At 42.5% G+C, this 288,358-nt stretch overlaps 3 protein-coding genes and 2 long non-coding RNA genes across 5 annotated transcripts in view; 2 read left to right on the top strand and 3 right to left on the bottom strand.

The window, feature by feature from the left end:
• LOC149442474 (uncharacterized) overlaps positions 1 to 19,104 on the top strand; it is a 21,773-nt gene extending 2,669 nt beyond the window's left edge. The window contains exon 2 of the long non-coding RNA XR_016307160.1: positions 18,625 to 19,104. This is a non-coding gene — a long non-coding RNA (uncharacterized LOC149442474). The remainder of the gene's footprint in view (positions 1 to 18,624) is intronic.
• Positions 19,105 to 115,460: 96,356 nt separating this feature from the next.
• Positions 115,461 to 132,109, bottom strand: LOC149442472 (anti-apoptotic protein NR13-like). The gene is made up of 2 exons (XM_089656079.1): positions 131,553 to 132,109; positions 115,461 to 116,665 (listed from the first exon to the last, which is right to left on the bottom strand). The coding sequence occupies exons 1-2, from the start codon at positions 131,934 to 131,936 to the stop codon at positions 116,534 to 116,536; spliced, it is 516 nt and encodes a 171-aa protein (XP_089512205.1). The 5' UTR covers positions 131,937 to 132,109; the 3' UTR covers positions 115,461 to 116,533.
• On the top strand, positions 118,391 to 121,250 carry LOC149442473 (uncharacterized). Its single transcript, XR_016307163.1, has 2 exons — positions 118,391 to 118,475; positions 119,932 to 121,250. It is a non-coding gene; the product is annotated as an uncharacterized LOC149442473 (long non-coding RNA).
• Positions 132,110 to 140,389: 8,280 nt separating the features above from the next.
• On the bottom strand, positions 140,390 to 240,442 carry LOC149442471 (guanine nucleotide-binding protein subunit beta-5). Its single transcript, XM_089656078.1, has 11 exons — positions 240,209 to 240,442; positions 213,947 to 214,083; positions 207,766 to 207,807; positions 202,389 to 202,465; positions 199,941 to 200,073; positions 184,712 to 184,855; positions 174,926 to 175,017; positions 172,777 to 172,825; positions 162,087 to 162,183; positions 152,115 to 152,281; positions 140,390 to 149,869 (listed from the first exon to the last, which is right to left on the bottom strand). Exons 1-11 carry the CDS (start codon positions 240,318 to 240,320, stop codon positions 149,858 to 149,860), a joined length of 1,062 nt encoding a protein of 353 aa, XP_089512204.1. The 5' UTR covers positions 240,321 to 240,442; the 3' UTR covers positions 140,390 to 149,857.
• A 30,433-nt stretch (positions 240,443 to 270,875) lies between these two features.
• Positions 270,876 to 288,358, bottom strand: part of LOC149442470 (unconventional myosin-Vc-like) — a 204,812-nt gene continuing 187,329 nt past the window's right edge. Inside the window, exons 39-41 of the mRNA XM_089656077.1 lie at positions 287,350 to 287,524; positions 287,153 to 287,233; positions 270,876 to 271,409 (exon numbers count right to left, since the gene is read on the bottom strand). Of these exons, the coding sequence (XP_089512203.1) occupies positions 271,257 to 271,409; positions 287,153 to 287,233; positions 287,350 to 287,524 (409 nt within the window). The 3' untranslated portion in view covers positions 270,876 to 271,256. The remainder of the gene's footprint in view (positions 271,410 to 287,152; positions 287,234 to 287,349; positions 287,525 to 288,358) is intronic.

The following is a 288,358-nucleotide window of genomic DNA, read 5'->3' as shown; positions in this document are numbered from 1 at the left end:
ATCTGGTTCTGTGTGAAGGGACTCTGCTCAAGTTGCTTAACCTCTTCACGCCTGCCGACCGCAAATGTGCGGCCTCCTGGCGTCTGGGCATAGACACCGAGCTACCGCACATTTGCGTTCTATTAAAAAAGAACATATGTGCTGAGAGTGCGTGCCCTGCACATATCCGGTACTCACGGAAAGGTCCTCTTTCGATCGGGACCTTTACCGATCATGTGACCGCCGTGGCAGCGTGTCACGGCGGTCACATGGCCCTAAACCCTGCCCCGCCTCCTGGCTTTTGAAACCCTTAAAGGAGGCGCCAGTGCGAAGGGGTTAAAGAAGGAAGTTGTGTGCCTTTTATTTGCTTCTACAAAGCCATGTTCACTACCTTCCCCTACACGGACTTTGCTTACAGTTCTACAGAAGAAAGTTCAGTGTCCTCCTCTTGTACATAGTTCTTTTTGGAGTATCCCACTCATCTCTGTCCCTATCCAAGTTATCCCTAAAAATAAAAACACCAAAAGAATTACCCTGGACTTCTTATTGAGCCATAGAGTGACTGTGTGCCTAGTTGTGGGGCAAAGTTGGGAAAAGAGCTCAGGAACCTATTAAACTACTGGCTCTTACGGGGGTACTGTAACATATATAATGAGACTGCCTCGGTTGCCAGTAAAGTCTCTCTCATTTGACAATGAGATGACAGTTGATGAAACTAAAGTCAAGGAAAGTCAGGTCCCTGAAAAAAACATATAAAATCTAAATCAGAGGGGCACAGAAAAGGCCCTTGTGAATGATAAATATAATACTAGGCATCTTGAGAATGCTGTTAGGCAAGACTGTTGGCTTTAAAGCCCAACTTCAGGATAAACATAACCCCCCTCCCAGCCCTCCCTTCCACTTCCCTGTAGCTGATCGCAGCGTTAACAAAAACGACCTCTCTAAATCGTGTTTGCATTTACCTGAACCCATGGCCATGTGATCATCCAGCACTGGATTATTTTTCTTACTTTTTGTTCCTGGAGGTGTCCTTCTTCCTGGTGTCAACATCACTTCTTGTATGATGTTGACAATTTCCATTGGCCTGCCAATGGGTGCGTCCTGTTATGATCATGAAGAGAGATTATGTTGGACACATGGGAGTGAAGAGGACTGGCTAGTGAGGCTTACAGGTTGCACCGGATTCATGATCCCATCAGCAGGAAATGGTGTCAGCAAAGGACCTGGATGGAGGGATTTGATTTTGGGTGAAGTTGGACTTTAAAGGTTAGGAATGGAGTACAGGTTGACTATGATGTATCAAAACAATTAATGGAAGTTGGTCATTAAGACCTCATCCCCAAACCTAGCTTCCTCACTGCAAATAAACACATGCATAATTGCATCTAACAGGGTTGTAATAGGCCACTGACTGCATTGCTAATGTACACTTACACCAAAAATATCTGGAAGCATTTAGCAATGTAAGGTAATCACAGGCAATATAGGGAATAGCACCATTGTGAGCCATATGTGCCATCTTAACTACCATCTTTGTCTCAGCTATACTTCTGTTTTATCTATACTGCTATTTGAATCTCTACACAGTCCTTTCTTTTTCTATAGTTACCAACATCTAATCAAGTCATTCATCACTCTAAAATATTAACTATACCCCAAAAGAGACACTGTTGGTACAAAGTCCAAGTTGGCCAAACATATTACAATTTTGTTCTACAATCTCAATCAGATTTACCAACACATATTCTAGTAAGAAGGCCCAAACCAACCTTTTTCAACCAGGGTTCCTTCAGATTTTGCTAGGGCTTGACTAATCTCCAGTGTAAAGGACATTTTTCCTCCAATTATCCACCAATGTGAGGGCCCTTGTCCTACTAACCCTTCTCCACTGACCTTTAAAATAGGGGGCACCTTTCCACTTACCACCATTTCAATAGATGCTCTTCTTCACTGGTTAATAATGTAAATTACATTCTTTACCTTTCCGTCAATGTGAGGAGTCACTTACTCCACTGGCCAATAACCAATGTGAGGAGGCCCTTCTCCACAGACCATCATTGTAGAGGGCAATTCTCTATGATCACCAATGTCAGGGGAAAATTGCAGTTTTCACTGTTTGCTTTTCTTGCCGGTCATCATTTTTATCTTATTTTCATTTTTAGATAAAGCTTGGTTGTTCTAATTTTGTCTACTGATCATGTTCATTGTCTGTGAGTTGTAGATATAGAACTTTTTAGCAGGGAGTTCCCTGACACCTGAAAATGATTTCAAGGGTTCCTTTATGGTAAACCGTTTCAGAAAAGCTGGGCTAAAAAAATCCATTTAATTTAAATTTAAAGCAGACCTTTTTTAGCAAATCTAAAGGAGAATGTAAAATCAGAGTTGTAAATATATAGAGAATATTTTCACCCCAGCTACTGGATGGAGTGGTGATTTAAACCATCTCTTACAACTGTTTTCTGCTGTGGGTTTATCTGTTCCCATTTTTAGATAAAGGTCTTTAGTGCCTAGCCCACCAAGGGAATGTGTACCACCCATGGGATACATCCCACATGTTACAAAACAAATCCGTTCATTCATTAGTCAGAAAATGTGCAGTTTTTTTTTTAGATTTGGGTTGATTTTGAATTTATGGCTATGACTGACTCAATTTGTAAGGAAAATTAAAAAAACTTTTCAGCAGGATTTATGAGTCAAATAAAACTATGATACAGCGATATGGTGATTAATGTATTCCAATCAAGTTTCATAAGGTGAGGCACATTTGGTGCATTACTGATACTTCCTTTACAGTCATTAAACAAACAATGCAAACAGTACAGCCGTAAACTATTTTACTAATATCTATGACAGACAGTTATGCCTGCTTTTGTCATTGCAATAGTGCCATGTGTGGTTTAAGTCTGATGACTCACATTACTGTGGCATTAAACCCCCAGTTTTTTAAGCACTTTCAGCAGCTGATTTAATCACTTACTAAGTATGCAACTTCTTTTAATCCTTGTCTATTCAGGGTGGCTCCTTTCTCTTGCAGCATCCTATGGAGCCATCCTTACATGCAGTTGTGTCACACTATACAGTGTACATTAATAGAAACATACAGTCCTATAGTCTATAGTATATGTCTCCAAACTGTGGCCCAGGGGCTGGATGTGGCCCTTTGCTTGTTTTTATCCGGCCCTTGGGGCACTATTCCATCCACTGACTCCAGCATTGGGACATCATTCCTGCCAATGACACCAACAATGGAGCAAAAATCCTCCCATTTACACGAATGATAGTATACAATTCCACCTAATATCACTAACAATGGAGCACTATTCCTGCCAATGACATCAACGATGTGGCAATATTTCTCTTGCTGACACCTACAATGGGGCACAATTCCTTCCAAAAACACAAACGATATGGCACACTTCCTTCCACTGACACCAGCAGTTGGACACTAATCATTCCACTGACACCTATAGCAGAGCACAATTCCTCTCACTGACATCAGTGCTGGGATACAATTCCTTCCAATGACACCAACCATGGGGTGCTATTCCTCAAATTACCACCAGTGGTGGGGCACTGTTCCTCCCACTGACACCAATGACAAGCCACTATTCCACCCACTGACACCAGTTATGGGGAACAATTCCTCCCACTGACACCAACAAAGGGCCACAATTCTTTCCATTGACACCAGTGAAGGGGTACTATTCCTCCCACAGACACCAATGATGGAGAACTATTCCTTCCACTAACACCAAAGATGGGGTACGACTCCTCCCCTGATTCCAAAGATCGGGCGTTGTTTACTCCCAGTGAAGCCAGGACTTTTTCTTCTCTGACTTCTCGCAGTCCGGCCCCCCTAAAGCCTGAAAGACCTTTAACTGGCCCTTTGTTTAGAAAGTTTGGAGACCCCTGGTCTAGGATGACAAGGCACACTTCTGCCCCCCCCAAAACACACACTCACACACACTGCTCCCCTCTCTTCTCCAATCTAACAGTACAGTCTCCAGTCTAAGCTGTAGACTGTACTGTCTACTGTCTACTTTTTCCTGTGAAGACTTGAAGTTCAGAGAAGCAGCACTGAGAGGGCAGGAGCTGGAAGACGTGAAAGTGGTAGGGACAGTTTACGGTTTGTTCTTATATACTTGTCTGTTTGATCCTTTGCTCAGTAAATTTTATACACAGACACCTCCCTCACCAAGACCTGGTTTCATGTTGTAGGCGTATGGTTTTTCTCCTGTTATCCACATTGTATCATTAGTATGGCATAATCTGTGCACCTTCTGACATACCAACTATCTCGACACTTGGTACAGTTTTACTGTTTAACGCATAACCACATTTGACTTGCCTGTTATTGATTCCATACTTCTACCTGTATACATGACTGCAATTGTAACTGTATCTTCTAAAAACAAAAATGTTTTCAATAAAAATGTATTGAAAGGAATTGAAAGTGGTAAACTGCAAGTGCTAGGGTAAGAATTCTAACTAGTAGTTTAGTGGGGAATGATTATTTCATTGTGATCAAGGCAAGCCTAGGCTCAATTTAATAGAGAGAAAGACACAGGCTGGGGCTTTACTACAGAAATTAAGATACTTTAGAAGTGTAAAATTGGCCAGCAGCAGGACAGTTTTATTCACAGAGAATAGGCATAACCGGTGAATTTTTTACTCTGGAGATAGTTGATACTGCATTCTGGGCACCCCAAAAAAGACCCTAAAAATAAATTCAGAATTAAGAAATTGAACCCCCCCAAAAAAAAAAACTTAAAGCATTCCTGAAACAAAAGCCTACTTTATTTAAAGCAAAGCCTTGCAGGAAAAAAAAAGAACCCCTGAAACCAGTCTTTATTCTATACCAGCTGATTGGTTCAAAGGCCCTTGCAGTTCATTATGGCTTCAAAGCATTCAGCCAGATGAAATGCAGCTTTATTTCCGTGGGACTGAAAACAGGCAGAATTTACCTCATACCCATGGTAGACCAGAATCCGAACCAAATTCTGCATGACACCAGTCAATGTGTTGGTTTAGAACGGTAATATTTTTAGATAGACTCTGTTGCCTTGTCCATCCAGGACAAAGGCTGGCCATACATTATACAATTATCTTGAGATTTTTGGTTTAGATTTAACAAAAACCATATAATAGGAGGTCAAACCTAACAACACTTTCAATTGTATTCAATTAGGCAGGCTCTTGCACTACATAATTGAAGGTAAATCTAAAGGAAATTAGACAGAAAACTGTATAGTGTATGGCCAACCCAAGTGAGAGTCTCTTTAAAGCCCAAACTGCTGCAAAATACCCAGTTCTTCCAGTTTAGGGTGAGTATGGGGAGTACAGGGTTTCATGTTTGGAGGAATGGAGCAGCAAGGAAGTGTAAAGAAGGTGAATATAGATGGGTTGGGGGTGGCTTTAAAGAGACTGTAACTTTGCCTTGTTTATTTAGGAAATATATCTAAACTACTTTGAACCACACAAGAATAATTCCCTTATCTTCTTGTAAATGTCATGTTCCTGCTCCCAGCAATGCCAGGTACTTTCTTGCATTTAGTTTCAGTGAAGGGTGGATGGAAAACTAAGAGACTTATTTTTGCTTTATCATATGCATCAAAGGTCCCAGAATCAGGGGATGTCCAGGTAAATAAAATATCACAAAAATAACGGATCACACCATGCTGCTAGCCAACTGAAAGAATCTAACTGTAAACTATGTCTAACATTTAGAAGTCTTGGTTGCACCAAATCTGCAAAACTAGAAAATGTGCCACAAGTAGAGATGAGCGAAGTATTCAAAAATTCGATTCGACTGATTCGGCGAATTCGTGGAAAAATTTCGATTCGAGTCGAATATATTCGCTGCGAATTTAACTTATAAAAGGGTGTTTCTAGGCTTCAGAGAGCCTTTATATTAGTGCAGAACACTGTACCTTTAATTTAAATGCCCTTGGAGTCTGCTGGGGAAGAGAAATAATATTGACAGTCAGTATGACATGCAGATGAGTGCCGTCGATCTTAGAATCACCGCACACTTCACTCATTTGGGCAGTCACGGGGCCAAAACCAGAGTGTGGAGCCACAGTGTGGCGGTGGAGGCAGCAGCAATGGGAGGCCATACAGCACCCTATGACAAAAATGGAAACCACCAGCAGTGTGAGGAGACCTGAAAGTGGCACATGGCAGAGTGTGGCGATGGAGACAGCAGCAATGGGAGGCCGTACAGGGACCCATGACACACTCTGGACCTGGCAGCAGCATGAGGAGGCGGTATAGGGGCCCATGACAGATTACGGGCCTGGCAGCAGCATGAGGAGTCGGTACGGGGGCCCATGGCAGATTAGGGGCCTGGCAGCAGCTATGGGAGGCCCGTAATCTGCCAGCACCCTATGTCAAAAAATTGAACACACCAGCAGTGTGTGAGGAGACCTGAAAGTGGCACATGGCAGAGTGTGGCGATGGAGACAGCAGCAATGGGAGGCCATACAGGGACCCATGAGAGACTCTGGACTTGGCAGCAGCATGAGGAGGCGGTATAGGGGCCCATGGCAGATTAGGGGCCTGGCAGCAGCTATGGGAGGCCCGTAATCTGCCAGCACCCTATGTCAAAAAATTGAACACACCAGCAGTGTGAGGAGACCTGAAAGTGGCACATGGCATGAGACACTGTGGACCTGGCAGCAGCATGAGGAGGCGGTACAGGGGCCCATGGCAGATTAGGGGCCTGGCAGCAGCTATGGGAGGCCCGTAATCTGCCAGCACCCTATGACAAAAAATTGAACACACCAGCAGTGTGAGTAGACCTGAAAGTGGCACATGGCAGGGGCATGATTCATGGCGGATTTAGTCAGTTGTGTCAGGAACTGGTGGTTTTAAATCCAGACTAATCCACGCCTGATTCATTTTCACAAACGTGAGTCTCTCCACACTTTGGGTGGACAGTCGTGTCCTCCGCGGAGTTACAATACCTCCTGCCGCACTAAACACGCGCTCCGCTGCCACGCTACTGGCCGGGCATGACAGCCTTTCAAGGGCAAATTCAGCTAGTTGGGGCCAAAGGTCAAGTTTCGTTGCCCAGTAGTCAAGGGGATTGTCTACCTCGGTTGGCTGGGTGCTGTCCAAGTATGCCCAAGCCTGTTGTTTGAGGTCCTGCTCCAGGTCCACCTGATGCTGCTGCTGCTGCGGCTGGTTACTAGTTTCCTCACTGCGCTGGTGAAGAAAGCTACTCATCATCGACTGCGGACTGAGGCAGCCGCTGCTGGTGGAGCTACCACTGCTCCTACCACCCCACCCCTCCCCTGCTGCCATGGCAGCGGAACGCGAGCGCACAGGGCCCACAGTGTCTGAGGATGGACGTTGGCGCACAAAGGCAGAGACCAACTGACTACATAGGTGGTTTTTATAGTACGTTATTTTGGCCTCCCTCTCAGCAGGTGTGAAAAAGGCCACCATTTTTGAACGGTAGCGAGGGTCCAACAAGGTGGACAGCCAAAAGTCATCCCTCTGTCTGATGGTTATTATTCGGCTGTCGCTACGCAAGCAACCGAGCATGCTATGGGCCATTTGTGCCAAGGAATGCGAGGGACTCCCTGCCTCCATCTCCACAGCATACTGCCACGGTGCGTCTGGGTCCTCTGTCTCCTCCTCCTCCTCCTCTAGCAGATGCTCCTGCTCCTCCACTCCTGTCCGCTGAGTGGAAAAATCACCCATTTCACTCAATAATTCCTGAGCACAAATGTCCTCCTCTACCTCCTCCTCTTCTTCCTGTCCTGCCCCCACAGGGGTCATGTGGCGTTGAGATCTGTGCGCCACGTCTACCGCACCCTGACCAGCCATTGTTAACAGCATTTGTTCCAGGACGTGCAACAGAGGAATGACGTCGTTCATCCCATAGTCCTGCCGACTCACGAATAGCGTGGCCTCCTCAAAGGGCCTGAGCAAGCGGCAGGTGTCACGCATGAGCTGCCAATGGCTGACATCGAAGTTACACAGGGGAGTACCTTTATCCGCTTGTAACATCAGGAAATCGGTGATGGCCTTTCGCTGTTCGTAAAGGCGGTCTAACATTTGTAGGGTTGAATTCCACCTTGTTGCAACGTCGCAGATCAGGCGATGCTGTGGAATTCCGTTCTGCCGCTGCAGCTCAAGGAGGGTGTGCTTTGCGGTGTAGGAATGGCTGAAATGCATGCAAAGTTTACGTGACATTTTAAGGATGTCTTGCAGTGGGATGGTGGATTTTAGGAACCGCTTGACAACCAGATTGAACACGTGAGCCATGCATGGCGCTTGGCACAACCTTCCTTGACGCAGAGCAGACACCATGTTCTTTCCGTTGTCGGTCAACATGGTTCCGATTTTGAGTTTGCGCGGAGACAGCCATCTGTCGATTTCTCTGTTCATTACACTGAGAAGTTCCTCCCCTGTGTGACTACGTTCGCCAAGGCATACCAGGTGCAGCACAGCGTGACACCGTTGCGCCCTGCACATGTGATATGCCGGTCGGGTAATGGGACTTGGCACGGGGGTGGCGGCTGAGGACACGAAGGAAGAAGAGGTGGTAGAGGCGGACATCTTTTGTGGACCAAGGACGTGCAAACGTGGAGGCAAAAGCGGCGTGACCTGTCCAAGTTGCTGGTGCGGCTGTGACGGCACCACGTTCACCCAGTGGGCCGTAAATATCATGTACTGTCCCTGACCGTAGTTACAGCTCCACACGTCGGCGCTGCCGTGCACTTTGGCAGAGACCGACATGCTCAAAGACTGGCCCACCATCTCTTCTACATGGGAATGCAGGGCTGGCACTGCCTTTTTGGCAAAGAAATGACGGCTTGGCACTCTCCACCGCGGCGCGGCACAAGCCATCATTTCTCGGAAAGGTGCTGAGTCCACCACTTGGAAAGGGAGGGACTGCAGCACCAGCAACTTGGACAGGAGGACGTTCAGCTTTTGCACCGTCGGGTGCGTGCTCGCAAACTGTTGTCTCTTGGAAACGGATTCCAAGAAAGACTGCTGACGGAATCCGTGAACAGGAGTAGCAGGAGAAGGAGCATCTGAACGAGCGGAAGATGCCAACGAGCGACAACTCCCCTCAGCAGAGGTGTTGGAGCCTTGACTGGCTGATAGAGGGCGATTGACGTAGGGTGACGGAGCAAGTAACGGAGCGGGTGATGGAGCGGGGGCTGGGGCGGGCAGAACCGCCGTATCTTTATCACGGTTTTCCCAGGCCACCAAATGGCGACACTGCATATGCTGCCGCAACGCTGTAGTCCGAACATGGGCCCCCTGGCCACGCTTGACTTTCTGGCCACATAGTCGACATACGGCTACGTTTACTTCCTCGGGCGGTTTGACAAAAAATTGCCACACCGCCGAGTAGGAAACTTTGCCCCCGATACTCCTCACTGGCTGACTGCTGCTTCCTCCGTGCACACCGGCACCACTACTGGCCGTGGTGGTAGGCTGCAGTGGAGCTGGTGCTGTACTCCGTGGCCGTTTGCCTCCACTGACACTGCTGCGACCCTGCTGCCTCCTGGGCAACCCACCGACTGTTTTGCTCGCTGCCAAGCTGCCACCCTCTTCTCCTGATGATGCGGAAGCAATAGCCTGATGACGACGAGGCTGCCAAGTGCGATCAGCCTCATCATCATCAATTAGGGTCTCCGCCTCACTACTAGCCCCCTCGGCTGCGTGTGGGTCAGGAGACAGACCTGTCTCTAGACCGGCTACCGAGCCACTCTCCTCGCCACTACTTCTTCGCCTGGCTGCTGAAGAGGCGGATGTCTCCCCCCGTTCCTGACCGCCCTCTGTTAGCTCTTCCTCACTGTACAGTGGGGCTGAGCCCACAGCATGCGATACTTCGCTTGGTGAGGGAACACCAAAGGACAGGGGCAGGTAGAGGACACGTGATTTCAGTGGGCTTGCTCCCGGGCCATGCCAACTAACGGTTGTGTCTGACGTACCCACCGACCGTTGGCTGTAGGTGTCAGAGGTGACCTGGGAAGAGGAAGACGACCGAGCCAACCAATCGATGACGGCAGGGTTGTCGGTGGAGACACGACCGCTGGATGACACCAGGAGCACTGGCCTCTGGCTGCGAATAGTGCTGCCTCGACCCCTTCCTCTGCTGCCACGTCTGCTCGCTCCTAAAACATTGCCTCCTCTGCCACTCCTCTGCATGTCGTCTGACATACTCTTTAATTAAACGATTCTGTGTCCCTGAGTAACAATTCTGTGTCTATCCCTGAGTAACAATTCTGTGTGCCTGAGTAACGTTTCTGTGGCCCTAAGTAACAGTTCTGTGGCCCTCAGTAACAATTCTGTGTCCCTCAGTAACAATTCTGTGTCCCTCAGTAACAATTCTGTGTCCCTCAGTAACAATTCTGTGTCCCTCAGTAACAATTCTGTGTCCCTCAGTAACAATTCTGTGTCTGTCCCTGAGTAACAATTCTGTGTCCCTAAGTAACGTTTCTGTGGCCCTGAGTAACAATTCTGTGTCTGTCCCTGAGTAACAATTCTGTGTGGGGAAAGAACAAAAAGAGGGCGCACAGGCCTAGTGCATTACCATAAAAAATGTTTAATAAAAAATAAAGTAGGTGTTGTACTCACAAACGACAATATAGTCAAGGCACATCATAGAAGAACAGCTGGATCAACACCGCGCTGAGTAACAGTCCACAATAGGGAGTTTAGACATCCAAAAGGCTGACGTGTTTCGAGGACTTGCCTCTTCCTCAGAGCCACTGGCTCTGAGGAAGAGGCAAGTCCTCGAAACACGTCAGCCTTTTGGATGTCTAAACTCCCTATTGTGGACTGTTACTCAGCGCGGTGTTGATCCAGCTGTTCTTCTATGATGTGCCTTGACTATATTGTCGTTTGTGAGTACAACACCTACTTTATTTTTTATTAAACATTTTTTATGGTAATGCACTAGGCCTGTGCGCCCTCTTTTTGTTCTTTCCCCATTCAGTATATTTGGATTCCCCCTGTCCATTTGAGGGCAGCAAGGTGTGCATGTTCCAGGACATTCTTAATGTGGTTGTAGCATCGAGTCCATCCCCAAGCGCAGGAGCATTTGTGTTTGCTAACAATTCTGTGTCCCTGAGTAATGTTTCTCTGGCCCTAAGTAACAGTTCTGTGGCCCTCAGTAACAGTTCTGTGGCCCTCAGTAACAATTCTGTGTCCCTCAGTAACAATTCTGTGTCTGTCCCTGAGTAACAATTCTGTGTCTGTCCCTGAGTAACAATTCTGTGTCTGTCCCTGAGTAACAATTCTGTGTCCCTCAGTAACAATTCTGTGTCCCTCAGTAACAATTCTGTGTCCCTCAGTAACAATTCTGTGTCCCTCAGTAACAATTCTGTGTCCCTGAGTAACAATTCTGTGTCCCTGAGTAACAATTCTATGTCCCTCAGTAACAATTCTGTGTCCCTGAGTAACAATTCTGTGTCTGTCCCTGAGTAACAATTCTGTGTCCCTAAGTAACGTTTCTGTGGCCCTAAGTAACGGTTCTGTGGCCCTCAGTAACAAATCTGTGTCCCTCAGTAACAATTCTGTGTCTGTCCCTGAGTAACAATTCTGTGTCCCTAAGTAACGTTTCTGTGTCCCTAAGTAACGTTTCTGTGGCCCTAAGTAACGATTCTGTGGCCCTAAGTAACGTTTCTGTAGCCCTAAGTAACGTTTCTGTGGCTCTAAGTAACAGTTCTGTGGCCCTAAGTAACAGTTCTGTGGCCCTCAGTAACAGTTCTGTGGCCCTCAGTAACAGTTCTGTGGCCCTCAGTAACAATTCTGTGGCCCTCAGTAACAATTCTGTGTCTGTCCCTGAGTAACAATTCTGTGTCCCTAAGTAACGTTTCTGTGGCCCTAAGTAACGGTTCTGTGGCCCTCAGTAACAATTCTGTGTCCCTGAGTAACAATTCTGTGTCTGTCCCTAAGTAACAATTCTGTGGCCCTAAGTAACGTTTCTGTGGCCCTAAGTAACGTTTCTGTGGCCCTCAATAACAATTCTGTATCCCTCAGTAACAATTCTGTGTCTGTCCCTGAGTAACAATTCTGTGTCCCTAAGTAACAATTCTGTGGCCCTAAGTAAAGTTTTTGTGGCCCTAAGTAACGTTTCTGTGGCCCTAAGTAACGATTCTGTGGCCCTAAGTAACGTTTCTGTGGCCCTAAGTAACGTTTCTGTGGCCCTAAGTAACGATTCTGTCTCCCTAAGTAACGTTTCTGTGGCCCTAAGTAACGTTTCTGTGGCCCTCAGTAACAAATCTGTGTCCCTCAGTAACAATTCTGTGTCCCTCAGTAACAATTCTGTGTCTGTCCCTAAGTAACAATTCTGTGGCCCTAAGTAACGTTTCTGTGGCCCTAAGTAACGGTTCTGTGGCCCTAAGTAACGGTTCTGTGGCCCTAAGTAACGGTTCTGTGTCCCTCAATAACAATTCTGTATCCCTCAGTAACAATTCTGTGTCTGTCCCTGAGTAACAATTCTGTGTCCCTAAGTAACGTTTCTGTGGCCCTAACTAACGATTCTGTGGCCCTAAGTAACGTTTCTGTGGCCCTAAGTAACGTTTCTGTGGCCCTCAGTAACAAATCTGTGTCCCTCAGTAACAAATCTGTGTCTGTCCCTAAGTAACAATTCTGTGGCCCTAAGTAACGTTTCTGTGGCCCTAAGTAACGGTTCTGTGGCCCTCAGTAACAATTCTGTGTCCCTCAATAACAATTCTGTGTCTGTCCCTAAGTAACAATTCTGTGGCCCTAAGTAACGTTTCTGTGGCCCTAAGTAACGTTTCTGTGGCCCTAAGTAACAATTCTGTGGCCCTCAGTAACAAATCTGTGTCCCTCAGTAACAATTCTGTGTCTGTCCCTAAGTAACAATTCTGTGGCCCTAAGTAACGATTCTGTGGCCCTCAGTAACAAATCTGTGTCCCTCAGTAACAATTCTGTGTCTGTCCCTAAGTAACAATTCTGTGGCCCTAAGTAACGTTTCTGTGGCCCTAAGTAACGATTCTGTGGCCCTCAGTAACAAATCTGTGTCCCTCAGTAACAATTCTGTGTCTGTCCCTAAGTAACAATTCTGTGGCCCTAAGTAACGTTTCTGTGGCCCTAAGTAACGGTTCTGTGGCCCTCAGTAACAATTCTGTGTCCCTCAATAACAATTCTGTGTCTGTCCCTAAGTAACAATTCTGTGGCCCTAAGTAACGTTTCTGTGGCCCTAAGTAACGATTCTGTGGCCCTCAGTAACAAATCTGTGTCCCTCACTAACAATTCTGTGTCTGTCCCTAAGTAACAATTCTGTGGCCCTAAGTAACGATTCTGTGGCCCTCAGTAACAAATCTGTGTCCCTCAGTAACAATTCTGTGTCTGTCCCTAAGTAACAATTCTGTGGCCCTAAGTAACGTTTCTGTGGCCCTAAGTAACGATTCTGTGGCCCTCAGTAACAATTCTGTATCCCTCAGTAACAATTCTGTCTGTCCCTGAGTAACAATTCTGTGTCCCTAAGTAACGTTTCTGTGGCCCTATGTAACGTTTCTATGGCCCTAAGTAACGATTCTGTGGCCCTAACTAACGTTTCTGTGTCCCTAAGTAACGTTTCTCTGTCCCTAACTCTCTCCCTGCATACAGCCAGGTCTGCCTCTGTTGAATGACTGGAGGCAAATGGAGAATTCTAAAATGGCCGCCATTTATAGCTCGACCATTACACTGTGCTGGCTGGCTGCTGATTGGCTAATGCGATCACATGTCATGAATGAATGCATTATGGGTCAGCGCGCCTTGTCTGCGCGCCTTCCCAGACATCCCCGCTCCGTCGCCGCCATTTTAGGAAAAATTTCGATTCGCGCATCCGAAGTCTGCTTATTTTCGGATTCGACGCGAATCGAAATTTTCCTAATATTCGAAACGAATTCCACTTCGCCTACTTCGATTCGCTCATCTCTAGCCACAAGGTGTTTCTGTAATGTGTTCCCCATATATATAGAATTATATATTATAAGAGCGCCTATACTTGTGATATACTTTACATATTACTGTTTGTTACATTTCAATGGAGTAGTTTTTATTAGGAGACTTTTAAAGTTGAACTCCAGGAATCATTTGTAATGCATACTTACATTGGTCCAGCTTGGCAAAAAAGTAAGCCTAGTACACACTATCAGTTTTTTTTCGCTTAACCCACCAGCTGAATGAAAAGAAAACTGAAGAGCTTGGGAGGAGATCCTGTACTAAAAATCCACTGAGCTATTGTGTTCTGACAGGGGGACGGCCCCCCGCCAGAGCGCTTTCTACCATTGGCTGAGAGCTCTGACCAGATGCGGACTGGCAGACCTTTTTAGCTCCTGCTACACATGGCCCTGCCCCTTCGACAGAAGTTGGACTGGCTGGAATACACACGGGCCGATTGTAGGCCAGTTTCTATTGAACATACCAATACCGCCCGGTATTCAGCCTTTGAATATGGGGCTTAAGTATGTATTATTCATACCTGATGGACCACTAGCAAGCTGGAAATCACTGTAGCAATCAGCACTACTACAGTGAAAGCCATGATCTTCAGGTTCCCATAGGGCGTCTCTCGGTTAGCACTGCCACTATCCATAAAACGTCATGTATTTTTTCTCTGGCTATAAGGTGTTCTCTGAGTGGACAAGGTGCAGAGGAGGGTGGTGACACTTCTAGTATTCACTGAAAAAAAAAAGGCATTCAATAAATGGCGGGGGTGCCAAGCAAGCAATCCCTTGTCATCAGCGTGCTGTGGGGCATCACATAGAACAATCCATCCGCTCACACAGAACCTGAGCAGGACCTGGAAATTCACTGCTATCACTGTAGCAGCCCTGACTAATACAGTGATTTCCAACTTCCCCAGTGGTCCATCGGGTATGATCTGTAGATGATATACTGTGCCAAGCTGGACAAAGGTAAGTTTGCAATGCAAATATTTCCTGGAGTTCAGCTTTCAGTTACTAAGAGTCTCTATCTGGTTGCAAAATCATGAGCTATTGTTAGTTATACACATATGTATATTTTCCACAGAAAGTCCATGGATGTCGAAAGAAATGGATACCATACTCATCCAATAATGCATACACTGGCCTAATTTATAGGGGCCACCTTGCAAATTAAATTGTTATAATGTAATAAAAACATGTAAATATATATATATTGTACAATCATATCAGTCCCTGTTATCAAGTTGCTCCAATCTAAGGTCCCTAACTCACAATTATACATACACATACTAGGAACATTTTTAGACATGAGTCAATTAATCCACCAGCATGTCTTTGGATTGTGGAAGGAAATGGGAGTACCTGGAGGAAACCCACGCAGGCAAAGGAAGAACATGCAAACTCCATGCAGGTAGTGCCATGGTTGGGATTCAGATCAATGACCCTAGTGCTGCTAGGCAGAAGTGCTAACCACTCAACCAGGTTTCACAATCACAGTGTGCTTCCTCTGAGGATGTAGTTCTGGAAATTCCCTTAAATATTACACCAGAGATATGTCACAGACGTCTGCAGGATTTCCTCTCACTCTCACTGTTTTATTAAAATGTGGTAGGCTTTTGCAATTTTATTTCTATGTAATAAGCCAAAAGAATAAAAGAGAATTGCCACACCATGCTAAATACGTTTTTAAAGGGCTGGGTACGTTTTTTTGAGATTGCTAGAATTATTGAGTACTGGGCAATTTTTGTATTGTGAATTTGCTGTGAGTTGTCCTACTTTAAACTTTGAAAGACAACACATTTGGTCAAACTTGAGATGGAAGTAGTCCAAAACAGAGTTGTCTAGTGAAGAATAATTGCAGTAGATTAACTTTGGGGAATGGGGTAAACAATCTGTATTTTACCATCATCATTATTATTATTATTATCATACAGTATATATAAAGCGCCAATAGTTCGCTCAGCGCTGTACATTACAAAGGGGGACAGAACATGTGACAGAACAACAACAATACAATGAAAAACATGAGAGGATCAAGGGCCCTGCTCTTTTGAGCTTACAATCTAGGAGGGAGGGGATGGTGGCACAGGAGGAGATAGCTGTGGGGGATGGGGTGGTAGGAAGAGTGGAGGAGGTTGGCAAGTTAGCAGGGGGTGGGGTAGGCTTCCCTGAAGAGGTGGGTTTTCAGGGTGCGCCTAAAGGAGAGGACAATAGGTGATATTCTGATGGGTTGGGGCAGGGAGTTCCAGAGGATGGGTGACACCCTGGAGAAGTCCTGGAGGCGGGCATGGGAGGAGGAGACCAGGGAACTAGAGAGAAGTTACACTTCAAAAGTAATCTAGTGGCGCATACATTATTAGTGCCGAAAAACTCCTATAAAATATATAAATAATATAAAAATGTCTTCCACATAAAAATATATATAAATTAATGAAATAGCAAAAAAATGATATATTCCAAAAGAAAAGTTCAAATAAATCAGTCTATAAAGCAATCACCACGTGAAGAAAACTTTTGAAGAAATTAAATGCATACATATGCATGCAGTGCTCCCCTCTCAGGTGTGCACTCACCAAAAAGTGTTGCCTCCCACTCTCGGGGTTGGCACACTAAGCTTATATAGACGGTTTCTCCAAGGACCAGATCAGGTCACTATGATGTTTTATTGTACTCTTTATTCTTGAAACATTGGAATCCCAGGATAAAACGCTCCCAAACTCCTCCTCACAATGCTCCACACTCCAATAACCATGTAGGAGAAAAAACGAGAGAACCCCAAATAGTGCAGTACCAACTACAAGAATTTATTGTCACAATAGAGTGCAACTTACAAGATGAGAATCAATAAAAAAGCCCAAAGATGTTGACTTTAGCAAGCGCTCAGTGTTAAGAAAGCCGCACCAGTGTTCTCACCACTGTCGGCCCTCAATCTCTGACGCGGGTTCCGGTCGGTTTTTATTGATTCTCATCTTGTAAGTGGCACTCTATTGTGACAATAAATTCTTGTAGTTGGTACTGCACCATTTGGGGTTCTCTCGTTTTTTCTCCTGCATGGTTATTGAAGTGTGGAGCATTGTGAGGAAGAGTCTATGTGCCGGAGTTTGGGAGCGTTTTATCCTGGGATTCCAATGTTTCAAGAATAAAGAGTTCAATAAAACATCATAGTGACCTGATCTGGTCCTTGGAGAAACCGTCTATATAAACTTAGTGTGCCAACCACGAGAGTGGTTTTTGGTGAGTGCACACCTGAGAGGGGAGCACTGCACGTATATGTATGCATTTCATTTCTTCACAAGTTTTCTTCACGTGGTGATTGCTTTATAGACTGATTTATTTGGACTTTTCTTTTGGAATATATATAATTTTTTTGCTATTTCATTAATTTATATATATATATATTTATGTGGAAGAAATTTTTATATTATTTATATATTTTATAAGAGTTTTTCGGCACTATTAATTTATGCGCCACTAGATTAATTTTCAAGTGTATTTTTGCTAAGTCTTATATTTTAAAGTAGCAGCGTATTGGCTATATATAGATGTGATATAGTAGAGATAAACATCACTTATTTACACGTTTAGCACAGTTTGTTGGTCATAGACTTTCACTATTTTCACATCATCATTAATTGTCTAGAAATAATTGAATGCAGTTAAAAATCTATGAAAGGTTCTCTTGAAGTAAAAAAAAAACAAACAAAAAAACTTTCCATTCCTGCTAGTTATTTGTCAGCTGTGCATATAAAACACCGCATTGCATTTTCTCTGGCTGATGTGTCTGTGTACATTATGGCTGATAATGATGTGAAAGCATGACAGGGCTGATATTTCCATGTCTGTGTATTGTGGTGTCACATGTAGGTACAGTAATTCTTGGAAATCATCTGTCACTGATAAGGCCTGAAGTGGTTTTCATAGATATTACAGTGACTAAACACTTTAAATCCAGGATAGTTCTTGTAAGGGTAAAGACTATAGAGAATAATAAATACAGACCATTTCTAAAATGTATGCAGTAATACGACTAATGAAACTAAACTGGAGATGTTGTCTAAAGCTATAACTTTACCTGTTGGACTCATTTTCTAACCTGTTTTCAAAGTTACATTTCCATTTCTCCAGTATTTATGACTTACTCCATAGATATCAAGATATAACTAAAAGCCTCATGGTCCAAACAGTGGAGAGAAAGGAACATGTCAATATAATGCAGCTGTATAGCTAAACCCATTAACTATTGCAGAGTGGTTTTCTACTATGTTTTAAGGTGGACACTTAATAGTGGTGGTATAGGGACAGAACTTCATGAGGTTATTATACTTCTTGAGTTACTTTATGGTTGAAAGAAAATGTATAGGAACAAGGAGCCAACTGAAAATTACAATGTATAGTATAGTGTATTGTATAATGTACATTACCTGGTATTAAATATACATGTTTACTGATATTTATTACAATTTAACCGATAAAACATTTTTTTTTAACTAACAATGTCACAGAAATTTAATTTGAATCCTGATAGGCCACCAGTAAATCAGGTTATGAGGGGTCACTGAAGAGGCAACATTCAAAACCTCCATGCAAATGTATTTGCTTCATGTTCACATATTAGAAAGTAAACTCAATTTTAAAAGTTAGCAGTTCTTGTAAAATCACAGTCCGCTAGATTATACTTTGCAAGGTATAATAGAAAATCTTCTTCCTAATACAGGTATATCCCATTACCATCCCTCAACCAACTCAACCACCATTCCAGTATCTAGCTAAATAAATGGCTAATGCCCCGTACACATGATAAGAAAATCGTACGAAACATTTATCGGAAGCACTAATTGAACGATTTGCTCTTTGCTGATGAGCAGGATGTTATAACCAATAACAATATTGTGAAGGAAAAAATGCGGTTAATCAACAGTGAAAAATGTTGTCGTTTCGCAAACGAACAACCGATTTTCTATGCAGTGGTATGACGGTCGTCCGAAAAAAAATATATCAAGCGCTATCACGCATGAGCAGAAACAGAAGATGACCCGGATGTTTTAGTCCAAGGAATCTTTGTAAACACGAAAGAAAAATCCAAATGTTAAAAGTAGATTGGCCTAATGAGATAATGACACCAGAATGATGCATATTATATTTTATGTATCACTATTTATGTATATAGATAATGTAATAAACGATATTATACTCATTGCTGTTAATTGTTGTGTATATCGCTCGTTCTGGCCGGAAAGGTGTGGCTACAAGGTCACACACACACTGCATCACTTCCACTTGTACGGAAGACGTCAACACTACGTATTGCCCGACGAACGATTATTTTAGATTGGGTAATGTGGGCCACGATTTTGACCAACGAACAAATGCCTCTCGGTCATTGGATGACCGATCGGTCGATTTTCTAACCGTGTATTCCCACCTTAAGGATGGTCATGCATAGCTAGAATTATCTCCGAGATCAATAAATGATGAAAAGTCAATCACCATAGATCACAAATGCTGCATCCTGGGACAAACAAGGTAAACCAACTACTAGGGAACAGAAATAGTAAATGTTCATTTTTATTCTCCACTAGTAGTATAACGTTTCTCCATTCACCACCACAGTGCATGTAAAACCTCAGCATGTTGCGCCCACACCTCTGTAGTAACTGCCACTTTTCCATAACATAGAATGTAGGGTAAACTATCGGCAGTCTGTGTTGGAGTAACAAGACAAGGTCCTAGGCTTTATCCGCAGTTCTGCAAGTGACATCACACTTCTGCAAGTGACATCACACATATATTGTGATGAAGGATAGTCACCATGGTAAGAGGTACAATATGTCCCTGTATCAGAAATGTCTACATTCTATGAGGGCTGGACAGAAGTAATGCAAAAGTGGGCACTTCACTGTATGTGTAGCTCTGTCTCAGCTTTCTTCTCCTCCAATAAGCAAATGATTGAAGATATATAAAGATATTTTGATCAAATATGGATATTATATCATTTATGAAAATATTTTACCCTCGCATCATCGAAGCTTCCATGGTCCTATATTCCAACAAGTGTCAAAATAGTCCGAAAATACCACAATTATAAATTCATCACAACAGTCTCATAAGGCATTTTCATTCAGTCTCATAAATCACGTTAATAATTCATAAGCACCACATGGAATAACAATTGTCATCATTTGTCAAAATTATGTTAATTGTCAACCAGACAAGATCACGTTACAAAAGACAATTGTAAACTACTCAAAGGATCTTTCAGACATGCGACATTCTATGACTGTATTACCAGTATATGCACTTACAAGTCCATAATGAATCACTCCACATAGTGACAATTTGCAGTGCAGGCTATGACAGGGATCACGTGTGGAGGCACGCATGTCCAGCGCATAAAATGATTACAGGGAATGCCCAAAACCACAAACAACACATTCTACACCTCTAAAGTAAATGCACGTAGTAATAACAATAAAAACTACTATAACACAAAGGAAGCATAAGGACACAAAACAAAAAAACTGGAGACCATGGAACATATAAACACAAAAGGAAAGCAAGTAAGATTTTGGGCAAATAATTACCAGATAACAGGAGTATATGATAACAAAAACATTGGATGCCTGGGGTTTACGGACACAAAAAATGTAAATATGGGAGGTCTACATTTCAGTTGATTAAAGGGACAATCCAAATAAAAGTATATCAGGACCCAAAGTACAGCATCAATTGCCAAAACTCCTAAAGTTATCACAACTGGGAATTCCATGTGGTCTATGCAATTACCTGGCATATTTTTTTTAAAAATGTCATCTTGTGCATGCTGTTTTTGGTAATTATATTTATTGCTGTTAAATTAAATCTTGTTAGAAATATTGTTCTTTTGCATTTATTGTGTCCATAATGTTTGCTAAGGCCTGGTTCACACCAATGCAGTTTGTGTTTGATCTGTTCCTGCAGTGCATTTTGCATTTTTGCATGTGTGTTTTTGATGCATTTTTCACACTTTTTTTGATGTGTTTTGCGTTTTTTTATGCTTTTGTTAGCCAACTTGTTCCTGAGCAGATTAAAAATGCAAAACATATCAGAAACGAGTCAAAAACACACTACATGCATTTTCTGTAGTTTCTCCATTGGATTCTATTGAACCAAAAAAGGCAATGTTTTGCACTTAAAAAAGTCCATGACCCTTTCCAAAAATGCAGCAGCTGAAAAACGCATAGCTGTGAACGTGTCACATAGGAAACCATGTTACTATGTTAAATGGACTGTAGTGCGTTTTTGCAAAACGCACTAAAAAACGCATTGCTGCGAACCAGGCCTAACATGATTATAGTGCTTTCTATGATATTTTGGACAAATAAATATAGCACATTTACTAAGCTAAGGGCATGCCCTTGCAAAGTGAACAGCCTATTTGCCTTTAGTAAATCAACCCCAATGTATCCTAAATCTGTTGTAGCTCCACACTTGGATGTTGATGTCTGAACAGTCTTTAGTGAGAGCGACAAAGCAACATGAAAACCACGATACCAATGGGGCCATCAGTGTCGACCAATTGGGCTGGTTCAATCTTGGTCACTCATTGCGTTTTCCTCATAAAGCGAGTACTTACAGGTGTTGTACTTTTGTTAGGCACCACTTGCTTCTTTATTACTAATATATAATATATATGCCTTAACCCCCTGAGTGCGCAAGGGACTTTCTATAAGGTCTGATTATCACGAGCAATATTTTACCCGATTGCATTTCTTGCATATATTTTGTTACATATCTTGTCCAGAAGGAGCCAAGAGCACTGGGGGAGGACCTGGAAAGAGGAGGATCGGGACCACTCTGTGCAAAACCATTGCACAGAGCAGACAAGTGTTACATGTTTGTTATTTAAAAAAATATATATCTTTACAATCATTTTCACCACTTGCCCTTCAGAGGATTTACCCCCTTTCCTGACCAGGCCATTTTTTGGGATACGGTGCTGCGTTACTTTAACTGACAATTGCTCGGTCATGCAACTCTGCACCCAAATGCAATTTACGCCCTTTTTTCCCAAAAATACAGCTTTCTTTCAGTGGTATTTGATCGCCTGTGCATTTTTTATTGTTTGCACTATACACAAAAAAAGACCAACAGTTTTAAGAAAAAAACTATATTTTTGACTTTTTGCTATTAAACATGTCCAGTAACACAAATTTTAAAAATCAAATTTCGTATTCTGCTCCATGTCTTTGCTAAAAAAATTCCCAATACATGTAAATTAATTGGTTTACATGAAAGTTATAGTGTTTACAAATGGTGGTATGTATACTGGAATTTTGGGTTTTTTTTAATTAGTAATGGCAGCGATCAGCGACGTATAGCGGGACTGCGGTGGGCATTCTGACAATGGGGGCAAGTGATTTGGTGTCACTGACATCCCCAGTGACAACAATACAGTGATCAGTGCTAATAAAAAGCACTGACACTGTACTAATGGCACTGGGCAGGAAGGGGTTAACATGTGGGGCGATCAAAGGGTTAACTGTGTGCTGTTTTAATATGAGGCTGTGTGCTGTGTTTCACTGTAAGCAGAGCCATACAAAGCAGTGTACAGGAGCTGACAGTGGAGAGATCTGTGTTGTTTATAGACAGGTCTCTCCCCTGTTGGAGATACTTGGCGATCACCGGGTGCCGGTGAGAAATCACTGGCCGGGACTCAGTGATTGACAGCCGAGGCCACAAATGGCGGCATGGGTTCCCTACCCGGAACTAATTTTTTTACATCACAGAAACATGACATTTTAACAGGGATTTGTAGACTTTTTATATCCACTGTATACTGTATATATGTGATTTGGCGTACCTGTGCTGCCTTGTAGCAGTATTTCTGTTATAGGGTGGCGCGGAAGCGGTTAAAGCCCAACTTCAGGATATTAGCAACCATCCCTTACTGTCCCACTATTATTGTGATTTAGTTAATATTTTATTTCTCCCTGATCATTTCCGTGCGTTTTGCCCACAGTCACGGTTTATTGTCTGTTACACCTTTTGGTCCTCATTTTGGACCTTTATTATTTCACCTTTCCCTTCACTCCCACATACCTTCCATTTACTGATTATGTTATGGTGTATTATCTATTGTCTTCTCATCCTATTATTTGTTTTGGAATGGCTGTGGCATTATTTTGATTAGCGCAACATCAATTTTCTGTTTTTTGCTAGTGGTATAGTCAGGTGTGTGCTGCTGTCCCAATAGTCCCATCTTTTCTAGTAGCAGCGCAAAAAGTTTTTTACATATTTTTTACATCCCTTATTCCCCATTCACCCAACTAATTGCTGGTAAAAAAAAACCTAACCAAATGCCCATTTTATTTAAGTGTAACTACATGCAAAAATATTTACCTAACAGTGCACTGCCTGTGAAGTCCCTCGCCCCCACCAGCATCTTCTCCCTGGCTGTCATCTCTGCACACAGGCAATGTGCACACCTCCTGTTGGTGGAGGCCATACTTCCAGTGGCCAGGTTCTCTCTGACAGGCTGCAGAGGCAGAAGAGCCCACAACAATGGTGAAGGTACCAATGCCCAAGAAGATAAGAGGCAAGGAATGGTGCCTGGTCCTCAGGGTCAGAAGTCAGCTCTGCTCATAGAGAAAATTGTGACTTTGATCCATTACACAGCCAGATGGCTTAAGAAGAGGTGTTTGGAATATGACTGAGAGGTAAGATAATCGATGCACAATACACTATTTACATTTACAGTATTTTCTGGCGTATAAGACTACTTTTTATACTTAAAAATATACCCCAAAAATTGGAGGTCGTCTTATACGCGGGGTATAAAATGTGAGCCTTGAGTTTGTTTGGGTCAAGCTGGCTGGATGTGCAGTAATGTACATACAGTATACCACGCTGAGCCAAGCTGGCTCAAAACAAATGTCCCTATGACAGATTAATCTGTCAGCCCACTGGATGTGCGGTATATACAGTATACTGCGCTGAGCCAAGCGGTTTCAAAACGTACCGGTACGTCCCTACTGTTATCAGCCCGCTGGATGCGTGTATGTACGGTAGCTACGGCTACATACAGTATACACTGGGCCAATCACGGCGAGTGATGTATTCTACTAATGAATACAAAGCCTGCTCGGATTGGCTGAGTCAGAGAGGTGGGCTGATGATGTCACAACCTAGCCAATCCGAGCAGGCTTTGTATTCATTAGTAGAATACATCGCTCGCCGCGATTGGCCCAGTGTATACTGTATGTAGCCTCAGCTACCGTACATACACGCATCCAGCGGGCTGATTACCGTAGGGACGTACCGGTACGTTTTGAAACCGCTTGGCTCAGTATACTGTATATACCACAGTGGTATATACTCAGTATACTGTATATACCGCACATCCAGCAGGCTGACAGATTAATCTGTCATAGGGACATTTGTTTTGAGCCAGCTTGGCTCAGCGCGGTATACTGTATGTACATTACTGCACATCCAGCGTTCTGTATATATACTGTATACTGTATGTAGCCGAAGCTACTGTATTACCGCACATCCAGCGGTAACCATCTGATTTGGAATTTGATCCATATGATGACTGTCTTACAAATGTATCACAAGATGTCCTTCATGAACTTAAGATATCAGAGGATAAACATGAGGATTTTGAAGGATTTTAAGTATCGGTAAGTCATAACCATTTCAATTAAAAAATCTGATGTTTTTAAATGGTGTTGCCTCAGAAGGGGGGTAGTCTTATATGGCGAGTATAGCCCAAAACCTATGTTTTAACTGGAAAATTAGGGGGTCGTCTGATACACCCAGTCGCCTTATACGCCGGAAAATATGGTACTTTTCCTGCAGTTGGGCATTAAATATCTTATTTTGTCTGACTTCATAGTGACAACAATGGCTGTTATCATTGGATAAAGATTTTATTAAAAATTAGGTACGCCTTGCTAGTGCCAATAACATATCCCTGACACCATTACACCACCACCAGACTGAACCATTAATACAATGCAGGATGGATCCATGCTTTCATGTTGTTTACGCCAAATTATGACCCTACCATCTGAATGTCGCAGCAACCAGTCTGCTCATTCGCCTCTGATCTCTGACATCAACAAGGCATTTTCATCCACACAACTGCTGCTCACTGGATATTTTCTCTTTTTTGGACCACTCTCTGTAAACCCTAGAGAGGTTGGCAATGAAAATTCCAGCAGTTTTTGAAATATTCAGACCAACCCATTTGACAACCATGCCATGTTCAAAGTCACCTAAATCCCCCTTTCTTCCCCATTTTGATGCTCGGTTGGAACCTTAGCAAGTCGTCTTCACCACATCTAGATGCCTAAATGCATTGAGTTGCTGCCATGTGATTGACTGATTAGAAATTTGTGTTACCGAGCAAATGAACAGGTGTATCTAATAAAGTGGCTGGTTAGAGTATAGGCATGTGAACACATTTTTATGACGTGTATTAGGGTCGAGTTTAATTCTACAGAAAATAACAAATCGTAATGTTTACTGGAAATCAGTATACACCTCAGCTGCTTTCCCCGAACCCGCAGGCATTTTTTATGTACAGTAACGTTGGCAGTATGTAACTGTTGATATTGTGGTTTATGTGTTTGTTTTGTTATGGGTGTTATGATCTCAAAGTGTAAAAATGCAAAGTAATAAAAACAAACCATTTATTTGACAGAAATTAAAGTGATGCTAAACCCAATTTGTTTTTTACATTTTAGTTCAGGATGTCCAGACATGTAATCCATAGTCTGATCCCTTGAAAATTCATTATTCGTAGTTACCAGACTGGTTCCCAGACGGCTGTACCCGCCTCTCTGTTTGTGGGTGTCTCCTACTGCAGAGGGGACACCCGTGCATGTGTACTCATTGCACCCATTCAAAATCAAACCCGCACATGTGTCACCTTATCAAGTGGCTTGCTATGAGGGCACTCGGAAGGCAGGAGGAGCCAGGAGCACCAGCAGGGGACCCCAGAAGAGGAGGATCAGAGCTGCTCTGTGCAAAACCATTTCACAGAACAGGTAAGTATAACATGTTTATTATTTAAAAAAAAAAAACCTACAATCACTTTAGTGGCCCTTTAACCTCCCTAGCGGCCTGATTATGTCAGTATTTCTGTGCTCAAAACGGTAAATTTTTTTGCATGGATATATGTATTTTTTTTATTGTAGGCCTGTAATTTTTAGGAATAACTTACTGAAATCTGTCCAAACAAGAGTCTAGTAAACATCCCGGGTATGATAAAATTTGAAACACAATCATAAATTATAATTTAATAAATAATCATAAAAAACAATAATATAATAATAATGAATTTAATTCAATAATATAATCAAACCAAAAACACTGAAATTTGAAATAGAGCTCTAAGTTCGCACATCTCTTAGCAAAGTCGCAAAATCGTTTTCAGTGTCTGATGACGAATTTCCCCACGAATCATTATCACTCAATTCTGCAAATGGTTCTAATTTACTATCGCTGTTCTCTAGCTGGTCTAAAACCACTTTTGACCTAAAGGAGTGGGGTGGAGCTGAATGTTCATTTGAGCATCTCCCTATAAATTTAGATCAGCTCATGGGGGGAGATCACTGATGGGGGGCACAGTCTCTGATGGGGGTGCTGCTTTTGAGTGAGTGCTGCGTTGATGGAGTGCTAAGAAGCAGTTAAACACAGCAGTTGAACTAAAGCAGGAGAACTTAAGCAGCAGGAAGACACAACAACAGCAAAAAACTCTACTGCCTGCTGGACAGACTGCAAGCAAACACCCTGGGCAACATCTCTTACAAATCTGTGTGCCACTCCGAGTACCTTTTTAATATGTCCCCTCTACTCCTACTTTTCATATCACTTTCTTGTGTTCCCAAAATCTCATTTCTTTACCCCTCTGCTCCACCCCAAAACTTGTACATCTCACCCACACTGCTACCATCTCCCTACTACTGCTCTCATCACCTCCTGCTCATACTTCACTCTTCTGCTGACCCAAACACCAGGCCTGGAAGGCATGTGCACTCGTGTACATCCCGCTCCCATGTCACTTTCCTCACACTTCTTCTCCTAACCTCTGGGGATATTTCCCCAAACCCTGGTCCTTCACCACCTCACTCACCCGCTAGGCACCCTCCTACCCCCACGAACCGCCGCAACCCCCTCAACCTTATACCTGTTCCCCTCCTCCCCGCATCCATCCCTCCACTCTCGGTTGCACTCCTGAATGCCCGATTGGTTTGCAATCCATGACCTCTTTATCTCCCACTCCCTCAACCTCCAACGGTCACTGAAACCTGGATCCAAGCCACTGACTCCACCTCCCCTGCGGCACTCCTATGGAGGTCTTGTCTGGTCCCATTCACACAGACTGTGCAGCCGTAGAGGTGGTGGGGTCGGTGTACTCTTGTCACCGCTGACCACCTTCAAGGTCCTCCCAAACCACCCCTCTCTATCCTTCTCCTCCTTTGAGGCCCACTGCATCCGACTCTTCTCTCCCACCCGTCTGAGGATTGCAGTAATCTATCGGCCTCCTGGATCAGTGTCCAGCTTGCTTGATGACTTTTCCGCCTGGCTGCTTCTTCCTCTCCTCTGAGCTACCCACCATCATCCTTGGAGACTTCAATATCCCTATCAATGTTAACAATCCAGCTACATCCCAACTCCTCAATTTAACCTCTTCTTTTGCACTCACACAGTGCACACAGTCCTCCACCCACAACAAAGGAAACACCCTGGACCTCGTTTTCTCCCATCTCTGCACCCTCCACAACCTCACAAACACCCCTTTTCCTCTCTCTGACCACAACCTCATTATGTTCTACGTCTCCCCGTCCTATAACGCCTCCTCCCCCAAACGTCAAACCATCACCAGCCGTAACCTCCACAACCTGAACCCGACCCCTCTCCATTCTGCAGCTGACCGTCTGCACGACAGTATCCTTCCACTGTCATGCCCTGACCTGGCCACTACTGCGTACAACGACTCGCTGTCAGCTGCCTTAGACTCCTTAGCACCCCTAACCACACGTAGCATTAGACCCCAACCGCTTCAACCCTGGCAGAACGACCACACTAAAAATCTTAAACGACGCAGTCGTGCGCTGGAGCAATTATGGCGCAAAACCAGATTGCCTTGAGTGTTCTCCCTCTACAAATCCGCATTCCTCACCTACACCTCCTCCCTCCATGCCGCCAAACAAGCCTACTTCGTAACCCTCATCAACACCCTCTCCACCTGTCCTCGCCAGCTAATCTCCGCTTTCAGCTCCCTACTCTCTCCCCCCCCCCCACCCCCACCCAGTACCTCACTCACTGCCCACGAGATTGCCAATCACTTCCAAAATAAGATCGACGCAATCCGTAAGGACATCGCCAATGCTCAACCTACCTTCCCACCTAGCCTCCCTCCCACCATAACCCCACCAACTCTCCCCTCCTCTAACCTTGCAACCGCCCTACCTCCCACCACACCTAACGTCCCGCACACTATAACCTCCCCAACACTCTGCTCCTTCAGCCTTGCTACCACTGAGGAGGTCACTAAGGTCTTCTCAGAAGCTCGCCTCACCACTTGCCCCCTTGACCCTGTTCCCACACAACTCCTCCGGTCACCCTCCTCCTCCATCCTACGCTCCCTCACATCTTCAATCTCTCTCTCTCTACTGGCGCATTCCCCTCCCCCCTAAAGCACATGCACATCACCCCCATACTCAAAAAACCCTCCCTGGACCCCACCGACCTGAACAACCTTAGACCCATCTCCCTGCTGCCATTTACTTCCAAGCTCCTTGAGCGCTTAGTCTACAATCACCTATGCGCCCACCTCACTGACAACAACCTCCTCGATCCACTACAGTCTAGTTTCCGTCCCCTACACTCCACCAAAACCGCCCTACTCAAAATCACTAATGACCTGCTAAACGCCAAAGTTAATGGCCACTACTCAGTCCTCTTACTCCTTAACCTTTCCGCGGCCTTCGACACAGTCAACCACCCCCTCCTTAACAAACTACACTCCCTCGGCATCAGAGACTCCACTCTCTCCTGACTCTCCTCCTATCTATCCCAACGCTCCTTCAGCGTTACCACCTCCCCTATCTCCCCCTCTCTGTTGGGGTCCCCCAAGGCTCGGTCCTCGGGCCCCTTCTCTTCTCCATCTACACCTCCTCCCTCGGCAAACTGATACATTCCCACGGCTTCAACTATCACCTCTACGCCGATGACACGCAAATTTACCTCTCCACCCCTCGCCTCACCCCTTCAGTCTCCGCCCGTATCACCCACCTACTGAACGACAAATCAGACTGGATGTCGCTCCATTTCCTCAAATTGAACCTTTTCAAAACCGAGCTCCTGATTTTCCCCCCAGCCCATGCCCCCCTCCCCCCAACCCTCTCCATCATGACCAACAACGTACCATCAGTCCCACCCCACAAGCCAAAGTCCTAGGTGTCACTCTAGACTCAAACCTGTCCTTCCAACCCCATGTCCAATTGTTGGCAAACTCATGCAGGCTCCACCTCCGCAACATCTCCAAAATACGTTCGTTCCTAACCCCAGACACTACTAAACTACTCGTTCACTCCCTTATTATCTCACGTCTGGACTACTGCAACTCCCTTCTCACCGGCCTACCTCGTTGCAGACTATCCCCGCTTCAGTCTATCCTGAACTCAGCGGCCAGACTCATCCACCTTACCAACCGCTCCGCATCTGCCACCCCCCTCTGTCATTCCCTCCACTGGCTCCCGATTGCCCAATGCATTAAATTCAAACTACTAACACAGACATACAAAGCCATTCATAACGCTGCCCCAAACTACCTCACCGACCTGATACCCAAATACCACCCTACCCGTAACCTTCGCTCCTCACAAGACTTCCTACTTTCTAGCTCCCTGGTCTCCACCTCCCACGCCCGACTGCAGGACTTCTCTAGGACTTCCCCCATCCTCTGGAACTCACTACCCCAATCCATCAGACTCTCACCTACCCTCCTCACCTTTAGGCGCACCCTGAAAACTCATCTCTTCAGGGAAGCCTACCCCGCCCTCACCTAACAGCCGATCTCCTCCTACCACTCCATCCCCCACAGCCACTTCCTCCTGTACCACTATCCCCTCCCTCCTAGATTGTAAGCTCAAAAGAGCAGGGCCCTTGACCCCCTCGTGTATTGTATTGTCTCATGTTCTGTCCCCCACTATAATGTACAGCACTGAGCAAACCTTTTAGCGCTATATAAATACTGTATAATAATAATAATAATAATAAAGGGACGCTTTTTGGACGTCATGGACATTTCTCAGTTTCCAGGCAGAAAGAACAGTAAAAATGCAGGCAGGTCACAGGACAAAGCACTGGGGACAAAATGTATGTTAAATGGTTTGATACAGTAATGTTTTACTATGTAATTTTAGTGTATTTAGTGAATGTCACTTTTTGACATGTTTAAATTTCCCTCAGCTCCGTCCCCGAACATCATGACGCCGCAGGGAACGGAACCCGGAAGACAGATGCTGGCATCGGCCGGAGGACATGGTCGAGGACGCTGCAGGGGGGACATCGCGGGAGTGCAGGACAAGGTAAGTGCAGAAGGGATCCCGGAGCAACGCTGTAGGGTATTCCCGAGTGTAGCTCGGGGTTACCACTTGTGGTGCTGAAACTTTACCCCGAGCTACACTTGGGAATACCTCCAGGGAGGTTAAGCTGGTTCTAAAGGCTGAATATTTTTTACCTTAATGCATCCCCTTCATTAGGTTAAAATATGTCCAACTATTTGTATCACCCCCTCACCCCCTTGTATACTTACCTGAGCCAAATCTCAATACAGCACTGTGTCCATCTGCAGTGGCTCTCTCCTTTCTCTCAGTGCACTGAGGCAGCAGCAGGTGCCATTGGCACCTGCTGCTGTCAATCAAACCCTGTGAGCAGAGAATGAGGGTGGGGCTGAGAAGTGCTGTGTGTATCAATAGACGCACATATCCCAGATCAGGATCAAGCCCGTAGGTGTGCTCCCATAGGAAGCAGCTTGTTATGATGGCACACTGAGAAGCAGAGAAACCCAGAGTTCCAGCAGGGGACCCCAGAAGAGGAGGTTCAGGGCCGACTGCGCAACCGCAGGTAAGTATAACATGTTTATATAACAAATTAAGCTTCACAATTACTTGAATCTATTTTTAATCTTTAACCACTTCGGCGGCGCCGTAAAGCAGATATACTGCTACACGGCGGCATGGGTGTGCCAAATCACATACAGTATATATACGTGATTTTAATTTCCGGGTAGGGACACGGATGTCAATCACTGGGTTCTGGCTGGTGATTACCCGCCGGCGCCTGGTGATTACCAACAATCACCGATGGGGAAGAAGACTGTTTTGTTTACAAACAGTCTTCCTCCCTGTCAGCTCAGACACACTGCTCAGGACGGCTGTGCACAGCACAGCCATCCCGAGCAGTGTGCTTACAGTGAAGCAGACACCCCCCGCCCCCTAGTAAAACACTCCCTGCACATAGTTAACCCTTTGATCGCCCCTCATGTTAACCCCTTCCTGCCCAGTGTCATTAGTACAGTGTCAGTGCTGTTTTTTAGCACAGATCACTGTACCGGTGTCACTGGGGATGTCAGTGACACCAATTGAGTTCCCCCCCCAGTGTCAGAATGCCTGCCGCAGTCCCTCAGACCCGCTAAAAGTCGCTGATCTCCCCCAATACTAGTAGGAAAAAAAATCCCATTATATATACCGCCATTTGTAAACACTCTAACTTTTATGCAAACCAATTAATTTACACGTATTGGGATTTTTTTTAGCAAAGACGTAGCAGCATACATTTTGGCCTAAATTTATGACGAAATTTGATTTTTGTTATTTTTTTACTGGACGTTTAATAGCAAAAAGTAAAAAATATTGTTTTTTTTTCAAAAATAAAAACCGCAGAGGCGATCAAATAGCACCAAAAGAAAGCTCTATTTGTGGGAAAAAAGGACATAAATTTAATTTGGGTGCAGCGTTGCATGACTGCGCAATTGTCAGTTAAAGTAACGCAGCGCCTTTTCACAAAAAACTGTCCCGCTATAAGTCGCAGATCGCTGCCATTACTAGTAAAATTAAAAATGTCAGTTTCTATACCGCCATTTGTAAACACTATAACTTTCACCTAAGCCATTTAATGTACACGTATTGGGATTTTTTTTAGCAAAGACATGTAGCAGAATACATTTTGGCCTAAATTTATGACGAAATTTGATTTTTTTTATTTTTTTACTGGACATGTTTAATAGCAAAAAGTAAAAAAATATAGTTTTTTTCTTAAAAGTGTTAGTCTTTTTTTGTTTATAGTGCAAAAATGAAAAAATACACAGGCGGTCAAATACCATAGAAAGAAAGCTCTATTTGTGGGGAAAAAAAGGGTGTTAATTTCATCTGGGTGCGGCCTTGCGTGACCGCGCAATTGTCAGTTAAAGTAATGCAGTGCTGTAACGCAAAAAATGTCCTGGTCAGGAAGGGGGGTAAATCCTCTGGAGGGCAAGTGGTTAATCTATTTTTCATATAATCATTTCTGATTGTGTTTTTTTGCCTCTTTGTGACCTCTTGAAGCTATACTCACTAATGATTTACTAACTGCTAAAACCAATGGCCACTACTCCGTATTCTTACTACTCCACCTCTCTGCAGCTTTTGATACTGTTGACCATCCCCTCCTCCTTAAAGACCTCCACTCTCTTGGCCTCCTCCACTCTGCTCTCTCCTGGTTCTCCTACCTATCACAGCGCTCCTTTAGTGTTACCTATAACTCTGCCTCCTCCTCTCCACTTCCTCTTTCTGTAGGTGTCCCTCAAGGTTCTGTCCTTGGACCCCTTCTCTTCTCCATCTACACCTCCTCCCCTGGTCACTTGATAAACTCCCATGGCTTTAAGTGCCATCTCTATGCTAATGACACACAAATCTATCTTTCTACTCCTCACCTCACCCCTTCAGTCTCCACTCGCATTACTAACCTACTAAGTGACATATCGGCATGGATGTCACTCCACTTCCTCAAACTAAATCTTTCCAAAACTGCGCTCATACTATTCCCTCCAGCCCGTGCCCCCTCCCCTGACTTCTCCATCAAGATCAATAATACAACCATCAGTCCCTCCCCTCATGCCAGGGTGCTAGCTGTAATCCTAGACACCCATCTGTCCTTTCAGCCCCAAATCCAATCACTGTCCAAATCTTGTAGACTTCACCTCCGCAACATCTCCAAGATACAACATCTCTGAAACCACTAAGCAACTCACTCACTCCCTTGCTATATCTCGCCCTGACTATTGTAACTCCCTCCTCATTGCCCTACCTAATAGCAGACTATCACCTCTTCAGTCTATCATGAATGGTGCTGCCAGACTCATCCACCTTACTAACCGTTCTGTATCTGCCACCCCTCCCTGTAAATCCCTCCACTGGCTTCCCATTGCCCAACAAATAAAATTCAAAACATTAAGAATAACATAAAGCCATTTATAACTCTGCCCCAAATTACATCACCGATCTTGTCTCCAAATATCACCCAAACTGTCCTCTCCGCTCCTTCCATGACCTCCTGCTCTCTAGCTCCCTTGTCTCCTCCTCCAATGCTTGTCTCCAGGACTTCTCCAGAGCCTCCCCCATCCTCTGGAACTCTCTACCCCAATCTATCTGACTATTGCCTACTCTGCCCACTTTTAGGCGATCTCTGAAAATCCTATCTCTTCAGGGAAGCCTAACCCATCTTCAGCTAATAATGGAATCTTCTATTCCTCCTACCAGTTATTACCTTTTGTACCACCAGCCCCTCCCTCTTAGATTGTAAACTCCAAGGAGCATGGCCCTCCTAACCCTCTTGTATTGAACTGTATTGTTGCTGTATTGTCTTCCTTTATATTGTAGAGCGCTGAGCAAACTGTTGGCACTATATAAATCCTGTATGATAGTAATAATATACTTTTCCCCCCTCACTTCCTTTGCTTGGAATGAGCATTACATATTAGTTGAGATCATGTACACTGTTCTATACACACTACACATCCATAGTCCATAGTCTTTAGTCTATCTGAGGAGCGAGCAAGAGAGGGTGGCTACCCAGTGTATACACTGGGACCATTGAGAGCAAAAGTAGTCACCCTCTAACAGGAAGTCAGATCACAGCAACAACAGACCAACAGAAGGACTTTTTTAATACTGAAAACATACTTGAGTAAGGAACAGTGCCACATCATTGGTATCAGAGGAAAGAATAGTGCCCCATCCGTGGTATTAGATGGAAGAATAGTGCCCCATCCTTGGTATTAGTTGGAGGAATAGTACCTAATTGTTTATATCAGTGGGAGAAATTGTGTCCCATCATTGGTGTCAGTGGAAGGAAAAATGTCCCATAGTTGGTGCCAGTGGAAGAAATGGTGCCTCCTTGTTGGTATCAGTGGGAGGAATAGTACTCAGAGGGCAAGATAGAGGCAAGCAAAGGGCCACATTTGACCCATGGGCTGCAGTTTGTAGACCACAGACACAGAGAATGGTAATAAGGCCAAAAGCATCCTGCTGAATCAATTAATCTGCAAAGTACATTTTTAAAACAAAACTATAGAGTATGGTCACCTTAAAGCAGTATTAAACCCCAAAACAAACATTTTGTATATTGCAGCTTACCAATTTTTTAAAGTGGCAGTTGCATTAGTTTTCTTTTTTTAGGCTGTTTTACTTGACTTCCACCTGGTGATCCAGCCAGAAATTCTGCTATGTTTGGAATACCTTTAACAGACAAAGCTGACGAATTGGCTTGCCAAGAATTGGTAAACTGCAATATAATACATTTTTGCTTTTATGTTCTATACTTAGATTACAGATATCCTGTACATTCTAACACCCTCTACAATTATGTTCTTAACTTACACAAGAAAAATAGTAATCTGTAAAACATTTACACTTTCTATGCACATACTACCCCTTACAGTGTCCCTCTTCTTGAATTGGTCAATACTATATACATAATGCAGAGATCATTGAAAGAATTTCTGTAGTCTACTGAAATAAACTGTGAGGTTCACCAATATAATATAATATAATATAAGTAAAACTGTAAGAGCAAGTTTCCACTGACAACATTTGTGCGCTCCCGCACTCTATTGTGTCATGTGAGATGAAAGGAAAAGCTTCCACTTACAATAAACTATAAAAACTACTTTTGGCACAGCAGACATGGATGATGATTTACTTACATCCTGCTTGTTATCTGCTTGCTTGTTTTATTGCTAAACAAATTGATTTGGTCTGACATCAAAGAAAAAAATATCTAGACAGTTGTAGACTTTGCACCCCTGGAAATTACATCATTAGAAGAGAAAATCTGTGTGCAAAGTAAACAAAATGAACATTATGGTGAAGAATAAATATTAAACGTGTAGTTTTCCTTTCATTTCCAATTTTTCATGAATGACAAAGTTTATGTTTACTTTAATAACTAAACTTGGTTGTAGTTTGTATTGGCTTAACTGGGGGTTTTTTTGAACACAGTATATTATGTACCTTTAATACTGAACACAATATATAACTTTACTACTGAACATAATATAGTATATATCTTTAAATATTCAATACAATATATTGTGCACCTTTAAGATTGAACACAATATAGACTGCTCAAAAAATGAAAAGAACACTTTTTAATCAGAGTATGTTATTTTTATTATGTTATTAAATATATATATATATTTTTAAATATATTCTTCAGATTTTTTTTAACAGTCATTTTAACATATATTTTTACATATATTTGTAAATGCATTCCAAAAATGTAGATTTGTATTTTTAAAGACATACAGTATATTTGAAATGTATTTTTAGAAATATTTTTCATATATTTTGTAATAAAAACGCATTTCAACATGCAGTATATATATATTTATTGAAATATATTTTGAAATATATTGAATATGGCCAAAATTGTAGTATTTCAAATATATGTCAACATATTTGGGAAGAATATTTGTAAAATATATTTCAAATATATTTTTCTTCCATATGGGAGTATGTGGGACTGTTCCAGAGAATCCGTGACTGTTGGTAAGCATGAGTATATTATACACCGTTAATGCTGAATACAGTGTATTATATACATTTAATATTGAACACAGTATAATATGAACCCTTAAGGTGGAACTATACTCACCTTTGCTCCAGCAATGCGGCGTTCCGCTGCCCCCCACCCAGCCACTGACATCTTCGGGCGTCCAGCTTCTGGGTCTCTATCGTTGGTCGCTCTCATTGGCCGGGCAGGGATAACGCAAGCACGGCTCACTGTACAGGGGTGGACAGGCAGGTAAGTCATTTTAATGCAGAAGAGACAAAGCATGTCTCTTCTGCATCAAAATTCTTGCCTTTTTTTTTCTCCTAACATTCCACTTTAATATTGAACTCCAAACAATTTATACCTTTAACGTTGAACACTATATATTATATACCTTTAATATTAAATGCAGTATAGTTTGTACATTTAAGATTGAGTACAGTATATTAACATAGTATATTTTATACCTTTAATACTGAATATAGTATGTTATATACCTTCAATATTGAACACAATATACAGTATTATGTACCTTTAATATTGAAAAAAGTATATTATATACCTTTATAATTGAACACAGTATATTATGTACCTTTAATAGCAGAAAGTATCACTTTGTAAGTGTTAGTTTATCCCCTAAAATATGTACATTTGCTGGCAGTATTTGGTAGATACGTAACAGTTCCTTAAAGCATATCTACTGTATGGTCAAAATGTAAAATTGTACCTCAGACTGTCCAGGAGCTCAGTCATGCCCTGGTCCAGATCTGGGAGGAAGTACCCCAGGACACCATCTCATTAGGAGCATGCCCCGATGTTGTCAGGCATGCATACAAGCACGTGGGAGCCAAACTACTGAGTACCATTTTGAGTTCCTTAAAGCATATCTACTGTATGGTCAAAATGTAAAATTGTACCTCAGACTGTCCAGGAGCTCAGTCATGCCCTGGTCCAGATCTGGGAGGAAGTACCCCAGGACACCATCTCATTAGGAGCATGCCCCGATGTTGTCAGGCATGCATACAAGCACGTGGGAGCCAAACTACTGAGTACCATTTTGAGTTGCTGCAATGAAATTTCAGCAAAATGGACTAGCCTGCTGCATCATTTTTTCACTTTGATTTTTGGGATGTCTTTGAATTCAGTCCTCTGTAGGTTGATAATTTTCATTTCCACCAAATGCTGGGGCATCCTTACATTCTTAACACATTACCCAGTCAATTTCAGTATAGAGATCCAGCATGAGATTTTTCCCTATTGAGATCTGATGTGTTTTCAAAGTGTTCCTTTAATTTTTTTTGAGCAGTGTAATTTGAAATATTCTATTTGGTTTTACCTTTGATTTTGAATGAATGAATGAATGAATGAATGGACTTTACTGAATGAACACCACATACACTGTTAGAAATTTGTTCAAGAAAAAAATTTCTTCTCCTGCTCCTTCTCTTCATTGCGCTCAAAAACGCTCATTTGACCCACTAATGATTAAAAAATGGATGAACTTTCATGGAACGTTCTTTTCTTAAGAATTTAGTTCGAAATCCTACCTTTCTATAGCCAGATTTAGTTTCCTAGTCATTTTGGAGGGCTCTTAACAAAATTCTAGGAGTGTATGGCCCCATCTATTTATATATTCAAAAAAATCAAGTGCCTTGTTGATGTTGGTAACATAATAACGTTGCAGTGGGCCCTTTGTAGTACAGTTTGAAAAGCTCTCTAACCTAGATCTGGAAGGAATTGGGAATTACCTAATATTGATATGAGTGAGGAATTTTGCTGCCATTTACAGCAAGTCCATACCAAATCCCAAATTCTATATGTAGTGGTAGTTTTGGGAGCAATGGTGTTATCCAGATTTATTGTAATTTATGTCTCCAGAGCACTGTGCTAATGTTTTGGCCCACAAGAGAATACTGAACAGTACATTTCAATGTATTTTTGAGTAGTGAGGATTCATAGTATTTTCTAATGTTTGGGAAGCCCATGTCTCTGTTAGCTTTTGTACCAGTCAGTACTTGGAATTGGATTCTGGGATTTTCATTTAACCAGGTAAAAAGGCAACATGTGAAACATAAACAAGATATGAGATAGTATATTCATTTTGGATAATTCCTATATGGGCAGACCAGGAGCATTTAAGGTTGGCTCATCTGTGATGCCTACAATCTGGTTGTAAATAGATTGAAAGTTGTGTCTGAAAAGACTGTGTAGTGGATTGCTAGGTTGATGCCTTTAACATTTGCTTTTGGCAGGTAAGCAGAAACTGCATTTGAACAGGATTTTGTTAAAATGTTTGGATTTTGCTGAATTTACTTAAGATTTTAGAGGTGGCTGAATACATGAAATTCGTTATCTCGGAGTTACGTACATGGTAAAACATCACCCATAAAAGCACCCAATTCATGCCCAAATTGTCCTATGCATATGTCTGCAATACTATTATTGTGACATAGTGTACCCAGGAAAAGTTCCAGGGATAACAAAGAATGGGTAGTAAATTAGGAACAGACTGAGACATATAGGTATTACTGCCTCTCTCGCAGGGATTTGCAATTAACATGTGTATGAAGATTTAGAAGGTCACTAATGGATCTGGTTTTAAGGAAGAGAAATTATAGTAGCTTAAGTGCAACATTGAACATGGAAAATAGGAGAAAGAATGGGGAGAGGGGGGTCGGGGGGAGAGCAGGGTAGGCTAAGTAGAAAGACCATAGTCGCCACAATTTCAGAAGACAAGATCTAATCAGGGTTTTTTTGAAATGATTAGGATTTGGGGCAACTTCATCTTGGGTTGCCTTCAGTGTCAGCAGCTCTCCACTACCCCAGTCTGATTCTGCTTTCTTATGATTTTGGTTCTCGTGGTTGTTGATGGGACTGTTTCAGTGGCTGTGAGCAGTTCTGTAGCGTATTGAGCCACGTGCTGGAATGGAACATCTTAGTGTCAGTGTCTTACCACCATCAAGGTCCAGCCATGCCCCTCTTTGTATTTTTTCTTTAGTTCATTTTCACAAAACTGTAGTCTCATATGAAACTAAGCATTACATCTTAGAAAGAGGTCACATACTTCTCCATAATGAGAAGCAATGAGTATTTTCTGTTCTCAAGTGCAGAAGAATAAGCATCGGGGGATCGCTGGAGAGGTACATATACAGTGGTTGGGAAGATGGGCCTAACTCAGCCCCTGTCTCTGGCCTTGGACTGGTACATGAGGGACCAGGCTGATCCAACATCATGGGAGGAAAGCCTCTGTTTGGAGATTCAGAAGACATAATATCTATGCTACTGTTATTTGCTTTTTTCTAAAGATGGAACTCGTCTTCTATAGAACCAGAGAGCCTTGCATTTACTAGAAATAACTATAAATATCTAGTTGATAATTGTGAGCATATTATATTCAAAGTACAAAAAGGGGCTTTTGACAAAGGTTGTGTGACGTGAACACAGCGCTTGTGATTCATCTATGCCCATCTATGCCCAGATATGGAATATGTAACTAGGTTAGTAATAAGTTTAATAAGCTCAAAATGAGATTGCTGGCGGAACATATGACTCACCGAGCTAATAATGCATAATGAAAACTTAATATGTTCTCTCATGACTGAATCTTTTTAAAGGGAGAGTATAGGGATTTTTCTGTGGGTATTTACTTTAGAGCAGAACTCCAGCTATGATATATTTTGCATACTTACATAAGGCTAGCTTGGCCCAATGTAAGTGTACATCTATAATAACTGATCAGCATCTGTGGAAGCTGTATATAACTAAGCTACTAGAGAGATGGCCACGATTTTCCAAATGCCACGCTGAGTGTCCTGCTCTTGTTCATTGGCTACCATTCATGTCTTGCATGTTTCTCTTGTAAAGTTTTTCCAAAGGAAGGAAGGGGATGGGAAGGAGAAAGGACGGGAAAGGTATTATAATCTTTTTTTTTTGTCTGATAGCAAAAAATCTTAAAATACACTATATTGCCAAAAGTATTGGGACAGCCCTCCAAATCATTGGATTCAGATGTTCCAATCACCTCCATGGCCACAGGTGTATAAATTCAAGCACTTAGGCATGCAGACTGCTTCTACAAACATTTGTGAAAGAATGGGTCGCTCTCAGGAGCTCAGTGAATTCAAGCATTGTACCGTGATAGGTTGCAACCTGTGCAATAAGTCCATCTGTGACATTTCCTGGCTACTAAATATTCCACAGTCATCTGTTAGTGGTATTTGTGGAAGCAACTGGGAACAACAGCAATTCAGCCATGAAGTGGTAGGCCACATAAAATGACAGAGCTGGGTCAGTGCATGCTGAAGTACACAGTGCGCAGAAGTCACCAACTGTCTGCAGAGTCAATAGATAAAGACCTCCAAACTTCATCTGGCCTTCAGATGAGCACAACAACAGTGCAAAGAGAGCTTCATGGAATGGGTTTCCACGGCCGAGAAGTTGCATCCAAGCCTTACATCACCAAGTGCAATGCAAAGCGTTGGATGCAGTGGTGTAAAGCACGCTGCCACTGGACTCTAGCGCAGTGGAGACGTGTTCTCTGTGGTGGCGAATCACGCTTTTCTGTCTGGCAATCCAATGGATGTGTCTGGATTTGGCGGTTGCCAGAAGAACGGTACTTGCCTGACTTCATTGTGCCAAGTGTAAAGTTTGGTTGAGGGGGGATTATGGTGTGGGGTTGTTTTTCAAGGGTTGGGCTTGGCCCCCTAGTTCCAGTGAAGGGAACTCTTAAGGTGTCAGCATACCAAGACATTTTAGACAAGTTGATGCTCCCACCTTTGTGGGAAGAGTTTGGGGATGGCCCCTTCCTGTTCCAACATGACTGCGCACCAGTGCACAAAGCAAGGTCCATAAAAACATGGATGAGTGAGTTTGGGGTGGAGGAACTTGACTGGCCTGCACAGAGTCCTGACCTCAACCTGATAGGACACCTTTGGGATGAATTAGAGTGGAGACTGCGAGCCACGCCTTCTCATCCGACATCAGCGCCTGACCTCACAAATGTGTTTCTGGAAGAATGGTCAAACATTCCCATAGACACACTCCTAAACCTTGTGGACAGCCTTCCCAGAAGAGTTGAAGATGATATAGCTGCAAAGGGCGGGGCCAACTCAATATTAAACCATATGGACTAAGACTGGGATGCCATTAAAGTTCATGTGCGTGTAAAGGCAGGTGTCCCAATACTTTTGGCAATATAGTATAACTGAAATAGTATTTTATATACAGTATATATATATGGTACCAGGAAAGATGCAACACTACTCATATTTTGAATGAAAGAATAGCCTTTTGTGTCTATTGTAGACATCAAGGCACAGCAGGTGGCTATAAAATAGTCAACCTGAGCTTGAGAAAGGGTGGGAACACGAAACTGTCTCTCGCTACTTTATATCCACTTACTGTATACCTTGATGTCTGCAATAACAGACTGATATTTTCTACTGAAAAAATCATGCTTGCTGGCATACATATACCTTTGTATTTTTAGATAGTGGGTGATATATATATATATATATATATATATATACAGTGGGGCAAAAAAGTACTTAGTCAGCCACCAATTGTGCAAGTTCTCCAACTTAAAAAGATGAGAGAGGCCTGTAATTGGAACGGTCAGGCCGGCCGTAGGGTTCTGTAATGACCGTTTGGTGGTACCTCTAGTGATCCCCAGGACAGGATTCCCCAGGTCGTGGAGTCTAAGTCCCAGTCTGCTTATTCACCAGGGCCCCTGATGGTGGGGATGGACTTGGAGCAGACAGGAACCAGGTCGCGGCCCCTGAGTACACCTGCTAGTGGTAGAGGGATCCGCCAGAGGTATGTGCAGGTACGGCTGGATCCGTGCAGGATGGATGGATGGCAGAGTAGTTAGCATGGTCAGACGGGCCAAGTCAGCAACGTGCGGGCAGCAAGGTACCAAAGGAGCAGGCAGAGAATGGTCAAGGTCACAAGCCGGGTTCAGTAACTCACGGGCAGCGCGGTACAGGGGATCAGGCAGAAGGATGGTCAGGCAAGCCAGGTGTTCAACAGGAGACGGTCAGCAGAGGTCAGGATCAAGCCGGGTCAGCAACGAAGCAGGAACACAGGATACCAGGTACAGAGGCTCATGGGAAAACATACACCAAGGCCCAGAGCACAGGCCTGGTCATGCCTTAAATACACCTTTCTGCAATCAGCCCCAGGTTTGGCTGATTGCACGTATGAGCTTCTGGCTGCTGAGAGCACCCGCTGGTCAGCTCTGGTACTGCAGCCCACACGGCAGATGAGTCCCACCACCAGTGCTGAGTCCATTCCTGACAGTACCCCCCCCCCTCAAGGAGTGGCCTCAGGACGCTCCAGACAGTCCTTAGTGGGCAAAATGTTCCATCGCCCGGGTCAGGTAACTGGCTGAATATCCAACTGCCGGAGAAAACCGGCTGGCTGGGTTTCCTGCTGGTAGACTTCTCTTTGTGTAGGAGAACCCAGGAAGGCAGGTCACTGGGCACAGGATTTCCAGGAGCAGGCTGGGAATCAGTTATTGGCCAGTTTAGCTGGACATCAGGGGCTGGCATGTCGGGCTGTGCAGCGGGCAGAGGCACGTCAGCGGGCACCGAGTCATCTGGCACGACAGCTGGCACCGAGTCACCGGGCACGTCAGCGGGCACCGAGCCATCTAGCAGAACCGCGGGCACAGAGTCACCTGGGAAGTCAGTGGGCACCGAGTCACCGGGCATGTCAGCGGGCACCGAGCCATCTAGCAGAACCGCGGGCACAGAGTCACCTGGCAAGTCAGCGGGCACCGAGTCACCGGGCATGTCAGCGGGCACCGAGCCATCGAGCATAACCGCGGGCACAGAGTCACCTGGCAAGTCAGCGGGCACCGAGTCACCGGGCATGTCAGCGGGCACCGAGCCATCTAGCAGAACCGCGGGTACCGGGTCACCAAGCTCGACAGCAGGCACCAAATTAACTGGCACAACAGTGGGCACTGAATCAACTGGCACGACAGCGGGCACCAAGTCATCAGGCATCAGGTCATGTGGCTCAACAGCGGGCACTGGGTCCTCAGACATCAGGTCATCCGGCTCAACAGCGGGCACCGAGTCAACTGGCACGACAGTGGGCACCGAGTCAATTGGCACCGAGTCAACTGGTACGACAGCGGGCACCAAATCATCAGGCATCAAGTCATCAGGCTCGACAGCGGGCACCGAGTCAACTGGCACCGAGTCAACTGGCATGACAGCGGGCACCGAGTCAACTGGCACGACAGTGGGCACCGAGTCAACTGGCACCGAGTCAACTGGTACAACAGCGGGCACCAAGTCAACGGGCACGACAGCGGGCACCGAATCATCAGGCATCAAGTCATCTGGCTCGACAGCGGGCACCGAGTCAACTGGCACCGAGTCAACTGGTACGACAGCGGGCACCAAGTCAACGGGCACGACAGCGGGCACCGAATCATCAGGCATCAAGTCATCTGGCTCGACAGCGGGCACCGAGTCAGCTGGCACCGAGTCAACTGGTACAACAGCGGGCACCAAGTCAACGGGCACGACAGCGGGCACCGAATCATCAGGCATCAAGTCATCTGGCACGACAGCGGGCACCGAGTCAACTGGCACCGAGTCGACTGGCACGACAGCGGGCACCGAGTCAACTGGCACCGAGTCGACTGGCACGATGGTACAGCGAGTGGGAGCAGGGTACGGACATGTGGTAGATAGCAGGGTATACTGGGCTGTCACTGGGGGTGCTGTCGGGAATGCAGGAAAAGAGCTTTGAGCAGAGGAATGATGAGAAACAGGACTGGTTCATTGCAAGCTGATTGAGGCTGGGTGTAACAAGTCTGACCATGTCTGCAGTAAGGGTTGGACAACGCTCAGCTTACACAAGGCCTGTCTGGTCAAAGATTGCACTGCGTTTATACACTTCTTTAGCACATGTGGTGAACATGCTGAATAATGCTCCAAGAAGCAATCCGGATCATCCTCCAACAACCATACCAGTGATATTATTTGACTCACCCTGAATGGAGGAAGGAATTCATCCCTGCTTTCAGGGGTACTAGATGAAGCCAACTCAACACAAGCCTGAATCAATGGTTGCACCTCAGAGAGCTCTAGGACCTGACCTACTAGGGAATGAGTGACCCGTATGCACTCTAGCAGCTGATCCCTGGTATACTCCCGCAGAGTCTGATAGGCATATTCTCTGTCATCAAAGACTAGCAAAGACAAATATATAACCTCATCAGGATGCATCCTTCACAACAAGTCAAGATGGCTTCCCTGTGCAGCCACTTCTGGTCAGGAAGGGCCTTGGTGTGATGTCAGGAATCTAGGAATGACCAGAAAGGTGTGGACTGACACAGGGAAACGCAGGTTACAGGTATAGTATAATAATACAGTTTATTATTAGCCACCCAGATATATATATATAAACGCACAGTGAACAAACCAACCTTCCACTAATCTTAGTAGGTGCAGGAACACAGGCGTAGTCAGGGCTGGAGAGGTGGAACGGTCAGGCCGGCCGTAGGGTTCTGTAATGACCGTTTGGTGGTACCTCTAGTGATCCCCAGGACAGGATTCCCCAGGGCGTGGAGTCTAAGTCCCAGTCTGCTTATTTGCCAGGGCCCCTGATGGTGGGGATGGACTTGGAGCAGACAGGAACCAGGTCGCAGCCCCTGAGTACACCTGCTAGTGGTAGAGGGATCCGCCAGAGGTACAGTCAGGTCCATAAATATTGGGACATCGACACAATTCTAACATTTTTGGCTCTATACACCACCACAATGGATTTGAAATGAAACGAACAATATGTGCTTTAACTGCAGACTGTCAGCTTTAATTTGAGGGTATTTACATCCAAATCAGGTGAACGGTGTAGGAATTACAACAGTTTGCATATGTGCCTCCCACTTCTTAAGGGACCAAAAGTAATGGGACAGAATAATAATCATAAATCAAACTTTCACTTTTTAATACTTGGTTGCAAATCCTTTGCAGTCAATTACAGCCTGAAGTCTGGAATGCATAGACATCACCAGACGCTGGGTTTCATCCCTGGTGATGCTCTGCCAGGCCTCTACTGCAACTGTCTTCAGTTCCTGCTTGTTCTTGGGGCATTTTCCCTTCAGTTTTGTCTTCAGCAAGTGAAATGCATGCTCAATCGGATTCAGGTCAGGTGATTGACTTGGCCATTGCAGAACATTCCACTTCTTTCCCTTAATAAACTCTTTGGTTGCTTTTGCAGTATGCTTTGGGTCATTGTCCATCTGCACTGTGAAGCAGCGTCCAATGAGTTCTGAAGCATTTGGCTGAATATGAGCAGATAATATTCCCGAAACACTTCAGAATTCATCCGGCTGCTTTTGTCAGCAGTCACATCATCAATAAATACAAGAGAAGCAGTTCTATTGGCAGCCATACATGCCCACGCCATGACACTACCACCACCATGATTCACTGATGAGGTGGTATGCTTAGGATCATGAGCAGTTCCTTTCCTTCTCCATACTCTTCTCTTCCCATCACTCTGGTACAAGTTGATGTCGGTCTCATCTGTCCATAGGATGTTGTTCCAGAACTGTGAAAGCTTTTTTAGATGTCGTTTGGCAAACTCTAATCTGGCCTTCCTGTTTTTGAGGTTCACCAATGGTTTCCATCTTGTGGTGAACCCTCTGTATTCACTCTGGTGAAGTCTTCTCTTGATTGTTGACTTTGACACACATACACCTACCTCCTGGAGAGTGTTCCTGATCTGGCCAACTGTTGTGAAGGGTGTTTTCTTCACCAGGGAAAGAATTCTTCGGTCATCCACCACAGTTGTTTTCCGTGGTCTTCCGGGTCTTTTGGTGTTGCTGAGCTCACCGGTGCGTTCCTTCTTTTTAAGAATGTTCCAAACAGTTGTTTTGGCCACGCCTAATGTTTTTGCTATCTCTCTGATGGGTTTGTTTTGTTTTTTCAGCCTAATGATGGCTTGCTTCACTGATGGTGACAGCACTTTGGATCTCATCTTGAGAGTTGACAGAAACAGATTCCAAATGCAAATAGCACACTTGAAATGAACTCTGGACCTTTTATCTGCTCATTGTAATTGGGATAATGAGAGAATAACACACACCTGGCCATGGAACAGCTGAGAAGCCAATTGTCCCATTACTTTTGGTCCCTTAATAAGTGGGAGGCACATATGCAAACTGTTGTAATTCCTACACCGTTCACCTGATTTGGATGTAAATACCCTCAAATTAAAGCTGACAGTCTGCAGTTAAATTACATCTTGTTCGTTTCATTTCTAATCCATTGTGGTGGTGTATAGAGCCAAAAATGTTAGAATTGTGTCGATGTCCCAATATTTATGGACCTGACTGTATGTGCAGGTACGGCTGGATCCGTGCAGGATGGATGGATGGCAGAGTAGTTAGCGTGGTCAGACGGGCCAAGTCAGCAACGTGCGGGCAGCAAGGTACCAAAGGAGCAGGCAGAGAATGGTCAAGGTCACAAGCCGGGTTCAGTAACTCACGGGCAGCGCGGTACAGGGGATCAGGCAGAAGGATGGTCAGGCAAGCCAGGGGTTCAACAAGAGACGGTCAGCAGAGGTCAGGATCAAGCCGGGTCAGCAACGAAGCAGGAACACAGGATATCAGGTACAGAGGCTCATGGGAAAACATACACCAAGGCCCAGATCACAGGCCTGGTCATGCCTTAAATACACCTTTCTGCAATCAGCCCCAGGTTTGGCTGATTGCACGTGTGAGCTTCTGGCTGCTGAGAGCACCCGCTGGTCAGCTCCGGTACTGCAGCCCACACGGCAGATGAGTCCCACCACCAGTGCTGAGTCCATTCCTGACAATTTGGATGATCCAGAAGAGGATTTGGAGAATGTCATATGGTCAGATGAAACCAAAACAGAACTGTTTGGTAGAAACACAATTCGTCCTGTTTGGAGGAGAGAGAATGCTGAGTTGCATCCAAAGAACAGCATACCTACTGTGAAGCATGGGGATGGCAACATCATGCTTTGGGGCTGTTTCTCCGCAAAGGGACCAGGACGACTGATCCATGTACAGGACAGAATGAATGGGGCCATGTATCGTGGGATTTTGAGTGCAAACCTCCTTCCATCAGCAAGGGCATTGAAGATGAAACGTGGCTGGGTCTTCCAACATGACAATGATCCCAAACATACCGCCCGGGCAACGAAGGAGTGGCTTCGTAAGAAGCATTTCAAGGTCCTGGAGTGGCCTAGCCAGTCTCCAGATCTCAACCTCATAGAAAACCTTTGGAGGGAGTTGAAAGTCCGTGTTGCCCAGCGACAGCCCCAAAACATCACTGCTCTAGAGGAGATCTGCATGGAGGAATGGGCCAACCAGCAACAGTGTGTGCCAACCTTGTGAAGACTTACAGGAAACGTTTGACCTCTTTCATTGCCAACAAAGGATATATAACAAAGTATTGAGATGAACTTTTCATATTGACCAAATTTTTATTTTCCACCATAATTTGCAAATTAATTCTTTCCAAATCAGCCAATGTTATTGTCTGGATTTTTTTTTCTCATTTTGTCTCTCATAGTTGAGGTCTACCTATGATGCCAATTACAGGCCTCTCATCTTTTTAAGTGGGAGAACTTGCACAATTGGTGGCTGACTAAATACTTTTTTGCCCCACTATATATATATATATATATATATATATATATATATATATATATATATATATATATATACAAGGCCCCATCACTTTTCTTTTTGTCTTTTTTTTATCCAGAAAATCTTTAACCAAAGCATTGCCACATACAAGACATTGTACAATATTTTTTCACCCTTAAAAAAGTGTGTGCACAAGTTACTCATCCACAACAGCCTCAAGTGTCAGAGATATTATACATCAGCATTATTAAAGTCAGTTCACAATCACTTAGACTAAGACTAGTTTATATGCAGGCAAAGGGTCTTGAGTGCATCTTTACCCATAATGACTTCTTAACAGCCTGTCAATAATTAGATCCCCATCACTTTCCTAAAAAGAAATGATCACTTTTTAATAGCTGAGCACACTCTTTACACAACAGGCCTAAATTCAGCACATTTCAACTGGAGACCTAAAAGTTAGATGAAGCATTCTGCTGTTATTTATATGCTGAATAAATATCAAAAGATCCTCCATAACATTTTCTGAACTATACTACAATACTGGCAACAAATTCAGGACATGTCTTTTATTGTTTAAAAGCTTTCATGCGTATGATCTATGACATTACTCATACTAGAATAATTTAATGCTTAAAGCGGACATTTATTTAAAGAGGGATGTATTTTCCCTTCTGAGAGTTCATTGTAATTTTAATTCCTCTTACTTTGTCTGCTGGGTCGAGCTGAAATATCATTCTCACCCGCCCAGTAATTCCAGTGTTGTCCTGCTGTGATCACCCAAAAGTCACAGCACATCAGGTCCTGCACCACCATTTTCTTTGCTGATTTCATCAGGAGGCCACCTGTCCCATTCGGGTCCTAGCAGCCGGATCCATAGTGATGGTCCACTGTCCATGCGCATTGTGTTCTGCATAACCCCAAAAACTTCTGGGATGAGTCACATGGGTAACACTTATGGCCTTGAGCAGGGTAAAGAGGTGGAAGTGCAGGCTGAGCTCCGTAGAACAAAACAAATTGTTATTTCCTAAAGGGAAAGAGAAGGAATAAAATGAAATGAAGATGTAAAAGTCAATGAGAGAGTTTTTTATTGTGATCATTAGGCTGTGTTATTAGTATTGCCAGTGCCAGTACTAGACTATTTTGCACACTAGGCAAGACCAGCTACTTGCGCCCCTCCCTCCCAAAAATAAAAATCCTAAAGACAGTAGAAAATATTAACCCCCCTGGCGGTATTCCCGAGTGTAGCTCAGGGTTATCAGTGCCAAAAGCGGTAACTCCGAGCTACACTCGGGATTACCCCACAGCGTTGCTCTGGGATCCCTGTTTCACTTACCTTGTCCTGCGCTCCCGCGATGTCCCCCCTGCAGTGTCACCGGCAATGTCCTCCAGCCGATGCCGGCATCTGTCTTCCGGATTCCATTCCCTGCGAGAGTCGGGATGTATGGGGGCCGGAACTGGCGGGAAATGTACAAATTTTAAAAAGTGACATTCACAAAATACACTAAAATTACATAGTAAAACATTACTGTATCAAACCATTTCACATACATTTTGTCCCGAGTGCTTTATCCTGTGCCCTGCCTGCATTTTTACTGTTCTTTCTGCCTGAAAACTTGAGAAACGTCCATGGTGTCCAAAAAGTGTCCCTTTTAGACCAGCTAGAGAAGAGCGATAGTAAATTAGAACCACTTGCAGAATTGAGTGATAATGATTCGTGGGGAAATTCGTCATCAGACATTAACCATTAGCCGCCCGGCCAATGGCCGTTTGGCGGCTTCAGAAGTGCTGCGGCATTCCGGGTGCACGCCATTTGGCGCGATCTGTCACCCGCCATGTACCTCGGACACGGCCGATGACAGATCTGAGTACCAGCCCCCGTTGCTGGTACCATGTGACCTGCTGTGACCAATCACAGCAGGTCTGTCAGGGATCCCCTCGATTCCCGCCGCGATGGTCCCGGCGCAGGCACACTGCACCGCCCTGTGCAGGGACACGGGCACTAGTTCCGGGCCGGCTGCGGCGTTCGAGTTCGCGCATGCGCAGTAGAAGCCGCGGACACCCGCTGGGCACCAATGGCAACGCAGGGCGGGATATTTAAATGTCCCTGAGCTGTCATTTCGGTGCCTTCTGGTCTTCCCTGTTTCCTGTGTATCTGAACCTGTGCCTTGTAAGTTATTTGACCCGGATTGTTCTTGACCTGCTGATTTCTCCTGCCCAGACCCTTGCTTTGCCTGACCTCTCTTCCTGGATGCCCCTCATTAGATTTGACCTACTGTTGCTGACCTGGCGTGTGACCCGACGATTCTCTGCCCGCTCCCTTGAACCTTACCGTCCTCTACGTTACCAACTCGGCCTGTCTGACTTCGCACTTGCTCAGCCATCCATCCATCCCATCGGGGTCACCCGACCTCCTCACATCTGGCTCTCCCTGGTTGGAGCCCCTGGCGAACACCCCTACCACTGACAGGTGTGCTCAGTAGTGGCGACCTGGTCCCGGGGTACTACAAGTCCATCCCCACCATCAGGGGCTCTGGTGAACAAGTACCCTGGGGCTTAGACTCCGCGCTCTGGGCACACCTAACCATTGGAGTGCTAGGGGTGCCGCTCGGCGGTCCCTCACAGTACCAGAAGGCCATGACTGAGCCTCGAGGAGGATCCTCCCCGATGGAGGAGGTTTGCAGGCACCTGGCTACCCTGACGCAAGCAGTAAACACGTTACAGGACAGATGTTTGCAGATTGAGAATCGGTTTCAGGCCTGCACCATATCTGCTCCTGTTTCACAGGCCCCGGCTCCTGCACCCCCGGTCGCAGCAGCCCACGAGCCGACTCCTGGGCCTTCCGCATCACTCCCTATGGCGGAACCCCGAGTACCCTTACCCGAGCGCTTCCACGGGGATCGCACACGCTTCCGGTCATTCCGTGACTCCTGTCTGCTCTATTTTGAACTGCAACCACGGACCTTTTTGACAGAATCGGTGAAAGTGGGGTTTGTTATCTCCCTGTTGCAGGGGGAACCCCAAGACTGGGCCCGCCGACTAAGGGGAAATAATGACCCCCATCTGGTTATGGTTGACAACTTTTTTAATGCTATGGCCATATTATACGATGATCCACAACGGGCGGCCTCGGCCGAGGCCACATTATACGCACTCTGACAAGGTCGGCGAGCGGCTGAGGAATACGCCTCTGACTTTAGGCGTTGGATGGGAGACACTCGCTGGAACGAGTTTGCGCTTTTGCACCAGTTCCGTATGGGCCTATCTGAGGCTCTGAAAGACGAGCTCGCCCGGGTGGAGGTGCCTGAGACATTAGAGGACTTGATTGCACTCACCATTAAAATTGACCGTAGGCTACGGGAGCGCAGATTGGAGAGGTCTGGTCAGGGTCGCGGAAATACCTGGGGGTCATTCCAAGGAGCCAGTCAAAATATTAGGCCAAACTTCCAGAACCTGCTGTCTGAAGATGCTTGCGAACCCATGCAGCTAGGCCTGGCACGGCCTAAACTACCGCCAGAGGAACACCAGCGCAGACGCTCCCAGAACCTGTGTCTCTATTGCGGTGAAGCTGGTCACATGGTACATTCCTGCCCGCAGAAACTGAGTAAGTTCACCTCATCTTCCTTATCTATTGGCAATATGAATCCGTCCCAATACTTAGTTGTCCCCCTCGCCTGTCAGCTTTCAGAAAGGACCGTGGAGGTGACGGCCATAGTTGATTCGGGGGCATGCAGCTGTTTTGTGGATATCAATTTTGCTCACCGGCAGGGTATCCCCCTCCGTCCAAAGGGGAAGGGGTTTCACATCTTTTTGGCTGATGGTTCCCAGATAAAGTCAGGGGTGGTTAACCAGGAGACCCCTTCCATTGTGACTTCCATTGCCGGTCACCACCGGGAGCTCCTCCGCCTGGACGCTATTGCATCACCCCTTTTCTCAGTCATTCTGGGGCTCCCATGGTTGCGGGCCCATAACCCCCAGATTGACTGGGAGACTGGGGTTGTCTTGTTCCCTTCCCCATACTGTCGGGAACTGTGCCGAACTTCGGGCCCGGAGGTCCCCCAGGTCCTCCTGTGCTCTGAAGGGGATGCCAGCCTAAAACAAGTGATTCCTGCAGCCTATCATAAGTTTCTTGATGTGTTCAGTGAACGGGGAGCAGATACTCTACCCCCCCACCGCCCATATGACTGTCCTATTGATCTCTTACACGGTTCTGAAATTCCCTTCGGGCGAATTTTTCCCCTTTCTGAGCTAGAATTAGGGGCCCTGAAGGATTATATTGAGGACAGCCTCGGAAGGGATTCATCCGTCCCTCCACTTCCCCAGCAGGTGCAGGGATCTTTTTTGTAGAAAAGAAAGACAAGACTTTGAGGCCATGTATCGACTATCGGGAACTGAATAGGGTCACAATCAAGAATCGCTACCCATTACCACTGGTACCAGAATTATTCCAGAGCTTAAAGGCTGCAGTAGTATTTACCAAGCTGGACTTAAGGGGAGCCTACAACTTGGTTCGCATAAGGGAGGGGGATGAGTGGAAAACGGCCTTCCGCACCCGTTTCGGCCATTTCGAGTACCTGGTCATGCCTTTCGGGTTGTGCAATGCGCCGGCCACCTTCCAGCACTTTGTAAATGACATCTTTAGGGACTTCCTGGATATCTTTGTCATCGTCTACTTAGACGACATCTTGATTTTCTCATCCTCCCTGGGGGAGCACAGGGTACATGTAACAAAGGTGTTGGGGCGGTTGCGGCAGCATGGGTTGTACGCTAAAGCAGAGAAATGTTGCTTTGAACAGGCTAGCGTTACATTTCTGGGTCTGATTATCTCCAACACGGGGGTCGCAATGGACCATCAGAAGGTCTCTGCGATCCTAGATTGGCCTGAACCCACGGACAGAAAAAGCGTCCAACGTTTTATCGGGTTCGCAAACTTCTACCGGAAGTTCATCAAGAACTTCTCGGGTCTGGTCTCCCCCATCACTCAGTTAACCAAGCTTGGGACGCGATTCAGCTGGACGCCAGAGGCACAGGAAGCTTTTGAAGCGTTAAAGAAGTTATTTACCTCGGCACCCATTCTGGGTCATCCTGACGCCTCCCTGCCCTACATCTTAGAAGTAGATGCGTCAGAAAATGCGGTTGGCTCCATTCTTTCCCAGCGAAAGGGCGCCAAGGAATTACTTCACCCAGTAGCATTCTTCTCTCGGAAACTTACCCCTGCGGAGAAGAATTAAGACATTGGGGATCGAGAACTACTGGCTATCAAGACCGCATTAGAAGAATAGAGGTACCTGCTGGAAGGTGCCTCACACCCCATCCTGATATTCACGGACCACAAGAACCTGGAATATCTGAGGACCGCCAAACGTTTGCTCCCACGACAAGCAAGATGGGCATTGTTTTTCTCGAGGTTCCAGTTCCACATCACATACAGGCCGGGATCAAAAAACACGAAGCCGGACGCGTTGTCACGCATGTACGAGGACGCCAAGGAGATCTCAGTGCCTGACACTATTCTGCCTGCAGGAAACTTCTTGGCTCTCCAGACGAACCTTCGCTCCGAGATAATGAGAGCATCCACAGCCATGTCTACCTCCGATGGGGCGCCCCTCTAGAACAAGGGGGGACTCCTACGGTGCCGGAGGAAGCCCGAACCCTAGTCTTGGGACATTGCCATGACCCCCCGATGGCAGGACATTTTGGCCCGGTCAAGACCTTGGAACTTCTCCGACGTTCCTTCTGGTGGCCGGACATGGCCAAGGATTGTAAGAGTTACGTGGGCTCCTGTGTCATCTGCCAGCGGAACAAGCCTTCAAGAAATAAGGCGTGGGGCCTGCTACGTCCATTGCCCATCCCTGAACGGCCCTGGCAGAAGATCTCTATGGACTTCATAGTCGAGCTTCCACCTTCACTGGACCACACAGCAATTCTCGTGGTCGTGGACCGTTTATCCAAGATGGCCCATTTCATTTATTACCTCTTTATAAAGTTCAAGATGGCGGCGGGAGCAGACACGCTTTAGGAGCTCCTGCGCTCCTAGCCCCAATCCGCTGCCATCCGGGCCGCAGCGGAACCCAGCGGGGCCCCTAAGACACTCCCGGCCCAGCCTGACCACCAGGGACCACTTCTGGACCTTTTCCCGGAGCCCCGGAAATCGCGGCCTACCCGCGCACCCGAAGCCGCGGCCTCGATTTTGGCCGCGGCCGAGCTGCGATCGGACCGGATCGCCGGACATCTACCCGGACCGTCACCGCTCTGCCCACCGGGTCCCGCCGACCTGCCTGCCTGCCCAGGGCCCTCCCCATCAGCCCTGGGTCCTTGCTGATCACCCTGGACCACCAGGAACCGGCACGGCCTCACGGTCTCCCTGGAGCCCTCCCTAGCTCTGGGACCACCCCAGACCACCTGGCACCCAGCCGCCACCTCGGGGCACCCAGCTGCTCGCACCCGGCGACCCTGCATGGGAACTGCTTCAGGCCTCCCAGCACCCTGCGGGCCACCCTGCACCAGCCAGCCCCAGACCAGGAACCTTTCCAGGACAACGCCGCACCTCCGCTACCTGCATCGAGGGGATTCCGAAAAACCATGGGTCTTTAATGCCGTTCCAGATATTGCAATGCATTGTTGATGAGGATTCTCCCGTCCTTCCCATCTCTTGGCCTTTGCTTGGCAACTCGAAGTCTAAGCTCCCAGCTAACACCCCTGGACACCCAGCACCCAGCTACCGGGTACCCAGCTACCACCCCTGGACACCCAGCACCCAGCTACCGGGCACCCAGCTACCACCTCTGGTCACCCAACACCCGGACCACCCAGCGAATCGAGACGTCGCCCAGCGAATCGAGACGTCGCCCAGCGAATCGAGACGTCGCCCAGCGAATCTCCCGGACCCGGACCACCCAGCGAATCTCCAGTCACCGAGCCGCCAGCATCACCAGACGCCTTGCCTGCCAACGCCCCCCAACATCGCACCCTACGTCCCCTCCACTCGCCGATCCACCAGACCCACTGATGCCCCCTCGGACGCCAGCATACTGCACCCACAGATTGCAGCCAGCCAGCTGCTGGACTCTACTCCCACTCTCCCCCTACAGAAGGACTCTAGTGGACTCCTCCACGGTGATATAGACTCTCCACATCACCTCGCCCTGACCCGTATCCCTTCACCTCCCCTGACCCGAACAGCACTGCACTCACCCCAGCATGCCACCTGCACTTCTCCTCCTCGTTTTCCTCTCCTCCATCCCAAAAATCGCCTCCCTCTACCCGCCCACCCCCCCAAAACGGCTCTACATTGCCCCTTCACTTCTGCCCTCTCCCCACTACGGCACTCACCACCTCCTCCTGGTACTCCACTCCTCGGTCGACCCACGTGCCACCACTACCAGACCCACACGCTCCTGCACCTCCCATTCCCATGCCACCCTCCTCACCCTTCTCCTTCTCCTATCCGCTGGGGACATCTCCCCGAACCCTGGCCCCTCACCACCTCTCCCCCCCTCCAGGGACCCCCCTGCTCCCGCCAGCCGCCGCAACCCCCTCAACCTCATACCTGTGCACCTCCTCCCCACATCCATCCCCCCTCTCTCGGTTGCACTTCTGAACGCCCGCTCGGTTTGCAACAAACTAACTGCCATCCATGACCTCTTTATCTCCCGCTCCCTCAACCTCCTAGCCATCACCGAAACCTGGGTACAGGCCACCGACTCTACCTCCCCTGCGGCACTCTCTCATGGAGGTCTCATCTGGTCCCATTCACCAAGACTGAGCGGTCACAAAGGTGGTGGTGTCGGCCTGCTCCTATCACCGCTGAGCACCTTCCAGGTCCTCCCTAACCCCCCCTCCCTAACCTTCTCCTCCTTCGAGGCTCACTGCATCCGGCTCTTCTCACCCACCCCCTTAAGGATCGCAGTGATCTACAGGCCCCCCGGATCCATAGCCCGCTTCCTGGATGACTTCGCCGCCTGGCTTCCCTTCTTCCTCTCCTCTGAGCTACCGACCATCATCCTTGGGGACTTCAACATCCCCATCAACGACAACACCCCAGCTACCTCTCGACTCCTCCACTTAACCACCTCCTTCGCGCTCACACAACACACTCAATCCTCCACCCACATCAATGGGAACACCCTGGACCTCGTCTTCTCCCACCTCTGTACCCTTAACCACTTCACTAACACCCCCTTCCCTCTCTCCGACCACCACCTCCTCACGTTCTCCATCTCCCCTTCCCCTAACTCCCCCCCCCCAGTGCGCCAAACCATCACCAGCCGCAACCTCCGCAACCTGCACCCGGCCCCCCTCCACTCGGCTGCCGACCGCTTGCACGACAGCATCCTTCCACTGTCATGTCCTGACCTAGCCACCACCGCGTACAACGACTCACTATCAGCCACCCTAGACTCTCTGGCACCCCTAACCACACGCAACATCAAACCCAGACCGCTCCAACCATGGCAGAACGACCACACTAAATGCCTCAAACGTCGCAGTCGTGCGCTGGAGAGACTATGGCGCAAAACCAGGTCCCCTCATGCATTCTCCCTCTACAAATCTGCCTTCCTCACCTACACCTCCTCCCTCCACGCCGCCAAGCAGGCCTACTTCGTTGACCTGATCAACACCCTCTCTAACTGCCCTCGCCGACTCTTCTCCACCTTCAACTCCCTGCTCTCTCCCCCCCCTCCTCCACTCAGTACCTCACTTACCGCCCACGAGATTGCCACTCATCTCCATAGCAAGATTGACGCAATCCGCAAGGACATAGTCAACTTGCAGTCTACCTCCCCATCTAGCCTCCCCCCTTCCATCACCCTCTCATCTCTCCCCTCCTCTGACCTTGCAACGGCACTGCCCCCCACCACACCCAAGGCCCTGCCTACCGTAACCCCCCCATCACTGCACTCCTTCAGCCCTACTACCACTGAGGAAGTCACCAGAGTCTTCTCAGAAGCCCGCCTCACTACCTGCCCCCTGGACCCTATCCCCTCTCAACTCCTCCGGTCACCCCCCTCTTCCCTCATCCGCTCCCTTACCCACATCTTCAATCTCTCCCTCGCTACTGGCGTCTTCCCCTCCCCCCTAAAACATGCGCACATCACCCCCATACTCAAAAAGCCCTCCCTGGACTCCACTGACCTCAACAACCTCAGACCAATTTCCCTACTGCCACTCACGTCCAAGCTCCTTGAGCGCTTGGTCTACGATCGCCTAAGCGCCCACCTAACTGACAACAACCTCCTTGACCCACTACAGTCCGGCTTCCGTCCCCTACACTCCACCGAAACTGCCCTCCTCAAAATCACCAACGATCTACTAACCGCCAAAGCCAAAGGCGACTACTCTGTCCTCCTTCTCCTAGACCTCTCTGCGGCCTTTGACACAGTCGACCACCCCCTCCTCCTTAATAAACTACTCTCCCTTGGCATCAGAGACACCGCTCTCTCCTGGTTCTCCTCCTACCTATCCCAACGCTCCTTCAGCGTTTGCTACAACGGCGCCACCTCCTCTTCCCTCCCCCTCTCTGTTGGGGTCCCCCAGGGCTCTGTCCTTGGACCCCTTCTCTTCTCCATCTACACCTCCTCCCTTGGCAAACTCATACACTCCCACGGCTTCAACTACCACCTCTATGCTGATGATACTCAAATCTACCTATCCACCCCTCACCTCACCCCCACATTCTCCGCCCGCATCACTCACCTCCTAAACGACATCTCTGACTGGATGTCGCTCCATTTCCTCAAACTCAACCTCTCCAAAACCGAGCTTCTCGTCTTTCCCCCTTCCCGTGCCCCCCCCCCCATCCTTCCCATCACTACCAACAACACCATTATCAATCCCGCCCCGCAAGCCAAGGTCCTTGGCGTCATTCTGGACTCAAACCTTTCCTTTCAACCTCATATCAAATCTCTCACAAACTCATGCAGGCTCCACCTCCGGAACATCTCCAAGATACGCTCCTTCCTTACCCCAGACACCACTAAACTACTCGTTCACTCCCTGATTATCTCACGCCTTGACTACTGCAACTCCCTCCTCACCGGCCTACCCCAGTGCAAACTCACCCCGCTTCAGACCATCCTGAACTCAGCTGCCAGACTCATCCACCTCACCAGCCGCTCCACCTCTGCCACCCCCCTCTGCCTCTCCCTCCACTGGCTCCCCATTGCCCAACGCATTAAATTCAAACTGCTCACTCTGACCTATAAAGCCATTCACAACACTGCCCCTAACTACCTCACCGACCTGATTCCCAGATACCACCCTACCCGTACCCTTCGCTCTTCACAGGACCTCCTTCTATCTTGCTCCCTGGTCTCCTCCTCCCACGCACGACTGCAAGACTTCTCCAGGTCCTCCCCCATCCTCTGGAACTCACTACCCCAACCCATCAGACTGTCACCTTCCCTCCTCACCTTCAGGCGCTCCCTGAAAACCCACCTCTTCAGGGAAGCCTACCCCACCCTCACCTAACAGCCGCTGCCCTTCCCTCCTCCTTCCACTCCATCCCCCACAGCCATTTCCTCCTGTACCTCTACCCCCTCCCTCCTAGATTGTAAGCTCGAAAGAGTAGGGCCCTCTTACCCCTTGTGTGCTGTTTGATGTTACTGTACTGTTTCATGTATTGTCCCCCCCCATTGTACAGCGCTGAGCAAACCCTTTGGCGCTATATAAACTCGATAAATAAATAAAATAAATAAATAAATAATTCCTTTACGGAAGACTCCATCTGCAGCCGAGACGGCGCAAGCTTTTATTCGAGAGGTTGTTAGACTGCATGGGGTCCCCGAAGACATGGTCTCGGACCGAGGGGTGCAGTTTACCTCGAGATTTTGGAGGGCATTGTGCAAGGCCCTGGATATCAAGCTATCCCTTTCCTTGGCATTTCACCCTCAGACCAATGGTCAGACCGAAAGGAACAATCAGACCCTAGAGCAATACTTGCGATGCTACACATCATTCTCTCAGGACGACTGGGTGCCACTTCTCCCTTTGGCGGAATTCGCGTATAACAACGCTTGCCATTCAGCAACAGGGCAGTCCCCGTTCTTCTCCAACTATGGGTTCCACCCTGTCTTCCTCCTGGATTTAGTCCCGGAATGCCCAATTCCAGCAACACAGGAGGCACTAACCTTTTTCGCTTCAAACAATAAAAAACTACAGGAAGCCATCAGTCAGGCCCAAGAAGATTACAAAAAGGCTTTTAATAGGAAGCGAAGAGGGGATCTGGCGTTGCGGCCCGGAGAGAAGGTTTGGCTGGCTACTTCTAACTTGAAGATGCTCTGCCCGTCAAAAAAGTTGGGACCTAAATTTATAGGCCCTTTTTGCATTAAGCGAATGGTCAATGAAGTGGCCTATGAACTTGTCCTCCCTGAGACACTCAAGATCCACCCTATTTTCCACGTGTCCCTGCTGAAGCCGGTAGTCCCTGATGCCTTCCCGGAACGGGAATCCAGGCCTCCGAAGGCCATAACAGTCGAAGAGGAAGAAGAATTCGAGGTGGAGACTATCCTGAAGTGCCGACGAAGGGGGGGCCAGACCCAATTTCTCATCAAGTGGAAGGGCTACGGCCCTGAGGACAATTCGTGGGAGCCAGCCCATAATGTCCATGCACCCAGACTTGTCCGGAGGTTTCTTTGTGATCACCCGTGGTGGAGAGATCGGGTGGGCATCCGGAGGTTGCCCGTGGGGGGGGCAATGTCAGGGATACCCTCGATCCCTGCCGCAATGGTCCCGGCGCAGGCGCACTGCACCGCCCTGTGCAGGGACACGGGCACTAGTTCCGGGCCGGCCGCAGCGTTCAAGTTCGCGCATGCGCAGTAGAAGCCGCGGACGCCCGCTAGGCACCAATGGCAGCGCAGGGCAGGATATTTAAATGTCCCTGAGCTGTCATTTCGGTGCCTTCTGGTCTTCCCTGTTTCCTGTGTATCTGAACCTGTGCCTTGTAAGTTATTTGACCCGGATTGTTCTTGACCTGCTGATTTCTCCTGCCCAGACCCTTGCTTTGCCTGACCTCTCTTCCTGGATGCCCCTCATTAGATTTGACCTACTGTTGCTGACCTGGCATGTGACCCGACGATTCTCTGCCCGCTCCCTTGTACCTTACCGTCCTCTACGTTACCAACTCGGCCTGTCTGACTTCGCACTTGCTCAGCCATCCATCCATCCAATCGGGGTCATCCGACCTCCTCACATCTGGCTCTCCCTGGTTGGAGCCCCTGGCGAACACCCCTACCACTGACAGGTGTGCTCAGTAGTGGCGACCTGGTCCCGGGGTACTACAAGTCCATCCCCACCATCAGGGGTTCTGGTGAACAAGTACCCTGGGGCTTAGACTCCGCGCTCTGGGCACGCCTGACCAGTGGAGTGCTAGGGGTGCCGCTCGGCGGTCCCTCACAAGGTCACATGACAGTTGTATACAATGGATGGCTTCATTCATGCCATCCATTGTATACTACTGCCTAGCTGTGAATGGTCACAGCTGATCACATGCACATGTCATGTGATTAGCTGTGACCAAATCACAGCTAAGCACAAAAAAAAAAAACCTGAATGAATTGATTTCATTCAGGTAAATGCTTGCTTATAGCAAAGTAATTCTTTGCTATAAGCAAATTGTGTAAAAAAAATTTAAAAAAAATACTGATCACTTCCCCAAAGTAGTACAATGTTACTATGGTAACATTGTACTACTTTGGTCATAGTACAATTTGAAAAAAAAACTTAAAAAAAAAAAAAAATGTAATAAAAAATTAAAAAAAATAAAAAATATATATTTTTTTTTTTTTCATACTGTCACCAGTCAGTGTCCCTGTTCACTGCCATGTCAGTTATATGATGATGCTGTACTGCACTGGTGATAGTATGTAAAAAAAAAATAGTGAAAATAATTTTTAAAATTTTTTTATTTTCCGAAAAATTATGACAAAAAAAATACAACTTCAAAAAACTCGCCATTCCTCTTATGAAGTACGTCGGACTGTCTACTCTGCAAATAGGGGTCATTTGGGGGATATCTGTACTATTCTGACATTCTTGGACCTCAAGAAATTAGATTGGCTGTCAGTACTTCAGGATTGATCAATATTCAGATCTATACCATAGTTTGTAAACTCTATAACTTTCCTACAAACTAAATAATACATCTTAATTTGGGTTATTTTCACCAAAGACATGTAGCAGAATACATCTCGGCCTAAATTTATGAAGAACAATTATTTATTTGTAAACTTTTAGAACAGAAACAAAGAAAAACGTGTTTTTTTTCAAAATTTTTGGTCTTTTTTTGTTAATTTAGCAAAAAATAAAAACCCCAGCGGTGATTAAATACCACCAAAAGAAAGCTCTAGTTGTGTGAAGAAAATGATAACATTTTAGTTTGGGTACAATGTTGTATGACCGCGCAATTGTCATTCAAAGTGTGAGAGCGCTGAAACCTGAAAAATGGCCTGGGCAGGAAGGTGTAAAATTGCACGGTATTGAAATGGTTAAAACTATTTTGCGACTTTGCTCAGTGATGTGCGAACTTGGCGCTATATTTAAAATTTCTGTGTTTTTGGTTTGATTATATTATTGAATTAAATGTATTATTATTATATTATTATTTTTTATGATTATTTATTATATTATAATTTATGATTTTGTGTTTCAAATTTTATCCTACCCGGGATGTTTACTAGACTCTTGTTTGGACAGATTTCAGTGAGTTATTCCTAAAAATTACAGGCCTACAATAAAAAAACGACATATTTCCATGTAAAAAAATGTACTGCTTTGAGCACAGAACTATGGACATAATCAGACCGCTAGGGAGGTTAAATCAACGAAACATGAAACTGCTAAATTTCTTTTAATTCTCAAAAATAAGTGCCATAAGATGCCACCAGCACCAATATTAAAGATAAAATCAGTGTCACGGATGGACTGTATCTGTGGCTGTCAGTGGCAGGGTGACAGAAGGATGATGGATCCACACACTGACAAATCCCAGGCTGGAATTCCCCAGGCAATGGGGAAGATAAAAAAATGCGATAGCAGGCAGCCCAGCTCACTCACATCCCACATAGTGACAGATCCGACACAACACACCACCACCAACACTGACACAGATCAGCAGGCACAGAAGGGACTAGAAGAGCAGGTTATGAGATCGTGATGATGTCATCACTCAGTGACTGATGGTTGGCCAGATAACATTCACACAGACACGAGAAATTAGAATCAGGCATTACCTTCCTTTGTAGGTGCAGCTCCGCCTCTGCTGATGAATGGGAAGAGTCCCTAGCGGAACTCCACAGTGATCAGCAGCCACCAGTCAGCTTGCAGTAAGGGACTGAGTTTGAGAGGAAAACTGGAAGAAGTGGCAGCTGAGCTACTACACTGGCCCCAGACACCCACATCTTCCTCTGTCCTTTCTTCCTCCTCTGCTGCCCCTCCCCTCAACTGAAGGATCATTCATGTTGAGGCAGCGTCCCACACAGAGAGAGTGCTATCCTGTGCTGCGCCCAGGCGTCCCTAGATGGCAGTGCACCCGAGGCAGCTGCCTAGTTTGCCTAGTGGAAGCACCCGCCCTGAATAGTGCTAGATAGTATAAATAAAGAGTATCAGTAAAGCTGAAATGCTTACCTTTTCTGGACAAAACATTCTTGCTGTGCCATCTACAATAAAATCCTAGTTACTTGATCATACAATCTATGCAGAGTAAGAAGATAAGAATTCTAAATTACAACAAGGTCTTCTTATTCAGTGACCAAATACCATTGCCCTAAAATGAATCTCTGCCCCAAACTAGAGAAGGGAAGGGACACCGCCACCACAACAGCAAGTAAAAGGAAATTTCTCTAACTAGTTGCAATGTTACAAATCGTTACCAGCACACCTGAGCTGATGGGAAACTTTTTTAATGTCAAAAAACAATAGCGCATAAAAGTTTTGTGACAATAAAATTTTCCCTCTTGCTAATGAGGATGTGCTGGTGATGCTTTGCACTATTGGAGGTCTACTGATGATGGTGCCATACATTTGAGTGTCAATGACAATTATTAATTTGCACACAATGACATTAAAAGCACTTTATAATAATAGTATAAAAATAATGTGCAGCGCCAAAATTGAAACAGGTATATCCAACAGACTAGCGTATAATAACTAGCAGGAAATAAAATTCAAGATTCACAGTTCATAGTACATATATCATATACTAAGATCTGTGAATCTTGAATTTTATTTTACGCTAGTTATTATACGCTAGTCTGTTGGATATACCTGTTTCAATTTTAGCACTGCACATTATTTTTATACTATCTATTTTAAGGTTATTTGGTTACCTTGTGCTCAGCTGCTTTAATTTATTTTATTTTCATTTTTTGTGCGCTCACATCCACCTGTCTTATTTATAACTTTATAATAATAGAACAGGGGAAGCCTAGTAATTTACTGCTGTCCCCACTGGGAATTTCCCCCACTCCCTGCAACTGTGACAACATTATCACGAGAAAAAGTAAAAAAGGTAAATTTCACCACAGGCAGCAATTAATCCTCATGGAGTTCATTTGTAGAACAATAAATATTTCAAAGCAGGACAACAAGATAACATTTGAATAGCAATTACTGTTATTTATGTATAAAGGCTTTCATGGTTACCAGTGATAAGCACTTCTTGTTAAAAAGAAATTGAGAAAGGTTTGTTTGTTTGTTTGTTAATACTATAGGGATCCATGTACACTAGCTTATAAGAAAATGCTAGTACTCTTGACAGAAAAAAAAACACAAATTTTGCGCATTTTTTTGTATTAGCATTTAGGAGCATTTACCAGTGTTTAGGAGCATTTAGTGTTTTTTCTGCCAGAAACAAGCTCTCAAACGCAAAACAGAAGGATTTTTTCTGCCTCTAAATGCTGAGCTTAAAAACACCTTTAAACTACCTAATGTGCATGGACTTATAAGAAAACATTAACTAAATCACAGTAATAGTGGGACATATGAGTCCGGCACAACATAAATGAAATAACGTGAATACAACTGATGAGAGAAAGGAGCAAAATGTAAAAAATACAATATGAAGTGCTTAATATTAAAAGTGGGCAAACCACTTATCACAGAAGAATGACAATAACAACGCACAGTGAGGCCAAAAATTGTGACCATACGACTAAAGAGTCATACGAAAATGTGCATCAAAAAGCCATGTGACATAAATCGACTAATAAGTGACCATATAAATACCATAAATAAATGTGGCAAACATATATAGAGTGCAACTAGTATAAAACAGAAAATGGTGATATAAACGGACAGTGAAACCAAATGAATGTATTATTGTGCACCGTTAAATACAATAACACAATGAAGAAATAAATAACATTTGACTAAAAAAATTGTAAATACGACATAAAGTCCATGTGCAAAAACATCCAACAAAAACACATTAAAAAAAACCCAACATGGATAGGTAAATGATTGTTGAATCCCACACCGGCTAAATTGCCTCGTCATCTCCACGCCCAGACCCCAAGGGGCCACAAGGGGCCACGTCTTTCAGGACACTCACTGCAGGGGCCCTTTAAGTGGAATCCCAAACGGTGATGTAGGGATATCTCCCTCACTGGTGGACCATACTGTTCAGTGGTGGTAATATACAGTGAAGGAAATAAGTATTTTATGCCCTGCTGATTTTGAATGTTTGCCCACTCACAAAGAAATGATCAGTCTAAAAACCGAATGTTCGGTGTATTGTAACACTGAGAGACAGAATAGCAACAACAAATTCAAAAGAAATGCATGTCTAACAAATTATGCACTGATTTCCATGTTCATGAGGGAAATAAGAATTTGATCCCCTTCACAAAACACGACTTAGTACTTGGTGGCAAATCCCTTGTTGGCAATCACAGAGGTCAGACGTTTCCTGTAGTTGGCCTCCAGGTTTGCACACATCTCAGGAGGGATTTTGGCCCACTCCTCTTGGCAGAGGAGTGGGCCAAAATCAGTTGTGTTCACGTTATTTAATTTATGTTGTGACAGACTCATATGTCCCACTATTATTGTGATTTAGTTAATATTTTATTTCTCCCTGATCATTTCCGTGCGTTTTGCCCACGGTCACGATTTATTGTCTGTTACACCTTTTGGTCCTCATTTTGGACCTTTTTTTATTTCACCTTTCCCTTCACTCCCATATTCCTTCCATTTACTGATTATGTTATGGTGTATTATCTATTGTCTTCTCATCTCATTATTTGTTTTGGAATGTCTGTGGCATTATTGTGATTAGCGCAACATCAATTTTCTGTTTGTTGTTTTTTGCTAGTGGTATAGTCAGGTGTGTGCTGCTGTCCCAATAGTCCCATCTTTTCTAGTAGCAGCGCAAAAAGTTTTTTACATATAAGAAAACATTAGTTACTTCTCCAGGCAAAATGCTAAATTTCTCTTGGGGCAGTGTTTTTTTAAGCCATTGTGCATGAAGCATAATAGTAGGTTGGATTAAAGCAGAACTTCATTTACTAATGGAAGTTCTGCTGATCCTCCTTCTTTTCCCTCCTACTGCTGCCACTAATGATGAAACATTTTTTTAGCAGGGAGCAGGAACCTAGTTTTGACACGTACCCAATCTGACCATTGGGCCTGTCTAAGTACCAGCCAGTGGATAAATCTATGCAAAATCTGCTGGTGGTGGGGCTCTTGAACTGCATAGTGGAGCACTCAACTTTCAAAGGAAGATATTTGTAATACACAGGATAAAAGGTTTCTCTTTTTATCCAACTGCTGACAGTGAAAGGAATACAGTGTTTTTTTTAAAGAGAGCCCCATTTTAGGCAGTAATGTCCTCCAAACAGGTGTAGACAAATTAAATACACAAAGGTTGGCCAAAAAAGGCCACTCACCACACCAACATCCACTGAATGTACTTCGGGATACAGTCTTTCCTCGGATGGTTTCTCCTTCAGGTAAGATGGAGTCGTATGAGTGGTAGTTCATAATGTTTGTAGCTTATGCTGTCTTTCTGTCTCTGGCTGAGATGTTGTGGCCTTGATGCAGTTCCTCCAATTTGCAGCCTGTATGTTCCTCTTGCTCATGTCCTGGGGTTCACCCTGGTGTTCATTGGGTCTCCTTTAGGCTCCAAACAGCTTAATCTCTCCTCCTGTCACACAATGAACCTGGGCTGCTTCTTGGCTCCCAATGGCTGGGGCTAAATTCCACCAGCCAATCACATTTTGCCTTTCTCTTCTCCTCCCTGTGGCCTGTCAGTCAATGGCCAGAGGAGGGAGGTAAGCTGAGGTGCAGCAATGAACGGTCCACCCATTAAAAATCTTTGGTCCCCAAATATGTTGAATTTGTAGTTATAAATTAACTGAAATTATCTCAACATATGCATGGCGCTAGGTAATTTACTCACATAAGATGTAAGCATTGGAACTTCCTACCAATAGGTGCCAGAGTTACTGTGGATTAATAATTGATGAGCAAAGGGACCTTCTGCCATGCTTAGCTGTTGGTCAACATAATTTTTATGAAATGCAGCTGGTGTCTCATCAACAGAGATGCAAAAGGCCAGATCTACTGCAAGTCAAGTTTATTTTCCAAAGGTAAGCATGTAGGCAAATATCCTTTCACATCATACCTCGTTCTGTTGTGTTTGTTGATCACTGCTGATGTGTCTACTCCAGGGTTTTTTCTTTTATGTTATAACCATTTAGGCTGTTGGTCTCATTGTGCATGGTTAAGAGTAGTTCATGAATTCTGTATCTACAGCATGTTTATTAGCTCTTTACTCCAGGTTCACACTTATGCAAATTTCAGTGTGTGTTCCAATATGCAGAAACACACTGCAGTCCATTCAATATGATTTCCTTTGGATCTAGTTCACATCTGTGCTTTTGGAGCTGGAGCGCATTTTGGAAAGGGTCTGGGACTTTTTTCCACGCAGCAGACTGCAAAAACACAAGTGTTGCATTTTTGCCATGTTTTGATATTTTTTTTAGCCTATAGAAAAGTCTGACAGTACAGTTCATGTAGTGTGACTTTGATGCGACTTTACACTCTCTGGCACTCAAGTAGCATCTATATATCATCAAAGTAGTGCAGGAACCTTTATGCATCCAAAGTCACATTAGGATTAGGGTAATGGCTAGGGCTAGGGTTAAATGTTAGAGTTAGGGTTAGAGATAGGGTTAGCAATAATTGTTAGGATTGAAAGGCTAACCCTAACAATTACTGCTAACCCTAATGATTACTGTTAACCATAACTCTACCCTTACCCATAAACCTAACTCCAACTCTAACATTAACCCTAAACATAGCTCTTAGCTCTAGCCCTCAACCCTAACCCTAGCTCTTAATTCTAGCCCTCAACCCTAACCCTAGTCATTAACCTTAACCCTGGCTCTTAACCCTAAACCTCACACTTAACCCTAGACCTAACATTTAACCCCAACCTTATAGCCACTAACCCTAACCCTAGCTCTTAACCCTAACCTTTAACCTTAACCCTAACATGCGACCTAGGTCACATAAAGGTTCCAGCACTACTTTGATGTGACTTTAATGCTATTTGAGTGCCAGAGAGTGTAAAGTTGCATCAAAGTCATACTACATGAACAGAGCTTCTCTTGCTATTGGCGCAGTCCCTCCAGTTGAAAGCCTAGACATTCCTCCAGCTCATGTCCTGGGCTTCTCCCTAAGGACTATTGGGGCAGATTGAGCTGCAGGTGGATTAATCTCTCTCCCTGTCACACACTGTCCCTGGGTTGGCCTTCTGATTTTTCCAAGTTTAGCGGGGGGGGCTAAATCATGTTGGTGAATCACATTCCTCCTCTCTCTCCTGTGGCTTGTCAGTTAAAGCTGTGATGCGACGATGGAAATCCTTGAGCTGTGTGGCTCCTATCTTAAAGTGCCCGCTGGTTGGATTACTTTAGCTACATAAGAAGGACCCTAGCACTAGGAATTATCTGAGTATTTTGAAACCAGAATGGATTTTCCTCTTTTTGTTTTGCAGTTTATTTTTCACAGTACCTAAATGAAAAATTATATCAGAGCCTTATAGTAACCAATGAGATTCATGCTCAGGATGGTAACCATTGGAGACTAAACACAGCAATCTGATTGGCTGTGTTGAATCAATACATACAGAGACCATTCCTCTTAGATACCTTGTTAAGTATTCTATTAAAAAAAAATTAAATGTGGTGCAGCGTGAGAGTAGGATAACCAATATTGCTGAAATGTACTCTCCTATAGCTATAGCTAGACAATTCCTTGTAAGATAAACAAACAAAAGGAGTACAGAGTGATCTTTGTTGAGTGTGATCACATCACAAGACTCCTTGTGACATTGTTGGGAAAAACAAGTCTTACCAGCACTGGATTCTGTTGATTGTCACTACGGGAAGGAATGTGAAGCTAGCATTGCATCGGTCAGGTGTGCAGCACACATTCTATCATACAGCTCCCCAGACTTGCATTTGACTTCCACCATTAATAACCTCATCTGTTATATTATTATATTGCATAGTTTTATATTATGATAGGTTACTATTATCAAGTATTTTTGTTTAAATGTGTTTACAATAGTCATGTCATCAAAGCAATTTGATGAAGAAGGAGGGACCCCCTAGGACTTGAGACTTTGAAGGTTTAAATAGTACCAAAAATATTAACAAAATAACATTTTGTTTGTGAAAAATTATTATCACACATAGACATACAATACAATACATCATACAGAGTCATAGTACAGCATCGAAACCCAAATATGAATTTACATGATAAGGATACCCAGTATGACTATGTTTGACTGGCCATAGAGGATATGAATTATGGTATCATCATTGATGTATTGATGTACAAAAACTGCAGAGATACTATTCTAATTGTTCCAGTTTTTGTATCTCTGCAGCTTTTGTACATCAATGATGATACCATAATTCATATCCTCTATGGCCCTTCAAACATAGTCATACTGGGTATCCTTATCATGTAAATTCATATTTGGGTTTTGATGCTGTACTATGACTCTGTATGATGTATTGTATTGTATGTCTATGTGTCATAACAATTTTTCACAAATAAAAATTTGTACTTTTTTAATAGTTTTGTTACTATTTAAGCCTTCAAAGTACTAAGTCCTAGGGGGTCCCTCCTTCTCCATGTTATTGTTATTTTGGAGATGGTGGCTTACAATCAGGAATTTTCCCTCTTTTCCATGTCATCAAAGCAGAGGCATTCTTTCATTTTCTGTCTTTTTTAGTAAGCTACAGCCAAACTGATCAAGACCAATTTTTGCTTGGCCCCAGCAGAATTGTATTTATTCAAACACTAAGAATTTCTATATACTGTATTAGTTATTATTATTATATTGCTTTTTAGTTTGTACCACTGATGCTTAGATTTGCAGAGGGGGCATAAGGACTGGAGCCTAGGGTGACACAATTTGGTAGGGAACACTGTTTTCATATGAAATCTAAGTAATATATATATAGAGTAAATATATGGGTACATTTACCACCCACAATGTGTTTCTACTGAGCCCAAAACTTCTTCAATTACTATGTGCCTGACAAACATATTCATACAACTTCATTTAATTTGTAGGATGAAGAATGGTTGTTATCAATATGTAGAGAAATAACTTGCCTAATGCTGTACAAAATTCTTGGTTTAAATTACTGTTAATTTTGACATCAAATTTTGATTTAGTTGTAGTCATAATCTTTTGACTAAAATGCAATTTTAGTTCTAGTTGTATTTTAGTAATTTAATTTTTTTAGGTTTAGTCATATTTTAGCCAAATCTGCAGTACATTTTAGTGGAATAAAATCTCCAATCTTTATCGGCAAGCTGTATTGGCTGAAAGCCGCAGGGTCCCTCTGTCTGCCTGCTGCCTGGGAGTTCCGGAACAATGCCCTGCAAACCACAGAAGAGGAACTCCTCTGTTAGATTTGTGTCTGTCTGGACATGACGAGGTGAGGGTATTGCACTGTGCAATATTACATTATGTCATATAATGTGTTATTACTGCCTCCCCAGACCATCCAGCTCTCTGCTCCTTTCCTCCCTCACTCTCATTTTCTTCCCCATCTCCAAAGTATAATGCACCTTGCCCTATGCCCTCCCTCACTCCCATTTACTTCCCCATCCCCACTTGTAGCCTGGCATTACAACCAATAGAGTTTACAGGTTTTTTTATATTTTAAAGTTGCACATGTCATCGTGTCATGTCATCGTGTACTGGCCTATCAAATGGTCGAAGACACGGAACCTGGAAGAAAGACCAGGCGAAGATGGAATTGCAGAGAGCCTGCAAGACTGATCCCATTACAGTGCTGGAGGACATAGATTGACAGGTAAGTCTGCCATAATCTACTAATATGCTGTGCATACCAGCACATAAAAAGAAAATGATACAGCAGAGTTAACCGCCACTTTTATGCCATAAATAATAACATGTTATTAGTGTAGCGCTACCCCCACAGGGGCTGCTTGATAATGCTTGTCCCTAGTGGTTGCCCTGACCTTATAAGCCTCTCTACACCTCTGACACTCTGGGTTCAGACATATTTAAACTGTATGTAATAATGCAGGAGACACAATTCTTTAGTATACCTCTATACAGTATTAGTCTTGTTAAAAAGTGTAGACCACAAGAATAATGGGTTTAGGATATTTAATCCCAGTTAACACATAAAAATAGAACAATGGTAAGATAGAAATAATCAGTTAGCAATGTTTAACAAATGATACAGTCATGAGTAACAAGCTTCAACTGTTAAACTGCAACACCAGCAGTAAGAGGGGGAAGAAAAGGCTTGTTGACTCATCAGCTCCCTCTAGGCCACTGGCGTTGCAATGGTGGATGCAGAGAAATACATAAATGTATATTCCAACATAAATACAGTGGGGATCGAAAGTTTGGGCACCCCAGCTAAAAATTTGTATTAATGTGCATAAAGAAGGCAAGGAAAGATGGAAAAATCTCCAAAAGGCATCAAATTACAGATTAGACATTCTTATAATATGTCAACAAAAGTTAGATTTTATTTCCATCATTTACACTTTCAAAATAACAGAAAACAAAAAAATGGCGTCTGCAAAAGTTTGGGCACCCTGCAGAATATATAGCATGCACTGCCCCCTTTGCCAAGCTGAGACCTGCCAGTGTCATGGATTGTTCTCAATCATCGTCTGGGAAGACCAGGTGATGTCAAGCTCAAAGGTTTTAAATACCCAGACTCATCTGACCTTGCCCCAACAATCAGCACCGTGGGTTCTTCTAAGCAGTTGTCTAGAAAACTGAAACTGAAAATAGTTGACGCTCACAAAGCTGGAGAAGGCTATAAGAAGATAGCAAAGCGTTTTCAGATGTCAATATCCTCTGTTCGGAATGTAATTAAGAAATGGCAGTCATCAGGATTGTGAGAAAAACAATTCAAAACCCACGTTTGACTGCACGATCCCTTCAGAAAGATCTGGCAGACACTGGAGTTGTGGTACACTATTCCACTATAAAGAGTTACTTGTACAAATATGGTCTTCATGGAAGAGTCATCAGAAGAAAACCTCTTCTACGTCCTCACCACAAAAATCATCGTTTGAACTTTGCAAATGAACATATAGACAAGCCTGATGCATTTTGGAAACAAGTTCTGTGGACCGATGAGGTTAAAATTGAACTTTTTGGCCGGGATGAGCAAAGGTACGTTTGGAGAAGAAGGGACACAGAATTTAATGAAAAGAACCTCTGTCCAACTGTTAAGCATGGGGTTGGATCAATCATGCTTTGGGGTTGTGTTGCAGCCAGTGGCACAGGGAACATCTCACGAGTAGAAGGAAAAGTGGATTCAATAAAATTTCAGCAAATTTTGGATGGTAACTTGATGCCATCTGTGAAAAAGCTGAAGTTAAAGAGAGGATGGCTTCTACAAATGGATAATGATCCTAAACACACCTCGAAATCCACGGGGGATTACATCAAGAGGCGTAAACTGAAGGTTTTGCCATGGCCTTCACAATCTCCTGACCTCAACATAATTGAAAATCTGTGGATAGACCTTAAAAGAGCAGTGCGTGACAGACAGCCCAGAAATCTCAAAGAACTGGAAGACTTTTGTAAGGAAGAATGGGCAAAGATACCTCAAACAAGAATTGAAAGACTCTTGGCTGGCTACAAAAAGGGTTTACAAGCTGTGATACTTGCCAAATGGGGCAGTACAAGATATTAACTCTGCAGGGTACCCAAACTTTTGCAGACGCCATTTTTTTGTTTTCTGTTATTTTGAAAGTGTAAATGATGGAAATAAAATCTAACTTTTGTTGACATATTATAAGAATGTCTAATCTGTAATTTGATGCCTTTTGGAGATTTTTCCATCTTTCCTTGGCTTCTTTATGCACATTAATACAAATTTTTAGCTGGGGTGCCCAAACTTTCGATCCCCACTGTAGGTATGTATCCTTATTTGAATAACAATGATCTTATAAGAAAAGAGGTCCCTTTAACTAGAGATTGCAACTTGAGTTCAGCTCACCAGTCCTATGAATAGCACTGCCAGAGCTCTTGGCTAAAAAAGGAAAAAAGGAACAATCCTCCTACGCTGCCAAATGGCTGTATTCCCCACCAAGTGGCCGCAGACACCTAACTATACTCCTATAATACTATATATACTACTATAATGGTGAAAGCAAAAAATGAATGATGGATTGGTGCTGTGGTACTTAGTGCATAAATAAACAATAAACATATAAATGTAATGAAGTATTAAGATGAAAATAAAATATACCCCATCCTCAAATGTAAAGATGAAAAAGTGCTAAAACAGCAACAAGTGTAAAAACGTGGCTAAAAATAATTATTGTAAACAATAAATCATCTACATAGCCACAAAGTGTAATCAGATAAACAAGTGAACGAGTGAGCAACAAATATATATAAATAAATATATGAAAAATGAATATAATAGTCCCATAAACAACAGACACAGTGAATCTTCAGCACAAGCCGTGAGACATCCAGTGGTCACTGCAAACAAACAATCCTCCACCAGCTAGCGTGAGCGCTCACCTTTAGACTGCGACCCACCAGGGGTCAAAAGGCATAAAACACTCAAACGATGGTCTCAATAAGAGTTGACCTCAGTAGTAAACAAACAAAGACTCCTCTCCGATGAAAATGGCAAGCACTCACAGGTGTAACTCAGATGTCCTTATAAAGATATAGCCATAGATCTCTTTCACCTCCAATATCCTCACATGGAAGATTAAACAAGAAAACTTCCCATAGTGTAGTAAGTTAAAAGATTTATTATAAAAAACACACAGAGTAACTACCCACATTAAAAATTGGGGTCCGCAGACCCATACAGGCAAAAGCACTTCAACAAACTGCAGACAAGTGTATGTGGTTGGGAGTACCAAGATGGCGGCTGCCGTCCGTACCAGAAATGACGTCACCAATCCTTCCGTCTTACGCATTACGTCACGAGTCACAGCTTGTGCTGAAGATTCAATGTGTCTGTTGTTTTTGGGATTATTATATTAATTCTGGGACTTATTTACTGTGTCACGTTTTGTTCATTTTTCATATATCTATTTATTCATATATATTTGTTGATCACTCATTCACTTGTTTATCACTGATCATCTGATTACACTTTGTGGCTATGTGGATGATTTACTGTTTACAATAATTATTTTTCGCCACGTTTTTACACTTTTAGCACTTTTTCATCTTTACATTTGGGGATGGGGTATATTTTATTTTTATTTTCATCTTAATACTTCATTACATTTATATGTTTATTTTTTATTTATGCACTTAGTAGCGCAGAACCAATCCATCATTCTTAGCTTTTGGGTGTTTGCAGAGATTTGCAGAGTTTCTGCCTGACAGCCTGTCAGCGCAGCGTGCAGAGATGTCTGTGTGAAGACCGGATAGTGACAGTCCAGATGCGGAGAGGCTGATGTGATCCCGGGGTTGTTATCGGTGTCACTGCTGTGCTGAACTGATGTGCAGAATCCCGCAGCAGTAGGCCAGAAATGTGTCTCTGGAGGAGAATGACAGCCCCCTGTGTTCAGCTTTGATTCCCATGCCAAGAGAGAGAGCCACTCCCTTGCTGTGGAATATATCACCTCTCCCAGAAACCTTCTGGTTCCCCAGCTTTCTGGAAGTTGTAGTTCAATCAGCACTCAGAAATACAGGATGTATTGGCTATAGGACTACAGGTCCCAAGATTTTCTGCTGTTAGAAGAACTGGATCCAGTCTGCTAACAGGAGGTGATGTAGAAGTCCCATTCCTGGGCACTAGGAGGAAAAGGAGTAATCATGGTCACATCTGTAAATATCCCTGAAAGGCATAATGATATAGCCAGCTCCTGGCTACATTAAGATTTTTACTCCAGGAACTCTGGACAAATGCTTAAATAATACATTACAATTTAACTAAGCCCAAAAGATTTTAGTCGATTGAAATGTACTGGAGATTTTAGTTGACTAACTGAAAATTGGAATTGATTTTCATCATAGTTTTTCTCAATTGATAGGGGTTGTTCACGGTCAACATGTTTCTTTCCTGAGTGTTTCTGTTGCAAGTGTTCTCGCAGTTTTACCGCCGCTTCTATCACATTCATCATGTCTTCTCTGCCCTTTCACAGGTAAATGTCTGTATGCAATATCCATCTGTACTTATTCATCTGTACCATCTGCTATGCTATACAGTAAATGTCCACGTGCAATATCCCTTAGGCTTGTCTATATACTTGCCGATTTGAATTTTACCTCCTTTTTGCTTTAGCAATCAAAGAATCAATTACCTTTTATGACTTTGGCCCGTGTCTGTGGCTTGTTTTTTTGTGGGTTTTTTTGCCCTCTCCCTCCTATTCAAGTGTCTGTAATCAGATCCTAATTTTAAATTTAGTTCAGCTTAAGGGGAAGTCTCAGACAGAGGTAGGTCACGAACACTCTTTTTTTCGTGAGTGTTGTCGCAGTTTTACCGCCACAGTTTAAAGAAAGCTATATGAAGATATAACAAGAACTCTGCTCCACTTTGGAAGGATGGCAAACAAATCAACATTTGATATTGCCTTTCCTATGATGTGTGATTCCCACTAATATGCTCCCTCTACTCTTCCTTTTCACACTAGTGTTTTCTGTCCTCAAATTGTCCTTACTTTACCCCTCATCTCTACCCCATAGTTTATACATATCACCCTCACTCCTACCCTTTCCCTTTTACTGCACTCATCACCTCTTTCATACTGAACCCACATGCTGACACAAACACCAGGACAGTGAAATGTGTGCGCTCATATACATCCCGTTCCCATCTTGCTTTCCTCACCCTCCTCCTCCTCCTAATCTCTGGGGACATATCCCCCAATCCTGGCCCGCCATTTTCTTACTGCATACCCCACATCCGGCACCCTTCCTCCTCTGGCAACAGCCACAATGTTTCATTTCTATCCCCCTGCTCCCAAAAACCAGTCCCGCAATCTAATTTGCCCTCTGGAATGCCAGATCAGTCTAGAACAAGCTCACATCTGTGCATGACCTTTTTATCTCCCATTCCTTTAACATACTTGCTGTAACTGAAACTTGGGTTCAAGATTCTGACTCGTTTTCTCCTGCTGCCCTCTCCCATGGTGGTCTTCACTGGACTCACTCACCCAGACATAGTGGATGGAAAGGAGGTGGAGTTGGATTCCTTCTATCCCCACAGAGCACCTTCCAAGTCCTTCCTACCCCTTCCTCTCTCTCCCTCCATTCTTTCGAGACGTACTGTATTCGTCTGTTTTCTCAAATTTCTCTGAGGATTGCAGTGATTTATCGGCCTCCTGGACCAGTATCACACTTTTTTGAAGAATTCTCTGTCTGGGTACCTTACTTTCTCTCCTCTGAAATACCCACTATTATTCTTGGTGACTTTAACGTCCCTGTTAATGTTAACAGCCTGGCTTCTGCTCAACTTCTCAACTTAACCTCATCTTTTGACCTAATACAATGTACACAGACTTCCACTCACTCCAATAGTAATACCCTTGACCTTGTATTTTCCAATCTCTGCACTCCTGGCAACCTTACCAAACCTTCCTTTCCTCTCTCTGATCACAACCTCATCACTTTCACAGTATCCTTATCTTCAACCACTTACAGTATCCCGCAAAGCTGCAAATGATTATTTGTACTCTGCTACTGACCACCTCTATGACCCCTTTCCTGTCCTAACCTGGCAACCTCTGTCTCATCAGTTCACTCTCATCCTCACTAGATGCTTTTGCTCCTCTCAGTACACGAAGAATCAGGCCCAGACCATTACAACTCTGGCAAACTGACAACACCAGAAATCTCAAGAGACATTGTCCTGCTCTTGAATGACTGTGGAATAAAACCAAATCCCTGCAGGACTTCACTCTATATAAATCTGCCCTCCTAAATACCATTCCTCCCTCCATGCTGCCAAACAAACCTACTTTGTCTCTCTTAGTAATACCTTATCATCTAGTCCTCGTCGGCTCTTAGCTACCTTTAACTGTCTGCTTTGTCCCTCACCTCCTTTACCACTAACTCACTCACTTCCCAAGAGATTGCCTATCACTTAAAAGACCAGATTGTAGTAATACGTGAGGACACATCCACTATACAGATATCTCCCCACTTAACATACCTTGTCCAACAGCACAGTCAACACTTTCCTCTTTTGACCTGGCTACTACTGAAGAGGTTACCAAACTGTTCTCGGATGCCCACCTAACCAATTGTCTCCTGGATCCTGTTCCCTCACTACTACTACGGTCACCCTCTTCTATCCTATGCTCTTTCACTTACATCTTCAATCTCTCCCTCTCTACTGGCATCTTACCCTCCCCCCTAAAGCATGCACAGATCACTCCCATACTTAAAAAGCCCTCACTGGACCCCACTATCCTGAACCGCTTAAGACACATCTCCCTGCTCCCATTCACCTCTAAACTTCTAGAACGTTTAGCTTCTACCTCACTAAAAACAACCTTATCGATCCCTTACAGTCTGGCTTTCACTCACAGCACTCCAGAGAAACCACCCTACTACAACTCACTAACAATTTACAAACTGCTAAAACCATTGGCCACTACTCCATACTCAACTTCTCTGCAGTCTTTGATACTGTTGACCACCCCCTCTTTCTCAAAAAACTCCACTGCCTTGATCTCAGATATTCATCTCTATCCTGGTTCTCCTCCTACCTGTCACAGTGCTCCTTCAGTGTTACCTATAATTCTGCCTCCTCCTCTCCACCTCCTCTTTCTGTAGGGGTTCCCCAAGGCTCTGTTCTGGGGCCCCTTCTGATCTCTATCTACACCTCCTCTCTTGCTCACCTGATAACCTCTGGTTTCAAATACCACCTCTATGCCAATGACACCCAAATCTATCTCTCTACTCTTCACCTCACTCCTTCAGTCTCCTCTCACATAATTAACTTACTAATTGACATATCAGCATGGATGTCGAACCACTTCCTTAAACTAAATCTCTCTAAAGCTGAGCTGATAATATTCCCCCCCACCCGTATGACTTTTCCATCAAGATCAATTATCAGTCCCTCTCCTCAAGCCAGAGTACTAGGTGTAATCCTAGACTTTGACCTATCCTTTTGGGCCAAAATCCAATCGCTGTCAAAAACTTGTAGACTTCACCTCCATAACATCTCTAAAATTGGCCCCTTTTTAAACTAATGAAACCACCAAGTTACTCATTCACTCCCTTGTTATCTCTCGACTTGAATATTGCAACTCTCTTCTCAGAGGCCTACCTCTCCTTAGGCTATCACATTTTCACTTTAATATGAATGTTGCTGCCAGAATCATCTACCTTATTGACCACTTAGTTCAATTATCAGTCCCTCCCCTAAAGCCAGAGTACTAGGTGTAATCCTAGACTTTGACCTATCCTTTTGGGCCAAAATCCAATTGCTGTCAAAAACTTGTAGGCTTCACTGCCATAACATCTCTAAAATTGGTCCCTTTTTAAACTAATGAAACCACCAAGCTACTCAATCACTCCCTTGTTATCTCTCGCCTTGACTATTGCAACTCTCTTCTCATAGGCTTACCTCTCCATAGGCTATCCCCTCTTCAGTCTAATATGAATGCTGCTGCCAGAATCATCTGCCTTGCTAACCGTTCTAATGCAAATATCAGTCCCTCCCCTAAAGCTAGGGTACTAGGTGTAATCCTAGACTTTGACCTATCCTTACAGCCTCTGAAACCGAGCTGATAATATTCCCTCCCCCTTGTGCACTCCTCCATGATTTTCCTTCATGACTTTAAGATCAATAATACAACTATCAGTCCCTCCCCTATAGCCAGGGTACTAGGTGTAATCCTACCTCTCCATAGGTTATCCCCTTTCCAGTCTATCATGAATGCTGCTGCAGGATCATCTACCTTACCAACCATTCAGTGTCTGACACCCCTCTCTGCCAATCCCTCTACTGGCTTACAATTGCCCAATGAATTAAATTAAAAATACTAACAACAACATACAAAGCCATCCACAACTCTGCCCCGAGCTACATCACCAGTCTTGTCTCCAAGTATCGTCCTCTCTGCTCCTCTCATGATCTCCTGCTCTCAAGCTCCCTTGTCTCCTCCTCCCATGCTCATCTCCAGGACTTTGTCAGAACCTCTCCAGTCCTCTGGAACTCTCTACCTCAATCTGTCTGGCTATCCCCTACTCTGGCTGCCTTTAGGCGATCCCTGAAAACTCATCTCTTCAGGAAAGCCTATCACGCCTTGCTCCACCCGATTAGATTGTAAGCTCTTATGAGTAGGGCCCTCTTAATCCTCTTGTTTTGATTGTTTTGTAGCTGTACTGTCTCCCTTTATATTCTAAAGTGCTGCACAAACTGTTGGTGCTATATAAGTCCTGTATTATAATAATAATATTAATTCTAATTATATTTTCATAACTGAAAACAAGCAGCTGACAAAAAACTATGATGAACATATTTTTGTCAACAAAATTAAATCTGGTTTAAATTTGTGATTAAAGCCCATAGTGCATAATGTAAATAAATGATTTGTCACTAGAACAGCTATTTATTATTTTAGTGCATATGAACTCTTTATTTATTAGATATTATAGTAAAAACACTGTCATGGGCCACATAAACTTGTTGGCAATAGAAAAGATTGCTGAAGATGAGGAGGACCTAACCCAGGCTTGATCTCCATTCACTAATAACTCTATTATTGTCCCTGAGTGATTTATGGTTCTGTTGGTTAGTATTTCATTCCAACCAGGATTTTCCAGCCTGCTCCTAGATACCCCCAAATTGAGCTCCCAAAGGTGCCAAAATAACATAGTCTCTTTGATGCGGTGCAGTAGTCCTGTCTCCTTAGCAGAAAAACACCCCCAAAGCAGAATGTTTCCACCTTGTTTGACAGTTGGGATGGTGTTCTTGGGGTCATAGGCAGCATTCCTCCTCCTCCAAACATGGCGAGTTGAGTTGATGCCAAAGAGCTCGATTTTGGTCTCATCTGACAGCAACACTTTCAACCAATCCTCCTCTGCATCACTCAGATGTTCAGTGACAAACTTCAGATGGGCCTGGACATGTGCTTTCTTGAGCAGAGGAACCTTGCAGGCACTGCAGGATTTCAATCCTTGTCGGCGTAGTGTGTTACCAATTATTTTCTTGGTGACTGTGGTCCCAGCTGCCTGGAGATCATTGACAAGCTCCTCAAGTGTAGTTCTGGGATGATTCCTGACTGTTCTCATGGTCATTGACACTCCACGAGGTGAGATCTTGCATAGTGCACCAGACCTAGGGAGACTGACAGTTGTTTTGTGTTTCTCCATTTGTGAATGATTGCACCAACTGTTGTTCGATTTTTAGACTGATCATTTCTTTGTGAGTGGGAAAACATTCAAAATCAGCAGGGGATCAAATACTTATTTCCTTCACTGTATATTATTATTTTATTTCAGGTACTTATAAAACACCATCAATTTACACAGCACTTTTACGTGTTTATTGTACATTCACATCAGTCTGTAACCCTCAAGGGGTGTGCAATCTAAGGTCCTTAACCCACATTCATCCATACACATACTAGGGCCAATTTAGAGAGGATCCAATTAATCTACCAGCCTGTCTTTGGAGTGTGTGAGTAAACCCACACAGGCATAGGGAGAACATGCAAATTCCAGGCAGGTGGTGCCATGGTTAGGATTTGAACCAATGATCCTAGTGCTGCCAGGTGGAAGTGCTAACCATTTAGCCACTGTGCTGGTAAGGACTCTAGTATGGTGGTACTACATGCAGTAGTGGCAAGTGTGTCCTATTACTGACAGCCAGCGCACGTCACAGGATAGTCCAGAGACCATTAATCAAGATGGCAGACAACTGTGTTAGTGCGTGCATGGAACAGCGTGTGGTGATGAATTTTTTTGTGAACAAAGGCATAACACCCATGGATATCTACAGAAGACTTCAAGCAAAGTACGGTGATGAGATGCTCAGCTGCAGTAAGACATTTAAATGGTGTAAACATTTCAAAGATGGCCGTACATCTGTCAGCGACGATCCCGGTCGTGGTGGTTCTCAGCCCTCAGCAGTCATTCCTGTGAACATTCAGAGCGTGGAACTCCTGATCCTGGATAATCGATACAAAACCTGTCATGAATCTCTCTTTGGGAACAGTGAACACAATGATGATGAGATGAAGTCGGCTGTCCTAGGTTGGGTCAGGTGTACTGACATGTCTTTCTATGCCGAAGCTTTCCAGGCATTAGTTAAACACTGGGATAAGAATATAAATGTAGCAGGGGAGTATGTTGAAAAATAAATGCAGTTTCCACTCTATGAAATGTGTTCTTTTATGATATAAACTCAAAAGTCCCGGTTTGACTTGAATGACCCTCATATACAAAATCTCCACTGAGTAGCCTCAAATATCCTAATGGGCTGCAGGTCCAAGTGGTTGTATGGTCTATGCAAACCTGACTACTTTTCAAGTTGATCTATAATCTAAAGTATGTAGAAAATTAAAAAAAAATAATAATATAGCATGTACAGTACAATTGCTACACAAGCCATGTAGAAAATGAATTTTGTTAAAAACTATCTTTCCCTTACAATCTGCAGCTGCTGTAATTTTCTGTAAAACTCAATGCAATATAGTCAAATTTTAGGCATCCCTTGTAATAGGAGTTTAAGATTTGAAAGCTGAAAGCCTAACAAGGCAGCCAGAGGGGGTCATCTGAGTATGAAAGGCAGCACTGTCACTTGCAATTAGGGGATGGCAAAAACATACGGATGAGCCATGTTTTTTACCCCCAATTGCTCCCTCTTAAGCTGAAAAGGTATCAGATCCTCCCTATTGCATTAGTTGGGTAGTACTGAATAGGGCCATGTTGCAATCACATGCAGTTGCAATGCAGCAGTGAGAGCTTTTAAGGGTTAAAACAGACAGTGAGGTGGTGACATAATGCCCTCAAACACCCTCTGAAAAGTGATACATTGCTGATCACTATTTAGAGGGTGACACCAGTGTAAACACGTCTTTAAATAGATCAGCCCCAGTAGAGTATTGCACTTGTTCCTTTCTACAAAGTTACAACTTTGCAGTCTGATTAATGAGGGAGAAGAGACTGAGAAAATGCTGCCTCCCACCTGCAACAGACTGGTCACTTCATCTCAGCCTAGGCAAAGTCACTCGCCTGGAGCTCATGCAATGATAAAAGGTGGAGTTTTTTTGATCATTTCTACTGTTGGTCTGTGATAAGAATGTCAGGAATGAATGCATGCAGCTCTATAAAACTACAATAATCATTTCCTTGAGCTTGCTCACCCAGTAATACATCTACTGCTCTGTGACTCTTCGTCGCCTCACATGGCTCCGATCAGCAGTTTACTGAAATGTATATCAAATCCACCTCTCCGCACTGTTCATCTATGGACACAAAATAAAGCTAAGCCAAATCATTATTAGCAATTAAGAACATTCTTAATGAGGTCAGCGGCTTCCCTCCACAATACATATACAAATCCTGAAATGTAAGCAGAGCTGGACATCCACCAATCAAAGAGTTCATGTGTCATGTTACACGTGCTTTGATGTCTGAGACATGTGACGCGCTTTTCATTTTTCTGGCACATGGCCGTAGCAAGTTCACGTGCCAAATATTTAACATGCCAGTAATTACACAAATGCTTTGTTAGAGCAAAGTCCTCTTTTACTTGAGCAAGGTAATGTTCCTTTGTACGTTGTAGCAGGAATCAAAGAACACATTTCTTTAGGCGTGTTCTGAAAGTAGATGGACCATCCACCCGGACACTGACAATAGTGCAAAGACCTAGCCGAGGTTCACACTACACAATCATGCCTTTTTCAGTGCAATTTTGTAGTGCCTTTTTTTGCATACTTTTGATGCATTCTAATGCCTCATTCTTTTTTTTAGTGGAGGGTACTGGTTGTTTAACCTCTTCACGTTGGCTGCATACAAATGTGTGGCCTCCCGGTGTCTGGGTCTAGATGCCGAGTGGTCGCACATTTGCGTTCTATTAAAAATGTACATATGTGCCGAGAGCGCGCGCCCTGCACGCTCCCAGCACACATGTCCAGTACTTACGGAAAGGTCCTGATCTCTTCTTTTGATCGGGACCTTTCCCGATCATGTGACCGCCGTGGCGGCGCGTCATGGCGGTCACATGTCACTAGACCCCGCCTCCCGGTATCTGGAACCCTTACAGGGCCAGGAGGCGCTGGCGTGAAGGGGTTAAAACAAAACATATCACTCCAAAAACACGTTTTTCTTTTGCTCTGTTGGTGTTAGAGCACTGTTTTCTTTTTTTATGTGCAATTGATGGCCCCTGCGTGGGCGTGTTTTGTTGCTCCTGTCTTCTTAAACTGTTTATAAATTAATAAAAACATTGAAATACAAAAACACATTTTTCATTGCCTTTTTTGATACACTCCTATAGAGGTCTATTGGGCCAAAATGCACCTAAAGAAGCACATGCACCTTTTCAAATTGCACTGAACCATGCTGCATTGATGTGAACAGGCACCACAGAGAATAATGCGATTTCCATTGCTGTTCATTACAGCATGATGGCAGAAGCAGGAGAATTCACACTAGTGCCTAATAGAATCATGACACGTTTTTATTGAAAGAAAAATCCCCTCTGGGTGATCAGTGTGCATTTTGGGGATTTTAACAAACTTTGTTGCTTTGGCTACTTCCGATACTGATTCTGAAAGGGAGGGTCTGATTCATTATAATCACCTGGTGCACTCTCAGTGTCCTGATGAGAAAAGCTGCAGTGTCAGCATCCTTTTAGAAGTATTTAACCCTTACACAGTATCACATCAACACTAAAATGCCCATATTTTTTTTTTTTTCACAAAAGTGGAGTTATCCTTTAACCACTTGTCTACTGGGCACTTTTACCCCTTTCCTGCCCAGGCTAATTTGCAGCTTTTTGCAATTTTCATGCTTTGAATGACAATTGCGCGGTCATGCAACACTGTACCCCTATGAAATGTTTATCCTTTTGATCACACAAATAGAGCTTTCTTTTGGTGGTATTTACTCATCACTGAATGGTTTATTTTTTGCATTTTAAACAAAACAGAGCAAAAATGTTGAAAAAATAGGTTTTCTTTGTTTCTATTGAAAAAGTTTGCAAACAGGTAATTTTTCTGTGCGTTGGTGAGGCTGCACTGATATGCAGCACTGATGGGCAATGTTAGGCAGCACAGATGGGCACTGATGAGGCAGCACTAGTGGGTATTGATGAGGAGGCACTGATGATGCTGTACTGATATGTGCCACTGATGGGCACTAATAGGCAGCACTGATGGGCACTGATAGGCAGCACTGATGGGCACTGATAGGCAGCACAGATGGATAGTGATGAGGCAGCACTGGTGGGCATTGATAAGGAGGCACTGATGATGCTGCACTGATATGTGGCACTGATGGGCACTGATAGGTGGCACTGATGAGCACTAATAAGTAACAGTGAAGGGCACTGACTGGCGGCACTGACGGGCACAGATTGGCAGCACTGCTGGGCAGCACTGTTTGGCACTTTTGGGGCTGCACTGATAATCAGAGCACTGATTATCAGTGCAGATGTTTCCTTTGACAGTTTCCAGTTATCTGTAGTACTTTCCTCACGCTGTCACAGCATGAGGAAAGTGCTGCCATTAACCGGCAAGTGTATTTACATGGTGATCAGCTGTGATTGGATACAGCTGATCACATGGTAAAAGGTCACTGTGATTGGCCTTTTACCATGTCATGTGATCAGCTGTGTCTAAAGGACACATAGAGCACAGACAGCACTGGGTGCATGCCGCTGGGGGCATGTTCTGGGAGGACGCCATATGACGACCGCGCTGTAGCTGTCATTCGGCTATAGCGCTGTAAGGAGGTGGTTAAGCTGGCCATACACAATTTGAATATCATCCAGTTTCTGATAAACCAGCCCAAATTTTCTCCAGCGGTGACCCTTTCAATACCCTCCCACACAGTTGGGGTAGACATTTTTTAGCTGATTGTTGGCTTCATTCAATCAGAATGTTGGGAGATCACATCACAATAAACACAGCTGCACACGTGCAGTTCAGTTTACATGTCACAGAGACTGCAAGCAGGATGTACATGTCATTTCTGCGATAAATAGGCTGCCTACTTGTAAATTATTTACAAAATGCCTTTCGTTGCACTTTAAAGGTTCAAGTGTTTGTAAATCCTTAAATATATCCAGTAAAGTGACTGGCCTTGGGTGGTGCACAGAAGTAAAACAAATCCTCCTACATAAGTTGTTATTGTATAACTGCAGTCTTCTCTATATCTTTTCTAAGTGCTGAATTTATAAAGCTTGTCTGAGAGTTCAGAAAAACAAGAACAGAGAGCTGAAATTACTCACTGCAGAGCTCAGTGAACTGATTGGAGGGAAGGGAAGGGAAGGGAAGGGAAGGGAAGGGAAGGGAAGGGACACCCCCCCCCCCCTTCCACACAGCTCACAGGAACAGATCTGAGGCTGTCAATCTGCTGGAGGTCACTCCCCTGTCACCATTTTTCTCTTGGTGTCATGAAATCTTGTCAGAAGGGACTCATGGTGATAGCAGAGGAATGAAGCAGCAAACAGAAATGACACTTAGTGCTCTGGATAGAGACAAGTACACACTATAGAGGGATATGTTTTGTTCATGTTTCATGTCTGAAGTTTACAGCCACTTTAACTCCAGAAATGTTTTTTTTTTACATTTTAAGTTACATTGGTTACATCCATTTTGGTTACATCTAATCCACCATATCCCACATTTAGAAGGCTGCTGTGGATGCAGAAATTGACCATAGTAGCCTGGGCTACATGGAGTCCGCACTGGTCTCCTCTTGGTGCTGCTTGAGTAATTAGCTTTCTATATACTAAATACCAGAGTCACTCACTCAACACCTCTACCATTCAGAGACTGTCATTTATTTTCAATAGCTGCAAGGAGTTCTCTTATTGGACGGAGCATCTTCATCTCCCCTCCTTTCTGCCTTGTGCCATGAGAGACTGCCTTGTACTCAATTAAAAAAATTCAAGATGTTCACTAAATGGCAGAGGTCCTGAGTGAGCGACCCTCTGTACTCAGTATATAGAAAGCAAGATGCTTGAGCAGCAACCAGAAGAAACTAGCGCTGGCTCCATGTAACACAGGCTATTACAGGGAATTTCTGCATCCCCAGCAGCCCTGCAGGAGTGATGGATTAGATCACCAAGCTGGACCAATGTAAGTCTGAAAATAATAGATCATTCCTGAAGTTCAGCTTCAACCAATTTCTGATTGAACTTGCCCTTCCTATGTGTGTTTGTATGTCCCTCTGATAGGAACATTAGATTGAAAGCTGAATGTGAATGATTTTATGTACCCTCTCATACATAGTACAGGGGCTTGTGCTGACTTTATTTTCCTGAGTTTGTCATATACTATATTGCCAAAAGTATTAGGACGCCTGCCTTTACACGCTCATGAACTTTAATGGTATCCCAGTCTTAGTCCATAGGGTTCAATATTGAGTTGGCCCACCCTTTGTGGCTATAACAGCTTCAACTCTTCTGGGAAGGCTGTCCACAAGGTTTAGAAGTGTGTCTATGGGAATGTTTGACCATTCTTCCAGAAGCACATTTGTGAGGTTAGGCACTGATGTCAGACAAGAAGGCCTGGCTTGCAGTCTCCACTCTAATTCATCCCAAAGGTGTTCTTTCGGGTTGAGGTCAGGACTCTGTGCAGCCTAGTCAAGTTCCTCCACCCCAAACTCACTCATCCATGTCTTTATGGACCTTGCTTTGTGCACTGGTGCTCAGTCATGTTGGAACAGGAAGGGGCCATCCCCAAACTGTTCCCACAAAGTTGAGAGCATGAAATTGTCCGAAATGTCTTGGTATGCTGACGCCTTAAGAGTTCCCTTCACTGGAACTAAGGAGCCAAGCCCAACCCCTGAAAACCAACCCCACACCGTAATCCCCCCATAATCCAAGCTTTACACTTGGTACAATGCAGTCAGGCAAGTACCGTTCTCCTGGCAACCGCCAAACCCAGACACGTCCATCAGATTGCCAGACAGAGAAGCAGAATTGGTCACTCCAGAGAATACGTATCCACTGCTCTAAAGTCCAGTGGAGGCGTGCTTTACACCACTGCATCCGACGCTTTGCATTGCACTTGGTGATGTAAGGCTTGGATGCAGCTGCTCGGCTATGGAAACCCATTCCATGAAGCTCTCTACTCACTGTTGTTGTGCTAATCTGAAGGCCACATGAAGTTTGGAGGTCTTTAGCTATTTACTCTGCAGACAGTTGGCAACTTTTGCGCACTGTTTGCTTCAGCATGTACTGACCCCAGTCATTTCACATGTAGTTTCTGCTGTTCCCAGTTGCTTTCAATTTGTTAAAATAACACTAAAAGTTGACCGTGGAATATTTAGTAGCAAGGAAATGTCACAGATGGACTTATTGCACAGATGGCAACCTATCATGGTACCACGCTTGAAGTCACTGAGCTCCTGAGATTGACCCATTCTTTCACAAATGTTTCTAGAAGCAGTCTACATGCCTAGGTGCTTGATTTTATACATCGGTGGCCATGGAGGTGATTGGAACACCTGAATCCAATGATTTGAAGGGCTGGCCCAATACATGAAATGCAAATCAACAGACTCCCACTTATTGGCAGCACTTGAACTATTTTGTGTTGCATTACCTTGAACACAACAGGGCCTGATGAGATGTGTTTTCAGGGAAAATGCGCTTTGCATGCTTTTAGGCAACTTTGATTTGAATGCAAAATGCAATGTTCACAATAATGCACAAGCTCTAATTCTGCTGTAATATAAATACAGGAAATACAGAAATATTATACTTTATTGCACTTATCCTATCAGGCTTGTTGTTTGATTGTACAATCTTTACTTAGTTATGTATCCTCCTTAGCAATTATCAAGAGAAACATTGTTTCTAACCTATTGCTACTGAAAATTTATTATGAGACAACGTAAGAGCAGCAATAAAACAATGATCAGCATTTCTTGTAGTCAATAGTGACCTAAAAAGGGCAAAAACAACAATTTATCCCTGATTGCCCCAACAAACAGGGTAACCCGGGACATCTAATAACAGTCTGGATTGTTCACAGATTAATGTGAAGATTGTATTTATGATTTCCAGCCTATGTTCTGATGCTTGTTTATGAGGAGAAAGAAGAAAATGTGCATTGTGATAGAAAATTCCCCTAAAAAGCCCTCTAGCTGACCCTCACCTGACTGTCACATGTTTGGCAGATATCACATGGGAGCAAGCTGTCTATGAACATGCTAATTGTAAGCTAGTGAACCATAGGAAAGTGAAGAGAAAGCATCAGTATAACAAAGAGCAAAGTAAAGAAGGATTATAACCCCTGCCAGGTTTTTATCACTGTCTGTGCTTCTGTTAACCACTTCCCGTCCGGCCCATGTACATGAATACTGAAAATTGGCCCGCTCCTGCACCGCTCCCTTCCGGCCGTTTATTTACATGGGTCCGGACGGGAGCAGTGCAGAAGTGAGTGGCCTCCGCATTCACTGCCTGTGCACGCTCCCTGGGAGTGTGCGGCACCGCGATCCAGTGCCCACACCGATCGCTGTACAGGACCTCTGTGTGAGGTCCCGATCATGTGGTCACTGATTGGCCAATAAGGGATCACATGAATAGTAGTAAGGAAGATGTTACTTCCTGACATTATTGCTTACTACTAGTGAAACCTGTGAATGATCACAGAGGTCACATGGTACAAGGCTATTCACAACAGCCTTGTACCATGTGACAAGCTGTGACCAATCACAGCTCTCACAGGTTTCTTGTCATTATATCTGCTTGGTTCATACATCCTGTACAGCAAGCAGATATACTGACAGGTCCAGGGGAGGACTGACAACTCATGGGGCCCCCCGGGCAATAGGGGATCATGGGGCCCGTGTCCTTGGCCAAACTCAAAAAAGCCTATGAAAAAGGTACCAGGGGCATCTCATGGGGCCCACTACTGACCCCGGGCCCTCGGGTAGTGCCCGAGTTTCCAAATGGTCAGTCCGCCCCTGGACAGGTCTGCAGGAGACCTGCACCGATCTACTGATCACTGGTGCAATGCTTTCCAGGCTCCTTTGGAAAAAAAAAATAATAAATGCACATTTTTTCACCTGAAAAAAAATGTGCATTTATTATTTTTGTCCAAAAGGTGAACTTACCCTTTAAGGTTGCCTATCCCTGCTATAGAGGGAAATGCTTTGTTCATAGTTCAGATCAGGTTTGCAGCCACTTTAAGTTTGTTACATTAATCATTGATAGAAGCAGTGTAACAATTTAGAAACATTGTACTTTGTTGCAGCTGTTTTACCAGTTTACAGGATTCTCTGTGACCTGTTCCAAATGTGCGCTGTTGTAAACACGTAAAATTAATTTTTTCTTAAATACGATTCTTTAAAATTTAACCCCAATCAACCCCCAGTGAATAAATACAAAATATGTAATACAAATAATACAAAATGAAAAATGACATCTTATTAACTATCTAGACCATGTAGGTAAGCTAATTTGTTGTAATAAATAAAGGCACAAATTGCAGACTAAAATTCCAACCTGTATCTTCAGTTTTGCTAATTCTTCTAATATTACCATGGATGGAATGAAGGAAGGTGTATTTTTTCCTTTTTTTTCCTCTTTAACCACTTCCCATCCAGCCCATGTTTATAAACGGCCAGACAGGAGCAGTGCAGGAGCTGGTGGCCATTTATAAACATCTTTCCCACTTCTCTGCCTGTGCACACGGCACCGTGATCCGTTTCCCGCTGTGTTCTCCGAACACCAATCGCTGTATGGGACCTCTGTGTAAGGTCCCGATTATGTGATCACTGATTGGCCAATCAGTGATCACATGAACTGTAGTAAACAAGATGTCAATTCCTGACATCATTGCTTATTACTTGTGAAATCTGTGAATGATCACAGAGGTCACATGGTACAAGGCCATTCACAACAGCCTTGTCCCATGTGACAAGCTGTGACCAATCACAACTCACACAGTATTTCTCAATGGCTGCAAGAATGAGAAGGAGAAATTATTGATTTTACAGCCTTTATGGGTGTAAAAGCAATTAGTGTAAAAGAATCACCCCTACAAGTAGTACAGTGTCACTATGGTGACACTGTACTGCTAGGGCAACAGTGTGTTAAAAAAATAAATAAAACCATAAATAATAATATATAAAAATGTCAAAAAATGTTTTGAAAAATTATAATTTGTGGTTATAAACTAATTTGGGTTATTTTTTTTTTACTAAAAAGATAGCTGAATACATTTTGGCCAAGATTTATGAAGGATTATTTATTTGCAAAATTTTATAAGAAAAACACTTTTTTTTCAAAATGTTTGGACTTTTTCATTTATATAGCAAAAAAATAAAATTCACAGTGGTGAATAAATACCACCAAAATAAGTTTTATCTGTCTCAAAAAAATTAATATGGGTACAGTATTGCATGACTGCGCAATTGTCATTTAAAGTGTAATAGCACTGAAAGCTGAAAATTGGCCTGGATAGGAAGGGGGTAAAACGTGAAGTGGTTAAGGAAATTCACCTTCTCTATCTGTCCTGTTTCCCTTTTTTGGCAAAGCAGCGAAGACTACTACAGTGATTTCTAGCTTCTACAGGGATCCCATAGGGGATATACATACTCACATTCTAAGATGGATCAATGTAAATATGCAATAAAATCCAGACCTGGAATTCGGCTTTAGGCATGTATTTGTAGGTCATGTGAACACATAGCAGCTTACAGTATTTCTCAGTGCTGTTGTGAATATAGCGACAGACTGCTATACAATGTACAAACAGGGATTCTACTGTGTACATACCATGGAGGGATATTTCTAATCTTATCAGCAGAAGTAGGCTCATTTTATTGCTTCCCTATTTGCTTTATAGAAAAAGGCAGACCTCTCTTGTAGAACATGTCAGCAGGATGTATCATTAATGAGATCTAATGAGGCTGTAGCTTGAGGCTGGCTATACACACAGGATCATTTATATAAATATGTAGCACAAGAAGCAAAGCTAGAACCGTGTTCTGAACAAATCTAATCTGATTTCTTTCTACTGAGATCTGATCACTGGCTTCAGTAATCTGACATCTGTTTTATTATAAGCCGGTAACAGATAGGCAAATATTAGGAAACAATCTAATGGCCTGTACACATGATAAGAAAATTGTACGAAAATTTAACTACAAGGAATGTTGATTATCTGGTCATTAGTATATTGCTTTCAACAGCTGATTCTGACTGTTCAGAAGACAAAAACTGAGGGTGTGAGCTAAAAAAATGTTATTGTACGTGAACACAACATGCAGTTTTCATTTAATGTGTACATTAATCATACAAAAATAATCGAATAGAAAAAAGCATCCATGATCAGAAGCACAGAACAACCCTACACTTCCTCTTCTACTACACTAGTCCGTAGCTATGTTTGCCTTTGTTGGTCAAGAATTTTAATACTATAGTTAAGGCGGAGTTCCACCCAAAAGGGGAAGTTCCGCTTTAAAGATTGGTCCCCCACTCCCCATTAAGGATTGGCACCTTTGGGGGGCACCTTTGGGGAATTTGACAGGTACCCGCTCCCACTTCCGCTGCGATCACCTATGCAATCAGAAATGGAAGTTGTCCTCCTACCCTCCCTCCCCGAAGTCTTGTGGGACATGTGACAGGTCCCAGAAGACGACGGGCCGTTCAGGAAGCGCAGTGCTTCTTGCACATGCGCAGTGGGCACCCGGCTGTGACAGCTTGCGCCACACTGAAGATGCCGGCACCTGGAATACAGGAGGGCCGGTGAAATGGGCTGCGTCGGGGGCAACGCGGGATCGTGCGACAGGTGAGTGGCTGTCACAGTGACAGTTTTTGTAGCTGCTGACTTATTTTTTTACAGATTGAGTGGAACTCCGCATTAATACTGTTGTTGGTTACATCATGATAGGCACCTTTGTGGATATCTGACGAACATTCACCCGATTTTCTCATAGTGTGTAAGGGAAAAGTGTGCATACATGGAAGGAGCACCAAACCAAAAGATAAGAATCCAAATTCATAATAAAATCATGAGTCCAAAGCCTTGTACACACGATCAGAAAATTGTATGAAAAATACCATCTTAGAAGCGATCGTATGACAATCTGATCATTAGTACACAGCTTTTGTCTGAAATCATTTGAAGGGACAAGCAAGAAAATGTTTCTCGTACAATACCAGATCGTATGATTTTCATTTAATTGGTACAGTTTTCATCTGAAACTGCTATACAAATACATTACATCACTTCCAAATTTTCTTTCTGTCGTACAAGAATTTTCATAACTTTAGTAACCTCTTCACTTTTGATATGAGACTTGCATTAACCACCCCAATACTGGGCACTTCTACCCCCTTCCTGCCTAGACCAATTTTCAGTTTTCAGCGCTCTCACACTTTGAATGATGATTAGTCAGTTATGCAACACTGTACACTAATGAAATTTTTGTCTTTTTTTCACACAAATAGAGCTTTCTTTTGGTGGTATTTAATTAGCACTGTTTTTTTTTACTTTTTGCACTGTAACTGAAAAAACACCGAAAAATTAAAAAAAAAACCTGCACTTTTCTTCGTTTCTGTTTTCTTCGTTTGTGTTATAAAATTATGCAAATAAGTAATTAAAATGGGGTTTGCGGAATGAAGCGATCCTAGCCCTAAAGTGGAAAGCAGGGGCAGACTGACAACTCATGGGGCCCCCGGGCAATAGGGGATCATGGGGCCCCTGTGTCCTTGCCCAAACTCAAAAAAGCCTATGAAAAAGGAACCAGGGGCATCTCATGGGGCCCCCTACTGACCCCGGGCCCTCGGGCAGTGCCCGAGTTTCCAAATGGTCAGTCCGCCCCTGGTAGAAAGATAAAAGAGATGTCTATATCCTTTCCTCAATTCATGATGACACCTCAGTGGAACTTCAAACAAGACAAGGTCCCGTCCAGAAACCAAGATGCATACATGACTATAGTTCATGTGGGGGGGGGGTATGAATGACCAGATGTTACAGACATACTTATCCACCAGGAGATCAATCTATTGGGATAAAAATGTTGCCATCTACTTGCTTCAGTTAGCCCTGTACAATTCATATGTCATATTTTCTAAATGCACACAAAGATCCCTAACCTACCTAATGTATCAAGAGTATATTGTTACAGCCCTTCTCTATCCGCATGGCCATGCCCCTGAACAAATTCCTTTGACCCCCCCGAAACGTTTGGCTGTCTTTTAACATAACATCAATAAATTAATTTGGACTCTTATTGTTTGGTCTGGTGGCACTTCTTCCATGTATGCACACTTTTTCCTGCTAACCTGCTGGAGTACCCACAGTAGAGTAACCTTGCCTATTGTGAGCACCCTAACCTGAGCCAGTGGGCTCTTCAAATGTTTTTTGCCTTCTCACTACCTTGTTTAACCCCTTCATGCCTAAGGAAAAAACAAATCTAAATGCCTAAGCACAATTTTGCAATGTTGACATGTGTTAGTAAAACTGTACATATCATCACAACTACTTTGTACATCCAGGTGGATTATACCGCGCTTTTTTTAGGACAAATTGGGCTTTCATTTGGTGGTAAATGGTAATGGATATCTCCTGATTTTTTTTATTATCAAAGGAAAATTGGCCCAAAATAGTAAAAAAAAAAATCATTTTTTTATTTAGCTGTGTTTCTTGTTACTACCATAACCTACCACCAAATAACAACCCAAAATAAATTATCCAGCTCTTGACGATTGCATCGATACCATTTATGTGCAAGTTATTTGTTGTTTGTACCACCAGAAACAATAGTGTGAATTTTGTTTTTGTCTTTTTTTTTTACCTAAAACACAGTGACATTGACACTAACTAACACTGATACCAATTTTTTTTAAATCCTGACCTTTGACCCTGACATTGACCTTTGACCTTTGACTCTGACCTTGACCTTTGACTCTGACCTTGGCCCAAACAATAACCCTGGCACTGAACTAGATCAAACCTTGATCTAGGTATTTTTTCTTTATTTTTTCTTTTAATTTTTAATATTTATTTATCTTTTTTTTTTTTACAAAATTTTTTTTCTCTCTATGCCAGAAGTTAGAGAGATTCAATGTATCTCTCTCCTCCATTCATAGAGAGAGAAAAAAACAAGGGGGTGGGGCTGCACAGTGACTGATAACTGTGATAGCCAATCAGAGGCTATCACAGCGATCAGGTAACCTGGAATCGGGAGTCCCGTGTCCTGATCGTTAGAACGGGACCCGGGGCTCTCAGTGACATCACGGTCTTTGTGCTGGGAGCACGCAGTGCGGCGCGCTCCAAGCACAAAGACAGGTACGCAAATATGCGGCCCCACGGAAAAAAGCCCAGTTCCGTGAGGCCGCATATTTGTGTGATGTCGGCGTCAAGGGGTCAAACTCATATCAAAGTCTCAGCGCCTCTTGGATGCCCTTTTTTTTTTATTGGGGTGCTACGTTTAAGACATTGATAGTTAAATAGAGGTGATATGTCATCTCCTTGCTGCCTGTTTTAACCCCCAAAAAGCTGCACCCCCGTGCCACAACCACGTGCATTGCATGAGGTTAGAAGGCAGTTGCACAGTGGCCCCATTACCCTAGATGGGTGGCATTCGTCTTCAACATAGCCCACCAAACACGAAAGGGATGAGTTTAATTTTTGCAGTGGCTGAGGTATATGTATAGTAGCTGCATGTCCTTGTTTAGGTGGGTGAGTAAATAGATACCAAAAATGTCAAGCCCTAAAATTGTGTGCACCCATCAATTGATGGGAACTTTGATATCCAACATTTTCCATAGGCAAAGCTCTACCTACTGTTTAATTGGGTGGGTAAAGTGGGGTACGCACATAAAGTGTTTTGTTGTTCGAGAGATCGCCATACTAATTATGCAATGTTAGTGCTGCAATCTCCCCTGCTGAGCTATTGTGTTCGGTAAGGAGGACATCCTCCCTGCCAAGAAACACTGATCAGCACTCGCAGCCATTGGCTGTAAGCACTGATCAGATGCTGGTTTTCCATCATGCTCATTCGTCTCAAGACCGGCTTCTGTCGTACAGGAAGCTTTAAACTGACCAAATGTTGGCTGGTTCCCACCGAACCGACCGTTTTCAGGCCATTATCAGCTCGTGTTTATCCAGCTGAAGAGTTGACAGTGGCTCCTCCTAGGCCACCTAGGCCATTCAGAGACTAAGCAGTAGACATGTGGAGCATGGGCACAAGCAATCGCAGTGTTGGAGAGGGTAGAAGAGCCTGCAGATCATTGACACTGCCCAAAAGCAGGAGGAATTGAAAGAGCAAGATCAACAGGTATCATTATATTGTGTTTTGGGGTTACTGACATTTTAAAGTGATATTAAACCCTCAGTTTTTCAGCACTTTCAGCAGCTGATGTATACCTATACTGAGTGTGCACATTCATTATCTTTTAATACTTTCCTATGTTCCAGTTTAAGCTGGTACCATGACTGTTTCCAGTTTCAGGGTGGCTCCTTTCTCTTTCAGCACCCAGTGGAGCCAACACTGCTTGCAGGGACTAGAGTTACATCTCCCTACAATGTGTGCATCAATAGAAACACACGGCCCCATACCCTAGGCAGGCAAGGCACTTCCATGCTTCTCCCTCTGCCTCCCCTCCCTCCTTTCTCCAGGTTATAGTGGTTGTAAAGTCTCAAGGTTTTTTCCCTTTAGCATTCTATGCATGAAGGTAAAAAAACTTTAATGTGCAGCAGTGCCCCCCCCCCCAGCCCCCTCAATACTTACCTGAGCCCATTGCGATCCATCAATGTGCACAACAGCCTCAGCTGTCTCGGGCTTCTGCCTCCTCATTGGCTCAGACAGCAAGCAGGAGCCATTGGCTCCCGCTGCTGTCAATTACAGCCAGTCGACCAATGAGGAGAGAGAGGGGGTGGAGCCAGGCTGCGGCTCTGTGTGTGAATGGACACCCAGAGCAGCGGCTTAGGAACACATCTGTTCAGGGGCCCCCATAGCAAGCTGCTTGCTATGGGGGCACCCAACAGAAAGGAGGAGCCAGGAGCACCGGCAGGGGACCCAAGAAGAGGAGGATCCATGTTGCTCTGTGCAAAACCATTACACACAGAAAGTAAGTACAGACATATTTGTTATTTTTAAAAAAGTGACCCTTTAGTATCGCTTTAACAGACTGACTGGAGACTGCAGTGTCCACTGTTAACTCTTTCCTGTGAAGATGGGATGTTCAGGGAAGCAGTACTAAGAGAATTTTAACAAATTGTTTACTGGGGAATGTTTACTTTATTGTGATCAATGGGGTTGATTTAGTATAATCGGAGAGTGCAAAATCTGGTGCAGCTGTGCATGGCAGCCAATCAGCTTCTAACGTCAGCTTGTTCAATTAAACTTTGGCAATAAGACCTGGAAGCTGATTGGTTTCTATGCACCAGATTTTGCACTCTCGAGTTTTAGTAAATCAACCCTAGTGTGTTAAACGAAAAAATAAATGCTGAGGGTTTAACACCGTAGAGGGAAAAAACAGCGCAAACTTTTTAAAATTTTTACTATACATACAGGTCTATTTAATTGCACAAAGAATAGTGTGCAGCATTCAGTAAGTCATTGTAGCCAGTTACAATTCATCTCTCTACGAACATGATTGAACTGAATTCTGACTGCATGCTATTGTCAACTGGACCAGGGGCGGACTGGGCCATTGCTTTTTGCACTTTCCTCTTAGATAAATCAAGTTGTGCATTTTCGGGATCCCATACCCATTAAGTTGTATAACTTTTTTGGCTCCCTGTGACACATTAGTAGGAGAAGCAGTGATGTGCGTGCCGGTACCAGGCTGTGCTCAGCACATCAACAATTAAGCTGCAGAGAGGCACCACACGAAGTAAACAGCATCTGCATCTTCCAGCCCTAGGGAGATGCTTCCTAGAATCACTGTCATTGCTAGGATCCAGAAATAGATCAGCCATGCTCCTTTGAATAAACTTAGATGCACGCATACTTAAATGCAAATTTTATATATGTGTACAACTTGCTTAAAATAAAAAACATGCATTTCAAATTGTTTGCTTCCTTTCTTGCTCTAAATATACCGTACATATATGGGGTCAATGCACTAAGAAATAAACACCACCTGAATTTTTCCGTTACAATAACTCATGCTGTATTTCTCTTAAAAGTAGGCAATTCACTATTCACAATTTTTACTGAATGCGTTAAATATTTATGTTTTGCAATGTTTAGCGCTAGATTTTGCGCAATTTTTGGCATTTGTTTGCATGTTAGCACTGCAACAGAAGGCACACAGCCAGGGGCGGACTGACAACTCATGGGGCCCCAGGGCAATAGGGGATCATGGGGCCCTTGTGTCCTTGCCCAAACTCAAAAAGCCTATGAAAAAGGTACCAGGGGCATCTCATGGGGCCCTCTACTGACCCCGGGCCCTTGGGCAGTGCCCAAGTTTCCAAATGGTCAGTCCGCCCCTGGTCACACCAATACTGTGAAACTATGAAAACATTTTAGCATGCTTTCATTCACAAAACTATCTCCTTCTGATGAAAAATTACAATTTCTTTTCATTCCTGAGCTCATAGGAGAACATTTTCACACCGATACATTGTGTTCTTTTCACTTCCTAGCCAGTGCAGAGTTTCGTCTTCAGTCACACCAAATCCGACTTTGAAATTGTGAGTCTTCATTTGAATTTGCGTGATTTCAAACTCAGATGTCAGTGCGACTTCAGGTGTGACTTGGGAGACATCTGTGCGACTTCATGCACAGATGTCTATTCAAGTCGTACCTGAACTTGCAAAAAGTAGCACACAAACTACTTTCAAAATCGGTGCGACTGCTACTTGACGGAGCCGCACTGATTTGACCGCTTTCATTGCGGACAATAAAGTGTGACTTATTATGCGATTTGAAACAATCAAAGCGCATGACAATTCGTACCAGTGTGACCAGGGACTTATTGTTATTTTGTGCATTTCTAACACCGCCAGCGAACACAGGTGCTATATAACAAATGTGTGTTTTTTAGTGAATTGACTGTAATGATTAACCACCTCCTGCCCGCCATGTAAGAAAATGAGGGATGGGCGGTGGTTATCTCGTTCTGGGAGGATGTCATGTGCTGTCCTCCCACTCTAACCGCACGTGCGTGTCAACGGGGGTGCACAGTGCGGCGATCAGTGGTGCACTGTGTCCCTGGGACACAACGGATCACCAATCAGCGGAAAGAGCTGATGACATAGGGCCCTGATGATCAGTGTAGCCCCATCAGTACCACCTGTCAGTATCCATCAATGCCACCTGTCAGTGCCTACCAGTGCACATCAATGCCACATATCAGTTCCCATCTGCGCTGCCTTTCAGTGCCAACTATCAGTGCCAGCCAGTGCCGCCTATGAGTGCTGTCAATCAGTGCCCCCTATCAGTGCTGCCTATCAGTGCCAGTCAGTGCCACCTAACAGTTCCAGTCAGTGCCGCCTATCAGTGCCAGTCAGTGCTGCCCATCAGTGCCATCTATGAGTTCCATATGTGAGTATGCCTTTCAGTGCCCATCAGTGATGTCTGTCAATGCCCATCAGTGATGCCTGCCAATGCCCATCAGTGATGCCTGCCAATGCCCATCATTATTATTATTATACAGTATTTATATAGCGCCAACAGTTCGCTCAGCGCTGTACATTACAATGGGGGACAATACTTGAGACAGTACAATAACAATACAGTGCGAAACACGAGGGGTTCGAGGGCCCTGCTCTTTCGAGCTTACAATCTAGGAGGGAGGGGATAGTGGTACGCGAGGAAAAGCTGTGGGGGATGGAGTGGTAGGAAGAGTGGAGGAGATCAGCAGTTAGCAGAGGGAGGGGTAGGCTTCCCTGAATAGGTGGGTTTTTAGGGTGCGCCTAAAGGAGAGGAGAGTGGGTGATAGTCTGATGGATTGGGGTAGGGAGTTCCAGAGGATGGGTGATGCCCATCAGTGCCACCTACCAGTGCCTCCTCATCAGTGCTGCCTATCAGTGGCCATCAGTGCAGCCTATCAGTGCCCATCACTGCAGCCTCATTAGTGCACATCAGTGAAGGAGAAAAATTACTCATTTAAAAAATTTAATAACAGAAACTAAGAAAAAAACCGTTTTTCATTAAAAATTTTCAGTTTTCTGTTTGTTTAGCAAAAAATAAAAATACAGTGGTGATTAAATACCACCAAAAGAAAGCTCTGTCTCAAAAAAAAGATACAAATTTCATATGGGTACAGTGTTGCATGACCGCGCAATTGTCATTCAAAGTGAGACAGCGCTGAAAGCTGAAAATTGGCCTGGGCAGGAAGGAGGTGAAAGTGCCCTGTAGACAAGTGGTTAATCTTATGTATTTATCTCACTATATTAACAAATGTGCAGTATTTACCTCACATTTAATATTTTACTTTGATGACTCCTAAATTTTATTATATCATAATAGTAATTTTATTACTCTCATGAATTTTATTACATCATGCGATATTTCTGAGAAGTGAGTCATGGGACCTTCGTATCGCATGTGGTAACCTTTAGTGAATTGACCCCATTATGAGCTAAAAAGTATAAAGCAGTGGTGTGCCCATAGTGGCCAATGGCCAACCACATTTATGAGCGGCCAGTATAATGAAACATTCTTGGTATTAGTTATTGCCCATAACTGTTTCCTTCATTAAAAAGGGCTATGATCTGTAAACCGTAAAAAAAGAACAAAGTCAATCTAATTAAAATGTGTTTTTTATGTCAGTAATACACAGGTGGGCAGCATGCTATATTTCTGAAGTCTTATATTGCTTATTTAAGGCGTAAGATGAAAGACGACCGAGGATTTAGAGTTAATTACATTATCACTAATCTCATAATTACCCTTTTGTGGATTACACAATAAAACTGCAATTATTACAATAATCAAATAGAATGGTTAGGCCAGGTTAAAGTGTTACTAAACCCACAACAGTAAAATCAGTCTGTATATGCAGTAACGCATGCTTGTTATACTCACTGTGGAACCTAAGGGGTTAATCCTCCACATTGTGTAAAAAGGCTGTTTGATCCTGTCTTCTCTGATCCCCTCCCCTTCTTCTACTGTCCCCAATCCATCTGTTGATGGAGCAGAGCCTTGGAAGTAACCTTCACATGCTCAGTTTGGTGTGTATTGCTAGAGAGTTTTTTTTTTCTAGGGAGAGTGCATGTGATCAGCACAGGGCCAATCAACACTGTCCAAACAGAGGGTTAGGGGTTATGCAACCTCATAGGACAATCAGGGGAGAATGAAAACTCCTTCCACAAACTTTAACCAGTGCTCTGCTGGCCACAAGACTATTATATACTGCAGATGCGAAAAGGTATTCAGCAGTTTATATTTACTAAATAATTGTAGTTCCATGCTCTGTGTACTGCGGGAGATTAGATATAGTGAATGCAGGGTCCTGGGTTTAGCAACACTTTAATACATTGCTTGCTACCCCTATGGCAGAGATCTGTGGTGGATTTCTTTCCAGAGGTGTTTGATGGGCCTTGAGGAGGCAATACATCACCTCCTTGCCAGCAGTTGTAACCCTGTGAATGCTGCACCACCACGCTGCAACCACATGGATTACACGCAGTTCCAAGGCAATTGCAGACAGGGGGATAATGTTTGCCGTGGCTTGGAAGCAGAGATCACAGCCGTGGCATGGGTATGACCACATCTGGTTGCCATTGCAGCTTAATGCAGGGCAGCTGGGGGGCAGTAAAACATGGCTCCACTGCTTAGTTTTAACCCCCTCCCCCCAAGCTGCAAGTGTAAACAAGACCTAAAGACAAAGTACATACTGTTCCTGTTGGGATAAAAATTTAGCATTAATGAAGTGTTCATGTGTCCATAACAAGAGAGCAATTACTCTGAAGGTGTAATAAGGTCACAAATAACTGGGGAATAGAGCTTCCTCTTCTACTGCTGTTTCATTGAGGCAACAGTGGGATCTTTGTGTGCTAAATGGTTTCCAATGTAGAAGCATTTGCATGATATAGTTACATAGGCTGAAAAAAAGACACAAGTCCATCTAATTCAACCAACAGAAAAAAAACACATAGAAAACCTTCTTATACACAATCCTATATCCACAGTTGATCCAGAGGAAGGCTATAATCCCAATGAAGTGTGATTGAATTTGTTCCAGCAGGGAAAAAAAAATTCCTTCCTGATCCCCCAGGAGGCAATTCGATATTCCCTGAATGAACTACCCCTGGTGTTATTACCTATAAACATTAGTATCCAGTCTTATCTTGTGGTTTTAGGAATGCATCCAGCTCTTTCTTTAACTGCTTCCCCGCCTCCCTATAGCAGAACCACTGCTACAGGGCAGTGCAAAATCATGTATATATACATGATTTTGCATTTATGGGCAGGGGGCGTGCTCGCTCAGCCTCATCAGCGCCACCGTGCCAGCTGAAGATTCCCCACTGGCACCCGGCGATTACCGAGGAACCGTGACAGGGGAGAGGTCTGTGTGTAAACAATACAGATCTCTCCCCTATCAGCACGAACAGGCTGCTTTGTATGGCCCTGCACAGCAGAGCCATCCAAAGCAGCTTGTCTCCCTAGTAAAACACACACAGTTAACCCTTTGATCGCCCCAGATGTTAACCCCTTCCTGCCCAGTGTCATTAGTACAGTGTCAGTGCTTGTTATTAGCACTGATCACTGTATTAGTGTCACTGGGGATGTCAGTGGCAGTTAGTCAGTTCCCCCCACTATCAGAATACCTGCTACAGTCCCACAGTCCTGGTATAAGTCGCTGATCAGCGCCATTACTGGTATAAAAAAAAATTCCAGTATATACCGCCATTTGTAAATGCTATAACTTTCATGCAAACCAATTAATTTACACATATTGGGATTTTCTTTTTAGCAAAGACATGTAGCAGAATACATTTTGGCCTAAATTTATGACGAAATCTGCTTTTTAAATTTTTTTTCCTGGATATATTTTATAGCAAAGTAAAAAACATTGTTTTTTTTAAAAAATTGGCAGTCTTTTTTTGTTTATAGTGCAAAAAATAAAAAACACAGAGGTGATCAAATACCACCAAAAGAAAGCTCTATTTGTGGGGGAAAAGGACGTAAATTTCATTTGGGTGCAGTGTTGCATGACTGCGCAATTGTCAGTTAAAGTAAAGCAAAAAAAGGCCTGGTCAGGAAGTGGGGGGGGGGGGTGTAAATCTTCTGGAAGTCAAGTGGTTACAATAATCTATTTATCTGGGCAGAACTAGTAATTGAGGGGGTCTATTACACATTTTCACAGCTCTAGGAGCCTTTCCATATTTAGAGGTTAAATCTCTTTTCCTCCCCTTGACCTGTGTGATCCTGAGAGTGATTAGCTCATTAGATGGACTACTTATGAGATTCACTGACACTGCCTTAACACTGATATTTACATATATTGTTCATTTGTATCAAATACTTGCCACCATACCATGTCACCAGCACTTACTAGAACTGTCTCCATAGCTACGTATTGACAGAGACCAGGGGCGGACTGACAACTCATGGGGCCCCCGGGCAATAGAAGATCATTTTATTAACACAACAAAAATAAAAAAAATGTCCTCTGAAGTCTATCCAATGTCAATCACTATGCCTGCCACCACTGCCGACTCCCCCCCCCCCCCCCCCCCCCATAAAAAAGGCTCCACTCTCGAAGTTGGCTCCCACCAGCCTGACAGTTCTTAAATATCTAAGGGGCGGGGCCACCTGATTACGTCAACCCAATGACCTTGCCCCCTTGTGACATCAGCAACCCAGCATGCCCCGATCGATGATGATTCTGTTCTCATGAAAAAAACAGTGCCTGTGTTGAGCACTTTAAAAATTAATTTCTCTACAATGCTTACAGCTACAGAGATGAATAAGAGCTTTTACCCCTGGTTCACATATCCACGTTTCTTTGGTCTGCGTTTTGTGTGGGCACAAGAGCCCATTCATTTGAATGGACTCCCGTGCCCTCAGGACATGCAGGGAAGAAGTCCCTGCACTTCTTCTGAAAATGCAGCCCGCACGGGAACCTCGGTTCCCAGTACGGTTGCAATTTCCAGCGCGGGCAGCGTGCCATTAGAATTAATGGCAACTGCCTGCGGGTCTGCATTCCTCTGTGCCCTATAGCAAAAATATTGCTACAAGGCAGCAGGGCTGCGCAAAATCATGTAGATATACATGATTTTGCATTTCCAGGTAGGGGGTGTGTGTGCCCTACCCATGCCGCCATTGGCGGCTTCAGCTATCGATCACCAAATTGCGGCCGGCAATCCCCCGCCGGCACCCAGCGATGCCAAGTATCACTGATGGGGGAAAGGTCTATATGTAAACAATACAGATGCTTTGGCCAATCACAATGCACTGTCAGAGTGCAGTGTATTGTGGGGCACGGCAGGCGAACAGTCGATGTTCGACTAGAACATGAAGCCCATCACTATTTACAATTAGAGAGTATAACCAGGTAAACCCAAATGAAAAGGCTACATTGATCATGCCCATTTCACTCCAACTATCACAGGGCTGGCTAATATACAGGGTCATTTATGCGCCCCCTCCTTCCTAAATTCTATGTCCAAGAAAAGTTCTTAGGTGATATAGAATACCAATTGATTTCATAGCAGTTGTATAGTAGTTCTATGCAGGGGCAGACTGACAACTCATGGGGCCCCCAGGCAATAGGGAATCATGGGGCCCCTGTGTCCTTGCCCAAACTCAAAAAAGCCTATGAAAAAGGTACCAGGGGCATCTCATGGGGCCCCCTACTGACCCTGGGCCCTCGGGCAGTGCCCGAGTTTCCAAATGGTCAGCCTGCCCCTGGTTCTATGTATACTCATTTTATCAGTAATGGGTTGCTGAACTCTATTGCTACCGGCACAAATGACTGCACAGCTAGAACATTCTGGGCACCATAGTAGCCACCCCTTCCTTTTTATGTTGCTCATTATTCTTTATACAGTACATTTTTCCTTCTTTAGTTTTCCTTTTCCTTCTCAGCCTTCGGTAAGCCTTGAAGAACTGATAACCTATGCAAGCAAAGTAAGGCTAACATACTGTATATAAGAGATTTTTATGCCTGAAATTTCAATCTAGCAGCCAAGTCAGGTGAAAAGATCTTTTCCCAAAACACGCTGAAAATTTAATCAGGTTATTTCCCAGTGACTTCCACAATGAAATGATGCAACAGTCAGTTCACATGGTAGTTTTCATGCCAGGATGGTCAACTAAAAATATCAAAAGCTTTCATGTGCCCTAGCTAGGGGTAAGCGAACCAGGCAAAGTTCGGCTTGCAGGAGGTTCGGTGAACTTTACGGGAAGTCCACAAACCCCGAACATAGTGAAGAATGGTATTAGAGTGATCTTAACCACTTGTCCTCCAGAGGATTTGCCCACCCTTCCTGACCAGGCCATTTCTTGTATTACTTTTATTGACAATTGAACGGTCATGCAACGCTGCACCCAAATTAAATTTACGTCTTTTTTTCCCCATAAATAGAGCTTTCTTTCTGTGGTATTTGATGGCCTGTGCGTTTTGAATTTTTTTGCTATAAAAAAAAAGACCGACAATTTTGAGAAAAAAAATTATTTTTGCTATTAAACATGTCCAGTAAAAGAATTAAAAAAATCTAATTTCCTCAGAAATTTAGACCAAAATGTATTCTGCTACATGTCTTTGCTGAAAAAAATCCCAATAAGTGTAAATTAAATGGTGTACGTGAAAGTTATAGCATTTACAAATGGCAGTATAGAAACTTTTTTTTATTTTTACTAGTAATGGCGGTGATCAGCAACTTATAGCGGAACTGTGGCGGGCATTCTGACACTGGGGGGAACTGACTTGGTGTCACTGACATCCCCAATGACACCAATACAGTGATCAGTGCTAAAAAAAAAGCACTGACACTGTACTAATGGCACTGGGCAGGAAGGGGTTAACATGAGGGGCGATCAGAGGGTTAACTGTGTGCTGGGAGTGTTTTACATAGGGGGCCATGTCAGTGTGCTTCACTGTAAGCACACTGCTTTGGATGGCTGTGCTGTGCACAGCCATCCAAAGCAGTGTACCCCAAGTGACAGGGAGGAGAACTGTTAGTAAACAAAACAGTTCTCCTCCCCGTCTGAAGTTGTCGGACATCACCGGGTAATCATCGGCCGGGACCTGGTGATTGACTACCTGGAGATGCGAAATCATGTATATATACATGATTTTGCGCACCCGTGCCACCCTGTAGCAGTATTTCTGCTATAGGGTGGATGGGAAGAGGTTAAAGTCTTGGTTTTTTTTTTCTTTAAAATAAAAACATGTCACACTTACCTGCTCTGTGCAGTGGTTTGGCACAGAGCAGTCAGAATGCATGAAGGTAAAAAAACTTGAAGCTTTAGAACCACTTTAAAGTCTACTGGAGCAAAAACTTGCTAATTTTTCTGGCCTTTTCAAGGTTTTTTTTTACAAATTATTGTTCATAAAAAAAAGGAAATGGGTAGCTGGGCACTTCCATGAGGGACTGGTACTAATAGAAAAAAAATGTAGATACCGTACAGCACAGAAAGGGTCTTTTAGTGCAACCTGATGGACAACAATGAAAACACACAAATCCTTTCAGTAACATGCCTATAATATTCCCTTCCCAATAATTACCAGCATTACCAGACTTACATAAGATATCATACTCCATCACCCAGAAAGTGATGAAAGCTTGCATCAGATCTGAGAGATGGAAAACTAGTGCATTGATTTGTGCCTGAGGATATAGAACAATCCTTCACACTTCACAAAGAAGATACAGAGCTCTCTTTAAAGTGCACCTGAGGCCAGACTACAGGAATTAAAGCATTTACATATACTTAGTAAGCAGTAAAACAAGCCCTCACTTGCCTCTTTAGTTGCTTTTATTGTGAAGTTATTCATTCTCAAAGATCACAACAAAGATTCTAGAGTCAGGTTTTAGTCAATTTCTAAAATCTTAAAGGATAATTTCACCTTTTGGAAAAAAATAATAAATGCATATATTTTTGTAGGGAAAAAAAATAGCATTCATTATTTTTTCCCTAAGGAGCCTGGAAAGCATTGCACCCCTAATCAGTGGTGCATTGCCAGACTCCTGCAGACAAACCCTGCTGCTTTTACCTGCATCTGACTGTTTACAAACTGCAGGGCTTGTGAATGAACTACAAGGCAGCTTACCAGCGACCCCGCAGCCAATTTAGAACTCCAGGCCATCAGTCACAATGGCTGACAGGTAGTTGTAGTTTGTGTGTTCACAGGAAGCTATGAATGAATGACATGGCCATGTGGGCAGAGCACTTGCAGTGGGGGGGAGAGACTGCAGCTGCTGGAACTTGTTACATACGGGTGGAAAATGTAACATGTTTCAAAAGGTGAACTTCTCCTTTGGCACTACAGACTTTTAAACAGGAGTGCCCGAAACACACGTGTAAACATGCATTTTAAAAAAAGCACCTGAAGGCTGTTGCTTTCCAAGATTCTCTTCTCATGAAAAAACAGTGCCTGTGTTGAGCACTTTAGAAATTAATTTTTCTACAATGCTTATAGCTACAGAGATGAATAAGAGCTTTTACTGCTTGTTCAGAATAGGTACTTTAATGTGCAAGATCTGGAAAGTTAACTTCTTACCTGCTACCCTATAGCAGAAATATTGCTACAGGGCGGCAGGGCTGAGCAAAATCATGTATATATACATGATTTAGCATTTTCGGGTAGGGGGCGCGTGTGCGCCCTACCCATGCCGCCATTGGCGGCTTCAGTTCTTGATCGACGGATCTCAGCCGGTGATTCTCTACCGGCACCCAGCGATTGCCGAGTATCACTGATGGGGGAAAGGTCTGTATGTAAACAATAAAGATATCTCCCCTGTCAGCTCCAGCACATTGTGTCAGGGCTCCAGGGTGTGACCAGAGGTATGTGACTGACGCAGGGAAACGCAGGCTTCAGATAAGTTATAAACAGTATAATTTATTAAAGACTAACAATACAAACATAAACGCAGTGCAATACTAAAACATAACACAGTGCAAACGAACCAAACCAACCACAGATAACAGTACATACAATGCAAGCGTCGTCAGGCAGGCCGGGTCAATAACAATCGGGCAGGTAGGTACAGGGGGTCAGGCAGAGAATGGTCGGGGTCACAAGCCAGGGATAAAACAGGAGAAGTCAGCAGAGGTCCAGATCAGGCAGGGTCAGCAACGAATCAGACAGGGACAGGGACAGGAACAGGAACAGGAACAGGGATGCAGGAACAAGATACAGGGCCCAGGAAAAACACACACCAAGGCAGAGACTGCAGATCTGGCCATCCCTTAAATACACCTGCATGATCAACTTCAGGTGTTTGGCTGGCTGCAGGGTTGAGTCTCTGATTGCCGGGAGCACCCACTGGCCAGCCCTGGTACTGCAGCCCACAAGGCAGGTGGGTCCCACCATTACTGGCAAGTCCATTCCTGACACATTGCTTTGTATTGCTCTGCATAGCAGAGCAATACAAAGCAATGCAATGTGCTGACACTGCAAAACACACAAATAGCACACTGTAAAACAGCACACAGTTAACCCTTTGCCGCCCCAGATGTTAACCCCTTCCTGCTCAGTGTCCTTAGTATAGTGTTAGTGCTTTTGTTAGCACTGATCACTGTATTAGTGTCACTAAGGATGTCAATGACAGTTAGTCAGTTCCCCTCCAGTGTCAGAATGCCTTTTATGACGAAATTTGATTTTTTAACATTTTATTACTGGACATGTTTAATAGCAAAAAGTCAACAATATTGTTTTTTTTTCTCAAAATTGTCAGTCTTTTTTGTTTATAGAGCAAAAAATAAAAACCGCATAGGCTATCAAATACCACCAACAGAAAGCTCTATTTGTGGGAAAAAAGGGCATACATTTCATTTGGGTGCAGTGTTGCATGACTGCGCAATTGTCAGTTAAAGCACCGCAGTGCCGTATCACAACAAAATGGCCTTGTCAGGAAGGGGGGTAAATCCTCTGGAGGGCAAGTGGTTAAAATATGAAATAGTAAAAACTTGGTATGTTTATTTAAAAAGATGGGCAATAATTTGGCCAACTTACTTGGAATGCTGCGGAAAATAATAGGCAGTCAAAAACACAAAAAATCTAGAAGAAAAATGTGTTTTATCATTTAATACAGTTAGGTCTCTCTCTCTCTCTCTCTCTCTCTCTCTCTCTCTCTCTCTCTCTCTCTCTCTCTCTCTCTATATATATAGATATATATATATACTGTATTTGGACACAATACTCAACATATTCAAGCTATAGTTCTAGAATGGATATGGGCTGAAAGTGCACACTCTCAGGTTTAATTTGAGGGTATGTACATCCAAATTAGTGGAAGGTTTAGGAATTACAGCTCTTAAGAGTAGCCACCCCCCTTTTTCAAGGGACCAAAAGTAATTGGACAATTGAATATAATCATAAATAAAATGTTAATTTGTAATATTTTGTTGAGAATCCTTTACTGGCAATGACTGCCTGAAGTCTGGAACCCATGGGCACTACCAAAGATTGGGTTTCCTCCTTCCTGATGCTTTGCCACGCTCTAACTGCAGCTGTCTTCAGTTTTTCTTTGTTTGTGGGTCTTTCTGCCTTTAGTTTTGCCTTCAGCAAGTGAAATGCATGCTGAATTGGTTTGGGATCAGGTGATTGACTCGACCATTGCAGAATATTCCACTTATTTTCCTTCAAAAGCTACTGGGTTGCTTTTGCAGTGTGTTTGGGATCATTGTCCATCTGTACTGTGAAGTGCCATCCAATCAACTTTGCTGCATTTGGCTGAATCTGGGCTGACAGTATATCTGTAAACACTGCAGAATTCATCCGACTGCTTCTGTCTTCTTTCACATCATCAATAAACCCCAGTGACCTAGTGCCACTGGAAGCCATGCATGCCCATGCCATCATACTGCCTCCACCATGCTTTACAGATGACATTGTGTGCTTTGGATCATGGGTTGTTCCAAGCCTTCTCCACACTTTTTTTTTTCCTGTCATTCTGGTACAGATTAATCTTAGTTTCATCCATCCAAAGAATTCTTTTCCAGAACTGGTCTGGCTTTTTTAGCTGTTTTTTGGCAAAGTCTAATCTTGCTTTTCTATTCTTCAGTCTTATGAATGGTTAGCACCTTGTGGTGAACCCTCTGTGGTTGCTCTTGTGAAGTCTTCTCTTGATTGTAGACTTTGACAATGATACCTCCTGGAGAGTGTCCTTCACTTATCTGGATGTTGTGAATGGGTTTTTCTTTACCATAGAGAGGATTCTGCGATCATCCACCATTGTTGTCTTCTGTGGACATCCATGTCTTTTTATATTGCAGAGCTCACCAGTGCGTTCTTCTTTCCTCAGAATGTACCAACCTGTGATTTGGCCACTTCTAATGTTGCTGCTATCTCTCTGATGAAAATATTTCTTTTGAAGCCTTACAATGGCCTGTTTCACTTGCATGGACAGCTCCTTTGAACGCATGATGTAGGTTCACAGAAATACCACACTTAGAATCAACTCCAAACCTTTTACCTGCTTAATTGATGAAGAAACAACAAAGAAGTAGCCCACACCTGGCCATGAAACAGCTTTTAATTCAATTGTCCAATTACTTTTGGTCCCTTGAAAAAGAAGGGATGACTACTCTTAAGAGCTGTAATTCCTAAACCCTTCCTCCAATTTGGATGTACATACCCTCAAATTAAACCTGAGAATGTGCACTTTCAGCCCATAACCATTATATAACTATAGCTTGAATATGTTTTGTTAAATGCCTGAAAAAATCTAAAATTGTTCCTGTGTCCATATATATGGATCTAACTGTATGTTCAGCTGAAGGCCCAACATTTCTTCCCTGCCACTGTTTGTGTGTCAGTTATTGCCAAGAATGAGATTGGTACTATTCCAGTTGTGTGATTAGGGTTACCCCCAATTCAACAGTCAAATAGACAAATTATCATCTAAAAATGGCTCCATACATGCCTAGCCTTTCCAAAGCATCTTGGTGACTTAAAATCAAATGGAGAAGGCATGTAAAGTCTTTAAGAATGCACGAAATAAGATTCAAGCCCTGATGTAATTTACTCTTTTCTTCTAATCTTGTTTTCAATCTTAAAAACATTGCAGTGTGCACCTATCCATTATTTATATTTCCTTGCTAGATATCCAGTGGCTATGAATTTAATTCTTCTTTAATCAAAAATGATCAATCAAAGTCGTGTGAGCATATAGTCTTTAGAATATGCAGACACGGGTTTTAGGAAACAATTTGTACACTTGTTCATGGCTGAAAGTCATTGCAATCATGTACTGCACATGAATTATTAACAGCTCCTAAGGCATGTAAATAAACACAGTAATTATATTACACGTCTGATGCTTTCAGCTATTAGTAACAGATGTTTAAACAGAAAGTTATGGTTTCAAAAAGGAGGTGCAAAGCTAAACGTGCAAGAGGCATTAGCAAATGTTCTATCCAATAATGACAGATTGGTCAGAGACTTGCTTTGAGTCTGTGGCCTTGTGAGGAAGAGCAAGTTATGTGCCCTCCAAATGCTTTGGTATAAATGGCATTTTAAATTCACCGCTCATTGATAAGGTACCATTACCATAGTATTTTTTTTTCATTTTTTTTTTTTTTTGATTATGCAAGTAAATCTAAATATTGGAGTCATTTTTATATAAGTAGGTTGTGATGCCAGCTGTTGAAACATTGTTGAACATATGCTTTCTCACCTCTCATAAACTACTATTTTCCATCAGCATTGGCATGGCTCATTGACACTTTTGTAAAGGGGATATGCAGCCATATGGACAGTGAATTACAGATTTACAAGGGCTTTACCGAAAGTCATGCAAAAGCGGTCATAACTTTTTTATTAACTTACATAGGTCATTCAAATTTCACATGTTGGTTGAGTAACTCCATAGTAATTTTTCTTTTTCGTTGCAAGTAAATAATGGATTCCAAGCAGAAGCAACACGTTGTCATGAAGTTCTTGATACAGGGGAGGTGCAGGTTTCCCAACATCCACGGAAAGCTACAGAATGTTTATGGGTATGACACCATTGATGAGAGCAATGTCTTGCCATTGGCTGGTCAATTGTGTAATCTCTGTAAGCATTCTGTAGCCTTCTGTACATATCGGACAGCCTGAACCCCTCCTTCATCAAGAACTCAGCATTGCTTCTTCTTGGAAGCCATTATTTAATTGCAATGAAAAAGAAGAAAAAGATTTACTATAGAGGAAGAGTTACTCTACCAACATGTGAAATTTGAACAATCTATTTAAGTTAATGAAATATATATGCCCACTTTTGCATTACTTTCGTACATCCCTTGTACATTATGGCCAGAGACGAGTTTCATCCTAGGGTTTTCTGTTGTGCACACCACGAGTAATATCTCCCTCCTACAAAACCATGCTGCTGCCAATACATACAAAGCCCAACTCCATCCAATTCTTTTATGTATTTAGTTGTGAACAGGCTGGGGAAGAAATAGATCCTCGGTCTTGTTTTATTTATAGACAGTGTCCCCACTTCAGAGATTTCATCTCACTTATAGAGAGTGCTGATTACTAGGACATTAAAGTATAAGATTCGGCAATACTTAACAATATACACTAATCAAAAGTCTCTGCCCATGAAGGAACATACAAATGTTTTGAACTTGAAGTTTTACTGGGTCAAAACCCACTACTGTGACTAAATATACTTTATCCAGGTTTTCTTATAGACGGTTAGTGCCAGGCTTCGTAGTGCTCACAAACATCTTTGCCTTGATGTAAATAGCTAGATTCTGTTAAATACTGCAGTAATGCCTGTGACCATGTTATTATGGGTTCCACTTCTTGCAGCATGCTTGTACTCACTGTACGTCTTCTTCCTGAAAAAGGTCTCTGGCATCCTATTGTCCAACCTCAGCAGGACAAACTGAACCAGGTGAATGTGTTGGAAAGCCTGTAGTGTAGAGACCACTGACCCTAAGGCCAAAATGTAGGACATAACATAGCTGTCCCAACCTGACAGTGGCTTTTCAGTTCATAAAAGTGTCATCTGTCAGAACTACAGTATGGTCAATGAAGTGGGGTGTAAATAGTCATACTGAAAATTATTTACTTTGCATGTCCCTGGTGATTCAAATCTTCCAATGAGATAGGAACAGATGTTGGAAATGGTGCCCACTGTATCATGAGGATCGGTGCCATTAAAATTCCCATTGAGACATTGAGGTTGATTTATGTAAGCCAAATAGCCTGTTCACTTTTTAAGGGATATTCCTTTTGCTTAGTGAATGAGATGAAGCTTCTCCTGACTTCCATCTTCTAATCACATGCAGGAAAAAAATACTGTTTTTATTATTTTTCTTCTACATGAAAGTGTGTTCCATCCTTAGTGAAGTTTGGCTCCAGGCTGCAGATCAAACAAGGTTTTCCAGCAGGAACAATTTCTGTCAAACAGGGAGGGCTACACACAGTCCCTGTTGTACAGGCTGCATTTCAAGCCACATGTACCTAGCTTTAGTAAAAACCTCAACCCTATTGTCTCATTTGTAGGAACAAAGCATAGGGAGCAATTGTTATTCCCTTCCTGACTGGTAACTTGTTGTCCAGCAAAGATCTTATATTCTGGAGTGTTTTGAAGCCTACTCAAATATCTCAAGTCCCTCATTGGGAGTAGATGATTTTTGTAGTTCACAATGTAACCAAAAAAGTCTCCAATAACATTTACACTTTGTCTCTGTGCTCAACCAGAGTCACTTACATCTGGGCCAGCAAAACTGTCTTGTTAGTGGTGTACCCTTACACCCATCTTTCTTAGCAACACTACTACTAACACCTTTGTGAAGGTGCATGGGGATGCTAAAACCCTAAAGGGCAGGGGAGTTAACTGGAATCACTGACCAGCTGCTGCCTCAATAATTCTTGATATGCAGGATCTATGGATATGTTCAGGTACACCTTCTTAAAAACAACTGAAACCACAAAGCCTCCTGGTTGGACTAACTGAATAATCAACTTCAGAGACTGTGTTGAACCACTACATCCATATGTGCTCTTTGATCCACTGCAAATTGAGAACCTGTCTTTAGCCACCTAATTTCTTGACAATTTTAAATCTCTAAAGACAATACTGCCCCCCCCCATATTGCTAATCCCATGTTACCAAAATAACTATGGTTTAAAAGAGAGGGTCCCGACACCCACCTTGTCTTAGAGAATGGGGAACCTATCAAACACGAGTGCCTCTAAACAAACTTCTGCAACTACAAGACCGTGTCCACTTGAAATAGGAGGATAAGATGAACTGCCCCAGGACCAGGCAAACTTCAAAGAAGTTCAGATGCTGAACCCAACCTTGGGAAAATGAACTCCCCCCCCCCCCCCCAATTCCCCTTTTTGCTGGTAGCAGTGATGTGATTTTTTTTTTTTTTTTTTTTTTTTTTTTTAAAGCACTGATATTTACATATCAGTGACCCATTTATGCCTACCCTTACTGCCCTACTGAAACAGGATCTGTGGATGGGGCGGTGGACCATTCAATCACCCATCCATCTTCCATTTAGAGATCACATTCCATTCGTAGAAGTCATAATACAGCTTCCATAAAGTGGAGCTGGACAGAAAGGGTGGGCAGTCGTGCTTTTGATAAGAGCCTGTGACAGCCCCTTAGTTGTATTAACCCCCACTACCCTGGAAGACAGCAATGCCAAAAAGGGGGAGAAGACATGGACAGGGGGAGGCTTGTAATAACAGGAATCAGCACGAGGAACACACCATACAAACTGTATGTTATGTCCCTTGTGCTGAAGGATTTGAAACTATTTAAAATAGCTATCTGCAGTTGAAATTTTATTGCGTGGAAACTTGCATCATTAAGGAGAAACCCCTATAGAAAATTCACAGATTTTTGAAACCACTTCCTCCTCTCATTTCAGAATCAGGAATTGATGCTCCAAAAGACAAACTTAAAAAATAGTAAAGGGGATATGCAGCCACTTTATGCAATTCTTAAACAAGAAGTAGCTATAACTCTTTATAGTGGTGGTTTGTAGCTTAAAGTGAAACTCCAGGCAAATGGGTACATGTAGTTGAAATTCATATCTGCATACAGATGCACAATTTAAACCAGACATATATGGATAGAAATCGACTGGTTCAGCAGGGACTTGCCAAATTTAATCCATGTATGGACAGGCTTTCGACCAACTTGTGTAAAAATCGACCTGTTGAATAAATTCTCTCAAATCAGCACTGGCGGCTATAGCCATCGGTGCTGATCAGTGTATTCAGACAGTAGGGAAGTCTCATCAGAATCTCCACAGGGGGAATGAGAAGCTATATGGTCACTCTCTCACTTAATTCATCCAAAAAGGTATTAAATACATTCAAATTCCAGCAATATTCCGAGTGACATCCATTATATGTACACTGCTCAAAAAAAAAAAAAAAAAAAACCACCACAACCTACAGAGGACTGAACTCGAAGTGGAAAAAAAAAAATTGATGCAGGCTAGTCCATTTTGCTGAAATTTTATTGCAGCAACTCCAAATGGTACTCAGTTTGTATGGCCCCCACATGCCTGACATTGGGGCATGTTCCTAATGAGACGATGGATAGGGTCCTGGGGTATTTCCTCCCAGATCTGGACCAGGGCATCACTGAGCTCCTGGACAGTCTGAGGTGCACCCTGGCAGCGTTGGATGGATGAAAACATGATATCCCAGAGGCGTTCTATTGGATTTAAGCCAGGAGAGTGTGGCGGCCATTTAATGGTATCAATTTCTTCATCCTCCAGGAACTGCCTGCATACTCTCGCCACATGAGGCTGGGCATTGTTGCGCACCAGGAGGAACCCAGGACCCACTGCACCAGCGTAGGGTCTGTCAATAGGTCCAAGGATTTCATCCCGATACCTAATGGCAGTCAGGGTGCCATTGTCAAGCCTGTAGAGGTCTGTGCGTCCCTCCATGGATATGCCTCCCCGACCATCACTGGCCCATCACCAAAATGGTCACGCTGAACGATTTTAAAGGCAGCACAATGTTCTTCACAGATTCTCCAGACCCTTTTACGTCTGTCACATGTGCTCAGGGTGAACCTGCTCTCATCTGAAAAGCACAGTGAGCCAGTGGCAGACATCTCATTGTTACCCATCCAGTGCACCTGTTAAATTTCATTAACACCAAAGCAGCTGAAACTGATTAACAACCCCCTCTGCTACTTAACTGACCAGATCAATATCCCAGGAGTTGATTGACTTGATACTATACTCTGATTAAAGTGTTCCTTTAATTATTTTGAGCAGTGTATTTTAATATACTAAAAATCAGAAACCCCTTGATTTCAAACAGAAAAAAAGCCATTCCCTTAATTTAACAGGGTATCCCCTCTTGGCAAATGACAATTTTATTCAAACATTCAATGTATTCTGCAAGAACATTGTGTTGGTCTTTGAGTTATGTATAATGTATAAACTACAGTCTGCATTTGTCCACTGCATAACTTACCATCAGTGTCAAGTGCCTGCAAAAAAAAAAAATATTTCATGCATCGCAGTGATTTTGTTAGAAGCTTACAGTTGTAGTGTTTGGGTGATCAGAGCATGAAATTGTATCTTAGATATTTTTTAGAACAATCATACCAGCTGCACTGAGGAGCAACACTCAAAGCAGTTATGTATACCAAACTCCCAACAGATGGAATGCATTGTGCCCTGACCCCCACCAGACGTTTAAAGCAGTGTTGCTCAACCAGAGTTCCATGGAACCCTAGGATTCATCCAGAGGTTCACCCTAGCATTCCATGAGCAATTTCTACCTCTCAGATACATTCCCACTGACACCATTAATCTTTTAGCCATCTGTAAGGGGGTGACCACAAGTGACAGGAGCATTCTATGGACCACCACACTAATGTACCTTGAATTGTAGATATAGTACATTTTAGCAGGGGCTCCCAAAACCAGAAAGTTATTTAAAGGGTTTCTGTGTGTTGAATGGGCTGAGAAAGGTAGTTTTAGATGTTAAAGTTGTGATATACCAGGTAATCTTTATACACCCAATAAGCAAAAACTATTTCAGGATGACCATTTCAATCTAAATAGTGTGTGCAAGTGGAATATCAACACAACATGTGGGAAAACACAAAAACAGAAGGCTCCAGTGTATCGCAAATGCTGATATTTATTAAAACATGATACGTGTTCATAAAAATAAAAATATGGTACAGATCATACATCAAGCACAATTGAATATATTATTGTTTTTTCCTTGGAAAAAAGTTACAAATGCTTACACAGAGATGCCAGATCTCCATGGGTTGGCCTAACTGAATATATTATAGCATAAATACAAATTTTGCCAAGTATAGGTTAAAATTAATATATTAGCAGTGAAACGTTTATCAAAAACTTCCACTAGTTTACCATGAATGTTTAAAAAGAAAGACCATGTGCTACTTAATTTAAATGTACAATCCTCATGACTAGAATAGCTGCATGTTCCGCATCACTGAACTGGATCAGGAAATATTTGTTACCTGTGACCTAATAGTCCCAAAATTCGTGTGGGACTTTAAGTAGTGTGCTCTAGTAGACACCAACTTTTCTTTAGGAAAAGTGCAACACAAAGCAGCCAATAAGGAATTATTTTCTCATCAGTGACTGCTAAACCCTTTGAAAGCCAAAGTCAAAATGGCTGTGTCAAATCTATACTAACCTGCTCTTTGGCTTCTAATAAGTTCTGTTGTGTGTTCATGATTTTCTTAGATCCAAGTTATTTAAATAGGGGGGGGGGGGCAATTATTCTAATGTAACTTTATAAAAGCTTCTAAAATGTAAGATCACCCTAAAATGTTGTCTTACACAAATATGTTTTACACTTACAATTTAAAACGCTACCAGTAAATCTTAGGAGAAAAACAAAAACCCTATCTAGTGCATTTTACATGATATCATATAAGGTATTTTAATTGTTTTTGGTCTAATTTTGCCAATTCACCAATCACAACATTTAAAGAAAAAAAAAGCAGTTTGTGCTCCCATTAAAAAACAAAAACCCACAAGAACATTTTACAGTGAAATGGCAGTGCACAATTGTTCCAAGCTACACATCGGCCAAATCCATCCTTCTGAAAGTCTCGACGCAAAATCTTTGGCAACAACAGCTGAGAACAAGGTCCTATGTGATGGTCCATGAAGGTATTGGTGATCATTGGTGGCAGGTATTTCCTCGATAGTTCATCTTACGGTCAGGAGAAAGACCAATCCAGCAATCCCAAAACCAGCAGCTGCCATCAAGGCATTGGAAAACCTACTGTTATCTTGTATCTGGCCAGTTTCATGCTTGCTACAAAATTTGTGGAATCCCTCCTGAAAGACAAAGAAAAACAAAGAACACATCAATATTTTGACCAATACAGTTGGCACCAATATCTTAGCTGTTCTAATTGTTCTGTACTTAGGAAGCCACAGGTGGAGTGTATAGCCAACCATTGATGTTAATGGCTGTGCACTCTTGTACTAGATATTACATGTTCAAGACATTTTCCCCAAAGGACAGAAGCTCTGCATTTGAGAAATACATCACGTGTGTAAAGGGCAATGCACAAACACATTGACATAAATCAGAGTACAACAGCAACCACTTACTTCTGTGGCTGGCTGTATGTGCCATCTGCAGCTTCCTGGGAAAGATTTTACACCTCCGAAGGTCCATATGCATGAGGCCATTATGTAGTTACCAGCTTCTTTGTCAATTTAGCTTCTTAGCCATCGTAAGGCAGAAGCCATTATTTAAAGCTCAAGTTTAGGTATGGCAACATTTTATAGTTACATTGGTCCAGTTTGGACCAAAGCAAGCATGTGCCATACCGGTGGGATCCCAGTTGAAGCTGGAAACCTCTGTAGTAGGCAACACTATTACAGTGATCTCCACTAGCTTCCAGGTCCCATACCAAACAGCTCCCCTGCTGCATTGTGAATACAGGTTGTTTTCTATGGGTGCCAATCAGGGTACACTTTATATTTTTTCAACAAAAGCAAAGCATTCTGACCGGATGAGGTAAAGCGGTGGGGCAATGACATCCCCAATCTCCAGCTCATCCAACCAGAGAACACTGAACTACAGTGATTTCTAGTTTTCAGAGGTATGGCACATACTGTACATTGATCCACACTGGACCAATGTAACTTTGTAAAAACTGCCATACCTAAACTCAAACTTTATAAGAGGTCAAATAAAAAATTGGTAATGGAATACTCTGATTTTTTTTTTTTATGCATTGTTATCAATCAAGTGTACTTTAATCTATGGCAATCAGCTCAGTTCCCAAAAGACCAACTGCTCTAAGCTGCAGAAAAACAACAATTTACTGAACATGATTATTAGCCAATTAAAAAAAAAAAAAATAAAATAACCAAGTGGTATTTAAGTTTTTGCCACAGAGCGGTAAACTCATTTTCATTGGTTGCATGACAGCACAATGTCAGGCATCCAACGCTCAAGTCATAAAACAAATTGCACTTTTACCTCTACATCCACCACCAGTATTTGAAAGCCGTGAATCAAGGTGCTGCCGGTTTAGACCTACACCCTTTATTTTTTGGTAACGTACAGCTCAGCCAATTTATTTTAATCACTCAGTGGGAAGGGAATTTTTGACAAAGTATTAGTTCTATCGGTGGTCTTGCTGGAGAGGTCTACCAATTTTCTCCTGGCAATCAAAACAGGTAAGAGGAGAAATATTCCCATCAGAACACCAATTTATGTAAAATGGATTATAAAACCTTCTACATTCTATCTCAAACAAGAACCAAAAAGGTTTTGGCTGGAGTTGAGTTTTAACACTTTACCTAGTGCGGGAGGAGGGGGGTGTCATTCAAATGAACTACTCTGTAGTGTGAAACATGGCCCCGTGAACTCAGTCCATGATAGGTCCAATGCAGTTAGCAGGATGTCAAGCCAATGCCTTAAATATATAATTTTTTTTTTTGGCTCATTGTAACCATTCCGTATTTTATTGTGTACAATATTGTGGTTATTTGCCATCCTGAAATACTAAATCCGCATTAACACTGAAAAGTGGGTTTCTTTAACAGAATTAATGCTTTCCCCAACTCCAATCTTCAGGCATCAGCGAGCATGCATCTCATGTGAGGAAGAACCTGAAATCGGTCCAAGGTAAGCCAACAGGAACCCAGGTTGTTACTTTCCATCAAAGTAGAATGTCTTACCACTCATTCAGCTGTAAATACCAAGACTTCAGTAATTGAAGCTCTGGATAGTACCAGTTGAATGGTGGGGATGGGGTGTAGAAGGCCAACACAGCTGTAATACCAACTGCTGGTATTTGGGAGGTTTCCTAAGCAGATGAACTTGGTGTTCACTTCACCTCAAAGTTTCATTTTGAGGGGGGAATATCTGACTACATCCCCATTGGGTAGTTTCCCCTCATGTCCTCTGCTGGAGACAGGACTTGGTCACTTTTTAGAAACATTAACCCTTCCCCACAAACATCTCAATATTGCAGAGATTTTCTATCCCTTCCTGTGTTACAGTCTACTGCCACCAGATAAAATCTCCTTGCTCGGGACAGACAAAAATCCAGCAGGTCTTAACCCATGTGGACGTTGGTCAAAACAAAACTAGAGATCTGGCAGCAGTTCCAACATACTAGCATTTTCTTTTCCAATAACAGTTATGGATTTCTCCCAAGAGAAATTAACATTACTGACAAGAAAACCGGTGTAGTCGGATCTCCATTATTCCCATTACAAATGAGAATAAGAAAAAAAAATCTCACCAAAGACCAGCAGAATCTGTGAACCCACACAGATTGTAACCTGCTGTGGTTTTTCCAGCACGCCCGTTTGACAGAAGCCGTCAGTTGGTCAGGTGGGTGTAGACATGGGCCACATCGGCCAGTTTCTATTGAACCTGTCAGCTTTAGTCAGTTGGTCATAAGTGGGCTCCATAGCCAGCCCCCCTTAAGGCAGACTGATACATAAAGGGGGACCTTTACTAAAACTGGCTACCATGCACAGCTGTACCAGGTTCTGTGTGCACCAATCAGCTTCCAACGTCAGCTTGTTGAATTAAGCTTTGACAATAAAACCTGGAAGTCGATTGGTTTGTATGTAGAACTGCACCAGATTTTGCACCATGTAGTTTTAGTAAATAAGCCCCAATGCCTCCTCATCTAAAAATGAGAAGTTTAGGGTAGTTACCCAATAGGTATATAGATAAGGGGGAGTTCAAAGAAAAAGGGTGGGTATATAATGAAGGGGAAATCATGTCAGGGACAGGAAAGGGTTGCCTCCACAAAAGGTAAACCACCTATTTGCCTCCTTGGGCTCCTGAAAGGTACTGAATCCACAGGTCCTAGACTTCCCTGAAGGCCTCCATCACTGTACTAGCATTTTAAATCCCTATTTCACCTGAAACTTTAGCTTGGACAAGCCATCCTTTAAAAGGCCTCACACTGCAGGTGATAAATAGGAGATCTGTCTGTTCTATATCAAGTTACATCCATTTTAAAAACCAGCTAGATTAGTGGAGACCTCTGCTGTGAAGTCAGCTTTGCTTTTATGACCCCACAGATATTTAATACATCTCTGCATGCTTTTCTCTATTCCAGATAAGCACTGCAGTTCCATGGAAGGACCAGGGACACAAGTGAGCAGCTGTTTACCGGATCTTAATTCAGCAGAATGAAGTATGGAAGCAATAGTCTCCAGATGGTAATGTTTGAATCCTGCTTGGCAGATGACTGTGTCAACAGTTATACCCTCAATACCTTCCGGAACTCTGCTCTTTACAATTAATTTGAGCAAACACAACTTTTCTGCCTTGCGATTCTCATTAACCTTTCCTATACCAGGCAAAAGGGGAAGATCATTGTTCATACTTTTGTTTCTGTGGTCTGTATGAAAGCCAATATTTACTCTGCTCTTTAGACTTTTCTATCCTTTATAGGAACAGTCAGATCGCCTCAGAACTATGAGCTTCATCTGTAGCTGGAAGACTCAAATACTCTAGCAAATCCACAAAATAGAACAAATGTTCTTGAACATATAATTGTACAATTCCAAGGACATATCACTACTATAAGTAAATCCATAATATCTTCTACTACAAAACTGCCGTCCTTCGAGAAGCTGAGGCTGCCATCATTAACCTTCTAAGAATGCTGGTTTCCTGGATTTATCATCAATATGTTGAGTCACCGACCCAGAAGCCATTAGAAAGGCAGAACTCCCGATCTCCATAAGAACTCATACACCCAACTGTTATGAAGGGACTGATCCTCTATGCAGGATCTTGTCAGGAAAATCCTGCCTAAAAACGTATGTAATAGTCCAAATACAGAGACCCAAACAATTGACCGGCGCCACTCAAGACTCCACTGGGTCCCCTTATGTAGCAACTGCTTGGAGTGCAGACAAGGATAGAGCTCATCTCAGCTCTAGACATCAAGTGGAAAAGGGAGAAGTCATGGAAATAGCACATCTCTGCAAAACCTCTGTAAGGAGGTGTATGATAGACTCCACCCGGGTTACAACCAGGCCACGCCCCAACACGTTTCACTTTGCTCACAGAATTTATTAGCCATGGTGATCCCCATGACCAAGCTCTGTGGGGTAGAGTGAAATTCGTTGGGGGCTTGGCCTGGTTGGAGTCCAGGCTTAGGCTGTCCTACACCCTACGAGGTTTTGCAGAGATGTGCGACTTTCAGAATTTTTCCCTTTGTCTGTAATTACACCCAAGTAAATGTCTATGCCCAAAATATCTTAAAAGAAATTTTAAAAAATAATTACACAAGTCCACACACTTCGATGTATAAATTACTGACCTTAGATACAGAGTTTTCTGAAGGTTTAGTGGTCTTTACAAAGCGGTGTGCAAGGACCCATAGAATACAATACACAGATTGGGATTAAAAAATGCTGTACTGATGCTTTTTTTTTTCTTTTCGCAGTTTTATGCATGAGCCCCAATTGTTTCCGTTCTTGCTTATAGTAAAAAGACTATGGGGTTGATTTACTAAAGGCACATGGACTGCAGTCGCTCCAGAGCTTAGTAAATGAGGGGGAGTGGAGCTCTGCTGACTCTCATCATCCATTCATGTGCAAGCAAAAACGCCATCTTTTTTCCCTTGGATGTGATTGGGTATTTTTTGTAAAGCGAAGCTTTAACCGCATTTACCAAGCTCTGGAGCAACTGAACTTGCAAAGTGCACAGTCTACAGTCAGGTCCATAAATATTGGGACATCGACACAATTCTAACATTTTTGGCTCTATACACCACCACAATGGATTTGAAATGAAACTCACAAGTTGTGCTTTAACAGTAGACTGTCAGCTTTAATTTGAGGGTATTTACAGCCAAATCAGGTGAACGGTGTAGGAATTACAACAGTTTGCATATGTGCCTCCCACTTGTTAAAGGGACCAAAAGTAATGGGACAGAATAATAATCATAAATCAAACTTTCACTTTAATACTTGGTTGCAAATCCTTTGCAGTCAATTACAGCCTGAAGTCTGGAACGCATAGACATCACCAGACGCTGGGTTTCATCCCTGGTGATGCTCTGCCAGGCCTCTACTGCAACTATCTTCAGTTCCTGCTTGTTCTTGGGGCATTTTCCCTTCAGTTTTGTCTTCAGCAAGTGAAATGCATGCTCAATCGGAGTCAGGTCAGGTGATTGATTTGGCTATTGCATAACATTCCACTTCTTTCCCCTAAACTCTTTGGTTGCTTTTGCAGTATGCTTTGGGTCATTGTCCATCTGCACTGTGAAGCGGCGTCCAATGAGTTCTGAAGCATTTGGCTCAATATGAGAAGATAATATTGCCCGAAACACTTCAGAATTCATCCTGCTGCTTTTGTCAGCAATCACATCAATAAATACAAGAGAACCAGTTCCATTGGCAGCCATACATGCCCACGCCATGACACTACCACCACCATGCTTCACTGATGAGGTGGTATGCTTAGGATCATGAGCAGTTCCTTTCCTTCTCCATACTCTTCTCTTCCCATCACTCTGGTACAAGTTGATCTTGGTCTCATCTGTCCATAGGATGTTGTTCCAGAACTGTGAAGGCTTTTTTACATGTCGTTTGGCAAACTCTAATCTGACTTTCCTGTTTTTGAGGCTCACCAATGGTTTCCATCTTGTGGTGAACCCTCTGTATTCACTCTGGTGAAGTCTTCTCTTGATTGTTGACTTTGACACACATACACCTACCTCCTGGAGAGTGTTCTTGATCTGGCCAACTGTTGTGAAGGGTGTTTTCTTCACCAGGGAAAGAATTCTTCGGTCATCCACCACAGTTGTTTTCCGTGGTCTTCCGGGTCTTTTGGTGTTGCAGAGCTCACCGGTGCGTTCCTTCTTTTTAAGGATGTTCCAAACAGTTGTTTTGGCCACTCCTAATGTTTTTGCCATCTCTCTGATGGGTTTGTTTTGTTTTATCAGCCTAATGATAGCTTGCTTCACTGATAGTGACAGCTCTTTGGATCTCATCTTGAGAGTTGACAGCAACAGATTCCAAATGCAAATAGCACACTTGAAATGAACTCTGGACCTTTTATCTGCTCATTGTAATTGGGATAATGAGGGAATAACACACACCTGGCCATGGAACAGCTGAGAAGCCAATTGTCCCATTACTTTTGGTCCCTTAACAAGTGGGAGGCACATATGCAAACTGTTGTAATTCCTACACCGTTCACCTGATTTGGATGTAAATACCCTCAAATTAAAGCTGACAGTCTGCAGTTAAAGCACATCTTGTTCGTTTCATTTCAAATCCATTGTGGTTGTGTATAGAGCCAAAAATGTTAGAATTGTGTCGATGTCCCAATATTTATGGACCTGACTGTATTTGCCTTTATTAAATCAATACTTCTCTTCATCCTCAACCCAGCGATCACTTTGTGCTCCTGCTTGGAGCCACGCACACTTGCGGCAAAAAGTTTCCCTGCTTGGTCCTCTCCAGCCTTCATGCTGCAGCACTATTCATTCCTACAAGGAGAGCCGTACTCTGAAGATTGCTGGATTGAGGGCAAAGATGAGCATTTCTCTTTGTAGACTGCACTCAGGAGTGGAGGTACAGTTGTCCTTTAAAGCCATGAAATCAGAATGACACAGACCACTAGCTTTTATCGGAGGGTTAGGTAAGCAATGACAACCTCCATATTTTCTCGGGACAGGTACAGCAATTTGCATGTATTAACGAACCCTTCTACATCTTTGTAGAAAAGCAAAAACACACACCCCAAAACGACCCCCCCCCCCACCAAAAAAACCCCCCTTCGACTTCCAATTGTCCCTGCCCCCCAAAGCAGCTCACAGCCCAATAACCCTTCTGCAGAACACACTAAGGGGCCACTAGAGAGCCGATTAACTTACATGTATATCAGGGGTGTCAAACTCCTTTCATTGTGGGCCGTGTCCATATTAGGATTGCCCTCAAGGGGCCGATTGTATCTGTAAGACTAAGGGGTTTATTTACTAAAGCTGGAGAGTGCAAAATCCAGCTCACTTCTGCATGGAAACCAATCAGCTTCCAGGTTTTATTGCCAAAGCTTAATTGAACAAGCGGAGGTTAAAAGCCGATTGGTTTCTATGCAGAAGTGAGCCTGATTTTGCACTCCCCAGCTTTAGTAAATAAAGCTCTAAATGTCCACAGCACCCCACATTACATCAGATGTCAAGAATACCACACCCTCCCTGTCACCGTGCACCCCCTTTGGGTGCAAAGCTGAAAAGCAGAAAGTGCAGGGTCTGGAGGAGGACCAGAGGAGGAGCGGAGTCAGTTACCAGAGACCAAGGGAGGCAGAGATTAGGGGGTGCTGCAGCTACACTGAGAGGTGCAGGATTTGGCAGAGGAGTTCTATTCTCTGCTGCTGACTGCAGAGACAAGGTGGGGGCAGAGACAAGGGCTACCTGCAGGAGAGGTGCGAGGGTCACAGGAAATGGTCTGGAGGGCCGGATTCGGCCCACAGGCCTGTGTTTGACACCTGTGGTGTATGTTTGAATGACCAGTCATTTTCTGCATACATATGGGCACATTAGGGAACCAATTCTGATCGACAGCAGTGTCAGCTACAGGGTAAAGTACAAATGGAAATACCCAAACATACCTGTATAGAAAATTTAAGAGTAAACTATGCGTGGGTCTCAGTTCAAAAGAAATGAGAAATCAATGTTGGCAAGACTTCCCACACAGCAGAAGTGAGGAAATCCCCTTGCCACAATGTACAGTCCAGGTGCTCTTTATACAAAGATCTGATTTTCATTGTGAAACCTGCCAATGAGAACCAACAAAGAACAGGAAAACACACCTGTTTCTTTTCAGGAAATAAAGATCCATTTACTGTAGAGCAGGCAGATTTTTGGTAATAGACAAATACTCACTGATGATGGATACCATCATTTACGTTCAGCTGACCCATCTCGCTCTCACTGACCACTTTATTAGGTACACCTGTTCAGTAACAAATTGCTAATCAGCCAATCACATGGCAGCAACTCAACGCATTTAGGCATCTAGACGTGGTTGAAGACGACTAGCTGAAGTTCAAACCGAACATCAGAATGGGGATTAAAAGGGACTTTGTACATGGCATGGTTGTTGGTGCCAGATGGGCTGGTCTGAGTATTTCAAACACTGCTGATCTACTGGGATTTTCATGTCTAGGGTTTACAGAGAATGGTCCGAAAAAGAGAATATCCAGTGAGCGGCAGTTGTATGGATGAAAATGCCTTGTTGACGGCAGAGGAGAATGGGCAGAATGGTTGCATTCAGATGGTAGGGTCAGAATTTGACATGAAAGCATGGATCCATCCTGCCTTGTATCAATTGTTCCAGCTGGTGGTGGTGTAATGGTGTGGAGGATATTTTCTTGGCACTAGCAAGGTGAACCTAATAAAGTGGCCATTGACTGTATATACCCCATATGGACAGATCAGGCAACCATGTGTACACAACCAGACCCACACCTTTCCCCTGCAATCTTTAGGCTACCACTACTACACGTTTGTCTTTCTAGGAATAAAAGCCATCTCCTTGAGAAAAAGAAAAAAAAAAAAAAATTTAAGGCCTTTGTTTGAACATCCATGAAAGCAGGAGCATCAACATGACAGCCAGGCAACTAGCTTGTTGCCAAGATCAGCAATAGGAGCCCCCATTTCACAGGGTGCATTTCTACAGCAGAATGGCGAAGTAGCCCAAACCTTTAAAATGTACAGTATGCATCATCAAAACCTCCCAGAGAAATCTCCCCTTCCCTTAGGCAGAACAGGAAGTGAGGGGAAATCTCCCCAAAACCAGGGGAAGTCCCACTGCAAGTTTTACCTTCAGCTCTTTGACAGCTGTTATTGGATTTCCTTTCACCTTCTGTCTCGGTGGTCATGATCACAATAGTGGGGTGAAGCTCCCCAACAGGACACAGCTATACAAACCTGTCAGTCTAACCCTTTCCCACTGACGACAAAAAAAAAAAAAAAAAAAAAAAAGCACGTTTGTTTACAACCTCAGCCATGTAAGCAATCAGTAGATCAGTACAAGCAGATCCCAAATCTGTCACATGGCATTCTACTTGTGTGAAGTCTAGTGGAAGAGGCAAGTCCGTGGCCCCCAGGGTAGTGGCGGCAATGTAAACCGGGCTCCGATTCACTGCCTTGGAATCAATATACATCGGGCAGTTAAAATAGCAGCCTATGCCGGAGGCTTTACACAAATACCAGCATGGTGAATTCCAATGCATTGTGGTAAAATGTGCCCATAACACTCCAAAAAAAAAAAAAAAAAAAAAAAGCCTGTGACCCATTTTGCCAATATCAGGACACCCAACAGTCACCAGCATTAGCAAATATCAGGGTCCTGATGGACTCCAAGTCAGCAGTCACTGTACTGTATACCTTAACGTGGTTGCAAACCTCAGACATGAAATATGAACAAAGCAGATCCCTCTATAATGTGTACTTAGGGCTGGTTTTTTAATGCATTTTAGTGCATTTTTTAATGCGTTCCTGAACCTTTTTCTGCTTTTTTTGGGTAATTTGGGGTCCAGTGCATTTTTTATGTGTTTTACCACATTCCAGTGTGTTTTGACTTTCTGGAACCGGAAAACACTAACTGCAAACATTGCTGCCAGCATGAATTACTTCCAACAAGTTTTCCTGACAAAAATAGTGACAGGGAAGGGACCCCTCCAGCAGATTGACAGCCTCAGCTCTGTTCCTGTGTGGAGGGGTGTGTGTCTCTTCCCACCAATCAGCTCTCAGAGCTCTCCTCAATGAGTAACTTCAGCTCCCAGCCCCTGCTTTTCATAGCAGAGAGATCCTGTGTAAATTCTGCACTTTGAATGAATGTAGAGGAAACAGCTGCAGACAGAAAGGTACAACTGATGTAGAAGGATATTGGTTTCATCTGTATATCCTCTGAGGCCAATCACCTCACTGGGTACATGGAAGGGTTTACAACCAATTTAAAGTAGAATTTCACCAGAAGAAGAAGAAAAAAAAAAAAAAAAAAAAAAAAAAAAAAAAAAAAGAATGCAAAAGTCGGCAGCTACAAAAACTGTAGCTGCTGACTTTTAAAATACAGCCACTTACCTGTCTCTCGATCCAGCAGTGTCCTCACCATGGCTGGTTTCACCGGCCATCTTTCCCTGGCGCCGGCATCTTCAGTATGGGCACCCAGCTGTGACAGCTTGAGGCTTCACAGCCGGGTGCCCACTGCACATATGCGAGAAGCGCTGCGCTTTGTGAATGGCCCTGAAGTCTTCGGGGACCTCTGACGTGACGTGTCTGACGTGACAGGGGGGGGTAGGACAACTTCTGCATCTGATCGCCTAAGCGATCACAGTGGAAGTGAAAGCAGGTGCTTGTCAAATTCAGGTACCCGCTCCCCAGAGATGCCAATCCTTAACAGGGGGCGGGGGACAAAGGCTTAAAGTGGAACTTCCCTATTGGGTGGAGCTCCGCTTTAAGGATGGATCCCATTAAAATTTGGCAACAAGAAGGTCCCCCTTGCTAATGCCAATGCGATGGGATGCTGTGCCAACCTATTGGGCTTGATATTCATTGGCACAGCACTTTGACCCCCGGTGTGTTTTCATATTGGTGGGGGGGGGGGGGGCACAAGCCCTGCTGTCACCAGCCTGTAAACCTCTATGGAAGGCTGAAAGAGGCTGCACTTGGACAGTGCATTAATTGGTTTTGGGCAGTATGGAAGAAGTCTGTTTCTGGCATTCACCCCTGGGCACATACTACCATAAACGCTAGGATCGCTTGCTGTACTGTTCAGCTGCAGCAGTTTTCAGCCTCAGAGTTTTACAGCCTCTTCCACCTGCACCAAAAATCCTGGGATCCCATGCACAGTGGCTAAACATTCAATGGAGGGTTTCCAGATGTAAAACCGCTGTCCACATGAGCATGCTACAGAATACATCCGTGTTGCCTGCATGTCCCCAACATCCCTGTGCAGGCAGTGCTGTTCATGTCATGTCTTTTGAGTCATATCATTTGAGCCCACAAGGCTGCAGAATTGGGAGCAGCCGCTGCATCCTAATGAACATGAATGGGACTGCACAGATCTACGCTCTAATACACCCAAGTGAACAAGGTCTAAGGAGTGCACTGGACTACATGAACTGGTGTCTACACTAGGATGCATGTACAGTCATGATCATCATTTGGTGTGTGGTTGTACATTGGAGGCCACATTAGACCCCCAAATGCACATTACAACTCTTATAAGACACAGATGTGAATGGGCCCCTCAGGGCCTGCATACACAGGTCACTATGACAAACACTGGTTGTTCTACACATAACCTGCACTGTGTGACCACTGAAGAATGTTCAAACACTAAAATCATATGCAAGAGTCCCATTTCCACATTATATATCTTTGTGTATCAGACAATTCACACTGGCCGCATGCTGCCTCTTTGAATACATCTAGATCAGGGATGGGCAACTGTGGCCCTCCAGCTGTTGTAGAACTACAAGTCCCATGAGGCATTGCAAAACTGACAGTTACAAGCATGACTCCCAAAGGCAGAGGCATGATGGGACTTGTAGTTCAACAGCTGGAGGGCCACAGTAGCTCACCCCTCATCTAGGTTAGTGGTGTGCATGGCTTCTAAAGTCTAAATCCTGGTTCACACCAATGCTTTGTGCATGCTTCGCAGTGCTTTTTTTTTTTTTTAGCTTTTTTGTTGCTGGGCAGGATTAAAACAAAACCCCAAAAATGCAAAAATGTCGCAAAAAAGCACTACATGCATTTCAGCAGCTTCCCCATTGAACTCTGTTGTAGCAAAAACACTGCTTTTTGCTGTTAAGCCCCTGACCCTTTCCAAAAATGCAGCAGCTCAAAAAAAGCACAGGTGTGAACATCCCATAGGAAAACCTGTGAAATGGACAGCAGTGCAGTTCTACTAAACCACATAGGTGGGATCCAGGCCTAAGGGACCTCACACTGGATTAAGTGTTCTGTGCACATTTCCTGCACAGTCAATGCACTGACCTCGCAAGACGCACGCAGGTGCCAATTAATTGTTAATGGCACCCCAAATGCATCTCACTAATGCAATGCATTTTGCAGCCACCAAACCACGTGGTACCAGTACTTTTTTCACATTGCAAATGGTACTTTCCATGCTCCGATACATTTGGTAGCCCATTGAAGTAAATTGGCTGTAAAAATCAGAACATGCGTGACCACACACATTCCAGTGTGGCCCAGGTCTTAAAGGGGTTCACAGCAACTATAAGCAGGTGGTTGAGCCAGTGTTTTACCACCCATGTAAACAAGTTATTAGACCCAGGAGCATGCAGATGCAAGATGTGTAAGCTAGTGTGTAGTACTAGTTGCACTTTGGAAGGGAATTTTTCTTTAGCTTAGGGAGTGATGTGAAGTGCAGTTAACGTCCATCATATGCAAGCAAAAATACGGTTTTATATTCCTCACAAGTGATTGGCTGTTCACTGCGAGTGAACTTTCACCACTTACCTTAAGCTCTGGGAAAAACTCCCTTGCAAATTGCATTTTCCCTAGCAACTAGAACAGTTTATGCACCTTTAGTAAGTCCACCCAATAGTTCATTCTGACAGCATACGTGAGAGTGACAACGCAGACATACAACTGGGAGGCAGGGAGTCACCCGGGAACATCATTGGTTATAACCGTGGAACATGCATGTGCATCTTCATGGCAGCTTATGTGAAAGGGTGACAACACCGGAACACAACTGGGAAAGAGGGAGTGCTGTCACCCTAGATGAAATGCCTGAATATGGACGCTCACAGCAGATCACCTGGGTGCTGTCAATGAAAGCTGCAGATTCAGGGCTGAAAATTACACAATCCATCCTCTGACATTTCAGGGATTGGGATTACATAAAGCATGCTGTATGGGTGGCAGCCAAGGGTCATCATATCCCATACAAAGGCCATTTCCAGAGATCAGACCTCCCCAGTGACAGGCGATCTAAACAAATACGATGTATACATTGATGGGGATGAGCCATTTCCAGCAGAAATACTTTGCCTATGACTCAGAGCTGCCATTGATGAGACTGGAACACACCGAGCTCTTAGTCATCACACGTGTACAGCCAGGCCACAGATCAGCCACTGAGACCACAGCACACGGAGCCCTTAGTCATCACAGCCAGGCAACCTGCCACCCCGCATACAGCCAGGCAACAGATCAGCCACAGACCACAGCACACGGAGCCCTTAGTCATCACAGCCAGGCAACAGATCAGCCACTGAGACCACAGCACACGGAGCCCTCAGTCATCACAGCCAGGCAACCTGCCACCCCGCATACAGCCAGGCAACAGGTCAGCCACAGACCACAGCACACGGAGCCCTCAGTCATCACAGCCAGGCAACCTGCCACCCCACATACAGCCAGGCAATATGTCAGCCATCAAGAGCACAGCACACAGAGCCCTTAGTCATCACAGCCAGGCAACCTGCCGCCCCGCATACAGCCAGGCAATATGTCAGCCATCAAGAGCACAGCACAGAGCCCTTAGTCATCACAGCCAGGCAACAGATCAGCCACTGAGACCACAGCATACGGAGCCCTTAGTCATCACAGCCAGGCAACCTGCCGCCCCGCATACAGCCAGGTAACAGATCAGCCACTGAGACCACAGCACACGGAGCCCTCAGTCATCACAACCAGGCAACCTGCCGCCCCACACACAGCCAGGCAATATGTCAGCCATCGAGAACACAGCACACAGAGCCCTTAGTCATCACAGACAGGCAACAGATCAGCCACAGACCACAGCACACGGAGCCCCTAGTCATCACAGCCAGGCACCCGGCATCTTTTAGCAGCTGAGCGGTCAGTGCGTTAAGCAGCCAATGGATCCTCCCTCCTGCTCTGGGGGCGACATAGTTTACACTGCTGAGTATTATGGTGGCCATACACGGGGCAATAGAACTGAACAATCAATTTTTGATTTGAAAAATTGATTGAATATCATGTCACAGAAAATGGCACGACTTTGGTTGTGGAAGAATAATAAAAAATAAAAAGGGGGGCAGGATTGATCGATGACATTTTGTGACATTCTTGTGTATTACATACACTGATCTTTTTTTCCAAAGCCAATTTTGTCAGTACAACCAGCTTGGGCCAATCAAAACCACCACTATCTGTCATTCATCCATGCCATTTTTGGCTCATCCGATCAATGGCCAATTCCATCCTTTTGTCCAATCAAACATCAATTGTTCAGTTAAGTGACACTGTGTATGGCCACCACTTATATGATCATACAATCCGATTGTACAATCTCATTTAGGTCTACCCATGAGCTAGTATAGTACAAGGATCTGCCTGAATGGCCAGTTTAGACGTGTCTTCCTATTGCATAGCTAAACGAGATGACAGACTGTATAGGATTATGTTCACCTTTAATCTGTCCATACACTTTGCAATCTGATTGTACAATCTCCTTCAGATATGCCAACTATGTATGAGACAAACCGAAACAATGCATTCAATGTGAAGCCAGTCTGGTGGCCCCTTCTACTACATAGTCGATGGCACATCTAAAGGATTGTCATCTTTAAGCTGGCCATACACTGTACAATCTGATTTCACAAAACACAGATTTACCAAACGAGGATCAGCCTTAACAACCGATGGAATCGGCTCGTGTAGTGACTGACAGCTCGGCTCTCATAGAGAAGAGATGATAGAAGGGAGAGGATTACCCATGCTCCGTGCTCCCGGAACCAGTCGCCGTGCTGCACCGCCAGGAACGTGCTCAGCAGGCCGGCCAGCTCCTCGGGGGTGGTCCCCGCCTTGTGTCTCTGCAGCAGGACCCCGGCGAAGGCGATGAGCCCGATGATCCGGCCCCAGTTGAGTCCTCCGTCCTCCGGGAGCTGAGCCGCCACCTGCTCCAGGGTAGTGCGGGGCTCTCCGGGGAGCAGCTCGCACGATTCGTAGAAGTCCCGGTTCTTGGCGAGGATCTCCCCGGTCACCCTCCACAGGGTCTGCGCCACCGGGCTCGGAGGAGGCTGACAGTCCCGGCGGAGGCAGCGCTGGAGGTAATCCTCCAATAGAGCCCGGCTCTCCGCCACCAGCTGATCCGACATAGTACGATGGGGAGCGGGCACGGGGGGGCTCACTCCATATACCGGCACCGCACCACGCCCACCCAGCCTGGACTGCAATCTACGGATCAGAACCGAGCCCGGTCCGTATACACTCCGCTATGACCGCGCCGCCCCACACAGCCAGCTTTTGTTTAAAGCCCAGCTAGACTTGTGTGAGCGCTGATTGGCCGCGCATGGCCCCGCCCCTCCATTCATGAATGCGGAGACAGATATGAAGTGTGATGCCTCTCCGCATTCTGATTGGTCAAACAGCATTCCCTGTAGTAATAAGGATTTCCTGAAGCAGGATGGAAGGCGGGGATTCCAGGGCGTGTCAACGATCGCTCCGCCCTCCTTTGTACATGATGTCATGGGAAGCTCTCCGGGGTATTTCTGAATGTACTATTGTACTATACACAGGAACAGCGCGTTCCCTCTTCTCTGACGTCATCACACCACAGAGGAAAATACTGGAAAGAACTGGAATCGTCAGCTTTACTCCGATCTAACATCGCCTTTCATGTCTATAGTGTTCTTCTAATAGGAAAGATCTCTACCTATACCTCTGTCTGTCTGTCTGTCTGTCTATACATCTATCTGTCTACCTATACATCTGTCTGTCTGTCTATACCTCTATCTGTCTGTCTATCTATACATCTATCTGTCTGTCTATACATCTATCTGTCTGTCTGTCTGTCTATACATCTATCTGTCTGTCTATCTATACATCTATCTGTCTGTCTGTCTATACATCTATCTGTCTACCTATACATCTGTCTGTTTATCTATACATCTATCTGTCTGTCTATCTATACATCTATCTGTCTGTCTATACATCTATCTGTCTACCTATACATCTGTCTGTCTATCTATACATCTATCTGTCTGTCTATCTATACATCTATCTGTCTGTCTGTCTGTCTATACATCTATCTGTCTGTCTATCTATACATCTATCTGTCTGTCTGTCTATACATCTATCTGTCTACCTATACATCTGCCTGTCTATCTATACATCTATCTGTCTGTCTGTCTATACATCTATCTGTCTGTCTATCTATACATCTATCTGTCTGTCTATCTATACATCTATCTGTCTGTCTATCTATACATCTATCTGTCTACCTATACATCTGTCTGTCTACCTATACATCTATCTGTCTGTCTGTCTATACATCTATCTGTCTGTCTGTCTGTCTGTCTATCTATACATCTATCTGTCTGTCTATCTATACATCTATCTGTCTGTCTGTCTGTCTACCTATACATCTATCTGTCTGTCTACCTATACATCTATCTGTCTGTCTATCTATACATCTATCTGTCTATCTACCTATACATCTGTCTGTCTATCTATACATCTATCTGTCTGTCTGTCTATACATCTATCTGTCTGTCTGTCTGTCTACCTATACATCTGTCTGTCTGTCTATCTATACATCTATCTGTCTGTCTACCTATACATCTATCTGTCTGTCTATCTATACATCTATCTGTTTATCTATACATCTATCTGTCTGTTTATCTATCTATACATCTATCTGTCTGTCTATCTATACATCTATCTGTCTGTCTGTCTGTCTGTCTATCTATACATCTATCTGTCTGTCTATCTATACATCTATCTGTCTGTCTGTCTGTCTACCTATACATCTATCTGTCTGTCTACCTATACATCTATCTGTCTGTCTATCTATACATCTGTCTGTCTATCTATACATCTATCTGTCTATCTACCTATACATCTGTCTGTCTATCTATACATCTATCTGTCTGTCTGTCTGTCTATACATCTATCTGTCTGTCTGTCTGTCTACCTATACATCTGTCTGTCTGTCTATCTATACATCTATCTGTCTGTCTACCTATACATCTATCTGTCTGTCTATCTATACATCTATCTGTTTATCTATACATCTATCTGTCTGTTTATCTATCTATACATATATCTGTCTGTCTACCTATACATCTATCTATCTATCTATCTATCTATCTATCTATCTATCTATCTATCTATCTATCTATCCGTCTGTCTATCTATACATCTATCTGTCTGTCTACCTATACATCTATCTGTCTGTCTATCTATACATCTGTCTGTCTATCTATACATCTATCTGTCTATCTACCTATACATCTGTCTGTCTATCTATACATCTATCTGTCTGTCTGTCTATACATCTATCTGTCTGTCTGTCTGTCTACCTATACATCTGTCTGTCTGTCTATCTATACATCTATCTGTCTGTCTACCTATACATCTATCTGTCTGTCTATCTATACATCTATCTGTTTATCTATACATCTATCTGTCTGTTTATCTATCTATACATATATCTGTCTGTCTACCTATACATCTATCTATCTATCTATCTATCTATCTATCTATCTATCTATCTATCTATCTATCTATCCGTCTGTCTATCTATACATCTATCTGTCTGTCTATCTATACATCTATCTGTCTGTTTATCTACCTATACATCTATCTGTCTGTCTATCTATACATCTATCTATCTGTCTATCTATACATCTGTCTGTCTATCTATACATCTATCTGTCTGTTTATCTACCTATACATCTATCTGTCTATCTATACATCTGTCTGTCTATCTATACATCTATCTGTCTGTCTGTCTATACATCTATCTGTCTGTTTATCTACCTATACATCTATCTGTCTATCTATACATCTGTCTGTCTATCTATACATCTGTCTGTCTATCTATACATCTATCTGTCTGTCTGTCTATACATCTATCTATCTACCTATACATCTATCTGTCTGTCTGTCTATACATCTATCTATCTACCTATACATCTATCTGTTTATTCTTTTCGGCCACTTTATTAGGTACACCTGTTCAATTGCTTAGTAACACAAATTGCTAATCAGCCAATCACATGGCAGCAACTCAATGCATTTAGGGATCTAGACGTGGTGAAGATGACTTGCTGAAGTACAAGCTGAATCAGAAGGATTCAGCATCAGCATGGGGAAGAAAGGGGATTTAAGTGACCTTGAATATGGCATGGTTGTTTTTGCCAGATGGGCTGGTCAGAGTATTTTTAAAAAACTGCTGATCTACTGAGATTTCCATGCACAACCATCTCTAGGGAAATGGAGACTCATCAGACCAGGCAATGTTTTTCCAATCTTCTATTGTCCCATTTTGGTGAGCTTGTGGAAATTGTAGCCTACGTTTATTGTTCTTAGCTGACAGGAGTGACACCAGGTGTGGTCTTCTGCTGCTGTAGCCCATCTGCTTCAAGGTTCGATGTGTTGTGCTTTCAGAGATGGTGTTCTGCACACCTTGGTTATAATGAGTGGCTATTTCATTTACTGTTGGCTTTCTATCATCTCCAACCAATCTGCCCATTCTCCTCTGACATCAACCAGGCATTTTCATCCACACAACTGCCACTCATTGGATATTTTCTCTTTTTGGACCATTCTCTGTAAACCCTAGAAATGGTTGTGTGTGAAAAGTTTTTGAAATACTCAGACCAGCAGGTCTGCCACCAACAACCACGTCACGTTCAAAGTCACTTAAATCCCCTTTCTTCCTCATTCTGAAGTTCAGTTTGAACTTCAGCAACTTGTCTTCACCACATCTAGATGCCTAAATGCATTGAGTTGCTGCCATGTGATTGGCTGATTAGCAATTTGTATTACCAAGCAATTGAGCAGGCGTACCTAATAAAGTGGCTAGCGAGGGTGTATGTATATATATATAAATGTGTATGTATATGTAATGTTTTCGTATGCTCTGTGATTTTGTGACCATGTGGTGGCTTTTTTCACCCAATGTGTTGTTCCCCCAATGTACAAAAACACACTGCCCATCTGCAGAGAGGTGTGAACGTGCATGTTCCCACGCATCACATGTACAGCAACCTATTCACTTCAATGGGCTTCCCTACTCGCAAGAAACATGGAAAAGCAGAAGTCCCAGATTATTTTCCGGAGATCTCTTTTCCAGAGATACGCCACACCAAATGGCATGGTGCTGCGGCACCACACGGTTTGGTGTGCATGAAAACGCAGCACATTTGCAGGGGTTGACATTAACAATTAAAGGCACTCCTGCACAACTGGCAGTGCATTTCTGTGTTGGGAATATGCGTGATTTTTGCACACGTTCCTGACACGTAAAGGTTTAAATCTAGGTTGATTCTTAATGGCACCCCATGCATCTTTCTAACGTGAATGCATGCAGTACCCTGCACTGTGATGTGGTGCAATTTCTAAAATGGGTCAGGTACTTCTTTGCATATTTCTTGCACATAGAGTAGTTCACGGAAATCAATAAGCCATTGTAGATGTGATGTGCTAAAACACGCAGAAAAGCAAGTGTGCTCTGTCACTGCTAGGGCACCTAGAAAAAAATGGTGCCTATTCACCCGGCAATGTTGGTCTGAGTTGCAGTTATGTAGCATATCTGCATTTTTCTGCAGGGCACTGGATGGCACCATGTGTTGTTATACAATTCACAGCACTGCTGTGTAGTTAGCCCATTCATTTCTATGGGCTGTCCTACCTGCAAGACACACAAGGAAAGAATAACCTACTCTATTTTGAAATTACGCCGCATTGAGTTGCAAGGTGCTGTAGCAGCATGCGTTTTGCAGCTTTCCTGCAGTTTTGCTGCACTTAGCCATAGATTTCTAATATATCCTGCAGGTGTGGTGCACTTTCAGAAATAGATATAATAGAGGTCTACAGCCAAGCACAGCTAACCCATAGGGAAGTTGCAGATACGCTGCACTGCACCTGCCAGGCAGGTAAACTGCATCAGTGTAAAAGCAGCCTTATATATCGCCTAGATTGTAAGCAGTACAGCAAACAAGGGGTTAAGGAAGACAGCGTTGTGTTGCTTTTTCACCATCTGCTTTACCCCTTGAACCAAGCAGGAGCATGCAGTTGTGGGGAGCTTGCAGAGTGACCCCATTTACTTGAATGGGTCACCATTGGCAGGTGGTAGCACCCACCAAAAGCAACAAGGTGTTTAATTCCTCCTGCTGCAGCATGTGTACACCTTTGGCAGCTAAAAAGGGTAGGGACTGGGGGCAGTAAAACAGCGACTCAACCACAGAGTTTTACTCTCCCTCCCTAACTTTACATTTGAACAAGGTAGCCACTGCTGTATGCAACTATGAGCTCATTCACAAGTGCAGCAGACACTGCTGTTCCTCTGAAAAGTGATCTGAGTGTGTTTGACAGGTGGTGAGGAGGTGATATTTTGCCTCCTCACCACTTAATGTAAACTCATGCTTGTTGTGCAGTGCATGTGATCGTGACACTGTAGTATGGCAATTAGAGGTTTAAATCAGGTGTGAGGAGGTGACACCGTGCCGGTGATCTTTGACTTCTCCCATGTTGGTCAGGTAGATCTCCACCTCTTTAACCGCCTCTCGCCCATCCTATAAGGAAATAACGGGTGGGCGGTGGTTCTCTCATTCTGGGAGGATGTTATATGACGTCCTCCTATTCTAACTGCACATGCACACCCCTGGGGGCGCACGGCGATCGCTGGTGTGCTGTGTACCTGGGACACAACGGATCACCCATCACACTAAAGAGCCAATGAGGAGAGCCGGTAATCGGCATTCCTTAGAGGGGACATCTACACTGATAATCAGTGCCCTGATGAACCAGTGTAGCCCCATCAATGCCACCTGTCAGTGCCCATCAATGCCACATACCAGTGCACATCAGAGCTGCCTTTCAGTGCCAACTATCAGTGCTAGTCAGTGCTGCCTAACAGTTCCAATCAGTGCCGCCTATCAGTGCTAGTCAGAGCCACCTATCAGTGCCAATTAGTGCTGCCTATCAGTGCCATATATGAGTGCTGCCTTTCAGTGCCCATCAGTGATGCCTATCAATGCCCATCATTGCCATCTATCAGTGCCTCCTCATCAGTGCAGCATATCAGTGCCCATCACTGCAGTCTCATTAGCACACATCAGTGAGGGAGAAATATTACTTATTTACAAAATTTTATAAGAGAAACAAAATAACCTTTTTTTCCCCAAAATTTTCAGTCTTTTTAGTTTGTTTGGCAAAAAATAAAAAATGCAATGGTCATTAAATGCCACCAAAAGAAAGCTCTATATGTCTAAAAAAAGATAAAAAATGTGTTTGGGTGCAGTGTTGTATGACCGTGAAATTGTCATTCAAAGTGCGACAGCAGTGAAAATTGGCCTGGGCAGGAAGGGGGTAAAAGTGCCCGGTAGGCAAGTGGTTTTAAAGGATAAGTTCACCTTTGGGAACATGTTACATGTTCCACCCATTTTTAGCGTGGAACATGTAACATGTTCCCATAGCTGCCCCCGATGTCCCCCTCCCTCTAACATATAATACAGGGAGAAGGCTCCCTGTACTGTTTGTCAGATTTGAAAACAGCGTGGTCGGCGAGGCTCCACCCACACTGCCGCGTCATTTATTCACGGATTTCCGTGAATGAATGAACTGCAAGTCCTGACTACCTTAGCGGTTGTTGGCTTGTAGTTTTCAATGAACTACCACGGCATTGTGGAGCGCCGTGGTAGTTCATTGAAGTTTCTTGTCATTATATCTGCTTGGCTCATACATCCTGTACAGCAAGCAGATATACTGACAGGTCCAGGGGAGGACTGACAACTCATGGGGCCCCCGGGCAATAAGGGAACATCGGGCCCCTGTGTCTTTGGCCAAACTCAAAAAAGCCTATGAAAAAGGTACCAGGGGCATCTCATGGGACCCCCTACTGACCCCGGGCTCTCGGGCAGTGCCGAGTTTCCAAATGGTCAGTCCGCCCCTGGACAGGTCTGCAGGAGACCTGCACCGATCTACTGATCGCTGGTGCCATGCTTTCCAGGCTCCTTTGGAAAAAAATAATAAATGCACATTTTTTTACCTGCAAAAAAAATGTGCATTTATTATTTTTGTCCAAAAGGTGAACTTATCCTTTAAGGTTGCCTACCCCTGCTATAGAGGGAAATGCTTTGTTCATAGTTCAGATCAGGTTTGCAGCCACTTTAAGTTTGTTACATTAATCATTGATAGAAGCAGTGTAACAATTTAGAAACATTGTACTTTGTTGCAGCTGTTTTACCAGTTTACAGGATTCTCTGTGACCTGTTCCAAATGTGCGCTGTTGTAAACACGTAAAATACATTTTTTCTTAAATACGATTCTTTCAAATTTAACCCCAATCAACCCCCAGTGAATAAATACAAAATATGTAATACAAATAATACAAAATGAAAAATGACATCTTATTAACTATCTAGACCATGTAGGTAAGCTAATTTGTTGTAATAAATAAAGGCACAAATTGCAGACTAAAATTCCAACCTGTATCTTCAGTTTTGCTAATTCTTCTACTATTACCATGGATGGAATGAAGGAAGGTGTTTTTTTCCTCTTTAACCACTAACCGTCCAGCCCATGTTTATAAACGGCCAGACGGGAGCAGTGCAGGAGCTGGTGGCCATTTATAAACATCCTTCCCACTTCTCTGCCTGTGCACACGGCACCGTGATCCGTTTCCCGCTGTGTTCTCCGAACACCAATCGCTGTACGGGACCTCTGTGTAAGGTCCCGATTATGTGATCACTGATTGGCCAATCAGTGATCACATGAACTGTAGTAAACAAGATGTCGATTCCTGACATCATTGCTTATTACTTGTGAAATCTGTGAATGATCACAGAGGTCACATGGTACAAGGCCATTCACAACAGCCTTGTCCCATGTGACAAGCTGTGACCAATCACAACTCACACAGTATTTCTCAATAGCTGCAAGAATGCAGGCAGAGAGAAGGAGAAATTATTGCTTTTACAGCCTTTATGGGTGTAAAAGAAATAAGTGTAAAAATAAAAATTCATTACCCCCCACAAGTAGTACATTGTCACTGTGGTGATACTGTACTGCTAAGGTGACAGTATGTTTTAAAAAAAGAATATTAAAAAAAGTCAAAATTGTTTTATAAAAATTATAATTTTTGGTTATAAACTAATTTGGGTTTTTTTTTTTTTTTTTTTACTAAAAAGATAGATGAATATATTTTGGCCAAGATTTGTGAAGAAAGATTATTTATTTGCAAAATTTTATAGGAAAAACACTTTTTTTTCAAAATGTTTGGAATTTTTCATTTATATAGCAAAAAAATAAAAATCCCAGTGGTGAATAAATACCACCAAAATAAAGTTTTATCTGTCTCAAAAAAATGCTAAAAAATTCATATGTGTACAGTGTTGCATGACTGCGCAATTATCATTCAAAGTGTGATAGCACTGAAAGCTGAAAATTGGCCTGGGCAGGAAGAGGGTGAAAGTGTTCGGACTTGAAGGGGTTAAAGGAAACTGGTGCTAAGAGACACACGATATGAAAAAAAAAATGTGTGTATATATATATATATATATATATATATACACACACACACACACAGTATATAAAGCTCAGACGCGATTTTATAAAATATTTATTTGTATTTATTGACATAACTATACAGAATCTAGCATCAAACACAATACGCTCCAAATAAAATATAGAAAATGAAAGGTACCATAAATTAGTATGATTTGTACAACAGTGCATTAACTCATAAACATAAACTAGACGAACAGATCCAAGTGCAATACCATATTTGGTGCATTCTACATTCTATAATTAGATTATTGAAGATTTCTTAGTTGTGCAACATCCTGTGATATCTCTCTGGTAATATCAGAACACAAGCACTGAGTCTTCTGTCCAGTTTAGGTAGTAGGCCATAGTATAATGAAAGGAGAACATTAAAGTGTTACTAAACCCAGGACCCGGCATTCACTATATCTGGTCTCCCACAGTACACAGAACATGGAAATGCAACTAATTTAATAAACTGCTAAATACCTTTTCTCATCAGCAGTATATAGCAATCTTGTGACTTCTATCAGTGTCCAGCTGAGCACTGGTTAAAGCTTGTAGGAGTAGTTTATTTTCCTCTGGCTGTCCCTTGAGGCTGCATGACCCCTGACCCTCTGTTTGGACAGCGCTGATTGGCCCTGTGCCGATCACATGCACCCTCAAAGGAATAAAAAACTCTAGCAATACACACCAAACAGAGCATGTGAAAACTTGCCAGTGCTGCTCTGTACTTTGGCAGATGGATTGGGAACAGCAAAAGAAGGGGAGGATCAGAGAAGTCAGGATCAAACAGCCTTTTTACACACTGCAGAGGATTAACCCCTTAGGTTCCACAGTGAGTATACCAAGCATACTTTACTGCATATACAGACTGATTTTACTGTTGTGGGTTTAGTAACACTTTAATGATCATCGAATATGAAAAAAACAATCATTTAGATATTTCAGAATGTTCACCCCAGGGGTGGACTGACCATTTGGAAACTCGGGCACTGCCCGAGGGCCCGGGGTCAGTAGGGTCCCCATGACATGCCCCTGGTACCTTTTTCATAGGCTTTTTTGATTTTGGGCAAGGACACAGGGGCCCCATGATCCCCTATTGCCCGGGGGCCCCATGAGTTGTCAGTCCGCCCCTGGTCCACCCGATATACACATATGCAGAAAGAGTAATGCATGTTTTTCCTTTTGAGAATACAGTATTTATATGCATATTTTTACAGATTTGTTTCCATATAGCTTATATGTTTCTGTTGAATTATTCCTCGTATGTTGACAACCAGTGCCATGATATGACAACATAATGTGTTAAACTGGAGCTAAACTCTCTCAATCAACAAGTGGAGCTAAACTCTCTCAATCAACATTAACTATTTTTAATCCTTATGCTCCTTTTGCTGCTGGAGGAGGGGCTTTCTCAGCTAAGCACACCCTCCTGCCTGCATGCCTGAGCTAAGGGCAGATGGATTCCAGGAAATAAATGCTACATGAATCATCTGCCTTACTGAAGATGGCAGCAGCTAGCAATGCTAGGGAGGGGGGGGGGGGGTTCAAATTGATTTCTTAACCAAATAAAAACATGGAGGCATGGATGCATGGATGAGTTTGCTTTGAATATTAAAAATGAATTAAAATGCAGTTTCAGTTTGTGGTGATCAGATACAGTTTAGTTCCCCTTTAACTTGGCATTTTGTAGTCAACTGTCTTGGAAGACTCATCATTTGAGATCATTACAAAAGAAGATGAAGTATTATTATTATTATTATTATACAGGATTTATATAGCGCCAACGGTTTGCTCAGAGCTTTACATTATAGTGGGAGACAATACAGTAACAATACAGTTCAATACAAGAAGGATTTGAGGGCCCTGCTCCTTGGAGCTTACAATCTAGGAGGGCGGGGTGAATGGTACAGTAGGTAGTCACTGTGGGGGATGGACTAGTTGGAAGAGTAGAAGATTCTAGAATTAGCAGAGGGCAGGATAGGCTTCCCTGAAGAGAAAGGTTTTCAGTGATCGCCGAAAGGCAAGTAGGGTAGGTGATAATCTGATAGATTGGGGTAGGGAGTTCCAGAGGATGGGTGACGCCCTGGAGAAGTCTTGGAGACGAGCATGGGAGGAGGAGATGAGGGAGCTAGAGAGTAAGAGGAGCGGAGTGTACGGTTTGGGTGATATTTAGAGATAAGATCGGTGATGTAAGTTGGTGCAGAGTTGTGGACGGCTTTATATGTCATTGTTAGAGTTTTGAATTTTATCCGTTGGGCAACTGGGAGCCAGTGGAGGGATTGGCAGAGAGGGGAGGCGGATACAGAATGGTTAGTGAGGTAGATGAGTCTGGAAGCAGTGTTCATGAAAGACTGGATGGGGGATAGGTCGGCCAATGAGGAGGGAGTTACAATAGTCAAGGCGAGATATGACAAGGGAGTGAATAAGTTGCTTAGGGGTTTCTGGGGTTAGGAATGGTTGTATCTTGGAGATGTTGCGACGGTGAAGTCTACATGAAGTAGAGGGGTTACATCAATTACAGCATAGATAGATTTTATAGTGGGGGAATTGCACTTATATTTGGAACAAGATGTATTTGCACTTTTATTCAGATGTGCTCTATTTGTTGTCTTTAGATTGTTAGCTCCATGAGCAGGGCCCTCCTATTCCTTCTGTATTGAACTGTATTGTAATTGTACTGTCCCCCTTTAGAAGGTTTAGCACTGTGCAAACTGATGGCTGTATGTACATTCTGGATATTAATAATTTGAAGGAGACACATTTTTATAGTAGTACATCATTGATTTAAGTTATTTTTTAAATGGTAGGTGTAAACATGTATTGAATTTCCATCTTCTCCATTTTTAAAATATTGCCCTGTAAAATCATTAGTCAAAATATTACACATTTTCTGATAGTCACATTGAGTGAGGGGTCTACTTGCTTGTTGTCCCAGATCTCAGTGTCCTATAAAGGTGACTTATTCTAATTTATATTTAGAATGTGCTGATAGAAGCATTGATTTATGGACACGCTGTGCTCACAACACAATGGCCTGCTATATACAGTACCTATTTAAAGCAGATATTTATATTTCAGAGTCAGTATATAGCTGATGACAAAGTGGTACATTATATTTTATATGAAATGCTGAGGATACTTCAAACCACTTATAATATGGACTTCTGATAATGTCACATGAGTGCTTCCAGTGTTGTAAAGTAATAATAATATCATGTTCAAAGGCTGGTCTAACCATGTGTCACACATAGCACAAGTCCAATACAGGGTATCTAAACCCAAAATCAAAAATGTAATTTATTGCAGCTTACTAGTCCTTGATGTGATGGCTGCACTCTTTTTTTTTTTTTTACACTTCTTTCGCTTTATTTGCACCTGGTAATCCTGCAAATAATACACTTCCTGTCCCTAGATGGCTACGTCACTCCTCCACTGTATCTGTGGAGGGAGCCATGGTTGTCACCCTAGGCAGTCCTGATATGGACAACAAACATGCTTTTATCTCTCCATATCCAATACTTGAATTGTAATTGGTAGTTTACACATGATAATGAAAGGTACAGTGGGGAAATAATTATTTGATCCCCTGCAGATTTTGTAATTTTGCCCACTTACAAAGAAATGAAGGGTCTATAATTTTTTATCATAGGTGTATTTTAAATGATAGAGACAGAATATACACCTAAAATCCAGAAAAGACACATGATACAAATGTTATAAATTGAGTTGCAGTTCAGTGAGTAAAATAAGTATTTGATCCCCAAGCAAAGCATGACTTAGTACTTGGTGGAGAAACCCTTGTTGGCAAGCACAGAGGTAAGACATTTCTTGTAGTTGGTTACCAGGTTTTCACACATCTCAGGAGGGAGTTTAGTACACTCTTCTTTCTTTCTTTCTTGACTGTCGCTTGGCAACTCAAAGTTTCAGCTCCCTCCATAAACTTTCTATAGGATTAAGGTTTGGAAACTGGCTAGGCCTCTCCATGACCTTAATGTGCTTCTTCTTGAGCCCCTCCTTTGTTGCCTTGGCAATATGTTTTGGGTCATTGTCATGCTGGAAGACCCATCCATGACCCATCTTCAGTGTTCTGGCTGAAAGAAGGTTCTCATCCAAAATTTCACAATACGTGGCCCCGTCCATTGGCCCCTCAATGCTAAAAAGTCGGCCTATACCATTAGCAGAGAAACAGCCCCAAAACGTAATGTTTCCACCTCCGTGCTTGACTGTAAGGATGGTGTTCTTAGGGTCATAGTCAGCATTTTTCTTATTCCAAACACAGGGAGTCAAGTTGAGGTAATGCCAAATAGCTCAATTTTGGTCTCATCTGACCACAGCATTTTCTCCCAATCCTTCTCTGAATCACTGAGATGTTCATTGGCAAACTTCAGATGGGCATGTGCATGTACCTTCCTAAGTGGGGCCTTGCGGGTGCTGCAGGATTTCAATCCATGGCGGCGTATTGTGTTACCAGTGGTTTGTTTGGTGAATGTGGTCCCAACTGCCTTAAGATCATTCTTTTGTAGTTCTGGGCTGATCCCTCACTTTTCTCATGATCATCCTTACCCCATGAGGCAAAATCTTGCCTGGAGCTCCAGACCGAGGGCAATTGATGGTTATTTTGTATTTCTTCCATTTGTGAATAATTGCTCCAACAGTTGTCTCCTTCTCACCAAGCTTCCTGCTGTTGGTCTTGTAGCCCATTCCAGCCTTGTGCAGGTTTACAGACTTTTCCCCGACGGCCTTTGACACCTCTTTAGCCTTGCCCATGGTGAAGGTGAGGTTTGAATGGAAGAAAGAGATTCTGTGGACAGGTGTCTTTTATACACATAAAGAGTTGTCATTAGGAGCACCTTCTTTAAGTGACAGGACTAATCTGTGTACCACATGAGGACATAACTAGTCCGTGGGAACCTGATTTATTGTTGGTTGGTAGGGGAACAAATACTTACTCACTGAACTGTCACTCAATTTATAACATTTGTATCATGTGTTTTTTTCTGGATTTTTGCTTGATATTCTGACTCTCTTTGTAAGTGGCCAACTTACAAAATTTGCAGGGGATCAAATATTTATTTTCCCCACTGTACACAATATTCTGTGCAGCTCACAGGAAGTGGCAAGGACATGGCATTCTGGCAAGATCAACAAGTATTTTCTGCATTTGCTGAAAATGTTCATAGCTTAAAAAAAAAATGAACGCAACCACCACATTTAAAGACTGCAAGCTGCAATATGTTACATTCTTGTTCTTGACTTCAGTTATCCTTTAATAGCACAAGTATTAGAATTTCAGGTACAATGTGTGTCAAGAGATCAGTCATATACATTACTTTTGTCCTACCGTTGTGCTGTGCAGTGATCTGTAAACCCAGCACTCATCTCTGCAGGTTCTAGAAGAACTATATTAGATCAGATGAATATTGCCTGACCCTGTTGTGATTAGAGGTAAATAATGAGTATGTAACGTCAGGGGAGGAATTCCCTACAAACTAAAGTTACAGTTAACAGTTAAAAATGATCCATGCAACACCACACCATACAGCTAAAAATGTATGATCACCTGTTTTTTATAAATATAATTGAAAACTGATACAAATATGCTTGCTAAATATTGCTACATTGATAAATAATGCCAGTCATCTATGCAACAATAGGAAAGTAGAGTTAGGCCGTTTGGAAGTGTGTAAATAATGTTTGATGGATTTAAAGTGGTTGTAAACTCTTCCATATACCCAGTGAAGTGACTGAACTCAGGTGATACACAGAGATGAAACAAATCCTCCTGCGTAAGTTGTACCTTTTTATTTGCAGCATCTCTCCTCTACATCCTTTTAAGGGCTCATGTACACGGGGCGTTTGGAAAACTCTTCTGACCGCTGGAAACTGACTGCTGGAAAATGTAGGTTAAAAAACGTCAGTTTAGACGCATTTGCATACCACATTTATGCGCGTTTGCGTTCAGAAGCGTTTTTAAAAGATAATCTCAGGAGACCTTCCCAAATGCCCAGAATGCACTGAAAAATAGTAAATAATTAACTATTTCAGACATTTTGAGAGAAATAGAGAGAGCAGAAGCAGAGAGCAGTATGTGTTGAGATGACCTGTCTTTTCTGGTTGTATTCACTATGGATCCCATCATGAGCATAATGCAGCACATTCTACCATTTTTTCCTTCACGCGAAACCTGGAACTGACTGCACTGGTGTACCGGGTCCATTTGAATACATGGAAAATGCTTTGCATGCATTTCTGATGATGAAAAAAGGCTCTGGATCGCATCTGGATATGGAACAGTTAAAAACGCTTCTAAACGCAAATGCTTATAAACGCTGTTAACTGCGTTTAAAACATTTGGCGTTTGAAACGCTGGTAAAGTCTCTTGAACGCAAGTTTGGTGCGTTCAAAAAAATGACCGTAAACTCAACTGTCTGTAAATTACTGTAAACGATTATGTGTACATGGACACAGAGGAACATATTAGGGAGAGTTCAGGGGCTGCTGAAAGAAATGCTGAACAGCTCCTGAATATCGGTTTAGCAGCTGTGGTGTACATGAGCCCTAAAACACACAGATCAAAGGCTTTTTCTCAGCTCCAGAAGGCAGGGGGCAGGGATCTGACATCACACACTACAGAACACAGAGCTAGATGTAATGTGAGACCGAGTGGAGGAAATGGGCACACTTCCTCCCCCCCACACACATAGGGATTTATTTACTAAGCTGGTTCATTCAGAATCTTGTGCAGCTGCACATGGTAGCCAATCAGCTTCTAAGCTCAGCTTGTTTAATTCAGCTTTAGCAATAAAACCTGTAAGCTGATTGGTTTCTATGCAGAAGTGCACGAGATTCTGAGTGAACCAGCTTTAGTAATAAACCCCATAGTCTCTCTGAGAAACTGAGGCTCAGGCTGCCAATCACCTTCTGTGTGCTGAAGGGGGCATAATCATTCCAGAGATTCTGTGGTGTCGGGTGACCTGTCATATGCAGAGAGGAGACAGAAATCACACACTGTGCTTTGGATTGTGGCAATTGCACACTATAGCAGGATATGCTCTGTTCATTTTTCATTTCAGAGGTTTACACTTTAATTGACAGAACTGCAGTATTTGGAACACTTCTAATTAAACAGCTCAATAATGTTGTATCTGGATTTAATGGGTATCAGAGAACCTGTAGTAGATTTTGCCAAGTATATGATTTAAATTGAAAACATGTAACCATTTCTAATCTTAAGCAATAAATGTGTTTACAAAGCAAATTAAATTATTGGTAAGTGTATGAACCTACCTCTAGATATCATCCCTTCTATTGCTCAAGAGATTTCCTGCACCACAAATATTAGAGTAATGTTATTCCTCCATCACCTGTAATACTACTCTCTGTCCGACTGCCAGGAAAAGGCTTTTAGATTTGAAGTCATTCTCCAATGACATCTGCTGAGAAATCACACTTTCCTCTAAAAAACCTTTCAAGCAATCATACCCAGAAATGTTACCATTATAAGAACGAAAAAGGGTTTGTAACAGTGAACTGCTCAGATCCTGGAAGAGATAATGGGGTTGATTTAGGGCAAATAGGCTATTTGCTTTGCAAGGAAATTTTCCCCAGATCTTAATGAATATGGTGAAATTTTACTTTGCATTGAAAACCTAAGAAAAAATTAAAAAAACACAAATGCATTTTTATTGCACGTGATTGGATGTTGGAAGTCAGCAGAGCTTCTTCTCATTGACAAAGCTCTGGGGAACATTCCCTTAAAGTGCAACTATTCTTGTCAGGTGAACTGTCTATTTGCCTTTAGTAAATCAACCCCTTTGGCTGTAAGATGGAAATGATATTTGGTTATTCTTCAGTTCGCTTCCCATTATGTTATTTTACTTGAAATAATGGAAACAAGAAATGCATTTAAGTTGTAGTTTATCTATTGATATATGCTATATGTAACACAAGGTGTAGAAAATGTGAAATAAAAGTGAATTGTGCAATGGAGATTTTCCCAATGTTTGATAGACAAAAGGCATTCCTGACAATAGGTGAAAGCAGTCAGTGAGCTACTAATGATGTCCAACAAACACTGCAGCTGTGCTAAACTCAAATCTCTCTCTTTGCTTCCATACTGCTAAGTATATTCAAACTTTAATGGCAAGTAGGATTCTGGTGGAAGATTGTAGGGATGGCAATAAATGAATCTTTTTTTTTTTTTTTTTAACCAGATCCAGAAGTGTGATCCAAAAAAAAAAAAAGGAACAGATTAACCCATCCACAAAAATGAGGTAGATGGAGGAATCCTCCCAGCTGTGCTATTGTATTCTGACAGCAGGGACTCCTCTGATCAGAGCACTGATCAGTGCTGCAGCAGCTGATCAAATGAAAATGCAGTCCCATTCTAACAAATGAATCAAGCAGGAGCAGCCATAGATAAAATGAAATTAATCTGGACTTTGCTTAACCAACCAAATTTTGATCCTTCTATGGCCAGCTTAACATTGGTTTACACTAGTGCTGTGCACTATCTCGCACATGTTAGGGGCAAGGCAGCCCATTCATTTGAATTAGAAATGTGGGGAAAGACGGCCCCAACATTTTTTTTAAATCATGTCACACCCAAACACATGGTTGGCATCATGTGGATTGGTGCGTGAAAAATTGTGCTAAGGGTGCCAATGTGTGATAGTGTCATTAAGAATTACCCCCCCCCCGTGTGAAGCAAGTCTCAGTGCTCAATGTGCGTTGGAAACACGCAATTCTGCATGCATTCCTGACCCAAACTAGTGTGAACGTAGCCTTAAGGAACGCTTAAATACTAACAATTGTTAACATCAAGCTTTCTGCATGTGAGAAATGGCATGGAGCCTGCAATGGGTGTGTTTGGGAAATAGTATTCTGCATTATAAACAGGGGTTCCCAGATCTTGATCAGAATTGACTTGCAAGCCAGCAATGCCTGAGAAACTGAACAGGTAGGCAGCATTCTTAGTATGCATCTCAAGGTTCAATTATCACTTTTGATTGTAGTGTAATAGTAACAGTTAGTTCGTACTATAGCTAGTACAGGTTCACTGGTCTAGTAACGCTTTAACAAATTCCCTTATTTGCACTTGTAAACAATGGACGATTGCCATCAATACTGAGTGTGACAATGTCTTTAATGATTATTTTGTAGTGCAAAATGGTCAACTTTGCATGTATGAAATTATTAAAAAAAATGTAAAGCCTTACCAGATCAATCGCTGGAAATGCAACCAGCACTTACAATATGTACACTGACCCTCCTGACAGAGGAGCCTACTCTTACAGAAAGTGATGAGTGCTGGGTGGACTCTCCAAGTCTGACCACCAATAAATAAATAAGGATTGCTTCATTTAGCTCTATTTTTGTGGCATCCATCCTGTTTTCTACATAGTTCTGAAACAACCAGCATCTAATGTTACATTTCAAATCTTATCATATAACACAAGGTGAAACCTGTGATATAGTTGCCAAGCTGCGAGACTGCAGTTATTTCTTCACAAATTGTGCATTATGCCCAGATCTGTAGAAATAAGAAATACATCAGTTGAAATCTTTATTTATATAGTAGGTTTAATTAAAAAAAAAAAACAATACCAGCGCATGACACTGGATTTCCTATTTTGAACATCAGACTAAAATAAAGTTTAAAGCAGTGGTCTCCAAACTGTGGCCTAGGGGACGAATGCGGCCCTTTGCTTGCTTTTATCTGGACCTTAGGAGGCCATTCTTCACACAGATATGGGGTGCTGTTACTCCTACTGATACCAACATGGCACAATTCCTTCCACTGACACCAACAGTGGGGTGTAATTCTTCCCATTGACACCAATGATGAAGGACCATTCCTTCCACTCTTCCATTGACACCAATGATGGGGCACTATTCCTCCCATTAATACCAACGATGGAGCACAATTCCTCCCATTGATACCAATGACGGGGCACTATTCCTCCCACTAATACCAACAATAGGGCACAATTCCTCCCATTAATACCAACGATAGGGAACTATTCTTCCCATGAATACCAATGATGGGGCACTATTCTTTCTATTAATACCAACGATGGGGCACTGTTCCTCCCATTAATACCAATGATAGGGGACTATTTCCCCCATTAATACCAACGATGGGGCATTTTTCTTCCCACTAATACCAACGATGGGGCACATTTCCTCCTATAAAATACCAACAATAGGGCACTATTCCTCCTTTAATACTAATGATGGGACACTATTTCTCCCATTAATACCAATGATGGGGCACTCATCTACCTACTTACCACAGGCATTATGTATTGTTTTACTCCCACTGATCTCCAAGCTGGAAGCATTGTTCACTCCCACTGATGCTGGGGCATTTTCCACTGGCCACAGTCAACCCCCCCCCCCCCCCAAGACAGTAAACTGGCCCTGCATTTGGAAAGTTTGGAGACCCCTGGCTTAAAGTAACCTTAGACTCCAATCAAACAGCATCAGACCAGTCTTTTGTTAATGATATAGTGCTTATAGTAATAATTCTGATCCTGCTTTTAGGCCTGGGCCCCCTTTTTATTCATTGTGCATTGTATCTATTTATTTTTCTTTCTATACTCAGTTCCCTGATCATTGTAATACAGTTATCAGAGGAGTGTGCACAGAATACCCATCAAAAGCTTGAAAGGCTTCTATGGGACTAGAGCAGTGGTTCTCAACCAAGGTTCTCCTCCAGAGATTGCTAGGGGCTATATGAGCTGTGGTGATTGATCTTCTATTTGATGGCACCTAAACATTGCCAGGGCCAACATCACCTGAAAGAGCCAGCAGATTTACACCAATATTCTTTTTAGCTTTGTGGAAGAGTAGCATTCTGATCCCTGCTGCAAGGGGGGTATTCTTCCCATTGACCTCCAATGTAAGGATATTTACCCACTAATCCCAGAAGAACCAGTTCTGCTCTACATCTGAAAATTATTTTGAAGATTCCCCTAGGGTAAAATGGTTGAGAAAGCTGGACTAGAGGAAACGAGGGTGCCCAGGCACTACCAAATATTTGGAAGTGTTCTGCTTCCTCTAATCAGGAATTCCATGCTACAGTTACAAAAGTCTTAGTCGTATTAAAGTGTGCTACATTATTCTTGTTAGACAGCCAAACTTTAAGTATATTTTAAGTAGAGAGTATATTCATTTTAACAATGTTGATCAGCTCAAGACTATTCACTAATGCCTAACAGAAGCTAGAGCTAGAACTGGTCATACACATATAGATTTTTTTTCTATTCAGAATGAAGTCTAAGGCAAGCCACAGATAATACAGGAAAGAAAATCACTCAATTCCCCATCAACACAGTCATTGTCAATGGGGGAATTCATCCTGCAAAGCTGTTGTGTTCCCCCGTCGGGAAAGGGGGGGGGGTGCGCGGGAAGCCGCCCTGCCAGAAAAACACAGTAAATCATGCTAGCGGGTATAGCTGCCAGCAAAAATCTTGTAAAAATCCAACATAACAGATTTTTCCATCCACACTACACAGTGCTGATGTACTAATCTCAGATGCTGCAATTGTATTTTGACAGCTGGCTCGTCACACCTGACTGGACAGACACTGTTCGACCATCAATTTTCTGGCAGCTCCTTCGATTTTGCATTCAAGGGATGTGGGAGAGGAGGTAGCTGACAGGGCTACCATTGAGCGAATTTCATCCGTTTCACAAGAATCTAGCTTAGATTCACTCTATGTATGGTCAGGTTCATTTTTTGTAAAACTTACTCAGCAGGACATAAAACTTACCCTTAGAGTGTGATCCCATGACCCTGAGCAGAATGCAGTCCCATCTGGAGACACACGTAGAGTGCTGACTCTGTTCTCATGACCAAACAAGATGGACACCCTACTGCCTTTTAGAACATCCCAAACATTGATTGTGTAGTCGTTGTATCCAGCAAACAGTAAGCGACCTTAAATTAGAAACAGTGATGAATTTAGGAACAATTGCATAGTTTTTTTTTTTTGTTTAACTGGTAAAATATAATATATTATATGTACATATTTGACGTGCTGCCAATTTAGGATTAAATACCAGGAACACCTGTATAGCAGTGAGATCAGACTACACACAATGACAAATGACCTACAGAGGAGGCATTAACCTCCCCTTACCTAGTAGGCTACAAATGCTTGACCTGTTTCAGGCCTCTCTGCGACATCCACATCAGTTTCTATTTAAGAGTGAAATAAAAAGTGGTGTGGGCTCTATGCCAAATAATAAAGTGATTGTGGCAGTTTTCAATATAAAAAACTGCTGCAGATCCCCCACAGAGTGGACCTGGTGTATGGGATGTGACAGGTCCCTAGGGTTTCCACCTCATCCGTTTAAAACAGGACACATATTTCACATGTTTTGGGCTTGCCCAAATATATCCTTGGTTTGGCGTAGGATATCGGAAGTAGCTGCTTCCTTGGTGGGCGCCCCGGTACGTCTGACTATACAGTCCTGTTTAGTGGGAGCTCTTATCCCGGGGGCCACTGATGCTGTTATGAGATTGATACATACCATTTGTATTGCCACTTTATGGGCTATTGCCCTACATTGGAAATCCACCACGGTACCCTTGACCTCCGTTTTACATAGAGTTGATGCTGTGATGCTTATGGAGCGTATTCATTATACTTTGCTGGGCAAGATGCACTTGTTTGATAAAAAATGGGAATTAGGGAAGGTTCATAGACATTCATTACATGACTAAAAAACATCCTGTGAAGGTTATTTGGCATATGCTATTGACAGATGTGTCTTTCGACCCACTTTATCGTTTACGTTATTCATGTACTTGAAATCTTTTCTCTTTCTTTTTCCTCCCTATCCATCTTTTTTACGTATGTGTACTCTTCTGAAATGTTCTTTTCAAATGTGCCTTGTTACTAATGTACGCATTACTTGTAACTGTACTGTTGCTTTAAAGTCTACCCTTGAACAATAAAACCGTTTGTAAACAAAAAAAACAGGACACGTATTAAATTACACAGGTTCTGAGGCTGATTTAATGCAGATAAGGCACTAGGTGAGTTTAATTACCTCCTTAATCAGCCACAGAACTTGTGTAATTAATATGTGTTCCGTTTTAAAGGGATGAGGTGGCAACTCTACCTGTCCCCTGGTAACCTAAGTCCTCATGCACACTGGATGTTTTGATAATGCTGGTAAAGTTAGCTGTGTAAAGTCACATTAAAAACGTATTTCAGCATTTTTGCATTAGCATTTAGCTGCATTTTCCCACATTTTTCCGCGTTTGTATTTTTTAGTGTTTTTTTTACCAAAAAAATATTTTTTTATTGGTCAAAAAACAGTCCAAAAATGTCAGTTTGTGGCAGTTTACCACGTTTTACTGCGTTTTTCAGCGTTAGAATATTTTTACAGCTAGAACACTTCTCCAGAATCCCACTAGTTCTGGGTTTTTTTCCAGACAAAACACGTCCCAGCCAAAAAGCAATGATTACAGTCTATGTGTGCATGGACACATAGGATAACATGCTGGGGAGTTTAGTGGCTGTAGAAAAAAAAACCGTCAAAAGCCAAAAATAGCAGCTGTAAAAATGTCCCGTGTGCATGAGGACTAATGCAGGCCATAGACGGGGAGAAAAACGGTTCGATTTTTCTTTTAAAAAACGAAAAATCGGTCGTTCAAGCGGCCGACGTTACCAGCAATGGTAAAAAAAAAAAAAAAAAAAATCGGCCAATTTTCATCCCGTCTACAGCCTGCAAAAAGTGTCCCTGCAGAGAGCTCTGCTATTTCTTTGACAGTTCCTTGACATTTACAGCGGTTGCAACAATGTATCTATTTGTATCCATTTAGGATACAGATGTTTTTATTCGGAAACACATAGATACATTGTTGCAACCGCTGTAAATGTCAAAGAACTGTCAAAGAAATAGCGGAGCTCTCTGCAGGGACACTTTTTGCCGTACTGGAATTCCTCTTATTTTTCATTCTTCTTCTTCATCATCATCCTCTTCTTCTTCTTCATCATCATCATCATCATCCTCTTCTTCATCATCATCCTCTTCTTCATCATCATCATCCTCTTCTTCTTCTTCATCATCATCCTCTTCTTCTTCTTCTTCTTCATCATCATCCTCTTCTTCTTCTTCATCATCATCATCCTCTTCTTCTTCATCCTCATCTTCTTCTTCATCATCATCCTCTTCTTCTTCATCATCATCCTCTCCTGCTTCTTCTTCATCATCATCCTCTTCTTCTTCTTCATCATCATCCTCTTTTTCTTCTTCATCATCATCCTCTTCTTCTTCTTCTTCATCATCCTCTTCTTCTTCTTCTTCATCATCCTCTTCTTCTTCATCATCCTCTTCTTCTTCCTCTTCTTCTTCATCATCATCATCCTCTTCTTCTTCTTCATCATCATCCTCTTCTTCATCATCATCATCCTCTCCTTCTTCTTCTTCAACATCATCCTCTTCGTCTTCTTCTTCTTCATCATCCTCTTCTTCTTCTTCATCATCATCCTCTTCTTCTTCCTCTTCTTCTTCTTCTTCTTCATCATCATCCTCTTCTTCTTCTTCTTCTTCTTCTTCATCATCCTCTTCTTCTTCATCATCATCCTCTCCTTCTTCTTCATCATCATCCTCTTCTTCTTCTTCTTCATCCTCTTCTTCTTTTTCTTCTTTTTGTCTTCCTCTTGCAGGTCACTGCTCATGCGCAGATTTTTTATCGGTAAAAAATCGGCCGATTTGCCCATCATTGCCGCGAAAATCGGCCGATTTTTTTCCAACTTTACCGATAAAAAAAATCTGCCAAAATACCGAAAAACGGCCGAACAAATAGCCTGCTAACGATCCGAAAATCGGCCGATTTTCGACCCATCTATGGCCTGCAGTACAGCTCACATGCCTCGCTTTGCTAATGCATTGCACACACTACAAGGGCAGGGGAAGCTCCCAGCAAATGCAGGGTTAACAGCCTTCCTTCTCCATGTCAACCAAGCATGGGGAAAACAAGCAACTAGATCCAGCGCTCCTGCTCTCAATGCTGTGTATCCACCCTTGCAATCCCTTTGTCAATTAGAAACAAATTCTGCTCCTTTTTCTCAGTTTTGCAGCGTGGTGCAAGCTTTATGCCTGCCCCCCTCTTTGTTCATTCCCCTCATTGTGCATAATAGCATGCAAGCATTAGTTTGCACATGCAAGATATAGCAACAGGTAGGGGCGGACTGACCATTCGGGTACTTGCGCACTGCCCGTGGGCCCGGGGTCAGTAGGGGGCCCCATGAGATGTCCCTGGTACCGTTCATAGGCTTTTTTGGGTGTGGTTTGAGTGTGGACGTGGACACAGGGGCCCCATGAACCCCTATTGTCCGGGGGCCCCATGAGTTGTCAACCCACCCCTGGCAACAGGTTTTCTAAAACATTAGCACCCTACTGCAAAACACACTCCTTCCTTTACATTGCTCGCTGTGTCACGCATTTGTTGTAATGAATAGAATTTCTTGGTTCTGTGTGGAGCACATTTGGCTCTCCCCTTCTCCTGTCATGATGTAGCACTGGGTGCCATTTGCCAGGCCAAAGTACTGATATGTGGTAGTGGGGTGAGAGTCCTTAGTCCTGGATAAGCTGCAACCTGATTGACTTGGAGCTTACACAGGGAGAAGGTTCAAAGGGGCGGTAAATATAAGCAGCGGGCGGTGGGAAGGAATGGTATCATCATTTAAAGTGTACTTCCACTTTTACATTCAAATTGGGATAACACCTGCTTCATATGTGTTATACAGTCAGGTCCATAAATATTGGGACATCGACACAATTCTAACATTTTTGGCTCTATACACCACCACAATGGATTTGAAATGAAACGAACAAGATGTGCTTTAACTGCAGACTGTCAGCTTTAATTTGAGGGTATTTACATCCAAATTCGGTGAACGGTGTAGGAATTACAGCAGTTTGCATATGTGCCTCCCACTTGTTAAGGGACCAAAAGTAATGGGACAATTGGCTTCTCAGCTGTTCCATGGCCAGGTGTGTGTTATTCCCTCATTATCCCAATTACAATGAGCAGATAAAAGGTCCAGAGTTCATTTCAAATGTGCTATTTGCATTTGGAATCTGTTGCTGTCAACTCTCAAGATGAGATCCAAAGAGCTGTCACTATCAGTGAAGCAAGCCATCATTAGGCTGAAAAAACAAAACAAACCCATCAGAGAGATAGCAAAAACATTAGGCGTGGCCAAAACAACTGTCTGGAACATTCTTAAAAAGAAGGAAAACACCGGTGAGCTCAGCAACACCAAAAGACCCGGAAGACCACGGAAAACAACTGTGGTGGATGACCGAAAAGTTCTTTCCCTGGTGAAGAAAACACCCTTCACAACAGTTGGCCAGATCAAGAACACTCTCCAGGAGGTAGGTGTATTTGTGTCAAAGTCAACAGTCAAGAGAAGACTTCACCAGAGTGAATACAGAGGGTTCACCACAAGATGGAAACCATTGGTGAGCCTCAAAAACAGGAAGGCCAGATTAGAGTTTGCCAAACGACATCTAAAAAAGCCTTCACAGTTCTGGAACAACATCCTATGGACAGATGAGACCGAGATCAACTTGTACCAGAGTGATGGGAAGAGAAGAGTATGGAGAAGGAAAGGAACTGCTCATGATCCTAAGCATACCACCTCATCAGTGAAGCATGGTGGTGGTAGTGTCATGGCGTGGGCATGTATGGCTGCCAATGGAACTGGTTCTCTTGTATTTATTGATGATGTGACTGCTGACAAAAGCAGCAGGATGAATTCTGAAGTGTTCAGGAAATATTATCTGCTCATATTCAGCCAAATGCTTCAGAACTCATTGGACGCCGCTTCACAGTGCAGATGGACAATGACCCAAAGTATACTGCAAAAGCAACCAAAGAGTTTTTTAAGGGAAAGAAGTGGAATGTTATGCAATGGCCAAGTCAATCACCTGACCTGAATCCGATTGAGCATGCATTTCACTTGCTGAAGACAAAACTGAAGGGAAAATGCCCCAAGAACAAGCAGGAACTGAAGACAGTTGCAGTAGAGGCCTGGCAGAGCATCACCAGGGATGAAACCCAGTATCTGGTGATGTCTATGCGTTCCAGACTTCAGGCTGTAATTGACTGCAAAGGATTTGCAACCAAGTATTAAAAAAGTGAAAGTTTGATTTATGATTATTATTCTGTCCCATTACTTTTGGTCCCTTAACAAGTGGGAGGCACATATGCAAACTGCTGTAATTCCTACACCGTTCACCTGATTTGGATGTAAATACCCTCAAATTAAAGCTGACAGTCTGCAGTTAAAGCACATCTTGTTCGTTTCATTTCAAATCCATTGTGGTGGTGTATAGAGCCAAAAATGTTAGAATTGTGTCGATGTCCCAATATTTATGGACCTGACTGTATGTTCTCATTCACAAAGCATAATACATCATATTTAAAAATTGCAGCTTACCATTTTAGATGTTCTTTTCTGATAACTCCAGTACTGAAATATCTTAGTTCTGTTTGTTTATGGAGGGGAGCTGTGTTTCCCATAATTATCCCCTTCTGTACTTTGCTGGCAGATCTCATTGTCAGTTGTAAATTAGAATTGAATACAGTTTGTTCTAACAAAGGGTTAAAGCAGTATTAAACCCAAACCCAAAAATTTAACATATTGCAGCTTACCAATCATTAGATGTGGTGGCTGCAATAGTTTTCTTTTATTTGGCTTTTTTCTTCTGTTTTTACCTGGTGATCTGGTCAGTAACACACCTCCTGTATTAGACTCACTCTGCCCCACTCTGGATGAAGGAGCATAGGGGCACCTTTGGACAGCAGCACTGTCAGTCTGCAGGGAGGGGAGTGTTTGATGAACTAGCAGATTTAGTTGCAATAACAAACTGAAGTGTTTGAACCATTTCTGCACTGCGTTTTGCAGTGCTTTTTGCATTTTTGCACATGTATTTTTGACACATCAAAAACACACTACGTGATTTTCTGCAGTGTCTCCATTGAAGTCCATGAAACCAAAAATGCAACGTTTTGCATTTAAAAAAGTCCCTGATCCTTTCTAAAAAACGCAAGGGGTGAAAATGTGGAGATGTGAATCTGCGTTTCTGCAAAATGCAGCAGAAACGCATAGGTGTGAACCTAGACTAACACGTTATAAGCAGTTATAGCAAACAGTTTTTGTTTCTTTTGGGAAAAGGGTTTTACATGAATGAATAAAATCTAGCCATTGTAAGCACCCTGCCGGTGTTAAATGGTTTGTCTGAACCCTCTAACTGCTACATCTGCAGGACAGCTTGTTCTGTTGAAAAATACCAGACTTACTGGCAGGATCACCAGGTTTAAATAAAGGAAAGAAAGCCTAAAAAAGGGAAACCAATACAGCCATCACATCTAAGAATTGGATAAACTGCAGCAAAATAAATGTTTGTTTTTGGGTTTAATAGAGCTTAGAAGCTGGGTTTCATGTATAGCTTCTAATATTAATGAGAGGAGACTCAGTCTGTCAGAAGCCTTTCACTTTGGACAGACTGATTTGGACATTGTTCATAAATGCTTGCAGACTGCCATGACTTTTTGTTTCCTGAAAAACATCTAAAAGCTAAAAAATGTTTTTAAAACATCTTTCAGGAATGATTCGTAAATGGGAACACATACCAAACATATAGTCGGGTTTTCTTATGACTGCAAAAGGGGAAATACACTTTAGGGGTCTAGTTGCAAAAAAATTGTCACAAATAATCACTGTAATATGCCTAATATGTTTATTTCCTATGATTGTCAGCTCCATCTAATGGCCCTAATGCAGTATTTTCCTGATTGAGATATTTCAGGAAAATACTACATTTTGGCCATTAGATGGTGCTAACAATCATAGGAAATAACCATTTGAGACAAATTAAGGTCATCATTCATGTGCAAATGCTTGACAGTGAATTTTGTATAAACAGACCCCTAAATAAACCCACTTCTTTGCCCTCAAAAAAGAACAAAACAGGGCGCACTCTCCTTGTGCATTACCATAATAATGTGAAATGTATTTAAAAAAGCAAAAACATACTCACAAGACATCTTAATTTTCATCTATTGCTCTGAGGAAGGGAGTTCGACTCCCGAAACGCATTAGCACTTTACCCGAAGACCCATGCTGTCCATGACTGGCATCCTTTGACTTCTTGTCTCAGTATTTCTGACCTTTTTGTCTTGTGAGTATGTTTTTGCTTTTTAAAATAAATTTCACATTATTACATAAATGCACACGGAGAGTGCGCCCTGTTTTGTTCTTTTTTTGCTAGCATCAAGATTCCCCGATCTACCAAGGGCGGCACCTCAGCAAGTGCAAGATTCCATTTAGAGTGCAGCAAAAGAGATTTGAGTTCCTGGTTACTGTTCAATTCTTTGCCCTGCCTGGACAAATCACAGGTTCATTTAACTTGGACTGCATGACACATGGTTATGGAAAAACGTACCATTTCCTTGAAAATTTCTTGATTGTAATCAAACAGGAAAAAGGTATAGAGGCTCAGACAGACTGCAGAGGATGGTGATGCAGAACACATCACCTGGACTCAGATTCAGCATTAACATCATTGTGAATGGGTTTAGCTGCACTCTATATACAAATCAGCTGCCTGTTCCTTGCTCTGATCAAACTGTTGACAGATGATATCATGAAGGGAACAGAATGCTGACTGCATGCAATTGCTAAAGATAGTTTTCTGAACAATGAGCTCACAGCACAAAGCCGAGCGAGAATCTCTGAATACCACGTAGCAGCACAGCTGACTTCACAACATTGACTTCACTGCTGGTGTCAGCTTCCAGCAAAATCTTCCATTTCCCATAAAACCTATTACGGTGCATGGAACAAACAAAACCAGCTTACATCTCATTAGTTGTATACCTCTATTGTTGGGGGGAAGCGGGGTGCTCTCAGTGTAGAGTGTCATTAGACTGCAGTGTATAGATGTGAACCAGCCACATAGGAAATAATAAGATTTTCACTTGACCTGCATTTTTAGGCAGCAAAGTGCAAGAGTTTTGCTACATCAAAACAGACAAGTGTGAACAGGTCCTTATTCCTCATTCACACCTGCGTTTTTTTGCACCTTGGAGTTTGCACAACAATGCACAACAACAGGATTCCCATTATTGTCTGTGGGGCTCATTCATACCTATGCAACTTGTGACTTTGAAAAAGGTTCAGGTGTTTCTTTTGGTGCATTTTTGGCCCCACAGACTTCAAGAGGAGCGTTAAAAAGTTGTTGTTTTTTAAAATGAAAAACGTTATACTTATCTGCTCTGTGCAAATTTTTTGCACAGAGCAACCCCGGTCCTTTTCTTCTCAGGTCCCCTGCCGATACTCCTGGCACATCCCCTCTGCCGAGTGCCCCCATAGCAAACCTCTTGCTCTAGGGGCACTCATGCATGCTTGCTGTATTTTAATTTTTTTTTTATCAGTTTTATTGCTATCACAAAGGATGAACAACATCTCTTGTGATAGCAAGGGCAGTGACAGGTACTCTTTAGGGAGAGATCTGGAGTCTATTATACACCAGATCTCTTCTCTGCCCTCAAAAGCATCTTTTCAAACTGAGATCACTTTGATGAGATGCTTTACAAGCTGGTAATGGCTTTCAAACAACAAACCAAAACCAGAAGGGATGAATTCTTGTCATTTCTGGTTTCAATTGTCACAGAAGAGGGATGAGTATGGATGTACCTCCTTTTCAGCTGTGCTCAGCTAGCCAGATAGGAAGCAGCAGTCCCGGACTTCCCAATTACACTGGAGAGCCTGGGAACAGCGGTGGGCCGCGTCAGGGGGGAGGGGGACCCCTTCCGTGCCCTGTGGAAGTGACCAGGCAGCTGAAGAGCCACATGGATCACTTTTACAGGAAAGCCCATTGCTGGCTGCATATTTTGATACTGGAATCATCACTGTTTGTTCCCGGGACAAATGTACATCTTAAGGACAGGGAAAGGTTAAGAGTTTTTGTTGATTATCAAAACTTCCCACTGACACCACTGTTTGTGGAGTTCTACATCCTTACCGCTCTAACAGTAAAGAACCCGCTATGCAGTTTAAGGCTGAACTTCTCCAATTTCAATGAGTCGCTGCGTGTTTTCTTAAGCTTCATGAACTGAATAGTTTCTTCCCTATCCTAGAATCACCATTGAGGTATTTGTATCGCTATCATATGCTCTCTGAAGTGTCTCTTCTCCAGGGAGAACAAGTTTAATGTTTGTAGTTGTTCCTTATAACTGAGGTCCTCCAGTGCCCTTATTAGCTTTGTCACTCTTCTCTGGACTCTCTCCAGTTCCAGTACATCCTTTCTGAGGACTGGTGACCAGAACTGGAGGGCATATTCAACATGTGGCCGGACCAGAGTCTTGTAAATTGTTACTGGGCTATTTTTTCTCCAGGTCGAATGTTATTCACTCACACAAAGTAGAATAAATCAGGAAAATACCACACTATGGCCACTAGAGGAAGTTCATGATCATAGGAAATAGATGCTTATTTTCTATGATCATTGGCGCCATCCTGTGACCATAATGTGGTATTTTCACAAACCACCTTTTTTTTTTTCTAAGAATGAAGAACATTTGACTTGGAAGAGATTACCTGATCACATTTGATTTTGTCCCCATTTGCGCAGAACAAATGTAAATGTAGTAGGACAATTAGCCTTACAAGTTGTTAATACCCCTATGTATTCAAATATTGGGATGACATTCTCACCACTCAAGGAGAAATCAACACTCGATGCTCCAAATATGATGCTTTCCTTAGAATAGATGGCTACTTCTCTATCTGCCCGAAGGTCATACAGACGACACTGCAAACAGAATACATAAAAGAAGATTTACTGTTTCATAAATGTTCTGTCTTTTCCAGAACCCATCGCTGGATAGTATTTACAGACCTCCTGTCCATTGTGCGCTGCAATATATAGTCTGTGAATGATATGATCAAACTTGCGCATGCATTGGGTGCAGCCACAGCTGGAAGTGGCAGTTCTGTTGTTAAAATATCAATTTAGCCCCTGCTTCCCCCTATCCCCCTATGTTCTCATAATTTCTATCTATCCTATATTTCCTTTCTATTCCATTACAGAGACCCTACTGTGGGCCATGCACTCTCGCTGTACTTGTTTACTACAAATAAAAATATGCCCATGGTCTTATAATAAGTCGGTGGTATGGTGGTTGACACAAATATATGACTTTCAATAACATTGGTAAAGAAGAGCTCCATGTAAAATTAATTTTCTCCCATGCAGTGGGGCTGTGCCTGCCCTGTGTGGGTTAACTGCTAATTTTGCCTAGGGGCACACCGAAAGGCTATATTTACTCCAGAAAACCATGCTCCCCCATGCCTAGTGATGGACTTTTCTGGCCCTCCTCACGTCCAGAGCTGGTCTAAGGGCGTGATGACGTCAGGAACAGTCCATTCACAAGACTGCTAGCGTGTGGGGGGATGGAGCGATGAGGACCGATCGGCAGATTAGGTCTGCTCTGCAATCCCCTGAGCAAAAATGAGCAATTACATAGTTACATAGTTAATCTGGCTGAAAAAAGACAAAAGTCCATTCAGTTCAGCCATAAAAAAAAAAATTATAATCCAATACCAACAGTTTATCCAGAGGAAGGCAAAAAAACTCAGCAAAGCATGATCCAATTTGCTCCTGCAGGGGAAAAAATTCCTTCCTGATCCCCCAAGAGGCAATCGGATATTCCCTGGATCAACTTTACCTATAAATGTTAGTGTCCAGTTATATTCTGTGTATCTAGGAAAGAATCCAGGACTTTTTTAAAGCAATCCACCGAGCTGGCCAGAACCAACTCTTGAGGGAGTCTATTCCACATTTTCACAGCTCTTACTGTGAAGAAACCTTTCTGTATTTGGAGATTAAATCTCTTTTCCTCCAGATGTAAAGAGTGCCCCCTTGTCCTCTGTGATGACCTCAGGGTGAATAGCTCTACACCGAGTTCACTATATGAACCACTGATGTATTTATACATGTTGATCATATCCCCCCCTTAATCGCCTCTTCTCAAGAGAGAATAAATTCAGTTCCTCTAATCTTTGCTCATAGGTGAGCTCCTCCATGCCTCTTATCAGTTTGGTTGCCCTTCTCTGTACTTTATCCAGTTCCCCAATGTTCTTTTTGTGAATTGGTGCCCAAAACTGAACTGCATATTCCAGATGAGGTCTTACTAATGATTTGTACCGGGGGAAATGATATCTCTCTCTCTGGAGTCTATATCTCTTTTAATACAAGAGAGGATTTTGCTCGCTTTAGAAACCGCAGCTTGGCATTACATGCCATTATTAAACTTGTGATCTACCAGAACTCCCAGATCCTTCTCCACCATTGATTCCCCCAGTTGTACCCCCCCTAGTATGTATGATGCATGCATATTCTTAGCCCCCAAGTGCATAACCTTACATTTATCAACATTCAACCTCATTTTCCACATAGTTGCCCAATTAAACAGTGCATTGAGTTTGGCTTGTAAGTTGGAGACATCCTGTTGGGCAAAGCCCCACTGCATGGGAAAATAAAAATTTTGCACGGAGTTCTTCCTTAAAAAACTGTATCTCTAAGGCCTCATGCACACTGGACGCTATAAAAACGCCAGTAACATTAGCTGTAGAGTGCCACATTAAAAACATTAGCGGTTTTCAGCGTTTCTCAGTGTTTGCGTTTTTTAGCAAAACTATATTCCCACAAAAGCACGAGCCTCAAAAATGCTCATAAAGGCCGATTGCCACGTTTTTTAACGTTCTTCCAGTGTTTTGCAGAGGTTTTCTGAGTTATAGCATTTTTACAGCTAAAAACCTCCTCTTGAAACCCACTAATTCTGGGTTTTTCTTCTAGCCAGAATGCATCCCTGCCAAAAAATGCTGATTAAAGCCTATGTGTGCATGGGTACAAAGGATAACATGCTGGGGCATTTACTGGCTGTAGAAAAAAACGCTAGAAGCCAAAAACATCAGCTGTAAAAACGCCCAGTGTGCATGAGGACTAATAAAAAAGTATTGAAAGTGAAATTTTTCAAGAGCTGACCCTTAAGGCGTTATATCATAAAGAAGACATTCTATCACAACAGCAGATAGGTGTTTTGGAGGAGGTCCAGCAATACCAGTGTATGGTTGGTAAGTAATAGTTTTATAGTTATTTATTTGGTTTCCAGTACTGAAGACATGTTTCAGTGACATTCCAAACCTTCCTACAAATCACCCATCCCACACAACCAATGTCAGCTAGAAAAGACACACCGTGGCGTTGATTTACTAAAACTGGTGCACTCAGAATTTGGTGCAGCTGTGCATGGTAGCCAATCAGATTCTAATGCAGACCATACATGGCTCGAATTCTGAACGATTTTTCATCTGAAAATCGAAAATGTTGTTCGCTCGGTAATCCGATGGTGCCATCAATGATTTCGAAAATCGGCCGACCAAGCCATAAAGTTCACCCCATATAACAGGTGAAACTTCTGTTCCATCCAGATCACGGCTCATGCGCATATTCTTTTTGGAAAAACGATCATACAATATGACCATCATTGAGCCGAAAATTGGTCGTTTTTCACAAATTTTCCAATGTGTCCAATCACTGAAAAGGGGAGGAACCACGCAAAATTGGCCGTTGCCATTGACCCACTAACAGAGAAAATCGCCCAATTATTCTTAAGTCCAATTTTCGGACGAAAAATCGGTCGAATTTCAACCCATGTATGGCCGGCATAACTTCAGCTTGTTCAATTAAGCTTTGACAATAAAACCTGGAAGCTGATTGGTTTCTATGCAGAGCTGCACCACATTTGCACTCTTCAGTTTTAGTAAATCTCCCCTTATGGGCTTACCAGTTCTTACATGTGATGGCTGAATTCATTTGCTTTTTTTAGGCTTTTTACATTTTATTTTCATCTGTTGATCTGGCCAGTACGTCTGTTGCTTTTCAAAATTACAAGCTCTCCTCCAGATGTATCAGATACAGAGATGAGACAAACTATTTAACACTAGCAGTGGTACTTACAGGGATCAGCTTTCATTTATTTATTTCAAACCTTTTTCCCGGAAGGTTTGCTGTAACTGCTTGTAAAGTATTAACTTGAATTTGGCTTCAGTTTATTAGTGTATCTAAATCTCCAACTGTAGCTAACATTCCCCTTCCCCCAGACTGACCATGCTACTGTCCAAATGTGCCCCCTGTGCTCCTTCAACCAAAGTGGATACAGGAGGTGTGTCACTAGTCGGATCACAAGGTGAAAACAGAGGGGAAAAAAGCCTAAGTAATGAAAAACAATGCAGCCACCCAGGGGCGGACTGACAACTCATGGGGCCCCCTGTGTCCTTGCCCAAACTCAAAAAAGCCTATGAAAAAGGTACCAGGGGCATCTCATGGGGCCCCCTACTGACATCGGGCCCTCGGGCAGTGCCTGAGTTTCCAAATGGTCAGTCCGCCCCTGCAGCCACCACATCTAATAATTGGTAAACTGCAATATAATGCATTTTTGGTTTGGGTTTAATTCCAGTATAAGCCCTAATCCATCTTTTTATTTTATATTACGTTGATGAGTTTGCCACCAGTGATCCTGCCGCTGACAATCTGTCAACATCAGCAGTGACAAGATCATTAAGATCCTGCCTGTTTGTCCCAATGGAATGACTCCCTTTGTAGTTGAGACAGTGAGATGCTCCCAAAGCGAACAATCAAGATTGAGCAGCATTTGGTCCATTGACAAAGCACCATCTCACTGCATCTGGCTACAGATGGAGAGATTCTATAGGGACACACAGGCTGCCTCTAGCAATCCTGCTGCTGGCGATTTGTTTCTAGTGGCAGAATCGCCCATGTGTCATCAGCCCTATATATTTTCCACCTAATAAAACACATTTTTTTACTCCCTTACAACATCTACAAGCACTCCATTGCTAAATGCGCTCTTCAGCAGACCAACCCTTATGACGTATGATGTGATATGATCTATGGTGTCTTTGACAGCTGCTTAGCAGAATGACACCTTCCTGTTCTGTATTCTGCCATAACCCTACAGAATGGAGTATACAGGCCGCCAGTGTTCATGTTAAGTGGGAACTAGTAAGTGCACATGAGGATGCTGGATGTGAAAATATCAAAGTGATAGTTTTCTTTCTGACTGTTCCTATTTTTACAAGATCCAATCACTTCCGTGGCTCACAAGGGAATGCATAGAACGTGCTGTACTTAATTGGATATGAAATTGAATTTAATAAAACTGCATAAAATGTGGATTAGTATGCCTGCAGTAAGTTAATTTTGGAACAAGTTCATCAAGTAAAAAAGAACCTAATTGTGACCCATGGATTCATCAACATGATGGCCCTTCTCTCCCAGGGCTATTTTGCTTGAACAGCAGAGAAATGTTCCAGTTTTCGAGGGCTCTCTATTTTTAGGTGCTCCTTGTTCTATATTTATATGACTCTGCTTCATACAAAGATTTGAACATTTTTCCTTTTATATCCACCTGAATATCGGGCAATGCTAGCAACATACACCAGTCTCTGTGCCACAATTCCTGAGATGGCAGTGCTGCAAACTACTGATCAGATGAACATCCCTACTGCTCAGATAAAATCAATTACAGCATAAACCTTAGAGGGAATGGACTGTTTTCAAAACATCGGAGCAATCTGAGCATAGGCTTGTGCTGAAAGCAAGGAACAGTAAAGCACCACCACTCTGCAATACTAGTGTTGCACCCTCTAATGTGCTACTAGTGTTAGTGTGTGTAAATTTGTTGTACGACGCATAGTGACTGAGAGTTTGTGATTGGGTTGGGTTGCTGCGGGTCAGGCTGGGTTGTTCAGCGGATTGGGACTCTGCTGCATCCTCCTGGTTCTGGAGGCCCATAGGGGCTTTTGGAGGCCGGTGGTTGGAGGGGGTGGAGACCTGGGTCTGCATGTTTGTGGGAGTCTGACCAGTCCCAGGCTCGGTGGCCCTGGTGCTGTGGAAAAAGCTGGCCGATGGATGTGGGAGGCAGGGTAGTCGGGTGGAAGATGGAGGGGGGGGGGGGGGTGGAGGGGTGGTGGTATTTGTGAAAATGGTGAGAGGGCAATCATCATCATAATAATAATAATAATAATAATAATGAGTTTCCCCCTATAACAGGTTTTTATTGTCATTCTTTCTGGCCAGCCTATAACCCGGTGTTACATCAGGGTTATTGGCTGGCCACTCTGCTGTAAGTAAGCTAGGGTTATGGGGGTTAGGGGGTGCAAATTACTTGCCTTGCCCTGGTTGCTGACAACCCACGCTACACCACTGCCTCCAACTGATACCAACAATGGAGCACTCTGACTCCAACTGATGCCTACGTTGGGGCCCCATTCCTCCCAATGGCATTAACAATGGAGCACTATTCCTGCCACTGATACCAACAATGGGGAACTATTCCTCCAACTGGTACCATCAGTTGGGAACTATTCTTCCTATTAAAACCAATAATGGGGTATTGCTTACTCCCAATGATGACAAGGCATTTTCTACTCCCACCAGCCCCCCTAAATCCTGAAAGACAGTAAACTGGCCCTTTGTATACAAGGTTTTTAGACCCCTGCCTTAGAACATTAACGTGAACTTAAGATTTTAGTAAACATTTGCTAATCTCAACCACAAGTCACAATTTAGAAAAATCCATAATTCAGTAACATTTATAACTGCCAGGTGTGAGCGTGAGGTATGAGCTGGCACATTCACTAGATACAAACCCAGATGTAAGCTGGGTAGAAAATTCAAGCAACTTTTGTTGATTCATACTGAAATATCCAAATCACAATAGATACTGAAACTTAAATATCTATACTCTACTGAAAGCAATCAAAAAAGGCATAGTTCCTAAGAATGCAGAAATAATCCTAGGTCAAGCTAAAATTTGCATAAGGGTTCTTGCACATGGATGCCATAAATGCAGAATCTAAGGCCTTGTTCACTTGGGTGTACTACAGAATACAACCATGCGACGGCCATTTTTACCTACAAGGGGATGCACAGGTGTTCCATGCATCCCCATGCATGCAATCCCATTCATGTCAATTGTGCACAGACAGGGTCCCTACTCCCAATTTGACAGCTGTGCAAGTGCATGTGCATGACCCCTAACACACACAGTCTACATTCAGGACCGTGCACTAGCATGGCTGTCAAATTGGGAGCATGTAGGCGCTGAATCCTGCACAGGGATGCACGGAATAGTGCAAGTAAACACAGCCCTCACATAGGTGTACCTCTAGTATTCCTGTGGGTACAAGGCCTAAGGCAGGGGTGTCAAACTCCATTTCATCGTGGGCCATATCAGCATTATGGTTGCCCTCAAAGGGAAGGTTGTATCTGTAAGACTAGATGTCCAGAGCACCCCATCCTCCATTATATCAGATGTCAAGAATCCCACACCCTGCCTAACTTCGCCGTGCACCCCCTTTGGGGGCAGAGCTGGAAATCAGAAAGTGCAGGGTCTGGAGGAGGATCAGAGGAGGAGTGGAGTCAGTTATCAGAGTCTGCTGAATGATGAGACCAGAGGAGGCAAAGATGAGGGGGTGCTGCAGCTGCACTGAGAGGTGCAGGATTTGGCAGAGGAATTCTATTCTGTTTTCTCTGCTGAGACAACGTGGGGGCGGGGACAAGGGGCTACCTGCAGGAGAGGTGCAAGGGCCACATGAAATGCCCTGGAGGTTTTTATTACTGCTTTGAATGCAGCCCATTATTTTCTACATGCCTGTGCGCATAGCTGCGTAAGTCAGTAAACTTGTGCTTAGTGTTAGAATTCAGATCAGAAAAGAAATACAAAAATCTGCTTTAGTGTACATGCACATGACCATAAAACATGAAAATCAAAACATTTTTTGATTACAGATCTAAATGAAAGTGTATTGTTTTAAATGGGGACATGCACACAGCTGTGTATAAATTCCTGCATTATATATTGAAGCAAAAGGTGCATTCTAGGATTGAAAAGAAACACGTAAAGATGCATGTTTAAACGCATCTAAATGCAAGCATTTTATTGATCATTTTACGCAGAAAACTTGTACCAGAAAAACTATGTACAGGTGAAACTCGAAAAATTAGAATATCGTGCAAAAGTTCATTTAATTCAGTAATGCAACTTAAAAGGTGAAACTAATATATGAGATAGACTCATTACATGCAAAGCAAGATAGTTCAAGCTGTGATTTGTCATAATTGTGATGATTATGGCTTACAGCTCATGAAAACCCCAAATCCACAATCTCAGAAAATTAGAATATTACATGCAATCAATAAAACAAGGATTGTACATAGAACAATATTGGACCTCTGAAAAGTATAAGCATGCATATGTACTCAGTATTTGGTTTGGGCCCCTTTTGCAGCAATTACTGCCTCAATGTGGCGTGGCATGGAAGTTATCAGCCTGTGGCACTGCTGAGGTGTTATGGAAGACCAGGATGCTTCAATAGCGGCCTTCAGCTCTTCTGCATTGTTTGGTCTCTTGTCTCTCATCTTTCTCTTGGCAGGTCAGGCGAGTTTGCTGGCCAATCAAGCACAGTAATCCCGCGGTCATTGAACCAGGTTTTGGTGCTTTTGGCAGTGTGGGCAGGTGCCAAGTCCTGCTGGAAAATTAAGTCAGCATCCCCATAAAGCTCATCTGTGGAAGGAAGCATGAAGTACTCCAAAATCTCCTGGTAGACGGCTGCGTTGACCCTGGACTTAATGAAGCACAGTGGACCAACACCAGCAGATGACATGGCTCCCCAAATCAACACAGACTGTGGAAACTTCACACTGGACTTCAAGCATCTTGCAGTGCGTGCCTCTCCATTCTTCCTCCATACTCTGGGTCCTTGGTTTCCAAATGAGATGCAAAAGTTGCTCTCATCAGAAAAGAGGACTTTGGACCATTGAGCAACAGACTAGGTCTGTTTTTCTTTAGCCCAGGTAAGACGCTTCTGACGTTGTTTGTTGTTCAGGAGCGGCTTGACAAGAGGAATACGACATTTGAAGCCCATGTCCAGTATCCGTCTGTGTGTGGTGGCTCTTGATGCACTGACTCCAGCCTCAGTCCACTCCTTGTGAAAGTCCCCAACACTTTTGAATGGCCTTTTCCTGACAATCCTCTCCAGGCTGCGGTCATCCCTGCTGCTTGTGCACCTTTTTCTTCCACACTTTTCCCTTCCACATAACTTTCTATTAATGTGCTTTGATACAGCACTTTGGGAACATCCAACTTATTTTGCAATTACCTTTTGAGGCTTTCCCTCCTTATGGAGGGTGTCAATGATGGTTTTCTGCACAACTGTCAGGTCAGCAGTCTTTCCCATGATTATGATTCCTAGTGAACCAGACTGAGAGACCATTTAAAGACTCAGGAACCCTTTGCAGGTGTTATGGCTTAATTAGCTGATTAGAGTGGGACACTTTGAGCCTAGAATATTGCACCTTTTCACAATATTCAAATTTTCTGAGATTGTGGATTTGAGGTTTTCATGAGCTGTAAGCCATAATCATCACAATTATGACAAATCACGGCTTGAACTATCTTGCTTTGCATGTAATGAGTCTATCTCATATATTAGTTTCACCTTTTAAGTTGTATTACTGAAATAAATGAACTTTTGCACGATATTCTAATTTTTAGAGTTTCACCTGTATATATGATCAGTAAAATTCTTACGTCTGTGTGCATTTAGCCTTACTAGACAATATTGTATGCATGCACTTCGTAAATTACTTCCCCACTGTGACGGGAGTCACTTTGGGTGGGGGGCCCATGGAACCCAGTTCACTTTGGAGAGGTGGAGAGACCCCTGTCTCAGCTCCCCATATCCCTCTTATGTGTAAATCACCCTGTGCCTGTTAGAGGTACAGGGTGATCTGTCCTAATATTGTGTGGGGGTTGTTGATTGTTTAATGTCATGTGGCTGCATCCCATTGTTCTATTGTCTGTCTGGCTTGGGAGCACACTATTATGAGATGTAAGTGTTTATGTGTATTAGCTTAGTGGGGGGGGGGTCTCCAACAGCGCTCCCTCCTGATGGGACTGTCTGTTGGTGTGAAGTTGGAATACCTGTGTGTCTCTTGTTAGTAAATGTAGATTGCCCCGCCCTGTGTCATTATGCAGGGAGGGGGGACTGTCCCCTGAGTGTATATATCTTTTATCTGTGTTCAAATAAAGTAGTCTACCTCCTGGTTTACTTCAAGACTGGTGTCGTCTAGTCTTGTATGGTTGACTGTGGTGTCTGTAGTCAGTGTTCGGCTGGGGAAGCGGTATTCTAACAGAAGTACTCAAGCGCAGTCTGAGTCGTTTCCATTACACCCACCTTCAATTTTTACGTGCATATATGGGTAAGTGAGTAAATGGGCTGAAATCGCACTTCACTGTACCAAAAGTACTACATGCACTACTTTAAAAAAAATGCACTGCAACCAGAACATATGGTACTTCAGTACCATGCAATCCGGTGCGGGCAAATGCACTGCAATTGGAACTCGCGCTTGGGATGTTGTTAACTTAAAAATGACACTTGTTGCAGATTGTAACTGCAGTGCATTTTGAAAGCGTTGTGGGAAACAAACATGAATGCATGTTTCCTGCATTGCATTCTAGTGTGAATGGGCACTAAATATATCAGTACCATCAAAGAGCCTAAAGCCTCATTTACACAGGTACACTTAAACACGTCTGTGCAAGGGCCATGTTTGCCCACACAGAGATGCACAGTTGTTCCATGCATTCCCATTCATGTCAATTGTGCGGATGAAGGTGTGCACCCCCGAATGCAGAGGGGCTGTGCACCCGCACAGATGTCAGAATTGTCTGTGCAGCTGCTGTATTTAAATTGACATCAATTGGACTATCAGCACGGGGATGCATGGAACAACTGTGCATCCCCTTGAGGGCAAACACAGCCCTCACAGGGACGTATGTTTCAGTACAGTATGCATGTGTAAACAAGGCCTCACAGCATGCCAGTTTTTGATGGTTGGGGGTGCTGACATTACCCATGGCCCCACTGACTACAGGAACACTTGCTACAGAAATAAGTGTGAATCCGGCAGTCTTGTTGTAGTTCTGTTGCATTTTGAGACCACATTGTTTGAATTTGGTTGGCAAATCATTTTGGTGAGAATGTACAAAGTGCAGTGCAGCTGTGCGCAGCATTTGTGTTGTGTCAGGTATGAGCAGGAAATGGTAATGTCTCATATACAAACATGAACACACTTCATAGGCTCTGCATATATAATCTTCCATAAATATTTGTCTGAGGTTAAGAACTGGCGGCAATTGCTGGAGAAATCAGCAAATATATGAGTAATGTGAGAAAAGAAAAGCATGTGTTGGCACTGCACACCGTACACTGTCCATCCACCCACAACTTCATAGGAGAGAGAGCAAATTACCGTGGCGTCGTCAGAGCCTGAGGCAAAGGCATCTCCGCTGGGGTAATACCTGGAGAGAGAAAGGGAGATGTGAGGGCTAGCTAAGAAATAGGACTACCAATAAAACTGGCCATAGATGGTCCCATAAGTGGGATGCAGTATTGCTTGTGGTCTTTGGGCCATAGAGTCAAACATTTCCATAGGCGATGCTTTAAAAGCCTTTACAGGTTACCAGTTTAGAGTTACACAGGAGGTCTGGTGCTAGAATTATTACTTTCACTCAGACTTTCGCAGTGATGCCTCATATGTGTGGTATGATCACTGTTTACATATGCGTGCAGGACCGGCGCGTGCGTTCACCTTTGTGTGTGAGGACGGAGGCACAGGGGCACTTTTAAGTTTTTAAAAAAATACATGCGTACCTCGGTTACGATCGCCTCGGTTAACATAATTTTCAGTTTATGAATGAAAATCCATTGAAAATAATGCCTCAGTTTACTAATTTTTTTAGCAATACGAAGTAAGTTTCTCCAGGATGCATTGCACCTGGGAGGTTTATAGCGCCGGCCCCGTGCCTTTAAAGTGCACTATATAAAGAGTTTTGAACAGATAAGACTTTTTTTTTTACTTTTTTCTGACCTCCGGAATGGATTAATTGGTTTTCAATGCATTTACAAATTTTCTTTTAATCATGTCCTTGTACAGTATTTATGCCTTTAAAGTACACTTTATAAACAGTTTTGAACAGATAAGACTTTTTTTTACTTTTTTCTGACTTCCAGAACAGATTAATTGGTTTTCAATGCATTTCTATGGGAAACTGCGTTTCGGTTTACAAAATTTTTCGCAATATGAAACATCCCAGAGAACGGGGTTTATTAGACACCCCATCTCTCTCCTTTGGGCTCCAATGCAACAAATCAAACAAGGAACCAGAACTAGAAGTGACAAATACATAGTTGCTTCCCGTTTCTGACCACACAGGGAGGAAAAACTTTAGTTCCTCTTACTGTGTTCCGGGAGCTGGATGCCACCAATCACATCCTTACTAGGCTCCCTGAACACTCCGGGAAGCCTGGTAAAGGCGGCGGCGGGAGGGGGAAAGAACCATCTTCCACAACCCATAAAACTAATCCAGCAGCTGCTTAGCCACTCGGATTACTTTTACATGAAAGACAATCGCTGGGGCTAAACAACGATGGTTGTAGCCTCAACCTTGATCCTGGTATAAACGCTTCCCTACAAGGACGTATATGTACGTACGGCGGTAGGGAAGTGGTTAAATAAACGTGTCATCAAAACAGAAAGTCGAGTTAAAACTCCTCAACGGGAAAACAAACAGCAGTAAAAACCTTACAGATATTCTAATCCTTCTCCAAAAACCTATGCCTGGGTTTGGGCTTCACCAGTTGTCCACAAATGTCTTTTTAGCGTCTCATTGATTTCAGTGTGCAAAAGAGATCATGGACAACATGTGGTAAAGTATTTTCAGGTTTCATTTCTACTTTTGTATCCATTGGAGAGGTGTCCCCTCACTTCCTGTGTTATTACATGACAGGAAGTAAGGGGAAATCTCTTCCCTGGGGGGCACAGATAGAAATAAATACCTGACAAAAATTCTAATCCTTCACCACTCCTCAAAAACTAAAGAAATATTGTCTGGAGTTCCATTTGTAAAAGAGATCATATTAAATTGTTAAATCCTGGCTACAGAGATAGACAAACAGACAAATTTAAAGTATAATTAAAGGCAAATATTTTTATTTTTGTCAGGTTTTTATTGCTGTCCATGTCCCCGTTAGGGAGATTCACCCTCTCTACTTCTCTTCTGTTTACCATTGTCTCAAATTTTGGGTTGTCACCATAACAGGAATAGTGGGGGAGCCGTCTAATAGGGACTAGTTCTGCTGACAATCTGGGATTTCCTCTCACTTCCTGCTTTGGCTATGGGACAGGAAGTGAAGGGAAATCAGCACACAGATGGCAAAAAAATGACAGGGGTTATAACCCTCCTTTACTCTATCCGAAATGAAAATACAAGTTTTGCCTTCAGGTCCTTAATTGTGGTGTATTCTCCTGTTATTATGTGTAGGATGTTGTTTCCTTGTGGCCGGTGTATGGCCATATACTGTATGTGGTATGCTGTGCTGTCACAGGCTGTATTACTGACCTGACGCTGTTGATATCAGATTCATGGGTTTCAAATGACTGAATGCACTGACCAGTCCTCATGTCCCATACCATAGCTTTCTTGTCACATCCCTAAATAAGTAAAGAAATTGAATAAGAACAAAGCATACTAACATTTCTCTAACACAGTAATCAGATATAATGTCTTAAAAAAAGGAGCTGTCATATTGTGGTGAACATCATTGTTCAAAGCTGGGTAGGAAGGTAGAAAAAGATGTTTTTTTATTATATTGAGTGGATCTGTGAAGTCAATCTAGAATTGTAAGATTTACGATCTGCCCCTAAAGCTTGGTGCACACTACTGCGATGCAAATTTGATCTGATTTCAGTGCAACTTTGTCGTGCGACTTTGTATGTGGAATGAATATCATATGGGGGCCAAATCACACTGCAAGGCCCCATGCACACAGGACATGTGCCCAAATGTCCTAAATGCCTTTCTTCCTGGCAGCAGCATGTTGGCAGAAAAAAATGCTTGGCATGTAAAAACACACATTAACGCTAGGTGCTGCAGGCACTTGGACATTAAAGTGTTACTAAACCCCGGACCCTGCATTCACTATATCCGGTCTCACACAGTACACAGAACATGAAAATGCAATTATTTTAGTAAATAGAAACTGCTAAATACCTTTTTTTTTTCATCAGCAGTTAGAACAGTCTTGTGACTTCTATCAGTGTCCAGCTGAGCACTGGTTAATCTTGTAGGAGGAGTTTTCATTCTCCTCTGACTGTCCTATGAAACTGCATAACCCCTGACCCTCTTTCTGGACAGTGCTGATTGGCCCTGTGCCGATCACATGCACCCTCCCAAAAAAGAAAAACTCTCTAGCAATACACACCAAACAGAGCATGTGCAGACTTGCCACTGCTGCTCTAAGTATGGCAGATGCATTGGGGACAGCAAAAGAATGGGCGGATCAGAGAAGTCAGGATCAAACAGCCTTTTTACACAATGCAGAGGATTAACTCCTTAGGTTTCACAGTGAGTATAACAAGTGCGCTTTTCTGCATATACAGACTGATTTTACTGTTGTGGGTTTAGTAACACTTTAAATCATTTCATAGGCAAGAATATTAGTATAATCTGGCTAATGAAATAGATAAATGCTCATGCCTAGTGTTAACGTTTACATTCGGTAAGCGTTTTTTTCTAACAAAACACTGCTGCTCCTGGATGCGCTGGCAGTGGGATTTTTTTTCAGCCTCTAAACGCCCCTGTCTCTAAATACCTGTCCATGTTAGCCTATGGGGTTCATTTAATAAAACTGGAGAGTGCAAAATCTGGTACATGGTAGCCAGTCAGCTTCTAACTTCAGCTTGTTCAATTAAGCTTTCGCAAGACAAAACTGGAAGCTGATTGGTTTCTGTGCAGAGCTGCGCTGCACCAAATTTGGCACTCTCCAGTTTTAGTAAATCCCCCCCACGTATCCATGTACTTATAGGGGTTGATTTACTTAAACTTGGGAATGCAAAATCTGATGAAGTTCTGCACAGAAACCAATCAGCTTCCAGTTTCGTCTTGTGAAAGCTTAATTGAACAAGCTGAAGTTAAAAGCTGATTGGCTACCATGCACAGTTGTATCAGATTTTGCATGTTCCAGTTTTAGTAAATGATCGCCATAGACTAACAAAAGTGGGCATGTAGAGGTAGAAAAAAACGCACGACACCCCTAAAAGCAGTGTTATTGCTCAGTATGCATGAAGCCTTGATCACACCATAGTAGTACAGGAAGCTTTTCCAAGATCTCACTGAATCACATCGATGGGAAGGAGCACCACTGAAAACAATGTGATTTCCATTGTCATGCAATTCTATGTGTAAAATATATGAACAATGAACACAAAGGAGTATAAGAGCTGCTAGCACAACGTGGCAAACCCTCTGTTTCCACTGTACAAACACATAAATAAAGGTGCAGCGCTAATACAAATGACAAATGTGTGAACGTTATACACTATCATGCAGTATTACAGCGTCCCAAATATTAATCTACAGTGGGGATCAAAAGTTTGGGCACCCCAGCTAAAAATTTGTATTAATGTGCATAAAGAAGTCAAGGAAAGATGGAAAAATCTCCAAAAGGCATCAAATTACAGATTAGACATTCTTATAATATGTCAACAAAAGTTAGATTTTATTTCCATCATTTACACTTTCAAAATAACAGAAAAAAAAAAATGGCGTCTGCAAAAGTTTGGGCATCCTGCAGAATTTATAGCATGCACTGCCCCCTTTGCCAAGCTGAGACCTGCCAGTGTCATGGATTGTTCTCAATCATCGTCTGGGAAGACCAGGGGATATCAATCTCAAAGGTTTTAAATGCCCAGACTCATCTGACCTTGCCCCAACAATCAGCACCATGGGTTCTTCTAAGCAGTTAGCTAGAAAACTGAAACTGAAAATAGTTGACGCACACAAAGTTGGAGAAGGCTATAAGAAGATAGCAAAGCGTTTTCAGATGTCAATATCCTCTGTTCGGAATGTAATTAAGAAATGGCAGTCATCAGGAACAATGGAAGTTAAAGCAAGATCTGGAAGACCAAGAAAAATATCAGACAGAACAGCTTGCAGGATTGTGAGAAAAACAATTCAAAACCCACGTTTGACTGCACGATCCCTCCAGAAAGATCTGGCAGACACTGGAGTTGTGGTACACTATTCCACTATAAAGAGATACTTGTACAAATATGGGCTTCATGGAAGAGTCATCAGAAGAAAACCACTTCTATGTCCTCACCACAAAAATCATCATTTGAACTTTGCAAATGAACATATAGACAAGCCTGATGCATTTTGGAAACAAGTTCTGTGGACCGATGAGGTTAAAATTGAACTTTTTGGCCGGAATGAGCAAAGGTACGTTTGGAGAAGAAGGGACACAGAATTTAATGAAAAGAACCTCTGTCCAACTGTTAAGCATGGGGTTGGATCAATCATGCTTTGGGGTTGTGTTGCAGCCAGTGGCACAGGGAACATCTCACGAGTAGAAGGAAAAATGGATTCAATAAAATTTCAGCAAATTTTGGATGGTAACTTGATGCCATCTGTGAAAAAGCTGAAGTTAAAGAGAGGATGGCTTCTACAAATGGATAATGATCCTAAACACACCTCGAAATCCACGGGGGATTACATCAAGAGGCGTAAACTGAAGGTTTTGCAATGGCCTTCACAATCTACTGACCTCAACATATTTGAAAATCTATGGATAGACCTTAAAAGAGCAGTGCGTGACAGACAGCCCAGGAATCTCAAAGAACTGGAAGACTTTTGTAAGGAAGAATGGGCAAAGATACCACAAACAGGAATTGAAAGACTCTTGGCTGGCTACAAAAAGCGTTTACAAGCTGTGATACTTGCCAAAGGGCGCAGTACAAGATATTAACTCTGCAGGGTGCCCAAACTTTTGCAGATGCCATTTTTTTGTTTTCTGTTATTTTGAAAGTGTAAATGATGGAAATAAAATCTAACTTTTGTTGACATATTATAAGAATGTCTAATCTGTAATTTGATGCCTTTTGGAGATTTTTCCATCTTTCCTTGGCTTCTTTATGCACATTAATCCAAATTTTTAGCTGGGGTGCCCAAACTTTCGATCCCCACTGTATGTATATAAAATGACCAGAAATGAAATGTCCAACATGTTGTAAAATTCAATTAACAAATATGTGAATATTATTCACTATCATACAACATTATTATTATTATACAAGATTTATATAGTGCCAACAGTTTGCTCAATATTACAGTGTCCCAAAAATAATCTGTGTGCCAATGATGACCAGAAATAAAAAATGCCCAACGTATTGTGTGATCCAGTAGTGATCAGTAATATAAAGTGACTTCTGCGATAATCCTCCACCACTGTGCACTCACCAGAAGCAAGAAGCAAACCAGAATTGAATGGAAATGACTCCTAAGAATATATCTGTCCACTTCATATCACCAGTCACTGATCCATCAAAGGTGGAGTGCCTCCAGAGGTGACCACCGACCTGACACCTCAACAAGGGACGCCGCAATCCGAGCCTCCGCAGCGATAAAGGGCTTCTGTCCGCTGGTGAGGTGTCCGGTGATCAGTGACTGGTGATATGAAGTGGACGGCAGGGGCATCCCTAGGGTGGTGTCACTCGGTATAACACTTGGTGACACCCTATCCGACGATCCCCGCAGGATGGATCGGATCTGTGGATAGAGCATAATGGATTGGAGTCCAATCCATTATCCTCTCCAATCCGCAGATCCTCTCCATCCTGCGGGGATCGTCAGCTTGCAACCCATACAGGGCTAACTGATCTCTCCACAAGCTCCACAAAAAGGTACGTTTTAAAGCAAGCCGACGATCCCCGAAAGATGGATCGGATCTGCGGATTGGGGAGCATAATGGATTGGACTCCGATCCATTACGCTCAATCCGCAGATCCGATCCACCCTGCGGGGATTGTTGTCTTGCTTTAAAACTTACCTTTTCGTGGAGTGGGTCCAGTATCACCCCGTGTGATAGGTGTCATCCGGTGCGGTGCGCACCCCTCACACCTGCCTAGGGACACCCCTGGTGGACGGATATATTCTTAGGAGTCATTTCCATTCAATGCTGGTTTGCTTCTTACTTCTGGTGAGATCAGAAGTCACTTTATATTACTGATCACTACTGGTTCACACAATACAGTGGACATTTTTTATTTCTGGTCATCATTGGCACACAGATTATTTTTGGGACACTGTAATATTGTATGATAGTGATCAAATGTTCACATATTTGCTATTTGAATTTTACAATATGTTGGAAATTTCATTTCTGATTATTATTTATACATAGATTCATTTTTGGGACACTGTACTACTGCATAGTGTATACCGTTCACACATTTGTCATTTTTATTAATGAAATTCTATGTGACTGAAATTGCATCTCAAATCGCACTAGTGTAAACCAGGCCAAGAATAGGAGAGAGCCAGACATGGAAGGTGACCTCAGACCTGTCACCAGGATTCCAGCTCATCTCTCCCTTCAGTTCTCTCTTTGTAGCTCCTTATCTTGTTGTCAGTTTCTAAGGAGAGTTGTTAGGTAAATTGGCTTTATGACATCTAGTTGCTAGGCTGCTTCAGTAACATGCTACAAGAATAGGCAGGGGTAGGCTTTTAAAGAAGGCTGAGATAGATCTTGAACCTAAACAGAATGTATAGTCTTTTCAAACCTTTTTTTTTTAGAAATTCATATAAACCAAAGCAATCCTAAAGAGATAACCTAAATACATTCCCTTTCACAAAAGTATAACATGTGATAAGCCTCTTCTCAATATAATATAAAATTAAATGTAAAAGTTTTTTCTTTCCAATCTCCCTTTTTAACATCATTAGATCTGTTACAAAGTAGCAGTTCCAATTTAAGTACCCCGCACACTGGGCTTTTATCCCCCGGTGCACGAGACTCCGGAGTGTATGTGTGAGTGGATGATGGTACGGGAGCACAGTCCAGGCCCTGCTGCCAGCAATCTGTCGAAGGACTCATTCACACAGAGCCAGGGTCAGCTCCAATCAGCAGGGGATCCGTGGGCAGATGTCAGTTTTTTTACATCTGTTCCCATTCAATTTTTGTCTGTTGGACACAGGCGTGTAGTTGCAGTTCGTTTTCTCCACTGTAGGTGGCGCTCATCCAAAGTGGTACTGCAGCTGGTGGGAAAATTACAGAAACTCGATTTCTCTATTGGTCCTCCAAAGCAGCGTTCCATTGGCTATGCTGTATCCAGGTGACTCTGGTGGCCATCTTGGGCCACACAGAGTCTTTTTAAGACCCAGGTTTTGGTGCACATTTGAGAAGTGGCTAGTGTAGGGAAAGTGTACCTAACTTTCAGGGACAGCACTAGTGGTAAGGAGGGATACAAGAGGAGTAGGGAAAGCTCAGGGCCAATGTCTTTACCTCCTCATGCTTAGGTTGGAGCGAGCACCCCCTCCTTCCTGAACCATACCAGGCCACATGTCCTCAACATGAATGGGGGAGTGCTTTGGGGCGTAGGGGGCTCCCCCCCTCAAAAAGCCCCTTGTCCCCATGTCCAGGCCGTTTTCCACCTCCCTTGGCAAGCACTGTCTTCAGCTTGGGCCTACTACCACTGACTCTCCGCTTTACCTACTGTAAGCCCCTGGTCAGGTGAGCTCACCGTTAGGCTATTGTACTGTTTGCAATTTCTTCAGTACATCCATTGCTGCACTCCATGCCTCTGTGTGTTTACTGCTGCCACACCACACTGCACCTACCCAACAGGCGGACTTGTGATATGGGTAGCCAAATGTAAAAGCCCATGTGAAAGAGCCCTAATTCTATTGTAGGCTAACAGCTGCTGCAGCTGGATGGTGCACCAAGCAGTACTAATATTTAGTGCAATATGTGCCCAGGAAAATAAAGGAGATGGCCGCCCCCCACAAGAGGATACTGCACAATGCTTCTTTATTCCAAAAGTGACAGATAATACAGCACAGGAATCCATGGATGTTATCGCGTTTCACACAACTTAGAGCTTAGTGGGTTATGATTAAGCACTAAGCTGTGTGAAATGCGTTAACATCCTTGGATTCCTGTGCTGTATTATCTGTCATTTTTGGAATAAAGAAGCATTGTGCAGTAACCTGTTGCAGTGTGCGGCCATCTCCTCTATCTCCTGAAAGTCTTCACAGTTATAATAATGCATTCAGAACATTCACAATTCATCGGTCATTTTAAAGCAAGCCTGCCAGCTATTTTAAATATAAAGTCCTGTCAAAGATCAGGTACCACATTCTGTTTGATGTTACCTTCATCAAGCAGGCAACTGCCAAATGCATGTCCAGTGGGAGCATTACAGTGCCTATCAAGGGCATTCTTATTGGAGAAAAGGCTGGTAGCTGTACAGAACTCAGTACAGAATACAGGGAAGTCAGAACTCTTAAGATGAGAGGAACATGGAAAACATTTTTAGGATAATAAATCTAACAGCAGACACCTTGTGCTACCTGCATGTAAACAGTAACTCCACTTTTGTTGAGAAAAAAAGAATCCCCTCTGGTTGATCAATTTGCATTACAATGATTTTAACAAACTTTGTTGCAGAGTCCTACCTGTTTCTGCTCTGAAGCAATGGCTGTTTATTGTGTGCAGAGGAAACCTAAATAATCAGTTGCAGTGTTCTAATGAGGAAAATTGCAGGGTCTGCATCCCTGTAGAACTGATTAATCCTTTGGGAGTATCGTCAAAATAAAATTTTTGTTGCACAGGATGCCTTAGGTCTGACTTGTATCTTAGTTCAGACTTTTGGGATAGTTCAATAAGCCAAGAAGGAGATGACACTTCTGAGGCATTCTGCACATGAACTGTGCACAGAAGGCCTGTAAGCTGCCATATTACATTTCATGTTACAAAAAATTACAATGATGCAGATTGAAAAGGAAAGATCATTTTTCACATTTTTGATACCATTAAATTACAATATGGCTTGTGTAGCAATTACATATATGCTATTTTTTTTTTTATTTGCTATATTTTTTTTCATGAAAGTGGAGTTACCCTTTACGCAAGGCTTTCACTTTAAAAAAGTTAATATAGATGACAGTTTACTTTGTAATTCAAAATAGTTACTAAACTATGTTAAAATGCAATAATTGAAACAAAAAAATTAAAAGTAGTATTATATAATACAGATTTTAGCCCTTTTATACTACAGATTAAAATAAAGGTATTTTGCTCAAAGGCAGTTCTTCCTAGAATCGATATGTGTGGATGCCAATGGTGTGAATCACTAACTGGCTTCTTGGACATACAATCAGAACATTGTGTTACACTCTTTGATGAAACGTCCATAAGAAAGAGTTTAAAACCACTGCTCAACCTAAGCCCAGGGCTACATGAGCGATTCAATCTCAGATTGTTTTGTTTTGATCATCCAGCAGAATAATTAAAGAAAAGCTGATTACCCCATCCACACAAGCGAGGTGGATGGGAAAATTCTCCCAGCTCTGCTATTGTATTCTGACAGCAGGACTCCTTCACTGTCAGAATACACTGATCAGAGTTGTAGCCATTGGCTGCAGTTGCTGATCGAATGAAAATTTCCCAACATTACCATTCGAAGTTGATCGTTAGATGAGAAATTGTCCTCTGAAATCTGCTATGAAACCAACACTTTTGGAAGTGCTGATGTCCTGTGCCCCCAAAAACCTCACTGGTTTTTCCTGCTGATGTCCAGAGGACAGGACACAGTAGTGAGGTCAGTAGAATAAACCAGTGGGAGCTGCAATCAAACATCTGAGAGTAAGACAGCCCATAGATGAGGTATTCTTTTTCATTCAACCAGCGGTCTGAATGAAAAACAAAATGATTCATTTCTCCCATCCACACGCTTGATGTGGATGGGGGAATCCTCTCTGATGAACTACTGTATTCTAACTTCCCGCTGCCAGAATACACTGATCAGCACTGCCAGCTATAGCCAGCAGCGCTAATTGAGTGGGGAAAATTCAACAGGGCAGTTGTACAGACGTTGATCAGTAGATAGACTTTTGTACAACCTCCCCGCCCATACATGGATTGAAATTTGATTGGTCCCTGCTGAACTGGCCAAATTTCAATCCATGTATATCTGGCTGAAGACTCCACAAAGTGTCCATTTTTCATTTGACTTCAAGAGAGGATTTCCAATGACAGGAGTGATGTTTGGTTGCAGGAGAGCTAAGTATTTATAATCTACTTTATCAAATAAATCTTTATTGGGAAGATGTAGTAAAGCAACAGATTTGTGTTAAAATATCCCAAAATCTATATCACAGTTATGATCGAATCCTGGTTAGTATGAGCCCTATAGCGCATGCTCTCATTGATGGGGTGGGGGCAGCACCAGGAATGCTATCCTGGAGATCTTTCAACCCCTTAGCTGATCATGTCTCATGGAGACCCCAAGAAGCCTGTAGGAAGTTGCAGCCTGCTTCCTTCACTGTAGGTTGGGCCTGACCAGGACGGTATCACAGTCTGCAGAGCAAATCAGGAAGTCAGGAGAAAAATGGTTTCTCTATGGTTTCCTGGAGGCAGTGTTTCAGTTGGCTGCGCTGCATCCAGGTGACCTCTGGCAGCCATCTTGGATTAGGCTTTATAAGCCCCTGCTCCCAGGTTTTGGCGAAGTGGCTAGTAGGGAAAGAGCACCGTCTGTCAGAGAAAGTGATAGCGGCAGGGAAAGGTTCCAAATGAGCAGGGACAGGCTAGGGCCTCACAATTCTGCAAAGAAGCCACATTCCACCCTGTGAATACAGACACTGTCGGTGCATCTTTTCCCTGCTGCATCTCTGCATTGAACTGAACTGTGAGTTTCACTTTGAGCAGTGTTCTCCCACTGGGGTTGTTTGTAGTTTGGCATTCTCTTCAATACAAGTTTACATTTTTACTGCAACCAGACTCTGTGTCATTACTGCCGCTGCACCATGCTGCACCTACCCACAAGCCATAGGATTCAGCCTGTGGCTGGATACTAGGCACTGGTCCATGATTGTTTAAACAATAACTTTGGGTACACTCATTTTATATTATTGTCATATGGACAAATGTTATGGAAGCCAAAGAAGAATAGCCTTAAGGCATTTATTTTTCTCTGCGTCCTTTGCCGAGTCTCGAATGCAGTCAGAAAGGCCCTCACAGCTAAAGATATACCTTTGCTTTCACTGCTCTCAGACAATGGAATGGTTAACCAGAATTTTGCAATTTGTTTCTGTAGAATGTTAGGGATTGGAATGGTTTCCAGCACTTACTCCAGACACAAAGGTATTTCCTGTTTCAGAAGGTGCCAGATCCAGACACAAAACATCAGCGCCATGTCCATGAAAACTCTGCAGCAGCTGTCCACTTTCCACATCCCAGAGAGCACATGTACCGTCTCCACTGGCTGTCAGGATCTGGAATATAGACAAGAACAATATGCTAAGAAATGTATATTCTTATATCTTCTGTACTATATCTGCTTTGCCCCTAAGAAACTTTGATTAGTCCACCTACCTTATACCTAAACTAAAAAAAAATACTTAAATGGATTCTGTAGATAAAGAAAACAAAAATCTGTTGAAGTGTAGGCACCTAGAGGTACCTACAGATACCTACAGTAGCTTTCAGTTTTCCTTAAATTCCTGGGGTATTCTGCCAGGCAAACCTCCAGCCCTTTCTTGTAGCTCTGAAACCTACCTGCCCTTCCAGACCAGATAAGCTCCAAAACTACTCGGAATAATGGGAGCTTTGCCTATTTGATTGGCCTGACTGAGAGCAGTAATAGGTCCATACTTGTGAGCAGCTATTGTTGCATATAAATGACAGTGTCTTTAAAAGTGAAATTCCAGAAATTATATTTTTTGCAAACCTACATTGGACCAGCTTGGCTTGATGTAAGCATCCATATATCTTTAGGCTGCTGGGGATGCTGAAAAACACTCTAATAGTCTAATAGACAGTAAAAGTTATGATCTTCTGAGTGCTGCTCCAGCGGCTTCCCCCTCTTCACAATGAAATAGTTTGATCCTAAGCACTGCCATTCAGAGAACATTTTGTGTTTTTTCTTTCAATGAATACAATGTGTTCCCTGATTGGACAAGTGGAGATGGCTAGAGTAGTGTCATCCTCTCCACCTCCTCCAATCAGAGAATTCCTTGTGTTCATCATGGCCACATATTACTCCAAGTGAGGGGAAACATTGTTTCTCTCTCCTCCCCTCTCTCCCACTCTGCCTTAGCGTCCATTACTGTCCTTCTTGAGGAATATCGTGTAACGCTTACTGAGATATCAGAAACTATTTTAACATTGGAATTCTCCAGTAGATCCACAGTAGGAGGGCAGTGATTCTATCATCCCCTATAGTCAGATGCCATGCGCTACCTTTATCTATCTGAGGGTTATGGAAACATCTTGGGAAGCTAAAAATATAAGCTAACATTAGATTAGTTTAGTTTATGGCCAAGTGGTGCTCCATGACCCCACAGGAGCTTCTTTTTACCTCTGTGCTTGCTGGGGTAAAACTATGCTTAGGTGCGAATGCTGCTGGCCAAACCTCCATCTAGAAAAATCCGATTTGCATTTCCATTTGTTGAAAAGCAGTGTAGATATTTAGCTCTTCATTGTTGGGACATCCCAAAGCAGTGTCCACCAAGATTTGGCAAAAAAGCTAAATTAACCGTTTCAGGTACCAACAAGCACACTGCTTGTTCCTCAACCAATAGATGTGCAAGAGTGCTTTCCAAACTGAATAAATAGTCCTGGGATACCTAAAGACTTCTGCAGGAAGCTCAGGTTTGATAGGAATGCCTGTGCAGCCAGAGAGATTGACAAATAACATGGGTAGTATCCACAATTACAGACTGAGTCCTTCATTGATGGCAACAGGGACACAACCTGTGAGAACGGGTTGAACGCAAAAGTCATTTTAAAAAACAATGTTTTATTTATAGGTATGCAACAGTTACAATAAGTCGTAGACTTCACAAACTTACAGCGTAGATTTCTCATTCAACCAATAATATGGTACAGGTGACTTGTTCAGGAGGAGAATAATTTCAAATCAATGACCTTTGAATTCAAAAGGTCATTTTTTTAAGAGCCAAAAAACCCAAATCCATATTCATAGAGTAATGGGGGAAAGGCACAGGGGAAGCTATATTAAAAACACCCTGTACAGAAATTCCTAAAGGGTGGGAGGCCAGCAGTTTCTGGGACACAAATGCAAAGACCTGCCTCTTGCTAGTGCTAATAGCCACCATCTGCAAAAAAAGTCAGTATTCTTCACAAAGAGAATATCTGGGGTTGAAAGTCCCTAACCTTGCAACAAGCGAAGCATGCCTTCTATGTGTGATGGTAGACTGTGCAGGAATGAGAGTCCAGGCTTTGGGAATAGTGGGAATAGTGGGAATAAAGCATGTCTCTGCCACCTAGGATCTGGCCTTCATGAGCCATCCCACTAAGCCAACACCTGTGAAGCAGAGTAGAAAATTGGCCCTGGAGACAGAAAATCAGGACTATCTGGAAGAGTCCATGGAGCAGCAGTGGACACCATGTACAATGATACTAAGGGGGGACTCAAAGGACAACAGAAAATCAGGTAAAGGACACCAGACTTCACTGTTAATGCTAAATGACGGACCATGGTCTGGAAATGGACTGAGGGACAGTCCCATCCAGACTGCAGCCACGCCACCCCCGGGTGCCCTCCCTCGGTCCCAGGCCCGGACTGGCCATAGGGTACACCGGGCCGCCGGGCTTAACATGACTGGGCCACATGGCAGGAGGTAAGTGGCAACCGTGGTCTGGATGGGGCTGATGCAGACCGCGGTCTGGACGGGGCTAATGCAGACCGCAGCCACCCGATGTGCGGCTCTGCCTAAAGCAGGGCCAACAGGAGGAGCGGCAGTGATGGCTCCAGATGACAAGCAGGAAGCACCGCTGACACAGGGACACCTTCTCGGCCAACAGCTGCACTGAAGCGACAATGGAGGCCTCTCTTCTTCACCCACCAACACACTGTGACAGCTCTGTAGCAGCGATGGATGGGGCTGTCTCTGCTGGATGGGCTGGCTCTTTGCTGGACGAGCTGTCTCTTTGCTGGAGGGGCTGTCTCTTTGCTGGAAGGGCTGTCTCTTTGCTGGAAGGGCTGTCCCTTTGCTGGGCGGGCTGTCCCTTTGCTGGATGGGCTGTCTCTTTGCTGTACAGGCTGTCTCTTTGCTGGACGGGATGTCTCTTTTCTGGATGGTGATGTCTCTTTGCTGGACTGGGCTGTCTCTTTGCCCAGTTGGGTCCAGCACAGAGACATCCCAATCCAGCAAAGAGACAGCCCAGTCCAAGAAGGGACTTCCCCATCCAGCAAAGAGACATCCCTATCTAGCAAAGATACATCCCATCTTTGCTATATATTTGCTGTTGTTAGGGGTGCTGTGTTGTGTTAGGAGTGCTGTGTTATGTTAAGGGGCACTGTGTTGTGTTAGGGGCGCTGTGTTGTGTTAAGGGGTGCTGTGTTGTGTTAGGGGTGCTGTGTTGTGTTAGGAGATGCTGTGTTTTGTTAAGGGGCGCTGTGATGTAAAGAGGGGCAGTGATGTGAAATGAAAAGAGGACACTGTGGGACTTCTTTAAAGAGGGGACTGTGATGTAGAGGGGACTACAGTGTGAAAGGTACACTAAAAATCATAATGTACCGAAGGACTGTGATGTGTTATATCGCTAATAGGATTCGGACCTCTGCTGGAAGGAAATTTTGCTGACTGGACCTCCGTAATTTTAACTCAAAACCCCTGATGTATAGTATGCAAAATAACATCAAACATACAAGTTGTAAGTCACTCACTGTTTCAGAGGTTGCAACTAATAAGCACTAAACACAGTGGGGTTTATTTACTAAAGGTGGAGAGTGCAAAATTGGGTATACTTCTACATAGAAACCAATCAGCTTCCTTGTTTTATTGCCAAAGCTTAATTGAACAGGCTGAGGTTAGAAGATGATTGGCTATCATGCACAGCTGCACCAGATTCTGAGTGCACCTGTTTTAGTAAATTTCCCCTAATGTTCCACTGAAGCTCACACAGTAAAAGTGTGAATCTTCTGTGCCAATATGCTGACATTCTGGGTTAGCTAGGAATTTATATTTCTTTTCAAAATCCTCTTAAAAGGTGCAAAGTGACTGTAACTAAAGCTGAAAGACTCCTCTGAAACCTTGGTATGAAAAAAGGGTAACCAGCAGAAAGGGCTAACAAAGCATTGCCACAAACATAGAGGAAGATAGGCCAAACATACTCACTGGACCCTGGATATTGCCTGCAAAGGGTATAAGGTGCGCCGTGGGACCCAGGATGTTGAGAACACCCTTTGCACACACCTAGTGATCTCACAAAGCAGCACCCAAGCCCCAAGTCCATAAAGTATATGCCATCTAGGGAAGGGGGTGCTCCATGCTGACATTAGGGATAGTCACAGGGGATCAAATGGGAAAGGCGTACCTATAGACCACTTCAAGCGACACAGAGAGGATAAAGAGGAGAAGAGGGTGTAAACTTATCACACCCTACTAGGATCCCGATAGGATGAAAAAGGGCAACCTTCTCAATGACAGGCTGCCTCCCCCTGGAGCACTGTGTGCTGTCTACCTGGGAGGACAAAAAACAAATAGGTCTCTTGTCAAATGTGCCCCCTCCTTTACCCCTCCCGTGAGATAACTCATAGGCTGTCCCAATGCAGGATAGTTAAGGTAAGTGGAACATTAGTGCTGGACCTGTAAGGTTATCTTATTGATATTACTATCCTATCTTAAGTTTTTGATGTTGATGTAGGTGATCTGGTTCTTGGACAGGTGGCTTCTACACCCCAAACGTCCTCTTGGCTTGTGGTATAATATAACAAAAATGTAAATTGAAGTGTTACACCACTGCTAAAAGGTCCATGTACAACTTTATTCCAATAAAAGTTAGGGGGAAAACTGAAAGAGTAATAAATGCCTTTTGGAGGTCCAAAACCCCTTTCATTAGGGTTTGAGCTTGAAAACAATGTATGTGGACTGGAGTTGAACTTGACCTTTAATGGTACTTCTTCCAGTGTGATTACAAGTACAGGTCTTGCCAATCCAGGATAGGGCTGTCACAGCTGAACCTGCATGTAGGCAAGGATCTGGTAGAGCTCATTGGCTGAGCTGAGGGGACTACAATGATCTAGATTCCCCAGCTTGTCACCCAGCTCAGTGGTTGACTAAAGGTCTTGAAGACTGAAGTAAAAAAATTAAAAGATGATTCCCTTGCAAAAGAAAGGAAACTAAAATTCCCAGCAGGGAGTTCATGTCCTTACACCTTAACACTACACGAAAAAACTGAGCTGCCTCTAGCAGGAGGGGATTAGGCTACCAACAGGAGCCGCCCCTAGGCTGTGTTTTGTTTCCATACCTGAGTCCTATGCAGAAGTTGGCACTATACCCCGATGGTCAGTATCTACAGTTGTCCTTCAATGAACGGAAGAGAAAAGAGTATTTTTTTTCTTTAGGATGGGCAGAGAATTCACCTACAGTATGAGGGTTTTTTCCCACTCTGTCCAACCAAAAAAGGAACTTAACAATTTGGGTTCATTAACGTCTATCATTCTTTGCATCAGTGTATTATAAAGAATAATGCATCTGCACGAAATTATTAAAGATTTGCTGTGGGGAAAGGGGTAAGTGTAAAGCTGTAAATTAAATTGCACTTCCTTTCATGGATGTTTCAAGGATTTCTGCTGCTTTAAAAATGTGGCTCCCTGCATCTTACTTTCAGTCTTTACACACAAACTTTTCATAAAGGTCCTCTTTATAGATGCTAAAACAATTTAGTTCATCGATATTAAATTATACAGCAGTACAATAGGTGATTCACAACAGTTACTGTCCTCAAAGAGGCATGTGAAAAGACAAATATGGGAGCTATCAGTGCTCACTAGGTGAGTTACTAGAAAGAGAAGCCAAGGTCAGGATGACAGTCTTGAGCCTACACCTATAAAAACACATTAGCGACGATAGTTTCTGTATTTGTCTCCTCGTGGGTTCACTTTAATATTTCTACCAAGGAGACACAGAGGCACCATGGCCAGTTTGTATGGAAGCCAACTATTTTTGGGTTCACCTCTAGGTTCCTCCAGTTCTCTTACAAATGTACATGGCCCGAGGCCTTATGCATTTTATTGGCCATGGGACACCTAAATGAATCCTGACATCTGTTCAATTTACAGTAAAGGGAACATTCAGGCACTAGTGCCAGTTTGTATGGAAGCCAAATATTTTTGGGTTCAGCTCTAGGTTCCTCCAGTTCTCTTACAAATTTACATGGCCTTATGCATTTTATTGGCCATAGGATCACTAAATGAATCCTGACATCTGTTTAAATTACTAGTGATGCGCGATATATTGGCCGCTGAAAATGATCGTCTGAAAATAGTTATTGGTGTTTTAGAAAAAAAAAAAAAAAAGGTGCCAATAATGATAATTGACTTCAATGCAAAATTGTGTCCCATTTCCTTCAATGCAAATCGTGTCCCATTAACTTCAATACAAAATTGTGTCCCACTGACTTCAATGCAAAATTGCGTACCATTGGCTTCAATGCAAAATCATGTCCCATTGACTTCAATGCAAAACGCCCTCTATTGACTTCAATGTAAAAAAAACCTCTATTTAAGTTTTTTAACTTTATATATATTTTATTTTCTGTCCAATTTTTGAGTTACTTTCAATAAAAGTTATTTTACGTTACTGGATTGTAATTTTTTTAAATCATATTAATTTAAATTCATGATATTAATTAAAAAGTTGAATACAATACAATTGTATACAAAAACATCCTTTTTTAAAAAAAAACCTGTCCATTTCTGTTTTAGGCCAAGTGCATCCTGAATTTTTGGTTTTCGGTCAAGAATTTTAATTTCAGTACACCATGATAAACTACAGTAATGGGAACAATTTCCAATACTTTAGGCTTTCTCCAGTGTGCTTATAAATATACATGACCCAAAGCCTTCTGCATTATGTTTTAACCATGGAACACCGAACGGAACCCTAACATCTGTATAGTTTACAGTAATTGGTACTTTAACCCATATCTAATGAAGATAAGTACAATCTTATGGTGGCCAAACAATATTTGAATCCGCTTGATGTGCGTTTCAATTGGAAAATAAATCAATCATTTATTTAAATGTGGATAGCAACCATTAGCCCTTACATGCTCTGCTATAATTATATTAATTGGTTACTTCCATTAGTTCCAGTTATGCAGCTAAACCAGAAAGATCCAGGTTTTTTTTTGTTTAGGGCAAGATTGCTTAACTATAAGTGACAGAGTTCATGCATTGGTAGGACAACCACACAGTCAGATGCAGTCACCTGACAGTCTCATTAGTGTGTCCAAAGCTACAGGACATATAGGAAATGGAAGTCTATGACACTGATGTCATTGTAACAGCATATGCCAAGAAAGTAAACAAGATTTTTAAAAATACGGCTTATTATTTTGATCTAGTCCACAAAGCAACAAACAACACAGATGACCTACCAAGGTTTCATTCCAATAAGGTGCATACTAATTTAGTGTGACAAATGCTGTAACGGTTATTTGGTACTTTTTTTATTCTGTACGTTAATCTTTCATCTTTTCCCTCATTAGAGAACACATACCAACATTTCTTAGATTTAGTATAAACTAAAAAAAAAAAAGATTACATACAGATATTCCTATTTCATGTCTATAATACAGGGAGAGCTGAAAATAATTAAGGGCATCATTATATCCAAGATTACGACTATCAACAACTCGGCTGTTGTTTACAATGTTTCTGATGTGATGAATACATGGAATTATGCCACAAAATCTCAAGTGTGTTTGCTTCGACTTGGCCATTATGGTTCTGAAATTACATTTCTAAGTAAACACTGCATTCTGATATAACTTCATAGTGAAGGACAGAAGACAAATAGGTAACAACATAAAAGGGTCTCAGTTATAAAAAAAAAAAGTAGCAAAAAGAAACATGTCCAGATATGCATAAATAGCAGACAGATACTAGGATACCAGCTGGAATGGAAAATGAGGGACACGAAATAGAACTATTTAATAAGATGCAAACGGCAGTGATTTATAGCCACCAACTACTACAAATGATCTCAGATGATCTGATGGCAGTAATCTGATATCTAGAGCATGCTTTACTTTGCAGTTCGGGTCTTATTCAATAAATAATTCTTATTAGTAAGTGCAACAACCAATCACAATTCATCCGATGTCACCAGAGTGAATTCATATTAGCACAGTCATCTATGGTCACTAATTAATTACAAATGATCTGATGGCAATAACCTGTCCAGGGGTGGACTGACCATTTGGAAACTCGGGCACTGCCCAACGGCTCGGGGTCAGTAGGGGGCCCCTTGAGATGCCCCTGGTACCTTTTTCATAGGCTTTTTTGAGTTTGGGCAAGGACACAGGGGCCCCATGATCCTCTATTGCCCAGGGGCCCCATGAGTTGTCAGTCCACCCCTGAACCTGACATTTATTTATTTATTTATCACAGGTACTTATATAGCGCTGTCAATTTACACAGCACTTTACAGTACATATATATTGTACAGTCATATCAGTCCCTAACCCTCAAGGGTGTACAATCTATGGTTCCTAACTCACATTCATACAACACATACTAGTGACAATTTAGACAGGAGCCAATTAACCTACCAGCATATCTTTGGAGTGTGGGAGGAAACTGGAGGACCCAGAGGAAACCCACGCAGACACAGGGAGAACATGCAAACTCCAGGCAGGTGGTGCTGTGGTTGGGATTTGAACCAACGATCCTAGCACTACCAGGTGGAAGTGCTAACCATTTAGCCACTGTGCTGCCATCTGGATTAATTGCTAGAGGACACTTTAATTTGAACACTGAGCATTGTTCAATAAAGAATTCTTATTTTTAAAGCCAAGTGCAGCCAAAATAAAAAAAGCTGGAAAATCAGCACAAGGGACATAGCTTACAGTCAATAGTATGCATCCTTTGTGCTGACTCCTCTTTTGTTAGTGAAAGTCTTCCTCTGGCCTGCCCCCCCCCCCCCACTGCCATAATCTGCAGCGGGTGCTATGTCAATGAACAGGATGTCACAGGCTCTCATCAAGAGAGCAGGACTTTGCCAAGTGATCTGCCCAGTGCATTCATTCATAGAATGAATGGAAAGCAATCTAAGAAAAAAGGTCAGATGGATGATTTCTACTGTAGGTCTGCCATCTCCATTCATAGATCATGCACCAATCATAGATGCTCTAGTATGACTTCTATGAATGGCGCAGCTGGGCAGAAAGGTAGGGCATAGTCAGGCTCTCTTGATGAGAGCTCACAACAGCCCTTTAATTGTATTAGCCCCGGCCACACCAGAAGTTTACGGCAGCGGTGGGGGAAATTGGGGTGTACCTGTTTGGGTTAGGTAAAGGAATCATTCTATATGTTTTAATTCACATGGCTGATATTCTTCTTGGTCATTGCATCATATATGTACCACATGTAACCACAAAATAAGACCCTTTGTTGAAATGCGTTGGACTGAATCTATGTGAACAATGTATTCTAAAAGCAAAATTTGTTTGTAACTAGGGATGCATCCTACAGATAGTAAGTTATGACTCTTGTGCTGATTTTTTGTTTTTGATTTTGGCTGCAGGATTTAAGTCCAGTAACCAATCAGAATTCATCAGATTTCAGCAGAACAAATTCAGATTGGTATCTATGGGTTGCATTTGCTATGTCATTTTTTAAATATATTTTTATGTTTTCTTGCTTTATTAAAGGTTCATTCACACCAGAATGCAGAGCACGGACGTGCACACATTTTCATATGTTGGGACACGTTGCTTTATTAGGCAGCCAGTTCAAAATGAATGAGCTGTATGTGGTGCGCCTCAATTGAAGAAAAAACAGTTGCAGTCTGCACTTTTTTTTCACAGCACCATGCAACACCCAGAATACCATGCATTGTCCTGGACTATAGTATGTTGCAGTGCATATGAATTTTGAAAGTATTTTGGGGTGCCTTTCACAATAAATCACAGCGCACCAGGCACATATCACATGTCCGTGTGTCACTGCAACTCTATAGATGAGAATGGACCCTAAACAATTCTGTTAACGGCTGCCCTAAACTTCATCCCAGTACGTCTTTGCATTAATAAGGACACTTTCATGCTGATCCACCGCAAAAAACATTTTTACCATGCTTTTACCGTGCTTGTGGTGCATTTTTTAAAGGACACGTGACTTAAAAACTGCACCAAAAAATGCATCTCGGGGGCATTTTTGAGGCATTGATATCAGTGGGGAGGTGTGTTTTTGGTGCAGGTTTTTTAACTGAGCAAATATGCTCGAAAAATGCTGCAAGCAGAATTTTTTACAATGCAATGCAGTGTGAAAATATGCATTGACATACATACGGAGGCATTTTTCATGAGCTTTTCTTGAGTTTTTTTTTAACATAAAAGCGCTTTAAAAACAACTCAGTGTGAAAGGGCCCTAAATCCAACTGTGGAATGTTGTAGACTGCCATCATCTCCTGTTTTCTACCCTCTTCATAAATTGATACATGCATTTACCAAATAGCCTTTGGATAAGTAAAAAAAAATAATGAAATGAGCACAGTGGCTAAATGGTTAGCATTTCCACCTGGCAGTACTAGGGTTGCAGGTTTGAATCCCAGCCATGGCACCACCTGGCTGGAGTTTGCATGTTCTCCCTGAGCCTGTGTGGGTTTCCTCTGGGTACTCCGGTTTCCTCCCACGCTCCAAAGACATGCTGGTAGATTAATTGGCTCCTGTCTAAATTGGCCCTAATATGTGTATGTATGAATGTAAGTTAGGGACCCTAGATTGTACACCCCTTGAGGGTTAGGGACTGATGAGAATGTACAATATATATGTAAAGTGCTGAGTAAATTGACAGCATTATATAAGTACCTGTAATAAATAAAAATCTGGTGTGGTAAGCCTTAGAATTCTGTACAGAAATGAACTGTCACTGTGAATTCAGAGCACAGTTTCTGAACACTGATAATGTTTGCTGAAAATTGCTTTGAAAAACAAGGCTGAGCATGTTTCTCTGACTCACATTTTCAGGAATTAGGTTGTATGCATGTTTTCTAAGTGTTCTCAAATGTTTACAATACTGTCCAGTAGTTGCAACTCCCAGAAAATTGTGAGGCACCTCAAGAATTGAATAAAATTGCAAGATTTAATTTGACTCTCTTTAAAAGACATATAATGGCTGATCAATCACATTTTTTACATCATTGTTACACTTGTTTGTGAGAAAATATACCATTGCTTTCTCCACGTTAAATTAGTTACAAACAAATCTTGTTTTTAAATTACATTTTTCATGTGGAGCATGCCAATGCATTTCAACCAATTATCTCCTTCAGGGGTTACATATGGTACATACCGTAGATGATACAAGGGCCAAGAAGAATATCAGCCATGTGAATTAAAACATATAGATTGATTCCTTTACCACCTGAGCCACAAAAGAGCACACCAATTCCTCTACTGCTAAGGGACAGTCACAAGTGTCGATAATGGTACCACCAGTTGGACTCTGTGTTGTTAGCAGTATGATCCTCCAGCAAGTCAGCACATCCAATGGTATCAAGGATCGCTCCTGTGTGGGTCAGGTGAAGGCATCAATCTGCCAGCACAGCACAGTGCACCTTAATAGCTTGCCCGCCAACCTATAGTAGAATTATTGCTACAGGGCAGCAGGGCTACACAAAATCATGTATATATACCTGATTTGCACACCCGTTTGGTGGCTATGGATGTCGATCACCGGGTCCTGGCCAAACATTCTCCGCCGGCACCTGGCGATCGCTGAGTAACACTGACAGGGGAGAGACCTGTGTGTAAACAACACAGGTCTCTCTCCTGCCAGCAAGAACATGCTCAGCAGAGAAATACAAATCAGCATGTTTCCCTAGTAAAGCACACACAGCACATTATGCAAAACAGCACACAGTTAACCCTTTGATCACCCCAGATGGTAACCCCTTCCTGCCCAGTACCATTAGTACAGTGTCAGTACTTGTTATTAGCACTGATTACTGTATTAGTGTCATTAGGATGTCAGTGGCAGTCAGTTCCCACCCAGTGTCAGAATGCCTGCCACGGTCCCGCGATAAGTCGCTGATCACCAACATTACTAGTATAAAAAAAAAATTCCTGTATATATACCGCCATTTGTAAACGCTATAACTTTCACATAAACCATTTAATTCACACGTATTGGGATTTTTTTTTAGCAAAGACATGTAGCAGAATACATTTTGGCCTAAATTTATGAGAAATTAGATTTTTAAAATATTTTTCATTGGATATGTTTTATAGCAAAAAGTAAAAAATATTGGGTGTTTTTTCAAGATTTTCGGTCTTTTTTTTTGTTTTTAGTGCAAAAAATTAAAAATGCACAGGTGATCAAATACCACCAAAAGAAAGCTCCATTTGTGGGGAAAAAGGACATAAATTTCATTTGCGTACAGAGTTGAATGACCGCACAATTGTCAGTTAAAGTACTGCCGCGCCGTATCGCAAAAAAATGGCCTGGTCAGGACGGGGGGGGGGGTAAGTCCTCTGGAGGGCAAGTGGTTAAGGTGTGCTGGCACTCCAATTAAAAGGAATTGACTACAATAACACAATGCTAATTCATGCATGAAATCCAAAGAGCTGAGTACAATTAGGTTGCAATCTCACTAATCATTCAAGCAATCAATGATATAGAAAGGAGACAGAAGAAGCAGCCAGTGCTTGTACCACTAGGATCTAATGTGCACAGGCTGACTGCAGAAGGTAGGGGGAGGTAAACACAAGAAGCGTTTAGAGGGGGACACTGGCTGCAGCCTCATAGATGCGATCTTTGCTACCTGCCTGCCAGATCACATCCACAGAGTAACGTACTTCAAGAAGCAGCAGCCACTAAATATACACACATTGCATGTGATCAGTGACTTGCTGGCTACTAACTACACCCATTCCCAAAATGGCAAGCTGTTAGGCTGCTGAAGTGACCATGAGCTTACAGCTTTAGAAAACTCTGCCATTGTAAGGGTTACTAAGCCGGCCCATTATAAGCATTGCCTTAAGCCATATATCAGTGGCAGTAAACCCTGGCTAATCCAGGCCCTATTTTTTCTGAGCTGAATTTTCAAGGTTACAGCCAAAAATAGATTAATTCAGATAGGACATCACTGAAGGCCTAAGTGTAAAATGCATGGCCCACCGCTGCTTCCAAAAATATATTCTTTGACATATGACACAGAGTCTAAGCCCAGAAAAGTCTAGTGGCCACAACATGTTGACAGCGTAGAAAGTGGGGCCTTAGGCAAGACAATACTGACATGATTCTAAGTACATTTACAATCTGCATCTCTTTGGTATGCTTAACTACCTAGCTAGACATGACTCAAAAATATTGACCCCTTAACAACAAAACTAAATATTTCTACCCATTCACTTGAAATCAGAGTATATCATATTTATTCAAACCAAATTTTAGCCAGAACATTTCTTTTTTTGAAAAATGTGAGGGATGTTTTGAACTTTTGTAAGATTTTTTTTTTTTTCGTTTAGGTCACCACAGGAGAGAAATCTCTTCAATTCTGTCCCATAGCCCATATCACTAGGACAAGAAACAGAGTAAATACAATACAGTATATTGCCAAAAGTATTGGGACACCCCTCCAAATCAATGGATTCAGGTATTCCAATCACCTCCATAGCATAGCCACAGGTGTATAAATTGAAGCACCTAGGCATGCAGAATGCTTCTACAAACATTTGTACATTTTTCCTTGCTACTAAATACTCCAAGGTCAACTGTTAGTGGTATTATAACAAAGTGGAAGCAAATTGGAACAACAGCAACTCAGCCACAAAGTGGTAGGCCACGTAAAATGACAGAGCGGGGTCAGCGCATTCTAAAGCACACAGTGCACAGAAGTCACCAACTGTCAATAGCTATAGGCCTCCAAACTTTGTGTGGCCTTTAGATTAGCACAACAACAGTGCGCAGAGAGCTTCATGGAAAGGGTTTCCATGGCTGTGCAGCTGCATCCAAGCCTCCATCACCAAGTGCAATACAAAGCTTCAAATGTCATGGTGTAAAGCGCACCGCCACTGGAGAGCAGTGGAGACGTGTTCTCTGGATTTCGAATCATGTTTCTCTGTCTGGCACTGATGGACATGTCTGGGTTTGGTGGTTGCCAGGAGGACAGTACTTGCCTGACTGCATTATCCCAGGTGTAAAGTTTGGTGGAGGGGGGATTATGGTGTGGGGTTGTTTTTCAGGGGTTGGGCTTGGCCCTTTAGTTACAGTTAAGGGAACTCTCAAGGTGTCAGCATACCAAGACATTTTGGAAAATTTCATGCTCCCAACTTTGTGGGAATAGTTTGGGGATGGCCCCTTCCTGTTCCAATATGACTGCACACCAGTGCACAAAGCAAGGTCCGTAAAGACATGGATAAGTGAGTTTGCGGTGGAGAAACCTGACTGGCCTGCACAGAGTCCTGACCTCAACCTGATAGAACACCTTTGGGATGAATTAGAGTGGACACTGTGAGCCAGGCCTTCTCGTCTGACATCAGTGCCTGACCTCACACATGCACTTCTGGAAGAATTATCAAACATTCCCATAGACACACTCCTAAACCTTGTGGACAGCCTTCCCAGAAGAGTTGAAGCTGTTATAGCTGCAAAGGGCGGGGCCAACTCAATATTGAACCCTACAGACTAAGACTGGGATGACATTAAAGTTCATGTGCGTGTAAAGGTAGGCGTCCCAATACTTTTGACAATATAGTGTATCTTCAATTTTTTAGCATGGAGTTTTTTCAAATTAGTGTGTATTTTTTTTATTGCAATCTTTGTCTTCCTGTAAAGGTGAACCCCAAACTCATTTCATTTTTGTTTTGGACAGAGAAGAAAAGGATTGGAAACATTTCCAGAATTTAATTTGCTGTTTATGTTTCTTCTGGGAAAGATTTGTTCTAGCTTTCTTTGGGATCACAAGGGTAAAAATTGAGGGGAAGTCAATAGAAGTGTTCCCATCATCTTCTGCTAAGCCAATAACCATAAAACATTGGATTTCCCATCACTTTCTGTTCTGATGACAGTGGTCACGAAGACACATACAGAGGGCGACTCTCCCTGGTTGGGCACAGGCAGCAATAAAAACCTGAGATTCTAACCATTTCCTACTGTATCCAAAAAAAAAAAATATATAAAATAACTTTAGATATATCACTTTAGGCTGCTAAGATGTTGAAAGAAAACTGATAACAAATCACATTTCAAGGATATGGGAATTATATAGATTTAAACAAACACGTGCACAAACACACACAGGTTGAACTGGATGGACTGGTGTCTTTATTCAACCTTATCAACTATTTAACTATCCTTCACCTTCTGACCAAAGTTCTTACCTGCATATCTGAATTGGTAAAGCTGCAAGCAGACAGATAGTTGGTATGCATAGCCACTGACTTCTTTTTGGCAGCCATGTTTTCATTCTTATCAAATGTCAGAGGGTATACAGAGCACTTATTGTCCAGACCCCTGTATGGAACAAACAGAGTGAGAGATCACACAACAAAATCAATGGTGACCTTGTATAACACAGGCTTTGTCTGCAGTCAAAGTTTATTCTGGTTAGCTGTTCAATGATTTTGAAACAATTTAATTGTTGATTATGCACACAAAGTATGGGCAAAAGTGCAAGCACAAAAGGTGTTATCAGATAATTAGCTTGATGCCTGGTGCATCATTTATCTCTACATAAATATAGATTTATAAATTATGTAAAAGGAATCAAGCTGCTTTTGACAATGGAGTATACATTCTCTTGCTATCCTTTCAACAATTGTTTATTATATATTTAGGAGAAGTGCGGGATATAAAAAAAATAAACATACTTATCTATGTGGCTGCAGCATTGGTCCGATGCTGCAGCTGTCCCCCGCTGGCTCTACACAGAGAACTGAGCAATCACATGACTGCTGATTGTTCAGTTCTCAGTCTTCACTGAGCAGAGAGAGGTGACTGTCAGTCTCCAGCTCTCTACTCTGCCTCTTCAGTGCTCATTGGAGCACCAGGCTGTGGAGAGGGTAGGAGCGGCTGTCTCAGGCTGAGAGGCTGAGCCAGCTGACAGTCAGGCATCTGGGTGGATCTCGACCATAAAGTCAGGATACCTCTAGAGCCTGGACTGGCTCTGTGATGTCAGCCAATAACAGGCTTTTTGTTGATTGATTCTGGGTCACCGGAGAACAAAAGTAAGTGCAGCCCTGTGGCCCAGAAAAGAAGTATGGTCAAAAAAAGCTCTGGCCATACTTTACTTTTTATTTCAATGGTTTTTATTAAATTTTTTAAACAGTATAAACAGAGGCAGTAAAACACGCCCACGCAGGGGCTATCAATTGCACAGATAAACAAAATGCCAAATAAAAAAAAAGGGGAAAAACAATGCTCTAATGCCAACAGGGCAAAAGGTACGCCCACGCAGGGGCTATCAAAGGCACATAAGTTACAAAACATTAATGTAACTGATTATAACAACTAAATGCAGCTGTCCTAGTCACACCAAAAACAGAGAGAGAGAGAAAAAGGAAAAAAAAAAAAAGGGGGGGGGGGCAAAGAGCAGGGATTCAAGAGCGCCAACACCGAACGCCATTACATCCCCAGACTATCCGGGGAGAGTGAGGGAAGGGCATATTGCAACCACGGCTCCCATATTTTCAAAAATTTACGTTGGGAGTCATTGCGGATACTCGACATCTGTTCGTTGAGCATCATAGTGGTCATACGATCCCGCACCCCCTGAAGAGGGACGAACGGACTCCTCCATGCCTGAGCAATTGTTCTAGTGGCGGATAAAAACAGATAGGAAGCCAACTTCTGCTGGTGATCCAAGAGGCCCGGTATGGGGCCATACTTTACTTTTAAGTCTTAAAGGGCAAATCCAATTCAGTATGACAGCCGAATCATCTTCTTCAGCACTGGCTGTACCTACATAGTGCACGTCTTATGGTAGCTATATACACACACAAATTTATTATCTTATCAGTGTGCTATTTGATCAAAGCGATCAAGCATGCTGACAATCGAATTGCCGTATCTTCCTTTCTGATCAATTTAGATTCTATCAAACTGAGTCGATCAGCCAGGGTGGACAATTATCGATAGTTTTGCACCAAGATAATTTATTCATGAATACAATCATATTTTGAGCTATCAGATTATGAGATTACATAGTAGAAACAGAGGCACAATTAATAACTTATGGTCTTATCTTAACTATTGAACAAGATCTACTTCCAATCAGATGGGTTGGTGACTATAGATCGAATTTTCCTATCAGAAGAGATTGATCAGAGTATAGAACTATACTCCAAGAGTAGAGACAGTTAAAGTATGCCTTTATGCAAGTCCATGAAGGTGGACTGTGCAGACACTGCCAGTGCTGAAGAAAATTTCCACTTGACAGATGTAAATAGTGAGAGGGGGTTGCATGTGTGGGCCTAGGGATGATGGATATTACTAAAAGGGTACCTCTTCTTTAATAGAAGTCAGAATCATAACAAAAATTAAGAGGTAATTATAAGTCAATATAAGAAATAACATACACAAAGTTGATCCAGACTTCAAAATAATTTTATACATTTCAATGTGTATCTTTTTTGGCTAGGAACCCAAAGCGTATAAACACGCTAAAAGTATCACACTAGCTCATGGTGTCCATGGTGGCTTCAAGATGTCCTGGACCTCAAATAGCCCTGTGTCAGGCTGATACTGAAATCCGTAGTGTCACATTTTATCCAGGAAATAAAAATATATAAACATGTTATTTAGAATAGCACCAGTTATGACAGACTTACCCACATGCAATGGCGCAGCCAGATGGTGCATAGGCACAGGCCATTACCCAGGTGCAAGGCATGGTAACTGCATGCTCCTAGAAGGAACCAAAAACCACATCATTACAGCATTATCTTAGCAACAGGAAAAGCCTGGTTCTATTTTTTATTTATAATGAAAAAAAATCAGTTCCCTTTTTAAAATGAAAAGGTTTTCTCTAGGGCAGTGGTTGTCAACTTATGAGCTAAAGGGGGCCTCAAATGCGGCCTGTGATTTCACCAATGTTCACATAATGTTCAATATATGTAATGCTTGAAAGAACAGTCAGAAACTACAGACTTAATAGAGGAAATGAGGGTCAGAGACTGTGGACATGCTAGATTTTTGGCTGGGGAGATGCTATAGAAGACAATACAAAACTGTGAATATGTTACACGAGGCTAGAAGAGATCAATGCGATTACCCTAATCCAGTGTTTCTCAACCTTTTTTCAGTCCCGGCACTCTAAAATTATGGACAGTCCCGAGGCATCCTTTAAAATTAAGGACAGTCCCGAGGCACCCCATTCTAAAATGTGAAAAACTATTCTAATAGTTTTATATAATGCAGCAACCTCCACACATGTAGGACACCCAACATTAGTGGTGATTTATTCTTCCAAAGCAAATATACTTTTGCACACTGGAACTGACTAGTATTCCAGTGTTTCTCCTCTCCCTCAGTTTTTCTGCATCACTGAGCTAATGTGACCCCAACACTGGCAGAGAGGGGCAGGAGAGGGTCAAACTAGGATGCTGCACAGGCAGCTGACATTCTCCTTATCAACTGACGATGTCATTGGTTGTCAGGATGCTGGCGACTAGAGGGTTGTAATAGTGCATAGTGAAAACTGGTGGCTTTGTTCCACCCGATGGCTTGTATACAAGTTTTTATGCAATTTCTGGACATTTTGCCAAGGCACCCCTGAAGAATCCTCAAGGCACCCAGGGTGCCCAGGCACCCTGGTTGAGAAAGGCTGCCCTAATCAATGTCCCCACTACAAACTAAACACTACTACAGTCGGAAGGGCCATGCATAATATACTAAAGGGCTGCATGCGGCCCTCAGGCTGCAGGTTAAACACCAGGGATCTAGGGGCTTCTTCAGTATTACAGTGTAGGAAAGGTGAAATAGAAAACTACACCTTCCCTGTTCTCTGTATTTTATGGAAGTAGATTTCATCAGTGAGGGCGTCATGTTTGAAGCTATCCAAAGATTGAAAGTATCCATTATCAAAGTAAATGGCCATACTGTACAAGAAATAACTTGCATACTAACATGATTAGAGACGTTCTTCTTTTAGATACCATCTAACTAGAGCAAAAACAGTTGTGGATTTACTGTTAGCGCACTTTTGCAATTCTGTCTCCGAATCTCTTTGCAGAGCTTAGTCCATCCAGCTTTTCTCCATTATATATTCTCATCAATATAACCCTATTTATTAGGAATAAAGTGTCTGATCTCACTGATGGTCCACAGAGAGTACAAATATATGTGAAAGAAAAAAAAAAAAGTCTTACCTGCTGACCTTGAAGTTCTAGTCATATACCACCAAGATGTCTCTATCTACCACACCAGGCCTGAGGCTGGATTCACACTACTGCAGCAATGCACATTAGTGTGCTGTGGTGCCATTCCTTCTTAATGGCACCCCAGCACACCTTGCCATGGTATCTGCAGTGCAGCACACCACAAGGCATGGGAATGCATTATTGTATATTGCGGTATGCTGAGTCACAGAAATGTTACAGGATGGATTTTCTATGCTTTCTAGTGCCTTGCCAGCTCATTCAAATGAATGGGCTTCCCAATATAACACAGGTTCATGCAGAGAACTAACTCATATCAACATTCATGCGCAGACGCAATGCACCAGTGTGAGAGGGCCCAGAGGTAAATTGGATCTGGTCAGTATGTGTTTAATAACAGATTATAAACCAATCAATTGCACGCTTCTTTCACTTTTAATAATCCGTATAAACATACTAATACAAAAATAATGTCAGCAGAATTGAAGGGGTGTACTGCTTTGCCATTTGTTCTGTACCCACAAAGATAATTAAGCTAATATTACGATGAAAAGGACCACTTGAGAAGCAGTGACAGATGAAATAAAAGTCTGATTTATTGAACTTTTATACTATAGCTGAATGTAGGGTTTTAATCTATAGTACGTCATTGGAAGTGTTATTCGTGTTACATGTTTTTGATGTTCTTTTTGAGATTTTGATGTGGTTAATATGATAAATACTGACAGATTGTCTAGTGTTTGTATAGGTGTGTACAGGTGACAAAGAGTATGTGCTGTGATGTGGGAAACCCATTGTTGGTTGTCAGTGTTATATGATAGTCTGATTATATTGTTATTCGTTCTGTAGTTCTTATCACTGATAAATAGAAAGACTACAACTAAATATCCCTGGGAACCGGCTACTTGTTCTGGCAGTTCCAAGTCATTGGGGTTGATTTACTAAAGAAAAATAGGCCGTTCACATTGCAGGGGAAGTTGCTCTTTGCAAGAGACTTTTCCCCAGAGCTTAGTTAATATGGTGAAGATCTGCTTCCATTATCTAATCCAGTGTTTCTCAACCTTTTTTCAGTCAAGGCACCCTTTACAATTATGGACAGTCTTGAGGCACTCCATTATAAACAGTGAAAAACTATTCTAATAGTTCTGTGTAACGCAGCAAAATCCACACATGTAGGACACCCAACATTAGAGGTGATTTATTCTTCCAAAGCAAATACACTTTTGCACACTGGTACTTACTAGTATTCCAATGTTTCTCTTCTCCCTCAGTTTTTCTCCATCACTGAGCTAAAGAGACCCCAGCACTGATGGAGGAGGGCAGGGAAGGGTCAGACTAGGATGTTGTGCAGGCAGATGACATCCTCCGTAGCCTTCCTAGCGGTCTGATTATGTCAGTATTTCTGTGCTCAAAGCGGTACATTTTTTTGCATGGAAATATGTATTTTTTTTATTGTAGGCCTGTAATTTTTAGGAATAACTCACTGAAATCTGTCCGAACAAGAGTCTAGTAAACATCCCGGGTATGATAAAATTTGAAACACAAAATCATAAATTATAATTTAATAAATAATCATAAAAAATAATAATATAATAATAATACATTTAATTCAATAATATAATCAAACCAAAAACACTGAAATTTGAAATATAGCGCCAAGTTCGCACATCACTGAGCAAAGTCGCAAAATCGTTTTCAGTGTCTGATGACGAATTTCCCCAAAAATCATTATCACTCAATTCTGCAAGTAGTTCTGATTTACTATCGCTGTTCTCTAGCTGTTCTAAAACCGCTTTTGACCTAAAGGGACGCTTTTTGGATACCATGGACATTTCTCAGTTTCCAGGCAGGGCAGGACAGGACAAAGTACTGGGGACAAAATGTATGTGAAATGGTTTGATACAGTAATGTTCTACTATGTAATTTTAATGTATTTAGTGAATGTCACTTTTTCACATTTTTAAATTTCCCGCTGTTCCGTCCCCCGTACGTCCTGGCAACGCAGGGAACGGAACCCGGAAGACGGATGCCGGCATCGTCCGGAGGACATTGCCGGGGACACTGCAGGAGGGAAATTGAGAGAGCGAAGGACAAGGTAAGTGAAGAAGAGATCCCGGAGCAGCACTGCAGGGTATTCCCAAGTGTAGCTCGGGGTTACCGCTTGTGGTGCTGAAACTTTACCCCGAGTTACACTCGGGAATACCTCCAGGGAGGTTAACTCATGAAGTCATTGGTTGTCAGGATGCCGGTGGCTAGAAGGTCTTAAGGGGGCACAATGAGAACCTGTGGCCTTGTGTAACTAAAAGGCAGACTTGTCGCACCCGCTGGCTTGTATGCAATTTTTAGGACATTTTTAGACATTTTGCTAAGGCACCCCTGAAGAAACCTCAAGGCACTCCAGGGAGCCTGGGCACCCAGGTTGAGAAAGGCTGGTCTAATCATGTGCAAGCAACAATGCAGTTTTCTTGGGGGAGGAGGGTTTTGTACCGCATTGGGTATTCTTTAGCTCTGGGGCAAAGTACAACTAGCAGCCTTTAGTTTTAAGCAAAAAATCTAAATCAGAATCCAGGAGACCATGGGTGACAACGTTATCTCTACCTGCAGCCTCCATTGCAGAACTTTACATAAGAATATATACTGTAAACACCGAAAAAGGCAGAATAATATTCATACTCCTTATAAAAATATTCTAATAACTGTATGCAGCTAAAACATGTAATGACAATATTCAGTATATGACTGCAGTTTTTGCCTCCACATTTTCACGCAGACCACTCTGTATAAACAAAGGTGATGGGGTTAGCAAAAATCTGTAATACTGTCCAAGGTGCTTACAATGGTCACCTTTTATTTAAAGTGTTTAAGTACTGTATGTAGGCAGGTAGGGATTCCCTTTCCGAGTTATTCCTTCTGAGAGGTGGAGAGATCACGAGTTCCCCTTTATAAGGTGGAAAGAACTTGGGTCTAGGAAGGAGAGACTTCTTGGCCCCACTACGGATATGAGAGTTGAAGGGTTCTAGTGTGTTCTTCCCTTCGAGGAAAGGGTAGTGTGGGACTTTGCCCATAGTTTTTGGGAATCAAGTTATGAACAGTTATCAGCAAGATGCAGAATAAAAAGACTGATGTGTTCTATCTCACCAATATCTGGAAAGTTGTCACCATCGAAATGGATTGTTTATTATTTTGATATTGAGCAAAGAAATTACGTTGCAACAAGAAGGCCACAATGTAATATTGTATGGAGAGTAGGCAATGCCTGGGGATGAAGAGTTGTATGCTATACTGGTGCAAGCCTGGTCAGCTCTGGAATGGGTGGTGATGAGAAGTAGCTTGGACTCCTGTGTCTCATGGGCCCCTGTGGTCAGTTCGATGTCTGGAGCTTCTGTCTGGACTACGTGTAATACATAGTCCTATATGTTATGTGTGTAATGGCCAGGAGGATGTGCAGGAGAGGTCTAGTACTGACATTCGTGCACAGAACAGTATGTGGGATGAACACCAGCTTGACGCCCTGCAACGCTGTATGTAAGATGGGACACAACTGTGCATGTCGGCTACATGGAAACCCCCTATTACAAGTACTCTTTTTAAGAAATGTTACAGGTTGTCCCAACCCTGTCACTTTCAATTTTGCTGGAGATTTTGGTCTGCATATAAATGTGAAGAAAAACACAAATACTTTAAATAAAGAAAGAGTTTATATTGGAATGATAATATTACATGTATTACATGCATACAGACATGAGAAATAAATACATTTCATAATAGTGGCACTATATTGTGATATTTGGTAGAAGTTGTAATAGGTCTACATGCAGATATTACTGACCTTGTTTGTTGTAAAAGCATCCCAGACAATCACTTTTCCATCCTGTATTATAAAGACACATGAACAAGAAAAAAGAAACATTAATGAAGAAAACCGCATACAAATCCACAAGTAAATGAGATTCCAAGTTATAGTTACACTTCTGTTTTTTTATTTCACTGTTCAACAGGTAAAAAGTTTTGGGCATAAAATTAGCTAATCTTACATAATTTTGGGGTGCTGAAAACGAAAATGACCCTAAAAAATGTTGATTGGCTCTAGTTTCCATGATATATTCACCCATCTAATGACGTAAGCCATTCAAAATTATGATGCAACTTCAGCTGCATATTGCGCAATTGATACTGGTGACCAATAGAAAATTGCATGTATACTGAGATGATGCAAAATTAGCCTTTAATTGCATCACTTCACTGCATAAAAGCTGCAGTATCTGTAGCTGATTGTAGTTCGTCTTTACATTTCGTTTTATGCTTATATAGGCTACTCAGTAATGCCTCGAACTTGTGTGAATAAAGCAGATAATTTCTGCTATATCTGCGGTGAAATAACTTTTATCTCACAAAAAAGGAGGATAACAGGAATGATTAAGAAAGCCTACAACTTGTATTTTGGCTGCAAGATAGGAGACCAGGACAAGAGCTGGGCACCACATATATGCTGCAATTCTTGTGGGACGGCACTGGAGCAATGGTTGAATGGAAAAAAGGCATCTATGCCTTTGGCTGTGCCAATGATTTGGAGAGAGCCAACAGATCATGTTAGTAATTGTTACTTTTGTATGGTGCCTCCAACAAAAGGGGTAAATAAGAAGAAAAAGTTATCTGTGCACTATCCAAATATTCCATCGGCAATACGTCCAGTTCCTCTTGGAGAGGGGCTACCAATTCCTAAAGCACCAGAATCCTTCGTGGTTGAGTCAAGTGAGGAAGAACCTGAAGCGTGTAGTCATCAACCGTCAACCTCACATGACCCAGACTTTCTTCCATCCACACCCACTGAACCACACCTCATTACACAAGTGGAATTGAACGATCTTATCAGAGACCTGGATCTTCCGAAGAACAAGGCAGAGCTTTTGGGGTCAAGACTACAACAGTGGAATCTCCTAGCAAGTGATGTTCGTACGTCTTTCTACCGTCATCGTCAGAAAAATCTGATCCCATTCTTCGTCCAGGTAGGTGATATTGCTGTATGTAACAATGTTCATGGTTTAATCTCAGCCATCGGCGTATGCTATGATCCCGATGAGTGGAGGCTGTTCATTGATGCTTCAAAGGCGAGTCTTAAAGCTGTTTTGCTCCATAATGGCAATCAGCTGCCGTCAGTTCCAGTTGCTTACGCAGTTTCAATGAAAGAAACGTATGAAAACTTGAAAGAGCTTTTAAGGTGCATCAACTATGATGAACATCAATGGTCGATTTGTGGTGACCTGAAGGTGATTGCTATCCTACTTGCACTTCAAGGTTGATATACTAAGTACTGCTGCTTCCTCTGTGAGTGGGACAGTCGTGCGAGAGAAATGCACTATGCCAAAAGAGACTGGCCATTACGCCAGTCATTGCAGCCTGGAGAAAAAAATGTTAACTATCCAGCACTTGTAGACAGCAATAAGATCTTATTACCTCCATTACACATCAAGTTGGGATTAATGAAAAACTTTGTTAAGGCAATGGACAAGAATAATGAGGTTTCAAGTACCTGATTAGCAAATTTCCAGCACTTAGTGCTGCAAAAATAAATGAAGGAGTCTTTGTTGGGCCACAGATTCGTAAACTTATTCATGATGATGAGTTTCTTTCTCTGTTGCGTGGAAAGGAAAAGGCTGCCTGGACAGCATTTGTATCAGTGACATCAAATTTTCTTGGAAACAATAAAACACCAGACTACAAGAAAGTGGTAGAAAAACTCATCCAGACTTACAGAAATCTGGGTTGCAACATGTCTCTAAAAATTCATTTTCTACATTCGCATCTGGATTTTTTCCCACCAAACTGTGGAGCAGTGAGTGATGAACACGGAGAGCGCTTCCATCAAGACATTGCAGCTATGGAAAGAAGATATCAAGGTAAATGGAGCCCATCAATGCTTGCTGACTATTGCTGGACAGTTGTAAGAGATAGCCCTTTCCTCGAATACAAGAGAAAAGCCAAGAGAAGCAAAACCGACACAAACTGAAGACAAAACTAGTGAGAATCCTAAGTATTAAAATGATTCAACTTAGCTTATGGCTATAATTTTTCTTGGTAATCCTATGCAATATATTATGCCATTTAGGCTTTGTTATGTAGTCAATATCACTTGCTTTATATTTGTGGAAAGACATCTATCTATATAATTATTGTGCATTATGTAGTCATTACGCCTATAGTAGAAAACTTTCCGTTTACAGAAAAACTAGAGCCAATTGACAAATTTCATTGTTATATTTGAACTCAGAATGTGAAATTCATTAAGAAATGGATCCTTTTGTTTCCAAAACTGGCAAAAAATAAAAATTTGTTGAACAGTGTTATCTGAGCCCCAAAGCAATGTGTATAGATCCTTAGTAAGAATATAACTATTTTTCACTGATTAGTGAGCTCCAAGATTTCAGATTGTGACAGGGCATATTCTGTAATTCCAGCCACACACATGGCAATTGTCAGACATTTTTCAACCAGCAATTGATCACACATAACTGACCAACCATTGAAAAGTAACCCACTGCTGAAGCTGGCCATACATGTAGCAATTAGATCAAGCAATTGCATTTTTGATTGTATGTTCAATTTCCCATTTATTGAAATTGGGTGCAGGCTGCCCTTTGTGTCCATTGGCAACCATGAAGTCAGCTTAAGTGTTGGACTGCATCTTAATTCAGTCAATTCCTGTTATAATTAAATCTGATTGAAACGTCTTGAAATTGTCAAAACCTATGCATGCAAGGGCAGCATAAGATAGTTCATTTGATGTAACAGAAGATCCAACATCTATTGGTGTTTGCTGCGATGACAAGCCTTAGTTTGCATGATTCTCATTTCAAGCAACTAAAAGATTGATGTATCACTGACAGAGGTGCATACAATGGTCAGCTTTTATTCATTTAGTCAAATCCCTAAGTTGTTTGTATAATTGCCTAAAATGTGTCACCTGGAGTTCAGCTTCAATTCATTAGTCCTTTACAGTATGTAAACTGCATATAAATCCACAAATCCATCTGACACAACAATCTCCTAACAATACTTCTGTCCAAGGATGGCTCTGTTGTTTCTCCATTGATAGAGGAGACATCCTAACGCTGGCCATACACGGCTCTTTGTTTTTTCATTCAGCCAGCAGGCTGAACGAAAAAAACTGACCTGATTTCCCCATCCACACATTGAGGTGGATGGAGAAAACCTGGACAGATTGACTTATGAATGAGAACAGCCATACATGGATCAAAGTGCAGCCGCTTCCTGCTGAACTGGCCGAATTTCAATCCATGTATGGCCAGCTTAAGGCCCTTTTCACATGGGTGTTCCATATGCCGTATTTCATCTGTCTGTTTACAGATGAGAAATGGCCACCCATGTATTTCTATGGACTAGCGGATGTAAACAGATGGTCATCTGTTTATATCCGTTAATGTCCGCATCCGTTAACAAACGTTTTTTTGAACGGAAGAAAACCCTATTTTTCTTCCATTAAAAAAACCCAGAACGGACGACAAATGGATGAAAAAAGACAAAAACAGATGTAAACGGACAAAAAAAGGAATGAAAATGAATGGAAACAGCAAAAAAAGGATGTAAACGGGTGAAAATGGATGTAAAGGGATAAAAAACAGCTGTAAAGGGATGAAAAAAAAACGGATGAAAAACAGATGTAAACTGATGAAAAACTGATGTGAACGGATCCTTCTTTCTTGGAAAACTTGACTGAACTGATGAAAAAAATGAAATACCCGTGTGAAAGAGACCTAAGATAGGAAGTGTGTTACTGGCTAGATCACCAGGTAAAAAAAAACCCCAAACCAAAAAATACAAACAGAAAGGTAATGTATCCTTTACAATGAAAGTTTGGTAAGCTGTATTATATTACATTTTTGGTTTTTGGGGTTTAAGTACTCTTTAATTCTTAAAGTGTTACTAAACCCACAAAAGTAAAATCAGTCTGTATACGCAGTAAAGCATGCCTGATATCTTCACTATGGAACCTAAGAAGTTAATCCTCTGCATTGTGTAAAAATACTGTTTGATCTTGACTTCTCTGATCCTCCTCTTCTTCCACTGCCCCCCCTTTTATCCCCTGATAAGACATATCATGTTGAGACACTCTGCACATGCTCAGTTTGGTGTGTATTGCTAGAGAGGGTTTTTTTGTTTTCTTGGAAGAGTGCATGGCCAGTCAGCACTCTCCAGAGGTCAGGGGTTCTGCATCCTCCTAGAGCAGAAAGAACACTACTGCAAGCTTTAACCAGTGATCTACTGGACACTGATAGAAGTCACAAGACTGCTCTGGCTGCTGATGAGAAAAGGTATTTAGTAGTTTATGTTACAAACATAATTGCATTTCCATATTCTGTGTACTGTGGGAGAGCAGCTATAGTGCATGCAGGGTCCAGGGTTTAGTAACACTTTAAGTTTAGTTTTAAAAAAATCATCTCAAGGGACATGACTAACTATCAGAGTGTTGTGTACCTAGTGCTACTGTCTCCTGGTTGAGATGAAATCCTCCTCCTCTGGTGCCCTCACACCTGCCACCATAATTTTCTGGTGCTGCAAATGGTTTATAGAACAGGGGGAGCAATGACAGTCGCTCATCAAGGGTCAATGCCTTTCCACCCAGGTTCTACAAATCAAACGTGATCTGTGAATGGAGGATGGGTGGATGATGAAAAAGTCTGCCCCCTCTATTCACAGAATGTGCTTCATTCATAGTTGCAATAGTACAGCTTCTCTAAGCAAAGGAGGTGGGCTAAAAACGGCGGGCATAATTGGGTACTCTTGATGAGTAACTGTCACTGCTCCCCCAGGTCTATTAATGCCCGATGCACCAGAAGGTTATGCTGGTGGGGAGGGGGGGGGGCATTGGAAGAGGAATATTTCACCTAAACCAAGAGACAGTAGCGTATGGGACACATCACACTGATGGTAAGTAATGTCCCTTGTGCTGATTCTTATTTTTAACTAAACTTGGGATTTAGGCTCCATGTGCACTGCAGCTGATAGACTCACATTCAGGAGCTTTTCTGCGTTTGTTTAGCAGCCCCTGAACACTCCCTAATGTTTTCCTATGTATCCATGTACACTATGTCATTTACAGGCAGTTGAGTTTACAGACGTTTTTTTTGAACGCACCAAACTTGCGTTCAGGAGTAGATTTTATCAGCGTTTCAAATGCGAAGTGCCTGTAAACATGTGTAAACGCAGCTAACCGCGTTTATAAGCGTTTGCGCTTGGAAATTTTTTTTTAACTCTTCCATTTCCAGATGCTGTCCAGAGCCTTTTTTCATCATGAAAAATGCATGCAAAGCGTTTTCCCGGGACTCAAATGGACCTGGTACTTCATACTTTGAAATTTCACATGAAAAAAAATATGTTAGACACCACAAAAAAAAAAAAAAAAGCTAATCTCAACACATACTGCTCTCTCTGCTTCTGTTGTCGATATTTCTCTCAAAATGTCTGAAATAGTTAATTTTTTACTGTTTTTCAGTGCATTCTTTGCATTTTGGAAGGTCTCCTGAGGTTATCTTTAAAAAACGCTTCTAAACGCAAATGCTCATAAACGCGTACGCAAGCGCAGCTGAACATACGTTTTTTAACCTATGTTTTCCAGCAGTCAGTTTCCATTGTTCAGAAGAGTCCCGTGTACATGGGGCATTAAAGTGTATCTATTACCTCCCCTGCTCCATAAAAGTCCCAATAATGGTAAGTCACATCCCTCGCGCTGGCTTTTTTTTTTTAACTAAACTTAGGCTTTATTACCTCGTTTTGTAGCAATAAATTATACTGCTTTTAATCCTTTTGTTGCACAGCAACTAAACATTCTTAAACATCCACATCTGTGAATGCTGACAATCCCACATCTGCGTCACATCGCTAAAAATGATCCATGAATCATGTCAGTCTGTGAGATCTCTGGGCAAAAACCACATTTTGACAGACTTCCATTGAAGTTCATAGCCACACCCTTATTACATAAGTATCTTTACCTGGGATGAGCTCACAATCCTCCGCTTGTCTTTACACCAATCCATGCACAGAACTTTATTGCCATGACCCTTCAATGTCCTCCTTGTTTTCATGACAAACTGGCCAAGGGACTCCACACGTTCCGCCACTTGATGTACTATAAACAAAATGGTATTATTAATAGTGATAGAAACAAAAGTGTAATTACAGACAGATAACCAATTTAAAGCTTTGTGGCGTTTGTTTGTGGGCATAGTTCAAATACCAGCTGTTACGTGTCATCTGTACAAAGGAAATATAGCAATCATATCAGAATAGACAGGTTTAAAAAAAATGCACTTAAGAGCGGATCTGTAAAGGAAGTTCTAAAACAGATTTTTTTATATAACATAAAAAATTGTTACTCAAGCCGCTATTTTATATAGACGTACTCAGTTTACAAATTTAATTCATTCTCTGGACTTTTTGTATTGCGAAAAATGCATAAACCGAAATGCGGTTTCCCATAGGAATGCATTGAAAACCAATTAATCCGTTCCGGAGGTCAGAAAAAAGTCAAAAAAAAGTCTTTTATCTGTTCAAAACTCTTTATAAAGTGCACTTTGAAGGCATAAATACTGTACAGGGACATGATTAAAAATTAAATCGTAAATGCACTGAATACCAATTAATCCGTTACGGAGGTCAGTAAAAAGTCAAAAAAAGTTTTATCTGTTCAAAACTCTTTATAAAGTGCAATTTATAGGCATAAAGGGATATGATTAAAAAAAATTTGTAAATGCATCGAAAACCAATTAATCCATTCCGGGGTTATAAAAAAGTAAAAAAAAGTCTTATCTGTTTAAAACTCTTTATAAAGTGCACTGTAAAGGCATAACATTTGTAAATGCACTGAAAACCAATTAATCCGTTCCGGAGGTCAGAAAAAAGTCAAAAAAAATTTTATCTGTTCAAAACTCTTTATAAAGTGCAATTTATAGGCATAAAGGGATATGATTAAAAAAAATTTGTAAATGCATCGAAAACCAATTAATTAATTCCGGAGGTCAGAAAAAAGTAAAAAAAAGTCTTATCTGTTCAAAACTCTTTATAAAATGCACTTTAACCTCCCTAGCGGTATGATTATTTCAGATTTTTGGTGCTGAAAGCGGTACCATTTTTTTGCATGGAAATATGTATTTTTTTTATTGTAGGCTGTAATTTTTAGGAAAAACTCACTGAAATCTGTCCGAACAAGAGTCTAGTAAACATCCCGGGTATGATAAAATTTGAAACACAAAATCATAAATTATAATTTAATAAATAATCATAAAAATAATATAAAAATAATAAAAAATTTAATTCAATAATATAATCAAACCAAAAACACTGAAATATGAAATAGAGCGCCAAGTTCGCACATTGCTGAGCTCAGTCGCAAAATCGTTTTCAGTTTCTGATGACGAATTTCCCCCACGAATCATTATCACTCAATTCTGTAAGTGGTTCTGATTTACTATCGCTGTTCTCTAGCTGATCTAAACCGCTTTTGACCTAAAGGGACACTTTTTGGACGCCATGGACATTTCTCAGTTTCCAGGCAGAAAGAACAGACAAAATGCAGGCAGGGCGCAGGACAAAGCACTAGGGACAATATGTATGTGAAATGGGTTGAAACAGCAATGTTTTACTGTGTAAAATGAAAAAAAAAAAAAATGACATTTTTTAAAATTTTTAAATTTCCCGCCGCCGGCGGCGGCGGCGCCCGTACGTCCCGACGTCACAGGGACAGGACACAGAAGCCGGATGCCGGCATCGGCCGGAGGAGATGGCCGGGGACGTTGCAGGGGACACATCGTGGGAGCGCAGGGTAAGGTAAGTGAAGAACACATGCCGGAGCAGTGCCGCAGGGTAAGCCCGAGTGTAGCTCGGGGTTACCGCTTTTGGTACTGAAATGTTACCCCGAGCTACACTCGGGAATACCGCCAGGGAGGTTAAAGGCATAACATTTGTAAATGCACTGAAAACCAATTAATCCGTTCCGGAGGTCAGAAAAAAGTCAAAAAAAAGTTTTATCTGTTCAAAACTCTTTATAAAGTGCACTTTAAAGGCATAAAGGGACATGATAAAAAAAAAATTGTAAATGCATTGAAAACCAATTAATCCGTTCGTATTGCGAAAAAAAATCATAAACCGAGCCATTATTTTCAATGGATTTTCATTCATAAACCAAAAATTACGTTAACCGAGGCCTTCATAAACCGAGGTACACCTGTATATTGGTATTAAATATCACCTTTCCATTCCAGTCTGTAGCAGTGATGATTTTATAAAACTGGTAAAAGCCTTCTTGCAACATGGACACCTAGGTACATTTTGTACACCACTCTCATTTCTTTCTTGTGAGTTGCAAATAGTTTTCCCTGAAGGCTAATTACATGCATTTCCAGTTTAATTGGGGATTCTTGTGATAATTTCAGAACATACTGTATATCCTGTACAGCTGGCTACACACCAGTAGTTTGGTTTGAACATTTGTACAGAAACTCTGAAAAAGCATTTGTCAGGGATTCGATCTTGCAATCATTAGGTCAACTAATTTTGTTTGAAAATCCTTAACATTTTGTCCAAACCTGCCACCTGAATGGAATCCCAGATGTATTAAAGGAGAAGTTCACCTTTAGTAACATGTTACATGGTACACCCGTATTCAGGGTATAACATGTACAGTAACTAAAGCACCTGCCGGCACCCCGACCTGATCCCCCATTGTGACAGTAGATGGGGGCTCTTCTTCCCACACCCACTGTCAAGCCCACACAGCCTCGTAATTCATTCACAGAACTCTGAATGGACTACAAGTACCATTTGCCATTGTGGTAGACTGTAGTTCTCAATGAACTACAAGGGGGCTGCTGAGCGCTCTTGTAGTTCATTGATCTTTCTGGGCTTCAGTAACTGCCTGTCCATATGGGAGGTACAGGCAGCCCATATAGGAGGACAGTGTAATGGGAGTTTTCAGGAGCCCCACATTGCACCCATGATCTGCTAATCACAGGTGCAATTTTTTACAGGCTCCTAAGAGCAGGTTTTGTGCCAAGAACATGCACATTACAATATGTATGATATTTCTCAAATTAAAACCACATTCAAAGAATGAGTTTTGAAAAAAAACATTTCATCCTGCTGCTTTCAATTTTTTCATCACTAAAAGTGAACACTGATTGACCCCACTAACCATTAGAAAATCAAAATAATGAATAAAAAACAAAAAAAGTGACTGGTGTATGGCCAGCCTCAGGCTCATCCTTACCAAGGGATGCCGACACTGCAGCCTTCCTCATTACAACAAAAAGATTGTTCATGTGATTATAATGAAGGCTGAGCCTCCCATTCAGAAATCCGTTTGAAGGCATGAGAAGGTAGACATGGATTATTTTAGAAACCAGAAATGTAGGAACTTGTAAAACGTTTTCAAAACCTTTACGATGTATCCTCCAAATTTCCACAGTTAATGTAGAGTTTTACTTCAAGTGGCTTACTTTACTTCACGAGACTTTGAAAAGTGTTTAGAATGCCAGTTTTTACATTACATTGTTTTGAGGGGTTTTAACCCCCAAAATATATTTTCGTTCAAGCTTTGATACAAACTTCTTTGATAGATTCCAACCAAACATTTGGTCTATTGATTAATACTGTGTCTGTGGCTCTTCCACCATCTTGGAGCCAGCTGCTACTGAGAGCTCCACTTAGAGTAAAGCATAAAGCTGTATGTTTCCTTTGTCAGCTGATTGGATTTATGTTTGTGCAAAACAATGAAGTCATCCTAAATGGGAAGAATGCCCACAAGGTAGCAGGTCATGACTTCCTGGAAGAATGTACTCATTGCACAAGACGTGAAATAGCAGGTCATATGTTTATTGAGATGGTGGGGTAATAGTGGTCACTACTGCCTTACTGGCTGAACTCACGCTTTTCAGAGCAAAATAGAATAATCTTGTGATACTCTAAATTGTGACTTTCTTAGACAAGCTATCATGTTATAAAACAAACCACAGCATTAAAATCATTGCATCTACTGCCTGGCCTTCGTATTGTTAGGGCTCATGTACACGGGGCATTTGGAAAACTCTTCTGAACGATGGAAACTGACTTCTAGAAAACGTAGGTTAAAAAACGTCAGTTTAGCTGCATTTGCATACCGCGTTTATGCCCTTTTGTGTTCAGAAGCGTTTTTAAAAGATAACCTCAGGAGACCCTCCCAAATGCCCAGATGTTTTGAGAGAAATAGAGAGAGCAGAAGCAGAGAGAGCAGTATGTGTTGAGATGACCTGTCTTTTCTGGTTGTATTCACTATGGATCCCATCATGAGCATAATGCGGCACGTTCTACCATTTTTTTCTTCACCCAAAACCTGGGACACACTGCGCTGGTGTACCGGGTCCATTTGAATACATGGAAAACGCTTTGCATGCATTTCTGATGATAAAATAAGGCTCTGGACAGCATCTGGATATGGAACAGTCAAAAAATGCTTGTAAACGCAAACGCTCATAAATGCAGTTAACCGCGTTTACAAGCATTTGGCGTTTGAAACGCCGGTAAACTCTATTCCTGAACGCAAGTTTGATGCATTAAAAAAAACGACTGTAAACTCAACTGCCTGTAAACGACTGTGTACATGGACACATAGGAAAACATTAGGGAGAGTTCAGGGGCTGCTGAAAAAAACGCTGAACAGCTCCTGAATGTCAGTTTAGCAGCTGCAGTGTACATGAGCCCTTATAGTGGAGAAGCTGAAATGCCTCACTGAAAAGTGGGCTTAGTGCAGGTTCATCACTGATCATTAGGCACTCCGATGGATACCTTAAAATATATCAATACTTTGTTAGAGATAGGCTGTATAAATAGTCACATATACTGTATGTTTATATGTATATATTTAAACTATATGTGAACCCCTAACTTGTAAACAACCAAGTCAGTTTAAAATAGAGAAAGTGGGTTTGAAGAAACAGCAGTACACTGATCTCCCCAGTGTATGGCTGTGCAGGGGGCATGTCAGCAAAGGTCTGATCACTGAAGGAGAGGCATGCTGTTTTCCCAGCACAGCCAGAAAACTGACCACACTGGGATGGATGTGATCCTTTGCCTAGCATGGTCAGTTTTAAATAGGAAAGCAGGGGGGCTGGCAGGAACACTAGGTATTTCACACAAAGGAAGCAATGCATAGAGAACAGGATACCTTTTCATACAGGTACATGGTACACAGTACATATATCCAGAATATGAAATGTTGGGGTAACATATTCTTTAGGCAAATAGGTGTAATTTTTCACAAATAGTATTTATGTGGAGGACCCATATATGAGACGTGAGATTTGGGTCTGGTTTTGAATGTGTGTTCTGGATGTGGTGCTTCATATAAGATGGTCGCTATACTGAAATAGTCAAGAGAATTTATTATGTGGAATATCTCTAGTAATAATTCTAATAACAATATGATCGGTTTTATGGAAATCAGTAAATAATAGACTCATTCCTTTATATTGTTAGTTATGTTTGATTTTTACCAGCTGGTACTCACAGTGGTTTATGTGTGTTGGAAATGTTGTTAAGTCTCACTTTACTATTGCATATGTTCTCCCCTATTTCTCCACCTCTATGTATTTGTACAAGCAGGTTATTCCTTGATGCCCCTCAAATGATGCTCACCTGATATTTAAAGTGATATTGAACCTTTTATTTTTAATAACAAACAAGTAATACTTACAGTACCTGCTCTGTGCAATGGTTTTGCACAGAGCAGCCCTGATACTCCTCTTTCGGGGTCCCCCGCTGGCACTCCTGGCTCCTCCACCCTTCCGAGTACCCCCCAGCAACTTTCTTGCTAAAGGGGGTACTTGTGCTGACTCGCTCCTGAGCCCCTCTGCTTGTGTCCATAGACATACAGTCATGGCCGAAATTGTTGGCACCCTTGATATTTTTCCTGAAAATCAAGTATTTCACACAAAAAAGGTATTGCATTAACACATGTTTTGCTATACACATGTTTATTCCCTTTGTATGTATTGGAACAAATATAAAACAGAGGCAGAAAAGCAAATATGACATAATGTCACACAAAACCCCAAAAATGGGCTGGACAAAAGTATTGGCACCCTTAACTTAATATTTGGTTGCACACCCTTTGGAAAACATAACTGAAATCAGTCGCTTCCTATAACCATCAATAAGCTTCTGACACCTCTCACCCGGAATTTTGGACCACTCTTCCTTTGCAAACAGCTCCAGGTCTCTCTTATTGGAAGGACACCTTTTCCCAACAGCAATTTTAAGATCTCTCCACAGGTGTTCAATGGGATTTAGATCTGGGCTCATTGCTGGCCACTTCAGAACTCTCCAGCGCTTCTTTGCCATCCATTTCTGAGTGCTTTTTGACGTATGTTTGGGGTCATTGTCCTGCTGGAAGACCCAGGATCTTGGACGCAAACCCAGCTTTCTGACACTGGGCCCTACAGTGCGACCCAAAATCCTTTGGTAATCCTCAGATTTCATGATGCCTTGCACACAGTCAAGGCACCCAGTGCCAGAGGCAGCAAAACAACCCCAAAACATCATTGAACCTCCACCATATTTTACCGTAGGTACTGTGTTTTGTTCTTTGTAGGCCTCATTCCGTTTTCGGTAAACAGTAGAATGATGTGCTTTACCGAAAAGCTCTATCTTGGTCTCATCTGTCCACAAGACGTTTTCCCAGAAGGCTTTTGGCTTACTCAAGTACATTTTGGCAAACTGTAGTCTTGCTTTTTTATGTCTCTGTGTCAGCAGTGGGGTCCTCCTGGGTCTCCTGCCATAGCGTTTCATTTCATTTAAATGTCGACGGATAGTTCGCGCTGACACTGATGCTCCCTGAGCCTGCAGGACAGCTTGAATGTCTTTGGAACATGTTTGGGGCTGCTTATCCACCATCCGGACTATTCTGCGTTGCAATCTTTCATCAATTTTCCTCATCCGTCCACGACCAGGGAGATTAGCTACAGTGCCATGGGTTGCAAACTTCTTGATAATGTTGCGCACTGTGGACAAAGGCAAATCTAGTTCTCTGGAGATGGACTTGTAACCTTGAGATTGTTGATATTTTGCCACAATTTTGGTTCTCAGGTCCTCAGACAGTTCTCGTCTCCTCTTTCTGTTGTCCATGCTTAGTGTGGCACAGACAGACACACAATGCAAAGGTTAAGTGAACGTCTCTCCTTTTTATCTGCTTTCAGGTGTGATTTCTATATTGCCCACACCTGTTACTTGCCCCAGGTGAGTTTACAGGAGCATCACATGCTTGTAACATTCTTATTTATCCGCAGTTGTGAAAGGGTGCCAATACTTTTGTCCAGCCCATTTTTGGAGGTTTGTGTGACATTATGTCGAATTTGCTTTCTTTCCTCCCTTTTTTTGTTTTGTCCCAATACACACAAAGGGAATAAACATGTGTATAGCAAAACATGTGTTAATGCAATACGTTTCGTGAGAAATACATGATTTCCTGGAGAAATATCAAGGGTGCCAACAATTTCGGCCATGACTGTACATTATACCCACTTATGCGCAAGAAAAAAAAGTCAAAGTCTCCAACTAAGCATATAGGGGTTGATTTACTAAAGACAAATAGGCTGTTTGTTTTGCAAGGGAAATTGCATTGTACAAGGGAATTTGTCCCAGAGCTTAGTGAACATGGTGAAATTTCACTTTGCAAAGAATACCTAATCATGTAAAAAATGAAAATGAAAAAATGAAAAACAGCAATTTTGCCTAAATATGATTGGATGATGGAAGTCAGCTGAGCTTCACTTCAAGTATTAATGCCCCGTACACACGATAAAGAAATCGTACAAAAAATTTAGCGGAGCCTCTGATCGAACGATTTTCTCTTCGTTGATGAGCAGGATGCTTTAACCGATAACGATATCGTGAACGAAAAAATCCGGTTGAACAACAGTGAAAAATGTTGTCATTTCACATCCGAACGACCGATTTTCTATGCGGTGGTATGACGGTCGTACGAAAAAAATCTATCAAGTGCTATCACGCATGAGCGGAAACAGAAGATGACTCGGATGTTTATGTCCAAGGAATCTTCGTAAAAACGATCGAAAAATCCAAATGTAAAAGTATATTGGCCTAATGAGATAATGAAACCAGAATGATGCATATTATATTTTATGTATCACTTTTTATGTATATAGATAATGTAATAACGATATTATACTCATTGCTGTTAATTGTTGTGTATATCGCTCGTTCTGGCCGGAAGGGCGTGGCTACAAGGTCACACGCACACTGCATCACTTCCACTCTACGGAAGACGTCAACACTCCATATTGCCCGACGAACAATTTTTTTAGATTGGTTAATGTGGGCCCCGATTTCAACCAATGAAGGAATGCCTCTCGGTTGTCGGATGACCGATCATGCGATTTTCTAATCGTGTATTCCCACCATTAGTTATGGGGAGTAGTAACTTGGCGCAGAGTGCTAAGTGCAAAGTGAACAATCTATTTGCTTTTACTAGATCAACCCCAACAGAATCTGCTGTATGAATTGCTTGTTTTTTCAGGTTTGATTCTGTTCATTCCTTCCAACAACAATGGTATTCCAAGCTTTTCTGAATTAGCAGTGTTCTAACAACTACTGATGGATGTTATATGACAGGGATCTCCAAACTGCGGCCTGAGAGCCTGATTTGGCCCCTTGCTAGCCTTTATCTGGCCCTTGGGGAACCTTTCCAGCCAATCATATGAGGCACTATTCCTCCCACTGACACCTACTATGGGGCACATAATACCAATGATGGGGCGCTACTCTTCCTTCTATTGACCACCAACTCTGCGGCCATGTTTATTCCCACTGATGCTGAGCACAGGACATTTTCTATCCCCACTGGCCACAGTCCGGTTCCCCCAAAAGTCTGAAAGACAGTAAACTGGCCCTTTGTTTGAGAAGTCTGGAAACCTCTGTTCTCCAGGAATAATCTTCCTGGAAAGCATTATAGGTTCTGTAAATCATATGATACCACAAATGCCTCATCACACACTTCTTCCAACTTACCTAATAATGGTAGTTACCAATGAGCAGACTGAAGCTTACCTGTCACCTATCAGTTTCCCATGGTTCATGCCACAGTGAAGTCACCAAGGAATGGCAAATTTCACATTCTTATTCATATGTGCTCCAGGTCACAAAATGGCATCACCCATATACAGTATAAACACAAAATCAATCTGCAAGTACACTATATTATATGTACTGGTCTATACACGTGCCCATGGTTTTTGGAAAGCAGTGACTGCAGGCATACATTCCCATTGTGCAGTATTCATCTTAGCCAAACATTTAGCCAGACAGGAGTCATGCACGGGACTCATAGACATAAGATCCAAACAAAAAGTGTAGGTTTGTGGACATAGAAAAGCAAAGAGTGAACACAGATGTAAATATATGAGGACAGCTATGAGACATATTATGATTCATCTGACTTCACTCTTCTACATACCAGAATTATCTCTTTTACACCCAGCTGTGGAAACACTTGGCTCACCCCTCTGTTACATAACTATGAAATGTTATCAATAGGAATTATGGGACGTTTTGTAATCCTGTACCAATTTACGCATTAGACATGCCCAAAAACAAGAGTCTGCAAACAATGAGACGCACGACCCATTGTCCACCCCCTACAGCATTTCCTTCCAGTGTTTGGAGTGTGTGGGGTTAGCCCTCTATAGGCCTGAAACCTTTGCTGACTTCTCTGCAGGCAGTGCAGGTAGTGAAGCTGTTCTGGGGCCTGTGACGTTATGGGGCCATACATGACTGCTATTCTTCTTCTGACATGATGTCATCTCACGTACATTCTGGGGAATTAACTAAACTTCCTACACCTTTATAATGGTGCAGGAAACTGTCAGAAGTGACAGGCATCACATTACCTAAACAGAAAGACTTGTTTTAGGTCCATCTGCACCACCTGCTCCAATTTGTATTTCAGAGTGAAACAGAAAATAGAGCAGGGTGTGACCCTAAGTAACAGAGGGAATATAGCAGTTTTACGTATAGAAAACTGCTGCAGATTCCAGACAGATCTGACCGTGTCGTACAGGATGTGAGCTGTCAGTGGACACCAGCAATAGGCACCAGGGTTCCTCCAAAGGCTGCTAGGATCAATTTTCGCTTCTCAAGTTCCCACTGACAACAATTATCTTTTTAACTATCTGCAAGGGGGTCATTCTTCCCAAAGACCAAATGTGTAGGGAGCATTCTTCCCATTGACCACCACACTAATATATCATGAGTTGTTGATATAGTCATTTTTAGCAAGGGTTCAGTGAGACGGGAAAGTTCAAGGGTTCCTCTGTGTTGATAAGGTTGAGAAACTCTAGACTGTGCAGAAATTGTTCATACAAGTACTATATTGCATGGGCTTGAGACTGACATGCGTGATAAGCACATGTGCATAGCCAGTTTGTACATACATACTAGGGACAATAAACTTACCAGCATATCTGTGTGTTGGGAGTAAACCCATATAAGTCAGTGGCGTATCATCCATGGGTGTAGGATGTTCACTGCACACAGGCCCCGAGGGTTGGGGGGGCCCACTGTGCTGTGAACACCCTTCACCCATGGATGAGATGTATCAGGAGCAAAGTCAGGAATGATCAGTGCAACGTTGGACACAGTTACAAGCAGCGATTTCCCTGTATGGCTTTCAGTGAAGCAGCTGGAAGCCTATTCTCCTCCTCTCCCTCAAGCTGCTTCAATGAAAGCCAGACAGGGAGATTGCTGCTTTCAACTGTGTCTACCGCTGCACCAATTATCCCAGACTGTGCATCAAATTTCCGTTTTGGACCTGCCTGTGTGCTCCTCAGGGCCCCCCCCAACCCAGGTCTCTCATGCCCCATCTTCTCTCTGACACAGAGCCCAGCCCCTACCCCAGACAGGGAGATTGCTGCTTTCAACTGTGTCTACCGCTGCACCGATTATCCCAGACTGTGCATCAAATTTCCCTTTTGGACCTGCCTGTGTGCTCCTCAGGGCCCCCCCCCAACCCAGGTCTCTCATGCCCCATCTTCTCTCTGACACAGAGCCCAGCCCCTACCCCCATCCTCCACAGCAATGACAGAGTAGAGGAGAGCACCCAGATCTGCTCTACCTCCCCCTCTTCCCCCCCTGGGAAATTGTGTACAGAGCAGCCAACAGCTGTGTGATGCTTCTGAATGTGCCAGTAAGCCGGGAACCATCGATGTCCTTCCCTTCCTTCCCTCCCTCCTTTCCTTCCTCCCTTTCTTCCTTCCTCCCTCCCTTTTCTTCCTTCCTTTTTTCTTTCCTTCCTTTCTTTCTTCCTTCCTCCATCCCCTCCCTTCCTTATTTCCTCCCTCCCTCCCCTTCCTTCCTCCACCCATTCCCTTCCTCCCTTTCCTTCCTTCCTTCTTTCCTCCCTCCTTTCTTCCTTCCTCTATTTCCTCCCTCTCTTTTCTTCCTTTCCTTTCTTCCTCCATCCACTCCCTCCCTCTCTTTCTCTCTTTTTTCCTTTCCTTTCATCCTCTATCCACTCCCTTCCCCCCTTCCTTCTTTCTTTCCTCCCCTCTCTCCCTTTTCTTCCTTCCCTTCCTTCCTCTATCCATTCACTCCCTCTCTTTTCTTCCTTTCCTTTCTTCCTCCATCCATTCCCTGCTTCTTTTTTCTTCCTTTTCTTTCTTCTTCCATCCACTCCCTTCCTCCCTCATTTCTTTCCTCCCCTCCCTTTTCTTCCTTCCTTCCTTTATTTCTTCCCCCCTCCCTTTTCTTCCTTCTTTTTTTCTTCTTTCATTCCTTCCTTCCTCCATCCCCTTCCTTCCTTCCTTCCTCCATCCATTTCCTCCCTTCTTCCCTTGCTTCCTCCCTCCATTCCCTCCCCCCCTTCCTTCTTCCATTCTTCCCTCCCTTTTCTTCCTTCCTTCTTTCCTTTCCTCCATTCCCTCCCTCCCACTGAAAAATACAGAAAAACGCGGCACACCGGCATTGTTGGACTTTTTTTAGCAAAAAAAATATTTTTTGTCAAAAAAACGCAAATGCAAAAAAACGCGGCAAAACGTCACTAAACGCTAATGCAAAAACACTAAAAAACGATGACAAACTCACGGTTTTAACTTGACTTTACATAGCTAACTTTACCAGCATTATTAGAATGCCCAGTGTGCATGGAACCTTAGGCTCCATGTAAATGGGACGTTTGGAAAACACTGCTGAATGATGGAAACTGACTGCTGGAAAACGTAGGTTAAAAAACATCTGTTTAGCCGTGTTTGCATACCACGTTTATGGGTGTTTATGAACATTTGCTTTTAGAAGTGTTTTTTAAAGATGACCTCAGGAGACCTTCCAAAATGCCCAGAATGCACTGAAAAACAGTAAAAAAAGTAACTATTTCAGACATTTTGAGAGAAATAAAGAGAGCAGAAGAAGAGAGAGCAGTATGTGTTGAGATTAGCTGTCTTTTTTTTTTGTGGTGTTTGGATGTGTTCCAGCTCATTTCTGTGCAGAAAGTTTTGCAGCAGTGTCTAACATATTTTCTTTTGTGCGAAACCTCAAAGTATGGTGTACCAGGTCCATTACGAGTCCTGGGAAAAGGCTTTGCATGCATTTTTCATGATGAAAAAAGGCTCTGGACAGCATCTGGAAATGGAGTTAAAAAATGTTTCCAAACGCAAATGCTTATAAACGCGATTAGCCGCGTTTACATGCATTTACAAGCGTTTGAAACGCTGATAAAATCTACTCCTGAATGCAAGTTTGGTGCGTTCAAAAAAACAACTGTAAACTCAACTGCCTGTAAATGACTACGTGTACATGGACACATAGGAAACATTAGGGAGAGTTCAGGGGCTACTGAAAAAAACACAGAAAAGCTCCTGAACGTGAGTTTATCAGCTGCAGTGTACAAGGAGCCTTATACATAAACAATGGATTGGTCAGTATTATTATTATTATTATACAGGATTTATATAGCGCCAACGGTTTGCTCAGCGCTTTACATTATAGTGGGAGACAATACAGCAACAATACAGTTCAATACAAGAGGGATTTGAGGGCCCTGCTCCTTGGAGCTTACAATCTAGGTCAGTATTTCCATTGCAGGGGCGGACTGACAATTCATGGGGCCCCCGTACAATAGGGGATCATGGGGACCCTGTGTCCTCGCCCACACTCAAACCACACCCAAAAAAGCCTATGAAAGGTACCAGGGGCATCTCATGTGGCCCCCTACTGACCCCGGGCCCTCGGGCAGTGCCCGAGTTCCCAAATGGTCAGTCCGCCCCTGTTCTATTGTTACAAGTATCATCGTACATAAGCCCCAGTTCACACTGATGCGGTGTGGGAAACATTTCCCGCACCACATAGCAATCGCACTCATGTTCATGAAATCTGCTGCGGGTGTCAATAAAAGTTAATAACATTAGAGATGAGCGAATCGAACCAGGCGAACCGGAATTCGAGTCGAATTTCAGGAAATATTCGATTTGCGTCGAATCCGAAATTTTGCCTACTTCGGGTGCGCGAATCGAATATTTCCCGATCACCCGGCAAAAGTGTCCCTGCAGTGAGCTCCGCTATTTCTGACAGTTCTCTGACAGAAGGAACACATGTTTAGCGGTTGAAACATTGTATCTATTAGTTTCCATTTAGGATACAGATGTTTCAACCGCTGTACATGTGAAGAAGCTGTCAGAGAACTGTCAGAAATAGAGAAACTCTGCACATACACTTTTTGCCGGCTTGGAATTATTCTTATTTTCATCCTACTTCTTCTTCTTCTTCTTCTTCATCCTCATCCTCTTCTTCTGAGGATGAGGATGAAGAAGAAGAAGAAGAAGTAGGATGAAAATAAGAATAATTCCAAGCCGGCAAAAAGTGTATGTGCAGAGTTTCTCTATTCTGCAGATACACTTAGAGGAGCTCTGCAGATACACTTAGAGGAGCTCTGCACATACACTTTTTGCCGGCTTGGAATTAATCTTATTTTCATCCTACTTCTTCTTCTTCTTCATCCTCATCCTCAGAAGAAGAAGAGGATGAGGATGAAGAAGAAGAAGAAGAAGAAGAAGAAGTAGGATGAAAATAAGAATAATTCCAAGCCGGCAAAAAGTGTATGTGCAGAGTTCCTCTATTCTGCAGATACACTTAGAGGAGCTCTGCACATACACTTAGAGGAGCTCTGCACATACACTTTTTGCCGGCTTGGAATTAATCTTATTTTCATCCTACTTCTTCTTCTTCTTCATCCTCATCCTCAGAAGAAGAAGAAGAGGATGAGAATGAGGATGAAGAAGAAGAAGTAGGATGAAAATAAGAATAATTCCAAGCCGGCAAAAAGTGTATGTGCAGAGCTCCTCTAAGTGTATCTGCAGAGCTCCTCTAAGTGTATCTGCAGAATAGAGGAACTCTGCACATACACTTTTTGCCGGAAACCGCTGTATGGAGGGAATGTCCCAGAACTGTCAGAAATAGACTATTTATGACAGTTCTGGGACATTCACTCCATACAGCGGTTGAAACATTGTATCTATTTTTTTCCATAAATGACATTCTGCAGATACACTTAGAGGAGCGCTGCAGATACACTTTTTGCCAGCTTGGAATTAATCTTATTTTCATCCTACTTCTTCTTCTTCTTCTTCATCCTCATCCTCATAAGAAGAAGAAGAGGATGAGGATGAAGAAGAAGAAGAAGAAGAAGTAGGATGAAAATAAGAATAATTCCAAGCCGGCAAAAAGTGTATCTGCAGCGCTCCTCTAAGTGTATCTGCAGAATGTCATTTATGGAAAAAAATAGATACAATGTTTCAACCGCTGTATGGAGTGAATGTCCCATAACTGTCAGAAATAGACTATTTATGACAGTTCTGGGACATTCCTTGCATACAGCGGTTGAAACATTGTATCTATTTGTTTCCATAAATGGATCCATTTATGGAAACAAATAGATACAATGTTTCAACCGCTGTATGGAAGGAATGTCCCCAGAACTGTTAGAAATAGTCTATTTCTGACAGTTCTATGACATTCCCTCCATACAGTGGTTGAAACCGCTGTATGGAGTGAATGTCCCAGAACTGTCAGAAATAGTCTATTTCTGACAGTTCTGGGACATTCACTCCATACAGCGGTTTCAACCGCTGTATGGAGGGAATGTCATAGAACTGTCAGAAATAGACTATTTATGACAGTTCTGGGACATTCACTCCATACAGCGGTTTCAACCACTGTATGGAGGGAATGTCATAGAACTGTCAGAAATAGACTATTTCTAACAGTTCTATGACATTCCTTCCATACAGCGGTTGAAACCGCTGTATGGAGTGAATGTCCCAGAACTGTCAGAAATAGACTATTTATGACAGTTCTGGGACACTCACTCCATACAGCGGTTGAAACATTGTATCTATTTGTTTCCATAAATGGATCCATTTATGGAAACAAATAGATACAATGTTTCAACCGCTGTATGGAGTGAGTGTCCCAGAACTGTTAGAAATAGTCTATTTCTGACAGTTCTATGACATTCCCTCCATACAGCGGTTGAAACCGCTGTATGGAGTGAATGTCCCAGAACTGTCAGAAATAGACTATTTATGACAGTTCTGGGACATTCCCTCCATACAGCGGTTGAAACCGCTGTATGGAGGGAATGTCATAGAACTGTCAGAAATAGACTATTTATGACAGTTCTGGGACACTCACTCCATACAGCGGTTGAAACATTGTATCTATTTGTTTCCATAAATGGATCCATTTATGGAAACAAATAGATACAATGTTTCAACCGCTGTATGGAGTGAATGTCCCAGAACTGTCAGAAATAGACAGAAACTGTCACAGAACTGTCCTTCTTCTCATCCTTCTCCTTCTTCTCATCCTTCTTCTCATCCTTCTCCTTCTTCTCATCCTTCTCCTTCTTCTCATCCTTCTCCTTCTCCATCTTCTCATCCTTCTCCTTCTTCTCATCCTTCTCCTTCTCCTTCTCTTTCTTCTCATCCTTCTCCTTCTTCTCATCCTTCTCCTTCTTCTCATCCTTCTCCTTCTCCTTCTTCTCATCCTTCTCCTTCTTCTCATCCTTCTCCTTCTTCTCATCCTTCTTCTCATCCTTCTCCTTCTTCTCATCCTTCTTCTCATCCTTCTCCTTCTTCTCATCCTTCTCCTTCTTCTCATCCTTCTCCTTCTTCTCATCCTTCTCCTTCTTCTCATCCTTCTCCTTCTTCTCATCCTTCTCCTTCTCCATCTTCTCATCCTTCTCCTTCTCCTTCTTCTCATCCTTCTCCTTCTCCTTCTTCTCATCCTTCTCCTTCTCCTTCTTCTCATCCTTCTTCTCCTTCTCCTTCCTCATCTCCAAGGGCATTTAAATTAAAGGTACAGTGTTCTGCACTAATTTAAAGGCTCTCTGAAGCCTAGAAACCCTTTTAATAAGTTAACTTCGTAGCGAATTAATTCGCATCGAATCGAATTTCATACTGGAATTCGCCGAATCAGCCGAATCGAATTTTTGAGAAATTCGCTCATCTCTAAATAACATCCCAAAAGCAGGTAGCAAATGCCGTGTGTGTGTGCCTGAACCGCATCGCATGGGTATGAACACCCATGTGATCCGGTTCCAGTGCAAACAAAAAAAGCTTCCTGCACCTTTTTCATTCGGATGCGGTGCGATTTGAGTCATCCAAAATCAATGGGTTTAAATCGCACTGCACAGAATCGCAATTGATTTGCACAGGAATGTGGTGTGATCCCTGTGTGAATCACATGCGGTGAGACAGTATAAATGAGGGCTAATACTACTTGCATGACACCCGTTAAATAGATAGAAGCTGATTAGTTACCAAGCTGCTTCAGATTCTGACTGCTCCAGTTTTGATAAATTCTCCCCATTAGGCCCCGTTCACATTAGGCAATTTGGAATCACAGCAAAATGCACAACACGTGTTTGGGGTGCCATTATTTTAATGGCACCCCATATTTTAATGGCACCCCATACACGGTGTAATTCTGCCGCGATTGTTGTGCAACAAAATTGCACGGTAAAATACACATTTAAAAATCGCACTAAGCTTGTCACCCAAGAAGAAGCAGGAACTTGATGTAATATATATACACCGCGTTCCAAATTATTATGCAAATTCTATTTAAGTGTCACAAAGATTAAATATTTTGTTTTTCAGTTTAACTCATGGATGGCATTGTGTGTCAGGGCTCTTTTGATCACTGAAAACAATCTCGGACACCTGTGATAATTAGATTGGCCGGTGAGCCCAATTTAAGGAAAAACTACTAAAGGAGGGTGTTCCACATTATTAAGCAGGGCACCATTTTCCAGCAATATGGGGTAGAAAAAGGATCTCTCTGCTGCCGAAAAGAGTGAAATAGTTCAATGCCTTGGACGAGGTATGAAAACATTAGATATTTCATGAAAACTTAAGCGTGATCATTGCACTATTAAGAGATTTGTGGCTGATTCAGAGCACAGACGGGTTGGTGCAGATAAAGGCACATTGAGGAAGATTTCTGCCAGATCAATGCATCGGATCAAGAGAGCAGCTGCTAAAATACCCTTACATAGCAGCAAACAGATATTTGAAGCTGCTGGTGCCTCTGGAGTCCCACGGACATCAAGGTGTAGAGTCCTCCAGAGTCTTGCAACTGTGCATAAACCTTCTATTCGGCCACCACTAACCAATGCTCACAAGCAGAAATGGCTGCATTGGGCAGAAAAATACATGAAGACTCATTTTCAAACAGTCCTGTTCACTGATGAGTGCTGTGCAACCCTGGATGGTCCAGATGGATAGAGTAGTGGATGGTTGGTGAATGGCCACCCTGTTCCAACAAGGCTGCGACGTCAGCAAGGCGGTGGTGGAGTGATGTTTTGGGCCGGAATCATGGGAACAGAGCGGGTCGGCCCCTTTAGAGCCCCCCGAAGGTGTAAAGATGACCTCTGCAATGTATGTGGAGTTTATGACTGACCACTTTCTTCCCTGGTACAGAAGGAAGAACTATGCTTTCCGTAATAAAATCATCTTCATGCATGACAATGCACCATCTCATGCTGCAAAGAATACCTCTGCATCAATAGCTGCTATGGGGATAAAAGGAGAGAAAGTCATGGTGTGGCCTCCATCCTCCCCTGACCTCAATCCTATTGAGAACCTTTGGAGCATCCTCAAGCAAAAGATCTATGAGGGTGGGAGGCAGTTTACATCCAAACAGCAGCTCTGGGAGGCTATTCTGACATCTTGCAAACAAATTCAAGCAGAAACTGTCCAAAAACTCACAAGTTCAATGGATGCAAGACTTGTGAAGCTGCTATCAAATAAGGGGTCCTATGTTACAATGTAACGTGACCTGTTAGAATGTTTAAAAAGTTAAAATGTTGTTAAACGTTTGACTGAAATAGCTTTTGATTTCAGTAAATATGCTGCAAACACAACAAAGAACAATTTTCAGTTCTTTACAACCTATAAAGTGTTTTGAAACTTACTGTGCGTAATAATTTGGAACAGTGCATTGTAAGTTTTTTATGTTTAAAAAAAATACTGTTATCATTAGGAGGTTTGTTCAATAAAATGTGAATTGTACTCTTAATAATTGATAACATGAGAATTATGCTGACTGTTATTTACATCAATTATTTAGGTAAATGAGAAAAATATCATTTGCATAATAATTTGGAACAGGGTATATATATATATATATTTTTTTTAAGATATTGAAATATATACTACACTTGAGTGCTAAACACATATAGGGCTGCCCATCGAAGTATATGGGCTGCTCTACATGCGACACATGGAAACACATATAAGAACGCTTGTTCCTTCAACCCAATATCTGAACGGGACCCTACGCTTTAAAACAATGCTATCGAGACAGGACAGGACTTCATCAGCTAGGCCTGAACTCAGTGTCATCTGGCTTGGATGACGCCATAATCCTGAAATTATAATTGTGACAATAAATGATGCTGGAGAAATACCGTATTTTTCGCTCCATAAGACGCACTTTTTTCCCCCCAAAAAAGAGGGGAAAATGTCAGTGCGTCTTATGGAGCGAATGTAAAGCGGCCGGTCTGGTATTTCTGCCGCCGCCATGTCAGAATATCGGGCCGGCCGCTCAGCTCTTCTCTCCTGCAGAACCTTACCTGTTCCTCGCTCCAGCGCTGCAGTCTTCCCACGGTGGCTTCTGTGACAGCCGGGTGCCCACTGCGCATGCGCGAGAAGCGCTGCACTTTGTGAATGGTCCAGTGTCTTCTGGGACACATGACAGGTCCCAGAAGGCTCCAGGCCATTCACAAAGCGCAGCGCTTCTCGCGCATGAGCAGTGGGCACCTGGCTGTTACAGAAGCCGCCATGGGAGGAAGAAGGAAGGACAACTCCGCGGAAGTGGAATCGGGTACCTGTCAAATTCAGGTACCCGCTCCCCCTCCCTCCCCAAAGGTCAGCAGTCTCTGGTAATCTCCTTTACTGTCTGCAGTCTCTGGTCATCCCCTGTACTGTCTGCAGTCTCTGGTCATCTGTACTGTGTCCGCAGTCTCTGGTCATTCCCTGTACTATGTCCGCAGTCTCTGGTCATCTGTACTATGTCCGCAGTCTCTGGTCATTCCCTGTACTATGTCCGCAGTCTCTGGTCATTCCCTGTACTCTGTCCACAGTCTCTGGTCATCTCCTGTACTGTGTCTGCAGTCTCTGGTCATCTCCTGTACTGTGTCTGCAGTCTCTGGTCATCTCCTGTACTATGTCCGCAGTCTCTGGTCATCTCCTGTGCTATGTCCGCAGTCTCTGGTCATCTCCTGTAGTATGTCCACAGTCTCTGGTCATCTCCTGTAGTATGTCCGCAGTCTCTGGTCATCTCCTGTACTATGTCCGCATTCTCTGGTCATTCCCTGTACTGTGTCCGCAGTCTCTGGTCATCTCCTGTACTGTGTCTGCAGTCTCTGGTCATCTCCTGTACTGTGTCCGCAGTCTCTGGTCATCTCCTGTACTGTGTCCGCAGTCTCTGGTCATTCCCTGTACTGTGTCCGCAGTCTCTGGTCATCTCCTGTACTGTGTTCGCAGTCTCTGGTCATCTCCTGTACTATGTCCGCAGCCTCTGGTCATCTCCTGTACTATGTCCGCAGTCTCTGGTCATCTCCTGTACTGTGTCTGCAGTCTCTAGTCATCTCCTGTACTGTGTCTGCAGTCTCTGGTCATCTCCTGTACTGTGTCCGCAGTCTCTGGTCATTCCCTGTACTGTGTCCGCAGTCTCTGGTCATCTCCTGTACTGTGTTCGCAGTCTCTGGTCATCTCCTGTACTGTGTCTGCAGTCCATTGGTTCAGAATATTTTTTTTCTTGTTTTTCTCCTCTAAAACCTAGGTGCGTCTTATAGTCAGGTGCGTCTTATGGAGCGAAAAATACGGTAATTGCTAGGTTGATCATATTGCACAATTTACCATTTTTGCTGAACAAGCAGCCAGTCCTAGCACTGCGATTGCACACCTCCCTGCTTTTTGAATTGATAAAGATGGATACATTTTAGCACACAGTAAGTAGGCAAAGGACATGTCCCTGTCATGTCATGGACCACAAAAATCTAATAGGCAGGAAATCATTGGATAATCGATACAAAGGCATTTTTGACTTCTGTTTTCCTTTATATTGGTTTTTCAGAATACCAAAAACAGTAAGACTGGGTGCGACTTTGGCATGCGACTTACATACCATGCAACATGAAAATCGCATGCCAAGTAGCACCCTATTGCAATTACAGTGGTCATATCGGTGCGGTTTCCGACTTGGTCTGAGCCGATTTCTAAAGTAGTACATGCAGTACTTTTGGTGCAATTTGCATAGACATCTGTGTCAGATGTCTTGCAAATTGCACCTGAAATCGGCATGTCACCCGACTTTGAAATTGTGCAACTTCACTGTAAGTCTCACGATTTCAAAGTCAGGCTTGATGTGACCGGGGTATAATATAGAGCTTGGATAAAAAGTTTCATGCAGGATAACACTTTGAGTATATATAAATCCAAAAAGAGGGACCACTGGAGCTACATGAGGCTCAGAGAGAATTGGTCTCAAAAGAATGACAGTCCTTCCAAATGATGGACAGTTGGGAGCCATGCTATTGATGATGGCTTCATGCAGACTGCAGCTCTTGTAAGCACTTTTCTCCCAGCACACAGCTGTATGGAAATATGTTGCATTTTTTTCTGCAAAAAAATGTATGTGCATATTTATGTGTACATATGTGTGATTGTGAGTGTTTACATGTGCACTGCGTTTAGATGTGTATAAGCGTAAACTCATTCTTCTGGCTAGAATGTTAATTTAGTCTAAACGTAAGAATAAATGTATGCGTTTGTGCGCGTTTAGACGCATTTACATGTACACGGGCATCAATTACACTGGGAAAATCCTCTCTCAACACAGTTATAGGGCATTTTTTTTACCCCTCTGAGAGCTGCTCTAAAATATGCCTGACATAATGCACATTAGATCATCTAGAGCTGCTTTCGGGGGCATAGAAAATGGCAGACGCCTCTTACATCAGCAATTTTTTCTGTCTGTGTGCAGATTCAAAAACGCACCTAAGCTGCATTTTTTTGCAAATGTGTTTAGATGCATTTAGGTGGGTCAGGCACTTGGGTGCTTATTTATTTCACTGGCCATAAAATGTATTTATTCTGGCCATTGAAATGAAAAAACGCTGAATGCGTCTAGCACTTAGGTGCATTTAGTTTACACGTGTTTAGGTGCTTCAGATTTTTTTATATTTAAAAGCTCCTCTCCTGAATGCAACTTTGGTGGGGTTTTTTCTGCCTCTAAATGCCCCTGCCTCTAAACTTCTATGGACACCTATAGTGTGCATGGAGATATAGGGGTTGATTAAACTGGTTCAGCTCTGCATAGAAACCAATCAGCTTCCAGTTTTTTTTCATCAAAGCTTAAAGGATAAGTTCCCCTTTTGTAACGTGTTACACCCATAATTAGTGTGTAGCATGTTACAAACGGACCCCCAGCTCCCCATTGTGACAGCTAACAGGGATCTTCTCTGCCCCGCCAGCTGTCACAATTTTAACAAACTGCCTGGCCGCATCGTTTATTCCTGGTGTTCTGTGAATTAACGAACTACAAGTCCCAACTCAGCTTGTAGTCCTCAACTAACTACCATGGTGCTGTGGAATGCAGTGATAGTTCATTATTATACAGGATTTATATAGCGCCAACAGTTTGCTCAGCGCTTTACAATATAAAGGAAGACAATACAGCAACAATTCAGTTCAATACAAGAGAGTTAGGAGGGCCTGATCCTTGGAGGTTACATTGATTCTTCCTGTCACTGTATCTGCTTGCTCCTACACCCCCTATGGGTAAGCAGATATACTGACAGGTCTGCAGGAGACCTGCATGGCACCAGTGATCTACTGATCGATGGTGCCATGTTTTAAAAGCCCCATAAACGAAAAATAATGCCAATCCCTCCACTGGCTTTCACTCGCTCAATGAATAAAATTCAAAATACTAACAACTTACAAAGCCATCCACAACTCTGCCCACAGCTACATCACCAACCTGGTCTCAAAATATCAACCAAACCGCTCTCTTCCATCCCCCCAAGACCTTCTGCCCTCTAGTTCCCGTGTCACCTCCTCCCATGCTCGCCTCAAGAACTTCTCCCAAGCTTCTCCCATCCTATGGAATGTTCTACCCCAATCTGTCTAGCTGTCTCCTAATCTGTCCACCTTTAGACAATTCCTGAAAACCTTTCTCTTTAACCTCCTCGGCGGTATGATTCTTTCCGATTTTTTGTGCTGAAAGCGGTATCATTTTTTTGCATGGAAATATGTAGTTTTTTATTGTAGGCTGTAATTTTTAGGAATAACTCACTGAAATCTGTCCGAACAAGAGTCTAGTAAACATTCCGGATATGATAATACTTGAAACACAAAATCATAAATTATAATTTAATAAATAATCATAAAAAATAATAATATAATAATAATAAATTTAATTCAATAATATAATCAAACCAAAAAGACTGAAATTTGAAATACAGAGGCAAATTCGCACATCGCTGAGCAAAGTCGCAAAATCGTCTTCAGTGTCTGATGACGAATTTCCCCACGAATCATTATCACTCAATTCTGCAAGTGGTTCTGATTTACTATCGCTGTTCTAAAACCGCTTTTGACATAAAGGGATGCTTTTTGGACACCATCGATTTTTCTAAGTTTCCAGGCAGAAAGAACATTCAAAATGCAGGCAGGGCACAGGACAAAGCAGTAGGGACAAAATGTATGTGAAATGCATTGAAACAGCAATGACAGCAAAAATGACATTTTTTTAAAAATTCAAATTTCCCGCCGGTTCCGGCGCCCGTACGTCCCGACGTCACAGGGACCGGAACACAGAAGCTGGATGCCGGCATCGGCCGGAGGAGATTTCCAGGGACGCTGGAGGGGACACATCGCGGGAGCGAAGGACAAGGTAAGTGCTGCAGGGACCCCCAGAGCAGCGCCGCATGGTAAGCCCGAGTGTAGCTTGGGGTTGCCGCTTTTGGTATAGAAATTTTACCCCGAGCTACACTCGGGAACACCGCTAAGGAGGTTAAAGAAGCCTATCCTGCTTCTACCTAGTAAACAGCCATTTATTTCCTCCATCAGCTCACCCCCCCCACAGCTATTACCTTTAGTATCACTCAACCCTTCCTCTTAGATTGTAAGCTCTAACGAGCAGGGCCCTCTGTTTCCTCTTGTACCAAACTGTATTGTAACTGTAATATCTGCCTTCATTTTGTACAGCGTTGCGCAAACTGTTGGCGCTATATAAATCCTGTATAATAATAAGAATAATAATGCATGCAAAAAAAGTGCATTTATTATTTTTCGTAAAAAGGTGAACTTATCCTTTAAAGTGGGAGTAAACCCATTTTTGTAGCTTTTACCTACAGGAAAGCTTACAATGAGGCTTTCCTGTAGACAGAATGAATATCTCCTAAATGTGCACCGTATGGGAGATATTTTCTCTTTTTGTCCACTGGTGCATATGCTCTGAATGAATGGCATACCCACGACATTCCTTTACAGCACTGTGCCATGTCCCGAGACTCCCACGTGCATGTACAGGAGTGACGTCAGTGTGGCTCGGCCAGTCCGGCTGCCAGGACTCGTGAACCCGGAAGACCGGGTGAAGATGAAAACCTCTTAAGCAGGGACACTGCACCGCTGGAGGGCTTCATTTTACCAATTGCCTACAGAGCACTTATACACCCTTCCTACCCAGGCCAATTTCCAGCTTTCAGCGCTGTCGCACTTTGAATGAGAATTCCTTGGTCATGCAACACTGTACCCATATGAAATTTTTATCTTTTTTTTCACACACGCAGAGCTTTCTTTTGGTGGTATTTATTAACTACTGGGTGTTTTATTTTTTGCACTATAAAAAATTTGAAAAAAAAAAGTTTTCTTTGTTTCTATGATAAAATTTTTCAAACAGGTAATTTTTCTCCTTCACTGATGTGCATTGATGAGGCTGCACTGATAGGCAGCACTGATGGGCACTGATGAGGTGGCACGGATAAGCAGCACTGATAGGCTGCACTGATGAGGTGGCACTGGTGGGCATTGATGAGGAGGCACTAATGATGCTGCACTGATATGCAGCAATAATGGTCACTGAAAGGCGGCACTGATGGGCGACACTGACGGGTGGTGTTGACTGACAGCGTTGACTGAGGGCACTGACTGATGGCACTGCTGGGCGCAACTGCTGGGCAGCACTGATGGGTGGCACTGCTGGGGGGGCACAGATGGTTGGCACTACTGTGCACTGGTGGGAGGCACTGCTGGGCACTGGTGGGTGGAACTGCTGGGTGGCACTGCAGGGCACTGATCATCAGTGCCCTGATGATCAGTGCCAATCTGCTCTGTGACAGCTGCCGGTTATCGGCACTACTTTCCGTGGAGAAAGTGCAGCCGACAACCAGCAACTGTATTTACTCCGTGGTCTGCTGTGTCATTGGACACAGCTGATCACATGGTAAAAGGCTGCTGTGATTGGCCTTTTACCTCATCACATGATCAGCTGTGTCCTTAGGACACAGCGATCATGAAGATCGCCAGGTGCGCGCCGCTGGGGGTGCGCAGGAGGGCGCGTTCTGAGAGGGCGACATATGATGCCCTCCCAGAACTGGATAACAGCGCTGTAGCCATCATTCAGCTATAGCGGCGAGGTTACCAAGTGGTTAAGGCAAGTCCTGCATAATGTGCTAGTATATGATACATATTAGCACGTCATGACATTACCTTCCAGGGGATTTTTTTTTATTTTTTTTCTGCAGCTGCAGTTTACTACCGCTTGAATTGAACAAGCTGACGTTAGAAGCTGATTGGCTACCATGCACAGCTGCCCCAGATTTTGCCCTCTCCAGTTTTAGTAAATCAACCCCATAGGCTAACATATAGTAAAGTGGTATTTAGAGGCAGAGAAAAAAAATGCTCAAACGCCTGTAAAAGCAGCATATGTGAGCTCTCGTGTGCATGAGGCCTATTAGGTACCGCACAATCTAATAATAGTGATGACAAGTTCGTGAAACTTGCAGGCATGCTGGAAGACCTCTAAATCTAGTGTTGGTGGGCTTTTGTACCCCTCAAGAAGGTTTTGCTTTCCCACGTATGTGAAGACATGCGTTCCACGCACGGGGACCTAAACGCAGGTACAGTGTTCAGCCCTATCCAGCACCATAGGCATGGTCAGGCGTCCTTCGGCGGGGCCGGATGCTGCACCTATCCCTCCTGGGCGCACTAAAGCTCCGAGAGGGACTCGCTGCAGCCAGACGGCCCCACGTGAAGCAGCCTAAGCCACGTTACCATTTTTCCATATACGTTAAATATTGTATGTGTACAAAATAAAAGGGACAGCGAGATATTAAAGGAGAGGGCAGGATGAAATGTCGCACTCCTGGGATAGGCAGATGATTATGGGAGAATAATGTGAATAGGAAGTGATCGGTTTTTCCTCCATATGCTTGATACATCGGGAGTTGGGTAACATGACAGCGCCCAGCGATGACCTTACTGTAAGAAATGTGATGGTAGGGTGACACCACTGTCGTGAGAAGGGAAGATGGTGTCACACAGAGCAGTGGAGTCCAGCTGCCGGTCTGTTTACACCGCCCAGCTCTGCTCACCCCCCAGCTGTGTCACACTCCAGATGTCACACTGAATACAGATTAGCATACGTACATTCAACATCATGCAGCTTGGCTCGCTCTTCCTCCAGCTTCCCCTTCAGACTCTCGGCTTCATTCTTCAGGGAGGCCAGGGTTTCATTCTCCTGCAAGCCTTCGGTTGCCATCTTGAGATAAATGAGAGAGAGAGGAGAGGGTTGCAGGAGCGGAGGGAGGTGGAGGGGGTAGCAGTGTATGATGGGGATGGCTGCACTATCAAGGATGCTCTAGCACAAGCTGCTTGGCTGCAGGCTCAGGATTTTTTTTTTCAACATGAATAGCTTTATTAGGTTAGAAACAAAAGAGCATTGCATGTTTACATTGGTTCCTTTTCCCTTCTTTCTCTTTCATTTTTAAATGCAACAATGTGTCACAGAGATTTTCAGCACTTCTTTCTGTTTATGACCATTTTATTTTTTGATGAAATTCTAGGGAAAAATATGGGGTCAAAAAAGTGCTTGATATTCAGAAATATTCTGGTGTTATTTTATCAATTTAACCTGGGTTCACATCTATGCGGTGTGGTATATCGCATGTGATTCGCACAGGAACCCCACCGCATTCCTGCGCAAATCACATGCGATTTGTGTGCGGTGCGATTGGAGCCATACATTCGCACCGCATCCGCACCAAAAACGTGAAGGACCCTTTTTTGGGTCCGCAATAGAATCGGATTGCATAGGTATTCACACCTACGTGATCCGATTTTGCAGATTACGCCGCGTTTTGTGGACCACTTTCAGGGTGCTGTTAACTTAATATGCACACCCACAGCGGTTCGCATGAACGGGGTGCAATTCTGATGTTGTGCGGAATTCGCAGTGAAAACGCTGTGAATTCCGCACCGCATCAGTGTGAACCAGGGGTAATATTAACCTCTTTGCACCGACGCCTCCTGGCCCTTTAAAAGTTTCAGAAGCTGGGAGGCGGGGTGGGGTTTTAGGGTCATGTGACCGCCGTGATTCGCCATCATGGTGGTCACATGATCGGAAAAGGTCCCGATCGAAAGGGGAGATCGGGACCTTTCCGTGAGTGACGGACATATGTGGTGGGAGCACGCAGGGCGCACGCTTTCAGCACATATGTACTTTGTAATCGTACACAAATATACGGCCATCAGCGTCAAGGCCCAGACGCCAAGAGACTGCATATTTGCGTGCACGTGGCATCGAGGGGTTAAGGATTGGTATGCTGCAATATATTACATTTTGGTTTTGGGGTTTAAAGTGGAGTTCCACTCACGCTGTCAAAAAATAAATGTCAGCAGCTACAAAAACTGTAGCTGCTGACTTTTAAAAAACAGACACTTACCTGTCCCTCGGTCCCGCGGTGTGTCCCCTGCAGCTCGTTTTAACGGCCATCTTCTCTCCCCAACGCCAGCATCTTCAGTGTGGGCACCTGGCTGTGACAGCTTGCGGCTTCACAGCCGGGTGCCCACTGCGCATGCGTGAGTACCGCTGCGCTTCCTGAATGGTCTTGTAGTCTTCTGGGACCTGTCATGTGTTCCAGAGGATCACGGGGAGGGAGGGAGGACACCTTCCACTTCCGATCACCTAGGCGATCAGACCAGAAGTGGGAGCGGGTACCTGTCAAATTCGGGTACCCGATCCCCCCTGCCCCCCAAAGATGCCAATCCTTAATGGGGAGCGGGGGACCAGTCTTTAAAGCGGAACTTCCCCTTTTGGGTGGAGCTCTGCTTTAAGTTGTTCAGACGGATGCTAATTCCCGACCTCCATTCTGAGCCGCTTTTGCTGCGTCTGCATCCACCTCCTGTGTGCAGGAAGCCCATAGAATTAGATGCAGCAGCTGCATGGACGCAGTCACGCATCAAAATTGGACATGTGGGCAGGAGAGGGTGCACAGATCTGAACACACGTGGCGGTTGATTTACTAAAGCTGATTGGTTTCTATACACAGCTGCACCAGATTTTGCACTCTCCAGTTTTAGTAAATCAACCCCTATGTCTGTATTCAGATCCTTGTATTTCCTCCTGCCCACATGTCAGATTGTGACATGTGACTGCATCTATGCAGCTGCTGCATCCACTTCTATGGGCTGCCTGCGCCCAGCTCCGAGGTGGCTGCAGATGCAGCAAAAAGCGGCTCTTCATGGAGGATGGGTCTTAGCACCAATCTGAATGAGCCCTTATACTGCTTTAGGGCCGGTTCACACCATAGAAAAACAGTCCAATTGCGTTCCGAATGCGTTTCTGTATGCGTGTTTATGACATGTTCTGGTGTGTTTTTTCCCCTTTTTCTTCAACTTAAATAAGGGCATGTGCATTCCGGTGCATTTTTGGTGCGTTTAGGTGCATTTTTTATGCGTTTTACTGCATTCCAGTATAGTTCAGTGCAAAAAAACAAAAATGCATTATGTTCTACTTTTTTTTCTGGAATTGGAACGCAATTGGACTGACCGCACTGGTGTGAACTATGCCATTGGAAACCATGTAAACTACTATCACTGCATTTTTGATGCAGAAATAAACGCACTGGACTGCATGTGGTGTGAACTTGTCCTTGATGTTCATTATCATTGGCACTGACTCTTCCTAATAAACTGCATTGCCTTCTGCTGCTATTTAGCTGAATGTTAATCACGCTTTAGGTGATTGTAGTCCTTGTAGTGCCCTTGTAATATGGCAGTTGAGACTGTCTGTGCTTCTTTCTTTCTTTGTACTAAGGGCCGGTTCACACCATAGAAACTCAGTCCAGATGCGTTTCTGCTTGCGCATTTTTGACAAGTTTTTGGTGCGTTCTGGTTTGTTTTTCATGCGTTCCCTTGTATTTTTTCCCCTCTTTTTTTCTTCACTTTAAATAAGGACATGTGCATTGCAGCGTGTTCCTGTGCGTTCCTGTGCGTTTTAGTATAGGTCAGTGCAGAAAAAATGCAGCATGTTCTACTTTTTTTTCTGGAACTGGAACGCATTAGAACTGACTGCACTGGTATGAACTATGCCATTGGAATCCATATAACCTACCTACCTAATCCATGTGTTTTTGATGCATAAAGAAAATGCACTGGACCAGGGGCAGACTGACCATTTGGAAACTCGGGCACTGCCCGAGGGCCCGGGGTCAGTAGGGGGCCCCATGAGATGTCCCTGGTACCTTTTTCATAGGCTTTTTTGAGTTTGAGCAAGAACACAGGGGCCCCATGATCCCCTATTGCCCGGGGGCCCCATGAGTTGTCAGTCCGCCCCTGCACTGGACTACATGTGGTGTGAACCAGCCCTAACAGTTACATTTTCAGGACGAGCTTAAAAAATATGGTTTAAAAAATATATATTCAAATTATATATTCCTAACTCTTCTAATGCTCTCAGCCCCAAATCTCCAAAATCTTCCTTTTTTTTTTTTCTGCTGTGATCTGACTTCCTGTTAGAAGGTGGCTACGTCCATTCTCCATGTATGTAGGAACGCAGCCATCCTCTCTTCTCCACTCCTAAGATGGACCATAGACTATGGGATTTGTAGCATGCATAGAGTAGTGTACAAGACCGCAACTAATGTGCACTGCCCGTTCCAAACAAACAGAAGTGAATGGGAAAAGGAGAGGTTTGGGAGCTCAGAGAGAGCATTACAAAGAATGCAGAAAAACTCAGTAAGAAACGATTTCGTGAAAAATAGATTACAGGGCATTAGGTACCCATATGGAAGAAAAATATATTTGAAATATATTTAAAAAATATTCTTCCCAAATATATTGACAAATATATTGACATATATTTGAAATACTACAATTTTGGCCATATGCAATATATTTCAAAAAAAAAAAAAATATATATATATATATATATATATATATATATATATATTGCATGTTGAAATGCGTTTTTATTACAAAATATATGAAAAATATTTTAAAAAATACATTTCAAATATACTGTATGTCTTCAAAAATACAAATCTACATTTTTGGAATGCATTTACAAATATATGTTAAAATGACTTTTTTATATGTTAAAAAAATCTGAAGAAGATGTTTAAAAAATATTTTTCATATATTTTGTAATATATAAAACACATTTCAACATGCAGTGTGTCTATATATATATTGAAATATATTGAATATGGTCAAAATATATCTCAATATATTTGGGAAGAATATTTTTAAAATATATTTCAGATCTATTTTTCTTCCGTGTGGTTAGGGGTGTGTATGGATTGTATTTGGAGAATAATATAAGTTTGTGTCACTTGAAGGGTAAACCCCCTTCCTAAAGGTCTAAGCCATTGGCCTCCAAACTGTGGCCCGGGGGCCAGATGTGGCCCTTTGCTTGCTTTTATGTGGCTCTTGGGGCATTATTCCCTCCATTGTCAGCAACAGTGGGGCACAATTCCTGCCACTGACACTGACAAAAGAAGATATTCCTCCTATTGATACCAGATGATGGGGCACTATTCCTCTCATTGGCACCAATGATGGCACACTATTCCTCTCATTGGCACCAATGATGGCACAATATTTATTTCTCCCACTAACACCAATGATGGGGAACTATTCCTCCTATGACACCAATGATGGGGCACTATTCCTCCCATTGACACCAATGATGGGGCACTATTCCTCCCACTAACACCAACAATGGGATGCTATTCCTACCACTGACACCAATGATGGGGCACTATATCTCCCATTGATACCACTAATAGAAAACTAGTACTACCTCTAATACCAACGATGGGGCACTGTTTACTCCCACTGATGCCAGGACATTTTCTTCTTCTACTGGCCACAGTCCGGCCCCCCAAAAGTTTGAAGGACAGTAAATTGGCCCTTTGTTTAGAAAGTTTGGAGACCCCTGGTCTAAGCAGTACTGATACATAAGACAGTAGCAACTTGTTAGACATGATTTTAAGGCCTTGTGTATCCATTTGGCTTGGACCATAGAAGTAGGATGTATACCTTGAAAGCTTGTCCTGAAAATTTAAAGTGAAACTACACCCAGTTTTCCATGATCTCTCTCCAGCCTCCCCTCCCTCTTGCACACAAAAAAAAAAAATGATTGCAAATTAAAACTTAATTTTTAATTGGCCCCCTACATGCACAGATATGCTGCATTGCTCTGGCATTTCTCTAGCAGAGACTCCACCACATGTGTGCACATACTGTACATGATATCTGGCAGGCTGCCTCCTGGGAAGTGTGATGTAGCCATCCCAGGAACCATTTGTGAGATGCCATGCATGCGCACACATGCTGTGGGGTCTTTTTCAAAGAACTACCTGAGACCTGCAGTGTGTCTGCCCATGCATGGGGGATCTGGCACATGTGTACACGTGATGTGGGAATCGCTGTCAGGTCCCATTGAATTAGCAGAGCCTCATGCTGTGTCTGTGCATGCGCCGGATCACAAACAAAGATGGCAGCACCAGAGAAGAGAGACAAAGGGGGAGTTTTTGCTTCAGGACAATGCTGGACTCTATGGTCTAGCAAATATGTATATATTTTTTATTTTAAAGTGATATTAAACCCACAACAGGAAAATCAGTCTGTAAATGAAGTAAAGCATGCTTGTTATACTCACTATGGAACCTAAGGGGTTCATCCTCTGCATTGTGTAAAAACGCTGTTTGATCCTGACTTCTCTGATCCTCCCCTTCTTCCAGTGTCCCCCTCTTATCTACTGATAAGACATATCCTGTGGAGTCACTCTGCACATGCTCTGTTTGGTGAGTATTGCTAGAGATTTTTTTTTCTTGAAAGAGTGCATGTGATCAGCACAGGGCCAATCAGCACTGTCCAGACAGAGGTCAGGGGTTCCGCATCCTCCTACAGGAAAATGAAAACTCCTCCTAAAGCTTTAACCAGTGCTCTGCTGGACACTGATAGAAGTCACAAGACTGCTCTAACTGCTGATGAGAAAAGATATTTAGCAGTTTATATTTACTAAAATAATTGCATTTCCATGTTGTGTGTACTGTGGGAGACCAGCTATAGTAATGCAGGGTCCTGGGTTTAGTAACACTTTAAGACAGGGACAAGTTTTCCTCTTTAACTGTTAATGCAAATAAAAAAGTATCACAGACAGTACTCAGCTTTGTTTCTGAACTTTCTAAAATCCTGTCTGACCTGGGTTAAAGAGTCCTTGACTTTTATAATGACCCCATAGGCCATTCACGTGTTTTCCTGCAATGTAGTTTAAAAACAACTGAACTCTGTCACAAATACAGAGAAAGAGATCAGTTACCCCTAACTGGAAGTCCAGTTCAGTTGCAGGAAGAAACCTTGACCCAGAACAAAATATTAGCCAAAAAGAGCAATGCCATAGATGCTATCTTTTTATTCCTTTAAATCAGGGGTCTCCAAACTTACATAATCAAGGGCCAGTTTACTGTCTTACAGACCCTAGGAGGGTCAGACTGTGGCTAGTGGGAGTAGAAAATGCCTCGTTGTTGGTGTCAGTGTGAGGAATAGTGCTCCATCAATGGTGTCAGTGGGAGGAATAGTGCCCCATCATTGGTGTCAGTGGGAAGAATAGTGCCCCATCATTGGTGTTAGTGGGAGTAAAAGTACCCCATCATTGGTGTCAGTGGGAGGAATAGTGCTCCATCATTGGTGTCAGTGGGAAGAATAGTGCCCCATCAGTGGTGTTAGTGGGAGTAAAAATACCCCATCATTGGTGTCAGTGGGAGGAATAGTGCTCCATCATTGGTGTTAGTGGGAGTAAAAGTACCCCATCATTGGTATTAATGGGTGGAATAGTCTCCCATTCATTGATGTCAGCAGGAGGAATAGTGCCCCATCATTGCTATCAGTGGGATGAATAGAGCCCCATCATTGCTATCAGTGGGATGAATAGAGCCCCATCATTCCTATCAGTTGGAGGAATAGTGCCTCATCATTCCTATCAGTGGGAGGAATAGTGCCTCATCATTCCTATCAGTGGGAGGAAAAGTGCTTCATCATTCCTATCATGTTATCATCAGGCACTGTGAAAGAGTTGTACCCTCCCTTCTTCCTGCCTCCTTCATTCATAGTGCATGTACCATTCTTTCCCAAAATGCAAAGCATTCTGTTAATGGATGTAAAGTCCATTATAGCACAAAGAACCAAGCCAGTAGACTCTAGAGTGGTGAAGTCCTAACTGAATAGTTAATAATGCCAAGTGAGGTATAGCAGCTGACTTCAAAGGACATAGTGCAGCTCCAGGACAGGCTTGAGGAAGATGGATTGCCACCTTGAAACGTGTAGCCACACCCCCTCCACACTCTCTGGCGTTGGCCAAGTTCCCATGCTGTCACATTGACTCCTGAGCTCATATATCCTCTGGTCTTGACCTTCCATTGGCTTCAGACAGCCCAGGTCCTCATGGGCGATGGCTTTTAAGCTTGATAAGCACTTTTATTTCTACTTCATGTGAATGGCTAATTTGCATTTTTTATACTAATAAATTATTTAATCTACTGCACTTAGAAGCGTACTTCTGTTCTGTGAATAGAGGTTGGGCAGATGAATGACAGGATCCAATTCCTACATACACGGAACACTTTGCATTCTGGGAAATAATAACAAGAGTTCTATGAATGGAGGAGGCTGGAGAATAGGGATTGTGAGATGAACAATTTTTTCACATTCACTCCCACATCGTTGGTTTTTACACCATTCAGCAGCCAGCCGGGTAGGGGACACGCTTTGTTACAGGTAAGTTATACCACTGGTGCTGCATTGCCGAACAAAATGTAAGTAAACTTCAGCTTTAACAATTTATCAAGTATTTAATCATGTCAGTGAGTATGAATAGTGATGGACTGGGCCCGACTGCTGTCCCGTCCAAACGGAGCTATGATACCTGTATTTTAGTCTTTAGGACCCAGGGGTGGACTGACAACTCATGGGGCCCCCGAGCAATAGGGGATCATGGGGCCACTGTGTCCTTGCCCACACTCAAACCACACCCAAAAAAACCTATGAAAGGTACCAGGGACATCTCATGGGGCCCCCTACTGACCCCGGGCCCTCGGGCAGTGCCTGAGTACTCGAATGGTCATCCCATCCCTTAGGACCTAAGTTGACATAAGATACATTAAAGCCAAAACAGAAAATAATTTTAGTAGCAAGTGAGCCAGCAGCAGATTTTGCACAGCTACTGAACAAATGGTAGTTTCATCACTGATAATATTTAGGTCAGTGCTAATGACTTAGCTCTTCTTACTGAGATATTAAATTAGTGCTGACAATTGGAGCGCACTGTGCTTTTTATATAAATAATGCAGTAGAGCATTACAGCCAAGTTATCTCGAAAAACAAGAATATCGTGATGGAACATTCTGTTGTATTAAAGGATCGCATCAAATTGGGCACTACACTTAAGTGGATCTGGACTCAATAAGCGAACGTTTGCTTTTTTATAGGGAACATATAGAAATGTTAATTGTGCTTAAAGTACAAGTCCAACTTTTCAGAAAAAAATTAAAAGGTGAGCTAACATCATAGACCCTCCCCACCCTCGGTCCCTGCTATACTTACCTCTGTGGATGATGAGCTGTCAGTGCCCATGCCGTCGGAAATTTGAAAACACAGCTCTTCTCCCTCTGCAGAAATGCAGGGCTTCTGAGATGAATCAGAGCAATTCTGATTGGTCAGTGCCAGCAAGTGTCGGGACAAGTTCACCCAGCATCCAGGGCAAAGATGCTGAACTGCGCACCCCCATTCTTGATGTGCAAGCTTAGGGGATCCTACTCCCAGCAGTCACTCGCTTGTCAAAATCACCACCGCTATCACTACTCCTGTCAGCCTTGTAAGAAGAGGAAGGTGCCCCCATCTCTACATTAAATCATTGCGTCCAGGAAAGCCGCCCCTACAACCCACCTCTTGTCCTCCAAGCCCTGGTGCCAGCACAGAGCATCACTCTGATCTATCCTGGAAGCCCTGCAGAAAGAAGAGGGAGAACAACAGGGATTTCAAATCCCTGGACAGCTGCACCAGCTGTATGGGCACTGACAGCTAATTACTCATGGAGATAACTAGGGGGGGAAGGGGCTGCGGAGGAAGTATGGTGTTAATTCACCATTACATTTTTAAAATAACCCTTTAAGCAATGCCCTTTTGTCTTGGATTTCTTCCTGACATGCAACAATGCCTAGGCACTCTTGTGCCTGCCTACAGCCTGATAGCTATAAATCTGCTGACTGAGGTCATCTAACGCACTGCTGCCTCTGACTGTTAATCTTTGGAGATTTGGAGTGAGATTTGGTGATGTCACTTCTGGGCTCTTCACTGTTCTCCTTGCTGGAGAGGAAGCTCTACCTGAGGACTTGCAGTGCAAAGATCTCCCTGCTTGACTCATTCTGTGCTAGTTCCACCTCTCCTACTGATTTTTGATTATTCCACCATCATTCATTAGATCACTAGTAATTAGGGAACATTTCTGAAATGAGGAAGCAAAGCCATGTTCCTACACCAAGATGGCCGACTCTACACAGAGATGCAATACAGAACAGTGCATATTAAGTTAGTAATAGGGACAAGATCGGCTACAGGAATCCAACAGATAACACAGGTAGCTAGTATTTGGTCAGCAGCTTACCTTTTTGGGCACAGCTTCCATGGTTTAAGTTCTTTATTTAAGGGCTCTTTCACATGGACATTCTGATCGGGTCTGCCTGCCCGTTTTTCAGGCAAACCCGATCAGAACCTCTATTGTCCTCTATGGAGCGGTGGGTATAAATGGACACAAGTCCGTTTACACACACCGACATCCGATCTGATCCACCAAATATGGATGGATGGGGATCCAAATCCCATTCTGTCCGTTAGATCGGGTTGGATGAAAACGGACAGGCGGTCCATTTTCATCCGACCGCCCACTGAGGAGAGTGAGCAGCTCTGTGTCTGCTCTGCAGCAGTGGAGGGGACACAAAGCTGTCATTCATTTGCTCAGCGGAGAGATCCACTAAACGGGTCCGCTCCGTGTGAAAGGACTCTAAAACAGTGTTGATTATTATTGTTTTTTTATATATTACACTTGTTCACAACTGGTGGTATATTACCATTTCACTAGTTAAGAATTTAAACAGGATCCCAACAATACTTTTTATTACTAAAATATCATTATAGGTTTCCATCCACTTTACACAAACCATACACGTAATGATAATCTTAAAGTGTTACTAAACCCAGGACCCAGCATTCACTATATCCAGTCTTGCACATTACACAGAACATGGAAATGAAATTATTTTAGTAAATTTAAACTGCTAAATACCTTTTTTTCATCAGCAGTAAGGGCAGTCTTGTGACTTTTATCAGTGTCCAGCAGCGCACTGGTTAAAGCTTGCAAGAGGAGTTTTCATTCTCCCTTGATTGTACTGTGAGCCTGCAGGACCCCTGACCCTTTGTCTGGACAGTGCTGATCGGCCCTGTGCTGATCACATGCACTCTCCCAAGAAAAAAAAAGCTCTCTAGTAATACACACCAATCTGGGCATGTGCAGCTTGCCCCCAAGGCTCTGTTTTATCAGGAGATGGATTGGGGACAGTAGAGGAAGGGGAGGATCACAGAGGCCAGGATCAAACATACTTTTTACACAGTGTGTATTAAGCCCTTAGGTTCCACAGTGTGTATAACAAGCATACTTTACTGCATATACAGACTGATTTTACTGTTTTGAGTTTAGAAACACTTTGAGGGATAAGTTCACCTTTGGGAACATGTTACACGTTCCACCTGTTTTTACGGTGGAACATGTTACATGTTCCCAATGCTACAGCCACTGCCCAATACCCCCCTTCCTGCGACAGACGTATGGGGAGAAGATCCCTGTACCCAAAACAGCGTGGCCGTGCAGGGCTTCACCCACTTAGCCGTGTCATTCATTCACAGTGTTCTGTGAATGAATGAACTACAAGTCCCCACATCCTTAGCGGCTGTCGGCTTGTAGTTCTCAATGAACTATCATGGTGCTGTGGAGCGCCGTGGTGGTTCACTGAATCTTCCTGTCAATATATCTGCTTGCCCGTACATCCCGTATGGGAAGGCAGATATACTGACAGGTCTGAAACAGACATGCATGGCCCCAGCGATCTGCTGATCATGGTGCAATGCTTTGCATGATCTTGCAAACAAAAATAAAAAAAAGCAAATTATTTACCTGCACAAAAATGTGCATTTATTATTTTTGGTCAAAAGGTGAACCTATCCTTTAAATTATCCCATTTAAAAATATCCTTAATATACAAAGAAAGGACTTCATTCTATATAATTGTCCATAAAAAGAAACCTTTAAAATGGAAACAATAGTTTTATGATCGAAATGATCAGAATTCTGTAAAATGTTATTCCTTTATCAGAATAATTGTTATATTGAACAGGTATAGTATTACATGTATGGCCAGCATTACTGGTGTTCAGTAAACAATTGGCATGTTATTTGACTTGTTACCGTACCAATTCCACACATAGTGAACAGAAAGTCACGGGTTCAGCTTTGATGTAAATGGTCCGTAATGGTCTCTCCCGACTGCATTTGGCACAAGGGCCAAAGAGAACAGCAAGGAAGGTCTGGTCACACATTGCTCAGGCCGCCTCAGTACAGCTGGAAGAGAAAAAAAGACAAAATAAGATCCAACCTCCTCCTTTTATTTCTATAGAGGTTAATGGCTTGGAGACAATGGGGAAGCTCCAGGACAGATAAGCTGCTTGTACATAATCCCTGTTGGCTAATCCTATAGCTGTACATACAATAGTAGATGTTGTTATGCATTTTTGATGGTAAACAGTACAAGTATAAAAACTTTTTTTTTGTATGGTGCCAAATGACCATTCCAGTTTCATTTTTTTATTTAAAAATGTAGAATTTATAATATTTACTGTATTATCATTTATTTATTTATTTCAGGTACTTATATAGCGCCGTCAATTTTACGCAGCGCTTTACATATATATATATTGTACATTCACATCAGTCCCTAACCCTCAAGGGGTGTACAATCTAAGGTCCCTAACTTACATTCATACATACACATACTAGGCCAATATAGACAGGATCCAATTAACCTACCAGCATGTCTTTGGAGTGTGGGAGGAAACCGGAGTATATCATTCTATAAGATAACTTTATACTTTCAGTTCAATAGCTCTGTATGGCCAGGAAATTAAAACATATGTAGCTAAAATAGGGATTATTTTTATGTAAAAAAAAATTGCCATTTACAAATGTGTCTATATATATATATATATATATATATATATATATATATATATATATATATATATCCTGGATATAGTGGCATGTCTTCTAAAGCCAGATATTCACGCTGTTAGAAGGGCCAGCCCGTCGGCTGTTTTTCGCGGATCTTCTCGTTTATTTTTATCGGTCATGTTGGAAATCCACGAAAAAAACGACGTTTTTTGTGGACATTGGTGGCAGCATTGGTGCTGCAATGATCGATTTTTCGTTTATCGGCCGAAAATTCGGCCGTTAAACGACCCGTCTATGGCCAGCCTAAGAGAGGGTAGGTTGACCGTTATCTGCTTATTAAGTCCTTCAGTAAGATAACTGGACTAAAGACCTAACCCGGCATTAGCATTGTTTCCTATTGGACTAGACAAATTTCCTCCTGATCCATGCACTATTATCATTCACATTATTTATGCAGTTAAAAATAACATCACTAGATTATGGAAATCACTATTGTCACCGTCTATATCCAGAGTGATCAACGATTTAAACACCCAATGCGATATGGAGAAAAGATTCCCCTTAATTATTTCTCCAACTCCATATATATTAGCTCTTGGTCCTTATGGTCACTTAACCACTTCAAGTCCGGACACTTTCACCCCCTTCCTGCCCAGGCCAATTTTCAGCTTTCAGTGCTATCACATTTTGAATGACAATTGCGCGGTCATACAACACTGTACCCATATGAATTTTTTTTTTTTTTTTGAGACAGATAAAACTTTATTTTGGTGGTATTTATTCACCCCTGGGATTTTTTTTTTTGCTATATAAATGATAAAGTGTTTTTCTTATACAATTTTGCAAATAAATAATCTTTCTTCATAAATCTTGGCCAAAATGTATTCAATTATCTTTTTAGTGAAAAAAAAAAAACCCAAATTAGTTTATAACCAAAAATTATAATTTTCATTTTAAGTTTTTTTGTTTACATACTGTCACCCTAGCAGTACAGTGTCACCATAGTGACACTGTTCTACTTGTGGGGGGTGATGAAGATTTTTTTTTTTTACATTGATTGCTTTTACACCCATAAAGGCTGCAAAAGCAATAATTTCTCCTTCTCTCTGGCTGCATTCTTGCAGCCATTGAGAAATACTGTGAGAGCTGTGATTGGTCACAGCTTGTCACATGGTACAAGGTTGTTGTGAATAGCCTTGTACCATGTGACCTCTGTGATCATTCACAGATTTCACACGTAGTAAGCAATGATGTCAGAAGTGACATCTTGCTTACTACTCTGCATGTGATCATTGATTGGCCAATCAGTGATCACATGATTGGGACCTCACACAGCGGGCACTGGATCGCGCTGCTGTGAACTCCCAGGGAGCGCGCAGAAGCAGGAAGCAGGGAGGCCGTTTATAAACAGCCACCCACCCCTGCACTGCTCCTGTCCGGCCGTTTATATACATGCGCCGAACGGGAAGTGGTTAAGAGAGGGTAGGTTGACCGTTATCTGCATATTAATTCCTTCAATAAGATAACTGGACTAAAGGCCTAACCCGGCATTAGCATTGTTTCCTATTGGACTAGACAAATTTCCTCCTGATGAGTTATCACTATTATCACTATTATCATTCAAATTCTTTATGCAGCTAAAAATAACATCACTAGAATATGGAAATCACTATTGTCACCGTCTATATCCAGAGTGATCAGCGATTTAAACACCCAATGCGATATGGAGAAAAGATTCCCCTTAATTATTTCTCCAACTCCAGATTTATTAGCTCTTGGTCCTTAAGGTCACTTAATCCCAGATGTACGGTTCAAGTTTGATAGCTCATACATTATGGAGTACAAATCATACTGGTATATGGTTTATTGTATTAGACTCTTTGACTGTTCCTAACCCCTCTCCCCTCCCCCCCCCTCAACTTGTCCCCCTCCCCATTCTCCTTATGGTTCCTGGTTGTACAATACTCTATCAGTAAAGTTCCCTGCATATGGTCCCCTACTATATCGGACCAATATACTACATAAGTTACAGGAATGTTTTATCAATATTTTACCTGTCTGTACAACTGAATCTGTTGAAGTTCTTGTTCTCCTTTTTTAATTTTATTAGCAAAAATGTAAATAAAAAGAAGTTGATTATAAGAAAACTGGACTAAAATGAAACTGTTTTATAGGGAAGTGTCCCCGATATACCATGTTTATGTCACTTATCTCGAGTTCTGAAATGTTTGTGGAAAATTTAAGGTGGCCATAAATTACCTGTCCCCTGCCTATCATACGACACCAATTACAGCGTTCAGGTGGGGCTTGGCCTAATATTTGCTGCCCCAGGGGAGGTATCATTACTGATGTGCTCATCAACACAACTTGCAGGAAGTTCTGTGTGTAACCTGGCTATCCTTTCTCCCTTGGCTATCATTAGATAGGCAGATGTCTCCATGAAAATGACCGGTGGAAAGACACCTGCCCATCATCTGTAGTGCCAGGACCAACTGCTGTATTGTGATTCAGGATTTGCCTCACTGTACTAAAGTGACACCTCCCTTCCTTCTTTGTGAATGTACAGAGAAGCCTCATCTGAGTTGTTCAGAGGTTTTCTCAAAATTGAAAAATCTCTACAAGTGATAGGGAGGGCTTCTCATTGCAGATGTTGCCCCCTAGGGGGTAGTCTTAAGTGACCCAATATTTTTCTTTCAATAGATTTTTATTCAAGAAATTTTGCAAACACAGTGATACAAACATTATCAAACAAATGTCAAAAGATGGATGTACCCTCAGATATGATCAGGGGCCAGGTTGTCTAAGTCAAGTTACATTCAAGGTGGTATCAAAAAGTTTCAAAACTAGGTTTCTAACAAGCCAACAGATGGCAACACAAGGCTACACGCACAGTCACAGGAAGCACTGACCTTCATAAGTCAGTATGCCAAAAGACATTAGTGTCCTGTGTACACTAGTACTGGTGCTAGTCTGACCACGTGTGTTACCACGTCTGCTATTTCATCATGGAGAGCAAGTTTAAACACCATGAAATCTGCCACAGAGATGTTTGACATGATTCGGTAAGTTTACGGCGATGCTGCAATGAGTCGATCCACAACATTGTGTGTACGGGTTTCACACAGAATTTCACATTTTCTCTTTGTTCTAACTTGCTGTCCATGATGAAATAGCAGACGTGGTAACACATTTGGTTAGAATAGCACCAATTGCACAGCTCCTGATGTACACTGGACAATGTCTTTTGGCACACTGACTTATGAAGGTCAGTGCTTCCTGTGACTGTGTGTGCAGCATTGTACTGCCATTTGTTAGCGTGTTACAAAACTAGTTTCAAAACCTTTTGATATCACATCGTACAGACAAAAGGATCCAATTCTGACAGGCCGGCCCTGCCAAATAAAACAGTAGCTTACCAAGAATGTAAAGCTCACTAATTGTGATCACCTATTTATAATAGATAGAATAAAGTCATAACTGTGGAAGAGCATTTCATTAAACTGCAAATCAAATGCTCTCCCAGTTATACTGAGAGAAAATGTCAGGAAATGTTCCCAGTACCTCAAGGGGTGGTGCCTTGCACCCAAGTACAATGTCATGAGAAAGGCTGTATGGTCCCCCCATTGGCATCCATATGAAAATCATCAAAATCATAAAAAAAGTAAGAAAAGAATAAAGTAAAAGTGAGAAGGAAAAAGAGAGAGAAAAAGACAGAGACTGATGCCCTGGATCCAGACACCCAACCCCCAGGGCATCCTGATGACTAGGGAGCTTGAAGGTATTTAATCCAGGGATTCCACACGATTTGCAAACCTGACTTGTTTGTCCCTGAGGATACAATATTATTCATATTCCAGGATATTTGTGGTTGACCAATGAAATATAACCATGGGTGATTTCCATGGTCATTTTAGCTGCTAAAAAATGAAGATGAAGGTTTGGAGATGTCTGCAGATCTCATCTGATAGATTGGTGAACAACACTGTTTTGGTGTTTTGGGGTATATTTGGGTATATATTCCAATCCAGAATTGCTGGACCTTCGGACAGGACCACCAGACAGGGCCCAATATTTTTAAACAATAACTCTGACTTTAGTCTTTTCCCCCTTCATGTTCCTATGCACTTTGCAAGCCTAGCCCCCCTCTGCCTTATGCTGGTCTCAGGTAAGTGCTTGGAGCTGAGAAAAGCGCTGGTTATCAAGCGGTCTTCTCCTTGCTACCTATGTTGTCGGACTGCTGCAGGGTAAGGGGGGCGCCCTATCCGACTATGACGCTACGATTACAAAGTAGATGGGCACATGGGACAAAATACTACATGTACAGTGAGAGTACTTCTCTGGTGCTCCCCCAACCCCAGCAGAAAAGCCCTAGGCCAAGCGGGGCACTGAAGTTGGGGTCCACTGCTCCCAGTGTGAGAAGTACGTGTGCCGCGGTATGAAGAACTATTCACAATCTAGTTTTTTGACCCTCCCCAACTAAATCTGTATCATTAACCACTTGCCCTCCAAAGGATTTACCCCCCCCCCCCCCCCTCCTGACCAGGCCATTTTTTTGTGTTACGGCGCTGTATTACTTTATCTGACAATTGAGCGGTCATGCAACGTTGCACCCAAATGAAATCTACGTCCTTTTTTTTCCAGAAAATAGAGCTTTCTTTCTGTGGCATTTGATTGCCTATACGTTTTTAATTTTTTGCGCTATACAAAAAAAAGTCTGACAATTTTGAGAAAAAAACAATGTTTTTGACTTTTTGCTATTAAACATGTCCAATAAAAGATTTAAAAAATCAAATTTGGTCATAAATTTAGGACAAAAGGTATTCTGCTACATGTCTTTGTGAAAAAAAAAACCCAATATGTGTAAATTAATTGGTCTACGTGAAAGTTATAGCGTTTACAAATGGCGGTATATATACTGGGTTATTTTAAATTTTTTTTTACTAGTAATGGTGGCGATCAGCGACCTATAGCGGGACTACGGCAGGCATTCTGACACTGGGGGGGAACTGACTTGGTGTCACCGAGTGACACCAATACAGTGATCAGTGCTAGTAAAAAGCACTGACACTGTACTAATGGCACTAGGCAGGAAGGGGTTAACATGTGGGGCAATCAACGGGTTAACTGTGTGCTGTTTTAGGCTAGGTTCACATATGTGCGGATGGTGCCGCTGCAGATCCACACAAAAATCCGTGCAGCCGCACCACCCACACAGAATGCGGACCGCGGGTGTGTGCCTTTAGTTCTAATGGCACGCCACCCGCACTAAAAATCGCAACCGTACTGGGAACCGAGGTTCCCATGTGGGCTGCGTTTTCAGAAGAAGTGCAGTGACTTCTTCCCTGCGGGTCATAGGGCACGGGAGTCCGTCCAAATGAAAGGGCTCTCGTGCCTGCACAAAACGTGGCCTGCAAGAACGTGGATATGTGAACCAGGGGTTACTGTGTGCTATGTGTGTGCTTCACTGTAAGCACACTGCTTTGTATGGCTCTGCTATGTAAAGCCATGCATTGCAGTGTGCAGCAGCTGACAGGGGAAAGAACTGTATTGTTTACTTACAGCTCTCTCCCTCCATCAGTAATGCTCCTCAATCACCGGGTGCCAGTGAGTAATCACTGGCCGGGACCTAGTGATTGACAGCTGAGGCCACGAATAGCGCGTGCGCAGCTCACGCACACCCCTACCCAGAAATGCAAAATCACGTATATATACGTGATTTTGCGCACACCTGTATATCTACTATAGGGCAGCGGGCAAGAGAAGGTAGGATTGAGTTTTAAATAGGTGCTCATATTACATAGTTTTACGAAATCTCTGATTTATTGATTGTACAGTCAGATTGGTATGTGTATGGTGAGTTTAAGATATTCAGAGACATAAAGGGAATATTCCACTCAGGGATGCCCGGAAAACAGCGCTCTTACAGATGGCAGTCTTCCTCCGATCCATTTTCAATTAAGTAAAATGTAAACCCACCAAGATTGCCAAGATTTCAGTCATACCCAGTTTTACAAAAGCCATAAAACCCCCATTTCTCAGAATTGTTGACCGTAATGTTGTTGTTGTTGCCTTTGACCAGACTGATACCGACAGACATCTCATACCTTCACCTCTGCCTACCCCAGGGAACTGTGAACTCGCCAAGTTCTACAATGCAATGATGGGTTTGACGCAATTCACATTCCTGCAATATATTTCTGCCACCCGCCCATACTCCAGAGACACAAACATGAACTATGGCTGCCATGTCTAATCCTGGCATAGGCACTCCAAAAAACTGCACCCTGTCTCTCCTGCCCCACTTCATTAACCCCTGACATATTGGCAACAGACATTGGCTAACATATGGACAAAATATGAATTCTTAAAAAAAATGATCTCTGCAAAATGTGACTAATTGGTTTGAATATTAAAGATACCTCATATCAGTCCCAATATTTAATGAGGAAAGATTTAATGTGCAAATTATCTTCAGCAACCAAAGGAGTTATTTCAGTGTCTTCTTCAAAGTAATTCTGATGTACTTTTCATGTTATACCTGTTTGCTCTTCCATAATTGTGTATTGTATAGAAATACAGAGGCTTGGATGTCTTACACTAGAAAGCAAATACCTAATTTGCAATCTTTTTGCCCCCATCGTAAAGTAATTGTAAACCCTCACCTTGTACAACAACCTTGGAATAAAAGGCAGAACATTTGTGTATAGTTATAAAAACATTTTATATTATATTAAATTTAATTTTTTTTATAAGTCTTTACATATACAGTCAGGGTGGATTTGATTTAAATCAAACTGATTTAAATCACGATTTAAATCACTAGTCAGTAAGGCTTGATTTAAATCCTAGTTTTCTACATAAAGACTAATTCTTGCTGGTATAACTTTAATATGCAAGTAGATGAAGGTTTTTAGAATAACAACTTTTCATATTAGTTTTTTTATCCCCAGTTTAATAGGTTAATCATTCATATTTGGACAACTTTTCTGTTGTACTTAGGAAGGAGAAAAATAATCATTACCTTAATAATAACAATTTAAATAGATTTATTCATCTGAAACAATCACATTGCAGCATATGTTATTTGCTTAAACATCCATGTTTGTTAACTAATTTGGCTAAACAGAATATATATATTTTAAGAAACTTAGACTGTCAGCCCCTTCCCCCTCACACTTAGTTTCACTTTCTTCTTGTGCAGATCTATTCCACTCCAAACAATCAGAAAAATATTGTTTCTATTCTAGTCACTGAACTTCTTGAAACTTAGCACTGAAGGGGTTGATTCTGTATTCATAGGTTTGTAGAAGTCAGGATTAAGGTCTTTTTCTTAACTCTGTTCATGTTATAACATTTTTGCTGTGAAGAAGAGGCAAGTGATCTCCGCTGAGTCAAATTCAGTTTTGAGAACTGCAAAAGTAAACCGAGCATCTGTGATAATATCTTGTAGGCAGAGAAACTGCCTAATAATCTTACAAAAACCTCTGGAAGAGCATGACATTGTGAATGGATTCATGGAATTTATTTACCAAACAAATTAAACATATACAGCCTTATTCTACATAATTAAAAAACTAATCTTTATTTCATGATGGAATAACCTTTGGATAGTAATATATTTTCCTCAAAAAGCATTATTTAAAAAAAATCTGATTTAAATAAAAAAAATCTGATTTAAATAAAAACAGATTTTTTTGATTTTTTTTTTAAATCATTGATTTTTATCCACCCTGTATACAGTACATGTTCTCGGCTGCATAAGAGCTGGGGGAGGAGAAACACCAGCACACTGGCCTTCCTAGTGAATGGCTTTGCGGAGGGGGGAGGCGGGCTGTCAGTAAAAGTCTGATCCATGGAGGAGTGGAAGAGAGCAAACTGAGTTCCTAGCACAGCTAGATAACTGACCATGCTGTGTTCTCCTGCCTAGTGTGGTCAGTTTTTAATTGGAATGCAGAGGAACTGGCAGGAACACCAGGGATTTTACACAAAGAAAGCAATACAGAGAACAGGATACTTTTTCATACAAGTACATGATACAGCAGGCACATATCAAGAATATGAAGTGTTGGGTTTCCATATTCTTCAAAGGCAGGTATTAAAGAAACAATGCTTTGGTGTTATTGCAGCAGAGAAAAATCTGTAAATGAATTGCAGCAATTTTTTCACATTTTATTTGTCCACCTGTCAGCCATTAATAAAAAAAATTGATTGCTGAGTACTGAAGTAAATTGAATACGATGTAGATTGAGTGGGGAAAATTAGAATCCATCATTCTATTTTTTTTTGCTGTCTGTACCGACTGGGGAGATTCACTCCTTCTCTTTGTCCTGCTGGCCATTGACACTTAAAGAGAAAATGATGGGAAATCCAAAATTGTACATTTGTTCCCAGGACAATTGTAGAGAGGAACTCATCCAAAGATCAAAAAATTGTTGTAGGAACAACTGTCGAAGAGGGGACTTCCCTCGCCTTGCAGAGGTTTACTCTGACTTCTTGTACTGTCTCCACTACAGGACAGGAAGGGAAATCTCCCCAATAGAACACAGACAGCGACACAAACTGTCGGGGATTTAACCCTTCCCTACTCTATTCAAGACAGAAAAAATGTTGTGGGTACACCTGCACTTTTAGTAAGCATGATAGAACAAAGATCACATTCTTGTTTTGGGTTTTCTAAAGTACTGATTAATACAAATTATTGTCTAAACAGCTACGAGTCCTTAATCACCCGCCCTCCTGGGGATATAAACCCCTTCCCGACCAGGCCATTTTTTGCGATACGGCCCTGCATTACTTTAATTGACAATTGTGCGGTCATGCAACGCTCTACCCAAATGAAATTGACGTCCTTTTTTTCCCACAAATAGAGTTTTCTTTCTGTGGTATTTGATTGCCTGTGCGTTTTCTGTTTTATTGCGCTATAAACAAAAAAGTCAGACAATTTTGAAAATATATTTTTGACTTTTTTGCTATTAAACATTAAAAAAAAATTTTAAATCATATTTCGTCATACATTTTCATCATAAATGTATTCTGCTACATGTCTTTGCTAAAAAAAAAAATCCCAGTACATGTAAATTAATTGGTTTACATGAAAGTTATAGCGTTTACAAATGGTGGTGCATATACTGGAATTTTTCTTATTTATTTTTTACCAGTAATGGCGGCGATCAGTGACTTATAGCGGGACTGCAGCGGGCATTCTGACACTGGGGGGGGAATTGACTTGGTGCCACTGATATCCCCAGTGACACCAATACAGTGCTACTATAAAGCACTGACACTGTACTAATGGCACTGGGCAGGAAGGGGTTAACATGTGGGGTGATCAAAGGGTTAACTGTGTGCTATTTCACTGTGTGCTGTGTGTGTGTTTTCCACTGTAAGCACACTGTTTTGTATGGTTCTGCTACACAGAGCTATATAAAGCAGAGTGTAGGAGCTGACTGGGAAGAGACCTGTATTGTTTACATACAAGTCTCTCCCCCATCGGTAATAGTTGGAGGTTGCCAGGTGCCAGCGGGTAACCACCGGCCGGGGCCCAGTGATCGACAGCTGAGGTCACAAATGGCACGTGGGTAGGGCGCGGTGCCCCATACCCGGAACTGCAAAATCACGTGTATATATGCATGGTTTTGTGCACCCTTGCCACCCTGTAGCAGTATTTCTGTTATAGGGTGGCACAGAAGCTGATAATGAAGTAGCTGTTATTAGGTTTGTGAAAAATCAGAGGCCTAACATGAAAAGTGGGTGGAGAACTGTGACTTCAGCTCAGTGATGATGAAGGTAGAAGAATTTGGGAGAAACACCACAGAACAAATTTCATCCTCAACACTAACATGTCCAATTGCTCCTTTTCCAAAATTGCAAATTCCGCACCGCATCAGAATAGCACCCCGTTCATGCAAACCACTGCGGGTGTGCATGTTAAGTTAAAAACACCCCAAAAGCGGTCCGCAAAATGCGGTGCGATGTGCAGAATCGGATCTCATAAGTGTGAACACCTATGCGATTCGTTCTAGTGCGGACCCAAAAAAGGGTCCTACACATTTTTGGTGCGGGTGCGGTGCGAATAGAGCCTTACAAAATGTATGGCTCCAATCACATCGCACACAAATCGCATGTGATTTGCACAGGAATACGGTGCGGTTCCTGTGTGAATCACATGAGATATACCGCACCGCACATATGTGAACCCAGGCTCAAGCTTCAAGATACAAAATGCTCAAGTGAACAGCAGCTTTCGCAGCTTTTCTCTCTTACAATAATTAAAGCAGAATCAAAAATGACTTGATAGCTGCATGGGCATTGGGAACTGACCATTTGTACCCACCACTTGGACATTACTGAAATAAAACAAATCTCACTGTTACATTGTATACCAGGTCTTCTGCATTTGTAATATAAATCACACTATATTGGATATATCTAACACAAACAACAAATTATTACATTTCTAAAATTTGTCGATAGTTATTTTATTTCTTCTGTACGAATAATTACTGCAGTGAAGACAAAGTGTAATTTTCATTTTAGCAATCTGCTTTTATTATAATCTGTCTTGTAGCCTTTCAGTTTTCCCAGAAACTAATTAACTAGATGCTCAGAATGAACTAACATTGCTATATATGAAAGTACCATGCTTGCAGATTAGAAATGTAAGAGGAAATACTTACAGCGTGGAAGATGGATGGTAGAACAAAGCCGAAATGTGCTGTCTGCAAATAGCCAGAGACTGACAGACCTTATGCCGCTAATCTACTTAGCAGTGTATTAAAACTTCTCAGTCCATTCCACTAAGACAGGGTCAAGCAATCCGGAACTGCAGCCTTCAAATGCATATTAAAGTGTAGTTAAGGCTAGCCATACACTACACAATGTTCTGTCCAATTTCTGCCCAATTTCCTTTAGATTTACCATCAACTATGTAGTGCAAGGGCCTGCCTAATTAGATACAATTGAAAATGTATCTAATAATATGAGGCTTGACCTCATATTATATGGCTTTTGGTAAATCTAAACCAAAAATCTCAAGAAAATTGTATAATGTATGGCCAGCCTTAGGTATGATATGCAACTATGCAAAATCTGGGCAGACTGAAGAACGTAGAACTAAAGTTGTGTCTACACAAGAAGAGGTCACCCAATGTAATCTAGAAAGTTTATGGGTAGAGTAACATTTTCTCTTTCTTCTTTGCTGTAATGCAGATGTAAGAGCGAAAGTGCTGGTCAATGAAGTTTATACCACATTCTTTGCATAATAAATGTGTATGTCAGGTTAAAAAATGATCACGAGATGGTTTTACATGGGTGATACCCCTTCCAATGTATGAAAAGATAAAAAAAATACATTACATAAGAACCCATCAAACACCCTACACTGGCCTCATAAAGAATAAACTCCTTAAAAGGAAAACAATAGCTTTAAATCAATTTGTTTTTGTTTAATTAGATGTTTTCTTTCTGTTATGTTAACATATAATAAATCTTTTAATGGACTGCCAGAGCACTGTGGGATAGCATCAAACCAGTAAGGCTCCATGTACACAGGACACTCCTGAATGATGGAAACTGACTGCTGGAAAACGCAATTTAAAAAATGTCTGTTTAGCTGCGTTTGCATACCGCGTTTATGAGCGTTTGCTTTTAGAAGCATTTTTTAAACCACTTGCCTACAGGGCACTTATACCACCTTCCTGACCAGGCCAGAGATAGAGCTTTCTTTTGGTGGTATTTAATCACCTCTGGGTTTTTTATTTTTTGCTAAACCAAAAACAACTGAAAATTTTGAAAAAAAAAAATTTTTCTCAGTTTTTGTTATAAAATTTTGTAAATAAGTGATTTTTCTCCTTCACTGATGTGCACTAATGAGGCTGCACTGATGGGCACTGATAGGCTGCACTGATGGGCACTGATAGGCTGCACTGATGGACACTGATGAGGAGGCCCTGGTAGGTGGCACTGATGGGCCTGACAGGCATCACTGATGGGCACTGAAAGGCAGCACTCATGTATGGCACTGATAGGCGGCACTGATAGGCGGCACTGACTGACACTGTTAGGTGGCACTGACTGGCACTGATAGGCAGCACTGATGGGCGGCACTGATAGGTGACACTGAGGCAGCTCAGATGGGCACTGATATGTGGCATTGATGTGCACTGGTAGGCACTGATATGTGGCATTGATGTGGCACTGATGTGGTACAGGCAGGTGGCATGGATGAGCACTGACAGCTGGCACTTATGGACACTGACAGGTCGCACTGCTGGGGCTACACTGATCATCAGGGCACACTGATCACCAGTGCCCTGATGATCAGTGCACATGTCCCCTCTGGGGAATGCCGATTACCGGCTCTCCTCTCCTCTCAAGCTGTCAGCGTGACAGCTCGTGAGGAGAGAAATGTCGATAACCGGCATTTCCCTAGTAACATGTGATCAGCTGTGATTGGACACAGCTGATCACATGACAGAGCCGACATCTTTGGCTCTTTCCATTGATCGGTGATCCGCTGTGTCCGAGGGACACAGCACACCACCGATCACCGAGGGACACAGCGCACCACTGATCGCCGAGGGACACAGCGCACCACTGATCGCCGAGGGACACAGCGCACCACTGATCGCCGCACTGCGCACTACCAGAGCCGTGCATGTGCGGTCAGACTCTGACTGTCCTATGAGGCTGCATAACCCCTGACCCTCTGTCTGGACAGCGCTGATTGGCCCTGTGCTGATCACATGCACTGTCCCAAGAAAAAAAAATTCTCTAGCAATACAGACCAAACAGAGCATGTGCAGAGTGCCTCCTAGAGCTCTGTACTATCAGCAGATGGATTGGGGACAGTAGAAGAAGGGGAGAATCAGAGAAGATAGCATCAAACATTCTTTTTACACAATGCAAATGATTAACCCCTCACAGTGAGTATAACAAGCATGCTTTACTGCATATACAGACTGGTTTTACTGTTGTGGGTTTAGTGACACTTTAACCACTCTTGATGTAATGAATCACTTCCCATCTTTCCTCCATGTGCAGTCGATGACCCTTTGTCCTTTGCATAGCCCATGGATAAATAAAATCAAAATGAAAGTGTTACTAAACCCAGGACCCTGCATTCACTATATCTGGTCACCCACAGTACACAGAACATGGAAATGACATTATTTTAGTAAATCTAAACTGCTAAATACCTTTTCTCATCAGCAGTTAGAGCAGTCTTGTGACTTCAGCAGAGCACTGGTTAAAGCTTGTAGGAGGAGTTTTCTTTCTGCTCTAGGAGGATGTGAAAGTCCTGACCCTCTGTCTGGACAGCGATGATTGGCCCTGTGCTGATCACATGAACACTCCCAAGACAAAAAAAAACACCTCTGTAGCAATACACACCAAACTGGGCATGTGCATGTGACCAAGGGTTCTGTCTGTATCAGGTGGTCATTTCAACAAGTGGAGGGGCAGAGAAGACAGGATCAAACAGCTTTTTTACACAATGCAGAGGATTAACCCCTTAGGTTCCACAGTGAGTATAACAAGCATGCTTTACTGCATATACAGAATGATTTCACTGTTGTGGGTTTAGTAACACTTTAATAAAGGAAAGTACCGGTTTGAACTAAATCATATTTAGTATTTTGTATTCAGCCATTTAGGTATTGGCAGAGGGCCAGGGATTTTACCACAAGCACTGAATAACAACAATGTTCACAGAAGCATAAAGAGGATTTTATCTTTAAATGAATCCACAGTGATTCCCCGCCGTACTGAGAACAGCGCCACGGACAGCGAACGGTTTTGAACTTTCCCACAAATAAGTTGGCTGAAATTTAACTTTAAATGAATAGCAATCTACCACAATCTATGCCAGCTGTGCCTAGCCATTGATGGACACAGACAGTGAAACTGACCATTCTTGACTGACCTTTGAGACCCACCACAATCCTCTATGGACTTCATTCTTCTATGTCTGTATAGCACATAATGAAATATGATTTGCTGTCTCTCTACAGGAAAGTGAATAATCAGCTCCAAGCTACCTTACCAACCTCCGTGTGTAATAATCAGCAACACTCTGCAAGGCCCAATGTTACCTTATTACTACTTGGTATTATTACTATTATTATGATAGGCGTAGTACTAAACCTTCTCCATTTATTCATAGGCAATTTGTCTGCCGACTGAACACTTGGAGATTGCTATGTATCCCTTTCCAGCCTTAGGGCTCATGTACACTGCAGCTGATAAACTCACGTTCAGGAGCTGTTCAGCGTTTTTTTCAGCAGCCCCTGAACTCTCCCTAATGTTTTCCTATGTGTCCATGCACACATCTTCGTTTACAGTCGTCTACAGGCAGTTGAATTTACAGTCTTTTTTTTAATGCAACAAACGTGTGTTCAGACATTGATTTTATCAGCGCTTTAAACGCAAATCGCTTGTAAACGTGTCTAAACGCGGAAAATCGCGTTTATAAGTGTTTGCATTTGAATTTTTTTTTAACTCTTCCAGTTCCCAATGCTGTCCAGAGCCTTTTTTCATCATGAAAAATGCATGCAAAGAATTTTCAAGGTGCTCAGATGGACAAAACACTGAACAGAGGATGTTCCTACCAAGCTTGTCACACATTAAAATGACCAATTCACACCTCAGACCTCTCCCACCCTTGGAAACAAAAGATATGTTAATGACCATTCACACCTCCAATTCCTTTAGGAAGACCCCCTGCCAGGAGGCCTTAATGACTCACTCCACCAGACACCTTTCCCACCCTTGGAAACAAAAGAAATGTTAATGAGCAACTCACACCTATCTGAACACATACTTCTGTCTCTGCTTCTACTGTGTGTATTTCTCTGAAACAGTCTGAAATAGTTAATAATTTACCACTTTTCAGTGCATTCTGGGCATTTGGGAGGTTCTCCTGTGCTTATCTTTAAAAAACGCTTCTAAACGCAAACGTGCATAAACGCATCATGCAAACGTGGCTAAACAGAAGTTTTTTAACCTACGTTTCCCAATAGTCAGTTTCCATCGTTCAGAAACGTCCCGTGTACATGGGGCCTTAGGCTCCATGTACATGGGACGTTTGCAAAACTCTTCTGAACGATGGAAACTGCTGGAAAACGTAGGTTAAAAAATGTCAGTTTAGCTGCGTTTGCATAACGCGTTTATAAGCGTTTGCGTTTATAAGCGTTTTTTAAGATAACCTTAGAAGACCTTCCAAAATACCCAGAATGTACTGAAAAACAGTAAAAAATTAACTATTTCAGACATTTAGAGATAAATAGAGAGAGCAGAAGCAGAGAGAGCAGTATGTGTTTAGATGACTTGTCTTTTCTGGTTGTATTCACTATGGATCCCATCATGAGCATAATGCGGCACGTTCTACCATTTTTTTCCTTCACGCGAAACCTGGAACTGACTGCGCTGGTGTACCGGGTCCATTTGAATACATGGAAAACGCTGTGCATGCATTTCTGATGAAGAAAAAAGGCTCTAGACAGCATCTGGATATGGAACAGTTAAAAAATGCTTATAAACACGGTTAGCCTCGTTTACACACGTTTGGCATTTGAAACACTGATAAAATCTACTCCTGAACGCAAGTTTGGTGCATTCTGTAAACGACTGTGAACTCAACTGCCTGTAAATGACTGTAAACAACATAGTGTACATGGCCACATAGGAAAACATTAGGGGATGCTGAAAAAAACACAGAAAAGCTCCTGAATGTGAGTTTATCAGCTGCAGTACACTTGAACCCTTATGCAGATCAACTACTCCTGGTTGTAGGTCTGCAGAGTTCTTTTTTGCGAAGCATGGTTCACATCAGCTTATGAACAGCAATCCAAAAATGTTTGAGTGTCTTTTATCAATCAAAGTAGCTCTAAACCACACCTCCAAATTCAGACTTCATATCTTCATTAGTTGGACTCCAGCTGTGTAAACTACTGACTCCAATTAGCATTCAATGAAGTAATTAGTCTATGGCACGAGTGTCAAACTGGCGGCCCTCCAGCTGTTGCCAAACTACAAATCCCACGAGGCGTTGCAAAATTGGCAGTTACAAGCATTGCTCCCAAAGGTAGAGGCATGATGGGACTTGTAGTTTCACAACAGCTGGAGGGCCGCCAGTTTGACACCCCTGGTCTATGGGTTCACTTACTTTTTCTCCCAGCACTGTAAGGCTAGGGTCACACCTATGCAGTTTGCGTTTGATCCATTTCTGCAGTGCGTTTTGCATATGTGTTTTTTATGTGTTTTTTTTTTTTGTTGCTAAGTAGATTAAAACACAAAACGTATCAAAAACTCACTACATGCTTTTTTGTAGCGTCTCCATTGAAGTCTATAGAAGCAAAAACGCAATGTTTTACGTTCAAAAAAGTCCCTGACCCTTTCCAAAGAACACACCAGGTGAAAACGCAGAGATGTGAACGTGTCCCATAGAAAATCATGTTAAATAAACTGCTGTGTGTTTCCAGAAAACGCATAGGTGTGAAGCTAGACTAAATGTTTTAATGGGCGTGTTCAATAAAGACACAAGATATTAGAATTGTTTCTGTTACCTGCTTAAACACAATGGGGCTGATTTACTAAAACTGGAGGGTGCAAAATCTGGTGCAGCTGTGCATGGTAGCCAATCAGCTTCTAACTTCAGCTTGTTCACTTAAGCTGACAATAAAACCTGGAAGCTGATTGGTTTCTATGCAGAGCTGCACCAGAGTTTGCACTCTTCATTTCTAGTAAATCAACCCCTATGTGTTTGTCTATTATTGTGACTTAAATGAGGGTCAGATCATATTTATGGCAAATTACTGCAGAAAACCATTTAATTCCAAGGGGTTCACATACTTTTCCTTGCCACTGTATATAGCAACTATCACACAAATAGAGTAATGGGACAGACTAGGTGTGGCCAGGTGCTAAATGATAAACTTGTGAATTAGTAGTGACAACGCTGATAGCTACACCCCCTGCAATATTTGTTCATCCCGCTGTTTTATTGGGAGGCCATAGGACTACTTTAAGTGCTTACTTGCAATGTTTCCTTTCCGTATATTATTTTTTATTTACTTGCAATGTGTTTTTGAACTTGCTGCAAAATTTGGCTACTTCAGAAAGTGTAAATTTCCTTAGCACAGTCATCTTCCTTTATGCATATCGTAGTCCTCTCCTCTTTCGAGAGTGTCTAATTACTGGAGCTGTGCTGGCCCAGCTCCTACATCCCTCCCTTTATAAGTTTTTATCTAGCTACTGGAAGAGAAGTGAGGGTGAATATAATTAAGTGTCACTTGAGTGTCAAATCTGAGTCTCCTGAGGCTGCCAATACCACATCGAACATGGTAGCACCCAGTAGCCGACTCAGGGTTTCTGAAAAGGTGCAAAATAATACAGTACACTATGGGAAGATTTTTGTTCAAATAAATGGTCTGACAATAATGTTTTGTTAAACAGACCAACTTAAATAGACAACACAGTCTAAAATGAAAAAATAATGATCCTGACGAATATTGATTAAATAAATAGAGAAGTATAAATGTGAAATGATGGAGAATCTTCAATACAAAACAAAAACATTTTCACAAATGATAAGAAAACATATCACAAACATACCAATAACCATGTGATAAATGATTAGCACTATAAAACATTTGCACAATAATGAAGATTAAAAGTAACATAACTTTCTTTTTTTGATTAGAAAGATAAAGTCAAAAAACACTGAATATGTACAAAGCATCTGATTTTTAAAAAATTCTAAAATCATAAATAGTATAAATAGTAGTTTTATCTAGTAAGATTTGTGACAGGTGATATTTAATGTGATTTGGAGCACTGTGCCATTGTTACATCTTTATCTCTACATCAATATAACAGGTGGGAAACATTTTTTCTCAGAATTTTAGATGTTCTTCTAAGGCTAGGTTCACATATGTGCGGTACGGATCCACACCACCCGCACAGAGGAATGTAGACCCGCGGGCGGGTGCCATTAGTTCTAATGGCACGCTGCCCACACTGGAAAATGCAACCGTACTGGGAACCGAGGTTCCCGTGTGGGCTGCATTTTCAGAAGAAGTGCAGGGACTTCTCCCCTGCGTGTCACGTGGCACGGGAGTCCATTCAAACGAATGGGCTCTCATGCACACGCAAAACGTGGCCCGCACAGCCGCATATATGTGAACCAGGGATTAAGGCTAGGTTCACACCTGTGTGATTGTGCAGGCTGCGATTTGAGCAAGCACGAGAGCCCATTCATTTCAAAGGGCTGCTGCATCCCGGGACACGCAGGAAAGAAGTACCTGCACTTTTTTTGAAATCGCAGCTCGCATGGGAACCAAAGTTCTCAGTACGGGTGCAATTTCCAGTGTGGGCGGTGTGCCATTAGGATTAATGGCACCCACCCATAGTTCCCACATCTCTCTGTGTGGGTGGCTGCGACTTCCAGTATTTATGCGGATCCAGCGGCACCACCCGCACAGATGTGAACCTGGCCTAACAAGATCTACTTACAATAACAATAAAACACAAATAGACACATTATCTGAAAAGTATCGTTTTATGCTCAGTTCATAAAACAAGTCCATTTATAAAACATATACATTGTAAACTCTAATGGCCAGCAGCTGATGCGTAGCACTATAATCCAAGGTAATGTGTGTATATTGTACTAGAATTAGGAAAATAGCTGTTATGACACTTTGCGGTATGAAATGCTGTAATTTCTTTTCAGAAAATCCTTCATTAAAAAAATATGGGTTTTTTTGTAAAAGATCAATGAAAAATAAATTTTTTTGGGGGGACTCCTGCCATAAGTAATGAATACTCCCAAATAAAGAACGATAACCAGTTCATCCACAGATGAACTCTTCCACAGGTCCCCGGAGTCTGTAGTCGGAGGAAGTGCAGTCTTTATAGGCTCTAGATCCTCTTTAGGAAGCCGAGTTTGAGGCTGCTGGGAATTTGGATCATTTCCAGAGCATGGGGAGATGGACTGAATGGAAATGTTACTTGAAAGAGATATTTGCTGTCCAGCATCAACTGGGATCCATCTTCACGATTGCTTAGCATGGACTGAAATAATAAACAGAACATTTAAATTATAAATAATGATAAATATTTTTCTTACATACTGTCTCCAGTCAGTGCTCCTGATCACTGCTACACCAGTTATATGATAACACTGTACTGCACTGGTGACAGTACGTTAAAAAAAAAAGAAAACGTTGTGAAAAAAACAATTTTTTTAACCTCCCTAGCGGTCTGATTATGTCAGTATTTCTGTGCTGAAAGCGGTACACATTCTTTTCAATGGAAATTTGTTGTTTCTTTATTGTAAGCTTGTAATTTTTAGGAATAACTCACTGAAATCTGTCCGAACAAGAGTCTAGTAAACATCCCGGGTATGATAAAATTTGAAACACGAAATCATAAATTATAATATAATAAATAATCATAAAAAATAATAATATAATAAAAATACATTTAATCCAATAATGTAATCAAACCAAAAACACTGAAATTTGAAATAGAGCGCCAAGTTCGCCCATCACTGAGCAAAGTCGCAAAATCGTTTTCAGTGTCTGATGACGAATTTCCCCACGAATCATTATCACTCAATTCTACAAGTAGTTCTGATTTACTATATCGCTGTTCTCCAGCTGGTCTAAAACCGATTTTGACCTAAAGGGACGCTTTTTGGACGCCATGGACGTTTCTCAGTTTCCAGGCAGAAAGAACGGTTAAAATGCAGGCAGGGCACAGGACAAAGCACTAGGGACAAAATGTATGTGAAATGGTTTGATACAGTAATGTTTTACTATGTGATTTTAGTGTATTTAGTGAATGTCAAATTTTTACATTTTTTAATTTCTCGCCGGGTTCCGTCCCCCGTACGTCCCAACGCTCACAGGGAACGGAAGACGGATGCTGGTATCGGCCGGAGGACATGGCCGGGGACGCTGCAGGGGGGACATCGCAGAAGCGCAGGACAAGGTAAGTGCTGCAGGGATTGCTGGAGAAACGCTGCAGTGCATTCCCGAGTGTAGCTCGGGGTTACCACTTCTGGTACTGAAAGTTAACCCCGAGCTACACTCGGGAATACCGCCAGGGGGGTTAAATTTCCTAAATTTCCAAAAAATTGTGACAAAAAAATTACAACTTGAAAAAACTTGCTATGCCTCTTACTTAATAGCTTGGACTGTCTACTTTTCAAATATGGATCATTTGGGGGACATCTGTATTGTCCTGGCATTTTCAGGCCTCAAGAAATTAGATTAGCCACAAGTACATCAGGACTGATCGATTTTCAGATATAAATACCATAGTTTGTGGACTGTGTAACTTTCCTACAGACTAAATATTATACACTGATTTGTGTTATTTTTATTAAAGAAATGTAGCAGATTGCAGTTTGGCCTAAAGTTATGAAGAAAAAATAATTATTTGCTAAATTTTATAACAGAAACAAAGAAAAACTATTTTGTTCAATACTTTTGGTATTTTTCATTTATTTTGCAAAAAAATAAAAAGCCCTATGGTGATTAAATACCACTAAAAGAAAGCTATTTTTGTGTGAAAAAAATGATACAAATTTAATATGGGTACAGTGTTGCATGACCGCACAATTGTCATTCAAACAGTGACAGCGCTGAAAGCTGAAAATTGGCCTGGGCAGGAAGGGGGTGAAAGTGCTCGGTATTGAAGTGGTTAAAATAAAATATATTAATATACTTTTTTATACTTTGCGCCCTATTCTAGTAACCACCACTACTGCATGTACTGGGCACCTCAGAATCCACACATTATGGAGGAACATCATGCTAATTTACCAGGAGTGACAGTTGGGTGTGGCTTGTCAGTGTAACTGTTGCCATTTATTTGAACTTGCTGCTGGAATTTGTAATGTAACATGTTCAAGAAGATTTTGGAGATGAGGACTTTTATTCCCAACAAGATGGGGCACCCCAACACTACCATCATGATGGAAGGGCCTATTTTGATCAGAATCTGCCAAACAGATGGATTGGGTGAAAAGGTTCAGCAGAAAACCCTTGGCTTCCACCAGACCTCATGCCACTGGACTTTTTCTTATGGAGATTTCTAAAAGATAAGGTTTATGCTACAAAATGGTGACCACTGACGAATTAAGAGTAGCCATTGAAAGAGAATTACAATAGTAAAAAAAAAAAAATGATCCTCAATGTTTGTGATTCTATGCTTCGCATTATCAGCAATGCCTGGACCATCTGGTCATCAGTTTGAGAACAGGCGTTATATAGGGATATGTATAAAAAAAAATACATTTATGTATATTATTTTAAAATTTGAAAGTGAACTGTATTATAATGAATATTGACTTTATAATCATTCATATATTTTGGGAAATCCTAAGCTATACTTCTACCATGACTGCCGTAATAATTGGGAAACTAATATTTTGTGAACCATTCCGGATGGAGACAGATACTGGTTCAGAGTACTTGCTGATATGTAATTACTTGCTCTGAGTGATATACATAGATCGACACATTGGGTGACATTGTATTCATGTTTGGTTTTATATCTGCAATGATCCGTGATTTACTATTCTCCTGCTCTGACCATGCATACGCTATCCTAACGTGAGATTTTTCTTTTTTGGTTCTCACTTGTACCTTGTGTCTGCTCTTCGAAGTGTTCTTTGTTTGTTCAATCAAAAAGAAAAAAAAACAATAAAAATTTGTTAATCATAAAAAAAAAATAAAAAAATTGGGAAACTAATTTAGGCTAGTTGTTTTTTCAACATCTTACGTACAGCTGTCACTAGTCCTACCAGTAATTCCACCTATAGATAACTCATGTAGAATATCATTCATTTTTTTTTGTTATTGTTAAGAAAATGGACACACAAAATGATATTAACGTTATCACATTTACATTTAATGTATTTTTAAAAAACCTAGCAACTGCGTTGGATGGAGCAATGTTAATTTGTACTTTGCGATGCATCCCACTAGGCATTTGTAAACTCAATATTTTGTTTACAGCAAAACTGCAGGCAAATGCCTTTAAGCAAATCTAAAATGCATATATGTGAAATGTATTTGCAATTTCCACACATTTTACCCACTGCACAGCAAATTATACTGCAGATTCAGCAATGCAGCTTCCCCTATCACATCTATCTCTGGCCTCCTCATTGGAAAGTATCACTCCAGTGAGTAGGGAGCTGACCCCCAGAAGCAGCAGAGTGATCTTACTGAATAGCACCAGATTGCGTATCACAGGTATAGCTGGAAAAAATGACACATCCATTGGCAGGTGAAATCATCAACAACCACGTGTTTAGCTGTTTGCCTTCAATGTTGCATCTGACCTGTTGTCATTTTTACAAGACATGCGTGTAGGTTAATTGACCCCTGTCTAAATTGGCCCTAATATGTGTATGTATGAAAGTGAGTTAGGAAGCTTAGATTATAAGCTTCTTGAGAGTTAGGGACTAATGTGATTGTACAATATATGTAAAGTGCTGCTTACAGTGCCATACAAGTACCTGTAATACAAATAATACTGTTTCATGCACCTGGACCCCCCTCCAGTGCTGTATCTTCCCCATTGTGTGCATCTGCTGTTGCCACAGCACACAGGGGGGCTGTTCTAAAGGACTAATGTATACACTTTCAAGCAATGTGTCTGCATGCTTGCTGCCATGCCTCCTAGTGTATGTCCAGTGATCCCACCTCTACATGTTCTCAGTGTCACCATGTTCATGACTTCAGGGACCCTCTGTGATATGTAATCAGACCAATTGTAGTGTTGGGTATAAAGGAAGTAGGAAATGATTTTGGCTAGTGGTGGTAAACCTTTAGTTAACTGTTTAACCTCTTGCCGCCCGGCCAATGGCCGTTTGGCGGCTGGCAAAATCCCTCAGCGTTCTGGGTGGACGCCATATTGCATCATCCGGGGCATGTGCAGTTTGTGTGCCTGTAGAGCCACGCAGCGGCGCGATCTGTCGATGGCCGTGTACCACGGATTTGGCCGATGACAGATCTGAGTACCGGCTCCGTTGCCGGTACCATGTGACCTGCTGTGACCAATCACAGCAGGTCACATGACAGTTGTATACAATGGATGGCTTCATTCATGCCATCCATTGAATACTAGTGTGTCTAGCTGTGAATGGTCACAGCGATCACATGCACAAGCTGGGCCAATCACAGCCCAGCTGTGTCATGTGATTAGCCGTGGCCAAATCACAGCTAAGCACAAAAAAACCAAAAAAAAAACCCTGAATGAATCTATGTCACTCAGATAAATTCTTGCTTATAGCAAAGTAATTCTTTGCTATAAGCAAATTGTGTAAAAAAAAAAAATACTGATCACTTCCCCAAAGTAGTACAATGTTACTATGGTAACATTGTACTACTTTAGTCATATGGAAACATGAAAAAAAATCTTAAAAAAAAATAAAAAAAAATTAATAAAAAATTTAAAATAAAAATTTTTTTTAAAAAAAATTATATATTTTTTTTCATACTGTCACCAGTCAGTGTCCCTGTTCACCGCTATGCCAGTTATATGATGACCCTGTACTGCACTGGTGACAGTATGTAAAAAAAAAAATAGTGAAAATAATTTTTTTAATTATTTCATTTTCCGAAAATATATGACAAAAAAAAAACAACTTCAAAAAACTCGCCATGCCTCTTATGAAGTACGTCAGACTGTCTACTTTGCAAAAAGGGGTCATTTGGGGGATATCTGTACTATTCTGACATTCTTGGACCTCAAGAAATTAGATTGGCTGTCAGTACTTCAGGATTGATCAATTTTCAGATATATACCATAGTTTGTGAACTCTATAACTTTCCTACAAACTAAAAAATACATCCTAATTTGGGTTATTTTCACCAAAGACATGTAGCAGAATCCATCTTGGCCTAAATTTATGAAGAACAATTATTTATTTGCAAACTTTTATAACAGAAACAAAGAAAAAGGTGTTTTTTTTCAAACTTTTCGGTCTTTTTTTGTTAAATTAGCAAAAAATAAAAACCCCAGTGGTGATTAAATACCACCAAAAGAAAGCTCTAGTTGTGCGAAGAAAATAACATTTTAGTTTGAGTACAATGTTGTATGACCGCGCAATTGTCATTCAAAGTGTGAGAGCGCTGAAACCTGAAAAATGGCCTGGGCAGGAAGGGGGTAAAAATGCCCTGTATGGAAGAGGTTAAGAACCATTGGGTTGGAAGAGGCCAGATTGTAGACCATGTGGGATGGAAAGAAAAATTATAACATCTACTGGTTTTGGACTGGGTGGAATAAGAGGAGGCAGAATGAAAGCTAATCTTGGACAAGTGGAGAGGAAGTAAGAGAAAAACTCACCAGTTGGTCATTTTTTGACAAACTGACAGTTGAAAGAAGATGAGACAAACTGTAATGTGAACCTGATGTCTATGGTTTATGTACTCTAGGTTGCTATTGGGTATATTACATAAATACAGTAGTTTCTTTATAGAGTCTTTAATGTAAAGTTTTTGTTTTTCTGAGTCGATTCATTTTTTTATATTTTTGGTAAACAGTTTAAGAAAGCTTTTATTCATTCATTCATGAAAAAGGGAATACAGGAGGCTGAGAAGAAGCTCATGGTGGACCACTGGAACATCTGGACTTTTGAGAAGGTAGAGTGTAAGATGCTTATGGACTGTGGACGGAGGGGACAAAGCATCAGTTGGCTATTGCTAAGGTATGAAAAAGAGAAAGCAGCAAATGCTCACTCGGAACCATTTCGTGAAAATGCAGACCGAAGAAAGTACAGCCCTGGCCAAATGTTCTGAGAATGACACAAATATTAATTTTCACAAAGTCTTCTGCTTCAGTGTTTTTAAATCTTTTTGTCAGATGTTACTATGGTATACTGAAGTGTAATTACAAGCATTTCATAAGTGGCAAAGATTTTATTGACAATTACATTCATTTTATGCAGAGTCAATATTTGCAGTGCTGACCCTTCTTTTTCAAGACCTCTGCAATTCCGCCCTGGCATGCTGTCACTCAACTTCTGGGCCACATCCTGACTGATGGCAGCCCAGTCTTGCATAATCAATGCTTGGAGTTTATCAGAATTTGTGGGGTTTTTTTGTTCACCGCCCGCTTGAGGATTGACCACAAGTGGGATTAAAGTCTGGGGAGTTTCCTGGCCATGGACCCAAAATTGTGATGTTTTGCTCCCCAAGACACTTAGTTATCACTTTTGCCTTATGGCAAGGTGCTCCATCAGGCTGGAAAAGCAATTGTTCATCACCAAACTGTTCTTAGATCGTTGGGAGAAGTTGCTCTTGGAGGATGTTTTTCTCCCATTCTTTATTCATGGCTGTGTTCTTAGGCAAAATTGTGAGTGAGCCCACTCCCTTGGCTGAGAAGCAACCCCACACATGAATGGTCTCAGGATGCTTTACTGTTGGTATGATACAGGACTGATGGTAGTGATCACCTTTTCTTCTCTGGACGAGGTTATTTCCAGATGCCCCAAACTATCAGAAAGGGGATTCATCAGAGAAAATTACTTTACCCGTCCTCAGCAGTCCTATTCCTGTACCTATTGCATAATATCAGTCTGTCCCTGGTGTTTTTTCTGGAGAGAAGTAGCCTTTTTCCTGCCATCCTCCAAAAGTCTTTGCCTCACCGTGTGTGCCGATGCACTCACACCTGCCTGCTGCCATTCCTGAGAAAGCTCTGCCCTGGTGGTGCTCCGATCCCGCAGCTGAATCAAGTTTAGGAGATGGTCCTGATTCTTTCAGAACTTTGCTGGATGCCCTGAAGCCTTCTTCACAACAATTGAACCTCTCTCCTTGAAGTTCTTGATGATCCGATAAATGGTTGATTTAGGTGCAATTTTAGTAGCAGCAATATCCTTGCCTGTGAATCCCTTTTTGTGCAAACCAATGATGACTGCACGTGTTTCCTTGCAGGTAAATTAATATTTGTGTCGTTCTCAAAACTTTTGGCCAGGGCTGTAGAGGCAGAGAGGAAACTGTTCATGATCAGGGTAACAGAGGGGAAGATGACTGGTGGTGTTAGAGAAGGAAGATCAGATGCTGATTTTGGATCGAGGATAGAATAGTAAGAGTGGGAACTGGTCAAATCTGTAAGTAGAGAGGAATGGCAATTCAGCAGGTGGTAATAGTTGTTGCAGTAAAGAGAAGCAAAGTGAAAGCTGTTTGTGGCTGAGGTGGGAAACATTGAAAGCTGTTTGTGGTGGAAAGGGGGGAGGAAACTAAGCAGACGTTTATTGTGAACTTTTTCAACAAAAGCTGAGGTTCACTTTAATTCACCTAACTTAGTTGGAGGGTGTTGGCAGTCATTTAAAGCAGTATTAAGCCCAAACGCAAACATTTACTATATTGCAGCTTACCAAATCTTAGATGTGATGGCTGCCTTAGTTTTCTTTTTTTAACCTTTCCTTACTTTATGTTCACATGGTAATTCTACCAGTAAGTTTGTTGTTTTTCAAAAGAACAAATGTGGAAGTTAGAGGGATGAGACAAACCATTTACCACTGACAGGGGTGCTTACAATGATAAGCTTTTGTTTATTCATTTAAAAACTTTAACCCAAAAGAAAAAAACTATTGCTTTAAAGAGTAACTCCACTTTTGTTGCAAGAAAAAAAACAAACCCCTCTGGGTGAGCTATGTACTGTATATTGCAGAGATTTTAACAAACTTTGTTGCAGATTCCTACCTTTTGTTATTCTGCAGAAATAGTGGTTTGTTTGTGCAGAGTGAATCTGTATGGGGCATATTTTATAATTATCAATCAGCTGTTGCACCTGCAGGGCTCTAATAAGGAAATTGGCAGGGTCTGCATCCCTTTAGCCCTGGTTCACACTGATGCGAATTGTCACACAATCGGCACTGGAACCGTTCTAATCAGTGCAGGTCCGACATTTTGAAATGTAGTTCCTGCACTACTTTTGACAATTTCAGGTGTGACTTGCATAGACATCTGTGAATGAGGTCGCATCAAGTCGCACCTGAAGTTGCACTGCCATCCGACTTTCAATTGAAATCGCACAGTTTCAAATTTGGATCCAGTGTGAACCGGGGCTTAGCCGTGATTTCCCGTAGGGCGTATCTCACCACAAATTATATTTTTACTGCAGGGAATGCTAGTTTTTTTCCCAATGAAAGTAGAGCTACCCTTATGTAGAATCTCACCTTGTAAAACAACCCATTGAGTTTAGAATAGAAATTAAAGGCAAAACATTTCTGTATAGATATAAAACAAATTATAATATTTATAATGTACAGCGCTGAGCAAACTGTTGGCGCTATATAAATACTGTATAATAATAATAAAAAAATGTTTTTCCCCTTTTTTATAACTGATCACATACCCTCTGATCTCAGCTGCATAAGAGCTGAGGGAAGAGAAACATCAGCACAATGATGTTCCCAGTGAATGATTGTGCAGTAGGGGCATGTCAGCAGAAGTCTGATCATTGGAAGAGAGCAGGTTGAGTTCCCAGCATAGCTAGAGAACTGACCATGCTGTGCTCCTACCTAGTGTGGTCAATTTTTAACAGAGAAGCAGAGGAACTGACAGGAACACCAGGGATTTCACACAAAGGAAGCAATACAATGACAACAGGATATTTTTTCATACAAGTACATGGTACAGCAGGCACATATCTGGAATATGAAATGTTGGGTTTACATATTCTTTAACTGCTTCCATAACTACAGTGTGAACTAACGGTTGGGCTTCAATTTATTAGTGTATCTAAATCTGCTAATACATCTAACATTCCCCTGCCCTTAAACTGACAATGCCACTGTCCAAAGGTGCCCCCTGTGTTTCTTCATCCAGAGCGGGGGCACTCTAAAACAGGAGGTGTGTTACTGGCCAGATCACCAGGTGAAAATAGATAAAATAAAGCCTAAAAAATAAAAACCAATACAATATATTGCATTCTTAGTTTTGGGTTTAATACCATTTTAACGCCCTCAGCTCAGGGGCATATTTACCACAAGGCAAACAAGGCATTTGCCTAGGGCAACATTTTTCAGGGGGGCAGCTCCGCCCCCCGAAAGAAGGGACACGCACAGCATGGGGACCAGGTGGGATCTGAGAAAGGCTGTGGGCTGCTTGATGGTGTATGCAGAGCCTGACTCTTGTTCCCGGGGATGTCCGGAACTGTGAAGGTGAGTGTCTTCTCTATCTCCGGGTGGGGGTGGGGGGGTTGTCAGTGTATGGGTGGTGGTGGTAGTGGAAGGCTCTCTCGGGTGGGGATTGGGGGCTGGGGTGTTGTTGGTCAATGCCAGGCTCTCTTCGTGAGGGAGTGGAGTGTTGATCGGTGTCAGGGTCTCTTTATTGGGGGGAGCCGATTTTTGTGTTGCCTAGGAAAGCACAAAACTTAAATACACCACTGCCTCAGCTCACTATTTGCCAAAGTAGGGGGCTGTGTAAAATCTGACCCCCTATCTGAAATCAACTGTGCTACAACATGTTGATTGTTACCAAAGGTGCTGCTATGGATACCTATTAGGTTCTATGCATTGATGATAGCAATGCATAGAACCAGGTGAAAATAGATTAAATAAAGCCTAAAAAAAATAAACACCAATACAACCAGCACATCTAATGATTGGTGAACTGCAATATATTGCATTCTTGGTTTTGGGTTTAATACCGCTTTCATGCACTCAGCTCACTATTTGCCAAAGTAGGGGGCTGTGTAAAATCTGACGCTCTATCTGAAATCAACTGTGCTACAACATGTTGGTTGTTCTATGCATTAGTGGTAGCACCTGCAAAAGTACTCCATTTCAGCAATGATGATTTTAAAAAAATAGTTGCACAAATAGCTTCTACCTATTCATAATGTACAAGGAAAAAATATCTAAAATAAGCTACACAGATTAGGTATTCTTGCACCTGTTCACTTTAACTGATTTTAACACATCAATGAATAAAGTGTGGGCCACTACCCAGAACTGGGAAGACAGTTTTGCTTTAAATGTCACACTCCAGTAGTTACACCAGTGTTTGCTTTAGACAAGACAGGAGACTACAAGAAGTCACCTATTGTTTAAAAAAGCAGAGTGAGCATGCTCAGATGTACACAAATATCAAGGCACTATGATAATACATTTTATTAGGGAATCTTTAACCACTTCAATACCGGGCATTTTTACCCCCTTCCTGCCCAGGCCAATTTTCAGCTTTCAGCGCTCTTGCAATTTTAGTGACAATTGCGCAGTCATACAACACTTATATTGTAAAGCGCTGAGCAAGTTATAGAGTTCACAAACTATGATATACAGTTGTGTTCAAAATAATAGCAGTGTGTTGAAAAAAGTGAATAAAGCTCAAAATCCTTCTAATAGCTTTTATTTCCAGACACACAAATGCATTGGGAACACTACACATTCTATTCCAAATCAAAACATGAAGAAAAATATATCAAATTTGTGTTGTTCCTCTAAAAAAAATGAAGAAAAGTGAATATTAGATTGTTCAAAAAAATAGCAGTGTTTGTATTCTTCTTTACAAACTCAAACATTCACTATATAAACTGAAAAATGTTTGAAGATTTTGCTTTCCTTTGAATCACTTAATGAATATTTAGTTGTGTAAGCACTGTTTACATTTTTGATGTCACCCCACAAGTTTTCTATTGGATTAAGATCCGGGGATTGGGCTGGCCACTCCATAACGTCAATCTTGTTGGTCTGGAACCAAGATGTTGCACGTTTACTGGTGTGTTTGGGGTCGTTGTCTTGTTGGAACACCCATTTCAAGGGAATTTCCTCTTCAGCATAAGGCAGCATGACCTCTTCAAGTATTCTGATGTATTCAAACTGATCCATGATCCCTGGTATGCAATAAATAGGCCCAACAACGTAGTATGAGAAACATCCCCATATCATGATGCTTGCGCAACCATGCTTCACTGTCTTCACAGTGTACTGTGGCTTGAATTCAGTGTTTGGGGGTCGTCTGACAAACTATCTCCGGCCACTAGACCCAAAAAGAACAATCTTACTTTCATCAGTCCACAAAATGTTGCGCCATTTCTCTTTAGGCCAGTCAATGTGCTCTTTGGCAAATTGTAACCTCTTCAGCACATGTCTTTTTTCCAACAGTGGGACTTTGCGGGGGCTTCTTGCAGATAGCTTGGCTTCACATAGGCGTCTTCTAATTGTAACAGTACTCACAGGTAACTTTAGACCTTCATTGATCTTCCTGGAGCTGATTGTTGGCTGAGTCCTTGCCATTTTGGCTATTCTTCTATCCATTCGAATGGTAGTTTTTCGCTTTCTTCCACGTCTGTCAGGTTTTGGTTGCCATTTTAAAGCATTTGCGATCATTTTAGCTGAGCAGCTTATCATTTTCTGCACTTCTTTATATGTTTTCCCCTCTCCAATCAACTTTTTAATCAAGGTACGCTGTTCTTCTGAACAATGTCTGGAACGACCCATTTTCCTCAGAATTTCAGAGAGAAATGCACTGTAACCAGCATGTACAACATTTGCTGCCTTTCTTCCTTAAATAAGGGCAATAATTGCCACCTGTTTTTCAAAGAATGAATGACCTCACTAATAGAACTCCACACTGCTATTATTTTGAGCATGCCCCTTTCAATTAGTGATTCAATTACACAGAATCAGCAGCATGCATGTCATGACTGTTGGGTCTGTTGGATTTCTATTACTCTACTACACCTGCTAGTAAATTATTTGCCATGTAGAAATATCATTTCTACCAAAAACAGTGATTGATCAGGTTAGTGATGTCTGACTGCTATTATTTTGAACACAACTGTATATCATTTTTTGAGATGGGTAGAGCTTTCTGTGATGTTTAAACCCTTGCCTCCTGTGCACATATACTGTATGTGGCCTAACAGAAGTGGGTTTTCTTCCTTGAGGCCGCATATATGCCGTATATGCATTTATGCTGGGAATGCGCAGCACAGTGCACTCCCAGCACAGAGACCGGGCTCTGACCAACAGGCCCGGGACTCATACTAACAACTAGGATCCTGGAGGCCCGGTTCCTGATCACCCGATTGCTTTCAAAGTCTCTGATTGTCGATCACAGTGATCAGTCAATGTACAGCCCACCCCTGTGTGTTTTTTTCTTCTGAATGGAGAGAAAAATACCTTATATTTTTTCCCTGCCAGAGGAGAAAAATGTAAACAAAAGAGTGTAAAAAAAAATAGTAATAAAGATAAAATAGCTAGATCAGGATATGATCTAGGTCAGTGACAGGGTTAGGGCCAGGGTCAAAGGTCAAGGTTAGAATCCAAGGTGAATGGTTGGGGTCAAAGGTCAGTGCCAGTGTCCTTTGGGTGGGATTTTTTTTTCTTTAATTAGCATCAGTGTCAATTAGTGTCAGTGTGTTTTAGGTAAGATAAAAAAAAGTAAAATGCAGAACACTGTTTCTGGGCACTACTCTGGGAACAAACAACAAAGAATGTACACATATGTGATATCATTACAATCATTAGAAGCAGGAGAATTCATTTTTTGGTTGTTCTTTGGTGGTAGATTATGGTAATAGCAAGAAATATACAAATAGATGTAAATATTTTTTTCTTTACTATTTTGGGCCAGTTTTCCTTTGATACTGAAACAAAAAAAAAATCAGGAGAGTTTACTACCAATCCAGCCTTGAGGTTAAAATATTTTAGTGACGCTTCATGAGATTGAAAGTGAAGGACTTCAGTATATAATTACAACCATATCTAACGTGCAAATTATATGTGTTTCTTCCTAACAAAAACAGACATTTTGTTCAGCAGTATGTGAACATTGTTTACACATTTTATTATCTGAAAAACAAAAACTGTTTAACCGCCTCCTGCCCGCCATATAGTAATATGACGGACGCAAGGTGGTTCTCTCATTCTGGGAGGACGTCATATGATGTCCTCCCATTCTCACCGCGCATGCGTGGCTCCCGAAGAGCGCAGCGCGGCGATCGGTGGTGCGCTGTGTCCCTCGGACACAGCGGATCACTGATCCACGGAAAGAGCTGAAGATGTCAGCTCAGTCATGTGATCAGCTGTGTCCAATCACAGCTGATCACATGTAAACAGGGAAATGCCGGGTATCGCCATTTCTCTCCCAACGAGCTGTCACGCTGACAGAGGAGAGGAGAACAGAGCTGGTAATCGGCATTCCTCAGAGGAGACATTTACACAGATCATCAGGGCAGTGAGTGTCACCTATCAATGCCAGTCAGTGCCACCTATCAGTGCTGCCAATTAGTGCCACCTATCAGTGCCAGTCAGTGCCGCCTATCAGTGCCATTCAGTACCGCTTATCAGTGCCCGTCAGTGCTGCCTATCAGTGCCGCCTAACAGTGCCAGTCAGTGCCGCCTATCAGTGCCACCTATCAGTGCCATATATGAGTGCTGCCTTTCAGTGCCCATCAGTGATGCCTGTCAATGCCCATCAGTGCCACCTATCAGTGTCCATCAGTGCAGCCTATCAGTGCCCATCACTGCAGCCCCATTAGCGCACATCAGCGAAGGAGAAAAATCACTTATTTACAAAATTTTATAACAAAAACTAAGAAAAAACTTTTTTTTTTCAAACTTTTCAGCGGTTTTTGGTTTGTTTAAGAAAAAATAAAAAACCCAGAGGTTATTAAATACCACCAAAATAAAGCTCTATCTGCCACAAAAAAATGATAAAAATTTCATATGGGTATAGTGTTGCATGACACCGCAATTGTCATTCAATGTGTGACAGCGCTGAAAGCTGGAAATTGGCCTGGGCAGGAAGGGGGTACCCTGTAGGCTAGTGGTTAAAGCAATATGATTTGTATTGTGCTTTAAAAGAGAAGTTCAGGGATTTAAAAAAATAAACCATCATACTCACCTAGGTGAAGACCAAGAACTGAGAGATCAAAGACTGCTGACTGCCCAGTTCTTGATCTTCAGTGAGAAGAGAGTTGGTGACTATCAATCATCATCTCTCTGCTCTGCACCTCCAATGCTCACTGGAGCAATGGAGCTGTGCAGGGGCAGGAGCGGCTAAGCTCAATCACCCAGCAGTTCACTGAGAGGCTGAACCAGCTGCTGGTCCAGATATCTGGGTGGATCCCGACATTAACCCCTTCACACCTAAGGGTAAAACAAATCTTAACGCTTAACCACAATCTTACTAAAAAGGTTGGGAGAACCACAATCGGGCTCAGGGTAGGATTTCTGCTGCTGCTCCTAATTTTGAGATATGGATTGCGTGCACGCCGGAAAATAATTACACGGACAACTGTCCAGTACAACCACTTTCACATCATCTCATCTCTGTTTATTGCAGGGCGGTGCTTAACCTTTTATACATAGAAAACAATGGAGTACACGTCAATATTACGTATATACAGTCACATTCTAAAAGGCACATTTTGCTTGGTTGAAATATAGGAGAAATGTAGAAACTTGATGCTTGCTTCTCATCCCGTTATCTCTTCACCCCCCCCCCCCTCACATTCCCAAAGTAAAAGGTCCTCTCAGTGCGAAGGGAGGGGTTGAGAGCATCGCTCTGAGCAAAACAAGTTAAGGAGGACTGCAAAGCCCAGCAGACAAAATATATATATACGCACAACACATATATTTAGAAATATAAAAAAGTATAAAAGTAAATATGTATAAAATGTATATTTTAAACAGAAAACAGAATAGGCATTTTACCAAATCCATCACATTACAACTTTGACATGTGTTAGTAAAATCGTATATATATCATCACAGGTTCTTTGTGCATCCAGATGGATTATACCTTGTTTTTTTCAGTACAAATTGGGCTTTAATTTGGTGGTACATGGTAATGGACTCCTGATTTTTTTTATAAAAGTAAAAAAAAATTAATTTCTTTTAATTTAGCTGTGTGTTTCTTGTTATGACCATAACCTACCACCAAAGATCAACCCAAAATAAATTTTCCAGCTCTTGATGATCGCAGCGATACCATATATGTGTGTGTTATTTGTTGTTCGTACCCACAGTACAGTCCAGAAACAATAGTGCGCATTTTGTTTTGTATTTTTTTTTTACCTAAAACACACTGACACTGACCATAACTGACACTGATACCAATGAAAAATAAATCCTGACCTTTGACCCTGACCTTGACCCAAAGTACTAACTAACTAAATAACAGTGGCACTGAACTAGATCAAACCTTGATCTAGGTATTTTGTCTTTATTTTTTCTTTTCTTTAAATTTTTATATTTCTTTATTTTATCTTTTTTTTTTTCTTTAACAGTTTTGTGTTTTTTTTCTTCTATGCAAGAAGAGAGGGAGATACAATGTACCTCTCTCCTCCATTCATAGAGAGAAAAAAAAACAAGGGGTGGGCGGGCTGTACAGTGACTGATCACTGTGATAGCCAATCAGAGGTTATCACAGCAATCATGTGACCCGGAATCGGGAGCACCGGGTCCCAATCGTTAGAACAGGACCCGGGGTTCTCAGTGACACCTCGGTCTTTGTGCTGGGAGCGTGTTGTGCGGCGTGCTCCCAGCACAAAGACAGGTACGCAAATATGCAGCCCCATGGAAAAAAGCCCAGTTCTGTGAGGCCGCATATTTGTGTTATGTCGGTGTGAAGGGGTTAAAGTCTGGATCGCTCAAGACATTAGCCCGCTGTCTGCTGAATATCGGTCACAAAAGTACATAACTAAGTGCACTTCTGTGACCCACAGGGGAAGAAGGACCAAAATAGCTTTGACCCTACTTCTCCTTTACCTATTTGAGCTTTAGATGTGGTGTCTACTAGACATAACCAACCTGTCTCTGGAATAATACCTTTCAATCTTACCTGAACTTTGCGTACAAACGAAGGCGTCACGCGTTTCTCAAAATCATCAATCGGAGTGTAAGAGTTCAGGATCTTGACAATCTACAATAATACAAAAACCAAGACACAATTATCCTTAACATTGAAATTACGCTTTAAGACTTTTTCAACTAAAAAAGCTGCTTTGCTGTTTTATTGCCAAATTCAAACATGAATACCTGCATAGGGGAAAGGGCCGTACATCGCTCACATATTTCTTTGGCATCTTCGTCTTTGATCTTTTTCACCTGTAGTAGCCATGCAGCTTGGGAAAGGGGTTCCAGAGTCTCTTTGGCTGTGCTTCCTTGTAGATTCTTCCCCTGCAGCCATTCTTCTAAATAACTTATATTGCACCTACAAATAAACAACAGGCTGGTGTTACATGAAAACGCCATCATCATCCATCAAGAACCAGTGTATTCATAACATTCACTTGGGTACCATGTTTCAAACCAGAGGAAAGTCACTTTGTTAGATACTGTATATACCATATTGAACCTTTAAGGTGCACTGACACTGAACACAGTTGAAGTGAACTATGTCCAAGTTCAATTGTTCCCCCCGCACACACACATCATCACCTTTGCTCATCAGACCACAGTGATCCCTACTTCTGTGCTCAGTGATCAATGGAGAGTTATGTGCTCAGGCGGGCTGGTGCACCATGCCTAGGCACAGTTAAAACTTTTAAAACAGTTAAAAGCATGAGTAAACCCTTAAGCCAACTGCCAATCATGTTTAACAAATCTCTAACATGGGCATAGCATCTGAATGTACATTTATTGATTCCTAAATCATCTCCTTTTTAGCAAGGTATCACCCAGACCTGGCCACACTGAGCAATCAGGGCCTTCCCACAAAAGAAGTAAATAGTCTCTAGGACAAAGTGTTGCTAACACTTAACAGTAAAATCACTGTTAAGGTGCAAACACACGTCAATTAGTTTTGTACGGCTTGCTATATTTGTGCTTTTACTAAAGAAATCTTCTCAATTACCTGGACTTTTTCCTGTCAACTTGGTTACTTCAAAGTGCACTGCATGGCCAAAGGCAAGGCTTGTAGTCTTTGAATGCTGGTTTGGATGATGGTCTGTTGTTCCTGGCGGTAGCAGTATTTTCGAATGCTTGGATAATCAGGGTCTTTACTTTGCTCCAACTTTGGAGCTTTAGCACACTCCCTACTATTTCC

This window comes from Staurois parvus, unplaced genomic scaffold (assembly GCF_062004578.1).
Source record: "Staurois parvus isolate SC_StPar_1 unplaced genomic scaffold, SC_StPar_1.0 ptg000885l, whole genome shotgun sequence".
NCBI lineage: Eukaryota > Metazoa > Chordata > Amphibia > Anura > Ranidae > Staurois > Staurois parvus.
Note: the sequence above shows the minus strand (reverse complement) of the source record. Positions and strands in the feature narration are given on the sequence as shown.

Coding starts and splice junctions, on each gene's coding strand:
- LOC149442472 (XM_089656079.1), bottom strand. CDS start 131,936: ATGTCGGATCAGCTGGTGGCGGAGAGCCGGGCTCTATTGGAGGATTAC. Junction 116,666..131,552: donor TCCGGGAGCACGGAGCATGG/GTAATCCTCTCC, acceptor TTTGTCTTTCAG/GAGGGATTCCACAAATTTTG.
- LOC149442471 (XM_089656078.1), bottom strand. CDS start 240,320: ATGGCAACCGAAGGCTTGCAGGAGAATGAAACCCTGGCCTCCCTGAAG. Junction 202,466..207,765: donor ATGCTTTTACAACAAACAAG/GTCAGTAATATC, acceptor GGTTCCTTCTAG/GAGCATGCAGTTACCATGCC. Junction 175,018..184,711: donor GAAATACCTTTGTGTCTGGA/GTAAGTGCTGGA, acceptor TTACTTATTTAG/GGATGTGACAAGAAAGCTAT.